The 288358-nt window shown below is 46.8% G+C and overlaps 5 protein-coding genes across 20 annotated transcripts; 4 read left to right on the forward strand and 1 right to left on the reverse strand.

Annotated features, from left to right (window-relative positions):
- Positions 1 to 23059: 23059 nt before the first annotated feature.
- On the reverse strand, positions 23060 to 116901 carry LOC144719479 (acetyl-CoA carboxylase-like). 7 transcript variants are annotated; one of them, XM_078595430.1, is made up of 55 exons: positions 116736 to 116901; positions 114552 to 114642; positions 111201 to 111913; positions 99431 to 99557; positions 98881 to 99019; positions 97589 to 97698; positions 95560 to 95641; positions 93697 to 93795; positions 92222 to 92334; positions 88511 to 88621; positions 87834 to 88043; positions 86915 to 87085; positions 86461 to 86622; positions 85734 to 85897; positions 83130 to 83280; positions 81717 to 81820; positions 80624 to 80705; positions 80268 to 80413; positions 78732 to 78882; positions 77966 to 78100; positions 76720 to 76866; positions 74627 to 74815; positions 73988 to 74088; positions 73336 to 73424; positions 72375 to 72499; positions 70668 to 70781; positions 70339 to 70452; positions 68240 to 68329; positions 67034 to 67152; positions 65345 to 65371; positions 64470 to 64619; positions 63648 to 63747; positions 61682 to 61789; positions 61377 to 61433; positions 60789 to 60830; positions 59213 to 59428; positions 56593 to 56748; positions 55810 to 56013; positions 54142 to 54297; positions 52228 to 52356; positions 51347 to 51616; positions 49736 to 49833; positions 48687 to 48807; positions 45447 to 45557; positions 44361 to 44504; positions 43366 to 43486; positions 42859 to 42955; positions 39194 to 39290; positions 37010 to 37145; positions 35610 to 35787; positions 34406 to 34518; positions 30027 to 30181; positions 28988 to 29194; positions 26932 to 27068; positions 23060 to 25718 (listed from the first exon to the last, which is right to left on the reverse strand). In XM_078595430.1, the coding sequence occupies exons 3-55, from the start codon at positions 111854 to 111856 to the stop codon at positions 25592 to 25594; spliced, it is 7458 nt and encodes a 2485-aa protein (XP_078451556.1). In that variant the 5' UTR covers positions 111857 to 111913; positions 114552 to 114642; positions 116736 to 116901; the 3' UTR covers positions 23060 to 25591. The 7 variants fall into 7 exon arrangements, with proteins under 7 accessions (XP_078451556.1, XP_078451558.1, XP_078451557.1 ...); XM_078595432.1 differs by lacking the exon at positions 65345 to 65371; XM_078595431.1 differs by lacking the exon at positions 114552 to 114642 and having other exon boundaries at positions 116736 to 116892.
- A 3095-nt stretch (positions 116902 to 119996) lies between these two features.
- Positions 119997 to 145477, forward strand: UBE3B (ubiquitin protein ligase E3B). Of its 3 annotated transcripts, none has more exons than XM_078595437.1 (28): positions 119997 to 120106; positions 121388 to 121477; positions 122198 to 122377; positions 123965 to 124085; positions 124873 to 124932; positions 125153 to 125257; positions 125407 to 125503; positions 125934 to 126019; positions 126499 to 126581; positions 126680 to 126785; positions 126899 to 127019; positions 127536 to 127713; positions 128439 to 128611; positions 129471 to 129638; positions 130275 to 130446; positions 132221 to 132339; positions 132870 to 132984; positions 133944 to 134043; positions 134673 to 134810; positions 135906 to 136082; positions 136519 to 136629; positions 137138 to 137275; positions 137700 to 137765; positions 137990 to 138048; positions 140711 to 140893; positions 141636 to 141747; positions 142316 to 142408; positions 143337 to 145477. In XM_078595437.1, the coding sequence occupies exons 3-28, from the start codon at positions 122208 to 122210 to the stop codon at positions 143526 to 143528; spliced, it is 3243 nt and encodes a 1080-aa protein (XP_078451563.1). In that variant the 5' UTR covers positions 119997 to 120106; positions 121388 to 121477; positions 122198 to 122207; the 3' UTR covers positions 143529 to 145477. The 3 variants fall into 3 exon arrangements, with proteins under 3 accessions (XP_078451563.1, XP_078451566.1, XP_078451564.1); XM_078595440.1 differs by having other exon boundaries at positions 143344 to 145477; XM_078595438.1 differs by having other exon boundaries at positions 121388 to 121473.
- Positions 145478 to 147064: 1587 nt separating this feature from the next.
- On the forward strand, positions 147065 to 165267 carry LOC144719482 (uncharacterized). The gene is made up of 7 exons (XM_078595441.1): positions 147065 to 147273; positions 149819 to 149908; positions 153094 to 153456; positions 157597 to 157683; positions 159980 to 160107; positions 160722 to 160769; positions 162114 to 165267. Exons 1-7 carry the CDS (start codon positions 147216 to 147218, stop codon positions 162237 to 162239), a joined length of 900 nt encoding a protein of 299 aa, XP_078451567.1. The 5' UTR covers positions 147065 to 147215; the 3' UTR covers positions 162240 to 165267.
- Positions 165268 to 166860: 1593 nt separating this feature from the next.
- Positions 166861 to 186152, forward strand: ACADS (acyl-CoA dehydrogenase short chain). The gene is made up of 10 exons (XM_078595442.1): positions 166861 to 167044; positions 171694 to 171860; positions 175891 to 176040; positions 177400 to 177511; positions 178350 to 178501; positions 179597 to 179767; positions 181199 to 181336; positions 182071 to 182166; positions 184824 to 184880; positions 185745 to 186152. Exons 1-10 carry the CDS (start codon positions 167020 to 167022, stop codon positions 185898 to 185900), a joined length of 1224 nt encoding a protein of 407 aa, XP_078451568.1. The 5' UTR covers positions 166861 to 167019; the 3' UTR covers positions 185901 to 186152.
- A 38292-nt stretch (positions 186153 to 224444) lies between these two features.
- On the forward strand, positions 224445 to 277027 carry LOC144719484 (hepatocyte nuclear factor 1-beta-like). 8 transcript variants are annotated; one of them, XM_078595447.1, is made up of 11 exons: positions 224445 to 225586; positions 247365 to 247567; positions 248198 to 248420; positions 249108 to 249316; positions 261424 to 261557; positions 263497 to 263638; positions 264210 to 264401; positions 267318 to 267424; positions 269390 to 269501; positions 270824 to 270934; positions 274284 to 277027. In XM_078595447.1, the coding sequence occupies exons 1-10, from the start codon at positions 225075 to 225077 to the stop codon at positions 270904 to 270906; spliced, it is 1917 nt and encodes a 638-aa protein (XP_078451573.1). In that variant the 5' UTR covers positions 224445 to 225074; the 3' UTR covers positions 270907 to 270934; positions 274284 to 277027. The 8 variants fall into 8 exon arrangements, with proteins under 8 accessions (XP_078451573.1, XP_078451574.1, XP_078451575.1 ...); XM_078595448.1 differs by having other exon boundaries at positions 269390 to 269483; positions 274284 to 274413; XM_078595449.1 differs by lacking the exon at positions 270824 to 270934 and having other exon boundaries at positions 269390 to 269524; positions 274284 to 274401.
- Positions 277028 to 288358: the final 11331 nt, after the last annotated feature.

The following is a 288358-nucleotide window of genomic DNA, read 5'->3' on the forward strand; positions in this document are numbered from 1 at the left end:
GAAAGTCCCCATTAAAAGGCTCGTTTTACGAAAACAAATCACCGTTACATCGGGGTTTCACCCTTTAAGCTGTAAACGCAGTGGTTTAACGCAAAATAACGGTGTAATCCAGCAATAGCAATCGAAATAAGCTGTGAAAATTGGCCAATTGTAGCCATTGCAGCCCAACGTGGGTGCTGTGTTTTGTGTTTTTTAAAGATGGCATTAAAACCGATATTTTTAGGCAAAATGTGGTCGATAAAGCAAAATGTCGACATTACAATCTACTTTAGAGTTAAAACGGAGGGACATTCAAGTGAACGACAGGGATATGAATGCCTATGGGCTAACGCATTTGCATCTACAGATGAAATGCGCCGTGCAAATGTAAATGATTCCCATAAACATGTGGAAAACGGAATGTCTAATGGATCTGGGACAGCTCATTGAAGGTGGACCGGGATCTAAATGATGAATCAAGAGACAGATTAGAGCAGGTTGGATCGAGTGCTTCGGCACAGTAATCATGGCTGGCTATCAAAGACCCCACGTTAACCTTCGATCAGTAGGTCAATCAATTTGCCTAAATTGAATTAAAAGCTCTCCAGTAGTGTGCAACTGCGTTCATCCAGCACAGACCATACAACATATAATGTCGCAATGCCCAATCCACAAATACGAAGGAGACATCACAGAGATACACTCTTCTGCTCTTTACACGGTTGTCTGGAAGTACTCACTGATAACGGCACCTGAATCTGAGATTGTAGTTGCTGCTCTGCATCTACATCTGGCATTCGAAAACAATTCAGCGAGTGCGTCCTGCAATGACACAAAATGACATCGTTCAAGCCGTTAAAACGAGGTCGCACTCATTAAACGCAAAGTGCTTGCCACAAATACACCACAACACATTGCTTGCTGATCTCGTCAAGGAGGATAAACCATCACGTGGACTCCGGTCATCCTCGCAGCGGCTACTGGCTGAGCCATCGAACAAAGACGGTCACCGCATCGCGCGCTTTCAGATGCGGTTCTGCGGCCGTCTGGAACGTTCTTCCTTCCGGTAGTAGGAGGCCACCGGAGCTTATGCACTTTTAAATTTAGATTGAAAACTCATTTCTTTAGAACTGCTTTCTGTATGGAGTTTGTTGGCCTATCCCCACACCTCCGATTAGCACGGTTGGCTCCGTATGGTGGAAAATACGTTCAATAGACATACATAGTGGAATTAATAAAAGTAAAATAAAATAAAAATAAAATAAAAATCACGACGTTTCGGAGGCAACACAAGCTTCCGTCTTCAGGTGGAACCGTCACAGCACGCTTGCTGTATCAAGTAAATGATAAATTCCAAGAGATACTACCCCGTATATATACTGGTTGAGGGGGCGGATGATTATTTTTATTTTATTTTACTTTTATTAATTTTAATTTTAACTTTTTACCTACGTGACTTTACCGAAAAAACCTAAGAATATGAATCCTTGCAGTCACGAAAGCTTCAAATCTAGAATACATAGTGGAGTTGGACAGCACACGCCATGGCCAGAGCGAGGCTCATGGTTGAAAAAATAATAAGAGATCGAAGGATGGAATCAGCGCATGCGTGTGCAGGTGCTAGGTGGGTTGCCGTGCGGGATCATGACAAATGGTGGCAGCCTGAGGCCTTCATCCAGCAGTGAACTGATTCTAGATTTGAATCTTTCGTGACTGCAAGGATTCATACTCTTAGGTTTTTTCGGTAAAGTCACGTAGGCTTTTACCATCTACATGGCAGAGGCTCGGTCCCATTAGCAGCAGTTGCACTTTAACAACTCTGGCACCCCTCTCTCTCAGCCAGTCTACATAACAAAGGCTCAGTCCTTTGTTATGTAGACTAGCCGTAGTCTCAAGCCGCACCAACCTTACCATAATAATACAAAGGGGGCCTGTCCTGGCTCACCCCCCCCTCAACCAGTATATATACGGGGTAGTATCTCTTGGAATTTCTCATTTACTTGATACAGCAAGCGTGCTGTGACGGTTCCACCTGAAGACGGAAGCTTGTGTTGCCTCCGAAACGTCGTGATTTTTATTTTATTTTACTTTGATTAATTTTAATTTTTTACCTACGTGACTTCAGTGATCATGGCTGATTGAAATATTCTAGCAATAATAACCCCGGCCACTGATGTGTGTCTGTGGCAGAAAAGTTTCCGTACCTGGGCAGCATGCTGATTGACCAGCTCCGGTTTAGCAGCAGTGGTTTCACTCTGAATCAGTCGAGCGGCAATATATTTTCATCAGCTGCGTAACGCTGTCTGAAAGCCACCTGACCTGTGGCTTCACATGAAGCTACGTGTCTCCTCGACCACAATTATGCCCTCCCTTTCTCTTTGCTTGCGAAACATTGAGCCCTTGAAATGAACATCTGCGTTGGTTTGACAAATTTAGGCTGGCCTGCCCACGATCCATTCTGGGTTTAACCAGACTGGAGCTCGCAGATCCCTGAAAATTCGCGACAGCGTCCCCCATCAGTGAGCTCCTCCGGCGGACGAGGCTGCGTTGGCTGCATCATGTATCCTGCATTCCCAGCCACCGCATGCCCAAGCAGCTTCTGTTTGGCTGGATAGAGGGGGCTTAACCTGGCACGGTGCAGGATAAAGAAAAAATGACTGATGTGGTACAGGGGGATGTGTGGCTGATTGGCTTGCAGATGACTCGTACCAGCTGCGTGAAGTTCGGCCTCTGTGGAGTAGGCTGGGCAGTTGGAGGCAGTCACCCTCCAGCAACAACGGAGGGCGGAGGAGCGACGCTCACAACAACGAGCTGAGCGCCGGGCGGATACAATTTAATTAGCACAGTGGGGAGCACAGGTGGTGCATCTGCCAGTCATCTCAGTCATCCCATAACACCTGGGTCTGTCCCCTGACCTGTCGGCGAGCGTTTGACACTCACCTGGACTCAAAGTGCACCTAGCCTGGCATAAGCGCTGTGGTGACGTCAACGCCACTTGGTGGCGAATGACCGCTGTTGTCGCTGTTGTCGTTGTTGCGTCCGTGTTGAAACGTTCGTCGTGTGACCCACGAGTGCTCTACATCCCTCCAGCACTGTCCGCTCCAGTGACCAAGGCTTCTATAAAAGGCCTAAAGGCAGCCATCGATCAGTAGAAGGTCGCTCATTCTCCTCTGCTGCTCCTGTATTTTGGAACTCCCATCTGCCAGCCGCCCGTGCCGTCGATCCCCGACTCCTGTGGATGCCTCTCTAGACAATAAATACCCCCGCTGCTTCTGTACAGGTGTGACATTTGGATGCGATCTAAATACAAGTTATTTTGTATAATCTATTCATATATATATACACACTGACAACTACGTGCGTTTCACCCAAAAGTTCTTAAGATGATGTACTGGCTGGGAAGGCAGCCTCTCTTACACCCATGGCGTAACTGAAGGTTATACTCTTGAGGGTGACGCAAAGGCTGATTAAAGGCCAACTGAGCAATCTGGGAAAGAGAAAAGACCGGCGAGAAGACAATGCCCAGTTTAATGAGATTAAACGTGTGAAGGAGAGGTTTCTTAATCAAGAATTAATAATTTATTTGGAAGGGACGAACGGGAGAGGTGAATTTGGATTGTATATTTTTTTTTTTGGTGGATGAGAAGTTTCTCCGTGGACAACACTTCTGTGTAGATCCTTCGAGAGCCCGGCAAGCTCGGTGCAGTGCGGAGACCCCGAGTTTGAGTGGGTGGCGGCGATGTAGCGGCTACGGGGAGCTGTGGTGAAGCGGTCAGCACGCTGCGCGACAAAACCCTGAGACACGAGTTCGTTCCCTGCTCACGGCCAACACCGTTGAGGTTATCTGAACCAGTTCTGGGCCTCCCATAGGTCAACTCGGCCTCAAATTAATATCTGGAACGATGTGCAATCATCGCCACTTGGGGGGGGGGGGGGAAGGCTGCCGGGCGTGGTGGTGGCCATCCACCCCGTCGTGTGCCATGCTGGCCTTCAGAGGTGCTCGCTAATAGCACTTGCTCCGAAAGTCTGTTAATGCTGTATGGGGGATCTTTGTCTTTGTTATGAGGCTGTGTGCTCCAGAGCGGTGTTAAAGTGCTGCTCTCCAAAGGGAATAAGGAACTCCTGGGCGTATAGCTGCTATATGTGAATAACTGACAAAACGCACAAATTTATAGACCGGACTTCTATGCTCCCACATTCATTCTAACGTCTCCACGTTCCCCAGCCCGCACTGACCAGCGCGGTGAAGTATGGTCAAACGACTTCCACGACCCGCACGGCTTGGGCAGGAACCCTCATGCAACAATGGGTTGACAACTAGCTTCATCATGTAACTACTGGCGAAACGTCGTACTCAGATTGTAAATGTTGTGGCTTGGCTCTCCAACACACCGGTGTGCTGTACTAGTGACGAATTGGCACGTTCTGTTTACGTGACAACCCTTACTAGTTGGCTGTGTCGGGTGGTGGCGGGTTTAACGACATATTTATATATTTACGCGATCTAACCCAAAAAAAAACCTCTTATGGATGATATTGGTCGCGAAAGCCTACGTGTTAAACGTTTAATCGTCAATACAATTAGGTTGAACGAAGCCTATGAAACAAGAAGTCTATTGTTCTGTGCACCGATGTTTGTGGGATAAGCCTGTCGGTCTCTCATTCAAACCTAATTTTATATTCTCCAACTTAATTTTGTGGAGAGGAACAAACATATAACTTGATAATCATGTCAATCTATCCTCCCACTCTCGCTATGCTCTGATGTTGGATCAATGCCCGTAACGTCAGACTCTTATATATTCCAATAGCATATAAGCGTTAGCATCTAACGAGTTGAGTGCAATTAGATCTGTCCCTGAGCATCGCTGATTCACGAAGTGCCATTGGGCACAACGAATGTCGTGATGGGTGCCGTCCACAAGGACATTCGCGCACAGACTTGACGTCAGGGTCAATTGAGGTCAAGGTGAACGTAGAAACACGATCACGGAAACTCGCACGCGCGTACAATTATATATAGCCCGTTGTCAATCCACTGCTGGATGAAGGCCTTTCCGTGGCATGTCGGTTGGTCAAACATTGAATCCCTAAAAGGGGCGCCATCATCGTGTGTAGTGTAACTGCATGGGGTAGGAACACGCTCACGTCACCCCTGCAGCCACAGGAGGCGCTACCATTCATCGATACTTTGTACAAATTGTTGAATTCATTAACAACCATCAATATAATCATTTGGAAGGTGGATTGTGAATAGTTCCGCTCTCACCAGCCAGCGACTGAATCTACACGCACTGTCCCGCGTACAAAAAAAATAACAATTTGGATATTTGTATAACGCATAAGTGGAGCCATGGCGCAGTGGTTTGCACAATGCATACCACGTGTGTCGTTTGAAAAGCGTTGCAGGCGATGTTACGCTTACAGCCAATAAGTGGTGCTAACTCTAGCCCAGCGGGGGGTCTCAAGGTTTTTTTGTATCGCGCCCCCCCACTAATCCATACCACTGTGGTCACCGTCGGCCCTATCCCAATTTCCCCAAAAGCCCCAACCCACCCCACCACCCCTCCCCCCAAAAAAACACACAACTAAGGTTACTTGGGCCACGATTCACACACACACAGATATCACATATCCCTAGCAGCGTGCTTCAGCCGCACCGAACCTCACAATAATAATAATATCCAGGTGCCTGCCTTGGCTCCTCCCACCCTCAACCAGTATATATACAAGGACTGTTTTCTTGGAATTTCTCTTACTTGATGCAGCTATCGTGCTGTGACGGTTCCACCTGAAGACGGAAGCTTGTGTTGCCTCCGAAACGTCGTGATTTTTATTTTATTTTTATTTTACTTTTATAAATTTTATTTTTTTACCTACGTGACTTTACCGAAAAAAACCTAAGAATAGATGTCACGTGGCCACGTTTCGAGTCAACGCGGTGTTAAGTACGGCACAACGTGGCGCCGACGATGCTCGCGGAACATTCGCGAAACTATTTTCCCCTGTACGTTCTCCGTGCCGAACGCAGCCTGCCGCCAGCTTGGAAGGCCTTCACGACCTCCTGGTTGGTGGCGGGCGGGGGGCGGTTAAGAACCGCTGGTTCATAGGCGATGTGGAGTGAAGCTGCGGTGGCGTAGTGTTGCCGTTACATGTGTAATGGGTTCCGGAGACACTTGTAGAAGTAACTTCTTTATTACAATACAACACTCCAACAGTCCTGATACTCTGTTACAGCCTAGGTGCACTACACATGCAAGAGAATCGGCGGTCCCTAACACGAACACTCTTCCCTTCGCCGCGCACGAATGTGGCTCGCCGATTAACAACATCCATTACCGCGCGCCCCGAAAACCAATTCTGATTGGTGGCAGCGGTATTTTTCAGAGCCGCAGCGGTTCGCATTATCGGGCAACGTTGTAGCAGCACGGGCTGTTTGACGTTTACCTCTGCAAGATCCGAATTGACAAGAGTGTAAAACAAATGTAAAGTCGCGGCCCTGAAATTGCTTTGCGCAGGTCACTGCTGGTGGAAGGGCCTCGATTAGACGCAACTCTGGAGAGCCCCTCCGCCCTATAGTGAGTGGATACCCTTAGGGGGCGTCCATAAATGACGTCACGCACCTAGGGGGAGAGGTCAGACATTTGTGACGATGTGTGACGAGGGGGGGGGTTGAGAAATGTGACTTCACATCAAAATGCGCAACTTTAAATGAATATAGACAACACGTTTTACTTAATTAAATACTTTTTAATAAATGTTTTCTCCTACAACATCAGAGTGCAGCGCCACATTAAATACGCACTACAATGACAATAGTTTAAGGCGATTTGAAGCATGTTTAATTGTTTTGGGTGGGGGGTCAGAGCTTTGTGACGTCATACTTGAGGGGGGGGGTCTGACTTTCGTGACGCCGTGTGACGAGGGGGGGGGGTCAAAAATCGTCCAAAATCGCGTGACGTATTTTGGTCTCCACCTTCCCGCTGACTTTACCCCACCGCACGCGGTGCCGTGCAGATGGAATTGGTATGCAGTCCGATGTTCATTCGATATTCGTAACCACATCACCTAGAGACTTCACAAACCAACTCTAATTATGGGAATCTGGCCAGTCTTTTTGCTTTATTCTAGCACAATATTGACTTTTTTTCCCTGTTAATCACACGACTATTAAACATAATAACCGATGCTTCGAGTCTCCTGGCTGCAAGCTGGGCTCCTCTCCACCTCAACAATAGCTCTGTCCTTTGGTTCTTTCGGTAAAGTCACGTATAAAGATAAAATAATAAATTAAATAATAGCATACGACGTTTCGATTGCAACACAAGCAATCATCATCAGGTATAAATGAAATAGCAACAAAAAATCGAACCAGAAAACTATAGACAGACATATAAGCAGACAGATATCACCAAGATACACAGAGAGAGTAACACAGGTACAGAGAGGGAGATCGTCTCTGTGGGGTGGCCTTAAATAGACAGAGGGGGCGGAGGCAGAGAGAGGGAGGGGTTAGAGAAAAACATGTACATGTCAATGAGTACGAAGAGACGCGTAGTAAAGTAAGTGAGAGGGAGAAAGAACACACTAAATTAAATAACCTAGCAAAATATCGAAATGTTATGTAATACAACACAGAGAGTCGGTCAACACACAATTAACGCATAGCCTGGTCGATTACGTATTTCAAAGATTGCTAAGTTAGAATTTAAGTGTGAAAATTCTAAAGAAAGACAAAACATAAAAACAAGAGGAACGGAGACACACAGACAGAGCAGAACATAAGAACGACAAAAAACGAGTGTAGACAGAAATATTTAGTGTACTTTTTTCTGTCTACACTCGTTTTTTGTCGTTCTTATGTTCTGCTCTGTCTGTGTGTCTCCGTTCCTCTTGTTTTTATGTTTTGTCTTTCTTTAGAATTTTCACACTTAAATTCTAACTTAGCAATCTTTGAAATACGTAATCGACCAGGCTATGCGTTAATTGTGTGTTGACCGACTCTCTGTGTTGTATTACATAACATTTCGATATTTTGCTAGGTTATTTAATTTAGTGTGTTCTTTCTCCCTCTCACTTACTTTACTACGCGTCTCTTCGTACTCATTGACATGTACATGTTTTTCTCTAACCCCTCCCTCTCTCTGCCTCCGCCCCCTCTGTCTATTTAAGGCCACCCCACAGAGACGATCCCCCTCTCTGTACCTGTGTTACTCTCTCTATGTATCTTGGTGATATCTGTCTGCTTATATGTCTGTCTATAGTTTTCTGGTTAGATTTTTTGTTGCTATTTCATTTATACCTGATGATGATTGCTTGTGTTGCAATCGAAACGTCGTATGCTGTTATTTAATTTATTATTTTATCTTTATACGTGACTTTACCGAAAGAACCAAAGAATAATTCCTGCAGTCACGAAAGCTCCAAAATTAAGAATAGCTCTGTTATTACTCTTTGGTTCTTTCGGTAAAGTCACGTCGAAAGAAAATAAATGTAATAATAGAATACGACGTTTCGATTGCAACACAAGCAATCGTCATCAGGTAGAACTAAATTTGAGAGAGAGACAAAACACAGACACGGAGACACACAGACACACAAGCAGAGAGAGTCAACACAGACACACAGAGAGAGGCACACAACATAGACACACAGAGAGAGACACAAGCAGAGAGAGACAACACAGAGACACACAGAGAGAGACACACAACATAGACACACAGAGAGAGACACACAACATCGACACAGAGAGAGAGACAACACAGACACAGAGAGAGACACACAACATAGACACACAGAGACCCAATGCCTCTGTGTCTGTGTTTTGTCTCTCTCTCTCAAATTTAGTTCTACCTGATGACGATTGCTTGTGTTGCAATCGAAACCCCGTATTCTATTATTTAATTTATTTTCTTTCTACGTGAATTTACGAAAGCTTCAAATCGAGCTCTGTTATTGTTCGTGTTTGCGAGCAGTCGCCACCGAAACTAGCTGAGTAACTGGCCAAACGGGATTTTCCGTGTAACAAATAATGAAATACATTGATTTCAAACGGCGTAAGAAAATGTTCGGAAGATTTGTAATAAATAATAGAGAGTGATACCAAAGAGATGGGATTAACGAATACAGCATACTGACCACACGGTTCATTTAAAAATAGTCTATAACTTGTTCAGCCTGTGCTCCTATTAATGTAACTCTTTCGTCAGCACAAATTCTAGAGACTATAAACAGCCTCACAATTGTTGCATGTTAACTTGACATTTCACGATTACATTTTTAAAAATCACGAGTCATTTTAGTGTTCCGAGTACAGGAGGGTTGTGAGACGAGTATTGGACATCTGCCTCGTATTTTACATTTCACAGAAACGGGTTCTCTGTCGCATGCTTTTTTTTTGTTAAACGTTCGTGAAAATACGAGCGCGTATGGGGATGATCAATATTGCTCTTCGCAACGGCGTTGACACACGCGTACAGGTGTAAAATTTCAGAATTTTTTTTTCACGAAAATGTATTGTCACGCACAACGAGTCTGTGTGGAAAATGTCAGCTCGATTGGATCACGGGAAGTGTGTTAAAAAATGACCGAAAGATTTGCGCGGTCGTAAGCAAGCAAGCACGCAAGCACGCAAGCAAGCAAGCGAACTTAATATAAAGGATTTAAAAACTGAGAGCTCCTCTGCACAGAGAGAGAATCAATCATCCGTTGGCGCGCGCCACCATCCCGCTTGACCACTGCCGTTGGCAACCCCCCCCCCCAAAGGCCCTCAACGCCTCTGCTATTCCGAGGCAGTCTCTCATCTGGGCGCCTAACCGGGCTCATGGACTTGCTTCGCTTTCCGAGATTGGTGCTTTGGTCCCAGTGAAATGAACTCGACAGCGCGGACAGACGACTTCGGTTCTCAACGCCGCTCCGTGCCCGGCTTGGTGGTTATTTGCTGGTCCTCAATGCCAGATCGCAACTCGCGTTTTCAAAATTCCTTTCCGCCCGCCGTCCCCCACCTCTTCCCCCCCCCCCCCCCCCCCGTGAGTGGTTGCTGCCCTGCCCCAGACGTGGGGGATATGCAGAGGTCTGTAGCGGTGACCTCACAGTGCTTCTCTGACGCCGTCTTGCGGGGGCCGTTCTCGAGCACAGGGTGGTGCACCGCTCGCTGCAGAAGTTCCCGCGTGGAAGTTGATGCGTCCCGTTGGCAACGCGCAAAGTGGAACGTAATCGGGGGGGTGGGGGGGAGAAACTTTAATTAAACACTTCCCCTTGGATATATTTGTGCGTACGGTATGTTGAACTTCTTTCGCATCGTACGTAGCCAGCCGCGTTAATCGGAGGTGCGGTGGAAGGACAAACTAAACACAAAAAAGCAGTTCTAAAGAAATTAGTTTTCTATTTAGATTATTTACAAGTTCATATCTCAAATGGTTCCCTTATATCGGAAGAAAGAGCAGGTCTCGTTTACCTCCTTCACCAGCCCACACTGACCAGCGTGGTGAAGTATGGCAGAACATCGTGTTGATGTTGGGTGAAGAATCCTTCATCCAGAAGTGGATTGACAAACGGCTGTAAATTGTAATTTGAATCATAATATAAAAGAAAGAGTTGCACCTCCGCTTAGCACGGTTGGATACGTACGGTGCGAAAGAAGTTCAACATACATACACACACATACAGAGACACGAGCTGAGTTCATCGCTCCATCTCCACGGTGGGAGCCGCTCCTCGGACGCGTTCTCTGCTGTAGCCGCTGCCCCATCGTTAGTCTCGACCATATTTCTTAACATTTATTTGTTCACCTTTCCTATAAACTGCACTCCAATCGGTGTTTTTGTATTGTTTGTTGTTGTAACGTTCTGACCCGCCCCTCCCGAACGTCTGTGAGAAGTAAAAAATTAACCCGTAAAAACAAAGTTTTTCACTATAAATCCTTTATATGCGTGGCATCGGTTTTATTTTATTATTCATTTCTGTTTTTCTTGAGTAAGAGTTTCATTTTTATCACATTGGTATTTTAAATTAAATATGACATTTTTTATTTCCTAAAAAGTGGAAAATTTTTGAAAACAATTTTCACGAAAATAACTTGTCACGCACAACGAGTCTGTGTGCAAAATGTCAGCTCGATTGGATCACGGGAAGTGGGTTAAAAAACGACCGAAAGACACGGTCGTAAGCGCGCAAGCAAGTGAACTTAATATAAAGGATTTAAAAAGAGCTTTGATAGCTTGTCGAATTCCTCCATGCAGGGAATAAATATTTAATTTCAGATTCTGATCCCTTCGAGCAACGTGCCTCGCTCAGGTCCACCGATATCCGTACCAAGTCAACGGGAGTTATCTTTGGTTCTCGACGCTCGGAATTACAGCAGCAACGTAAAGCGGTTCGCACATTTGTTCGATTAAATGCGTGTGTACAAATAGACGTGGGGGGGGGGTATCTCAATCCACTGCTGGATGAGGGCCAGCCCACGCCGTTGCTTGTTGAGTCTTCACCACGCTGCCCATTGCGGTTTGGCGAAAGACGCGGGAGCATACAAGTGCAGTACAACTGATTTTTTCTTTCTCTCGCAATGCCCTCTCTTCTGTCCACAGCATAGCACAGCGCCTATGACAGCGTGGCGCGCACGGTGAATACTCAACCTATAAAGGGCTATCCCTGGCTCCAACATGATGCGCTTTCAGAGGCCTGACCCCAGATCCGGCGCGGTTCCAATGATGTAGTCATAGGGACTGCGTGAATCCCGAGTGAAACCATCCGGCCGCAAGTGTTGTCGCTGCGCGCGGTGAGACTACGTTGTGCGGTAATGATGACCCAGCAGCAGCAGCGAGCAATGTCTGGCTCCAGTTTCATCGGCGGTGGAGATTTATGTTTGTTCCTTGCAGAGCATCCTTCACGGAGGCTCCCCCACCGTGTCCCCTTTAAGCGGCAGTGTCTGAGTGGCGCTGCATCCTAGTCCGCGCACGACGACGAAGACCCGCCGTGTATCCTTTCGCAGTCTTTGTGGGGCGAGTGTCGTGTTCGAGTTACACACGAAGGCCGGCACGGCACGGGTTTGTATGGTGGCCAGCACCACGCTCTCCGGCACTTTAACACATTCACACTTGTAGAAATACACTATTGTACATTTCCAAAACATACTTTCTATCTGACGTCAAATAATGACACCGTGTAATAGTTACCGTAATTCGAACTGCGCATGTGGCCTCTTTCCCCACCGTCCTACCTCCGCCCACAGCAGGCTGCTTCAGCAATTTTCCCGTGGCCAGCCCGAGCAGCAATTACAGCAGAAGCAGCAGCAGCACTTTGTATGTCAAATTGCGCTCAAAGCAGCCATCCCGGGGTACAAATTGGCCGGGGGTCTGCTGAAGCCGGGGCCGGCACGTGCCACCCCACGTGTTTTGTCCGGGAGTGTCGTCGACGTCGACCGATCCGTCACACGGGACACGCTACAAGACACTTCCTTACTCTTTGGTTCTTTCGGTAAAGTCACGTAGGTATAAAAATAAAATAAATCACGACGTTTCGGGCGCAACACTAGCGTCCGTCATCGGGTGGGAAAGCATGGCCTGATGCTGATGCAGACTGTTTTAAAGGTTTGCAATGGGTGTAGCCCAAGGGTTATAAAGGAGTGGCTGGGTCTAGTGATGTTAATGTGAGTAATTAGCATGTAACTGGGTACGGAAGTGGCTATGTTAATGTAAGAGATTAGCATGATGTTAAAGTGAGAAATTATCATAACACTTCCTGACGTTATGAGACATCTCCTTTACCAGTGGCCAAATATAGTGATAGGTTTTTACCCTTTCAACTGGTACAAAAACTGACACCTTAATACGAGGTATCATGTTTGCAATAACCACAACACAAGCAGTCAAAATGCAAACAAAAAGAAACAATTCTGATGATGATAATGATATGCTGGACAATGCATGAGATGATAGGACTATTGTCCTATGATCTCACATAGTCCCTGGCACGTAATAATATGCTACACAGTGGCAGTGGGGGTCGCAGAATGCCGATTTAGAATGCCGATTACTAATAAACCGCACCCAATGATCCGATCGAAATTAGGGATTTCGATCGGATCATTGGGGGGGCCACGTGCCACCCCACCGCCCCCCCCCCCCACTGGTTCCGCCAGTGGTTGCCTCCCGGTCCAGAGTGTGTGCCTCCGTGTTGGTGAACAACACAACACAAGTAAGAAATAACGAACGTCCCTCTGCCGAGCCACAGCTGGATGAAGGCACCCGCATGCCACGCCGGTCGTGGTGAAAGTGTCCCCCCGGGGGGGGGGGGGGGTCAGACATCACTCACCACGAATGTGAGACGTCACCTCGAGTGGAACTCTCGTGGTCGAATGATTCACAGCGCAGTGCTCAGCCACTGAGCGCCGCTGTTCCACTCCAGTGACTCCTTCTGGGTAAACGGATCAGATGAATTCGGCCGACGCTCCGTGACTCAACCGTGCAAATAGGTCCACGGACTATACAATATATATTTGGGTGTTATTGTCAGCGGTGGGACCACACGTGCTTTTTTCTTCTTCCTTTCTTAGGCTTCGTAATTTATAGAACTCGAACGATCATCTTTGGCATTTTTACCCAAATGGGGGTTTGTGCGAGGTAGCAACAACATTTTAAACACGACAGTCAAACTCCAACACACGTGGTGGATAGATCACGATCAGAAGAACGCCGTTATTTAATGTTATGAATTGGTATACAGTCACGCTCTGCAGTGGATTAGATTATTTACAGAATGTTACGGCGTTTAAGAATGCTCCACTTCAGTGATTAAACACGAGTTTTTTTTTTAATACACAATCACGAACTAATTCGCTCTCCATAACGAGAGGACAATCTGCGAACGCCGGAGCAACCTAATGACGACCCACTGCGGCGCGTAATACCGCACATTGAGCTGCCGACAACAATTGTAGCAACTGCACGGACACCGCCCTCGCCTGTTAATTGGCGGTAATCACCACGCGGTGTCAACAATTCCACTTGCACGGCTCCCTTTACCCCTCTCGAGGGCCACGGAAAACCTCTCCATGGAGTCTCTCGGGCGCTCTTGGAAGGACCCCGCTGCCGAACGCGACACGCGGATCAGGCCGTTGTGCATCGTGTTGTCCTCTCCCCCGCAATCTCCGATAATTATAATCAAGGTTGGCTACGTACGGCGCGAAAGAAGTTCAACATGCATACTATTACAACAAATCGCTTGTTATAATTAATAATTATTTGGTGATGTTGCTGCTGCCGCTGCGTTGGCTGTGGTGCACAAACACAAATAAAAGCAGCAAAAAACTCAACACATTCGTCGATAGCATTGCGGCTCTAAATGGAAAAATATATAATAGGCGACGTTTCGGGCAATGATTCTTCTTCATGTCAGTTATAGTGCAGTCCGTTGCGTGCTCTAGCCGCGATTGAGAAAAAAAAAGTAATCCTCAAACGTACCCCGTGACCGACACGGTTTGAGAGTGGCCTTCGCCCAGCAGTGGAGCGAGCATGGCTGATGGTGCCATTATGTGTGTCACGCTTGTGAAGGTAGACATCATGGGTGGTGTCCCCGATGGTCAAAGTGCTGCCAGGTAATAATTGACAACCTACATCCCCCCGTGCCCCTCCTCCACCCCCACAAAAAAATTTCTATAAAAACATGTTTATTCCCAACCAATACTCTTTTTTTAAAGGGAGCACAAACATCTTTACAATGAATCAAACCCCCGCTTGAAAATCTTCTATTTATCACCGCTGTTCTATTGAAATCTCTCTCCATTCACGTGTAATTTATTTTTTATTTCCCCTCTCTCTCTCTCTATGCCTCGCCATTTGCGGGGATGCAAAATCCCGCTGCATGTCGCACAGGTAAAGCCGCAATTATTTTCACCGTGGGGGGAAGACTTCGCATAAACGCTTGAACCATTTCCCCCCCCCCCCATTCCCTTTGCTCACCGCGGGAAGCTATGCAAGCCTTCCGAAGGGAAGCATGGCAAACTTGGGAACAAATCGGCCTGTAGACGTGTCTTGGGGGGGTCGAAAGTTCACGGCGGAAAGGAAGAGCAATCACGCCCATCATCACCTCCGGAGACTACAAAATGAGTATCGCTTTTGTGCGAGTCAACAGTGGGAACGGGGTTTTTTTTTCAGAAAATAAAGTCGGGTGTTTTGATTCGCTTCTGATTTGGCTCCATTCCACCATTGCGGTGTTGTCGTTTTTGCTGCCAGCCACTCCTTTTTTCTCGCCTTCTTCCCTTCCGATCCATGTCTACTCCTTCTCTTCAACCCCGGGCCACTCGTGTGAGTTGTGTACCTCGGATCTTCCCGTCTCTGCACCGCACGGTTGTTGAAAATATAAATTTAATATAAATTAATAAAAATAAAATTAATTCAACGCACGTGACATCTTTTCACCGGCTGGGTCAGCCCCAGAGCGAAGGAGCACTACCACAGCGCTCGTTGGGAACATTGTGACTTCAGAGCATTATTTTTCAAGCAATTTGAACCACGAATACAATTGCTTTTGTTACATACAAAATGCATTGCCTATCACAAAGCATGCACCGGATCACTATAATCAGAGTTTAATTTTCTCACTTGTTTTTTTACGGAACGCTGCTAGGCTAGCTTCGAGCCGGGATTATTGGCGTAAGGAACTGCCACTAGATGACTGGATTACAGTACAAGGTACGCCTATCCGTAATATTCCGAAATCACTGTGCCCGATATTCGTAAGTACTGAGGACACCCGGTAACCCCAAGTTCTATTCACGCATGTGGCTTTCTCACCACTACCACCACCACCACACGCATCATCACATGATAACGAGGACTGATTGAGGCTAGACGGATGTAGCGTGCCAACATAATTCCTGATTGTTCCGGCGGATATATGTAGCGGACAGGGCTGTGCTGAAGTTAGCAGTGTTTATTGATAATTATTCATATTTATATAAAAATAATCTAATTAAGCAAAAAATATGTTTAAATAAAAAAAATATTTGACCAGGTAAGGCCCACTGAGCTTTAAGCTCATTTTCAGAAGCGACCTGGCCACAAATGATAGCTTAATGGAGTGGCTTGTCACGTGAAAACGTATAGCAGCCAAATACTATAAACGCATGTCGATTCTAAATGTGGAGGAAAAAATCGGAGGACGCACAGATAAATCCACGCGACCACGGGAAGAGAGACGCGCAAACTCCCAATATACAGCAGTAATCAGGTTCAGAATCGAACCGACGACCTCCTGAATACCAGGCGAGGTAGTTAACATGTCGCCACCGCGAGACAGAGCAGTGGAACAGTGGGCGAATTATATTTGGAGAGGTCGTGACCCCCCCCTCGCATCCCTCTTCATCAAACCTGTACTTATCATGGTGGTGAAGTATGGTCAAACAACCTCCGAGACTGAAACGATGTGGGGATGCTTTCATCCCGCAGCGGTGTGTGAAAGGGATTGTAATTTGTGTTCTTATTATACGGAGCTCCTGGTAACAGCTTTGACTTCCGAGCTGTCGGAGATGTGGCCCATGTCGTATGGCTATAGCAGCCATCAGCAGCCACAAGAGTTACCCAGGCGCACAGACGAGCCTTGAAATCACGATGTGAATCACGATGTCAATCAGACAGGTTCAACACTCACACGCTGCATGCAGATTTATCCACTGGGAAAAACAAACAAATCTGGTTTGTTTGTAATGAATTATATAAATGACATTCCGTTCTACATTTCCACATACAATTTTTTTAAATTAAACTATCTTCCGGATGACCTAACAGACGTGTTAACCAGCGGTAGCATTTGTTTAAACGTGCAAACTCTGGACAGGTTTCGCCCTATCCTATATGCAGCTTATCAGCAGTTAGACGTCCAAATTATTTCTGCTGCTTAACCAGATTGCAATTGGTAAGCGCCCCGACACTGTGGACTATCCACTTTGATGATCTGGCTGATAATATTACTAATGACCAATGTTACAAAAAACAAATCAACCGAATAAATGATTGGCGCCAAATTCAATTGATAAATGTGTGTGCAAACACAATTCATGAAGCGTAACGTATTATTACAAAAATACATTGGGCAAAATATCTGAAATCTATGCAAAAGTCCCAAATAACAGTCATCATATTGACTGTCAAAAAAGAAAGTACGCGGGCATGGGAAGGACACGTCGCTGGATTGGACGATGACCGATGGTCAAGACTAACGACAGCGTCAGCTTAAGGTGGAAAAGAAGCGCACAAGGACGTCCACTCGGGAGACGGAGCGGTGAAATCATCTCGCGTGCAAAGTACTCGGCGGATTGTTCCACCACAGGATCGTGAGAAACGGTTGGAGGCCCGAGGATGCTTTCAACCGACAGTGGAAAGATCATGGCTGATGTCGATGGCAGGAGGCAACGGTGCACACGAAGACAAATATCGTCCGTAAAGGCTTAACAGACTGTTGGGGAAAGTGCTGTTAGCGAGCACCTATGAAGGTCAACACGGCACACAAAGGGGAGAGTGCAACACCACGCCCGACCGCCTTTGTCCCCCTCGTGACGATGTCGCACATCGCACCAGGTACTCAATTGAGGCCGAGTCGACCTAGGGGAGGTCCAGTACCGATTCAGATTTTCGTCATTGGTGTTAGGCCGTGAGCGGGAATCGATCTCGCAGTGCGCTCACCGCTCTCCACTACGACGCACACAGAGGCAAAATATAACGATGCACAGACACACACGCGCGCGCACACACACACGCGTATGCCTTCATTGCACAATGGATAGAGAATGAAGGATTGGTCAATGTGGCAAGTGTCGGGCACCGCAGATGTGTAATATGATGTGCACACACACGCACCTCATGCCACAAAGAAATGAATGATCCCGATACCGAGACTGGAATACTGCATTCTCACCAAATCCCAACGCTTCAATCTCTCTCCAATTCATCTCCGTACAACCAAGGACACTCGAAATGAAAGCAGACGCCTTCGTAAAGAAGCGTGACATCACGGGCCTGTTTAACATTTCTGTTCGACTCCGCAAGACACAGCGATACATAAACCCACGTGAAACACGAATGACCAGGAACTGTTGCCATTTTATGTGCACTGCCGCTGAACACAACAATTTATTTGATGTAAACAAAATTAAGATAATTTGCAGTCCACTTTAGTCAATCCACTGGTGGATTAAATCCTCCCTCAAGCAGTGTCGGCCGTAGTTTTGTGTTACCTTTCTTCACCACACTGGCCAGTGGTGAGTCGTGGGCTGGTGGAAAAGAGTCGGGCTGAACGATTAATCGATTTCAAATCGATTAATCGAAATTTGAAACAATGCGACGAGAAAATCGCAAAGGCCACGATTTTTTGCGCGTCTTTATTTATTTATTTAACTTAACAATTGTTCTACGTTTGATTTTTACATTTCAAATAAAACGTTTTAATAAATACATGTTGGAAGCAATTAATATATTTTACGTTCTCGTCCTTGCATTAGAATATAGAGAGCAGTTCATATTTTGATGGTATCATTTGGTAATGCTCTTTCACATGTTTTAAATCTATTACACAGTGAACATTGAACTGAAGCTTGACTTTTAAAAAAAATAATCTTAAATCAAATCGCAATGTCAGAAAAATCACAATGAGACATGTTCCCCAAATCGTTCAGCCCTAGTGCATAGGACTTGTTAAAATATCACTCTACACTGATGTTAGCCGTGGGTTCGGAATCAAACCCACTGGGTTAATAGCGCACCGCAAATGGCATTGCGATTCGTGCCCCATTGCCAACAGTTGAAAATAAGTTAGATATTGAATGGAATTGTTATTCATATTTTACCACAATAGGTCGTTTTTACAAGCACCACGTTCTCAAAATAAATGTCAGTGTACGTTACTGCTGTGGTTCACTTTAAATAGCACGGAACTGGCGTATTTAGACATACGGTAGGTATGTACGTTGAACTTCTTTCGCACCGTACGTAGCCAACCATGCTAATCGGAGGTGAGGCTGGGTAGGACGCCAAACTAAAAAAACACAAAACGCAGTTCTGACAATCGGTTCGTATGGACGGGGTTGATCCCTCCCTCTTCACCCAAACTCAGAGGTCGCAAACGGGTTTTGATTCCTTACCCGTACCCGGCCGCACCAGGGTCGCAAACGGGTACCCGTACCCGGCCGTACCCGTACCCTACCCGTACCCGGCCGGGTACGGGTATCGGGTACCTGATTGCGACCTCTGGGATGAAGCCATGTTGCAGGCGCGAGTGGGTTGATTCTAGGAACTTGAATTGTGAGAAGAGACAAGACGTTGGGAAATGAGTGACAAACGGTTACTCACCAGTGACTCACGGCCTACCCGTACCCGGCCGCACCAGGTTCGCAAACGGGTACCCGTACCCGGCCGGGTACGGATAGCCGGGTATCGGGTAGGGTACGGGTATCGGGTACCCGGTTGCGACCTCTGCCCAAACTACAGACGTGAATAAGAACCGCATTGCAAAGGGTATCCTGAAGCCTCGAGAAGAGGTTAGCCCTCCCTCCACACACACCTTGTTGCACGTTTCCGGTTTGCAATGCCACGCGTTGGCCGCCAGGCGTCGCCAACACTCGATGGGACGATCACGGTAACAAGACTTTTCTCTGTGTGCCTATGTTTTGTCTCTCTCTCTGTGTATCTCTGTGATATCTGTCTGCTTATATGTCTGTCTATATGTCTCTGGTTCTGTTTAATCTCTCTCTCAAAATTTTGCATTCTCAGAAAGAACGTAATCAACCAGGTAGGGTGTTGACTGTTATGTTATCCGACTCTCTGTTGTATTACATTACATTTCTAAGTATACTAGATTTGTGTTTCTATTTCACTTACACCTGATGATGATTGCTTGTGTTGCAATCGAAACGTCGTATGTTAGCATTTAATTTATTATTGTATCTTTTTACGTGACTTTACCGAAAGAACCAAAGAGTAACAAGACATTGTTTGAAATCGCGGAATATTGTCTGACCTCGGTCAAAGGTCACACGCATCCTCGCGACACCACAGCTCCTCCCTCGGGCCATGCCGATCATCGCGGGCTCGCCGTCAACTCTGTGCGACAACAAATCTTCAAGCGAGTGGCGTGACCGACAGACCGATGGACACATCGAGTCTCGTCCACGGTCAACTCTCGAATATCCGCATCGATGGCGGGGGGGGGGCAGATGGCCCGGATGAAATGAAACACAGTGGATCCAAAGCACATGTGAAATAGGCTCTAGAGCAGGCATGTCCAAAGTCCGGCCCGCGGGCCAATCACGGCCCGCGGGCAGATTTCATACGGCCCGCAGCTTCGGTCTTATAATGTGTTAGTTATGGCTCGCCAGCTCTGTCAGAATAAGTACATCATAAAACTCATGGAAATTTAAGGTATTCTATACAGTTTGTTCAATGTTATCTGACTGAATGAAAGGCAGAATTGTGTTTTTAGAGTTGTTCCCGTCTGCCTGAGTGGCTTATATTTGGTTACATTGTCATTTGAAAAATAAAGGTAATTGTGGTTAAAAAAATGTCAAAAGGAACTATTGGCCCCCGGGCATCTTCACTTTATCAAATGTGACCCTCTTTGCAAAAAGTTTGGACACCCCTGCTCTAGAATAATGTTTTTTTTACCTACCTAGAAAACAGGGGTGGAGACGAAGACTGCATAATGTTTGTATTGCTTCTGAAAGTAATCGTTTTATGACATCCTTGTGATCACGGGAGCACCGATCGATCTTCGACGAGTTGAGGAGCAGCTGATAATGACACCAGCGTGTGTGCGTGCGTGTGTGCGTGTGTGTGTGTGCGTGCGTGTGTGTGTGTGTGTGCGTGTGTGTGTGTGCATAAATAATTGAATTCATCACCAGCACGATTAATCCTCAACTCGGATAACCGATGTAATTGTATGCAGACGTCTTCTTCACACAGCGGTCTCTCCACGTGTGGTTTTTTTTCTCCTAGTGACTGTAAGAAGTGTGTCAAAGTGCCACGGGGCATGACGTCACAGGGCATGACGTAACAGGGCATGACGTCACGATGCATGACGTCACAGGGCATGACGCCACTTTCCTGGCCGTGCGATCGACGCGCCTCGGGCGAGTTGACTCAAAAATTTTGACTTTAAACTTTCGCGACTGCAATAATTCATATTCTTGGTTGTTTCGGGTAAAGCCACGCACAAAGAACCAAGAAGAATGAGTTGACCCGAGTTCGCTTTTTTACATGCGGGTTGGGAAATCCAACAACACCAAAAAACCCAACAAGTCATCGCTTACAAACTCAAATGACTCTATGTGTTGTTGTTGTTGTTGCAATGCAATGATTTATTGCACACGACAGGCTCCGGTCAGCCCCTTACAATTTGTCGTTCAGAAATCGCGGCACGCCGCCGAGTTCGCTCGCGCGCGTACACATTTCGTGGGGGAAAACGCGGCCGTAGCAGCTCTAAATATGTAAGCCTCCCGGACAACTCTTTGGTTCTTTCGGTAAAGTCACGTCGAGTAATTCCTGCAGTCACGAAAGCTTCGAAGCTTAGTTTCCTCCCAAACGAGTCTCTCAGACCGCTTGCGCGCGTCCTGGGCACCGACACGACATCATCTCCGAATTTAGTCCTCAATCATCTCAGCCACGGGGCGGTCTACATAAATTGCCGTGTAACAGCCTCACCGAGTGCTGCAGTGGGCTAATGTGGGTAAAAACAATATAACCATTAACAGGCTTCTGTTACGTATCTCCGCGTGAAAAGACACACTCGTCTATCAGTCGATTAGTCCTACAGATGTGTGCGCGAGCCGACAGCACTTATTCAAACATGCAAACATCTGCATCGGGTTCCACGCTCACGGTCAGCAATAATTCATCGCTATGGTACAAACGTCTCACTTGGCCACGCCAAGTGCTCACCTCACCACCACCGTCTCTATATCCCCGCCCGCCCCCACACCTTTAGCGTCATTCCCCCAGTGCACTTTGTGAACGCAATGTGCGATTCGACTACTGGACGCGCGCCTCAAACGCTACCGAATCTCCCGAACGAAGCCACACAAATAATGGCATTCCAGGCAATAACGCTCGGATTTTACGACCCACGGGGACCCTACATGTCACACGGGGAGGTCAAGAGAACACAAATCCCGTTTGCGTAACACGTTAACAAGCGACGCTCGTAATTGGGTCAGAAAGTGTCTCGCCAGCAAAACGCCACGTGCTGCGGTTTAGAGAGGCTTGCATCAGTATCGATGCGTTTGGCACAGAGAAAGCATCCGCAAGTCCCTTATGGCCGACACGCCACCCTGTCCATATTTCCACACGCGCCGTCTTATCCATCCCCGCAGCGTCACACTGAATATTGCACGCCGCACAAGCCGGCACAACTTGCCAAGAGGTCTAAAATCTGGGTCGGGGTGGGTGTTTGGCGAACTGTCGGATTTTAGTTGAAGGTTTGTGAAGGCAAAAACGTTCTTTACTCCCAGAGTAATATATGCGCTTCCCAACGCTGGCAGTAAGGAAGTCGACCATCAAGTGTGAAATTCACCATCTTAAACTATACATTGTTCGTAAATTAACCTCCACCCTCCACAGGGCCGGATTAAGATTGTGTAGGCCCCTGGACTCCAGGTACTGTGAGGCCCCCCCCCCCCCCCAGTAATATTTTCAAAAGGAAATCAAAGTTAAAGAAAAAGTATTTTTACAAGGCTAACAAATACAATTCAGCGTTCGCAAATTAAATAACTTTTCGCTTAATCTCTGGAGGCCCTCCAGCTGGTGGAGGCTCCTGGGTTGCAGCCCCTAAAGCCCCCGTGCCTTAATCCGGCCCTGCCTCTCCACCATCCAAAGTCTTTTGGCACATCACCCTAGACCTGACTCTGTTTGTTGTGGTGGTGGTGGAGGTGGGACCGGGTGAACAGATTCCATGGGCACACGGAGCAGAGAGAAAGGAATGAATTTGTCACGCCGCTGCGTTCGCCGTCGATCGCCATCCACAGCGAGCCAGGGCTGCTGCTTCCTGGCGGTGCCTCGCAGTGGAGTGCACAATCAGTCATCACTCACTCACTCTCTTCTTACAGAACGCAACAATGGGTTTTTTATTTATTTTGTGGACTCGAACAGTTGCTGATACCATAATTTCGTATCGGGATTTTTTTTGGAGGGGGGGGGATGACGTGCAGAACATCAGACATGACAACATTGTATTGCACCTATAGGAAGCCACGTTTTTCCCACTACGATCGTGATTTTTTTTTAAACTTAAAACAAGACAAAAAAACACACTTAACAAGCCACGAGTGAAACAAAAATACTGCAAAGGCTGCACTTGTAGTCTCGGCCAGACGTACACCAGATGGTCACTCCCAAATCAGCCGTCTTTAATCTTCAACCAGCAGTGCTGAAGTACACGTAGGGGAAGCCCCTTACCAGGTATAGAATCTAGAACCAGAATAAAATCCATGTCATTGAGGTACCCAGCTCAGTGCCCTGCACCACCCAAACGTGTCTTTGGGCTAAAGTTCCGCAGCTTAAAAAACTGGCAATTGCAATTGTATCACATTTAAATACATTCACATAATCATTTCAACACTTTCAGGTCATTTGGTTTTTCTCATTTCAAGTTTCCCAAACCGACAGATTCCCCTCCCCCGCCCCACAGCTTATCACGCGAAGAGGTACGCTGCTGCTGCTACACGTTCGTGAGTTGTACTCGTTACGAATAGAAATAAAAAACACTCTCAAGGGTACTCCCGAGTTTCTGTCGCACACGCGCAGAACACGCGCGATACTGGCCCTCTTGGAGTTCACAAAGGGAAATAAATAACATCGACAATGTAGTGATGCGAGAGGAACTAAACAAGGCAGGCACTAATGGCAATTGCTACAGCTTGGATTCTTAGTTAACTCTCCTCAGATCAGTTTGTGCATCTCAAAAGGGCAGCATGCCCCCACGGTAAAAAGCATCACTCAATACGAAGCCCTCACATGGCATGAATGCCAACTGCTGCAGATTCTCCGACAGCGCCTCGTGTCTCCAGAGCCAACGAGGCCTGGGCTCACAAAGGTCACCGTGCGGAGGATTTAGAGAGCATTGCAAGAGGTGAACAAGTTGAATAAGGAGGCAATGCCCAACGGTGAATTTTAACATCAATAGGCGATCGCGTTAAATTAAAAAATAAAGCATCACACTGCAAGGTTGACATCCGGGTCTTATTTCAAAGGACAACACGAGATGGTTGGGTCCGCAGTTTGCCGGTTAAACCGACCCTGCGACAGCACATGTTGAACTTCTTTCGCACCACACATAGCCAACCGTGCTGCATCCAGGGCCGAGCCCAAGACCAAGACGCTACGTTTGGCTGCACCGTGCAGTCACTCCTTGCTGGATGCACGTCGCATCAGATTCACATTTTTCAATTCCAATAACCACCAAAACGTCTTATGGCCCTTCATCCATGAACCACAGGATGGAAATACGAAGACCAGTACAGCTATAAAAGTTCAATCTTTACAAGTTACCCTGAGGTTCACTTCTGCGCGTGACTGTTCACGTGATGAAATGTACAAAGGTATTGTTACACACGCGCACACACGAGGGGGCAATCAAGAGTTTTGAAAACAAGTACCCACAGTTTTTATAGTATTTTAAATATAAGTTTCTGATAAATGCATCAATCACATGATATTACTTGCAGTTGGATATAGTTTTAAAATAAGCTCACAACTGAAGCTCAACGGTGCACTTTTCCTGAAAAAACATTCCACCCTCGTTCCAACATAACCCATCCTGAACACCGAAAAATTGTGGCTATGGCTATACAGCTGACGTGAAAAAATATTGAAGAATTAAAATCAATCAATACCCATCTCTTTGATCATCAATACAGTAGAGGCTTCAAAGGCCCGAGGCCTACACCACAGCCCTCCTCTGCTGCCTGGATTCCCAGTCCAGTCACCAGACAAGGCATCTAGGCAAGGAAATGTGGGTCTGCAGCCTACAAATTAAAAGCAATAGGCATTTTTTTATGGTGAACATGAGGGAAATGAGTCGATTATTTACCATCTTAAAGACATTATTGCAATTTTCTGAAACACCTCAAAGTTGAAATTAATACAAAAAAGAAATCTGCCACGTTGGAATGTTTACCTTTCTATGACGAAATCATGAGATCAAATTCAGCCAATCGCAGCACCATTACAGGTGCTACAACAACAAATATCAAAAGGGTCATAAACAAAGTTGCATCTTGCAAAGCCACGCGCAACTTGATTTCTCCAGCGTTGCTCATCCCTTTATAAGCAGAGTAACGTGGACAAAATATTTTTTTTCCCCGCAACGCTATTACAGAAAAGTGGCACCGTTCAACTTCAAATGAACATCACAGGACTGTAGTGCAATTGTTTTGTGGATCACGTTACCTCACTGTGAAAATCCTCTGACTGCCCCCCTTTTATACGGATTGGCAGGCAAACTCGCAAAACACACGCGGCATGGGCGAGCCGCAGAAACGTAGTGCATCGACCGCTGATCCCTCTCTTCAGGCACGTGCTTGCTCTCTCTCCATCGCTCTCTCCGCTTCTTCTTCTCACCGTTTCTCACGGGCTCAAGGTGGAGTGCCACTATTGACGCTCGCCAGAATCCGCGACACTTCAGCCCTCTGCGCCGGGGTCATGTGCTGCGTCATGTGCACGATGCAGTCCATGGCCACCTCTGGGTTCTCTTGCACGAGGCTGTGGGTGGGGGGGGAGAGGACGGATGGCGGGTGGGGGCAGGCGGACATGAACCAAACACGCAATTTTACAGGAGGGTAACAGTAACTATCGTGCATTTAAACATTACTTATTGTTTATCCTGTTTGCACAGAGTTCTGGCATGTAATTTTTGCCCTTGTTAGTTGACACATTCCACCCCAAAATGTCCTGTAACTGCTGCCACTGCCAACCTTCTTGGCCTGTGGTCGTCCTTGTAAACAGGAGCTGCTCAGCTCCATGGGGCCTTACCGGCTGAAATTTTGTCAGAGTTCTGGTCTCAATTATCCATACGGATCAACCGTGCTTGCAAAACAAATACATATATCTTTACTCTCAGCAGACTCGGGTTTTGCAGTCAACTCTCAATTACCCGTGGGCAGACTATCCAAGTTGCGCAGTAACTGTGCTCATTGGCACATATTTGCTAAATGTTTTTTGTTACGAGTGTTTCCTTTACGACCATTAAATACCTCGTTTGTAAGTTGTGCAATATTCAGGGACCCTGTACGCGTTCTCTGCAATACTGACGCTTTTGGCGATTGTTTTAGTTGTTTCTGTGCTCGCACACCAGGGATCTCCGTCGTCAAATAGCCAGACAACTGGCATGAACCATCACGTGAACTCCGGTCATCCTTGCAGCGGCTTTTGGCTGACCATCGAACAAAGACTTTCAGATGCGCCTCCGCAGCCGTTTGGAATGCTCTACCTTCCGTAATTAAGAAGCCGCTGGAGCTATGCACTTTTAAATCTGGATAGAAAACGGCTTTTGTGTTTAGTTTGTTGTCCTTTTCCCGCACCTACGATTGGCACGGTTGGCTAAGTACGGTGAGAAAGAAGTTCAACACACATACGTTAATATAAACGCAGTAAATTTCGATTTAAAGCTTTCGTGACTGCAGGGATTCATCTTCTTGGTTCTTTCGGTAAAGTCACGTACTGTCTTCTCGACAGACCTGTTCTTCACCTGAAGACGGCTGCTTGCGTTGTGGCCGAAACGTCGTGATAATTATTTTATTATGTTTCATTTTTATTATTTTATTATTTCCCATTCTACGTGACTTTACCGAAAGAACCAATAAGATATAAACGCAGTCTTTGGCAGCAGCCCTGGCAGTCCGTGGACAATTGGCTGAAGGCCAACGCAGGTCCACGCTGCGAACTCGCGCGAGACAACACTTCTGCGGGGTCTCACTTCCTGATCTGCTGCATGACGTGGTCCCGCTTGATGTACTTGATGTTCTCCTCGATCACCGAGCGGACGCCCTCCTCCGGCTTGAGATGCTTCTCCAGCCACTGCACCACTGCCTGGTTGTTGTCCCACAGGTAGGCCTACACGGAGGGGAGGGGGGGGGGTCAACAAAGGGCAAGGGGATGAGCATCGTCACCGAGAAGCCGTTGCCAAAGTGACGAGGCACGAGAGATGAAGTCACTCGTAATCACATTACGCTTTGCCATGGAGAATCATGGGTAAAAGGATAGATGATTACTAATCTAGTATATAATTACAAAGACCCCCCCCCCTCAAATCGTTGCACCTGATGAGTTAATGATGACGTCACCCTGCTGCTGCTCTATATAAGAACGGGAGACAGAGCAGAGCCTCACCATTCTGGCGAATTGCCCGATGATGCTGGATGCAATTACCAGCGAAACGTCGTACTCAAATTGTAAATGTTGTGGTTTCACGCTAAAACACACCGGTGGGCTAAAGCAGTTAACTATTTGTCTTTTGTCAACGTGACACTTTTTTTTTACTCATTGGCCGTGCCGGGTGGTGGAGGGTTATGACACATTTATAAATAACGCGACCAATATGATTCATAATAAAGGTTTTTGGGTTAGATCGCGTTATTTATAAATGTGTCGCAACCCTCCACCGCTCGACACGGCCAATCAGTAAAAAATGTGTCACGTTGACAAAAGACAAATAATACAATACTTTATCCCACCGGTGTGTTGAAGAGTAAATCCTTATAAAAAGGATATATGATTAACACTCCCTTCGATGTCTCAACATAAATAAATGTTTTATTTTATTTAACAAGCCTGACTCTGAAGGTTGGATGAGACCTACAAGGTCAACAGCGGTCCAGAATTTGCTCGCTTGAATATATGCTACTTGATATGTGTCTGGAAAGCAAAAAGGCCACGGACTAAACCATATTTCATTTTCTTGGTTTTTTCGGTAAAGTCACGTAGAAGGGAAGTAATAAAATAATAAAAATAAAACATAATAAAATTAAACAATTCTCACGACGTTTCGGCTGCTTGCGTTGTGGCCGAAACGTCGTGAGAATTGTTTAATTTTATTATGTTTTATTTTTATTATTTTATTACTTCCCTTCTACGTGACTTTACCGAAAAAACCAAGAAGATGAATCCCTGCAGTCACGAAAGCTTTAAATCGAAACATATTTCATTTATTAGTGGAGACACAGAATGGAGTTTCGCTCATATTGGCTTTAAACTGCTTGTGAGTATAATTTTCTGTCAATTGCTTTATAAGCTGTAAACCAGACCTGGGATTAATTGCTGCGGCAACTGTTAGCCGAGATGATGATAAAAATGATATTGTAATTGCAATTCATTATAAATAAACACAATTACACTGTCGAAGCGTTTTAGTGCAGTCACCACTAAACTATTCAAGCCGCTTGGCCAGATTACATTCGTCACCGTCCCCCAGCTCGATAGCAAACCAAAACGAGCGCGAAGGTGAACAACGCACCAGGAAGCAGAGGTCGCAAATGGGTTTTGATTCCTTACCCGTACCCGTACCCCGCCGCACCAGGGTCGCAAACGGGTACCCGTACCCTACCCGGCTACCCGTACCCGGCCGGGTATAGGGTAGGGTACGGGTACCCGATTGCGACCTCTGGGATGAAGCCATGTTGCAGGCACGGGTGGGTTGATTCTAGGATCTTGAATTGTGAGAAGAGTCAAGACGTTGGAAAATGAGTGACAAACAGTTACTCACCAGTGACTCACGGCCTACCCGTACCCGGCCGCACCAGGGTTGCAAACGGGTACCCGTACCCGTACCCAGCGGGTACGGGTAGCCGGGTATCGGGTAGAGTACGGGTATCGGGTACCCGATTGCGACCTCTGCCAGGAAGCCTCCCTCCTTTCCAAACTGCACGTCAGCTTTTGCAGAGGGCCTCAACCCGACCTGACCTTGGAGAGAGGACACAAAAGCACCGGCCTCCTCCACGATTCCCCCGAGGTAGTAGCACCGTAAACCCTCTCACCTTGACCGTGCCCTCGGTCTCGACGAACCAGCGGCGCAGCATGGACTGCACGTGCCCGGGGCCCGGCGCGTTCCCCGCGCTGGGGCTCACGGACGGCCCGAGCGCCGGATTGGCCGCCAGGACGCGCCGCTTGCCCACGTCCTCCAGGAGCAGCCGCCGTAGGCGCCAGTAGAAGAACGAGCGGGAAGTGCGCCACTCAATGATGTCCTGGTGGACGCACGCGGGGGACGCACGCGGGGTGGGGTCGAAGGGTCAAAACAACAAAACACAAGCCCCTGTTGGTCTCGCTGTGCTCGTCTTCGCTTGGCCACGGTCCATCCGCCGCGGGATGGGAAGCCTCCCCTCCCCAAAAAAGTTGTTACTGGTCCCGGACGGTCACGCGGATGATGGAGTAATCCGTCTCGCTCCAGCACGTGAGCCGATCTCCTGGCTCCATCGCCATAGTGGTCGCCCTCTCAGGGGGGGTTCTCTCCCTGTGGTTACCGTTCCGTCACCGAGCTCGCCCATCAGCATTGATACCTTCTAGCGATAGTGCGTTCTGCCCAAACCCACGTACTTTTATGAGCAGCGATGTCACGCGAGACACCGCTGGGGGCTCTCACCTAGCTTCAAGTAATGCTCATCTCTCTATTTGTCTAATCCATGCGGTTAACTCATAAACTACTAGAGTAATATGCAGCATTTTTTGCTCGTTTTAGTTTTCAACCCAAGACTGAGAGATGCTTAGGAAACTGCAGTACAGAAATGGATTTAATCTCGCCGCCCAAAACCCTGAGCCTAACCCCCTTGTAGCTGTGGTGGATTTCTCTGGGTTCACTAGTTTCCTCTCACGAGGCTTTTCCTGGGTAAATAAGTGGCAAAATAAAAAAAACACAACAAAATAAGCATCAACTTGTTTCAGTACAGTATTTTTTCAAAGCTCGCACAGTTTGTCTGAACGGGGAAACATCGATCTGAAGTTGAAGGGGGCGATACTTTTTGCTTAAATTGCCATTGGACTGGCCTGCTGAAGTCAGCTTCACTGCGCAACGAAACTCACCATGATGGCGCCCTTCTCCTGCATGCGCCCGGGCGTGTCGTGCAGATCGGCAAAGCGCACGGCCACCTGGTGGTATATGGGCAGCAGGAACTCCTCCCTATCCTTCAGTTTCATCACCAGAAGCTTTCGGCTCTCGGCACTCAGCTCGGGCATGGCTGTCGGGAGAAAGACAGACGGAGAGGCTCGGCCACGAACCTCAAGCGTCTCGCACCGATGTCAAGCACCCGCGCTGGCCAGCATGGCACTGTACGGTCAAAACAATGATCATGCCCGACACAGGGTGTGCAGGGCCATCATCCAGAAGTGGTTTGACTAAGGACTGTAAATCGTTATTATTATATATTAATAATGATGAGGGCAGTCAGGTATTTCAGTTTGTCTCTCTCCATCACTGCGAAGAGAGTCCCATAAGTCGCACTGACATTCTATTGCAAATATTTATTCTAAAAACGTCTGTAGACAGCGCAGGTACACCATGCAACAATAATAAAAAAGAACGCTATTTGATATGCCAATAACGATATTTTTTATTCAAAAATATCTAGCCGTTACAAACGTTTGGCTTCAGTGCACCAAGCTGCGCACATAACTACACAGCCTTTGCCTTTTGCCGAGCTGTTTTAATAAGAGCCGTCGTGCACCCTCCTACTCGTACAGACGCGAGCCCCACTCACTTAAATTTCTCATTCCGCCTATGCTTGAGAATAAAAAATTACATGCGTTTTAAGGCACAATACCCGGCACAGCATTTCCAATTGAAACCACCGCGTGACCCTTTATGCTTTCATAGTAATTTGGGACAGTTTGCTCCCCGATGAGGTAAACTTGGCACAAAGAAAGTGACATCAAGTTGGCCAATAACAGGGTTGGAGACACCTTTGTGTTCAGCCTGTGCTTTTATAAACGCACACCATGACTTCTAATGCTTTATTTGTCGGTTTACGAGGATAAAAGGAAAATATGTTCTTTTGAGGGTTTTTTTTTTTTCAAATGCACAAACACCGTAATAAGATTCATTTAGAAAAAATACGATTGCATTCATTGTTATTATTTCTGTTATCAGGGGAAGAGGAAAGGGTGTTTTTCTCTGCTCATATTCCATTTGTCATCCCCTAATTAGTTCCTGATAAAATTGGCAGATCATTTTTGATGACTTTTACATTAGTGCCTTTGGAATGAAGTTTGCCTCTTAAAAGACATTGCCAATGACAAAACAGCCGAATGGGAAAATGCTCAGAAATAACTGCCTGCATTTTTTTTTAAGAGGAAGGGGGTGGGGGGGGGGAAATGCATGACATTGTACAGGGGCACAATTTTCAAAAAGGGGAAATAAAAATGTAAATAAATAAATAACAAGGACACTTTTAAAATAACCAACATTATCTCAAACTATTCATGTGGAGCAGTGCTGGGTGCTGCTCTTGCAAAATAGCAGAAAATTACATCTTCAAGATGCCCTAAAAACATTTTTCTTTTTTTTTCTTCAATTTATTTCTGAGGACTTTAGCCATGACAGACCACCCATAGGCAGGCAGCGAGTCAAATTGCTCTTCCAGAAAACGGTAATAGCTGCAGTTAGTATTTAGGTGTTTCAAGTAATTGTGCAATATGCTACAATTATGCCATTTATGAAGGAAATAGAAGAACAAAAAATAAAACTGCATAATTTTCCTCAAAAATATCATGCCTCGCAGAAGTTTTAACTCGTAAGCGGATGAAACAAAATCTATCACACTTGTGGGAGATTGTTTTCGCTGCGATTGCCTTAACGCGTATAAATAAGAAGCGCTCAAAATATATTTTTGCATTTGAAAATACCACCTCGGCCTTAAGAAATGACAAACGCTGGCGAAAAAAAATGCCGGCAAATAGAGCTATTGGAGAATGTTAACTTGAACAAAACTGAAATTCCCGCAGATATGCGGCGAGGATGCCATTTGAAGAGTTAAAGATCACCACAAACCCTTGTAATGGCTGTGCCGCCATAAAAAAAAACTTTTACAACCAAGCATCAATATTAAAAAAATCTATGGCTTTACCTCGGTGGATTTCCTTGAACGGGGAACAAAACAACAATTCTGCCACTTTGTGTGCTGTGGTAACAGGCCGAGATCTCTTTATGGGAATCAAACGTTGTTTGGTCCGTACACGCACAACAACTGAGATATAAAAACACGTTACCACTGCGGACGAACTGGCAGCCTGCCTACATTTCCAAACGTCTTCACGAGGCTGTGAATGGTGAGAAAATATAAAGCTAAATACAGGTTATTTAACCACGAGATAACTTACGTTGCAATAATTACCCACAGCAGCGTTGCCGAACAATGATGTAGCCTCCTATAACTACAATTATGCAGATTCAATTATCTTACAATGGATATGTTAGGTCAAGAATAATAATTTTTATCCCCCTGTCAATCCACTCCTACACGAAAGCTCTCTTTCCATGCTGCATCGATCATGGGAGTTGTTTGATCATACTTCAGCATGGCTTGGTGAAGAAGGGGCAGTCCCGGACCGGTTAAGATGTTAGCCACGGTCAGGGATCAAAACTCAGGTTTGCTGGGTACACAACGGAGTGCACTGACCAAGCCGCCACCATCCACCGCCAAGTGGTGGTGACATCACCATGGCACTGGGTGCACGCCTAGCTCACCCCGAGTGGTGAACACCCACAGACGGGTCATTGGGCAAGATCGAGGAGAGCCAGAGGAGGGGAGTGGAGTTCCGAGTGCGGGGCGCTGGCGCGTGCACTGCCGACTGTACGAGGCTTTGCTGGACGATTACATTTTGTACAGAACGTACGCAAAGGAACTTTTCATCAAAAAGAATGACGATTCAATTACAAAAGAATTATTCTTTTGATCAGAGAGTAATTTGAACTGCATGGTGGATATATCGGCAACATATTCCCCTCCGTACGTAATTAGGTTATTTGCACTCAGGAATCTCGAGTGATCTTCGACGGCACATGCCTGTGGAGCACGCTGAACATGCTGGTGCACACACGGTCACCATGCTGGTGAACACATGCTGATGAAATCTTAATTTGGAGCTTTCGTGACTGCAGGAATTATTATTTGGTTCTTTCGGTTAAGTCACGTCTAAAAATAAAATAATAAATTAAAATAATAGCGACGTTTCGATTGCAACACAAGCAATCATCATCAGGCATAAAAGAAATAGCAATAAAAATCTAACTAGAAAACTATAGACAGACATAAGCAGACAGACATCACAAGGACACACAGAGAGAGGACACATATCGGCACAGAGAGAGGGGTCGTTTCTGTGACGGTCCCTTAAATATAGAGAGGGGGGGCGGGGACGGAGAGAGGGAGGGGGCAGAGAAAATTAGCATATCAATGAGTGTACGGCAACGTGTTGCTGCTGCGCAAGTAAGATGACGACGTGGCACGGCACACAAGCTTGAAAATTAGGAGAAAGGCACACTAAAATTAAATAACCTCGCAAAATATCGAAATGTGATGTAATACAACACAGAGAGTCGGTCAACACACAATTAACGCATAGCCCCCCCCTCTCTATATTTAAGGGACCGTCACAGAAACGACCCCTCTCTCTGTGCCGATATGTGTCCTCTCTCTGTGAGTCCTTGTGATGTCTGTCTGCTTATGTCTGTCTATAGTTTTCTAGTTAGATTTTTATTGCTATTTCTTTTATGCCTGATGATGATTGCTTGTGTTGCAATCGAATCGTCGCTATTATTTTAATTTATTATTTTATTTTTAGACGTGACTTAACCGAAAGAACCAAAGAATACATGCTGATGAACACATGCTGGTGAACACTTGGGACTCTCTCAAATCTCGACCTGATGCGCGTCACCAACACACGGGTGGACACGTGGGAGGGGTGAGACTAGTACGATAAGATCCTCACACTACCCAGCGCGCACGTGTTTATAGTTTATAGACCTAGCTCAAACTACCGTCTCGCTATTAGCATTTAACGATGGAAGGCACCCTTAAGGATACCCGGTACTCGTGTAACATTTTCCACGTGAGGAAAATGGTGCAGGTACAAGCACTGGGGCCTACGAACAACCCCCATTCCATGCGCCTGATCTCGTCAGATCTTGGAAGATAAGCATGGCTGAGGCTCGGTTGGCGCTTGGATGGATGACCGCCATGCATAGCAGGTGTTATAGTTCCACGGGGCTACGCAGTGCCGCAAAATCCACCGTTGTATGCCTATGCTCCCCTCCTTCACAGACCAGCTTCGCAAAGTATGGCCAAAATAAACCCCAACGACCGGGGGGGGGCGGGGGGTGGGGGGGGGCGGGCAGGGGGGGGGGGGGTGAGCCACGTGAACGGTTGCTCAGGCGCACGCGGCGGCCGCTCCCGCTCGCTCACCGAGCTGCTCGGCCAGCTTGGTGTAGATGGGGTCGATTCGGCGCATCGCCTTCACCAGGTCCTTCCGTCGGAACTTGATCTCCACGGTTCCTTCCGGCTCGAGCACGCCACCTCTGCACCATGCAGACGGAACGGGAGATGGATCCAATGGGTACAGGCGAAGTTGCAGCGCTGTAAGTTATTCCTACAGGCAAAAGGGCCTCCACTCGAGGCAGCTCCCAGAAGGTTTCTTGGCCTACTCTTCCAGGCTAGCCAGGCATCTTGGAAGGGTATGGGAGTAACCCACACTTTGCATTGTATTCGTATTGTTTATTGGACATGACATTTAGTTTCTTAAACATTGGGGCAGATGGAGCCAAGTGCTTTGAGGAGGTGGCCAGTCTTGCACATTTCTTTTGGATGATGTGTAATTCATATCGGTAGGAAGCATATGTACTTGCCCAGACAATATTGCAGTAGATGAGATATTGGTAAATTAAGCTGTAGTATAGAGTTAGAAAGCAAGCTTGATGAACCAGAACACCCACATTTCTGATGATACCAATGGACTTCATCAGTTTACCACAGACAAAGTGATCTTTCCAGCATATCGACTCACTGTGGCATAACCCATTTATGCTGCTGGGTGGATAGAGGCGGGGGGGGAGGTGAGGTGGTGGTGCGAGGATTTAACAAACTTGCCACTGGGAGATCAAACCGGCGACCTCTGCATTGCAAGACCAAGTTTGCTACCGACTGCACCACCGCATCAGCGACAGTACAACGCTGGGTATAGAGTTACGGAGCATGACTTAGCAAAAAGTCAATTTTAGGGTTCCCAGAATCACTTTGTGGAGAACATCGTTTCAAGATAGGGCTCTTGCAATACTCCACATTACAGCATAAGTACACAAAAACAAAGCAGCACAAGTGAAACAAGCACAAATCCTGCTTGAAGTAGGCAAGAATAGAGTTTTGCTCTGCGATGGCACAGCCGTCACACGGTAGTGTGCTGGCACAACAACCCGCCGCTACGGTGCGCTGTTACGGCGGCATGTTATTACTACGGCGTGCTGTTATGACAGCAGGCTGTTACGGTGTAATGTTACGGCGTGCTACAACAGCGTGCCGTTACCGCAAACGTGCTGCGAGAGTGTGCCGGTACACAGCGGCGTGCTGCTGGGGTGCGCGCGTGTGCCGGCATCACGGCGCGGCTCCTCCGTACCGGCTCTCGGGGTCGGCGTACATCTCCATGTGGCGCGAGTTGATGGTGGGGTCGATGACGACCCAGGAGCCGCCGCGCAGCTCTGCGTGCGGGGGGATGTAGACCAGCACGGGCTGCCGGTACTCGCGCAGGCCGTCCACGATGTACGCGCCAAACTTCAGCACCTGGTCGTGCATGTCTGCGCATGCGCGCGTGTCAAGTGCGTGTACGGTGTTTTTTTCTGCAATATTTTGCTGTCTTTTCTTGGATTTTCTGTTTGCACTTAGTCACGTATTCACTTTAAGATGTTTTTTTGTTCATGTTTTTGTTTTTTGTTTGTTGCGGTTGCACCCGATTCAAGAGCCGAATGGCTCACAGGGCTATACCTAATAAATGAACTTGAACTTGAACTTGCGTGGGGGTGGTCGTTATTGGAGCGAACCTGCAGATCACCCATCACCGGTACGAGATTCTTGTTTGAAGACCCAACTAGGGAATAGCCCGGTTTCTCTCTGCTGCCCCGACGACAGTGGGGACCGCTCTCAACAACAACACGTGCAAGGCGGTGTAGATATTCCCTCCGTAAACGGAATGATCGGGGGACTCGCCAACCTGTGAATGCGACGAGGTGGAAACCATTGGGCCTATATCGAAGATGGCTGTCCCATAACAATACGCGTATCCTGGTGGAACGAGCAGACTACTCCACTCAGCTGCCACCTCAGATGCCACGGAATGGCTCACAACATTAAAGTGGCAATTGTAGCCTGGTGGTGCTGCTGTTTTCAAACGCCATACGAAATAAGTGGTGGTGTCGGATTTTGTGCCCATCCCCACATTTCCCTTACGTTCGTCCACACTGAATTGTACCGCCCCGTGTTTGTCAATCCGGTGCTGGGCGAGGGTCCTCCCCCTTGCCGTACGGATCGTGGGGGTTGTGTAACCGTACTTCGCCATGCTGGTCAGTGTGGGTTGGTGAAAAGTAATTGTTTTTATGCACTGCCCTCTACAGCCCAACTCTTAGCCCCAAAAGCACCTGTGACAACCTGGTGAGCAAAGTGGTCACCCGTCAAAGCACTACCCGGGTTTAACCCCGATGAGCCTCCGAGAGCTTACAATGTCGGGCACATCCCTGGTGATACGGTCATGAGCTCCAAACGTTCAATCGGCCTAACTTGGGTGTGATCGATACGACTCAAAAAGCAGGCCCTTAAATTCAGCACTCCATCTCCCATTTGGTTAACCCCCGCGCCCACCCAGTGAATGTTCTCTCTCTTGGTCGACTTGCTTTTGCAGCGGCGGCAGGATAAGGAGAGGCACTGAAGCGGGACGGATGTAGCGGGAAAGCAAAATGTGAAGTTGCTTAGCGGCAAGCGTGAGACCGACGCTTTGCCCCACCCTTGCCCCCCCTCCCCCCTCACCTTTCATTCCCCCTGAGAATCCGCGCCAGTTTGCGAACACCATGAGGGGCAGCCCCTCACGACTGAAGTCACGAATCGCTTGGGCCGTCTTGAAGGCGGAGTCTGGGAACCACACCTGCCCGGCTTGTTGAATGATCTGCCGGAAAAAAAAAAAATGCGACGTTGGACAGGTAGGCGTGCGACGGGGCATTTCCAAGCTCAGGGTTAAACCACTTGAAGTTGCTCGCGGTCAGTGAAAAGCTGTGGAGTGGCGGGTAAAAGAGGCGACGCGCCAAAGAGGCCATTCGCTGTGGAGCGATGAGAACGGCCCGTGTGCATGAGGCTGGGTGGATAGTTCAGACGCTGTCTCTCTGACTCATTCAGACGCTGTCTCCCCGACAGACCTGGTCTTCACCTGAGGACGGCTGCTTGCGTTGTGGCCGAAACGTCGTGAGAATTATTTTATTATGTTTTATTTTTATTATTTTATTACTTCCCTTCTATGTGACTTTACCGAAAGAACCAAGGAGGTGGATAGTTGCGTAGTAGAGATGGCGCAAAATGGTAATAGGTTTGGGTAGACGCTGTCTTTTTAACAGACCTGTTCTTCACCTGAGGACTGCTGTTTGCGTTGTGGCCGAAACGTCGTGAGAATTATTTTATGACGTTTTTTTAATTATTATTTTATTATTTCCCTTCTACGTGACTTTACCGAAAGAACCAAAAGAATGAATCCCTGCAGTCACGAAAGCTTTACATAGAAAAGGTTTGGGTAGGCTTTCATCCAGCAGTGAACTGATTATGGCTCGTGATAAAACAGTCGAGTCAGCAAGGTACGACGGTGCTCCAAATCCGTAGGTTACACACAACTTAGCAGAGTTGTAATTTAGCCAGTATTCATTTAATCCACTGAACTAAATATATTGTAATGTAGTCACTACTGGTGACACGGCTGGCTGATACCATCAATTCACTATACTTGAGAATCTTGTTCAACCACAAGCGGACAACATCCGGATTGAATCCCAGCAATTCCGTGGTGATAGTTCAGCGCTCTGAAACCAAAGACACCCGGCCACCTCAACGATGCCAGATTTTTTAAATTATAATAATAAAAAATAAAATCTGACTCTTTCCCCCCCAAATATTTATACCGACTCGCTACTAGGCCTCACGTCACGGGACAAATTCATTCTGACCTCTCGCAGAACCAGGGAAGCAAATTTAACACAACTACTTCTGGGCTCCCTTCAAGCGACCACTGCTGCACGCACTAACGTGCAGCACCTTCCCCCACTGTTTCTGCCACCGGGAGTAATTGTTCGTCAAATGTCGGTCACCCCTAAAGTAAAACTAAACTTCGATTTAAAGCTTTCGTGACTGTAGGGATTCATCTTCTTGGTTCTTTTGGTAAAGTCACGTAGAAGGGAAGTAATAAAATAATAATACAAAAACATAATAAAATAATTATCACGACGTTTCGGCCACAACGCAAGCAGCCGTCCTCACCTGAGGATGGCTGCTTGCGTTGTGGCCGAAATTACTTCCCTTCTACGTAACTTTACCGAAAGAACCAAGAAGATAAAACTAAACTATTTTTTATTTTACCAGGAAAGGCCCACTGAGCTATACAGCCCTTTTTCAGAAGCGACTCGGCCATGAATGACAGCCCGACGAAGTGGCTTATGATCACGTGGACATTTATTGCAGCCAAATACTTTAAATGCACGTTTCTAAATGTGGAGGTAAAAACCGGAGGACCCGGTGGAAAATCCACACAACCAACGGGGAGAACAAGGAAACTCCAAATATACAGCAGGCGTCAGGATCAGGATCAAACCCACGACCTCCTGTATACCAGGTGAGGTAGTTAACATCACACCACTGATCTAAATTTATAATCCTCACAGCTAGAATTCCCCTCACAACTGGAATTTCTTCCAAACTGACTAAACAACCAAATTTAACATCGTATTTTTTTTGTGCAGTCATTGGTAACCAGACTGAGACCAACGACTCACTAAACTTGAGAAACCTTGTTCAAACGCAGGCGACCGAACCCACGATTTGATGGCAGCATCTCGGGCAGTGCCGGGCTCTGTGCCCCGCAACCAGAAGCCACCATCAGACCACTCACTGGATGCAGACGAGACGTTCCAACCGGAGACATAATCCAGGTAAAAGATTATAGATTGCGAAGCTCACCTGTGCCTCGGATTCTGGGTTTGCAGGGTCAGCTGGAATTCCGAGCTCAACACTCCTCGTTTCCACGGCAACCACTCCGAGCGGTATCCCACCCAGCCTGGTCGCGGTGGGGGGGGGGGGGCGGTGTGAGTGGAGTGAGAGTAGGAGACAAAACCCGAAACGGCAGGTGAGGTCATGCAGGTGAAGCAAGGCGAGGGGTAAGGAGGGAGGTTAACGGGCGGCAGAGCGAGGGCGTTTTCCAGGAGTACCGGACGTGTAAGTAAACCCACCACGCGCCGTGTCGGCGGTCATGGGGGTTGTGTGATCGTACTTCACCACGCCGGCCAGTGCGGGGTAGATAAAGGAGATATAAATAGCCACTGATGCTAGCCGTGGAACCTGAACTTAACACGTATGAGCTGAAAATAATCCGATTCTCGCACGCACGATTCGATGCACGTATCGTGAGTTTAAGGATACATGATTAATTGATGCATCTTTACACCACTTATATATACGTATAAAAATAAAGCTGAAGATCCCTGTATAGCCTTACAGACCGTTGGGGCAAGCACCGTTAGCGAACACCTGATAAGACCAGCACGGCGCACGAGTGTGGCTAGCACCACGCCCACCCGCCTTTGCCTCCCCAGTGCCGGTGTTTACACACCATACCAGGTAATCACACTCCACGTAACTAGCCGCTGATGTTAGCCGCGGGCCAAGAATCTAATTCGGGCTGCTAAGTTTGTAGCACGGCATGCTCACCCACTGCCGCACCACTAGCCATATATTTACACCTCTATCGACACTCCTCAACAAACATAAAACAAAGATCCGCTGCGTAGCCTTTAACAGACTGTTGGGGCAAGTGCTATTTGCGAGCACCAATGAAGGCCAGCACGGCACACAAGGGTGGCCAGCACCATGCCCGACGGCCTTTGTCTTCCGAGAGGCAACGTTTACACATCTCATTTGGTACTCATTTTAGACCGGTTCAGATAAGCGTCACTGGTGTTGATAGCCGTGAGCGGGAATGGAACTCAGGTCTCTGGGTTGGTATCGCAGCGCCATAACCACTGTGCCACCGCTCCAACAACCAAACACACACACGCGCGCGTGCACGCATCGCTGCAATGCCATTCCGTCCCACTCTGTCGGCTTGCGCCGTGGAGTGGCAATCTCGGGAGCTCTTATCGACTTTACGTCTTGGCGCTAAATAACGGAACGGGCTCGCCCCGCAAAGCGACCGGTAGCGCGTGTGGAGCGCGAAAGCAAAGACGGAGAAGCGAGCGCACGGTGCCTTGCCCCGAGGTGACCCCCAAATCAGAGGAGCGTCACGAGAGCAAGAGAGACTCTCGCTAGGAACTGGCGGTGGCGGATTCCGTCCTCTGCTTGAATTATTAATTTTTTGTAACCAGGTCAGGCCCACTGGAGCTACATAGCTCTTTTTAAGACGCAACATGGGCCGCAAATGATAGCTCAACAAAGTGGCTTAACATGTGGAAATCTATAGCAGATAAATACTCAAAACGAACGTTGATTCCAAATGTGGAGGGAAAAACCGGAGGACCGCGAAGAAAAATCCACGCAGCCACATGGAGAGAGAATATTTAAAAAAATTAAAGTATACAGGCGTCAAGAGTCGGGATCGAACCCCCGACCTCCCGTACGCCAGGCGAGGTAGTTAACATCTCGCCAAATGAAGGCGATGCCCTTGGAGGCGGGCGGTGGGCACCTTGTGTAGTTACATTTCATCCCGGAAAACAAAACGCGGTCGTTGTAAACCAAAGGGACTTCCAAGGAAATGCTCTGCAGGCGCGTTCGATGATGAACATCGATCGACAAACCATTTCACGTGAATTATTTTATCTCGCCGGGGCGATAAAATAGCAGCAAAAGAATGTACAAAAACATGCGTGTGTCCTAAAATAAATAATTGGTACAGGACTAACACAACGCTCAGGGACCGGTGGTGCAGTGGTTGGCAAACTGTTTGACAAATTTGGTGAACCAAGTTGGATTTCCGACCACGGCTATCACCAATGGCGAGTTACATCTGAACCAAGTCTGGGCTACCATTATAGATATTTGTACGCACACACACGAATGAAATTTATACAATTATTTTCTTTTGTAAAGCGCACAAATTCAAAGGGCATTTCAGAGGTGCGGGGTATATAAAGATCCTTGACAAATACACACATAATACAAAATACTGCCACAACATCAGTAGCCGCCATTCACCACTAAGTGGTGGTGTCACCACAGCTCTTATGCCTAGCTAGGAGCACTCTGAGGCCATGCCAAGTGTCCAATGCCCGCTGGCAGGAGGTCACAGGCGAGACCCAGGTGTTATGTGTTGACCAACTACATATACTCCAGACATGTACAGTAGTTGAAAAGGAAAACCAAGTATATGATACCTATATTCATCCTGCAGCCCATGTCAAATGTCCTTCTGCCTAAAAAAAACGAGCATTACTTGAGGTTAAAATGTTCTGAAAGGTGCTGGTCCACATGTTGGTCGTTCTGACAAGTGCCAGTGTGGCGTAGCTTCGTATACCGGCCCGTTTCCATCACTGCGAATACGTAAACACGCCCGACGCACATCCAAATACAGATCCCTTCTTAATGGCTGTTAATGATGGGCCTCCATAAAGCCCAATGTGTTCGCTGCTGTAGGTGCAATAAATATTAATTAATGCATTGATTAACCATGTTTCTTTTAATACTACGTGTTTATGATGTTGTTAGTATCTTTATGTATGAATATCCATTGTTTCAATATTATAATGTACTTTTTTGGTGAAAAATGGTAACTTTCAATGCTACTCGCTTAATGACCAAATCACTTAACGACCGTTTTCGTGGAACCAAGTTCCGTCGTTAAGAGGGGTTCTACTGTTCTCTATCTACACAAAACATTTACCCACACGCACGCACGGGCGTGGAGCGGCGGTGCAGTGGTTCGCACTCTGTACAATAAACCTGTCGACCTGAGGTCCATTTTAGCCATCAGTGGCGAGTGATACCTAAACCAGTTCTGGGGAGGCCATTGACCAGTGTGATGAATCTTCTTGGTTCTTTCGGTAAAGTAATAAAATAATAAAAATAAAACATAATAAAATAATTCTCACGACGTTTCGGCCACAACGCAAGCAGCCGTCCTCGGGTGGAAAGCAGGTCTGTCGAGAAGACAGAGTCTGAATGACACACTCCAGGCTTGGAGCGACTATTTAAGCTGGGATGGAGGGCGGGAAGGGCGCCTTGACAAAAACCGAAATCAGTGTGATGAAGTGCGGTCAAATAACCCCCACGACTTGCATGGCGTGGGTCGCCCATCATCTAGCAGTGGATCGACAAAGGGGCTGGACATGTATCATCATCTTCTTGGTTCTTTCGGTAAAGTGACGTAGAAGGGAAGTAATAAAATAATAAAAATAAAACATAATAAAATAATTCTCATGACGTTTCGGCCACAACGCAAGCAGCCGTCCTCAGGTGTAGACCAGGTCTGTCGAGGAGACAGCGTCTGAATCCCTGCAGTCACGAAAGTTTTAAATCGACATGTATCATCATGGCCATGATCAGCCACAGCGAATCCACTGCTGGATAACGACCTCCCCCCAAGTCTCCGCGACCTCTCGCGGACCCTGCGAACGTATATATTCGTCACGCCGTACCTTGCCCGCCCCACCACCACCGTCTGAGCCCACGGCTGCAAGATCTCCATGAAGGAGCCGTGATCAAAGAACCCGCTCTGCCATTCCTCCGAGTTGCCTGGGAAGAAACGAATCGAGATGGGATCGAGCGTTGGATACGCAGAGGCTCGGTTCATGCAGCGAGGGCAGCACCGGGGGGGTGGGGCAAAGAATCGTCGCCGTGACCTCGATCGCCACCATCAGATGTTCACGGATCGTTAAAGAGATAATTCGTCAACAACTGTCATCCCAAACGTGTGCCCGGCGTCAATAAAGTTAAACGAATCTGTTGTCAAGCACAAATACCGGATTATAAGATGCCCCCCCCCCAACCACCCCAACTTTTGTTTTTAATAAAACCAGACAAAACAAGCATTTTAGCAACAAAAATTAGCTTCTTACCCCCTCAAAATACACTTCACCCGCAAGGTGAAAACTGGAGCCGGGGTTTCTCGCGGTGGATTTCGTCGTGTGCGGCGTCGCACTCACTTGGGTGGGGCCTCCCGGTCAGCATCCAGCGGGGGTCGTAGGGCGCCTTGCTGGGGACGAACCCCACCTCCCGCTCCACGGGGTCCACCGGCGTCGTGATGGGGACCATGCTCTTGTTGTCCTGTGGAGTCCGGTACGGGGAAGCACGGTGGGGTGAGGTGTAGGGGATTCACTCCGCGCCATTCATTACGCAACCCCCCCCCACCCCCACCCACCCACCCTCACTTCACCCTTCACTGACTATTTGACAAAGGGCAGCGATGATTCGATTCAACAATTCATGATTTTTTTGTCTCACTACTGTTACGGCCTCGTTTGCATTGCCTCTCGCTTTCGCTATATATATATTCGCTGCATTACCCTAAATGTCAGGGTTAGCGTATTACGTTGCATATGCTGTGCGTATGTGAAAAAAAACGTCATCGATTCTCGTGCATGCACTTCTAGGCAGGTACCTCGAACCTTAAGAATCGAGATCAAGCACTGGAACCGATAAATTTAGTTCACCCCCTCGCAGACAGCGCAGGAACGGCCATAATTAGCAAGTCATTAGCACTGGATAACGCGCCGTGCCCCCGCATGCAAGCGTTTGGTGAAATATCAGCCGTTACGCTGGCAAGCCGCCCCTGAAGGTACCGGCAGTGGGTTTCGTTAGAGGACTCGGGCCGCATTCCCACGACCATTGGAGAGCAAACTCGATTCATGCCAGGCCATTCCAGGAATTCCAAGAAATTCAGGAATGGCCCGGGACATTTTGCTGTGCCGGCCCACTACAGCGTGGATCGGAGAGCCCTCGCGATACAGCAGTAGAGCGACAAAAGGGGCAGTGCCGTGCCCACGTGCACTGTAGGTATGTCGGACTTCTTTCGCACCGTACGTAGCCAACAGCGCTAATCGGAGGTGCGGGGGAAGGACAACGAACTAAACACAAAGTAGTTCTAAAGGAATGAGAAATTAGCTGTATGAGCCTTATGCCTCCCCAGGCACTGCTTTACCTTGGGGATGTAGGAGAGCCACTTCAGGATGGTGTAGACCCCTTCAAAGTCATCGGGCACAATGGCGTGAGTCACTCCATTGTTGTGCATGATCTGGATGCCACCGAGCTGGTTGTTTGAACTGTACACCTCTCTGCCCAGCACCTAGGGCGAGGACGAAAGCAAAAGCAACAACGGCAACAACAACAGAGGAGAAAGGGGGTAAAAAATAAAAATGGGACAACAAGGATAAAGACACGCGGGCACGCGCGCACGCGGGCACGCGCGCACGCGCGCACGCGCGCACGAACACATGGAGACTTGCGTACGAACCACATGGGCGGAAAACAAGAAAGCTGAAAATAATAGCGACCGGCCGCAAAAAAAAAAAAACCTTGTCGCGAAAGAGAAAAACATCACAAAAGCAGAAGGAATCATTAAATTTTTTGACCCGTAAAACAAAGGCAAGATTGAAAAGACTTTGGACAAGGTGGTTTTGCTGGCCACTCGCAGCCACGACGAGCATTAACGATGAACAGAGTCGATCACAATGAGAAGTACACACTGGCAGCTACACACGTGTGCACTCGCACACTCATCTACCTACGTGCAGTCTGAAGCGCAATTAATGTTTCCGCAATTTTTTTTTGCTGTGGTTTTCACACCTGATGATGATTGATTGTGTTGCAATCGAAACGTCGTGAGAATTACATTTTTTATTTTTTGTTATTTTATTATTTCCCTTCTACGTGACTTTACCGAAAGAACCAAGAATATGAATCCCTGCAGTCACGAAAGCTTTAAATCGAAAAATATGTACAAATTGTGCACTACGATAATAGAACGATGTGCAAAAAATATGTGGGGTACTCTCGAAAAAAAAAAGTATTGAGACTTAGCGAGGCCATTCTGAGTAAATAGTTGGCATTAATATTTTTATTAAAACAAATTTGGAAAAGAAAAAAAAAGAGGTGGTAAAAAATAGCTGGTATGAAGAATAATACGAGCGTTGCAGTACACTTCCCTCCAGCAAAATTATTCAAAGGTTAACCGTCAAAGGAAGCGTTCAACCAACACCCGGGGGCGTGTTTGGACGTAGGGCCGTACCTTGTTGAGGGCACTGGCTCCCGTGAGGATGATGTGCGAATTCTCCACCTGAATCACCCTTTGGCCCAACCGCACCAAGTAGGCGCCGATGCCTATGGACCTGCAAGTCACCTGAGGGGGGGGGGGGGGGGGGTGAGGGGGGAGGGGGGGGGCAGCACGATGCCAACGGGAAAATCGCGACCCGCCCGGCAGCGCGGAACGCTCTGCTCGCCAGCGTCGCCAGCACCGCCGCGAGCGACGTACGTGGCCGTCAGTCACCAACGCCGAGCAGGGAAATCCAAGTCCCGGTGCAATAAGAGTGACAAACACGCGATGGCGGTGGATCGGCGATCAATCGCAACGGTGATTAATTCACAAATTACAATAGGCGACGATCCATTTGGGTAGTGCAAGGGTTTAGCCAGAACCAGCATATAAAAAGTGAAAACGTGTTTAAAGGATTTCAAGTGTTCTTAATATTCTAATTAAAGTGTTTATACTGCATACGACAAAGGTCTTAATTTAAGTAGCAAATTACCGTAATCTCGATATGGCTTCCAGTTAGCATGATGATTTTTATAGTGTTCGTAAGGGAGTAACAGTGGCTCAGTGGTTAGCTCACTACCCAATGTGCCCATTAACCAGAGTTTGATTCCTGATCATGGCAAACAGCAGTGGTCAGTGATCTGAAGAACTGGGCTTGTGCCCCTTCACCAACCAGTACTGACCAGTGTGGTGAAGTATGGTCAACATATCCCCGTGACTGAAAAGCATGGGGAGGAGTTCACCAAGCAGTGGATTGACAAAGTGGTGTAAAACCATTTATTTATCATAGAAAATCGCAGCAAGGTTTAACACATCACACCGTACCCAACGTTAAGGTTATATTGCATTCAACATTAATATTAAACGTAAAACTACAGGAATGCAATCTCGCATAGATTTCATAGTCAGGCTAACTAACATAAGGCTGGCAGGAAAAAGGGCCAATAGATGAATATATATATAATATTTATGGGATTTAATCTTGATTTGATTTTTATGGGATTTATATAACATTTATCAGGTATTCACCATCCCCACGCCCTCATTCCTGGGCGATTCAACGAATTGTCACTATTCAGGGTAACTATTCGATTCGAGCATCAATGTTGTTCACTCGCGTTTATATTGCCCATGTCATGTTTTATCTTGCTTCTTATGCAACATTTCCTGCAATATCCTAAAGGGACATGAGCAAAATAATACCACTCATTCATTTTTTTGGGCAATAAATATTAATTAAATTACCACAACATTATGAACATAATTTGTTTTAAAAAATCAATTAAAATTATAATTAATTATAATCAATTGCTGGCCACAGAAATCGGTGCGTGCATCTTCATCGTAAGAATGGATTTTAATTGATCGAGTTCACTGTTAATCAACTGTTGTTTATTGCAGGATGATGACACTACTCAGTAAGGGCTTTACAGTGACCGTTGGAGTAGAGTCAAGCGATAAGCCACAGAGCATCCTATTTAGCAGCATTACCTTGGCACTGGAAATGCACAATGCGGTACGATGGTGAAAATGTGATAATTTACAAAAGCAAATTTTTCAACTAAATGTGCAATTCTCTGTGTGTATAATTTATCACCGCACATTTTGGTGACAAACATAAAAAACTAGTTATAAATGGGACATCCTTTGCCAGTACCAAAATAGATGGCGTCCTCTGGTATAACACCGTTTGAGACGAGGCTCAAAAGAAAGCTGTCTCTGGTGTGGACCAATCAGTTTCAAAGACAATGCATATATTATCAGAGTACGTTTTTTTGTTTGCATTGACCACAAGTATTATGGTTAATGCAGACATGATTCCTTGCAAAAGGTTTCAGTTTGGTGTTTTAACAACTTAACACCTGTTTTGTTGCCAGAAAAAAGGGGAAAAACGTATTCCCATAGTTATAAATGTGCGGTCCGATGTTTTTCTTACTTTAAGTGCTGGTCCTCCCGCCTCTACAAACAAGCCAACACTCAATACAGGTGAAGATAGATAAATAAATGCGAGTCACATTTAAAATTTATCTCGGGTAAACCGGTCAAAATTCAAACTGCTCTCAGAAAAGTAAAGCAGACTTGGGCAGGACACGTCGCTAGGAGGGATAATAGCAGGTGGTCAACATTAATGACGGAGTGGCAGCCAAGGAATGGAACGCATTCAAGTATACGTCCACCGAGGAAGATGGAGCGATGAAATCGATTCATGTGCAGGTGCCGGGCGGATTGTTACACTGCAGGATCGAAAGAGGTGGCAGCGGCTTGACCGAGGCTGATGATAACGATGAAGATGATGATGAAAGCAGTTAATAGTTTAATTAATAAAAGATCATGCTACTTGTTATTTGTGCACAAGTGTAGAGATAAGGTCTAATGCATTTTTAGTTCACTTGTAGCCTGAACAAGTTCCTAATTTATAGAATTCATGTGACATACAAAAAAGTCACGAAAATACAGAGTGCTTCAAAAAAATGTTAATTTGCAAGAATACCACAATAAATGTGCCTCCAGGCTCTGAAGACCACCTGGGGAAGATCCCAGGCACGTGTTGACAATGATGGCCAACAAGTAAAGACTCTGACTTTTTGAAGCTATTAACATTACATTTGTTATCATGTTACAGTGTATTATCCGTTCTTTTTCCATTAAAAAAGATAGTAACATAAAAATTATTTAAAAAAATTGAAGCACCCTGTATTTGGAGGTGGCGGAGGTTAATCAGGAGTCAGAGCTCTGAGCAAGCGCCACTGAGATCGTGAGTTTGGTGCAGGGCCAACAACACTCGTAATGAACCCAGGTTCTCAGCGGGTTCATTGTCTCAGCCCACTCAACTAAAACTGCACACGCGAAAAAAATCCATCACGATAAATTTCGTATTTCACTTATTTTGTCTTAATCCACATCTGAAAACTTCAGTTTGATATCAAATAAACATTATCGTCAGGGTCTATATTAAAAGAAGTGTGCGTCGAATGTGTTGATAAAGAGACCTGGTGAAGTGAGTTTCTGTGACATCACCTACTGGGGGCAATTCTCACTGCTCGCTGCGAAAGCTCTGAATGTGAATGTCTCCGCCTCGTGACATGATGGCGACAGCACAAGTGGCACGTCACTTTGCGTCAAAAAAAGTACGTGTTAAATACATATTTTAAGTAACATAATCTCAAATTGTTGAACTCATGATCGCCCAGCCCCGCGTTGCGCGGCTCCACCGACCAGGCTGATGGTGACGATCTGCTCGTAGGCGAGCGACGTCTCTCCGGCGATGGTCCCCGACCCGCGCAAGCTCTCCACCCCGAGCCCCTCCTCCTGGCCGATGATGTCCGTGATCCTGTACCTGCGGAGGGACAGCCTCAAGCGTCGGGACACGCGCGTGTCCGCGCATCCGCGCCAATGCCTCCTACCCCCCCCCCCACCACCGTGCCTTATTTCATTTAAGACGCCACGGTGGCAAGACGTTAACTACCTCGCTTGGTATACAGGAGGGCATGGGTTCGATACCAACCCCGACGTCTGTATATTTTGAGTTTGCATTTTCTCCCCGTGGTTGCGTTGATTTTTCTCCGGTTCTTCGGTTTTTCCCTCCACATTAAGAAACATGTGTTGAGAGTGTTTGGTTGCTCTACATTTCCACATGATAAGCCACTTGATAAGCCAAAGCTATCATATGTGGCCAGGTCGCCTCTGAAAAAGAGCCATAAAGCTCAATGGGCCTTACCTGGTCAAATAAAGAGTTTAGCTTAACGGGGCATCCGGGACTTAGTTTCAGATGGGGATGGAGACACGAAAGATACTTCCGTACCCATAACACCACATTAAGCATACCTCTCGCTAAGGTGGTTGCTACCAGTCACGTGCCACCTACTCCAGCCTCCCAGTGACCAGTGAGATGTTGAGTAATGGGTGAAGCTATCTGGTGTGCAGGCGGTGCAATTGCACTGCGGTCCAATAGCGGGTCAGGCCCCCTCCCACCCCAGGTTTGGGGCTATAAAGAGGGGGGGGGGAAATGGATGAGGGTAAAAACCCGTTGCACTCCGAGTACCAGGGCCAATGCCAAATGCAGCGAAGGAGATTGTGTGAACGAGACAGACGATGCAAGCGAGGGACTACAAACGAGACGAAAGATAATGTGAATCGGATCGCGAACCAGAGTCGTCGAAATTCATTTGCCATTTTTTGTCGATTGAGGCCGGAATGTTTACGTTGTTGTTGCGAACACGGCAGAGATGACTACGCAGACGAGTGTGCGGGTGCACAGGTCAAACCTCGACTGCCCTTCATCCTCAATGTGCTCGCAGTGCACAGAGTTGAGCGCGCTCACGCGCTTGTAATCCTGTGGCGTCAGATACAGGTACTTAAAGCCCTGCACGACAAAACAGAACACACGCAACAACCAAAGGTCAGTTGGGGCGCTTTGACAACAACTCCCAATGCACCGTTGCCAAAGTGTCAATGCAGAAGTGTTTTAAGACTAGCATGATCATCATGAGCCACGATCTATCCCCGACTGGATTGAAACCTTCCACAAGAAGCTGCCATGTCTACATTGTTGCAATGTGACTGCCTGCAATCGAGCCAATTTCATCGCTCCATCTCCACTGTGTTCTCTCCTTTGGTTGCCACTCCATTGTTACTCTCGTCCCCCCAACACGATCGTCCCTCCTAGCAACGTGTTCTGCTCGAGCCCATTTACTTTTACAGTCAATACGGTGTCTTTTTTTTCCTTTCAAGAAGCCAGAATACAAAGTAGACTACGAAGAGGGGGACAAACAGGAAGCAACGTGGAACAAACCCGGGGCGATACACCCTCAAAATTAAGGGTTGACCGGGAGGCATCCGAGCTCACTGCCTTACCACAGTTGGGGTAACGATTGGGAGCAGTGTATTTACGGGGGAGGGAGAAATGCGGTGTCCTTTCATCTGCGTATGTTCTCTAATCCACGTGGTTTCTCATTGCGTCACGGCGGCGTCTGAGGTACGCCACGCTTCTTTGCGCACTTTTCAGCTTTCGTTCCCCCTTCCCTTTGTCGATTTAAATTTTCTGATCCCCATTACACCCATACATCAAAGACGAACAACGCGACTAAGATCACACCTTTCCACAGTAGCACGCAAATGGAAGTGTGATATATGTTTCGGGGACGAAGATCGAATTCATGAACAAATTTAAACGTCAATCAAGCTGTATGTGGTGACGTAATTGTGATATCGTCCGTTCGGTAATAATTTTGTCTGAACAAATGCAGCTCTTTACCTTTCCTGGGCACTTGATCTTTCCAAGTGGAGGATGAACTAACTAACCCTAAGGGACACACCAGGTGTTTACAGGCTGCTGCGGGGCAGGGCAGCAGCCATTGGTGCTCTGTACTTTCTACGCTACGTCCCTTTCACCGAACCTACACCGGGGGGGGTGAAACGATTCATCAATCCGTGTGGATTCTTACACTAACGACATCGTTCATATTTTACAGTCATCCTCGCAGCAGCGGCTTTTGGCTACCCATCGAACAAAGACAGTGACCGCATCGTGCGCTTTCAGATGCCCTTCTGCGGCCATCTGGAACGCTCTCATTTCCGATATTAGGAAGCCATTGGAGCTATGTACTTTTAAATTTGGATTGAAAACTCATTTCTTTAGAACTGCTTTTTGTGTTAAGTTTGTTGTCCTTCTCCCGCACCTCTGATTAGCGCGGTTGACTACATTACAGTGGAAAAAAGTTCAACATACACATGCGCAAATGCAACCCGCACGGCACGGAGAGGCTCCCTAATGCAGCAGCTGTGATCGACAAAAGGGCCATACGTAAGACGCACGCGCGATTAGTCCATGAGAAAAAACAGTCGATAGCACCGGGGAGTGGGGGGGGGGGCTATGCCTTGTAGGGGTCGTTGGGGTCGACCCAGGCCACGTTGAACATGTGGCGGATTTCCTCGGCGAGGCCCAGGCGCGCCCCGCTGTTGGCGGCGATGTAGAGGCGCGGCACGCCGAGCGACCGCGCTAGCTCCGACGCGCACAGCAGCAGGCGGTCCTCCTGCGGGCCGAACGAGCCGATGAGGTGCGTCACGTCGTTGGCGATGAGCACGACGTCGCGGCCCGCCGGGTACTCCAGCGTCTTCAGCGTCATCTTCCACGCCACCATCCCGATCTGCGGCGCGCGTGCATGGGCGGAGGGGGACACGAATGTGAGAGGGGCGCGCGAGAGGGGCAGCTCTGGCGCTCGCTCACAAAAGCCGGAAAACGCAGTATTAACTAATAGGGTTTTTCCCCTTTTTTCTGGCAACAAAACTTACACCTTTTGCAAGGAATCATGCTTACATTAACCACAATACTTGCAGTCAAATGCAAACAATAAACAATACTCTGATAATTTATGCATTGTCCTTGAAACTGATTGGTCCACACCAGAGACAGCTTTCTTTAGAGCCTAGTCTCATATGGTGTTCGACCAGATGACGCCAAAAGGCGCACAGTTCAAACGCAGTATTGTCGAGCAAGAGAGTCGTCGCTCGATTCAACTCCTGAAGAAGCTTCCAACACGTGGAACGAATCCGTCAGAGACGTCGACCTGAACTACACACGGCGTAACGCGAGCATAACAACGGAGGGGCTATATAGCACAAACTGCAGACACCTCCACAGCAATTGAGCACGTAAGATGAAAACTCCCTGACCTCTCAGTCACCCCCCACCCACCATCCCAGCAAACTTGGCTCGTGGATTTATTTCATTGATAAATAAACACTCGCTGCAGCGGACCTGATTCCCGCCGGGAAGCCTGTTCATGTGCACCAGCTGTCCCTGGCTGTCGAGCACCAGCTCCGTGCACGTCATCAGGTCGTTGGGGCAGGTCTCCTTCCACTCAGTCTTCCACATCTTCAGCAAGGCCTGCGCGCCGGTGGGACGGGAGGCATCCTGCGCTGTAGTAAACACGCCGAACGTGCTGGAGCTTCTCAAACGCTAACGACTCGGTTCCTGTATAAACGCTCGGCATGTCCAAAAATCAATGCACTTCGTTGCGGGCACTGGTGCCCCACTGCAGCAGTCGTAGTAAATAAAAATGAAACGTTGACAAGCAACTGAAAAAGCGACTTTTTCATATTACTTGAATGTAATGTGGAAAAACCTGCACGGGTCTAAGTTGAACAAATGCAGAATTCAAAACAGGGATGCCAAACCAATGTATCATTTATATAATCTGTGACTTTCAAAAATGTCACACTCTGCTTGTGCCATGCTGGTCTAGAAACCGGGGAGATCACAGAATTGGGGGGTGGGGGGGGAGTGTGGCGTCAGGAGTGAAATTTCACACCTTTTATTTTGAAAGCCACAGGGCGAAGCTCAGAAGGGCAGCCTCATTATCGCTGCGTTTTGATTGGCGACCGTAACTGCTGGAGACCTCAAACTCCTGACATGTGTGTTCAGTCGCTGCCGTGCACCAAATCACAACCAAGTGGGCCTGCTCCCATCATCTCCGTCGTCAGCGACGCTCAATCCCACTGCTCGAAGGCATCCCAAAGCCATCTCCATGTCTCACGTCCATCTAGCACCTGCACAGGATCTGATGTCATCGCTCCACGTTGATTGGTAGACACTTTCTCGATAGACGTCCCTCTCAATCCATCTGTCTACTCTTCCACGTTAACCCAACATGCTGGAAGAGGGAGGGCAATACCCACACTTTATGCCACCACACACGAGCTGCCGATCGCCTAACCGTAGTGAACTTCAGACGCTGTCTCCTCGACAGACCTGGTCTACGCCCGAGGACGGCTGCTTGCGTTGTGGCCGAAACGTGGTGAGAATTATTTTATTATGTTTTATTTTTATTATTTTATTACTTCCCTTCTACGTGACTTTACCGAAAGAACCAAGAAGACGTAGTGAACTCATTTATGCTGCTGGGTGGCAGAGGGAGGGAGGGGGAGAGGATTTAAGAGACAAAGGATTGTTTCAATTGCCGTGCCGCCAGAAGGTGAAATCGAACCGGCCACCTCTGGATTGCAAGTCCAGTGCTGCCAAACATTACACCCCAGAAACTCTCTGGGGCAAGTGCAGACAGCATAAGAAATGCTAATGGCGAGCTGAGGCCATGAATCGCGAAGGCAATTTCATGGCAATAGTTGCATCTACCTAATTTGGGAAAATGTTACCTAATTTGGGAAATGTTAAAAACTGTTGCAACTCGTGGGCAACTGGGATGGCAACTTCCAGTCATATGATAGATCCAAGGTCCCACGGCTACCTGTAGTTCTTCTTGGTTCTTTCGGTAAAGTCACGTAGAAGGGAAGTAATAAAATAATAAAAATAAAACGTAATAAAATAATTCTCACGACGTTTCGGCCACAACGCAAGCAGCCGTCCTCAGGTGAAGACCAGGTCTGTCGGGGAGACAGCGTCTGAATGAAACACCACCACGCTTCTACGTGACTTTACCGAAAGAACCAAGAAGATGAATCCCTGCAGTCACGAAAGCTTTAAATCGAAATCTACCTGTAATTGTGTTCTCTGTCGGCCAATTACTGTTCATCAAACACAATTTGTGAGACAGGACCCTATCACCACCCTATTCTACTGTCATAGCCATTTGTTCGTAAACCCGCAGACGACGATTGCCGTAAAAATATCGCCCCGCTAACACGACGGCTTTTTGGACTTCCACCAATGGCGAACCTGCCGGAACATCTCGGGAAAGTCGTAGACGTATGTGGTGCCCAGGCTCTGGGCCTGGAAGCGCTTGGACTGGAGGAGGTCCTTGGTGACGTAGGGCGTGCTGACGAGCATGCCATGCAGGGGGCCGTGTTTGTCTCCATATGAATGGAACATGATCTGTGGGAGGGCATAGGGGGGTGCACAGGAAAGCAGGAGGCCTCAGCGATGCAATATGATATAGTGATGCAATGCTCTGCATGCATTCGGCTCTCTAGCACACTTTTGTCCACCAGCACGTCCAAAATTTTTTTTTTTAAATGTTGTGGTTTCACGCTTCAACACACCGGTGGGCTAAAGCAGTGAACTGTTTGTCTTTGTCAACATGACACTTTTTTACTGATTGGCCGTGTCGAGTGGTGGAGGGTTACGATACATTTATAAAGAACGCGATCTAAACCCAAAAACGTTGATTATGATTATGAACGTCCAAGTCGAGCCAGTGGTTTTCCCACTCACGGGGGAAGAGCGGCTTTCTACTGGCTGTTTGCTGTGCCGAGCTGGAACCAATCCGTGACAGCTGAAATTGGCTCAGGGCACCCAAGCAGGGGCAGGTTTAATCACACGCGTATGTGACGTCAGTCAGTACACCGTGAGGATGCAGCGTCCTCGTGTCACCTACATGTGTCTCGGCCAGTTCACTGCATGTTATACGAGCAGTACAGCTTTGGTTCTGCAGTGAGAAAAAAAAGTTTGCACCTCCTGAGCTGCACCAAGCTGTCTTGGCACTACCACGGAAATGTGAGTTTCAATGAAATGCATGGCCTTGCCGAAATTCCCTATTGTTGTCGTTAAACACACTGATACTTTCTTCCAAATAATTGGATGAAAGGTGTGCCCGGATGGGTCAGAGGTTGAGAGGTCAACACTGAGCAGTCACGACTGTGATCGTGGGTTACAATCCGTGTCTCAGCCACCTGCGATTAAACCAAGTTCTCAAGAATAATGCATTGATGTTCTCAGCCTGGTCATTCATGACTTCATGCAAAAAAAAATAGATATTTGTTTATTCCAGATTTGACCGCCAAATGATAACCACTTATTTCTAGGGATCTCAAACGGCGTTCCGTGACTTCTCCTTCTGCGGGCTGTTCTCCAACACATTGAGCTGACGCACTGCATTGCAACAGTTCTGAATGGACAATCGCGATGTGATGCCAAAAGCACAATTGGGAAATTGTGGAAAAAGTAAAAAAAACTAAGCTGGACAAGGAGATAAATTCGCCACCACTCAAAATCGGGCCCCATATGTTTTTTGCCTCCAAAGCCTCACGTAACCTACACCCCCCCCCCCCCTTCGGCATGCAATGCGTTCCATCCCACCTCCGCCTGCTCGCCACAAAATGCCTTCCCGCCCCCCGATTAACACTACTGATTAACACAACCGATTAACACGACCGATTAACACAACCGATTAACACAACCGATTAACACAACCATTTCTTTCACTTCCAGCTCCCAGCCTCCAAACTTCCCTCTGCCCTGCCCCCACCCCCCACCCCCACCCCCCTGCCCCGCCCCCCACCCCCCTGCCCCGCCCCCACCCCCCCCACCCCGCCCCCCACTCCCCTGCCCTGCACCCCACCCCCACACATTTCAGCAAGGTGGCAGCGGTGGCACCTCCTCTCTGACCTGGCTCGTGTGGGGCTCGGTGACCTCCTTGTACAGGCTGATGTCCAGGTAATAGCCGGACTCGTTGGTGAGGAAGAGGCGGATGGGGATGGCGTGGCCCGTGGGCGTCAGGCGGATGTTGATCTTCAGCTCGGCCTGCAGCACGCGCAGCTTCCACAGGCGGCTGCCGTAGCGCATCACCATGCTGCGCACAGACTCCTCGATCTGCGTACGCACGCGCATGGGCAATTTGAGCACATGCGCACAAAGACAAAGATCCCCCGTATAACCTGTAACGGACTGTTGGAGCAAGTGCCGTTAGCGAGTAGCACCTACGAAGGTCGGCACGGCACACGAGGGGGTGAGTGACCAGCAACCACGCCCGGCCGCCTTTGTCTCCCTAGTGGCGATGTTTCACTACACACCGCACCAGGTACTCATTTGAGGCCGAGGCGACCTAGGGAAGGCCAAGGACGAATTCAGATAACCGTCAATGGTGTCGGCCGTGAGCGGGAATCGAACTCAGGTCGCTGATTTCATAGCTCCAGGACCGTGACCCCCAAGGGAGGATCTGCCGCCTCAGTCGGCATGCAAATGGTGCGTCGATTGGTATGACATAGGTCATGCAAATCGTCAAAGGTGAAGGTACAGCCCTGAAATTGTTCGATCACAGCACATCCTCTATGCAAATTAGAATAAAATTTGGTTAAACTGGGGAACACGTTCCCATCTCATTCCTTGCACGAGGGCCTCACGCCAGCCACGCCCCCGTCTGCCTCCGATACCGGCAGGGCCCATTGTCACCTTGCACGGGTCCATGATGACGGTGGGCACGAAGTTGAGGAAGATGTGGTTTGCGTCGGTGCGCACGGCCGTGTTGTCGAAGGCCACCTCCAGCTCGTCCATGGCCTCCAGGAGAAGCCGCTCGCCCTCGTTCTGCAAGTACTCGAACGATGCCTCCTGCGAGGGGGGGGGGGACGTGACGATCGTTGAATAGAAACCCCGCTCGCTCGTTCGGCCACATTCACTCGTAGAGGAGGGCCTGCTTGAAACGAAAACTATTTTTTTTATTTTATCAGGTAAGGCCCAATGAGCTGTATAGCTCTTTTTCATAAGTGACCTGGCCGCAAAATGATAGTTGAACAAAGCAGCTTACCATGTGGAAATTTATCGCAGCCAAATACTCTAAACCTAAGTTGATTCTAAATGTGGAGGGAAAAACCGGAGGACCTGGACAAAAATCCACACGGCCACAGGGAGAGAAACATGCAAACTCCAAATATACAGGAGGCGGCAGGGTCGGGATCAAACCCAGGACCTCCTGTATACCAGGCAAGGTAGTTAACATCTCGACATCGTGGCACCCTCTTGTTATGAACACTTGTGCATCAAACCTTCTCTTAACATAACAATTTTACTGCAGTCTTTGTAAAGCAGACAAGGAGCAAGCTCTTCCTGTGTTATCATTACATACATTCGCATTGAAGAAGTGGTCACCCTCGTGTTATCAATTCCACCAATACTTCTTTATTTACAAACCAGCAGGAGGTCATTGTTATCACATTGCAGGATCATGAGAGATGGTGGTGGTCTGGGGAGGCCTTTGATCCAGCAGTAGATTGACCACGGTCATGCTTATGATGAAGTGGCCCATTAACTCGACAAATTTGCCCTTTATTGCCCCTTCACAGCTGAGCAATGTGAAAGACCGGGTCACGAAGGGCTTGCGAAAAAAATGAAAAGCCATTAAGACGGTCAAATTAAAACCGAAATGATAATCAAAAGCTTGACATGTTTTCATATTGAGAGGCCACGGTATTCCACAGACCAATTAAGTCACGTATTTACAATTAATTTTACGAACAAAAACGATGACATAGATTGAATTAGCTGTAGTTTCTGCTGCTATGCGACCACCCCAACTAATTGCTACGCAAATTAACATTCCATTTGCTGCAATAGCTAATTAAAGCCGCAAACCACTGTCCATAGATGTAGCAACATCATGAACATTAAAATAAATTTTCGAGCCCCATTTTGAAGATGCCATTCACGGTGATGTTGCACTGGTAACATGCACAAATAGATGAGGCATGCAAAGATGCATTGATTAAAACCGATCATTACACCCGCGATACACACGTAGAATTGTGTGCACGAGAAACGAAAATTGACGATTTATGCAAAACGACGTGAAAATAATATTCTCGTGTTACTTCTACGCTGATGGAGCGAGCACAACTGTACAAAATGTGGTAGAAAAACAAAAACAAAGATAAACGAGGCGACATAAATGGAGACGTTAAAAGAATGGATTCTCAAATCGAATTGCGAACCTCGAATCGTGACAATTAATTGAATTTCCGGATGGGGTGAACGAGTACAGGACGCACACAGCGCATGCGCTACTCAATCTGAAAACTAGACCACAATCTCAGAAACATAAAACAAGGGCAGACCAACAACCACGGCAAACAAGTTGTAGTACAAATACGCTCCGACATTTTTTTTTTTTTTCCGATGTTGTATCTGACCTTGCCCGTAACATTATTAGATAATACTTTATGGATAAGGGCACCGGCAGCAAATTTGAACAAAATAAGTGGGGGCAATTTTCCCGCTTGTTAAAAAAAAAAGAGTCCCACTCGGCTTCGGGGCCGGATTCTCCATCAACGTGCAGTGACATCGTGGATGTCACTGAATGGGGCCGGCCCGGGAGGGCCGTGGCGTGCAATGTCCCGACATCGCGAACAGCGCCGGGTGGGTCGCTGTGCGAGGCCGGCTCTAGCACAGCACGGCGTGCGATGCACCGTCATCGCGAACACCCCGTGGGCGGGTGTGGTACCTGCCCTGGCGTGGCTTGGCGAGTGCTGTGGTTGTCCCACCTGATGACACTTGCTTGTGTTGCGATCGAAACGTCGCGATCTATTATTTTTCTACCTTACGCGACTTTACCGAAAGAACCAAAGATTATGGATTCCTGCAGTCACGAAAGCTTCAAATCAAAAGTGAATATGATGTTGCGAACTTGCATATGTTCTATCGTCCACGTGTTCCTCTACCTCTCAGTTCAATTCGAAGCAAGCACTCCCTTTGCACACTTTACAGATGTGCATACCATTCTTCATCCATTTCTATGCTTGCGATCCGTACGTCATAGCAGGTAATAACACGCCCCTTAAAACCTTTCTTCTTTGGACATGATGGCATATTGCTTTTCATTATATTGAGGTACTTTACAAATCTAATTTGTAATCGGATAAAGTCAAGGGGGGGGGGGGGGGGGAAACAGGGGCCGATCCAACCCGCGCCGGTACGGCACTGCACACAGCACACTGCACACACTTGCACGGCATGCGCCGGGTACGGCACAGTACACACCGGCACGCGCCCGGCACGGCACTACCCGCGCCGGGCCGCTCACCTTGGTGACGAGGTCGGAGTGGCGCATGATGGCGCGCACGAAGAAGCGGTGGTCCGTGACCTCTGCCCCCTCCTCAACGCGGGCAGAGCCCAGGTAGAGCTGCATGCGGTGGTTGGCGCAGTGCATGGCTCGCAAGTCAAAGTTTCGCATGCGGTTCAACTCCAGCTGGAAGGCGAGCGCCGGCTCCAGGTGCCGGTAAATGCGGTCCTCCTCGAACTGAGGGTAGGGGGGGTGAGGGGGAGCGGTGGTGGGAGCAGGGAGAGGATGCGGTGAGGTGGCGCTCACGCGTTTATTGTCCTTTTTCATTAGCACTCTTATCGTCATCATCGCTGCTGGTTACCATTGTCTATTATAATTATAATAATGCAATTTATAACGCGCGCAAATTTACGGACGTAACGGCCGCAACTCAGAGGCGCGGAGCCAAGCTCACAGAGTCGCTCGAAAGCACGTGGTTGTAGAGGTGAGTTTTTAAGTGTCTCTTGAAGGAGGCGATTGAGGTGATGCTGCGAATGTGCAGAGGGATAGCGTTCCAGACTGTTATGATCGTCTATCTCATGGTCATCATAGCTCATTGTCTGTCTCACTCGTTGTCGTCATCGCTCATCTTGATCTCATTGCTCATCTTAGTCTCTAATAGGGGTTTTCCCCTTTTTTCTGGCAACAAAACTGACACCTTTTGCAAGGAATCATGTTAACATTAACCACAATACTTGCAGTCAAATGCAAACAAAAAACAACACTCTGGTAATTTATGCATTGTCTTTGAAACGGATTGGTTCACACCAGAGACAGCTTTCTTTGGAGCCTCGTCTCATATGGTGTTCGACCAGATGACGCCAAAAGGCGCACAGTTCAAGACAACGCACTACCAGAGTAATGAGGGCTCGGGGTGAGCAACTACATCATGGGACCTCTTTTGCCAGTACGAAAATATACTAATAGGGTTTTTCCCCTTTTTTCTGGCAACAAAACTGACACCTTTTGCAAGGAATCATGTTTACATTAACCATACATTAAGTATACATTTCCAGAGTATTGTTTTTTTGTTTGCATTTAACTGCAAGTATTGTGGTTAATGTAAAACATGATTCCTTGCAAAAGGTGTCAGTTTTGTTGCCAGAAAAAAAAGGGAAAAACCCTATTAGTATATTTTGGTACTGGCAAAAGAGGTCCCATGATGTAGCACCTTAGTCTCGTCATCGCTCACGATCGTCACCACTCGTTATTGATTGGCTCGTCATAATCATCGTTATCACGACCGCTCTCATCTCGTTATCATCATCGCTCACTGTCATTCATGGGTGGTCAACATTGCGCATTATCATCGTTGATCTCATCATTGCCGCTCATTGTCATCACTCCTTAGAATTCTCACTAGATGTCATACGTCTCATCATCAGCGTTATTGGGTGTAGACGGCTTATTGGCCATGGTGAACATGTAATGATCTGAAGCGACTCTGGACTGCACTTACATTACTCAGATATGTACACGGATTGGGCAGAACAAAAATAATGACAGTTATAACGACTGAATTCATGAATTACATTTCACAACTCGTCGGCAAATTCACCTTGTCTCTTGCTCTGAAGGTGAAGAACTTTGGAAATTCCCTCTGGAAAGACAAAAACAAGTTTCAAAATCCCCAATTAACATTTTACAAGTACATATACACCCCCATTGTCAATCCACTGCTGGATGAGGGCCTCCCAATGCCGTGCAGAACGTGGGTGTTATAGCCATTCTTCAACGCACTGCTCAACGCAAAGTTGGTCAAGGTGGGGGGGAGCACATCAATGGGCGCGTTGAAGTACAGTACAGCAATGGATTATGTTGCACTGCCCCCTTCTGTAGCCATGCAGCCGCCAAAGAAAACCTGTGTGTGCAGGGCGATCAATCGCCCAAGCAGGCGCTATCCGGGCTCAAGCCTGCTTGGCTTTCGAGACGCGACGAAATCGGGCGCATTCCCGCGCGATCTTGTCATGGGCAACATTTAAATTCCCTTCGCTTTCTTTCAAATTTGGACGGCGCCTGTTAAGACTGACGCCAACGCCCGAGCGCCAGCGTGCGCATTGCCATGAAGGAGCCAAATCGTTTTGAGTGGAGTCGCTGTCGGACCGCCCGACATCCTCCTCCGTGCGATAATTTCCCCTTATTTTACCTTTTGTGACACGAGGAAGGTAAGACGCCTGATCCCGTGGTCACGCAGCATGGGTCTCTGAAACAGGAAATACAAGAGGGGGATTAAGACCTTCATGTGGGATTTTAATGACCATTAGGGGGGCCTCGTTTTGAAACTACAGGTCCCCCGCGTTTAAATAAATTACACCCACTTTAAGCGGACTTAGCGCGGGGCACTTACCGGGAAACCCAACGACGCGTATAATGTGCCCGCGGAAAAATACTCCCGCACAATGTGTTGAAGCGGGAGGGGTGGGGGGGGGTGGGAAAGAAAGGTGCCTCAACCTTGGATTGGATGAGTCTGTGAAAGCGATCAGCCAGGCTCTCATCCACTCCGTTGTCCTCCATCCACAGGGCCACGTTGATGATGTTGATGGGGTCCTCCGGAACGCCCTGACACGCGGTGACACACAAAGGGGCAATTACCGCCTCACTTTAAATAACCCCACTGTGCTCCCACTGATTTCCATCGCAAATTAGATGCCTTGCGCGTACGCCCTCCCCCAACCACCCACACGCCCTCAATAAATGCTTTTTAAACTGAGTATCAAATAAAGTAGCCTGCCGTAACAAAATAAAAAAAACTTTTATGCTCTGCAATTCTTTACTTAGTTCGGGAGCGGAGGATTTTGTTGCAAAAAGTGTCCTTATTCCCGTGTATAATTTACACGGAACGCCACAGTTAGTCGACCGGCGGGGTCAATTGCAGGTACTCCCACCTCTTCCAAGATGTCTGACCAGTGTGGAAGAGTAGGCCAAATACCCCTGAGCGGGCTCTCTAGAACTCCCTCGATTGGCAACTCTTCTACCGGCAGTGGCATAAGGAAGACATTGCAGGGCAGAATCTTTACCCTTTTACCCAAATGCAAGCCAGCCTTAAAAAGATATATCGGTAATTTGGAATACATGCAGGCCAGAGGTCGCAACCGGGTACCCAATACCCGTACCCTACCCGATACCCGGCTACCCGTACCCGGCCGGGTACGGGTACCCGTTTGCGACCCTGGTGCGGCTGGGTACGGGTAGACCGTGAGTCACTGGTGAGTAACCGTTTGTCACTCATTTCCCAACGTCTTGTCTCTTCTCACAATTTAAGTTCCTAGAATCAACCCACCCGCGCCTGCAACATGGCTTCATCCCAGAGGTCGCAATCAGGTACCCGATACCCGCACCCTACCCGTACCCGGCCGGGTACGGGTAGGGTGCGGGTACGGCCGGGTACGGGTACCCGTTTGCGACCCTGGTGCGGCCGGGTACGGGTACGGGTAAGGAATCAAAGCCCGTTTGCGACCTCTGATGCAGGCCTACTCGACCTGAATTGAGCAACAAACAACATTGCACCAAGCACACTGCCAGTCCCTGCACTAGCAGCTCATTGGAATCACCGAGTACATACACCGGAGCTCTTTTCATACTGATCCAACGTAATCACTCTGAATGCGCCCGACCTCGTATGGCAAAAGCTTAGCTGGGCCTGGTTAGTGTTTGAATGGCTGACCACCAGTGACCACGAGGTGTTTGGGGCATGAGGGTGCAAAAGTGTCCAGTAGATGGCAGCAACAGAAATGGGCTCAGTCTACAAATAAATTCCACGAATTTGCTCCATCTGTGGATTGACTCTCTATCTGTGCGGTGCTGTGGGCGATGACCGCTTGTGTTCCGATTTTCTCTGGGTATCCGGCATTCCTTCCACGTGAATCCCAAGCACAGCTCAATGGAACTGGACAAACATCCAAAGCAGGGCCCTCCTGAAAAAGTGCAGTGAGACTCATCGAGGCTTTCCTGGGCAAACCAGGCACCGGTGGCGCACAGCCTGTAGGCCAGGACTGTGGAGGCGGGGATTGGCGGCTCACACAAATTCGTGAAAATCCCAAACGATGGGTGTGGAGGTCACCATCTCCTGGCTTGTCAAGATACAGCAGTGCAGCAAGTGCATCCGAGGGACGAGTGTCACGCCCCCTCGTGTCCATGGTTTTTCTTTAGATCCCGTAGTTTTACCTACGTATATATTAACGTTCGCAAATGGAGTTGGTGAAACATCCAAATAGAGGGCAACAAAGTTTGGGCAATTATTGGCAATGGTCCTGGTTACCTTCCGGCCCAGCTGTGGCTTCCCACACCTCTGATTCAATCTCTCTCCGAGAGCGATCGAAAAACTGTACATGTTACAAATTCTGGATTATAAAAAATAATGAACGTTCCTATTAAATGAAGGGCATCGTGATCATTATTATTACAATCAAAGCCTCACTTTGCTGTCGTCGTGGTAGAGTGTGCTGCAGCCAGAATCCGTCAACGAAGATCCTTCGGACGGCCAGTTGGAAAAGCACTGCAGCACTTCGTCGAAGTTCCTGGAATGCAAGATGAACACCCAATGTGTGAAAACGCAGCTCATCATCAAGTTAAGGATCGTGATAAGGCGCTGAATGTATCTATGGAATATTTTGTTTAAAATCCACGCGAAAGGGAATTTACAGCCGACATACAAAACGTGCATTTGTGTCCTCTGCATAAAACAAGACATTGATTTGTTCGAACCAATTATATTTAAAATATATATTTTTTATCAACATTTTAAATATGCCATCTCAAGACAATAATTATTTTCATGCTGCACCGTATTTGCAATGGATGTGCCCCTCCAATTCCGCGTGCACACTGCACCAGACGACCATTGTAAAAAAAAAGGATCCTTAGAATCCAGTTAACATGCAAGTGGATAACACATCTTGATAATTGGATGTAAAAAAAAAATTATAACTCGCTCCAAAACGATAAAATCTCTTGGCTCTTTCTAATCGAAGGCAGTTAGTCCTGCTGTACACACCAGACCCTTATTATCTCAAAGGGCTCATCAAAGATCAGCGGTGTAACCATCAAGCATGCAGGCGGTTGAACGACATGACAGCCCACGGTTCAGAGGGGCCCAAGTGCTGAGCTACTTAGGGGGTAGTGGGGGAGGGGGGTGGACAGGTGGCCCCATTCCATGGCTTGCCCCAGGGCCCCATGCCTCTCCCGCTGTCAAAGTTGGTCACGACAAAAGGTCGCCCCGTCGACTGCGCCCGGCGCTCACTGCACGAGTTGCTCCAAGTTGTCAAAGGCCAGCATGGCGCCCATGCGTTGGCAGGGCGGCGTGTAGGACGCGTCGGTGATGATCTCCTGAGAGCCCACGGTGCGGATCACGTTCGTGTAGTGCGATTGGTTGGCGGCGATGGCCGACATCCTGCGGAGGGGCGAGAGGGTCACTCGCGCGCCCACGATGCACGGCGCACTGCGGCTCGGGGAAAATGCAAAGCGCGTGCGCGCGCGGACCCGAGGCGTGTGCGTCAACGCAATCGACCAACTTGCGGTGATGTCCGGCACAACGGAGACAGCGCTTTGCAGCTCATAAAGCGATTATTATTTGCAAAAACAGGGGAATTATCTCCGTCTATACAACCGACTGCCAAATGCCTTAGTCCTTTATTTCAATGGAGCAATGAAAGCAGTGTAGTCGTTCTATATAGGCAACAGCTTTAGGCTTATTTTTCAACGAACGACGCCTTGATCTGAACTCAAAGGCACACCAACCAATCACTGGCACAACACGTGTGCAACACCACCAAGTCAAATGAGCTTCCAAAGAAGAAGTAGCTGGCCAGCAGTCATTGACAAGAGGCTTGGCCAAGTGTGGAGTTTTTTCACGGTTATGCTGGATCACTCAACAAAGTGTTTTTGGGAAGTATCGTGTACTGTTCAGCAAAATGTCCGACGTATCTCTCCACGTGCTGCGAGCTTCTTCACGAGCACATGGGAGTGAAACATTGGACATCGTGCCAAACAATACGTGGGACAACCGAGAAACGCACGCGAGGGGCTTGGGTGTTTTTGGGCATTAGGTCGAGGTGCGTTTGAGTTCAGTCGGTCTGCGTTGCTCCAGACGTGCACATTGAGGGATGAAACCAATACCTGCCATGCTTGCAGGCACTGCTCCCTCTGGAAGCAAGAGACAGGCAGACGGGAAGATGGGACGAGCAGAAATGGGTAAAACACAGAGACAGGATATTTCCAGCAGCAAGCGTCACGGGCGCGGGGAAAGTGTTCGTGTCAGAGCTTCAGAGAGCAGAGACAACCCCTGAAAGGGCACAATGCCTTCTACAGTAAAATAAACCTTTGCGTATGCGCAGCAGGTTCACGATCTGTTACGCCGATGAGTCCAATTACCTTAACAGTTAATTGCTACGAGCGCTAGCTTACGGCTACGCAAGTATGTCTTTAAATTTAAAAACGTTTAATGAGAGTACGACCGGCGTGCTCCTATTTGTTCCCGACGTCAAAGGGCTTACACGCTCGCGCATTTCCCCTGTGCCTGGCGCAGGGTACCAATTGTGCAGAACGACCGTGTTTACGTTCAATTTTACCCGGGGATTTTTTTCCACCCCCATCAAGCTGAAAGCTTTTGTCCCTATCCAGCTGCTCCGCTATTGCCGCACCTGTATCAACCCCCCCCCACTCCCAGTACTCGCTGCAAGAAATAGTTGCCCTTAGATTTGTGAAGATGAACATGCACAACCCTGACAACAAAACCCACAGGGTGTCATTAGAGAGAGGGAGAGATGGAAGGAAGGAATTACAGTACATTTAAAAGAATGCATTTAGTAACAACTCACCAGTGACGGTCTGCACAGCACTTTATACTCAATGGGATGAAAATTCATGGTGACGCATGTTTCGCGGGTAAATTGAGGATAAAAACCGTTTTGAAGCTGTATCGCCAAGCACATCAAACGCATCCTCAGATTACTAGAATACAATGTGCTACTTTACCAGGCATGAATAAGAATTGACACATCTACTACCCCCACCAATTAGTCGTTCTTGTGGAGGGGTAAAATGCGGGTACCCCCACTTCTTCCAAGACATCTGACCAGTGTGAAAGAGTAGGCCAAATACCTTATAGAGGGGCCCTTTAGTGGTATCTCTGGTAGATGCCCTACCGCCAGCAGCAGTGTGAGCAAGCAACTGCAGGGCTGGGCCTCTTGCAGTTAAAGAGGAAACTATAAACAGTTTTTATTTTATCAACTAAACATTTAAACGAAACTATATTTATTTGATAAACAAAATATTTGTAATATTTTTATTTTACCAGGTAAGTATTATTATTTCTATTATTTTTTATTTTTTACCTACGTGACTTTACCGAAAAACCTAAGAGTATGAATCCTTGCAGTCACGAAAGCTTCAAATCTAGAATTACCAGGTAAGGTCCACTGAGCTATCTCTTTTTCAGAAGCGACCTAGCCACAAATGATAGCTCAACAAAGTGGCTTATCATCACGTGGAAATGTATCGCAATCAAACACTCTAAACACATTTCTAAATGTGGAGGGAAAAAATCAGAGGACCCGTAGAAAATCCACGCGATCACCGGGAGAACATGAAAACTCCAAATATACAGCAGGCGTCGGGGTCGGGATCGAACCCACGACCTCCTGTACACCAGGCGAGGTCGTAGTTAACATCTCGCCAGCGTGGCGCCTCTGAGTAAACGCGGGACAAGAAGCGAATTCTCCCAAAGCGGGGGGGGGGGGGTTAAAGACTACAAACTTTTTTTCTAAAGTGTTCGTTGCGGTTCTGAAAGCGTTCAGTGCTGGGGACCTGTTGGGGTGAGAGGAGGGCAGCATGAACTGAAACTCCACAATGCAGGAGCTGTCCTTCAGCTGGTGGTGCTGAAGGCTGTTGAGCTCGTAGGCGATGTACGCCCGCCGCACGTACACCTATGCCAAACAGCAAACACCAATCGCTCGCTCACACACCGCTATACTTACAATGCAAGTGAATGTGGATTTATATTGTAACGTGGTCATTATTAGTAGGTCCATTACGCTGACGTGGCCCAGCGGCAGCATGTTTCGCCGCTTGTCGCAGGCGTCTGACGGGTCAAAATCCAGTGGCCGCCCAGGTTACTACCGTCTGTGCATTAACCGTAGAACACTACGTGACATCTGCATCAGAGTGAACGTTAAAAAAAATTGCGTTGTCCTTCACAAGATTACGCTACTGCGTTCTGATGTAATTGTCCAAATTTGTTATAACGATACATTACAATCACTCAATTGGGATTAAAACATTGAAATCATCGCCCCACCCCCAAAATGCGTACATTTGGCAGGAACCTCATGGAAAAAGGCAATGAGACTCAGTGATGTTTCCCAACATAAACAAACGCAATAACAACAGTCGTAAAAATACACTAAAAGATAGAAAGAGGAACGTAGATCAGAGAACAAACACATTGTACACATCACATTCATGGGTGGGGACAGGACACAATCCCTCAAAGAGATGATGGCTGATGGACTATATTGGCGATGGGAACGACAGTTAAATGACGGAACGCATCCGAGAGGATGATGACCACAGAGATGGAGTAATGAGATCAGCTCATGTGCCAGAGATGGATTGTGGGAGCACATAGCAACGGTGAGGGACGCGGAGGGATGCGGAGGCCTTCATCCAGCAGTGGTTAGACCATGGCTGAAAATGATTACGTTGATGACTACGAATATAACAGATATATAAACTCAGCTCGTTCACCAGAGATGGATTGTAGGGGCACGCGGAAACGGTGAGGGATGTGAAGGCATGGGTAAGCCTTCATCCAGTAGTGGATAGACCATGGCTGATGATGCTTATGTTGATTATGAAATAACAGATATATAAACTCGGCTTGTGCACCAGAGATGGATTGTGGTGGCAAATGGGATTTGTGAGAGATAGAATCATGGGGAGACCATCCAGTAGTGGATAGCCCGTGATTGAAGATGATTACGATGATGATGATATATACACTTTAAAGCTCACCTCCAAGGCAGCCATGCGAACGACCTGGTTGCTGTGATAAAAGAAGTTTGGGAGCACGTCAAAGATAGACGTCTCAGACATGATGAGTTTCTGCAAGGGAGATGCAAGGCAAAATAAATTAGCTTCTTCCGGGTTCCATTTTTCTCCTTTGTCTCTTTCTCAAGCGTATTCCCATTGTGCCAGAGGCATCATGTCGTGAGAGAATAAATACATTTGGAGATTTAATTGGACAGTGCCCTAAGAAAATCCTCACTCACAAAAAAATCCCCCCCCCCGCCCCCAAAAAAGCCCACAGGCTGTTGGGGCAAGTGCCGTTAGCAAACACCGATTAAGGCAGGCACGGCGCACATGGGGGTGGTGTGGCCAACGCCACGCCTCGACGCCTTTGTCTTCCCAGTGACGATGTTTACATACCACAACAGCTACTCATTTCAGGCTTAGATAAACCTAGGGAAGGGCCTCTTCTCGATCAGATCATCACCACTCATGTTAGTCAAGGCCGGGAATCGAACTTGGGGTGGTACCCAGTTCCAGTGTGCCAAGCACGACAATATTGCTCCCCACAAGACAAAAATCACCCATATAGCCTAAACATTGTAGATTTGAAGCTTTCGTGACTGCAAGGATTCATACTCTTAGTTCTTTCGGTAAAGTCACGTAGGTAAAAAATTAAATTAAAATTAATAAAAATAAAATCACGACGTTTCGGAGGCAACACAAGTGTCCGTCATCAGGTGGGACCGTCACAGCCAGATTTGCTGCATCAAGTGAGGCAGGGATTCAAGATGCAAGCTCTTAAATACAAATTAAGGGGGAGGAGAGGGGGGGGGGGGAGCTTATCAGAATGTGGTAGCCAATGAATGGAATGTATCGGGAGGGGGGAGGACGGAGCTAATCCAAACAAATTGAACAAATTTTACTGCTCCTCACAATGACAAAGGATTCCCCCCCCCCCCGTATAGCATTAACAGACTGTTGGGACAAGTGCTGTTAGCGAGTATCACCTATGAAGGCTGGAACAACCTTCATAGGTGCTCGCACCACACCAGGTACTCATTTGAGGCTGAGTCGACCTATGGGAGGCCCAGGACTGGTTAAAATAATCGTCACTGGTGTTGGTCGTGAGCGGGAATTGAACTCGGGTCGTCGGGCTCGTAGTGCAGCGCGATAACCGCTGCACTGCCACGACACACAGGCACCACTACCAACACAACCGCCATTCGTCACTAAGGGACAGTAACGTCTCCACGGCGCCTGTGCCAGGCCAGGTGCACTTTTGAGGCCACGTGAAGTGTCGAAGACTCGCTGACAGGAGGTAATGGGACAGACCCAGGTGCCATGGGTTGGCTGACTAATGCATCAGCTGTACCCTCTACTGTGCCAAATTGCTGCATCTTAGCCGCCCAGTGCTCCGCTCATTGTTGTGAGCGTCGCTCCTCTAGCCCTCAGTTGTTGTTAGAGGGCGACTGCCTCCAACTGCCCAGTAGCAGCAGCGTCCTTCACGAGCCTCCTCCACAGAGGCCGATCTTGACACCGCTGGTACCAGTCTTCGACACGTCTACTCAGCTCCACATCCTCCCGTACCGCATCAGTCCATCTCCTGTCCAGTCCATGTCCTGCCTGTTTATCCCCCTCTATGCGGCCAAATAGAAGTTGATTGGGCATGCGGTGGCTGGGCATGCGGGCTACATGACCCAGCCAACACAGCCTTTCCTGCCGGAGGGGATCACCGATGGGGATGTGTCCAGATCTTTCAAGGATTTGTGAGCTCCTCACACAAACCAGCCTGGTTAAACCCAGGATGGATCGTAGGCAAGCCAGCCTGGATTTTTCTAACTGGCGCAGATGTTCCACCAGAGGGGTCCACGTTTCACAAGCATAGAGAAGGGAGGGCATGACTTCGTGTGGAGTGACAGACCAGGTAGCTTCCACACAGCATTATGCAGCCGATGAAAATATAATGCCGCCCGACTGATTCGGAGTGAGACCTCTGCTGTCAAACAGGAACTAGTCATAAGCACACTGCCCAGGTATGGGAAACTCTCCACTCTCTCCAGAACTGCTCCAACACACAGGTACACAAACACTCACACACGCACCTTCAGGTTTTCAGGACAGAACTGGTGGCCGTACATGTCGATGGCCGACAGGAAGATGGACTCCACTTGGTTGTGCCGAAGCTCATAGGATGGCAGGTGGCAGGCAATGAGCACCTAGGGGCGGTGGTCCAGGGGAAGCGCCGATACAAAACGCATCAAAGTCGCCCCACCCCACCATCTGACGCCACCGCACCTGGGCAATGGCTCGCGGTGAAAGCAATTAATAAAAAGTTGCGAATGTGAGCGCATCAGCTCATCAAGCCGCTGCGGAGAGAAGCAGCGGGCATGTGCATTTTGGAGAGAGAACGAGGCAGTCGGCCGAGCGGCACCTGTCGGGCGCGTAGCGCGACGCGGGCATTGGTGGTCTTGTTGAGCTGCGTGAGCTCGTTGAGGATGTTGGTGAGCTCCTCCGTGAGTGTCGGGTCTCGGCCGCACAGCTGGTCCTAAACAAAGGCGGGCGCGACGAGGCGGAGAGGACAAACGACAAAAAAAAAGCGACACGGCTCATTCCGCCGGCTCGTCAACCTCGCAACGGTGGCCACGAGACCCAGAGGTCAAACTCATTTGACCCTTCATCTCGTGCCTCCTGATACCACGCTGTGGCGCGAACAGGGGGCAAGCGTGAACACATTTCTTCAAGCGAGACGTTTCGCCGGTTCACTTTACATTTTAAGACGCACGAAGACGACACAGTTCTCGAGCTGCGAATGCGCACGTCCGTCCACACTGGTGGACGAGGGCCACCCCACGGCCACGCAGGTCGCGGGGGTCACAAGACCAGACTTCACCACACTGGTCAGTGCATGTCGATGCACGCGAGCATCGTGAACGAATGCAAGTACAGCGCAACGATGGATTTCGCTGCACTGCACCTCTTCTGACTGCCGTGTAGCACAGAAGCACGTGACTGGTGGTCACCCATCCAGGCACTGTCCAGGCTCAACTCTGCTTAGCTCCGGGGAGCGGACGAGATCGGGCACATTTCAGGCGATTTGTAAAACTGCAAATAATAATAATAATCACAATCCTGACTTTAAATGCTTTCGTGCAGGAATTCATAATCTTGGGTCTTTCGGTAAACCCACGTAGATAGATCAAATAATAAAAAATTGTGATATTGTTATAATTTTTTTTTTATTCCATCTATCTACGTGGCTTTCCCGAAAGACCCAATAATATAATTAACCATCCTATTAAAATACACGAGTGAATAAAGGCCTCCCTACTCCTCGTCACTAATGTAGGTCGTTTGACCATACTTCACCATGCTGCTTAGCGCAGGGTGGTAAAGGCTACATCCCATTACACTACGTTGTATGTACAGTAAGCGTGACAAAACTATGAAATAAAAATTCTCCACTTGTGGTTTCTCATTCCCGCTCGGGAAATTTGGGCATGGAAAATCCAAAAGGTAAGCACTAATCGGGATTTTATCAATTCGTTCTATTAACTTAAGCATTGTTTTCTGAAACACAGAACAAACAACATTTTATCCTTCAAAAATATATTCTTTGTCATTCTTACGATAAAGTCTGCAAAAACAATAGCTTGCACACTGTGAGCAAGTCGCCTTGGCAACAATATCAATTCGCGTTGGCACCGAGGCCATATTTTTACGAATTTCCCTTGTCATCCACGCAAAAGGTCACCGCTTACGTATGTTGAACTTCTTTTGCGCCGTACGTAGCCAACCGTGCTAAATCGGAGTTGCGGGAAAAGGACAACTTAACACAAAAAGCAGTGCTAAAAGTATTGGCTTTTCGATTTCGATTGAAAAGTGCATAGCTCCAGTGGCTTCCAAATATCGGAAGGAAGAGCTTTCCAGACAGCCGAAGAAGCGCATTTGAAAGCGCGCAATGCCGTGGCCGTCTTTGCTCAACGGCCAGCCAAAAGTCGCTGCTGTGATGATGACCGGAGTTCGCGTGACGGTTTGTGCTCAGCGTTGTTCACGTCTACAGCCACGGGCCGCGCCGTAACGCCATTGGGCACTGAACTTGGCGCCACCACAAACAGGCGCCGTCGCAAAGGCAACTTACAATGAGCATTGTGACCAGGATGTTCTTCTTGGCCACTTGAGCGTGCGAAAAGATGAGATCGACCACCGACGTCATGTCTCCCTTGTGCGTCTCTCGCAGCGCAATCACGCACTTGTCGTAGTGCCCTGTGACGGACAAGTTAATGGTCAGTAAACGTACTCCGCCATTTGCTCGCCACTCGACGACAAACGACGAGCTATTTAAACCACACGCGCAACAGTAACAAGGCCGCGCAGAGGAAATTGTAGCAAAATGGAAATTGGTTACATTGTGTTTGCCGTGAAGTTGTGTTGAGATTTCTGGGACCTTTCCTAAACATGTGCGGTGTCATAAAAATGGTGGGGGGGGGGGAGGCAGAAGCAGGGCAGGGAGGAAAGGGGGGCGCTATTAGCCCTCCGATTAACCACAGGAGTTTGTTTGACCACATTTCACCATGCCGGCCAGCGTGGGTTGGAGAAGCTGGGGGGCCCAGGACTGGTTCAGACATCACTCTCAACCGATATCGGACGCGGCTCAAAATCAAACTCGGGTTTCCAGTTCCATAGCACAGTAGGCTAACCACTGTGCCACCAACAACAACAAGCGCCATTCGCCACTAACTGGCGGTGACATCACCACGGCGCTTGTGCCAGGCTATGTGCACTTTAAGGCCACGTGAAGTGTCGAACGCCCACTGCCAGCATGTCACGGGACAGACCCAGGTTCCATGGGTTGATTGACCGAGATGACGGGCTGATGCACCACCTGTGTCTCCGTCTGTGCCACCACCACCACCACCACCAAGTTGACGCAGTCATAGGCAGTGGGGAAAAAGAAACACACCCTGGGACTTGAAAAGGAGCAAGGGAATCGACGGCACGGACTGCTGGGACAAGAGAGTCCCAGACTACGGGGGGCAGCAGAGGAGAGAGTCCTCGCCGACTTGTGATTGTGCGAGTTGCACGCAAGCGAGAGGGGGCACCTTGCTGAAACAGGGTCTCCACCTTGAGATACTCGCGCAGCAGGTCGAGCAGCACTGTCTTCATGTGGCCCCGGGTGCCACTGCGATACCTGTGGAAGAGATTCCCCCGACCCCCCATTCAGCTGTACAAAAATTAACCCGTAAAAACAAAGTTTTTAACTATAAATCTTTTATATGCATGGCATCGGTTTTATTTTATTATTCATTTCTGTTTTTCTTGAGTAAGAGTTTCATTTTTATCACATTGGTATTTTAAATTAAATATGAACAAAAAATGTTCCTAAAAAGTGGAAAATTTAGGAATTTTTTTGTTCACGAAAATAAATTGTCACGCACAACGAGTCTGTGTGCGAAATGTCAGCTCGATTGGATCACGGGAAGTGGGTTAAAAAACGACCAAAAGATTTGCACGGTCGTAAGCGCGCAAGCAAGCAAGCAAGTGAACTTAATATAAAGGATTTAAAAAGTGTTGCCAGCGAGCGCCGATGAAGGCGGGCGCGGTGCACGGAGGGGTGGGCGTGTCTATTGCCACGCCTGGCTACCTTCGTACGCGTGTTTTTCTTGAACTTCTGTCGCACCGTACGTAGCCGACCGCAACTAAATGGGAGCTGCGGGGGAAGTAAGAGTGGCGCTTGTGCCCAGGTATGCCTACCGCTGCACCAGGACCAGGATGCCCTGCACGTTCATGAAGAAGACCTCCCGGTCGGCTTTGCGCTGCAGCGTTGCCGCGTGGCTGTCCAGGGTGTTGGCGATCTGTCGACGTCGGCGGAATAGAGGCGCACGCAACAAGAAAAAGGCGTCAAGTTTGTTTTATTTAAACCGGGCAAGGACCCATAAGACAAGGATGTAGTCTCGTTTGCAAAGGGCGACCTGCGTCATCAGATTTGCAACGTAAAAACTAAGTGGAGTACAACAATTAAGCAAATAAAAATCAGAGCAAAAGCAACCACGTTCGAGAAGAAATCGAACAGCAGCACTGACAATTGCTCCAACCCAACCCCATCCACCCCCTACCCCCCCAAACCCCCTCCATCCACCCCCGCCCCACCCCACCTCACCACGTCCCCCCCCCCACCCCGTTCACCCCCACTCTCCGCCCACCCCTCCCATCCACGCCCCGCTCCCCCCCCGCCCCGCTACCCCCCTGCCCCCCCCGCCCCCCACCTCACCACATCCACCCCCATCCACCGCCTGCCCCCTACCCCGTTCACCCCCCAATGACCACCCCCCATCCACCCCCCCCCCCCGTTCCGCCCCGGCAAACTGAACAAAGTGAGCGTCGATGCGGCACCTGCTGGCTGGGGAACTGGCAGAGCACCGAGGTGATGTTGCTGGCGTACTGCGCCATCTCCCGGCGGATGGCGTTCTCCACCGGCGACGGGATGCGCCCCGAGATGCTCGTCATGAGCTCCTGGAGCTCCAGCAGTGGCAGGGAAGGGTCCCTCAGGGTCATCATCAGCACCTCCACCCAGCCCTTCACCTGTTCGCGCGCGAGCACACGCGCGCGTCAACACCAGGACGGCACACCGGTGTGGTGGAGAGCAAACCCACAACATTGACAATTGCAGTGGTGTCGTCACTTGTGAGTAAATCGGGTGCGAAGGCCGGGGAGGGGGTGAAAGTATGCATATAAATAACAATGGATTTACTGGCGAAACTTCGTACTCGAATTGTAAATTATGGGAACCTCATTTGCCAGTAAAAATATGATAATTGGTTCTTTACCCTTCTATCTGGCAACAAAACTGACACCTTTTTACAAGGAGTCATGTTTGCATAGACCGCAATACCTGCAGTCATAATACAAACAAAAGAACATAACTCTGATAATGTGCACTGTCCTTAAAGTCAGTTTTGTTGCCAGATAGAAGGGTAAAGAACCAATTATCATATTTTTACTGGCAAATGAGGTTCCCATAGTGTAGATGCTTGCCCCGAGCTCTCATACTCTGATGGTGCATTGTCTTTGAGTTGTGCGCCTTTTGGCGTCATCTGGTCCAACCCATATGAGACTAGGCTCTAAGGAAAGCTGTCTCGGGTGTGGATCAATCAACTTTAAGGACAGTGCACATTATCAGAGTTATGTTCTTTTGTTTGTATTATGACTGCAGGTATTGCGGTCTATGCAAACATGACTCCTTGTAAAAAGGTGTCAGTTTTGTTGCCAGATAGAAGGGTAAAGAACCAATTATCGAATTGTAAATGTTGTGGTTTTACTCTCCAACACACCGGTGTACTGTACTAGTAACAAATTGGACGTGTTGTTTACGTGACAAACCTTACTAACTGGCCGTGTCGGGTGGTGGCGGGTTTAACGACACATTTATATTTACGCGATCGAACTCAAAAAACCTCTTTTGTGAATACCCACATTGTGGAAATGTGTATATTGTATCGTACGGTCTAAAAATGGCTGCCAACCCGTCAGTATCTTCTTGGTTCTTTCGGTAAAGTCACGTAGAAGGGAAGTAATAAAATAATAAAAATAAAACATAATAAAATAATTATTTTATTATGTTATTTTATTATAATAAAATAATTATTTTATTATGTTTTATTTTTATTATTTTACTACTTCCCTTCTACGTGACTTTACCGAAAGAACCAAGAAGATGAATCCCTGCAGTCACGAAAGCTTTAAATCGAAATTTAACCCGTCAATAGTTTCGTCCACCGGCCATCACCCCCTGCCGCCCTGAGCGACGTGTCCTGCCCGAGCCTACGAACCGTTCCAAACAGTCAAAACGATTTCTCGAGCTGGCAATTTTGCTCTCCGATCCAACCGCGGATTGGCAAAGAGAAAACAGCCAATCCCACGACAACATTGAATCATGGTATAAGTTGATGAACAAACAAAACTATTTTTCTTCTTGGTTCTTTCGGTAAAGTCACGTAGAAGGGAAATAATAAAATAATAAAACGTAATAAAATAATTCTCACGACGTTTCGGCCACAACACCTGAGGACGGCTGCTTGCGTTGTGGCCGAAACGTCGTAAGAATTATTTTATTATGTTTTATTTTTATTATTTTATTATTTCCCTTCTACGTGACTTTACCGAAAGAACCAAGAAGATGAATCCCTATAGTCACGAAAGCTTTAAATCGAAAAACTATTTTTTTTTGTTACCAGGTCCACCGAGCTATTAGCTCTTTTTCAGAAGCGATGGGGCCACAAATCTAAGCTCAACAAAGTGGCTTATCACGTGGAAATTTACAGCAGCCATTGTGGAGAGAAAAACCAGAGGACCCGGAAAAAAATCCACGCGACCACAGGGAGAAAATGCAAACTCCAAGCACGCAGGTGTCAGGGTCGGAATGTAACCCACGACCTCCCGCATGCCAGGCGAGGTAGAACTGATGCCACCCCGACAAGCGAACAAACCTTGGAGCTGAAGAATGGCTCGGGGAGGCAGTAGCCGTGCATGACGTTGAGGAGGTTCTCCAGGACGGTGTGGTAAACCTGGTGCTGCTTGCCTCCTCTCAGGGGCAGCGACTGCTGTTGCGGGAGAAGGCTCATGCACAGCTCGGCCTGAGAGGGGCACACGCACAGAAACAAAACATTTCACCAAAGAGCCACACGCACCCCAGATCCACGGTCAGATATAATTATAATTGCGTCATTTAAAATGGCAAAATTGTACAATTGTAATTTCAGCTAACAACGCTTCTGCAATTGTAATTATAACTGACCCCGTGTCTGATACAGACTGTCCGGGGCAAGGGCTGCGAGCAAGCGCCCATTATGGCTGTGTGGCCAGCACCATATCCAACCCACTTTAGTCTCCCCACTGCTAATATTCATACACCACATCGCTTATGTAAGGTTCGAGCTGACCTTGGCAGGGTTGTCCAGGACTGGTTCAAATATCACTCGCCGCTCAAGTTAACCGTCACCGGGAATGAAACGGAGGTAACCAGTTTCAGCACAATGCCTAGCTGCTCATGTCGTCTGTCCAGGCCTTGTCGGTCCTTGCTGCCTCGGCAGCCTTGGCTCCCATGGCAGAGGTCACACGAGGACCTCCCAGCAAACGCAATGAATTCTCACAATTTGGGGACATGCTTTTTCTTGTTCTCTTCCCGATTCATTTGGCCTTGATCAGTGTACAGATTTGTTTGCTTCACGAGCCAAAATGTAACCGTAGCATATGATAAGAACATTACATGACAATAAAAAACTATTACACACACCATGAAAATCAACAAATCAATCCATCGTTCCATAACTATGACGGACCCCTGAATGTGGCCTCGGGTTGGTGAACCCCAGATCCACACCCAGGAGCTCAGCAGCTCGGTGCTCTGACGCGTAAACCACCCAGGTCACCTCCAAACTGACACCGATTACGAATATTGTACTGGCATTGACAGGTCGCTTAAATGCCTCAACAACTCAAAACGCTTTACATCGCATGTCATCTCAACTATTCTATTTACCCACGGCCGTCTATGGCCAAGGTCGAGACCACCCCCACCCCCCCCCAGTAGCAGCTGTCCCCGTCTGGCACAAGGTGTTCTCGCTGCACCGGCCTGCACACGGGCATCGTCGCTGTTGTCGGTGTTGTTGGTGTTGTTGGTGTTGTTGGTGTTGTTGGTGTCGCTGTTGTTGTTGTTGTGCGATGTCGGGACACCTGGGGGACGCTGGAGGGATTGTCGAGCTGCAGCCGGGCCACCACACAGCCGACCTCGAGCACAGTGCCCGGGCGCTTCACATGGTGCACGCAGCCGCCCTGGGGCACCGTCAGCGTCATCACCATCTTCATCACCTGCCCACGGCACACACAGAGACAAAGATTCCCCCACAGCACCACCCTCCCCCACCCCGTAGAGCCGTTAGCAGACTGTTGGGGCAAGTGCTGTTAGCGAGCCCCGTGGAAAGCCGGCAAGGCTCACGAGGGAGTGGGTGGCCAACACCACGCCTGGTCGCTTTTGTCCCCCCAAAGCCAATGTTTACACAGCGCACCAGGTACTTATTTAAGGTTGAGTCGACCTAGGCGAGGCCCAGGACCGGTTCAAATATTCGCCACTGTTATTAGTCGTGAGTGGGAATCCAACTCTGGTCGCAGGGTTGGCAGCATAGCGTGCTTTAACAAACATTTTGGGCAAGTGCTGTAAGCAAGCACCTATGAAGGCCGGCATGGCACACTCAAGGCGGTGGGTGTCCAGCACCATGCCCGACCGCCTTAGTATCCTCAGTGGCGATAAATACACACCGCACCAAGCACTAATTCGAGACCGAATAGACCTAGGTGACGCTCAGGACCAGAACAGATAATTATCGTCACTGGTGTTAAGTGGCCATGAGTGGGAATCGAACTCGGGTGAGCCAGGTTCGTACGTACGCGCAAGTGTGCTAACCACTATACCGCTGCTCCCCGCCAACACACACACACACACCTCCATCTCGGCGTAGCACTGCCCAGCGACGGCATGGCCCCCGTCCTCCAGCAAGTAGTGCATGAGCTTTCCAGCGGAGGGCGCCCTTAGCACGGACGGGTCGTTCTCCTTCTCAAACACGCACGTCTTGTTCCCGATGGTCACGCGGTATCTGTCGTCGCGTCCCCGTGTTCCAGATCAGGAAAAGTTTCACACGCACACAAAGACAAAGATCCCCCCCCCCATAAAGCCGTAACAGACCGCCGGGGCAAGTGCTGTTCGCGAGCATTTATGAAGGACGGCACGGCACAAGAAGCGGTGGTGTGGCCGCCTTTGTCTCCCTCGCAGCGCTGTTTACGCACGACACCAGTTCATTATTTGAGGCCGAGTCAGACACGGGGAGGCCCAGGACCAGTTCAGATTATCCTCACTGGTGCTTGCTGTGAGCAAGAATCACCGGTATATAGCACAGAGCGCTAACCGTTGCGCCACCGCTCCTTGCTGCACAAACACAAACAAAGACATAGAACCCGCGTACAGCCTTAACAGACTGCTTGGGCAAGTGCTGTTAGTGAGCACCGACGCAAACACATGCGTGCACACACGCGCAAACACGAGCACATGCCGGCGACGTCTATTCTTAGCTGCCGTGTCACCTCTGTTATGTTGCGTCATCACTTTACAATGGCTGGAGCATCACAAGGCAAATTTTTGCTGCTCGTCAACAGAAGTTCCGATGGACTCATCGACTCACTACATCTTGCCAACGGCACAATGGGAAGGAATTTTTTTTTTTGTAGACATTTATTTACGTGTATTTTTATTTCAAATTAAATTAAAACGTATTCATAATTAACTCTAGATTTCAAGCTTTCGTGACTGCAAGGATTCATACTCTTAGTTCTTTCGGTAAAGTCACGTAGGTAAAAAATGAAATAAAAATTAATAAAAATAAAATTAAAATTAAATCACGACGTTTCGGAGGCAACACAAGTCTCCGTCAGATGCAAGCTCTTGAATCCCTGCCTCACTTGATGCAGCAAATCTGACTGTGACGGTCCCACCTGATGATTGAGACTTGTGTTGCCTCCGAAACGTCGTGATTTTATTTTTATACATTTTTATTTCATTTTTTACCTACGTGACTTTACCGAAAGAACTAAGAGTATGTATTCATAATTAAACAAATTCATCGGTGGCACTGAACTTGAATGGGAAAAAATATAACAAAGTGTTACTTCGATTGGTCCGTAAAGCTTTCAAAGTAGGGGTCACAATGAGGACATAAATAAAATCTACAGTGGCAGCTTAAGTAGCGGCTGCCCACTTAGCGAAGTGCTGATTTATCAAAACGCTTCGACCAAACAAATTATTCGCAATGGTAGCCTCAAACTGCCTGCACCCCTGACACGCTCTGCTCTGTTACTGCCTGCTCTTCCGCACGAATCACTTTGATGCTGTGGCTTCGTGGCAAATGGCACCGCGGATCTCCCTTGCAACCGAGCAAGGGTAAGCGGCGACACGGGACTTTCCCGCGCATAGTCACTTGAGACGGACCTGCCGATCTCCTCCTTCATGTAGGTGGTGTGGCTGCTGCCCGCGTAGGACAGGAGGAGGCCGCCGTCGCTCAGCCGGTGGGCGTCCACCTCGACAGACGAGCCGTTCATGATGATCACGTACGTCGTAGGGGACTGCCGGGAGACCTGCAGACGCAATTTCAGACCCGCAATCGTTGAATCGGCGAATCCGCCAACCGTCCCGGTTTATATTTTTGTAAACGCCGCCATTTAAAAACAACCGGGATCTGTGTAACACTTGTTTCAGAATAAAACAGCGAATCAAAGGGTGGGAGGAGTGTGGGTGGGTGGGTGGGTGGGGGGGGTAGAGGGGGAGGGTGTGGCCTTGCTCCTCACCTGCAGGGCGTACTTGACCCCGTCGTAAATGAGCTCCACGGGGATCGTGTTGGAGAAGGTATGCGCCGGCAGCACCTGTCCCCTGCATAGCACGCGGCGCTCATCACTCGTCAGGCGCACAGTACCTGGGACACTACGTCTCACGATAAGCCACCCCCATCGCTCGTTATCATCAAGCATGCTCAATCCACTGCTACGCGGAGGCCTCCCCAAGCCGCGGCCATCACCACCACCACCGCTGTCGCTCCTGCGATGTAATAAACCCATCGCTCGTCAGCAGGAATTAGCATACGCTCACAGTATACTAAGGCCGTAATTATAATATATATTGGGGGGGAGACACATCCCCCCCAATATTTAAATATGCTCAAAATGTCCCCCCCAATATACTGCTATAAAAATATTTTAAAAATAATAATTGCTTTGCTATGTAAATAAAACCAACAATTTGCTCAACCTTGGCCACAATATCTGGACTTATCTTCATATAAATCAATGTATAGATTTCTGTTTATATGATTGTGGTCATGGTTGTACTTTATTAATCCCTAATATCATACATTACATGCAATGAGGCAATAAATGATAAAAAGTTAATACAGAGCAATGTAATACAATCACTACTAGACTTTATTGTAAAAAATAAAATAAAAAGTCCATCCCATGTGTTGGTGAATTTTTTAATCTTTTAGGCAGGAAATGGCAGGAAATGAGTTTTCAAATTTAGATTTTTTTTTCTGGGCTGGGACCCCCTGGAAGATCTGCTCCCTCCCAATGTTGACTCAGTGGGTGGAGCTACTTGCGCAGTGGGTGGGGCAACCTGAGCAGTGGGTGGAGCTACCTGAGCAGTGGGTGGGGCTACTTGAGCAGTGGGTGGGGCAACCGGAGCAGTGGGTGGGGTTCACAGTTCAATGAGTGGGGCCAATGATCAGCAGAATCAATCCTCAGGAAAGAGAGGGCCTCTCACTATGTGTGCGGGGCTAGTGTTTGACTGGGCGTGACTATGCAAAAGCAGGCGGGGCTATATGAGACAGAGGCTGTCGGCTCGCCATGTGCCCTGGTTGAGCCTTCCAGAAATGCGGTATAGCCTCACCTCTCGAGCGCGTGCAGGAAGTCGGACGTGGACGTCATGAAGGCCGCCTCAGCTACGTGCAGAGCTCCGCACGCAACGCCGAGCATGGTGTCAGGGCGCTCGGCCTTCACGCCAAAGACAAAAATCCCCCATAACGCCTGAGCAGACTTTTGGGGCAAGTGCTGTGAGCACCTATGAAGGCAAGCCTTGCACAAGAGGGGGTAGGTGGCCAGCACCATGCCCACCTGCCTTTGTCTCCCTAGTGGCGATGTTTACACACCGCACCAGGTGCTCATATTTCAGGCTTCGTCGACCAAGGGGAGGCACAGGACCAGTTCAGATATAATCATCACTTGTGAGCAGCAATCGAACTCGGGTCACCGGGTTCGTTGTGCAGCGCTCTAACCGCTACACTACAGCTCTCCACGCCGCACGCATCATCACACACGTCACGCGTGGCACACGCATCACACGCGAGATCCACGGCATGCGAGGCACACACGGCGAGACGCGCAGGCCGCACACACTGCTGAGTGGATGGCTTGAAATATGGGACATCGCGGGGCATGTTGTGGGGCGAGATCGAGTGTGCAGGAGGTGCAACTTAACTTGGGCCCACAGGTCACAGGGCACAGGGGCCCAGCCACTCAGCTATCAATAGAGTGGCAGGCGGGCCAGGGGGCTCCATGTCATCCCTTGCACCAGAGCCCATGCCAATAACACTGCGTCATTGGCTCAAACCCACAGCTGAATAATTCCCACCATATATGATAGCTGTCATTTGTTACGATTGGAATAACATTTGCATATGTTCCGTCGAAACATTTGCAGATAACGATCTGTGTTGTCTTTGCTGTCACAGGAAGGAAATCAATTGGGGAATTGTGAACAAGAGTTGACCATTCAAAAAGTACATGCAATGTTACTGATACAGAAATGTATTTGAGGACCTGCGGAACCAAATCATGAGAGCCACGTCACCGTCACAATTTTATCATTACGCTCGTTTACCCACGTAAGCTTCACTGAACCACTATTTTCAGGAGGGTTTTGCCAAGTTCCGCAGGAGGGAGCGATGATTTCTATGTGCAATTCCAATTGAGCAATTTGTGGGTAATCTTTCAAATTTGGTCAATTTGGACCCTGAAACCAGCAGACGATGCCCTCCTCTTGCAAATTGCAATTAGCTAACTCGCCATATAATGACCTCACCAGTTTCACCTTGTTGTGTCCTATCATGGCTGCATAACCGGTGGAAGGCATCCCCTTCAACCGAGCCACGCTGACCAGCGTGGTGAAGAAGGATGGTCAAACAAACCCCCGTGACTGACGAGGCGTGGGGTTGAGGCCTTCATTGGGCAGTGCCTTGATGAAGCCCTGTAGTTGGCCACGAATGGAGAGGGAGAGATGTGCGTGCCACGAGAGAGGCCTTACCTGCACTTTCTCCGATATCAGCTTGTCGAGCCATCCCGTGTCGATGGAGTTCTGCTGGAAGCTCTCCGTCTCCAGCACACGGATGAGGTACTCCACCGTCGTGCGGAAGTCTCCACGGATCGAGAGCTCCTTAAGAGCCATCACCATGTTCCTACGCGGGGGGCGACCGGGCAGAGAGGGAGACGCCAACGTCGTAAAGATGCACAACGGGGTGGGGCTCGGTGCCTCACTCTGCTGAGATGCTACGTTTGAATCCAGGTTTTCAGCCGAAAGTCAAGGTTGTAAAAAGAAAATCCGTCAATTAATAGAATGTACACAGTGACAGCTTAAACAGTGGTGGCCAACTTCATCAAGGGCTGATTTATCAAAAACATTTAAATGAACAGCATTAGTGGAATCAGCAGCCTTATCGAGACAACTGTCACAAGAGAGATTCCTTCCCCATTTCCCCCACCCTTCCCCTGCCCCTCTTTACCCCCCATAATGTTAGCCATCTTTCCCCTCATCCTTCCCTCCACCATATTAACTTTTGTCCCCACTTGGGTGGGGTAGAGAGCCCCAATTTCTTCTAGATTTGAAGCTTTCGTGACTGCAAGGCATCATATTCTTAGGTTTTTTCGGTAAAGTCACGTAGGTAAAACATCAAAATTAATGAAAATAAAAACAAAAATCACGACGTTTCGGAGGCAACACAAGTCTCCGTCATCAGGTGGGACCGTCACAGCCGAATTGATGCAGCTAATTCGGCTGTGACGGTCCCACCTGATGACGGAGACTTGTGTTGCATCCGAAACGTCGTGATTTTTGTTTTTATTTTATTTTATTTTCATTAATTTTGATGTTTTACCTACGTGACTTTACCGAAAAAACCTAAGAATATGAAGCCCCAATTTCCCCTCCTGCCCCTTCGTTAAGTCCCTCGCGCACCGGTCTCGGATTTTTTCTCGCGGAGTTTCTGTTCCCCCACTCCCCACCGTCCCCTGACCCACCCCCCGCACTGTGACCGGTGCTTTGCATTTGGCTCTCGTTGAGTTACAATAAAAAAAAAGAGATTCTAATCGAGGTCTGCACACCCCACCAACACTGCAGCCTTCCCCTCTGCACAACCGCTGCCAACCCAAACGTGACTTTGCATCAACAATAATTAACAAAGCTCGTTCTCCGTGAAGCGAGAGAGACGACCTCCCTCCCTACTTGCTTAGTGACGCTTTTGGTCAGCATAATTCGACAGGCAAACGACTCAGAAAGTGGGCTGGATGACCTCGTGTTCCGCAGGCTTTAACCCTTCCCTCCACGGTTCACGGTTGAACTCTTTTACTTATACAGGAATGCCCTCTGGTCGTCCAAGAAAGCCTCACCCAGGTTTTAAGGCTCTGTTTTTTTTCAGGAGGAAAATGTTGTAATGTGTTAGAGGCCTTCATCCAGCAGTGGATAAATAATGGTGGATGATGATGGTATGTGGAAGGAAACTGGAACACCAGGAGATTATCTATAAATGTAAAAGGAAAATTTGTTAATGTGTGTCTGTTCGAAATGTTTAGCATACTTCCCGACATGCAACAAACTTGAAATTTGGCATGTGGGTAGCTTCTAGACTGTACACAATGCAAAAAGTATAAAAACAGACTTTCGTATTTGAGGGGGGGCGCAATAATAGATATCATATATTGCACGGCAAGTGAGCAGTGACGTCACATCTGTGATGTCACCCGCATGCGTCAGCGTCACGCAGTGTGCCTGCTGACGTCACGCATCCCCCCCCCCCACCCTCCGCGTAGGCCGTGTATTAATCAAAGACAAGAATCCAAGTCTCGGGCGAAGCTAGTAACCACATATTAAGGGCTAACACTTATAGCTTTGCATAGAAGGATTTAAACGTATGTTTGTTGAAACGTGAGCGAGTGAATGGGTGGGTGGGTGAGGAGTGGTGGTGACGTATCAGCTCCAGCTCAGCTTGAGCAGGACTGTAGATGCAACACGTGACTAAGGTCATTCTTTCAAATTCGACTATGCTGGTCCCTTTTGAGTTCTCATCTGGTTAAACAAAATAAACTTGACACTTGAATTTGCCATAAGCTGGCCAACCTAGTGGATATTGAGGTTTCACAAATCTCTACGTTATCCATCAACCCATGGGCATGCATCCCCACTTGTAGCCAGCTTAAATCTACAATCCCTCCATAAGTTGTTACTGAAACGTTTTCAATAAAAACAGCGCATGGATCAGCGCCCACTACCCAATAAATAGTTTCTCACGACCACCTGCGGGGCTACGTTCTGTCCAGTGCAGCGGCATTGCAGCCAAATCCAAAACCGTACTACGCGCCATGCTCCAACCAACGTCAACGCTCCCCCACAATCGCCGACTCGCACTGACCCAACGAACCCCGGCACCCGCACGGGCAGCAGGCAGGCTCCCGTCCAGCTACCAATTTGCTAATTGACTCCAACTGACGTGCGCCCGAGCGCTAACGATGCGCGTCTGCTCGTTCTCGCGATCGGCCCCCCCCCCCCCCCCCCCCCGAGGCGGACGCAATAAAATTTCCGGCGACACCACAAAGAGCCCCCGTCCGTGGGCACTCGCGCGCGCGGCAACAGACTCACGAGACGGCCTCCTCGCGGTTCTCGCCCCACGAGAAGCAGTGGCCGAACTGTGAGTCGGCGAACTCGTGCAGGCCGCCCGACGCCGCCACGCTGAAGTAGCCCCACACGTTCTTGCTGCTGCGGAAGTTCAGCTCCTGCACCGTCCCGGCGCTTGGCTTGAAGCCCTAAAAACCAGCAGCAGCAGCAGCGGCATGAACAGAAGACGAACAATAATAACTCCCGCACCCGTGCAACATTTCCACTGGCAGGACAGCGGGAATCACGCTGGGTCAAGTTTGTGCACAGAGCTCGGTGCCGCAGGCCTTGTATCATTAGCAAAGTAATCCATTTAAATGGATGGGTCGGTGCATTCACGTGCCTACGTGTCGCACGCCATCCGCAGCAGAGGATTTGTGCCGAATAGCAACAACGAAACTTCACAGTGTAAGGTTTAGATCATCTTGACGAGAGTTCTCGTGACCCCGGCAACCTCCCCTACACCCCCCTCCCCCTCGCCAGCGACAGACAGTGGGGGGGGGGAGTGGCAAGGGGGGCGGGGGGGAGCGGCGGGGGGAGGGGGGGAGTGGTGGGGGGGCGGGGGGGAGCGGCGGGGGGGAGTGGCGGGGGGAGGGTGGAAGTGGAGGGGGGGAGTAGCGGGGGGAGGGGGGGAAGTGGCGGGGGGGAGTGGCGGGGGGAGGGGGAGAGTGGCGGGGGGGGGCGGGAGGGAGTGGCGGGGGGCGGGGCCAACCTCTTCCGGGTTCTCGCAGGTGATGCGGGCGGCGATGACGTGCCCGCGGGGGCTGGGCCCGCTGTTGGGGTTGTTGAAGTCGAGGGGGCAGTCCCCCCACGGGGCCTCCCCATACAACAGGCGGATGTCCTTGATGCGGTGAAGCGGAATGCCCATGGCGATCTGCGAGCAGTGGGACAAACGCAGCAGGCTTTGCAGTACAACCTGCGCCTTGCCGAAACAACCGCTAGGACTTGCTAAAACGCGATGTATGTTGAACTTCTTTCACACCGTAGGTAGCCAAGCGTGCAAATCGGAGTTGCTAGGGAAGGACAACAGACTAAAAACAATGCAGTCCTAAAGAAATAAGACTACTGCGTCGCGTGGTCTGCAGCGACACCAGCGTGTAGACTACTGAGTCACGTGGTAGCAACCGTTCGGCCGCCTCCGGTCAAAGGTCAGAGGGCAGGCTCACCTGCAGCTGAGCGGCCGGCAAGTTGACGTCGGCCACCATCTCGGTGCACGGGTGCTCCACCTGGAGGCGAGGGTTTAGCTCCAGGAAGTGGAAGCTGCCGTCCTGGCCGTAGAGGTACTCCACCGTGCCGGCACTCACGTAGCCCACCATCTTGGCCAGCTTCACAGCGCACTGCTCACCGACACGGGCACCACACGCAACCCCCACTCAGCGCCGGGGACGACACCAGCGGCCACGACCTATCCGCGGCTGCGTGAAGGCCTCCACCCGAAGCCGTCGCTCAACGGTCTGGATCATCCACCGAGCTCCTGCGCAACGGCTGTGCCACCGCTCCAAACCCGTTCGACATTGACGAGTGTTAATTAAACGCCGCTTTGCCGCGAAGGCATCGAAAATGGGGGATTTGGAGCCTCTACCCAGAGGCAAGTGCCTCTACGCAGACGATGTTCATTAGTCGTAACGTCACAGGGAAATGCACGAGTTATCTAATCCCTGCCCCTTGGCCCTCACTCCTCATCCCACAATGCACCTCAACCATGAAAGAATTCAACGAAATCATGTATATGCTTGAATTATGCAACACTCAGCACGATGCGTTTATCTTCGAAAGTATTAAATCAGCACTATGAAAGCAGTCTGGGTGAAATAAATCTGAGGAATTTTTTAATAGTCGTTTTTGTTCTGGTTTGTGTCTCCAATTTTACAGCAAGCATGCAATCAATTTGACCAGTGTCCCATCGGGGTAAGGCCCTAAGAGAAACGTCACGTCAATCTTAAGTTTCGGTCATATTGGTACTACGTTCACAAGAGTCATCATTGGGTGTCACGTGCAGAGAGACAGGCACCCAGGCGAGCAGAAGAGCTGATGCACGAACACTTTCAAGCTCATTTGTAAAGCGCGAGCAAGAGCCGAGCTGACCTGCTCCATGACCTCCAGGATGCACGGCGGAGCCACGGTGACGGGCGCCTCCTCCACGATCTTCTGGTGGCGCCGCTGAATCGAGCAGTCGCGGCCGAACAGCGAAATGGCGTTGCCGTAGGCGTCGGCGAGGATCTGCACCTCGAGGTGGCGCGTGTGGTCTGCCAGCGCCATCACGAAGATCGGCGAGCCCGGCACCTCCGCTTGCACCTGAGCGCGGAAAACGGCTTGCTTACAACATGTGCCCATCGCATCGGCGAGCCGTGCGTGCGTGTTGTTCGTGGTGTCAGCGGTTGCCGAGACGGAGCGACGAGTTCTGCTCGCGCGCGGGAGCTCGGTGGACCGTCGCAGTGTGGAAACGTGCGAGGATGACGGTGAAGAAAAACCGGAGGGCCCTGGGCAGAACAACGTCGCTGGAAGGGTTGACGGCCGGTGGCCGCGACAAACGAGAGATCGGCAGCCAATGGAGAGAACAAACCCGAGAGGACAAGTACCGGGGAGACGGAGCAATGAAATCAGCTTGTGCACAGGTTAGGTGAATTAGGTGAATAAGGTGAATTGTTACATCGGAAATCCGTTGGCCACAGCTTGGGGAGGCCTTCGTCCAACAGGAAGTAGGTCATGGCTGAAGATGATGATCGATGAATGAGCGCAGGTTGCAGGAGGTGGAAACGCACCTGGCGGTAGAAGAGAGGGAAGTCATCCTGGCTGCCGGCCTTGCGAATGCCCTTTCCTCCGCCGCCCTCGGATGCCTTGATCATGACCGGGTAGCCAATCTTCTCAGCTGACTGTCCCAGAAGAGCAGCATCCAACAGCACAACACAGGGCTCAATCGGCATCCTATGCCAAGACATTTTCTGTCTTTTTTTCCATCCAGACTGGGCTATGGGCATCATGCTGTTCACAACTCTCACAGGGCAGTGCGCGAGCCCGTGTTAGGGGACGGTCCACGCAAGTTGATGTCAGAGAACCGCTTCTGAGATCGCTTGAACAGACCCCTTATCTTCTTAGGTTTTTTCGGTAAAGTCACGTAGGTACAAAATTAAAATTAATAAAAGTAAAATAAAAATAAAATAAAAATCACGACGTTTCGGAGGCAGCACAAGCTTCCGTCTTCAGGTGGAACCGTCACAGCACGATAGCTGCATCAAGTAAGAGTGCTGTGACGGTTCCACCTGAAGACGGAAGCTTGTGTTGCCTCCGAAACGTCGTGATTTTAATTTTATTTTTATTTTACTTTTTTAAAAAACCTAAGAATATGAATCCTTGCAGTCACGAAAGATTCAAATCTAGAATTAAGACCCCTTACGTCACTAGGGGGCGACACTCTACCACCCACCACCCTGCTACTTGAGTACCGTTCGCGCATGGCATTCAAATAGAAATTGTTCAGACCTGAAATGCAGCCATTATTGCCTCTTCATCCACAATCGTGGCACACCTTATATATGTGTTCTGCCCAAGAGTGATTGTTGAGTGCCAATCAATCTGATATTTTTTAATCTCAGAAGTTCTAAGCTAGCCAAATTAAATGCAAACCAAAATGTAATATGGGACTTTTGTGGTACAGTCATTGGTGGCTGGGGCTGAGGCCATTAACTCACTGAACTTGAGAGCCCAAAATAATTCGTCACGGTCGGCTGAAATTATCTTTTGAAACCCAGTATTGTCAGTAGTACCGGCTCAGTATTTGGTAATACCAACAATAGCTTCGAGAACTACTGATTTCTTACCAAGAGACCATAAAAAAAAATTGTTACGAATATTTCTGGTGGCGGTAAAATAGACCCTTGTCTGTTCATCTGTTCATTATTTTATTACCCACAACTCACAACGACAGCGCACGATAATGCCATAAACAACACTATTTATAGAGACGGTGTCCTTTTGGTGTCACTGGAAAAGGGAAAGCACAAGTGGAAACTAAAGCTGGGTCACAACAAGCGCGGCGAAGCTAACACTCATTCACAAACCAGTGATCAACACGGCGGAACATTTTAACTCGCAAACAATGACTTTTCATGGAAATGCAGATTTAGACGCATATTTTGTGAGTATTACATAATAACGCTGTATTGGTGTGTACATAATTTTACATCTGAGAACCAGTTTTTTTACATTTAATTATCAAAGCCTGTTATCTACCTCTGCTGTATAATCATGTGATACTATTGTGTAGGTTTTTGACATTGTACCTTGTTAGAGCCCCAAAATACATCAGAGAGCTGTATAGAATACAATTAACTACATGTAAAACTGTCCACTTTTTTAATCAGCTTTGGTGTCAGGCTCGAAAAATACTAACTGAAAATGTTAGTTTACAAAATGTAATTTCATATTCAGAATTGGTACCCTTCAAAACTTACAGATGACATTTTTTTCAGGCCTAAAAATTGAGGGTCCAACATTTGAATCGGATCATGTATTTTGTCCAAAATGTGATTTAACATTCGGTTTCAGCAAACTTGGAAACCTCCAGATGCCAACTTCTATAGGTCTACGTTCAAATACTTTAAAAAGTTAACAATTTTTGCCCATTAATTTTGGCAGACCAAATTTCAAACTGTGTCACATTTACACTTTCTGGAAATTCATTTGAATTTACCTTAGTCGGTAAGATGTGCTTGTATGCATATATGTATAGGGACTCTTCTACTTAGATGGTGGTCGTGGCAACTCATCTGCAGAACGTGTTGAACCAGTGGCATCTACAGAAGATTATTTATCTTTTAAAGCATATCCCCTTGTTTAGTGTACACGCCATACAACATGTTTGGAATCAACAGGAGTAAAGTTGAACTTAAGAACAAATCGACTAACGATCAGACCACTGGATTCTAACTCGTTCGCAAGTAGCGGAGTCCGTGTACTACTTAACCACCATGCATGTTAACTTGTGCAGATGTGAGCAGACAAGAACACGCTATTGCTCAGGCCCATCACTTCACGGGTGGCAGCTGCGGGACAAAACACGGCACAGCTAGTGCCACCGTAGTGGTACACAATGCCACCACAACACAAAAGGTAACTCGCGTTCAAGGAAAACGTATGGTGTGTTCCCAAAGCCACTGGGAAGCAAGCCAGCCTGGGTCACGAACTACACAAGTTGGCTTGGTCCGGCTTCCCATAGTGTCCTAACCGGGCCAAAGTGAACACCGACCTGGGCCGCAGGGCTTACATTAACTGGGCCACGTGGCTGATTTTCCTAAGGGAGCTGCCGTGGCTATTACCCGAGCCAACCTTGCGATGTTTAGTGATGTCACGAGGTCAATACCGAAGCGGAATAAATGACATCTTTTTCTAAGGCTAATTTCAATGCCAAGTATCACGAGTTAATGTTCTCAGTCCCATATATTCTAAATGTGATTATGTCACAAGTAATGAGATGAGGCCACGTGAGATGACATCATCTTATTTATAAATAATTCATGAAATGTAAACACAGTTCAGGACTAGTACACCCTGGGGCCAGACCTTCCACACCTGGTTTCCCTACCTATCACAGTGGTCTAAGAGCCCATATAATTAATGACATGGATTTTTGTGCTGGGTTTTGGCAAACCATTTGCCCAGTCGTCTATACAGCAAGTCTCTAGTAACAACACAACAATATAATTACCCATTACTTACATAGCACATAATTAGGAGAGCAACATTGACTCCTTGCCTCAAGCAGAGAGACAGCTTTACAGCAATCCTGAATCATAAATAAGTATTAGAACATTTCTAGCATGGAAATCATGTATGCTACCATCCAGCCACCAGACTTTTTTTATTTCAGGGGTCTGTTAGGATTGTCAGGTGCTAGGTTGGCGATGGGGAGGTTCTGATGTGGCTACGGCATCCATGCTCATAGAGGGGTGGTAGTGTGGCTTATTATGCAACTGTCAATTCATAATCTTGTGTTGTGTAACGCGAGACATTTTAAATCCCAATTATTTGGAAAACCACACGTGTTAGAGATTAGAATGTTCTCACATCACAACTAGGGCTCAGGGACATCTGTTTGCTATCAACCTCAAAGCTTTCGTGACTGCAGTGATTCATCTTCTTGGTTCTTTCGGTAAAGTCACGTACAATGGAAATAATAAAATAATAAAAATAAAACATAATAAAATAATTCTCACGACGTTTCGGCCACAACGCAAGCAGCCGTCCTCAGGTGGAGAGCAGGTCTGTCGAGACGACAGCGTCTGAACTGAGTCTGAACTTCAGACTGTCGTTTCGACAGACCTGTTCTCCACCTGAGGACGGCTGCTTGCGTTGTGGCCGAAACGTCGTGAGAATTATTTGATTATGTTTTCTTTTTATTAGTTTATTATTTCCATTCTACGTGACTTTACCGAAAGAACCAAGAAGATAGTTTGAACTAGTTTAGTTGAACTCACCTGCAGGGCTTCCTCGAGGTCCCGCACGCAGCCCTTGTCAAACACGTCCCGCGGGACGCTGAGCACCCGGGGCCCCTGCCCCTCCTCCACCACGGGCGAGTCCACGGTGAGTCCTGCGTGACCACCCCAGTGGAGCAGAGACAAGCAAATCAATGGTCGGAACGCGGACGAGAGTCGAGATAAACACGATGTTCTTTATTCTTAGGGTTTTTTTCGGTAAAGTCATGTAGGTAAAAAAATTAAAATTAATAAAAGTAAAATAAAAATAAAATAAAATATTTTTATTTCACATAGGTAAAAAATTTTAATTAATAAAAGTAAAATAAAAAATTTTACTTTTATTAATTTTATTTTTTTACCTACGTGACTTTACCGAAAAAACCTAAGAATATGAATACTTGCAGTCACGAAAGCTTCAAATCTAGAACGATGTTCTTTCTACAAGCGTTTAGCACATCACCACGCCGCCCGCCCTGAATTCTTGCGGGTGTTTATTTGATTGACTTCACAAGATTCAAGTTTCATTGATTAGGTAAAGCCCTGTGAGCCATGCGGCTCTTGAGTCGGGTGCAACCGCAACAAACAACATATGAACAAAGAACATCTTAAAGCGACGACGCGCAACAGAAACATCCTGGATAAACCAGCAAATCTTCCAGAAAAAAATGTAACACCGTATTACAACGCTGTGTGCAAAAATCGCCAATTAGAGACAACCGCTCTCCTTCGCAAGGGTCACCGGAACCAACAAGTGATGGCGATATTGTGCAAAACGAATAATGTGCAGCTCTGTGTCAATCCATGGCCAGATATTTCCTGAATAAAGCCAGACAGCTAAAACATCAAGATCGAATTTTCTTCCCTATGACAGTATAATAAACCTTGTTATGTTTAATTAACTGGCTAGATTTAGACTTAAAACTTTCGTGACTGCAGGAATTCATATTCTTGGTTTTTTGGTTATTTCGGTAAAGTCATGTGAATAGAAAACACAAAATAAAAATATGAAAATAAAAAATAAGCTAAAATTTGAATTCAAATAATCAAATCAAATAAAAATAATAAATTCAAAATAACAAAAGCAAAAAAACCCACGACATTCGCAAAAAAGTGACCCCACTTTTCTCCCCGCCTGATGAAGACCGCTTGTGTTGCGATCGAAACGTCGTGGGTTTTTTGCCTTTATTATTTTCAATTTATCATTATTTTTATTTGATTTCATTTTTTGAATTTTAACTGGCTCTGTTATCCTATGTATAAGCCAAACGGCAGTCTACACCACCTGTTATATACAAGGCCATCCATGCACCATCCAAACACCATCAAGACTGTCCACTCGGCACATTCCGGCTGATTTGGTCTCGTGCTCTGATATGTAAAAAAGGCCTCAAATTAACTGCACTTTTATATGTACATATTACTGCATACAGTGCAGACAATGAGAGTATGGTGGGGTGTTTTCTCTGGTCACTAACCACTGCCAGTCCAAGGCAGGGTCGGAATGCCGGCAGTCTGGGCCACGATTGACGACGCCACCTTGTCTCCCAGAGCCCACATGGCTGAGCTGGGAGGCCCTGCACACACACAGATACACAAATGAGCACACACATACAGCTATATACAGACATAGGGTTTACACACACAAAGATCCCCCATATAGCCTTAACAGACTGTAGGGGCAAGTGCTGTTAGCGAGCACCTATGAAGGCCGCAACGGTACACGAAGGGGTGGGTGGCCAGCACCACCCCCAACCGCCTTTATCTCCCTAGTGGCGATGTTTACACACCGCACCAGGTACTCATTTGAGGCCGAGTCGACCTAGGGGAGGCCCCGGACCAGTTCGGATAATCGTCACTGGTGTTGGCCGTGAGCAGGAATCGAACTCGGGTCGCCAGGTTCGTAGCGCAGCACGCTAACCGCTCCCCCCCCCATCACACAAGCATATGTCCACGATGACAAAGTCAAAACCCATATACCCTTGAACAGACCTGTTGGGGGAATTGCTGTTTACGAGCACCAATTAAGGCTGGCACGGCACACGAGGTCACACGTGCACATTTACACAGACAGATATGCACAGGACATTTTGACATTCCCTCTAAGTGTGTAATGTTTCACGCTGACCACAGTCTGATTCAATTTCACAATTCGGTGTCAAAATGTAATTCTAGAATCGACTACTTTTGTCTTCTCGGATACGGTCTATTATACGCAGTCATGTTTGTTCCATCTCATTGCTTCAATCAGCCTTTATACAACATTTGCATAGAATACCAATGAAATGGAAAAACGATCAAGGCTTACACCAACAGTTCGATATTAATGCTTTTGCTCACAAACCCCCAAATTTTAATCAATCAACCGAGCCGTCTGTACATACCAGGCATGACATGCAAACGCCAAATTCCATGCGAAGCTATTATATATTTAGTGACACACACTCTCTAGAGAGAATAAACACACACACACAGCCCCCTTAAAACCAGGATACATTGTTGGGACGAGCGCACACTAAGCAAGCACCCATTACACAGCCTGCACACAATAGATAATGACTGGCTCACTGAGCCAGGCATACACACAAAGGTGACCTTTGTCCCCCCACTCCCCCACCTAATGCTGTTGACATGCCATTTTATGCTTAGGTTACTCTTGAAAATGAGAATATGTTGGTCTTGAGGTCTCACCTGGTAAACCAATAATTTACCTAAAACGGGGGGTGGTGGGGGGGCACGATCGGCCACAGATTCACTTCACGTAAACCTATTTCTACTGTCACTCAACTCAAGAGCGCTGTTTCTAACGGGCATAATTTATTATCACCACGACCATTAGTTACGAGCTAAAGTAGGGGACTCAAATAACAAGCCACTGATAAATCATATCCCTTGTTAAATGACTACAAACTTTACGCGTATTCTAAAATGAAAGTACAACTCTTTTTTATTCCCTTTGTCAACACGTTTTTATTGTTTCTCTATTTTATATGGCAGCACTTCTTACAGGGTTGTTTGTAACAATCAACCCCATAAATCTAATGAATTGTCATGGTTCATGATTAAATATCAATTCAAGAATCTATATTTTAACATTGTGGTGGATATAGCAGCCTCTCGTCATAGCAGGGATCACGTGAATGCAATGCAGATAACTTGAAAATAATCAGTCCTTTCCAGCATGATTTGATTAATTATCATGAGCATAAGAATATTGTATTAATGTTTCAATTCGTTACATTCTTAGTTTCTTGTTTGAAGCACGAAAAATAAATATATATAAAAACTTGCCACAACTAAGGTTTCAATGCAGGTATGTTGAAGGAGGGTCTCCCACTTACCCAAAAATGCAATGCCATGTTTGTTCAAGAGCTCTGGAAGTTTACAGTTCTCTGAGGCGTGGCCCCATCCAGCCCACACCGCCTGTGAAAAAACGTCATCGCTTAAGTAAACAACAACAACAACTACAGTTTCACCTTATTCTCTGTATTGTAAGACGCTCCGGGAAAGTAAGACACACTCCAAATCTAAAGTTGTATGAATCTGGTTAGAAACACACACCTACCAGATTATAAGACGCACCTCTAGCCTCTCTGCTTTAATTACCAGGAGAGAGGAGTGTATCTTATAATCCGTGCTGTATGCCTTGAGGAACAATTCTACTGGAACGTGTCCGGGGTGGCTCAGAGGTCAGGATACATTGAGCCGGCTTATAACCATGCTTTTAAGCGCCCGTGATTAGACCGAGTTCTCAGAAGCAAGACTCGATCGTCTCAGCCTAGCCACCGAAGACAAATCAACTACATATAACCCCCCCCCCACCGTGCTACGTTCAGTTTTTCACTTGACTTGGCTAAACGTCAATTCTTGAGAATTAAAACATATCGGTTCACTTGACATGTGACCCAAAACTCATTTCACAGCAAACAAATCATGTGCCCCACGGTGTGGATGAAGAGGCCTGTTTAAGAGATTTCATAAGGAGTTCTAAGATTTCGATTTAAAGCTTTCGTGACTGCAGGGATTCATCTTCTTGGTTCTTTCGGTAAAGTCACGTGACTTTACCGAAAGAACCAAGAAGAGTTCTAAGATGCCGTCCCAGTGCCGTTTCTCTACAGCTCAGCGATGCAATGCTCTCGCCGAAAGTGTTTCAAACGGGAATTTCCTCCTCATCTCGTGACATGATGCGAATAGCAGGATATATATAAAGCCTCGTAACAGAGGAAACAAATAAATACTGTACTTTCACATGTTTACATATGGAAATGTTTTTTTTACATAAATACACAAAAAACATTGCTGGTGCGTTTGTTTCTGCCAAATGAACTTCCATAACCTTGCCTACATTTCACGACTATATTTAGCTGGGCGGTGGTGGCGCACGCCTGTAATGCAGCGCTGTGGAGGCGAGGATTGGTGGGATCACACAAGAGAATGTTGCGAAACTCCCAGTGGGCGTCCAGGTACGATTCCTTGCAAAAGGTTTCTGTTTGGTATTTTAACATCTTAACACCTGTTTTAGTGCCAGAAAAGGAAAAAACAATTCTTATTTCAACACACTAATCAACCAAGCAAGACAGATGGCCTAAACATTCAGCGGGGGGGGGCATATTTAACCATGGTGGCATATAAGTAACCCTTTGGTTGCTCGTCAAGTTGTACGTAAAACAAAATAAGCTCCGTATGTGGTCAGGCAAGTGATGGACGTGACCTGAAAGTGGCTGGGTAGAGACACGTGGCCAGGTTGCTCATGGGCTAATACTGTGGCAAATTTGGTCAGCAGAGTGGAGGCCAGTAAAAACAAATATTGTACTGTACTCCTATACTGCTACATCTATGTTCCCTGCCTTCACCACATCGCGCTACCCAGCGTAATGAGGTATGGGCAAATAACCCCCACGACTCAAAAGGTTTGGGAAGTCATCTTCTTGGTTCTTTCGGTAAAGTCACGTAGAAGGGAAATAATAAAATAATAAAAATAAAACATAAAACACAATTCTCACGACGTTTCGGCCACAACGCAAGCAGCCGTCCTCAGGTGAAGAACAGGTCTGTCGGAAAGACAGCGTTGTGGCTGAAACGTCGTGAGAATTGTATTTTATTATGTTTTATTTTTATTATTGTATTATTTCCCTTCTACGTGACTGTACCGAAAGAACCAAGAAGATGAATCCCTGCAGTCACGAAAGCTTTAAATCGAAAGGTTTGGGAAGGCTGGTGCAAGGGATTAAACGGCACCTCTGTCCGCCTACCCTACCCCTCTGGCCTAGGCGGTTCCGGCCAGTAGGCCCCGGGTGCAACTACACGGCTTGTACACACTACTTGACAGCGACGCCCCTGGCACGGACGATCGTCACAAGACGGCGGCACCTGCACAGGGATGCGGCGCGCGATGTCCAGGATAAGCTCCACGTTGGCGTAGTTGTTGTTGTTTGAACCGCCCGGCACAGGCACGTACTGGTCGGCCATCTTAATGTATTCTGCGAAGTGACAAAAAAACCTAAATGGCCGCCGCAGCTCATGAGGTGATGCAGACTCCCAAGCAATCGTGTACACACACAAACACTGATATGCGCTTACAAATCCGCACGTTGTGCCCAACGTGAAAATGTTGAGGATTTTAACAAGAGACAAGGTTGCTCCAGGATGACAACACTGAGCCGGCGCTATGCAGATCCTAGGGGTGGAATCCAGGTTACAGTCACCCGTCTCTCATGTCGTGAGGTGATGGTTTCAGCTCAGTCACCAAAGACTGCACACCTAATTCGGCTCAATTACTGCTCTGTGAATTTGAATATATCGTTTGTGTATGGGAAAGTGGCACCCACTAACGTGGCAAAAAAAAGTAAATTAGAAGACATTTCATGCGAATTTCACTTCCATGGCGTTCTTAGACACACGGTGTGATGCACTGCTTTGCAAGATATCCTAGATGGATTATTCATCTTTTAACATAATGCTGATGTGCCTGGAAAAAACAGTGAATTGAAACCGGGTCTGATAAAAACAGTAATCAAACAGCAATAAAATTCAATTTTATTTTACATTCGACCGGCATTGTATATTGAACATCGTGTTAGAAGCAGAACTGAAGTGCTGTGGAATACACTGCCCTATTCAAGTGACAGTGATGCCTAAAAATAAATCGGAGGTTACTCCAGCTCAAAGTCCTGAGGTCTGTTGCGAGTGCCAAGGCCAAGATATCTGATACCAGGTCAAACAACGGAGGACTTGCCATCGCGTTTTATTCTTTTACAGATACTGTAAACTTTAGATTTCCCGACTCTAATCTTGCAACAATAAACGTCCATAAAAAGCGTACAAAAAATACATTCATAGCATTCAGTAAACTAGTGGTTTCATTCCTGGCCATGGCTAACATCAGTGGTGGATAACATCTGAACCGATCTCGGTCCCCTTATACAGCAACCTAGACTAACCACCGTGAAGTATGGTCAAGTAATCGACACAACCCACATGGCATGAGGAAGCCCACAAAAGGATTGTACACGTACGTAGATTTTACAATTAACCTTCGTTCAATTAAGCAACAACTTATTCGAAAAAGAAAGTGATTTGGAAACCCATTACAAACGGCTCAAAACACACACAAACGGCCAACATCTGTGGTCGGTTTATCTGCCCCATCAAATTCCACCCACCTGCATTGGCCTTGAGGTCCTCGGGCGTAACCATGACGACGAAGCGGATGGCGCGCTCATTGCGGAACATCTCGTAGGCCCAGCGGCGAATCGAGCGCATGCATTTCACCGCTGCGATGCCGTTGTTGGCGATGAGAACCTGCACAGAGATGTATTCGGCGAGACGTGGACAGACAGACAGTGAGCGAAGAGTCAAGGAATGAGCGCTTGACGGAGCTCACCTAAGCTTGGGGAATCTGCAACAGTGGTGGACATTCCAGGTGCCTATGGCACAAATTAGTTTTTTTTACAATAACGTTGCTACTGGCTCCCCAATAAGCGGTGCTCTTCTTGGTTATAAAAAAGGGATGATTGGCCAAGTACGCCTTGGCAAGGAATCGATTTCACGACCTCGTAAACCGGCAGCCTCGCGCTCTGTTGGGCTGTACAGCAGTCGGCTCAGTTTGTGGGAACGTGACGATCTTGACGATGACAGAATAGAATGACGTAGTTGACAGGGGATGAACAGAGTCTACCAGAAATTCTGCGTAGGCTCCGCCGAGTCACGTGCCTTCTCGACGACGCGGTTTCCCCCGAACCGAGTGACGAACTCGGCGGGTGAGGCCACCGTGAAGTCGCGTTGCTGATCCATGGCTCTGCGTCCGATCCTCACCAGATTGGAACCCGACATGCTTGGCCTGAAACAATGCGAGGAAATCTGTCAAGCCTTTAGTTACGATCTCATTTCTGCATGCAAGCATCATCGGCCATGATCAATCCACTGCTGGATGAAAGGCTTTCAACGCCAATGCCCTCCGACACGGTAATGCGATGCCAGAGTCCAACTCGCTGCTGTGGACGAGCAGATCTTATCTCTCCATCTGCATGGCAGTCATCCTCTCGGACGTATTTTCTTCCAAAGGAGATGTAGTAGTGAACATTAACTTATACCACTATTAACGTAATGTAACTATCTTCTTGGTTCTTTCGGTAAAGTCACGTAGAAGGGAAATAATAAAATAATAAAAATAAAACATAATAAAATAATTATCACGACGTTTCGGCCACAACGCAAGCAGCCGTCCTCAGGTGAAGAACAGGTCTGTCCTACGCCAAGTGGATGTTTTTTCGACAGATTGGTTCCGAATTCCAGCTACGAGAGTTAAAAATAGCGGTTTGGCTGCCGTGCAGCAAACATAACTCTGTGTAGGGAAAGTGTTGTCCGGACAGTGTGACAGTGTGAACACATTAATCAATCTAAGATATCTAGCGCATGCCTTATTCAGCACAAGGCTGAGACGGAAGAGCGGATGGCACGACTGAGTGGACTTCACTTGGCAGAGAATGTTCCAGACCACCTGGGGCTGCAGATGAAGATCTCCGTTATGCTGTCCTACGCCAAGTGGATTTTACACCCCGCAGTTCCGCAATGGATAAGTTTAGGCTTCGTGATGGCACATATGGGTGGAATGGCATTGCTCAGGTAGGTTTGTTGACCAGTTGGCTTTGCTATAAAAGTGAGTGCTGCAACCTTGAACCCGAATGTTTTATTTATTTTATTATTTCCCTTCTACGTGACTTTACCGAAAGAACCAAGAAAAAGCGACAGTCCATTGTCAACATACTGCTGAATTAATAACCACAATGTGACCATCAAGGGGGTGGGCATATGTTTTGTACCATACTTCACCACACTGGTCAGCGTCGGTTCGTAGAGGGGAGTGGGGCCCAGACTTCATTCGCCACTGGCATCAGTTGTGGTTGAGAATCGAACTCAGGTTGTCCGCTTCAAATCGAAGCGCGCTAACCACTACTCCACCCCAACATACACCAAAAGTGAGTTGTGCATTTCCGACCGTTCATTAAAACTCTGCAACCTTGCAACAACAACAACAAAAAGACTGTCCGCAGAACCCGAATTGCCCCGGCAATGTTAGCGAAACTACAGTCGTCCACATACGCAGCACACGATCTGCAACGTTTTGTAACTGAACTCTCGAGAGCAAGATACATTGTGTAAATAGCGATGTGGGAAGGCGGAAAGTTTTCGCATAACCTGTCAATGTATTGCATTAATACAAAAAAAATCACATTTGCCAAACGTCTGCCTTTGCGTTAAAACGAATTAGCAGAGGATGTTTTTTTTAAACATGTTGTTTTCCTCTCTCGCTCTCTCTCTCTCTTTCTCTGATCCGGTCACTGCAGCCTTCAGCGACCGCTGCTCTTTCCACAACAACGAGAAGGGCACGCGCGGGCACGTGTCCATCACGTACGCAGTCCACAACCTCCGGGCAAAACTCACCACCACCGGCCACCACCATCGTCACCACCACCACCACCCACAGCAGACATCATCAGCGCCTTGCTGCCAGCAGCAGACAGCAAGCAAGCAAGCAGAGTGCGCGATTTGCCAAAAAGCCTAAGAAACTCGAGCCAGCGACTTCCTCAAGTAACGCCCAGCCAAGGAGCCCAGCCAACCCGGCTCCGCGTGGTCGATGCCCTCCCCTCCCACACCAGCACCTACAACTACAACTCCACCCGTTCCCCCCCCCCCCTTTGTTTTGCTGCCTGCTGCTGTTTTTTTGCTTGCTTTAGGGGCCGTCCATAAATGGCGTCACGCGGTTTTGGACGATTTTTGACCCCCCCCACACCCTCGTCACACGGCGTCACAAAGAGTCAGACCCCCCCCCCTCTCAAATATGACGTCACAAAGCTCTGCCCCCCCCCCACTCCAAAAACCATATTTCCATTTTGAAAATAAAGCATGCTTCAAATCGCTTTAAACTATTGTCATTGTAGTGCGTGTTTAATGTGGCGCTGCACTCTAATGTTGTACGCGTGTTGTTATAACAATTAGTGTTGTTATAACAATTCCATATTTATTTAAAGTTGCGCATTTTGATGTGACGTCACATTTCTCACACCCCCCCCCCCCTCTCGTCACACATCGTCACAAATGTCTGACCCTCCCCCCCCTACTAGGTGCGTGACGTCATTCATGGACGGGCCCCTAACAACAAATCAAATTCATATTCTTAGGTTTTTTCGGTAAAGTCACGCAGGTAAAAAAATTAAATTAATAAAAGTAAAATAAAACAAATAAAAAAATTCACGACGTTTCGGAGGCAACACAAGCCTCCGTCTTCAGGTGGAACCGTCACAGCCACGTCGTGAATTTTGTAATTAGTTTTATTTTACTTTTATTAATTTAAATTTTTTACCTACGTGATTTTACCAAAAAAACCTAAGAGTATGAATCATTGCAGTCACGAAAGCTTCAAATCTAAAATCAAATTCAGCTATTCATAAATGAATTTAACTTTTCACTTTATCTCCGGAGGTGCGTCAGTACGTGCGGCTGTGATTGTATTCTCGGTATGTCCCAAGATGTAACGACAGCGCTGTGGAGTTAGTGTTTTTAAATGTATTACAAGGGGACGGCGACACACGTGATTAGGTGATTTTCTGTGCATCGCTCGTGGTGTCACGGCGGCATTCTCGACAATGTAATCTGGACAGCTTCGGTCACGGCATGATAGATGTATTTCACAGTACAAAAGTTTTATGTTGAACTTCTTTCGCACCGTACGTAGCCAACCGTGCCAATCGAAGAAAATCAGCAACCGATGTGAACTCCCGTTAACAGCTCACTGTGAATATACTGAATTTTAGCACATATACAGCGAGGTGTATATATATACCGTACATACAATAATATCGTTTCAAATTGACCCACGTTACCGAGGACACGACATGAAAATAAGTTTTAGTTTGTTGGACCAACCTGCAGACACCTCCATCCGTGGTGCCTTCATTGCAGCCATGTGGACGAGCTTACACGGGTCACAAGGTTACTGTTTTCACAAGTTGACAGGAACCCGAAGATGATCGGCCAGTCACGCCACAACCACTGCGGTTAAGTGTATCCAAACTAAACGTCTTAACGGCCACAGCAGTAGCGGCAGACAACCCTACACTTTTACAACAACGACAACTCGTTCAATTTCCTAAGCCGGGGAGAAAAACTCTCTCTCTCTCGAACATAAACACCAAAATCGCAAGCCGTCAAGACGGACGTGGCACAGCTACGATAAGACTTGGGGAGTCCCCAGTGTAAAGCCAATTGTACAATCGGCAACAGCAGCAGCAGCGACGGCTTAAATGGCAAATGCAGCAGCGGTGAAGGAGGCAGCGTCGTGCCCGGCCGCTGTTGCTGTCAGGCACAACCCACACGGGGGAAATTCACCAATGGAAAAGGGACCTCTGGGTCAGCCCTCGGGTTGAGTGAGAAGAGTTTCAGGGGTCTCACGTTTCGCATGAAAGCCTGGCTCCACAATACCTCTACTTGGCTTTCCAATCCCACTCCTGGGCGAACAACAAACAAAACAACATTGAGTGACCGGCCCTTTTTGCTTGCAAATACTGAACAAATGCAGTTACTGAACTTAACAACTTTAACACTGGCGACCGTTAATAGTATCATAACAGTATAATGGTATAATAACAGTCGTGTAAATTAATAATTCGGTGCCATGTCAGTCCACTGCTGAATGCACCCCCTCCCCGCCACCATAGGGGTGGTTTGACCATACTTCACCATGCCGGTCAAGTGCTGGTTGATGAAGGGGGGCAGCCCAGGACCGGTTCAAATATCGCTCCAACACTGATGCTAGCCGTGGCCAGGAACTGAAGTCAGGTCGCCAAGTTCACAGCAACTGTGGTTCGCAGGCCACTATGCTCAGGTAGCACACTCACTGTTATCTTACGAAACTCGTGCCAAAATGAAGATTCTTCACAACTTATAACAACGCAGCACACTATATTACCTTACTATGCACGTTTCTGTGAAGCATTCCGGGCAACAGAATTAATCAATAAGACATCCACCCCTCTCTCCGTGTGTAAATCGATGGATGTTGAGCCACCAGGCCACATGGGCTATTCAGCATGTTTCAACAAAACGGTTTTTATGTTTAATAACACGTTGTATTGACGTGGAGAGACAGATTAACAGGTTTGTTTGTTTGTTTGTGCGTGTATTATTAAAGTTAGACGCCTTACTTTTTTCGCTGTAGTCAACCAGTTTCGTGAGCTTCCAAGCTCGCTTAGACCGGCTCTACACAACACAGCATAGGAAGATGGCCCATCCACACTGCTTGCATCACGCGGGTTGTGCAAGTCGCACGAAACACCCCCCCACACTTTGGTAGAATCGGCAGCCTTGCCGGTGGGATGCACTGGAGTGTAATTAGTTTGGGTCGTACCATTTTCCGCAGGGGTGCCAAAAGTAATGAGGCATTAAACAAGGACGCTAACAAAACGTCTACACTTTGTGTTGATGCTTCTCACACTAATAATACACTTTTTATTATGAGGCACAAGCTTTAACATTGAGAATTCTGGATACAATGCATGCAACCTTGTGCAGTCATAGAAAGGGCCTGCAATGAACTCTGTTGTCGCCTTAAGCCTGGGAAGCAAACGCATTGTCTTCATTGCTGAGACAACTGGAAAAAAAACTGGTTCTTAATCAGCAGAATGGACAAGGCTACATTTGCTAATGAAATCAATGCAGGCTGCTCGTCTTATATTGCATGGTGGTCATACAATTCTCAATACAAGAAGAAAAACATGTCATTTGGGTTCGGAAATGGCAGAGAAGACTTTTTTTTATCTTAAAGTCCTTCGCACCAGTTGTGAAGTACAGTATTCTACAAACCGAATGTTCTTCCCAACATTAGCCACAAGCATATCAGCCCTATCACCACGAAAAGCCAATGATGGCATGTATTATACTGGTAGGAACCCCCTGGTTACACCAGCCCACAGGGGATTATTGTGTCCGTCCGTCGTGCAGGGAGGGGCTGGGTGGGGAGGGAGGGGCTGGGTGGGGAGGGGAGGGTGGGGAGGGGCTGGGTGGGGAGGGAGGGTGGGGAGGGGCTGGGTGGGGAGGTTGGGGCTGGGTGGGGAGGGTGGGGAGGAAGGGGCTGGGTGGGGAGGGTGGGGAGGGGCTGGGTGGGGAGGGTGGGGCTGGGTGGGGGGTGGAAGGGGTGGGGCTGGGTGGGGAGGGGCTGGTCACCCCGTGGTGCCCTTATAAAACTCAACGTTTATCCTACTCACGCCGGCTTGTGCTCGCCCTCACAGTCGGGCATATTTGCGGAATACACCACGCCGCCGTTGACCCTGGCCATTGACCGAACAACCCAACGTTCCTACCAGCTCCCTCCGCAGGAATGTGTTAGAATGATATCTTGCGCCAAGTGAGTTTACTCTTTTTCTTGATCGAGATTCATTTGATAAGATGAAGATTCCCACAAAAACAAAATCACTACATCCACCTTCTATATAAAGCCCCATCGTCACCAACACTTGCATGGAGTGAGTTTATGGCCTCAGCCCAGTCACCAACGACTGTACAAAAAAGCAAACAAGTAACATTTGGTTCTGAACTTAATTAGCGTAAATTCCAGCTCTGAAAAGAAAAAAAATACTACATTGCTTTGACTGCAATACGATTAACATGACTCTGAAGCAGAGTGTTGTGGGGGGGGGTTCTTCCTCCTTGTGTGAATCAGAGGAAATTCGAACACATTTCAAAAGTAGATCTGTGATATCCGCTTCTGTGGGCCGTTCTCTACAATGAGCTATTGTTCTGCCCCTTCCTAGAGTCCCAAATGTTTTTTTTTCAGTCTTGTGACATGATGCCGAAAGCACTCATCATAAAATTGGGGTAAAGTAATAATATAAAACACTTACAGTCAGAGGCAAAGCCAGGATTTTCAGGTAAGGGGGGGGGGGCAACCCCTCCAGCAATGAAAACTGATAATTATTAATAAGTAAGCACTTGTCCCTTGCTTTTTATTCGACGCGTGTGTGGCGATGGCGCATGGCCTGGAAGTATGCTACACAGTGGCAGTTTGGGTCGCAAAATGCCGATTTATTACTAATAAACCCCAGTGATCCAATCGAAATGAGAGATTTCGATCGGATCATTGGGGGGAGGGGGGGGCACGTGCCACCCCACCCCACCGGCTCCGCCACTGCTTCCAGTGACTCTGTCTCGGTGCTAAACAATGAAATGAAGCGCATTCAAAGTTGCTGCTGGAGTTGCGCGAGCACAACATTTTTCATGCAATCCGTTTTGGCACAACTGTGAACAGCTGAGTCAATTCTCGAGTTTGTTTCGTTTAACCACGTGAGAGCTCATGAGAGGTCGAGAGACCTGAATGAGTCGTATTTGCGGGAGTCACCTATGTCACCAAAATGACAAAAACACATTCCTCCTGCGGAGGGAGCTGGTAGGAACGTTGGGTTGCTCGGGCAATGGCCAAGGTCAACGGTGGCGTGGTGTATTCCGCAAATATGGCTGACTGTGAGGGCGGGCACAAGCCGGCGTGAGTAGGTTAAACGTTGAGTTTTATAAGGGCACCACGGGGTGGCCAGCACCTCCCCACCCAGACCCACCCCTCCCTCCAACCACCCAGCCCCACCCTCCCCACCCAGCCCCTCCCCACCCTCCCCTCTCCACCCAGCCCCACCCCTCCCATTTTTGGATGCACGACAGACGGACGGACAGACACACTAATCCCCTGTGGGCTGGTGTAACCAGGAGGTTCCTACCAGTACAAGCTAAACAAAGTACTGCAATAACCAATCAAAACAAAGTACAGCAATAACGAATGCAAATAAAAAAAACGCTGCATCATTGTTTTGTATCATAGGGTCGTCTTCTCTTTTTGAGATTGAGCGTACACTATCACAGTATTCCCAAGTTATTTACGAACTTACTATCTGCGATTTTGGCTATCCGTGAATTGCATCTCGAACTCTACACGACTGCATCGAGATAAAAAAAACAATAAAGTGATGAGAGAGAATGTAATGCGAGAAAGGAGATCAAGTGATGAGATCAAGTGATGAGAGAGAACGTGATGAGATAAAGAAATGAAAGATACATATTTTTTACGTATTTAATAGCTCATTTGTGTATTTAAGGTAATCAATTAAAAAGGTTTCCGTCGGCCAATATCATTATGCGCGAAATTTGCTATTCATGAGCATCTCCGGAATGCATATCTCGCAAATAACGAGGGAATACCGGACACATTACATGTTGAACAATGCCCGAACAACGTGTTTTTCCCATATGAGTCTCTCCCTCACACACACACATACACAGCTCATTCAACAAGCCCTTGACTTCAGTGTCCCTGCCCCTCCCCCACTCTCCAAGTGGGAGAGGCCAGAGGGTGTCAAGTGATGAAGGGTTGTGACATCACTTGCATTTTTACTTGCACGGAGAATGCCAATCGCTTTGATTATTTCACATGGGCCCTGCGACAGGGACGGCGCTTCTAGTTCTGTACATTCCATTTCGCAGGGTTCCGCGAGCTTATTTCCCCATGGATCAAATGATAAAATTAGCATGCGGATGGCTGGCCACGTGATGTCATGCATCATGCGTGCAGGCGTTATGACATCACGACATCGTGACACCGTTGCGTCTGTACTTGTGCCCACTAATCTGTACCTCGTCTCCAGCTCTCTCTCTCTCATGTACAGGTTTTACTGGTAGGACCCTCCTGGTGACACCAGCTCACAGGGGATTATTGTGTCCGTCGTGCAGGGAGGGGCTGGGTGGGGAGGGGCTGGGTGGGGAGGGGCTGGGTGGGGAGGGGAGGGTGGGGCTGGGTGGGGAGGGTGGAGAGGGGCTGGGTGGGGAGGGTGGGGAGGGGCTGGGTGGGGGGTGGGAGGGGTGGGGCTGGGTGGGGAGGGGCGGGTCACCCCGTGGTGCCCTTATAAAACTCAACGTTTCACCTACTTACGCCGGCTTGTGCCCGCCCTCACAGTCGGGCATATTTGCGGAATACACCACGCCGCCGTTGACCCTGGCCATTGACCGAGCAACCCAACGTTCCTACCAGCTCCCTCCGCAGGAATGTGTTTAAGCAGCAGCAAACTCCACTGCTGGGTGGTTAGATCAATTCAACTCAAGATTTGGGGCATTCATAATCTACTGTAGATATATTTTCGTGTCTCACTAGGTTTACACGCAAATGTTTATTAGAGTAAGAAAAATAAGGATAGGTTTCATCTTTTCTGGAAATAAAACAGGTGTTAAGATGTTCAAACACCGAATAGATAGCTTGTGCAAGGAATCAAGTCTGCATTAACCACACATACTTGTGGTGAACATGCAAATAAACACGATATAAAGCTCCTCACGCCGAGTCGTAAATGCCCTGATACGTGTGGCATTGTCTTTGTGCTGTCCGCCTTGTGGCGTTCTCCGGTCTGACACTGGTGAGACTAGGCCATCAAGAAGGATGTCTCTGGTGGAGGCCAATCACTTTCAGAGACAATGCCATATATTATTAGAGCATAATAGGGAACGTTTTGGGCTCCAAACATGACCTGTTTTATATATATGTTCATTGTATTATTGGTGCTTGTGTACAATGGCGGAGCCAGGATTTTCAGGTAGCGGGGGGCAACCCCTCCAGCAATGAAACATGATAGAGGAGTTGTTAGTAAGTAAGGACTTGTGCCTTGCTTTTCATTCGACGCGTGTGCGGCGATGGCGCAGCCATCGATCGAGGGTCGAATTCGAACCGCGTTGTGTGATCGGCATCGCGCTCGCTGAAGGTGAATGCCTTCAGCAGGGAAGTCGTGTACTGTATATGCAACTGTGCACAATTCTGTGAGTCACTTATAACTGCTTTATTATTGCCAATTATGGACTCAGACTATTGATCTATCATCTCATAGAGTCCCTGGCACATAATAATATGCTACATAGTGGCAGTGGGGGTCGCAAAATGCCGATTTATTAACTAATAAACCCCAATTATCTGATTGAAATTAGGGATTTCGATCGGATCATTGGCACGTGCCCCCCCCTCCCCCAACGAAGCATTACCAAATAATGTGTTTTTAGGAATGGTGGTTTGCCGATACAAACACTATGCAGGCTCAACGTTGTTGGCGCAGTGGTTAACACTCTGTGCCTCAGATGGAAGGAGGACCTGGGTTCGATTCTCGACTCGGGTGCCTCTCTGTGTGCAATTTGTCTGTTCTCCTCCTGTGCTGCATGTGTTTTCTCCGAGTTCTACAAATGTCCAACCAGAGCTAACTACATAAAAAAAAACCATGTCACTGGTTCTCGATTTGAAGTTTTCGTGACTGCAATGATCCATATACTCTTTGGTTCTTTCGGTAAAGTCACGTATGTGAAAATAAAAAATAACATAAAATAAAAATGAGAATAACTAATGCAATTTTTTTATTAAATGTAGTTATTATCATTTTTATTTTATAATTATTTTATTCTTATTTTTATTTTCACCTATGTGACTTTACCGAAAGAACCAAAGACCATGTCACTGGTATTGGCCAGACATCCCAATGCTGCAAATGACTCAATTGCTATTATTTCCGGTTACCGAACGAATACATTTTAAGGTCGCACTCATGACACACAAAGTGCTTGCCACAAATGAACCGCAACACCTTGCTGATCTCGTCAAGGGGCATAAACCATCGAGCAAACTCCGGTCATCCTCGCAGAAGCCACTTTTGGCTAACCATCGAACAAAGATGGTCACCGCATCGCGCAGCTTCTGGAACGCTCTTCCTTCCGATGCTAGGAAGCCACTGGAGCTATGCACTCTTCAATTATAGATGTGTTTTCTTGTCCTTCCACCGCACCTCCGGTTGGTACGGTGTGCTACGTACGGAGTTGAAAGACGTTCAACATACATACACGTATTAATTCTAGATTTGAAGCTTTCGTGACTGCAAGGATTCATATTCTTAGGTTTTTTCGGTAAAGTCACGTAGGTAAAAAAAAATTAAAATTAATAAATGTAAAATAAAAATCAAATCACGACGTTTCGGAGGCAACCCAAGCCTCCGTCTTCAGGTGGAACCGTCACAGCACGATTGCTGTATCAAGTAAGATAAATCCCAAGAAAACGGTCCTTGTATATATACTGGTTGAGGGTGGGATGAGCCAATTGTGAGGTTCGGTGCGGTCTTTGTTGTGTAGACTGGTTGAAAAGAGTTGTTAAGGTGAGACTTTTTTTTAATGTTAATGTTTTACCTACGTGACTTTACGGAAAAAAAAACCTAAGAATATACACACACGTAACAACACCGCCCCCTGCTGGCAAAACGTAGCAGGACCCTCCTGGCCGAAACGACCGCTAGACGGCGTCGGCAAGCATCTCATGAACCAAATGCAGCTCTGACGTTAACATCTTATCGACGTCTTCTTGGTTCTTTCGGTAAAGTCACGTAGAAGAGAAATGATAAAACAATAATAATAAAACATAATAAAATAATTCTCACGACCGTTTCGGCCACAACGCAAGCAGCCGTCCTCAGGTGAAGAACAGCGTCAGACGCTGTCTTCCCGACAGACCTGTTCTTCACCTGAGGACGGCTGCTTGCGTTCTGGCCGAAACGTCTTGAGAATTATTTTATTATGTTTTATATTATTTTATTTTTTCCCTTCTACGTGACTTTACCGAAAGAACCAAGAAGATGAATCCCTGCAGTCACGAAAGCTTTACATCGAAATCTTATCGAAGTGTTGGAGGACTAGCACAGTGACAAACCACTACAGAGAGAGAGGCGACATGAAGGATCACCGTCCTGCACCGAATCACAGCACAGTTATCAATCGACGGAGGCAACTAAATGTAACTGAATTTCAGGATGCTGTACATCATGTAGCATCGACAATGCGTGTAGTTTTACGTCCATTGCCTCTGACTGATTTTTCAAACAATCTCTGTCATTGCACGCGTATGCCATGCTCATGGTTGCATCCTCTCATATATATAGTCTGCTATGGTTAATGTTTCCAATTTTCATACTTTAAAGAACATTTCAAGACTACTAAACCCGTGCCTTCAGAGCGGTGGATCACGAGCGTGCACAACCACACCCTCGCCAATAGTGTTCGTGACAATGACAATGATGCAAAGGTAAAGGTGCAACCTTCAATTGCTTGCTTATGACGCTGCTGGTGGAAGGGTCTCTGCTGGAGCAAGACCTAGAGAGCCCCTCTAGTAGGTATTTGGCTGACTCTTCTAAACTGGCCACATATCTTCGAGGTGGGAATACCCACCACATGACCTGTCGATTGGCTGTGGTGTATCCATATCCATGTATACCGATGAATGGACAGAGCTGGTGGCTTTCAAAACGTTCCCATTGTTTCAACTGCCGCGCCAGGAGATCGAATCGATCCAGCGACCTAACAATGGCAACATTTCCGCAAATCGGTGGAAATTTCAAAACGGCTGGAAACGTCCATCACTTGCAACCTCACTCACCTGATGTTCGTCTGGAAGTTGGCACGTGGACAGCACTGCGGATCGACGTCGGCCCTGTCTCTCCTGCCACCCTCCGCCTCCAAGCTGCTGCGCCTGCTCTGCAGCGCAGCCGCCAGGCCAGCACCAATACCGGAGCCACCTCCTCCTCCGTCTTCAGCATCAGACGCATCGTCAAAGGAGCCCAGCACAAACTTGGCCAGGTTGGCCCTTCGCAGCTGCGCCTCGCCGCCACCTGCCCTGGAGCTGTCGCCTCCGCGGGGTGGGAGGCTGCTGACCGTTCCATCGATCTGGCCACCGACAGCGCTTCCGCGCCGACTACCGGCAGCCGGAACACAATCGTGTTCAAGCTTAGTGCTGTCTGGGACAGCGGTTGCAGGAGCTGCGTCGCTTGCGCCCTGCTTTAAATATCCACTGGGTATGGCCAAGCAGTTAGGCGTGTCTTGCGAATGACCTACTGCAGAATTGCCGCACAGATTTTTAGGTTGGCTTTGAGTGTCGGCTTGATGCGATGATGCTGCCGCATTGTTGGGTTCTCTACCGGATTCGAAACTGCCTCTCCGAACGCCAGCCTTGGGAGTGGCTGCATTGTGGGCTTCTTTCCAGAGCTGGTTGCTCGAAATTCTTGACCGTTGTATCTTCTTGTGTTTTTCTGCCATTTTCACGAGAGCCAAAGACGCTGCAGTTCCAGTTCACAGTCAAGAAGCGGGAAAATCCTGAAACGAGAGCAAGCAAAAATAATTTCACAAGTGAGAATGTAGTCACACTTGAATTAAAGCGTCTTAATATGGAGTTCACTTATCACACTGATTACGCTGCGGAACATTTAATATGTGGCCAAGCAGCTGCCGTGATTTCAAATGATAGCACATTTATCGATTGAATGACTGTAGTTTTTTCAATTGCTACAACACGTGGGATGATATTAAGACACTCTTTACAAATGTAACATTATCAGCCATGATTTATCCACTGCTGGATGAAGGCCTACTTAAGCAGTCAGCATCTCTCATGGTCTCACAACGTAAAAATCCATCTACCACCTGCAGACCAGCTGCTTATTTCATCGTTCCATCTCTGTGCTGGACGTCCCTGGAGGAGTTTTCTCTCCTTTGCCTGCTACTCAGTTGTTAGTCTCGACCACCGGCCATCATCCCTTCTGGAGACATGTCCTGCACAAATCCACGTACACCACCTTTCATGGCAGTCACAATGATGTCTCGAACTTGTGGATGTCTTCTGAATCCGTGTGTCCCTCTGTCTTTCTCATTGTTTACTTCTAAGAATGCACCTCTCTCTGCGTCTCTGTGCATCGATGTGTCAATGTATGAATATCACGTGACGTTGGTCATTAAATAAAGCAATATTTTAGAAATCCACACTTTGAGTGTAACTTAGAAATACATAATAATAATAATAAAACGCCCATGCTTGAAAGTCAATGTACGTGTGTATGTTTTTAGGTTGGATCACGTAAATATAAATTTGTCATTAAGGCTACCACCACCCGACACAGCCAATTAGTAAGGTTTGTCACGTAAACAAAATGCCAATTATTTACGAGTTTAGCACACTGATGTGTTGAAGAGTAAACCCACAACATTTACAATTCAAGTGAGTTTATTCTCCCACACACCGGTGTGCTGAACTAGTAACTCATTTGCACGTTTTGTTTACGTGACAACCCTTACTAAATACCTGTGTCGGATGGTGGCGGGTTTAACGACACATTTATATTCACGTGACCTAACCCAAAAAAACTATGATGGCTAATATTGGTCATGAAAGCCTACGTGTTAAATTGTATTTTTTGGTATGGGTTCATGTGACCTCTACAGTCATGTTTGGTCACCTTAGTCACCATGATGTAAAAGAAGCGTAAACTATTATTCAATCGAATAGCGATTGTTGAATCGTGACAATCGATCAAATCATCCCGGGGAGCAGTAAACCACTAAACCCAATCTCCATACCGCCCCGTCGTGGCAGTGAAACATTACTGCCTCCTGCTGGTTAGATTGAGGTATTTTACCTATACGAAAAAGATACTTACATTATGACTTTAAACTTTCGTGACCGCAGGAATTCATATTCTTTGGTTCTTTCGGTAAAGTCACGTAGATGAAGACCGCTTGTGTTGCGATCGAAACGTCGTGGGTTTTTTGCTTTTATTTTTAAGTTTATTTAAATTTAAATTTTCTATCTACGTGACTTTACCGAAAGAACCAAAGCATATAAAAAAGACTTGTTCATGCAGATTTTTACATCAGTATGTCCCTGTATGTTGAACTTCTTTCGTACGGTACGTAGCCAACCCTCTTAATCGGAGGTGCGGAATAAGAATATGTGTTAATGGGTAATTATGGAGTTAATTGATTCTTGATTAAATATGCTGTTGGTCATGATGAATACAGTTTTGCAATGTGCGTTTAATAGTCGCATACATTCCAACATAAATGTACTTAGTGAGAAACTCCACTACGGTACTTGAATTTAACATGATTAAATATTAATGTTTACAAAAGTAATCACGTAAAAATTTTGGAACGAAAAAGAATATCCGGAGTTCATAAACGAACATTTGCTTACTCCTGTACTTCGTATTCAAATAGAAGATACGAGTTCCAATATTTTAATAGAGGCAGTCGTGTCATGTACAGTCATTTGTCAATCCACTGCTAGATGAATGCCTCCCCGCGCCATATTCGTCATGGGGGGGGGGTTGTTTGACCATACCTCACCACGCTGGTCAGTGGGAGTTGGTGAAGGGATAGCCCACGCCCCGTTTCAGATAGCACTCGCCCACACGTGATGGCCTTAGCCGGGAATCTAACTCAAGTCTTCAGATTCACAGTCCAGTACGCTGACCACTGCGCCACCACTCCCCGTTCCCAAGTCGAGGGTCAGAGCTGCACACCAATTAAGAACTGGTGCAAAGGTGCGTTTGTTCCATGGTTACTCCACAGCGAGTGGGTGAAAGGTGATCCCTCCAAAACGTAAGTTAATAATTTCCAAAATAGATCCAGGCAATCTTGGCAGGCCCAACGCTTGCCTGTGGACTCGAGCAATGTGATCCACTGAATTCAATAAACTCCTGGCGTGACGCTCTCATCGCACTTGCCCAACATTGTGAATGTTTACCCACAATCAACACACGACGGCGAGTGAAGTTTGACACTTTTAGTTAAAGCCTCCAACAACCATCAATCAATGCTTCCTGCGTGTGTGTGTGTATGCACGTCGAACTCTTTAGCGCAGCACAGTACGTAGCCAGCCGTGCAAAATCGAAGGTGCGGGGGAAGGACAGCAAACTAAACACAAAAATCAGTTCAAAGAAATGAGATTTCGACTTACAGAGAGGCAGTGTGCTCCACTGGGCTTAACTACCGGCGTCAAACTGCCCACGTTCCCACGTGTACCGTTGACTCCGAGTCAGCAGCTGCCTCTGAAAATTTACAAAGATTGTGAGTCCCACGGATGACAGCCTCTTCCCGTGCCCCGGTCACATGCCCCGCTGCTGCTTTACACAAACAGCACGCGCTCAAACGCTATGCCTTGCTTATCTTTTAACAGTTCCCGAACAGTTTCAATGATGCAAACTGTTAGGGAATTGAAGCGTATTCCTCTGCATGGGTTGTAGTGGGATGACGAGTGTATTAAAGAAAAGTATGAACAGTCACATTGAGCGCAAGGACAAACGCTCATTCATGGCAGAGGTCAAACAAGTTCAGATCTCCTTCGCCATTGATGTTAGCCATGGACGGGTATCCAACTCACGTGGCCAGGTTCATAGCGCAGTGCGCGAATCGCTGTGCCAGCATTCCAGTAATACCGACATTCTCTCACAGACCTTGGGACGTAAGCTCATAAATCAGAGGCCAGTAGTGGGCCATGCAGTTCGGATAAGTGTACAAAGGACTTGGGTATTTTTAACTACTAGCCCATACGCCGTACAAATCGTTGCTTTGTGCAGTGTATATCTGCTTGTGGTGTATTTCTGTGTAGAAAAAAAAAACATGTGAACCAGTCAATAGATGGCATATGTACGGACTTTTTTGTCAATCCCACTGCTGTATGAGGCCCTCCCCAAAACGTGCGTGTTAGCGGGGTGAGGTTACTTGACTAAACATAATAATATTATGAACTAGAATATACCATTTAAAATTAAAGCTAAGAGGCTACAGCATAGGCCATAAGTCTTTGCTTATCACCTTCAGCTGAATCCTTCGGCAGCCAATCTCTAACACTCAAGGGCTGGTTGGTTCTCTAAACTGCCAAGCTAAACTTCATGAGAATGTCAGTCTGTTAATCGTGTACGTGATAAGCAGCGCTTGTTAAACAGCGATGGGGAAGTGTGCTGGCCAATGAATCCCATTTACATACCGTATAAAACATTGTGTCCAACAGTGAACACCCTTCGATGCAAACAACCACGCATACGAATCATACATTAAGCCATACGCACGCACACAAATACGTACATTAACAAATAGGATGTATAGATTCCGCTGTCCGGTAGACAGTAATATATGTGCATACGTGCAAGGTAGGTGGGCGATTAAGGAATGAGTTGTGCAGGCGTGGGTGTTTTGACTGTATCGTACAAATTTATCAGTATTCAAACACACACACACAGCAATGTATGTGAAAATGCTATCAAGCTTGAACCGTTACGAGAGCGCACAATGCATGCCGTGACACGTCGGCAGTGGGCATGAAGCAACTGCGCACGCATCCACACACACACACGCATCTACACACACGCACGCACATCCACACACACGCACATCCACACACACGCACGCACATCCACACAGGCGCACGCACATACATACACACACGCACATACATACACACACACGCACATCCACACACACGCACGCACATCCACACACACGCACATCCACACACACGCACGCACATCCACACACGCGCACGCACATCCACACACACACATCCACACACACACACGCACATCCACACACGCACATCCACACACACACACGCACATCCACACACACACACGCACATCCACACACGCACATCCACACACACACACGCACATCCACACACACACACGGACATCCACACACACACGCATCCACACACACGCACATCCACACACGCACATCCACACACACACACGCACATCCACACACGCGCACGCACATCCACACACACACATCCACACACACACACGCACATCCACACACGCACATCCACACACACACACGCACATCCACACACACACACGCACATCCACACACACACACGCACATCCACACACGCACATCCACACACACACACGCACATCCACACACACGCGCACGCACACCCACACACGCACACCCACACACGCGCACGCACATCCACACACGCATCACACACACATCCACACGCACGCACATCCGCGCACATCCACACACACGCGCACGCACGCGCGGCGCACGCCACCACGTATAGCAGCAGCAATAGCGCCTGCGGCACATCACTACGCCACCGCATTCGAGAGAGCAACGCCGAACGGGAGGCGCTTACCCCGAGTGCGACGATTGAGAGCCGTCGAAGACAGCGGCCGTCACACGCCGGGCTCCTCGGCACACCGTTGTCGCACCGTTATATGCGGATGACAGCGGCAATTACGCAGGCGAGCTTTCGATTCACCACCGCTCAATGCAGGCATCAGCTGTGCGGTGGGTGGGGTGGGGGTGGTGGGGGGGGGGTGTCTCGAGATCCCCATTGGACAACGCGGAGCAAAGTGGGCGTTGCCAAGGGCGTGTTGGGTGCGCGTGCGATGAAAGCACGTGGGGAGGAATGTCGTCGCCACGTGGGTTGAAGATTTTTTTACGCAGACGTCATTGGTGGTCAGTTTAACACGCAGGCTTTCGAGAGAAATATCATCTTCCATAATAGAAGGTTTTTGGGTTTGATCGCGAAAAAATATATAAATGTGTCGTGTAAACCCGCCACCACCCGACACGGCCAATTAGTAAGGGTTGTCACGTAAACAGAACAAATGTGGCTGTCGCCTGATGAAGCTGGTTGTAATTACTGGCGAAACGTCGTACTCAGATTGTAAATGTTGTGGCTTGGCTCTCCAACACACCGGTGTGCTGTACTAGTATACTACACTATACAGTACTATACACTACACTATACACTACACTATAAACTACACACTATACACTATTATACACTACACTATACACTACACTATACACTACTATACACTACACTATACACTGCACTTTACACTACACTATACACTACACTATACACTACACTACACACTAGTGCTGTACTAGTGACGAATTGGCCACGTTCTGTTTACGTGACAACCCTTACTAGTTGGCTGTGTTGGGTGGTGGCGGGTTTTAACGACACATTTATATATTTACGCGATCTAACGCAAAAGTCTATTCTGGTCACTGGTGATGTCGGTGGTTGGTGTTGTGCGGTGTTGCGTTGCCTTCAAGGTACACTTAGCCTGGCACGCACGCCGCGGTGACGTCACCGCTACTTGGGGACTAATCCTGGCTGTTGTTGTTGTGGCTATGGTGCCGGAAAACAATATGGGGCTTGTAAGATTATTACGTCAATACAGTCCTCGATTCTAGCGGTAGCTTAGATTTAAAAAGTTACGTAACGTCTCATGTAATGTTTTGTGCAACTCGTCACACTCATAGAACACGTATACAGATTCTAGATGATGGTTCTCAGAAAATACTTTTGGGCTGAATATTCATTTCAATTGATACGCTCCTGTCAATCACCGACTATTTTAGTGGCACTTTAAACGGTTTTATATCCAAATAAGCAAACATGACAACGTTTTAAAGTTTGCGATCTGTGATAACTAACTAACCGGGTTTATAATTAACTTTCTTGTGGCAGTAAAACAAATCGTTTTGGAAAATCTATTACACATATAATATATATATATATAATCTCCCGTCGTAGCTTGTATCAACTCCATGCCAAAAATATTTTCACAGCTTTGCACGGTATTTCATTTATATTGGCACAAACTACATTTAAGGCGTGTTAAATGAGAGGAGAACGATTGTATACTGTACTTGTAGCATTCATTTTTCTCGCTACTTAGAAATCCAGGTTATGTTTAGCTGCAGATGACAAGGTTAGGGCTCGGGTGACTGTTTGCGTGTCGAGGCAGAACGTAAATCATTTCCTGGAACAGTTGTCTCGCACAACTCGCCTATGCAGAGTAAACAGGTCACATAGCACGCGTCAAGGCGGCAGTAGACGGTGTCCCTTTTAAAGAGCGGCACATGTCAAAGCAGGACCCGTGCTAGTGATGTAACCAGAGTCAAGAGGCATTGGTGCCTCCACGTGATACCGTTATCCATCTGCAGATTTAAAAAAAGAACACATACCAACCAAAGTCAGTTCAGGCAATGATGTTTAATGGAATAACTCTAGTGTGCTGGATATAATAACGGGGGTTTGTTTCAGCGCGTAAAATGATATCCTTTGTTAAGGCAAGTTGTGAAAATTTAATTAAGTTTAAAATAGTTTTATTTTATTTTACCAGGTTAGGCCCACTGAGCTATATCAATGAAAGTGCGGTAGTATTAGTATTTGACTTTATAATCCACTTAAATGCCACGCGTGTGGAAATACACATGGAAAATGAAATCAGGTGACGGACAAATAGTGGAAAAGGAGGGAAAGAAGAGTTGAGCAAAATAAATGTTAAAAAGCATGCATGAAAATACCGGTATAAAATTGAGAATTACATATTGTGAACCAAATAACTTTTCAAGTCCATCCACCTTTGGCCCTTAAAGACTGATGATTTCCAACAGCCTTTTCTCAAGCAGATTTGTTATTTGAAACAGCAAATTCACAACGACGCGATGAATTGTTACTGTTTCTTTTACGGAGCGTCTTAGGATGCGGTGAGTACGTTTATAGATTTTAACCGATGAACACCTCAGCAATGACCTTACCCAAAATAAACTGACTAATCATAGCAGTGCCTTAAAATAAAAATAAACATAATATATGCGACGTTTAGGACAATGGCATTTATTTTTGTCACATAGAGGCCAGACAGATAGAGTTAATCCGGGTTGGAGACTGCAAATTAAAGTTAAAACATGTTTTCTGATTACCAGTTTTTTTTTAATAGGCATATGAAGTTATCTTGTAGTAGCTACTTAATTAAATCAAAAAGTATATCTCCCATACTCAATGGTTGCATTCTTTCGGCCCAATCTCAGCACTGGAGCATCTGAGCTATAAGACGAGGACGAAGAATACACACTTACATGGGCTACATTCCTAAACCTTAGAATAGTCTTAAATTACCTGAGCCCAGAATGGCAATGACCAATCCAACCCCCCTCCCCCCTGCTCTGATGAGTCCAGTGTTGCCTGAGACCGTCGATGCAGCTGGTAATTCCGTCCGTAATGTCAGGGTGTTGCAATGTCTAAAGTGAGGGAGAATGTGGAATAAAACCATTTTAATCAGGACGTATAACTCAACTAGCAGTGATCAATCCACATGTGTCACAACACAGGCTGCGAGTGTGCGCGTCCCCTTTGAAAGTGGGAGGGGGGGGTGAGTTGAGGGGGCGGAGACTCGCCACGCGCATGCGCACTGACCTCTCAGCGACCACAATAATAAAGCACGCGCGGCGGAAACGTTTTATATTCCGTAACGCGCATAAGCGGCGCGAGGCGGCGGCCCCCGCGCGCTGATTGGTCCTGGGCGCGCACGTGGAAGGTAGCCCCCCCCCACCCCCCGCCGCGAGCCTCCGCTACCGTGGCTTATCCGCGCTGGGAAATGTAATAGGTGGTGTTGGGACGAAGGCCTCCGTCCGCGTCTCTTTGCCGCCGCCCGCGGGAGTTTGGAGCGGCGGCCTCGGCTCGCTGTGGTGACGGGGGTGTGTGTTGCCCTTCCATCTCCTCCTCTATCGCCTCATCGTTCTCTCGGCTACCTCTTCTATCCCCCCCCTCCTCCTCGGGGAATCATCCGTGCGCTGCTTTGAACGCGACGCGTTTTGTTTACAAATTGGCAGCGCGGCCTCTTCGTGCAAGTTTTGTGTGTGTATGATGAAGAGCACGAGCACCTCGGAATGCCGATGATCAGTCATGAGGGTGAAACTGGTGTGTTTTATGTAGGCGGCGTGTGTACGAGAGCTGTCACTCGGGGTGAGACCGGCTGACGTGGTCACTGATGATGGTGACACCCGGGTCACAGGTTTGCTGATGGTTACTAATTGATCTGCAGTACCAAAGAGCAACAATGAGGGTGGAAGTGAAATGATAAACGTGGTATTTGATGTCATCGTGTGTGTGTGTAAGGGCTGTCATACCGATGATCACGAATATGGGTGAAATCTAAATGAGGGTTGTGGCTTACGGTCAAACCCGTGTAAGTTCTGTGGATTGCTGATCATTACTAACTAGAATGAAACCGAAGGAAGGACAGTGGATTATTAATGATCACTAATGAGAGTGAGACCCGTGTAAGTGCTGCGGATTACTGATGATCACTTTTTCGGAGTTAAACCAGAAGTAAACCTCTCGTTTAATATAATTACCATGTACAATAAGGGTGGTTATACAGTAATATACTGATGTTCACAAATGAATATTACATTGTTGACATTGGGATGTGTGTAACTGGGGTGCCGCGGTGGCGAGATGTGATCTCCCTCGACTCGTATTAACAAAGTTGTGGGTTCGATCCATGACCCTGACGCCTGTATATTTGCAGATTGCATGTCTCTCCCCCGTGGCCAACTGGATTTTTTTTTCTCCGGATCCTCCGGTTTTCCTCTCCACGTTTAAGATCAACATGCGTTAATAGAATTTGGCTGCTATGCATTTGCACATGATAAGCCACTTCGTTCAGCTATCATTTGTGGCCAGGTTTTTTCTGAAAAAGAGCTATACAATAAAGCTCAGTGGGCCTTACAATGGTAAAATAAAAATAGTCACTGGGTTATTGCTCAATAATTAGGGGGAAATTGTTAATAATGTACATGATCCATGAGTGTTGTGTGAATACTTAAAATATATCTAGCTCATTGCTGCTGTTCTGGTATTGTGTCATATCCAAGGTGACCTGTACTGTACTGTTTACTCATGCTTTAACCATGATATGCAGTGCTGGTGGCTTTACAACTAATTTTAAACATTCACATTTTACACTGTGCTAGGTATGGCAACCTCTCTCCCTACAAGAAATGTCCACGGAATGTGACAGCAGCTTGGATTAAAGCTCTTTCTCCACTGAATTCTGTCAGTAGGTACTGTCAAATATGCAATTCAGCTTCAGAGTAGATTGGTAATATTTCAACAGCAGACGGTGACCCAGTTAAGCCTTTGTCTTGCTCTCATTTTTTTTCTCCAAGAGACTCATTCAATATTTTCGCTTTTATTGCCCACAAAGAGATTTAACTGTGGACTGATGGAAGTGAGGCAAGGTACAAATAATCATTTCAGAATATATTCTTGTTCCTGGTTCTTTCGGTAAAGTCACGTAGAAGGGAAATAATAAAATAATATTATAAATCAATATTTATTGATTTATATTATTATTTTAATATTATTTTATTATTTCCCTTCTACGTGACTTTACCGAAAGAACCAAGAATATGAATCCCTGCAGTCACGAAAGTTTTAAATCAAAATATATTCTTGATTCAAGAATGTATTCATTTAGATCTCTATACATCTTTAAAATGTCCCCTTCATGAGCTTAAATGCTACATTTACAAAATTCGCATATATTCTCCATATTTTAAAAGCAATAGATTTTTACACTCACGGTTTCATGACTGTTATCGTGAGCATGATAATCAATTTTAATTGAAGAATCTGCATTATGCCTATGTACTATGTAATATAAGAGCTTGGCGGATGCTGGCTCGTGCCTTCCTGGCCACTGAACTGGTGCGACAGTGGCCAGTTGAGAGTTGCATCGAGGAACTGCCACTGTTTGTGCACTCGTGCAGTTACATCTGCAGAGCCGCGGAGATGTTTGGCGCGGGCGCCCAGAGCCAAAGCACTCGTGCCGAGTTCCTGGACCGAGCGCGTGTGGCGCGGGAGGAGCGGCGAGGCCAGCGGGATCGAGAGCGTGCCGCCATCAAGATCCAAGCACTGGTGCGCGGCTTCCTGTGTCGTCGATGCATCGCCCGCCGCACTCGGTAAGGGAGTAGTTTTTTTCTGTTACAATTATTTTTTCGTATTGTGCGGAGTTGGTTATGCAGCATTCATGTCAAGGTTGTTGAGCCAATGGACGGCTTAAGGAGTAGCCTGCTAAATACGTGAAAGCCGCCACAAAATTGTTGATGTGGGCAGTAGTCTACTTTGCAGTCCATGGTTTGAGATTGGTGAGCGCAAATGCATTGTGGGCTATTAATTTCCCATCATTTGTTAGAAACGGCCAAATCTGCCGTGCAAAGGTTCTGGTGTGATTAGTTACAGGTAAATAAAAATGGGGAGGTTCATAAAAAAATTCTTGTGGTTTTTTATATATTCATGCAAACTGCATCTCACAATGCTACACATACGCAACATATAAAGGTGCATGTATATTAAGATGTTTGAAGCCAATAAATGAGTGTTAATACTCCTGGGATTTGCAATTAACAAAATCGAAGAGACACTGGGAGTGTCCCACATTACTCCACACTGAATCTCAGGATTGAATGAGGCTACTACTTGAGAGCTTTCCCTCAAACCGAAAGCAGATTCTAGGACTAATAGGCTTTAAGAGGTTTTGAAAATTCTGTAAAAATTATAACATGTTATTTTGTTACCCCGAACTTATCCATCTTATTTCAGGTGGTCTATCCAGAGTATTGATTTTTTTCTCAGAAATGCAAAGTTTGCTTAAAGTTAAACATTAATTCATCCTCAATCTGAAAGTATCAAACACTCAGAATTGTTTACTTACGGACATCAAAAGAACTCTCCATTTCACAAGGTGTCCTTTTATGCCAGTAGTGTGGCCACTCAAATTACCCGGACTGTTACATCAAATATACATTCAAGGTATTTGTTTATAGAGGCAGAAACATTTGACAGGTGGTAAGGACTTTTGTATAAAATAGGCACTTTTGTATTTTATAATGAAATAAAGCATCTGAGAGAGCACCTCACACCAGCACACGTGTACACCCCATATGAGACATTTATGTGAGCGAACATAATAGATTTGCTTTGCACAAGATTTATATCGTAACAGATAACAATGTGCAATTGTTAATCTTTCATGAAGTGATCGTGAAAACTGGCTTTCAATCTTCATCAAAAGCAGCACAAAAAACACTGAACCTCCTTGTGTAGGCTCTTGAAGGTAATCACAAGCTCATGAATCACTATGAGACCTCATTTGCCAGTGGCAAAATATAAGGAGGTCTCATAGTGTAAATGCTTACCCCGAGCTCTCAATACTCTGATATTGTGCTGTCTTTGAGTTGTACGCCTTTTGGCGTCATCTGGTCCAACACCAATGGAGACTAGGCTCTAAGAAAAGCTGTCTCGGGTGTGGACCAATCAACTTCAAGGACAGTGCATATCATTATCAGAGTTGTTTCTTTTTGTTTGCATTTTGACTGCTTGTGTTGTGGTTATTGCAAACATGCCTTGTATAAAGGTGTCAGTTTTTGTACCAGTTTAAAGGGTAAAAAGCTCATGAATCACTAGCAATAAAGAGGTGTTTAGTAATTTCCAGTTGTTTGGCATGGATGCTTGAAATTCATGCAATAAGTACTGTGTTTTCCTTGTAGGCACGAGGTGGATGAGTTTTTCTCTGCACAAGAAGCCAGTCCTGCAAAAAAGAATGCTCTCTGTCTGTTTAAAATTGGGCAGAAGCTGCTCTTCATCTTTAACACAGCAGAAGATGTCAAGGCAAGTATATGTTTTGGATTTAGTGTTTCAACTATTCTCATTCATAATAAACGTTTTTGGGGTTAGATCGCGTTATTTATAAATGTGTCGTAACCCTCCACCACCCGACATGGCCAATCAGCAAAAAAAGTGTCACGTTGACAAAAGACAAAATAGTTCACTGCTTTAGCCCACCGGTGTGTTGAAGAGTGAATCCACAACATTTACAATTTTTGAGTACGACGTTTCGCTGGTAATTACATCCAGCATCATCGGGCGAATTGCCCGATGACGTTTCTGCTGATTGGCCATGTCGGGTGGTGAATAATGTTGGTCGCGAAAGCCTATGTGTTAAACTATTCTTATTCATGAATGTTACTGCATATAAAAATAAATCTCTTTGTATCCCTTTTTTTCATCTTAAGTAGGTATTATTTCTAACATGGCATTTACTGGGATTTTTAAATGTTTTGTTGTGCCCCTTGTTTGAATATAAATTTTAGTTCAATGTATTTAATCTTGGCATAAAGCAGTGGCAGTTTATCAGCACTGCTCTATGAACCCAGTGACCTGCGTTTGTTTCCAGGCCACAGCTAACGTCAGTGATATCTGAACCAGTCCTGGCTCCCTCCCATCCCCTTCATCGGTTCACATGAACCAGTGTAGTAAAGTGTGGTCAAACAACTCCCAGTCCAACAGTGGATTGGCACAGGGCTGATAGTTGTTATTACTTTTAGTTTAAAATATATTCGTGAAATTAATGTCTTGCTGATATAGGGCAATGTACTCATGTGCTTTTTTTCGGCAGAGGTTTGAAAAGTTCTGCCGGCACTTGCTGAGCAGTATGGAGGAGGATAACGACTCGAAGGTATGCGAGACATTACAGTGCACCTATATTAAGACTGATGCTTGTAAGCTCCATGATAAATGTAAATGGGCATCGTCTTCAATCTCCAAGTGTCAATTAAGCTTCGAGTGTGATAAATCGTGCGCAGTCATCAACCTGTGCCCGCTCGAGGTGGATACTGAAATGGATCTGTCTGCATTTCACATCGCTGCCTGGTGTGCAAGTAACAGTTTGTTCCTAGGTGTGGTATGTATCCCTGGCACTCTCTAAAGACTACATGCTACGATGGATCAAACAGCTCAAGGACGTCCTTTCGATCTGCTGCAGTTACTTAAAGAAACTAAAGGTACTGCAACGTTACAAAGAGTGACACTTTTGATAAATAAGCTGGAATTACACAAACTGTTTAAGGTGCACCTTTGTCGTGGGAGAAAACCTGGTGTTTAAGGGGCAATGATTTTAATTAATGTGGGAAACTGTTTTCTTTCCCTTCAGCCGGAAAGTATCTTGGACACAAAACAGATCACGCTGTTTCTCACGGTCCTGGTGACCTTCACTGATGCTGGGGGCTGGAGAATGGTGCGGGTCAAAGGTGAGAGGTCAGGAAATCTCAGTGGGAATTACACGCTTGGAAGCAGCTCCTTAAATTAGGTTGGGAGAAGATTTTTGTGTAGGAAGCAACTAGTAAAATTAAACACGTAAAATACTTACAATACACCGGAGTTTATTATCATGGTTGTTAATCAGATTTGTTTGATATTCAGGAACATGGTTAGGTCACCTTTGGAAGATAACAATTCATCACGTAACAATTCATCAATGAAATGGTTTGGAATCTTCAAAGTGTCTTATCATGCCTGCTCGAAAAAAGAGATGTGTTTTTTTACTTATGTAAATGTTATGCATTTTGTTTCATTTAGATTATTATGAGAACAAACAAAAGAAACATAAACAATACAATGTGTTACCTACTTGATTCTGTGTACTCGAGTGAGACTGAGACACCGAGCCATGTGTTGCAGGTGACACTTTTAAGATCAGCATGAATCTCATCTGTGCAAATGTTATGGGACATTTGAACCAGAAAGGACTCTACCCCGACTTACAGGTGCCCATGTCCACTGACTTTTTAGCCGACGTTACTTCGTACATTTGTATAGACGCAAACACATATAGCTATTGACTATCTTAGCTTAGTTCTTTGAATAGGTTGCTTAATGTGTCACTAAATCATCAGGCAACCCATGTCTGCTTCTCATCGAATTGTGTCATCAGTCAAAACTCTTTCCACAACACCTACATATTATATATCCTTCTGCACTGTTTGGTTCCAACTGGTCAGCATTCATCCTATATCGGTATTATTGGTGTAACAATATTCACCCTATCGCTGTGATTCAGTGATTTGTCTCAATGCAGGGTTGTGATTCGATTCAGGATTATTGTTTTTTTACATTGTGGTGCACCACCCAGCAATCCAGTTTCCATCCATGCAAGCGATCAATTAATTACAAACAGCTGTTTTCAAGTTGCTAATAATGTTGTAGTTGAAGCTTCAGGGGGTAACGGTCTCCCACTTGTTCTCAGATACTAATGACCAACGGACTGGCAAGGGTTGTACCAACTTTGAACAAAGCTACACTGACAGCTGTATTCACAGTTGCACTACGGTAAGTCTTACTGATTTCTATTGCATTTTTGACGATAAACATGTAATAAAACCTTGACTTTTGAATGATACTAATGCACACATGTAATTTCTTTACAGGCCTGTGGTCGCAGCCAAGTTTTCGGAAAACTTGCTAAGATCATTCACATTACACGTGCTCTCCGTTCCGGCGTTAGTGCTGCACCTGTCCAATATTGCCCCCGAGGTGAGCCAAGTGAAACACTTTCTCTGCAGTTCACCTCACAAATAGCCCCAGCTAACAGTACAACTACGGTAGCTCAATAGCAGTGCTTTAGTTTGAACTTTGTTTTTCCACAGTGCTTAAACATGATGTCAGGACACGACTTGTTTAGGAAAGTCTTGACATTCCTGGGGCAGAAGGATTATCAAGAGGATATCTGCATTTGCCTTGAAGGCACCATGTCCCTCTGCCTGCTCGGTAAGTTGTTGAAAATGTGTTGCTATGTAATTTTTTTTAGAAATAATGTCATCCAATGATTTAGAATCAGTGCACACTCTAGAGTGTATTGTCTAAAGCAGTGGTTCGTAACCTTTACCGCAGCCTTGCACCCCTTTGGTTCTCAGAAAGGGCATTTCGCGCCCCCAGGGTGTGCGTACACCCCAAGTTAAGAACTACTGGTCTCGAGTAAGGCTGTGTGCATTATACACAGTATGGTGATGTCATGTGCAGGGCATGATGGGGGAACTGAGCCTTTGGTCACGTTCGCACCTCTTGCTGAATAGAGAGCACAGTTTGCCTGTAGTTCGCCTATTTGTTTCCACCCTGCAAACACTTCCGCCCAATTAATTTCTCATCGTTTACAGAAGGTGTTAGAATTGATTTAAGTTGCACTTATTTATATTATTACCGACAATGAACGTAAACTGAATCTGACTTTACCTGCACTGGCAGTAGTTATGACACTGGTGCTAACCTTTATTTGTGTTTATGCAGGAAATTTAATCATGCTGGCATTGTTAAATGAGAGCTTACTTGAAGAGGAGACAGAGGCATTTAGTAGCCTGGTGACTTCAGTGCTGACCTACTGCCAGAAATATGTTCTGCAGAAGAAGTCCAATCTCACTCACTGGCACCCTGTACTTGGCTGGTTCGCACAGAGCATGGACTATGGGTCAGTCAACACCTACCACCAACTTTGTTTCATTCCAAACCGCAAGCAGACTGCCTTGGGACACATTACCTTTAAAGAGCATCCTGCAATGTTATAAAATATCTTGCTGGCTCGTATAATAATACAGCTCTCTGGGCACTACTGTATGAAGACCCCATGCCTCCTTTAAATTCATGCAAGATTACCAAGTTAGTACTCATAATAATTCATGGACACTGTCAGTACACGCATGGAGGAAATTGGGCCTCTCCGCATGTCTATCATAAGGGTTGATTGATTATACTTCATGCTGGTTAGTGTGGGTTGATGAAAAGGAGCGACCTAGGTCTGGTTCAGATTTCCCTTGCCACTGATATTATTCTTAGCTGGGAATCAAACTCGGGTTACCTTGTTTACAGTGTAGTGCGCTAACCACTGTACCACTGCTCCTCCAATATATGGATATCAGAAATTCTGTAATATGCTATAGATTGTACATTGTTGACATAATTTTTGTTTAACTTATGCAATTTAGGAAATCATTATTGCCAGATATTTTTTTTTTTTACTTAGACTTAACTTTCACAGTACTAGACGCTTCACCGCAGAAGAAAGCATAATACTTTCAGCGAGGTTTGAAAGAGCCAGTTATAAAATAAATCAATTATTCTCTTATTAAATTGCACAAACAATTGATGAGTACGCAGCAACCCATCGCCTGGTGATGCTGCTGTTGTGCCGAGCAGGCTGAACGAGGCCATGCCCGCTGTGACGAAGCAGCTGCAGTCACTGTGGGGCATTCGCATGATCCGGGTGCTCTTCCGGGACGTGCTCACGCGCAAGCTGGCAGAGGGACAGGAGCCGGCCCTGGCAGCCGCCCCACCTACTGCCGCCGTCTCAAATGACAAGCCCGTGAAAAGTAGAGAATGCCACCGTCCACACGTACAAAACTTGAAACATTGCTGACTGCAGCCATTGTAATTTGAAAACATAAATGTGCAGCCCGTTTTTATCAGTCTACTGCTGGATGAGGATCTCCCCATGCCTTGTGCGCCATGAGAGATATTTGACCATGCTTCACTGGTCAGTGCGGGTAAACGAAGGTGGTGGGGAGGGTATAACAACAATGGATTTTTCGGCGCTGTCCTCTGCTGCTGTGTTTTTACACATGATCAACCCATCCAAGCAATATTCAGATTCAACTCTGATTAGCTTCTGAGATCTGACGAGATGGGACACATTTTACCTGATTTGGTCATCACAAAATTGGTACAAATTTTAACCATATGGATTCTGATTATTTTCAGCAGTTGCCAAAAATTAGTGTTTTATAGTATTGGCAGAAGTTTTACGAATTTGGCAATTGACAGGAAACAATTTTCTGTGTATAAATTATCTTGGCAAGCAATGGATACTGGTTTTGGTAAGCATATATTAGGATTTAGGTAATTTCACAAAAAATAATAATGCTTGTGTATTAGTGTGAAACAATGTTTTGCCCATTTTCATGGAAAAAACCCTTAACTTAAACATTTAAGTTGTGTTATATAATTTTCCTGAGATTAATTTTCTTTTGCTCATTGTGAAAGTTAGCTATATGAGCACAATATACATACAATTTCTCATGGCATAGGATCTATAGTGTGATAAAGTTCTCATGGCAAATTGAGGCCACGTCACCTTATCGGCGAAGACACTCGTGCACAGCGGCGATTCTCGAATGCAACCCACGCGCCCCGCGTTCTAACCATGACCGTTTCCCTGGGCCGTCTCTGCAGACATGTTCCGAAAGGCGTTCCGGCGCTCTGCAGCCGTCCGCAGCATCCTGCGACCGGTGGGCGGCAAACGCGTGGATTCTCCCGAGGTGCAGAGGGTGTGCGGCGTGTGTGTGCTGTACCAGACGGCGCTCACCACGCTCACGCAGATCCGCCTCCAGATCCTCACCGGTACGACGGTGAAGCTCTCCTGCCATCACGTGCGGTGGCATATTTGACGTTTATCGGTAGAGTGTGAGAGGCAGTGCAAACAATTGAGAGTAAAGGCACTAGCATGTAAATAAATGCGCATGCGTGCTTTTAATGTGTTCAACAGATGGGTAAGAAAACAAGTTAACTTGTACAGGTTTAACATTTAATTCTTAGGATTATTTTCATTTGCTCGTTTTATTACGCTTTCCAACAACCGTAGAAACCATTAATGCATTTGCGTTGTCCTTGCCCCGGCGTCCCTAGCCCCCTTGCCGTGTCTCGACCCGCGGACGTACCACTTCCTTTACACCGAGTGCAAAAGTGCCCTTTATTGCGAATTAAATACTTTCGAGGACAAACATATGGTCAGCATGATGAAGTATGGTCAAATGCATGGTGTTTTTCCTATTTGTGTTATATATGTAGAGATGTTACTTGCTTAATACAAAATCCTGTAAATACATGATTTGTGCATTCTTGGACAAAATAACGATTGCAACCACACTGCTACCAAATGCCTTATTTTTGACTAGGTGAAGTTGATGTGTATTGTAAATTGATATGTTAGGTAAGCTGAATTAAGCCACGTTTATTTGCTGAAATTGTATTGTGCAGGTCTGACGTATCTTGACGATCTCCTGCCCAAGCTGTGGGCCTTCATCTGTGAGCTGGGACCTCAAGGTGGCCTCGCTCTCTTTCTGGAGTGCCTGAGCAGCGACACAGAGGACTCACGCTGCTTGCTCGCTATGCTCACGCTCTTCTGCGACTGCTCTCGGCACCTGATCACGTGCGTGTCTGCCCGTGTTGCCTGTAACACTGCAATGCAGAGGAGATTTAATACAATAGCCCTTATTCTTAGGTTTTTTCGGTAAAGTCACGTAGGTAGCTTGTGTTGCCTCCGAAACGTCGTGATTTTTATTTTATTTTTATTTTACTTTTATTAATTTTATTTTTTTACCTACGTGACTTTACCGAAAAAACCTAAGAATATGAATCCTTGCAGTCACGAAAGCTTCAAATATAGAAACAATAGCCCTTGTTCACAATGCTGGCCTGTAATGCAGCACGTTGGGCTAGAGAGTGACATGGGAACAACATGTTAAATCTGTCCCCATCTCGTCCCATCAGAATTCTTCCCATCGTATTCACTCCAATGAGCTTCACAACAAATGTATTCCCATCCGTTCCTGTCAGAAACTTTCTAATCTCATCCCACTTCTTGACCTTGACAAAAAATGTATTCTCTCAACCCGTCTCACCCTTTGGTCTTGTCAGTGTGAACGCTTAGATAATTTTTATACAGGCACCAGCAGAGCGCAGTTGACTTAAATCTGAAATGTAACATTGTGATGAAGATGTAACCAAACGTTAAGGGACTGTGATGTAAAAGTATAAATCAGGACCCCACAATATTCATCTTTAACAAAGCATTGCATGAAAATGATAGGCCGATGATTCAGGCAGTAGCCCTCATTCAGAGCACAGAGAGTGGGGGCAGCCAGATATGATTTAGTTGGGTATCACACTTTAACGGAGAGCGCTGAGAAAACTGGAAGATGAAAAGTCAATTAATGAATCATCGTATTGTATTCGTATTCAAGTTTATTGTTGAGTACACCTCATGAGTATATGTTCATTTGTCAACTTTAATGAACATGTCTCGGCTCCACAGTGTTGTATGTAATTTTCTTGAACTTAGGTCTTTCATCCCCCCTACCCATGGTCTCTCCTCTCTGATGACGCGTCCTTGCACAAAACATCAGCCTATCATGATTATGTTATAAGGCAGTGTTGTTCATCAATAATCATTATTTATCACTATTATTAAATCATTATTATAATTTCCTTTACCAAGCACTTTCTGCGGGATCAATTACTATCCTATCTCCTCCCCTGGGTTCAATTTCCATCACATCTCATGAGTCTTGTTAATTACGAATTCCACAGAGCCAATGGGAGTCCCTTTATAGTGTCGCTCTGCTTTTGGAACAGGGGTTGGTTGGGAGAGCAAATTAATTGTTTTGAAATGCAAAAACGGGTGCGTTATAAGTTAGCCAGGAGATGGCAGTATTGTAAATTAATTGTGAGCTCATATAAGCTGAACTGAGTTTCAGTTTTCAGTTTCATTTATTAGGTATAGCCCTGTGAGCCATGCGGCTCTTGACTCGGGTGCAACCGCAACAAACAAAATCATGAACAAAGAACATCTTAAAGTGACTACGCTCAACAGAAAAATCCAGGAAAAAACAGTAAAATCTTCCAGAAAAAAGCACCGTATATCAACGCTGCGTGCAACCAGCTTTGTGTGTAAAGGCTTTCTATGGGTGCAGGGCTACGTAAGGGGCTGCAGAGAACAATGCAGCTAAATACATTTTTGTATTGTACTTGTATTCTCCCACATCTATGCTCTCCATCTTCAGGAATGAAAACTCATCAGCATGATGAAGTATGGTCAAATAACCCCCATGACCCACATGATGTGGGGATGCCCTCTTCCAGTAGTGGATTGACAATAGATGTACATGTACACATGCATGTTTTTGTTGTTATTTTTTCAATAGAATATTGGATGACATTGAGCTGTACGAAGAGCAGGTCTCCTTCAAGCTGGAGGAGCTGGTTACCATTTCTTCCTTCCTCAATACCTTTGTTTTCAAGATGATCTGGGATGGCATTCTAGGTGAGGTACCCCCTGGCTTAAACATTTATTACTCGGAAATATGAGTTGATGACCTGCGTTACTCAGTGGAGACTCATGTGTAGACATTTGTTTCAAAGTCCAGCACTGCACAAATTAAACTGCTGCCCCTTGCAATACGGTGTTAAAAATATTGCTCTGCCATAATCTTTGAAACTGCTTGTATTATTGTGATTTGGGTTGCCAGGTCAGCAAAATATATCTTGCGCTTAGCTCTATGGCAGGGCTCTTCCACAGGTGGTCCATGAGTCAATTGTGGCCCACAAAAGTTCTTGGAGTGGCCTTACACTCGCCAAGACAAAGAGAACGATTTTGAGTTGAGTGATAAAAAAACAGATGGAGATGCGAGTGCTGTAGATAGAGATTAGTGGGATGAAAGTAAAAAAAAAATTAGAGAAACTGGTGACGATCGATGTGTCCGGAATCTATGTGTTGGATCTCCGGTTGTGCGGTGAATGCTGTGGATGTGCGGTGAATGCTGTGGTTGTGTGGTGGCTGTGTGCGCACCACAGAGAGCGAGAAGACCGACCGCTCGCAGCTGTTCGCCTCGGTGCACAGCTGGCTCATGACGCTGTACGAGCGAGACTGTAGAAGGAGGTTTGCGCCCGAGGACCACTGGCTTAAAAAGTACGATCACACGTGCAACACGATGCAGAGCACTGCTCAATGCTCTAGCATCATTGGTCTGGGCTTCGGTGCAAAGAATTGAAGGGGGGCCTATGTCCAATTGCTGCCCCACTCTTCATAGCCCAACACTGGGCCCCTCTGGCCCGTAGGCTCCTGTGCAGTTGCACTGCATGCACACACACTTGATAACTACATCATTGACACTGCCAAACTCTCAGCACCAGCTTATTCACATGACTATGGAAAAAAAAAAAATTTAAATCACAATTTTTTTACATTCATGTGCAACCAACTTTAATTAAAAAAGCAATGAACTCTTATTGAGACATTCTTCAGAATAGGTTTTCTCCTTTTTTCTGGCAACAAAACAGGTGTTAAGATATTAAAACACCAAACTGAAACCTTTTACAATGAATCATGTCTGCATTAACCACAATACTTGTGGTCAGAATACAAGCAAAAAACGTACTCTGATAATATATGCATTGTCTTTGAAACTGATTGGTCCACACCAGAGACAGCTTTCTTTTGAGCTTAGTCTCAAAACGGTGTTAGACCAGAGGACGCCAAAAGGCGTACAGCACAAACACAATGCACTATCAGAGTAATGAGGGCTCGGGGTGAGCAACTACATCATGAGACAATCTTGTTTTATTTTCGCTTTCATCCAAACATGCCTAGCAACACATTTTGATGCCAAGCGTGTTGCTTTAACATGTACCTACTGTATTGAGTGGCCAATGCAGAAGCCGCTGGTTATGCTAGATGCTGCTTTATAAAGATATGAGTTCAGATCAGCACAAGAGTCAAAGGTGGAGTTCAAGAGTGGGTTCCTTTTGCTCTCTTACCACCCACCCCACTGCCCCTATTTTCAGTTTCACCTATAATATAGCCCTGCATTGTGTGAGCATGCTTAACCGCTGACAGATGGCTGTGTAATCTTCCTCTTGAAACGGCAGGGACCTGAAGGCAAATGTTCTCTTCTCTGAGCTCGAGAAAGGAAAGAAGAGAGCCAAACTGCTTCTCCAGCACATCCCACATGTTCTTCCACACAAGGATGTGAGGATACATTGATCAATCTTTTCCATTTGTATTACTTTTTACAGAAATAATAATTTACAATGCTCATTGTATGTATGTATTTTGAACTTATTTTGTACCGTATATAGCCAACCGTGCTAATCGGAGATGCGGGGGAAGGACAACAAACTAAACACAAAATGCAGTTCTAAAGAAATTAGTTTTCAATCTATATTTTAATTTGCATAGCTCCAGTGGCTTCCTAATATCAGAGGGAAGAGTGTTCCAGACAGCTGCAGAAGTGTGCATCTGAAAGCGCTAGTCAAAAGCCACTCCGAGAGTGACCAGGGTTTGCATGATGGTTTATGCTCCTTGACAAGATCAGCAAGGTATTGTGGTTCATTTGTGGCAAGCATTTTGTGTGTAATGAGTGCAACCTTATAATGTACTTGGCAATCGGAAGCCAATGCAGCTCAGCGAACACTGCACGGACACTTCTGTTAACTGTAGGCAGGACTCGGAACAGGTTGGCAGGTGCTAAGCGTAGTGTGCTAATCACTATACCACCGCTCCCCTCACGATATGTATAGAGGCATTAAAATAAGCTCAAGTAGTGCTCCATGTGTACCGAATGCAAGAGGAAATTACACGCACGTATGTGTCCACAGCGAGTTGTGCTCTTCCGGAGCATGGTGGCCAAGGAGAAGTCCAGCCTGGTGACGGGCAATCAGATCGTGTCCCTAATGGATTTGAACCACGGTGCGCCAATCACGCACATCACCGTTCGCCGCTCACGAATGCTGGAGGTATGAGGTGCCGGGATTGGCCAAGAGTCTGCTCTCCTTTTTGATTGGTTACCACACGAGCTGGTGGTGCCAGCTGGAAAAGCCCTTTTGTCAACCAATGCTCTATGGGAAATAGCTCCTTGACGACTATTGCCACCGTAATCTGGAACTCCCTCCACCTGGTAATACATGCTACCGACTCCCTGCCCCTATTCAAATCCAGGTTTCAGTTAGACACGATAAATCCAAATCATTTTTTTCTTTTCACTGTCAGAATAATATATATTTTGGCGTCCATGCTACTTGCATTTCAGAATCACTAATGAAACACAGACAAGCGGGAACATAGCCAGGTGGTGAGCTGGCACCACCAATTGCCCAAGATCTGTGGTCCCCTATAGATACAAAATTTCAGCCATTTAATGAGTCTTCATGCACGTGGGAAGAAACCAGAGCACCCAGAGAAGCCCATTGGGTATGACTCTCTTTTGCATATGATTCTTCTATAAAAAAAAAAGATAATTTAAAAAACAGTGTATGACTATACTCTTAGGTTTTTTCGGTAAAGTCGCGTAAGTAAAAAAAAATTATAATAAAAGTAAAATAAAAATCACGATGTTTCGGAGGCAACACAAGCTTCCGTCTTCAGGTGGAACCGTCACAGCACGCTTGCTGTATCAAGTAAATGAGTATGACTGTACATATACTATATTAATGTTAGGCCTCCTTTTTCACTAATGATGCATGTCCCACTATTTTATACAGGATGTTGTTAGGTATTGTATGAACCCAAACCGTATTGTGGTTGTGTGAAAAAATGTATCAAGCGCCTTGAGACATTAGTGGAAGGCGCCTTACAAATAAAAGTAAAATTTCGATTTAAAGCTTTCGTGACTGCAGGGATTCATCTTCTTGGTTCTTTCGGTAAAGTCACGTAGAATGGAAATATTAAAATATTAAAAATAAATTCTACATTATAAAATTATTTTATTATGTTTTTGTATTATGTTTTATTTTTTTTATTTTATTATTTCCATTCTACGTGACTTTACCGAAATAACCAAGAAAATAAAAGTAAATTATGATTATTAACTGTCACTTTGCATGTACCTGCAGGATGGCTACGAACAGCTCAGCCGGTTGCCCCCAAACTCTCTGAAAGGGACTATCCGGGTGAAGTTCATTAACGACCTTGGCATGGATGAGGCCGGCATTGATCAGGACGGTGTCTTTAAAGAATTCCTGGAGGAGATAATCAAGAAGGTGTTTGACCCTGAACTCAACCTCTTCAAGGTGAGACCAGAATCAGACAGACAAAATGAGGAGCTTGTAATGCTGTTTATATAGTTTTTTGTTTGTTATACAAATATATAAAGTAATATGAAAGAAAGATTAAAAAACACCAGTTAAACCATCAAAAATCACAAAATGCAGTAGTTAGCATACTAAAGTTGGACTGTGGCCGCAGTGAACAGTAAGTCAGCATTGCTTTGTGTGCTGTTCACGTTTTAAGCCTGTGGGAGTGCGAACTTCATTTTCTTACAGAAATAGCTATTGTATGCAGTCAGGGTATATTCGTCTATGTTATATTAAGAACACACTGCACATTGTCTGGGGTCATCCCGGTGATTTGGGTCCAATTACAAATAATGAAACTTGACCTAATCTCTTCGCATTGCACGTGGAATACTATGATGTCTAAAAACTCCCACGTGCTCCGTGTCTCCAGATCACTATTGGGGATGAGCGTCTCTACCCCTCGCCCACATCCTATGTCCATGAGAACCACCTCCAACTCATGGAGTTTGTCGGCAAAATGCTGGGAAAGGCCGTCTATGAGGTTTGCCTGCAGGACACAAAAGTCACGTGTGACACATTGTCCATATAGTGCGAGATTGAAATTATTGTTAAAAAATATTGTCATTGCAAAAATACCCACTTCACAGACTCCTTGCAGAGTGGTGTGAACGATGGTTTTGGCTTAAGAATTTGACCTCCAATTTCATATCAATTTGTGACTAAGGTTTTCCTCGCAATATCTTTAGTCTGAATGGGCTCTCATCTGGTTTAAGACTATTTACTACTACTACTTATAAGGTTAGATTTTATTTGAGGTCCAAGTTGTATCCATTATTAATAAACACTCATGTGTGCAAACTGGACTGTGATTAAAAAATAATCAAATTAATTACCAATCACCGTGAAACTCACAAATTTCCGAGCTACGAATTTCAACATCAACTCGGTGGTAGCATTCGGTTCGAACATAGCGTAATAAAGAATTACATTTTGTTACAATGGTCGTGCATATCTGATTGACTCACCATTAATGTGTACCTGTTGTTCAGGGCATTGTAGTGGACGTACCGTTTGCGCCGTTCTTCCTGAGTCAGGTGCGCGGAGTGCACACATCCATGCCCTACAGCTCCATCGACGAGCTGCCCTCCCTTGATGCCGAGTTCTACAAGAATCTCACCTCCATCAAGGTAGCCTTTGACAGGCCCTAATTTACTGCCACGTCTTGCCACCACTGACAATTTTACTTCCTGAAAGCAGGATTCCAAGATTGGTCATGGTTGGGTTGAAACGGGAGTGATTCATGATATTTTTTTACCAGCATGGGATTATAACTGCGGTTTGTAATATCACAGTGATTCGTGGTTAGTGTGATCCACGTGGAAAAACTTTAAAAGATTGAAATCTTGATTTTGCTTTTCTCACTATTTTACAAGAAACACAAAACCAGACATCTGAAAGAGGACCTGTACAACATGTGGAGGCGAATTAAATTTCGTTTTTTTTAAGGACAGAATTGTACTTGTATCATGTAAATGAAGTGCAGTAAATTACTGTTGTGTTATGCATGGTATCAGTAGAAGTAATCGATGGTTAAAATTTTCTCCGTTGCAGAGGTATGATGGAGATGTGAGCGAGATGGGGCTGACGTTTTCGTACGAAGAGGATATCATGGGAAAAGTAATAATTGATTTTCACATTTCATTCATTAAATCACCCAGTGGAGCCGTTTATGTATTTGAAACACCTTTGTGATTTTAGTTAAATTATTTATTACAAATTGATTCTTTGGTTAATTTTTAAATGGGTTAATTTTTTATTGTATTGGTGTCCCATGTGGTTATGCAGATAACATATTCAGGAGTCTACGTATACTCACCAGTGTATCTTTTCTTTCTGCCCAGCTTGTGTGCTATGAACTTTGCCCTGGTGGGAAGACAACCCTTGTAACAAACGAAAACAAGTATGTTTGAACTTTCATTACACCCCTTTCCATACAAATATCCTTTCCCATTAGTCTTGCAAGCTTTATTATCTTTGCTGATTGAAACCCCCTTTGTGTTTAGAGAATATACTTTTGTGTAATCACCATGTCCTTGTGACGACTTAGCAATGTATTATTGTCTGGGTGGTCAGTAGCAATGTTCCGATAGAAATTCGAGGAATTTGGTTTTCTGGGAGGATTATTTGTTTCCCTGGTGTGAACCGGGTACTGACAGGTGGCAAGACGTGATCGCTGATCCATCGCCAAAATCGGCATCACACCGGTTCCTTATCGCGGATCCTAGAGTCTGTCCATCTAGCCCCAACCTGACATGCTGTCAGTGGCCCTTGCTGAGCAGGTTACGGACAGGGCAAGGTCTCTGTGCGGCCAGCCTCCGCCGTTGGGGTCTTAATGATAATTAATGCACACTGCAGCTGTAGCACTATATACAGAACTAGCCTTTTGCCCGTCCAAGGACGGGTGTATTTCAGTCAATCTGAAACTTGCAAGAGAAAAGCAGATGGCGACGTGATATTTATTGCATCAATTCATGTGCCATTTGTAAGGCCGCAGTGACACAGACTTATTTCATTTAAAGGTTATAATCCCTTGTTCATCATGACGTACTTTTTACTTCTATGTCTCAATAGCGTTACAGAGGTCGCGTGACGTGAGGGTTCTGCCTTTGTAGTGAGGGTTGTAAGTTGACGCTGAGGAGGGGAGGGGGAGCAGCCTCCTCGCCCCCCATGTGGAGTGATGTCACCCGCTAATTAATATTAATGGCGGGGGGGGTGTCCATTTGGAAGACGTCACCTCTTCATGATTATTAATGTGGGGGGCTGGCTGTTCGATGTGAAGTGACGTCACCCGCTCATGTTATTAATGAGGGGGGAAGGTCCATTAGGAGGACGTCGCCTGTTCATGAGTATTAATGAGGGGGGTTGGCTAACCTAGAGTGACGTCACGAACAGGACACACAGACATTCTTGGCTCATTATAGTAGTAAATGTTGCGTTTTATTGATGACTTCACTAAGTTCAGCGGAGGTTTATGAGAACTGCACATTGGCACCGAGGGTGCTATCGCATGGCTCGGCGATTACGCACACGCTGAATGAATGCATTATTACAAATTATTTAGTGATGTTGAATTGGCAGTGGTGCAAAAGCATAATGAACAAAAAAACTCAACATATTCATCAATAATACTGTAGCCTTAACATAAAAAATATATTAGGTGACATTTCTCACAATGGCCCTTCATAGTACATAAATGTTATTAACCCTTTCCCGTTCGATGACAGAATCGATTCTGATCGATTCTGTCATAGGAACAGAATCGGAAGTTAAAGGCCGTGCGGAAGGGCATGTGGGGCACAGTTTAGTGCCATATATCATAGAGTGTGGTCGTGTCGCTACATTTCTCTGTGGTGAGTACAGCACAATGTTTTTTTAGAAACAGCAGTATTATGTCTCTGTAAATAAAATTAACGTTAACCGCTTTTCGCGTTCGGCGATTCAGTGGTGAACAGGACCCACCCTGCAACTTGCTATATATGTGCTATTCGAAAGGCCATTGCCCAAAACGTCGCCGAAAATATATTTTTCTTTCACGGCAATGGCATTGACGAATGTTAGGTTTTCTTTATACACACTTAACTGCATTCTCAATAAAATGTAAAAATGGTTTCCTATCACAATTACTAAATGTATAAACACTTTTTTTTACTAAACAGTGTGTCTTCTATATGTCATCACACAATTTTCAGTAGCATCCAGAACACATGCTTCTATAACTGCAGCATTTTTAACAGCATCTCCAGTACTTCAAATGAGACTATCTACAGTACCTCCGAGCTGGGCTTGGAGGGAGCCTAGTGCAGTCGGTTAATCCTATTAATCAAATGCTTTGGAGATAAGGGTTGGTTAAATTGCACATTTCTGAAACTCCAAAACTCAATAAGTTGTAATGGGGCCAGATGGAAGTTCAGCAAGTTAGTTCATGAACAACAGCTGTGTACAGACCTTTTAAGTGCTATCCCCTTGCGTGTGTGTTTCTTTTCTCCAGGTATTCCAGCTCCCTCCCACATGCAAAACGCTGCCTTAAAATGGAATTGGCCAATTCTCCCAAACATAGGACCTTCATTGAGGCTTTCCTGAATAAACAAATGACAATATAAATAACGTAAATTCTTCGTAATATAGTGTCATGATAAATTGCAGAAAGGACCGCACCATGAAGCACAAACTTGTTTTTACACCCATTCTAGATTTTAAGTTTTCGTGACTGCAAGGATCCATACTCTTGGTTCTTTCGGTAAAGTCACGTAGGTAAAGAAAATAATAAATGAAAATAAAATAAAAGATAAAAATAAATAAAATTAAATCACGACGTTTCGATTGCAACACAAGCAATCATCATCAGGTGTGAACACCACAGCAAGAAAATGTATACTAAAGTTTACGTCGTGATTTAATTTTATTTATTTTAATCTTTTATTTTAGTTCTTATTTTCTTTACCTACGTGACTTTACCGAAAGAACCAAGAGTTTGTTTTTACACCGTCACAGTGTGCTACAATATTTGAGTAAAGTAAACGTTTTGAAAATTCTTGAGTGTTGTATTATCGCCTTGCCTTTAGGATCAGCTACATCCACATGCTGGCTCATCACCGCATGTACGTGAAGATCAAGAAGCAGACAGGGGCGTTCATCCACGGATTCAAGTCCCTCATCAGCCCAGAGTGGATGGGCATGTTTTCCACACCCGAGATGCAGCGTCTCATCGCCGGTGACACGGGCGAGATCGACTTTGAGGACCTACGGTGCCTAAACACACAGACACCATCGCATGTGGCGCATTCTCGCTCGTCAGATTCCAATTCTGCACAAGTCAAGTTTTTTTTTTTGTGAATGTATCAATACTGAGCATGTCACAAGTCACATCTACTCTGCCATGGTTTTATCACTTTTCATGATTTGAGGTCATGGTTTGATTAGGTTATCAATTATTTTTAATCTTGTTTGTGCCATCTCGTTTATATTCGTTCCATCAATCTATAGGTATAATTTCCATGTAATTTGTATAAAATGTACATAAATTGCAAATCATCAGTTCACAATTAAATGCATGTATCATTCGTTTATCAATATTCATCTAGGCATGTCAATATTTTTTTTAAATACTCATTTACTGGACTGAACGGAGGCAGCATTTTCAGCCTTGCTCAGGAGTACAGTTTACATATATCCACCAGTACAGGTCTGACGGTTGTATGGCTACCCTGCAACTAATCTTATACACGAGCTATAGTAAGTAAGTCTCAACATTTGTTATCGCACACTTTTATCAGTCCAGTCCATCAAGAATGCGTGATGATCTTTTAGATCACTAGGCCAAGTACATTGTCAGTATAATGTAAATTGAGACAGATTTGACAGCAGAGTGAAAAGTACCACAGAACCAACATTTACTTCACACAAACACACTTTATATTTGTGCAGCAACTCTCTATGCACACGTGTTTATGCTAATTGCGGTAATTGTTGCTGTTTTGTTTGGTCCAGGAAACACACAGTCTATTATGGGGGCTTCCATAACAACCACCGTGTGATCATATGGCTGTGGGACATTCTCACTAAAGAGTTCACAGCCCAGGAGAGAGCAATGTTTCTCAAGGTCAGTATCGTCGCCTTACAAGTATCCTGCATAGCTGTATCCACTCTCTCATTAGCAGTTGGCATTCTCCTCTGCCCTTCAATTCCCTTCTCGTATCCCTCGGTGCTTTGCCAGATCAACCAAATATAGCCAGCACTTATTTAGGCTTGTCATAACTATAATTTTGCCTCTCATGTTTTATATTCTCTTGATGAGCTAACAGTGAAAAGTAGTTGGACTAATAAAAAGAATGAATAAATCCTTGCTTTTTGTATTTGTATATATCTATTAAATTAAAGTTAAGTGTTGATTTAAAGCTTCCGTGACTGCATGCATTCATATTCTTGGTTCTTTCGGTAAAGTCACGTAGAAGGGAAACAATAAAATAATAAAATTCTCACGACGTTTCTTGCTGTGTTTTTTCACACCTGATGATGATTGCTTGTGTTGCAGTCGAAACGTCGTGAGAATTTTATTGTTTTATATTTTTATTACTTCATTGTTTCCCTTCTACGTGACTTTACCGAAAGAACCGAGAATATGAAGTTAAGCGATTAAAATACATTGTAATCTGTATTATCCTCTACAGTTTGTGACCAGCTGTTCCAGGCCTCCCTTATTGGGGTTTGCACATCTGAAGCCATCTTTCTCCATCAGATGTGTGGAGGTCGCTGATGACCAGGTGAGAGAAGGGTGCATTTCGATTTAAAGCTTTCGTGACTGCAGGGATTCATCTTCTTGGTTCTTTCAATAAAGTCACGTAGAAGGGAAATAATAAAATAATAAAAATAAAACAATAAAATAAAAATTTCCACGACGTTTTGGCCACAACACAAGCAGCCGTCCTCAGGTGAAGAAACAGCTCTCGGAAAGACAGCTCTGGTTCTTAATTATTTCCCTTCTACGTGACTTTACCGAAAGAACCAAGAAGAAGGGTGCATTTCACAAAGCTTTTACACCTGCAGAGGGAGCGTTCTGCACTCCCTCCATATGCTCACAGAGCCAACCCTATATTTAGTTGTTGTCTCTGAATAAATGTCCCTTATGCTAACAGGCATTACGTGAAATGTTATGATGGAAAATGCCGCTATTCTGGGGTTATCATTGAGTCTGCATTTATAATCTGCTAGGCCTCCTCAAGTTACCGCTTGCGTTGCAATGATATTTGCTAGCATTTAAGGTGGTAGCTAGTTTAGCAATGTCTATCTGTAAAATGTATTTTGATTACTGTGCTACATTGTGGATAGGGGCCAATGTAGCAAATCCATTGTTGTACTGTACCATTATTCTCACTCGTCTATGGTCGCCATCTTCACCAACCCACACTGACCAGTGTAGTGAAATCTGGTTAAATAACCCCCATGATCCATATGGTGTGGGAAGACCCTCACTTATCCAGCAGTGTAGTGACAAACTGGCTGTTAATGTACTACACATGTACGTTTAAATTACTGCACGTTAATTTTGCTAATTGTTAAGCCCACAACATTATCCGGAATAAATTAATGGATTGTATGATTGATTGGCGGAAGCTGCATTGTAATTAGTAACACTACCCATCGGTTTACTATATAAAAAAGTGACCACACTTGTCGCAAATCTTCCGGCAGGACACAGGCGACACCCTGGGCAGCGTGCTGCGGGGGTTTTTCACGATCCGGAAGAAGGAGCCGGCCGGCCGTCTCCCCACTTCCTCCACTTGCTTTAACCTGCTCAAGCTGCCCAACTACAGCAAGAAGAGCGTCCTGCGAGACAAGCTACGCTACGCTGTCAGCATGAACACGGGATTCGAGCTCTCGTGATGCGTCCGTGCCACGCGGCGCCTGCGCGATGGCCGGCAAAAGAATAAGCTCGTCATCGTTGGGAGGGAGGGCGAGGGAGGGAGGGAGGTAAGGGAGGAAGGTGATACTGCGCACCTCCCTTTACAGCGTAACCTGAGCCCAACGGCCGTTATCCCGGCTGTACGCAACACCGTGAAGGTAGGTGTCACTCGCAAGGATGAGTGGCGAGGTGGTCATGAATTTTGGGCAAGTAATGTTTGTATTAAAGATACGCTTCTTGCACTTGACAGCGGTCACCTACCTGTGGACCTACCTGCGGTACACTTTAAACACCTCAGAATCGACGAACATACACATCGTCTACAAGCGTAGAGAACATACACTTTCATCTTCTTGGTTCTTTCGGTAAAGTCACGTAAGAACCAAGAAGATGAATCCCTGCAGTCACGAAAGCTTTAAATCGAAATTTAACATACACTTTGTCTACAAGCATAGAGAACAAACCAATTTTGTTCGAGTCTTCTTGTTTTTACAGGCGATGACGTTTTGTCATCATGTCGAGATCATCCGTGGGTGGTGCACAATCCCCCAAAGTGTGCATAACGTGTTTTGAAACTTGCCACTCATGGCAGGTTCATGCCGCTGTTGGGACGTGAATGGGGTTTTTGCTGCCTTTTGTCGAGTTGCCCAACCTTGGTCTCAAGACAAAATGTGCCCCTTGAACGCCGCAAAAAATGAGGCCCTGCTCTGACGCCTCGCATGCTCCACGATGTTCTCCGTTTGGAAGGAGCTGGTCTCGGAACCTCGTTTTAAAGTTGTACACTTGGGTACACTCCACAATAAACTGCCCTCATGCCACCACAGTTGTTGGTGCAGGCTGACTTTGTTGATCACAGTCAACTAATGAGAATGTATCATTTTTATGTTGCGTGCACTCGGCAATGTCAATTGCAAACCTTAAGTTCTTCTTGTGCAACAACACAGTTGTCACATTTAATAAACTAATGGGCTATGATATAGTATAAACGTAACTCGTGTAAATAGAAGCGATGCTGACGTTTTTATTTCTTAGGTTCTGCTGTTTTATGTACATGAATCTGCATTTCTATGTTAACTCCCTATTACGGTGTGGTCTTCCATGTGTTTACAGAACTACTATAACTGGCATGCAGTCTTAATCGGCAAGTTTTACATTCTAAAACTATATACAAAATTAATTTAGCCTGTGAATGAAAAAGATGGGACGATTTTATTTGGTTTAATTTTAAAATTAAAGCACTACACTGACACCATACATTTATACTGCTGACACAATCTTCTTTGTGTGTGAGATATATTTTCTCCTTTGTATCGCTTGTATACAAAACACATTTTCTTTAGTCAAGTCGGGAAATTACTTGGTATAAGCAATCATCCTCAATTTTGTCCCAAATGCCATGCAATTGCACTTCTTTAAAATACCGTGTGCCTTCCAAAAGGTACCTGGCAGGACTCGCCTGTAACAGTCCACTTGGCCTGCCCTGTACACAATACAAAAACACCTGAAGGTATTCTCAATGATGTATGTATTTTGAACTTCTTTCGCACCGTACGTAGCCAACCGTGCTAATCGAAGGCAGTCACTAGAGTGAACCTTGCCCTACTGTAAAGAACACGTTTTTCTGGCTTTCACTTGCATTTCGTATTCCTGCCCTGGTCGTAAAAGTATTGCGTTCTGTCAGATGAACTCCACGCGGTTACCCTACGTACGTACTTTGTTATAAAAACAAAATCGTAAACTGTTCATGTCGTTTGTCCAGTTTTAAATTTCTGATCGTGTGCAGATCTCGCATGCGGTTATTGTACAGCTGCGGAATATAACTGTATGAGCGCGGGTCAGTTAAGCTGTTGAGCCACACAATGTTCCCACAGCAAACGAACTAGTGGTCTTGTCTTTTCAGAATAAATGTGAATAAAGTATTGTAATTTAATCCGATTTGTTCGTGGACACTTACAACTTGCATGTTCTGCCTACTGTGTATAGATTGCATTTGGTTGCACGTTACTAATGGGTGACGTAGAACTTGAGAGGTGATGTAGCCATGGGAAACCCGACACCATAGCACGTACACCCAACATCAAACTGGAAAAAACCGCATATCCTGTGTACCTAGCCACGCTCGTCTTGTTGTGATTTCCAGTTACATTTGCTCCTGCTTTGGCTTAAAAAACAACGCAAATGTGTTATCCTCAAATTCCAAACAACGGTGTAGAATTTTTTTTAGAGATTAACCATATTGCACACCTGTTGTGTGTGAATTCATGTATTTGTTTGGGGCAAGTGAAAATGTTTTCGTACAACAAAACGTTTGCAAAGATGGTACTGTGCATGAGCACACGTGACGTGAAAATACTGGTCCCGTTAGTAATTAAAATGCTTTCATTCACACGAGTGCTGAATGATTAGAAAGGTGAGCATAGGTAACTTTGAGATGTTCTGTTGCCATATTTCCAAATGTATTATTTTTGCAATAAAAAAATATAATCTAAATTAATTGTATAAACACTTTGCATATTTAGATAGTGGAAATCCATAACTACTGGATGTTATGTCTCCTACCACTTGAAAAATAAGAAAATAAAATTGTTAAAACTTTCCGGTTTGCTGAAAAACTCAAGTGGCATGTTTGCCCACGTGACAACTTGATTAGATTAGCCCTAAATCACCTATCTCTTCATCTTTATACAAAGTTCGATTTTTCTGTGTTTTTTCCTTGCGGCCACTGGAGATATGTTACCTTCTGGGAATCTCAACTGTTTAAAGAACACTGACAGAACCAGTATATGGTTTGATAACCCAACAGCTCAAGTTTCTCCACGACAATAAACACATTCCTGCGGAGGGAGCTGGTAGGAACGTTGGGTTGCTCGGTCAATGGCCAGGGTCAACGGCGGCGTGGTGTTTTCCGCAAATATGCCCGACTGTGAGGGTGGGCACAAGCCGGCGTGAGTAGGTTAAACGTTGAGTTTTATAAGGGCACCACGGGGTGACCAGCCCTTTCCCACCCAGCCCCACCCCACCCTCCCCACCCAGCCCTCTCCACCCAGCCCCACCCCTCCCATTTTTGGATGCACGACGGACGGACACAATAATCCCCTGTGGGCTGGTGGAACCAGGAGGTTCCTACCAGTATAATATACACTACAGCCTGCATCAATCCACCGCGAAATGAAGACGTCTATACGCCTCGTCAAGTCAAAGTTACTCAGCGAGAAACAAATAAACCCTGGCTGGGCTCAAGTCACCAAAACACGCCTCGCCACAGCCCAGCCGTCGCTGGCAGCACGCGTTTACTACCGCATTTTGCAACGTGTGAATTACTTGGTTCGCCAGCGTTCGCGATGGGAAGCCCCGATTAGCGCGCTCCCCCCCCCCCGCGGCATGCGCTATCACGATGTGCGGAGGCGGCGACGGTGGCGCCTGCCCTGTGGCGTTTTTTTTTCTGCTCCCTCTGCGTACGCATTAATTCATGAATAATTATTATTGCACCGCTGCCGGAGGCGGGCGCGCGTTGGTGCGTCTCCGCCCTGTGGACGCGCGTCTCTGAGCGCAAGCTGAGTGAGCCGAGCACGCGGCGGACAGGTCCCAAGTTTTTGGGTTTGGTCGCTCGGCTCGGCTCGCTCGGGTCAGTCGCTGATGTTGCGCAACCTACCGGTGGTGGCCCAAGGATGACCGTGCTGCTGCATCTGTGCGTGAGCTTCGCCTTATCTCTGCGCACCTACGAAGGTAAAAGGTGACGGCAACGGGCAGGTGAACGGTTAAATGGTACACAGACCCCCCCCCCCGTCGTTACGTGTTACCGTGGAAGATCGTCGGTTAAAACAACGGACTGTGTAGTAGAGTGATCTTGCAACAACAAACAAACAAAATCTGATAATATAATCAAGCAGATTTTTTTTCAAACAAGCCTGGCTCTGCTGGTGAAACCCAGGGGGTCGAAACCGGTCCCGGAAAATTGTTTGCTGCAAGAAATGCTGCTTTGGTAATATTGGTTCGGGAAGCCAATAGGATGATGGACATGTATGTTGAACTTCTTTCGCACCGTACTAATCGCGTATGTGGAGACTACTCCGCTGTGGACTTCACAACATTCTACGTACATATGCAGATTAACAGTAATGGTCAAATCATACAGCAGCTTTACATGTACGGTATTTGTTTTTGTGCTTGGACAGAAATACAGACTGATACATTTAGGGATACCTCACTGATTTCTCATGACCCTCTTATTTCTCAACAGCCGGTTAAATATTGTGAGAGTGCTGGCTCAAACGAAAGCTGTCTCTGGTGTGGACCAATCAGTTTCAAAGACAATGCATATATTATCAGTGTTTTTTTTCATTCTGACCACAAGTATTGTGGTTAATGCAAACATGATTCCTTGTAAGAGGTTTCAGTTTGGTGTTTTAACATCTCAACGCCTGTTTTGTTGCCAGAAAAAAGGGGAAACCCTATTCTCATTGTGCTACTGGCCAGAGGTGGGACAAAGTCATTGTTATGCAAGTCCAAGTCGAGTCGCAAGTCATCAAATTCATGACTCGAGTCTGACTCGAGTCCAAGTCACATGACTCGAGTCCACATCTCATAGGTGGGACAAAGTCATTGTTATGCAAGTCCAAGTCGAGTCGCAAGTCATCAAATTCATGACTCGAGTCTGACTCGAGTCCAAGTCACATGACTCGAGTCCACATCTCATAGGTGGGACAAAGTCATTGTTATGCAAGTCCAAGTCGAGTCGCAAGTCATCAAATTCATGACTCGAGTCTGACTCGAGTCCAAGTCACATGACTCGAGTCCACATCTCATAGGTGGGACAAAGTCATTGTTATGCAAGTCCAAGTCGAGTCGCAAGTCATCAAATTCATGACTCGAGTCTGACTCGAGTCCAAGTCACATGACTCGAGTCCACACCTCTGCTACTGGCAAAGGAGTCAAAAAGAGTTTGCTGAAGAGAATTATGCGATGCAACATTAATTCGCAACGTAATTCGATGAACTAGAACGTCGTTATCACGTGGAAAGACTTGCATGTAAATGATAACTCTATCCTGTAAATGTTATGTTTTCCCAAATTAATTATATTGTACATGCGGTGGAGTAGTGGCGCAGTGGTTAGCGCTCAGCGCCACGAACCCGGCCATCTCAGTTCGATTCTCGGCGATGGCTAACGGGTAACATCAGTCCCGTGTTACACTCCCGTTGATCAACACTGTCACGCGGGTGGAAAATCGCAGTCACAAACCCCCCTGAAGACTGACACGGCGTGGGAAGGCCTCCATCCAGCAGTTGATCAATATATGCCCTGTATATTTGTTTGTTAGATAGTTCAAAGGATACCTCAGGCACGTATCGTCGCAGGCAGTATCCGTGTACAATGTGAAGGCACGTATGCAGTGGAGTACAACATACGAAGGCGTTGACGCTATGAGCGACTGTGAATGTGTCATGTTTGTTGTTAGGTATTAAGTGCACCCGACACACCACAATAACAATGTGTCTCTCTCTTCAGTGTGGCTACTCAACACGTACGGCGTACTTTTCTTGTGTTTATATTTATCGCTGTATAGACTCACAAAAATACGACGACAATTTTGACTTTAAACAAAAAGGGTCACCGTAGTAACCCTGAGTACTTATGCAGAAGACTGTCACGATACCCTTAACACCGTAGGGCTTTTCTCAAATTGCAGGTTTTCGTTAATATAGCGTTGTAATTTAATATTTCGATCAAATACTGTCCTGCAATGCTGCTGTATTACCAGACACTTTCATAATAAATGACAGCCGTTTGGCAATCTACTGCTGAATGAGGGCCTCTCTACGCCGTGTCGGTCAAAGGGGATGTTTAACCATACTTTACCACGCTGGTCAGTGCGGGTTGGTGAAGACGGGGAGCATTGAAGTACTGTACGACACAACATTATATTTTGCCGTATCTTCTCTCTTCTACTGCCTACCAAGTAGCCCTGAAAGCCCTATGATAAACCTGTTATTTTTGCATGCGATTACCCATCCAAACGCATTCACCAGGCTCAACGCTGCTTAGCTTCCGATATTTGACGAGTTCGGGTGCATTCCGGGTCATTTGGTCATCAGGCGTGGGTCGACAAGGAACACTGCAAATTATTATTTGACAGTGGTGGTTATTATTCAGGGGATTGGCCACTCACAGAAGGTGCACACGCTATTAATACACAAGCGGCGAAGTCGTCGTTACCGCGGGTAACCCATAGGAATAACCTGGGCACATAACACGCGATCTGCTCCCCCAGGGAACGGGCAGCACCGGGTTTGCTCTGCCGAGGTGCAAGCACCACGGGGAGGAGACGGAGCTGGCAACGAGACCGATGTCCTCATCCACAGTAAGAGGACGCCTATACCCCCCCCCACCACCAAACTCACCACTGCATACACACTCCCCGCTGTTGCAACAACATCTGGGATGGAGCGCTCATGAGTTCACTGTTCTTTGATATCAGAATCATTTGAACCCGAAATCGCGCACGGTATTCACTCACACTCCAAGCGAGATAGAGAGAGAGAGAGCGTCTCAGGAGGGGCGAGAGGCTATACCTAATAAATGAACTTGAACTTGAGGAACCACGGACGAGCAGGATCGCAGCCACGCGGTGAACTGGCGCAAAAAAATTGCCCCAAGCTCTGTGATCCTCGATATTACTGGGTGCTTCAAAAAAATGTTAACAATTCTGAGAATTTGCAACAATACGGGGCTCTGGAGACCACCTGAAGAAGATTCCAGGCACGTGTTGACAATGATGGCGAACAAGTAGAGACTGACTTGTTTAAGCTTTTAACATACATTTGTCATCATGTTACAGTGTATTATCCGTTATCTTTCCATTAAAAACGATAGTCTCATATAATTTTGTTAAAAATTTTGAAGCACCCTGTATATACGAAGGTGTTCTTGGCCAATTAATAAGTGTTTAGATGCGGGAGGAGACCGGCAAAACACTCTTCCGTAAATACGGAACGGGTGGATTTGACATTTTTTTGCTGTACTAAAATCTCCAGGCGAACTAGGATACAGCACATTGACGCCTACGGGAAGTGAGTTTTACAGCATGTGTGTGCGGTGATCCTCCACAGTGCTGCACAACAGGCGTGCACAGCCACTACTGGTCGGACACAATTCAATCTAAAGCAGTCGGGTTTATTGATGACCCAACGCCCGTATAGGACATGGGCCTTTGTATTCTTCGCCCAGAAGTGGATCGACATAGGGCTATGAATTGAATTTATTTAATTGCAATGAATTAATTATTACTGCACACGCAGATATAAATGATAACAAAATTAACCCGTAAAAACAAAGTTTTTCACTATAAATCCTTTATATGCGTGGCAGCGGTTTTATTTTATTATTCATTTCTGTTTTTCTTGAGTAAGAGTTTCATTTTTATCACATTGGTATTTTAAATTAAATATGAATTTTTTTTTCCTAAAAAGTGGAAAATTTTGGAAAAAAAATTTCACGAAAATAAATTGTCACGCACAACGAGTCTGTGTGCAAAATATCAGCTCGATTGGATCACGGGAAGTGGGTTAAAAAACGACCGAAAGATTTGCACGGCCGTAAGCGCGCAAGCAAGCAAGCAAGTGAGCTTAATATAAAGGATTTAAAAAGGGGCCCAACTTGCAGTGATTATTCAGACAGCATTAATTGGAAAACCACGGCACTTGTAACCTCTATCCGAATCAAAGAATGCGATCGCACGAACCGAGATAATTTCCCACCGCGTTTTCCACCACGCGTGCGAAAACTCAAAAAAGCCCTTCCAGTAAGCACGTCTGCAGCCGTCACACGGCGTTTTACACGCTGACCGCTCGGGTCGGTTGCCAGAAGCAAACGAAAAAAATTCAATGGACACTGACTTCAACAATATCCACAACGAACGGGAGCCGTATCCATTTCAGGGCGACTCAGCAAAAAACAAAAACACCGCCCACTCTGAGCTCATGGCGTGACCAGGTGACAGCCACTGTTGGAGACATTCAGTGGCAGAGCCAGCAGCTAAACTTAGCCTTTCTGGCTGCAATGGGCACTTGAGTAACTAATGAAGAGTTATCTAAGTTTTGTTTTACTTTTGTGTGGCCGTTAAAGCAACAGCGGGTTCAAGCCGCGCGTTATATATACGGGTGGAGCGGTGGTGCGGTGGTTGGCACACTTGCACCGCGAACCCGGTCATCTGGGTGCGATGTTCGGCCACAGCGCTAAATATCAGAGGACGAGTGATATCTGAACTGGTTTTGCATGTTCTTGGTTCTTTCGTTAAAGTCACGTAGAAGGAAAATAATAAAATTAAAACATAATAAAATAATTCTCACGACGTTTCGGCCACAACACAAGCAGCCGTCTTCAGGTGGAGAACAGGTCTGTCGAGGAGACAGTCTTGCATGCCCCCCCACCACCCCACCCCACGAACTTGACCTGATCAGCGTTGTCAAGTATGGTCAAACAATCCCCCCTTGACTGAAATGGCATGGGGAGTGTTTAATCCAGCAGTGGATTAACAAAGGCATGTAAATTCGCATAATTATTGTACATGTATATAATCTGTAGGCATGTAGCGATGTATCGATTTATGATAAATACATTGAGTAGTGCGCATAACAATGGGAATTGTGATTTATGCAAGAATTATGTCAACGATAAAATAGTTTAGTACCCTTAGACGAATTCAGCTAATGTTGCGTGTGTCAAACAATGCAGAGATACAAACCAGGCAACATAAATGAAAACGATTTAAAACCTCGAGTCCTGACATTTCACAAAATCACTGGACGTAGGGGATTCATTTGTGAACCGTTACATGCCCAGTTAAGCGGCAATGCAGATGTTAAAAAACTAGCTCAAAAAACAACTAAAACTACAGCATCAATGACAAATGCATACAGTTGTTTCGCTCCAACTGCGCGCATACAGCACAGGCAGTGCTGTATGCACACCACACGGCACAGTACAATATTGACACCAATTCACTCGGAATGCAGCCAGCTTCAAATTCTCGTGAAAAATGTTTTTTTAGAAGTGGCCAGGTTGGCACAGTGCTCGCAGCACTGTGCTGACACTGCTGGGTTCGAATCTGGGCAGCTGCTTGTGATTAATTTGGATTCTACGATGCAGCAAGTTCATGGTCTCGGCCTTGTTACCATTGATTGCATTGAACAAACAAAAACCCCATCATTATATTTTCGATGATTTTAGTAAATTTCACCTTTGACGATTTTAAGAGATCAGTTTGACTACCATACGTCTAATATTTCTCTGCGGCGGCACCTACGAGAAAGTTGGACCCGTTGTGTGTCAATAAAAACATCAAGATAATTAATCTCAATAGTAGTTCTGCGATATCTGCATCCACAGTCTGTTCTCGAACACAAAGGGTTGCATGACTGTACAAGAGTTCCAAATGGACAACTCATCTCAGTACATGACCGTAAGAGCGCAATCGGAATAATATTAGGAAGAGTATAAGATAAATGTATTTCAAAAGACATTTGTGTGTGTTTTCTTTGCATTCAGTATTGGACCCCACTTTGCCCAAGTCAAACAAGTCGCTGTTGAGCCTGCAGTGCACATGGGCCAGTCAGTCACCAGTCACCGTGCTCATTTGGGTCAATCCTCAACATCAGGTGGAGGAAGCGGTGCCCACCGCCTCACCATCCCAGCCACGTGCTCCCTCCTCGCAACCGACCTCTTCCAGGTTTGGGACCGGCAGTTATGGACCTCAAGAGACAGCGAAAGAAATACCTCAAGCTACACTGGCCCTACTCACGGCCTCCCTACACTCATCATCAGAAGACCTCGGGTCACATTCACGTGCGGTTGGGTGCGAGGTTTCACTGGACAGCAGTGAGCCCGGCATTGCCGTGCTCAACACAACAGGTAAGCTGCAGTGGAATCTTATGCAATCACATTACTTGGACAGGACATTGGGAAATATGCTAACAAATTCCTGCGGAGGGAGCTGGTAGGAACGTTGGGTTGCTCGGGCAATGGCCAGGGTCAACGGCGGCGTGGTGTATTCCGCAAATATGGCCGACTGTGAGGACGGGCACAAGCCGGCGTGAGTAGGTTAAACATTGAGTTTTATAAGGGCACCACGGGGTGACCAGCCCCTCCCCACCCAGCCCCACCCCTCCCACCCCCCACCCAGCCCCACCCTCCCCACCCAGCCCCTCCCCACCCTACCCTCCCCATCCAGCCCCTCCCCACCCTCCCCTCTCCACCCAGCCCCACCCCTCCCATTTTTGGATGCAGGACGGACGGACACAATAATCCCCTGTGGGCTGGTGTAACCAGGAGGTTCCTACCATTATTACAAATTCTGATGCAGCAAATCTGGCTGTGACGGTCCCACCTGATGACGGAGACTTGTGTTGCCTCCGAAACGTCGTGATTTTTATTGTTTAATTTTTATTAATTTTTATTTCATTTTTTACCTACGTGACTTTACCGAAAGAACTAAGAGTATGACTCCTTGCAGTCACGAAAGCTTCAAATCTAGAAATATAAAATTTAAATTTAGATTTAAAGGTTTCGTGACTGCAGGGATTCATATTCTTAGTTCTTTCGGTCAAGTCACGTGAGAATTTTATTGTTTTATTTTATTATTATTTTATTATTTCCCTTCTACGTGACTTTACCGAAAGGACCAAGAATATAACATTTTACTTAAACTTTTTTTTATTTTACCGGGTAAGGCCCACTGAACTATTCAGCTCTTTTTCAGAACTCGACTTGGCCACAAATGATAGCTCAACGAAGTGACTTATCATTTTGAATTTATTGCAGCCAAATACTCTTAAACAGAAGATTTTAAATGTGAAGGGGAAAACCGAGGGACTTGAAATAACCCACGTGACTACGGGGAGGACATGCAAACTACAAATATACAGCAGACGTCAGGGTCAGGATAGAACCCGCAACCTCCAGTCTACCAGGCGCGGTAGTTATTAATGTCTCACCACCGTGGCTCCCAGTCTCAGAAGCTAAGCAAAGTTGAGCCTAGATCAGGGGTCGGCAACCTACGGCTCCGGAGCCGCATGCGGCTCTTTACGGGCTGCTTCTTGACGATATGTACGTATGTACAGTATGTACTCAGATGCATTGCGGCTCTTGAAATACTGAATTTTGTACCGAATTGGAAAGAAATGGCTCTTCTTGTTATTTTGGTTGCCGACCCCTGGCCTAGATAGTCTGTATAGTACGGTACTCGAATTGATGGCCGCATGGCTAAAACAAGTGTGCAAGCTGCTGTGGAGCTTCGTTGTCAGCAGAGTAGGGTTCAGCAAAATCCATTGCTTACTGTGCAATGCTCCAGTATCTATGCTTCCCATCTTCATCAACCTGCATTGCCCTGCGTGGTAAGGTATATCAGGGTCGTGCGGTCAGGGAAGGCAGGGGAGGCAGAGCCTCACTTGTCATACTCCAATGAAGATAGCTGTTACGAAATGTAAATATTAAAATAAATATTAAGCTTTTCCCACTGATCTGTGTTATAAATGTAATTTCTATATGCTTCCAATAATTTTTATAGTCAAAATCGCCAAATTTGCGGAGCTCCGTTGCAAATACAGGAAGAGACGAGAGGTGAGGCAGCGACGAGCTCAGCCTCCCCTCTGATTGCGCAACCCCTCAGTAACTGGATGGAGCGTGGGCAACAAGCGCGTGCCTGTTACTATCTCAGTATGTCACCAATGTAATGTTTGTAGACCCTTCATTTCATGTCCTCGCCTTCCATACTCCAGGTAACTTATTTCACGTGTGTGTATAAAGATATTTAGGCTCGCTGGTCTCGTCATGAAGCTGCAATGAAAAAGCACCAGGGGAGGCAGCTATCACATCTGCCTGAGGGGGTCGTGTCTAACACGCCTCCTCCGTGAGGACACGCCTCCTCAGTGAGGACACGCCCCCTCCGTGAGGCCACGCCCCCTCAGTGAGGACACGCCCCCCTCAGTGTGTGAATCTGGCTCTGACACTGGCCAGTGCCTCCCCAGCCATTGACCTCACCGCCCGTCACTGAGGTATAGTCAAATAACCTCCATGATTTAGATTTGAAGTTTTCGTGACTGCAGGGACCCATACTCTTTGGATCTTTCGGTAAAGTCACGTAGGTAGAAAATAAATTAAATCACGACGTTTCGGACGCAACACAAGCGTCCGTCATCAGGTGGGACAACCACAGCAAGAAACAATTGCTGAAGTTGTTTACCGAAAGAAAAAAGAGTAGCTTCCATGATGCACGTTGTATATGGAAACCCTCGTCCAGCAGTGGTTTGACAAAATGGCTGTACGTATACGTCACCAGTCACAATGTATTGTAATGATTGTATAACCCTCTTAGATGGGCCGTTCAACTTTTTTTTATTAAAACAGGAGAAATGTGTGGCTGATCGGTAAACACTTGCCTGCAATTGCTACTCGACAAACTTCAGCAACCAGAAATCTTAATTTTAGAACTTTCGTGACTGCAGGAATTATTATTTGGTTCTTTCGGTTAAGTCACGTCTAAAGATAAAATAATAAATTAAATTAAATAATAGAATACGACGTTTCGATTGCAACACAAGCAATCATCATCAGGTATAATGAAATAGCGACATAAAATCTAACCAGAAAACTATAGACAGACATATTAGCAGACAGATATCACCAAGATACATAGCGGGAGCAACACAGGTAACAGAGAGGGGTGATCGTCTCTGTGGGGTGGCCTTAAATAGACAGAGGGGGGGGCGGAGGCAGAGAGAAGGAAGGGGGGTTAGAGAAAAAATTAGCATATCAATGAGTGGTCAACAGACGTGGTGCTGCACGGCAAGTAAGCCTGAAAATCAGGAGGACACACTAAAATTAAATAACCTAGTAAAATATCGAAATGTATTGTAATACAACACAGAGGGTCGGTCAACACACAATTAACGCATAGCCTGGTTGATTACGTATTTCAAAGATTGCTAAGTTAGAATTTAAGTGTGAACATTCTAAAGAGGACACAGGTAGAGAAAACAAGTCTCATCCACACTGTTCAACTACCACACTGGAGCTCAAAACACTTCTCTTTCTGCTTCTTTCCTCGTCGTCGATCCTGTAATTTACGAGAGAAGACCCCATCAATACAGAAAAACAAGTAATATTTAAGAATACTTTTTTTAAAACACGCTTTAATTAAATGCACCGTACTCGTAATGGCAAAACTCCACGACTCCAGGAAGTGGCCCCGAAGCTTGCCATAACGTAAGGGACCGTGGTGATGTACAGCCAACGTTATTTGAGCGTGGACAATTAGACCCAAGCCGAAACATAACATATAAAAAATAATGTTTAAATTTGTTTTATGATAGAATATAGTATTGTCATCAGTAAGACATAAGTATACGAAGTTTGCAGTCAATACCACATTGGGAAGTGGGTTCAAATTGAGTTACAAGATTTGAGGATACGACAACAACAACAGACTGAGTGAGTTAAAGAAAAGCGTGTAAAAAAATAGTGCGGGCCAGAAAACCCATACGTTTCAAACTACGCGCAGAAATGTGTAAAAAGCACTCACAAGCAGTTCCTGAACCAGGGTATTGTGCCCTCTTTTCCTGGGTCACCATGAAAATATATTTGAGCAAATGTGACAAACTGAAGGCCCCATGCTGAAGCAAATACAACACCTGAAAAATCACCCAATTGCAATTACACATAGCAACATCGCCCCCTACTGCGAAAACGATGCTTTCCTGGGTAAACAAGGCTAATAATAAACATACTGTATATGTAATTTGGTGCATCCTGTTATCCTGAAATTGCCACAACTTCTGGTTACTCCTCTTATCTACAGATTCCCGCAGATAATAGGATCCTCACACGGATAACAGGGTTAATTTGGAGGTGTGAATAAGAAGTGCAGATAACAAAAGGGTGGGATATGGTCTAATATCACTGCATTATCAGAATGTTTCGTCACACCCTGCCAATGCGCCACGTGCGGTTGATATTTAATTGGTGGCGGAATAGTGACGTGTTTGTTTCACGCAGTCTCTTTACAGGAATTTACAACGTGCTCCTTCATGGGCAGACTGACGCCAAGAGCCAATGTCGCTCCAACGGAAGAGCCAAATGAAGGTGATCTACCATGAATTATTATCATCATCATCAATATCATCACAGATGAATATCATCGCAGATGATATTGATGCTAATTTAACACGTAGACTAAAAGAACACCAAAGAAACATTAAATTATCTCAAACACAACTGTCGGCAGTGGCAGAGCATGCTTGTCAACAAGGACACTCAATTGATTCTTGCCCGATGAAGCTGATTGTAATTATCAGCGAAACGTCGTACTCAAATTTTAAAATGCTGTTGATTCTCTCTTCAGCACACCAGTGGGCTAAAGAAGTCAATTAATTTGTCCTTTGAAAACGTGACACATTTTTTACTGTTTGGCCGTGTCGGGTGGTGGAGGGTTACGACACATTTATAAATAACGCGATCTGACCCAAAAACCTATATTATGAATGATATTGATGCTGATGACCACCGCTCATTTACAGACTGTGAGGTATGGGATGTTGGGTGCTACATTACCAAATGTGCTTTAAATTGACACCTAATTACGACAAAATAACAAGTTAATTGAAAATAAAAACAGGTGTCTTTTTCTACTGTCATAGAGGGAAGGAAAATCGACATTTTAGCTAACTGGCTTTCAAAAAATATTGAGGTTGACAGAGAAAGAGTGTTACATAGTCTTGGTGAGTGATGTGGAGTGGTAGTTAATGTCAGATAATGGCCTCGCTGGGATGCAATGGAGCATTAGATTTACCATTCTAGATTTGAAGTTTTCGTGACTGCAAGGATCCATACTCTTTGGTTCTTTCGGTAAAGTCACGTAGGTGAAAATAATAAAATAATAAAAATCACGACGTTTCGATTGCAAGACAAGCAATCATCATCGGGTGTGACAACCACAGTAAGAAAATTGTTTTTTTTACTGAAGTGGGAGAGATGCCGAAGTTAAGGCGTTTATATAAGTCAGAGAGGGGGGGGGGTAAGGGGGAGCGTTGCGTGTCCGCTAGGGGCTGGGACGTGAGACTGGGCATGATGGGGGGGGGGGGGGCTAGAAGTAAGTGGGTGATGATGATGATTGCTTGTGTTGCAATCGAAACGTCGTGATTTATTTCATTTAATTTTTTCACCTACGTGACTTTACCGAAAGAACCAAAGAGTATAGATTTACCACTGTTAGTATCCATTCTGGAAGTTAATAGGTGGTCTGACTGGAGTGTAATGGGCGAGTTAGTGGAAGTCAATTCTTGAATAGCATTAAGGTCAGGAAACTTATTTTGGCTCTGAGCCTCAAGACGAGTGTAGCCTCCGCTTCTCCCGTCATCCTCAACGCAACCTCAAGAAGACCAGCCATCAGAAACGCAGACACCTCAAGTGATGGAATAATGAAATATATTATTTTTTAAGAACCTGTTATTTTCCGTATAAGTTCGCTGAAGCAGCAATTTGACCACGTAATTGCCATTCCGTTATTGGCATTAATGGTTCAGCGATAATGTATAATTGTTGACCTAACATTTCAAAAACTCCAAAGTCACCCACTATTATTATTACTATCACTTAGCAACACAGCAAATATATCAATTTGTTTTTCACGATGAAAGTGGCTCCCTTGAGAGGTCAGGAGATTACTGTGAAACTGAGGAGCGATGGAGAACTTCTAAATGTAGATCGATGTGTTTCAGTCAGTACCCAGCTCAAGGCCTTGATCCCATCGTTGGGAGCTCTTCTTTATTTTTCAAAAGTTTATATATAAAAAAAACCAGGCAGCACTTGCCTTTCAGACGACACGAGCTGGGAACGATTCCAATCCTAAATATAAAGCGCTGCAGCATCCAACATCGCCATCTCGTGAAATGGAATGCCACGCCACTGCGATGCTTGTTGATGATGTGTTCACGTGAACCGAGAAACGTTTGCGATGACTGAGTTTACGTTTGCAATGACCGAGTTCACGTTTTCAGTTATCGAGGAACGTTTGCGATGACCGAGTTGAACTACTAGACTAAAACTAAACTATTTTGTATTTATTTTACCACTGAGCTGTAAAGCCATTTTTGAGAAGCGACCTTGCCACAAATGATCGCTCAATGAAGAGGCATATCATGTGGAAATTTATCGCAGTCAAACACTCTAAACGCATGTTTATAAATATGGAAGGAAAATCTGTAGGACCTGTAAAGAAATCCAACGCGACCACGGGGAGAACATGCAATCTTCAAATATACAGGCATCATCAGGGTCGGGATGGAACCCACTACCTCCTGCATATCAGGCGAGGTAGTTAACATCTCACCAACACTAACGGTGTGACCGGTGTGTGTGTGTGTTTGTCGATGGCTCACAGGCCAGAAGGACGAGGAGCTGGCGTTCCGACAGGAGCAGGCCGCGATCGTGAAGGTCATTCTCTTCGTGGTGTGCACGATAGCAGCCATTGTTCTCATGGTGTTCGGAGTGTTTGAGGTCAAAATGGAGGTGCGCTCAGCTAAGATTTCCACACACACCGCCAAATGATGACACGTGGGACAGAAGATGATTTGGGGGTGGTGGTGGGGGGAATTTGGGGCAGAGACTTTGGATAAATAATAATTTTGGGAGGGGAAGGCCAACGCAAGTGGTCAGGGCAAGGCTCGAAAGTGGTTTGGGTAGGCAGCCAGACCACAGTGGAAGAGGTTCTCCATGAAACAAAGAGACATATGGAGAGGGACGAAGAGAAAGATACACAGACATGGAGAGAGATAAAGAGGATACCTTGAAACATAGTGACGGATAGAGAGATGTGGTGAGACACGAAGAGCAGTGCTTACTCCCACTGTTATTTCGTCTGTTTTAGGGGGCATTAGAATAGTGTAGAGAATGGGGAGGCAGACAGCAGGACCCATTTCAATCCTTGCATCAGGGTCCATACCAACCACACGATACCACTGCTCCTCAATGATCTGTTGCCAAATTTTGCAAAGCAAACCATTCAACAAAAAATGGACATCGTAATGTAATGCCTGCACTTGTATTCTTTTTTACAAATATCATGTGTACATAAATGTGATTCTTATCTAATGGTATTGCTTTCACACTCTCATGTTTTACAGCAAATAAGTGCTGTCGTCTGCAAATTGATCAGGGCACGGGATGGAAGAGTAAGTACTACAATCTTATTATCACTATCATCAGCGTGTTGGACGAAGGTCTCTCCAAGTCTTTTAATAATAACGCTTTCATATTATATAGCGTCATTCATGCCAACAGCATCCCACAACGCTGTACATGAATTTTATACAAGGACCAAATCTCACGGACGCGGTCGGCTGCGTACGGCGCGAAAGAAGCCCAACACACACAGATCCACAATGCATCTCGCTGTGCCGCACGAACTCATCTCATTGCTCTGATCTCATCACTGATGTCATCACTGATCTCATCTGATCATCACTGATTTCATGTGATCTCATCACGAGCTGATCTCATCGCTCCATCATCTGCGGTGGTCATTCTCTTGTGCGTGTTTCTTGCTCGGTCTTCGTCACTATCAAAAGTCTCTTCCATCGACCATTATCCTTGATAGCGATGTCTACTACTCAAGCCCATTTACTTTTCTTAACAGTCAACGTGATGTTCCTAATATGTGTTTTTTTTAAGTCACGTGTTCCTCTTTCTTTCAGTGTAATTCCCAGCATGCGCTGCTGCATGTGTCTTTGTGCACTTTTCAGCTTTTGTTCCACTCTTTGTCAATGTCCATGCATCCCATACATGCGTCTTAGAAGGTAATATACACTCATTTTTTTTCATCGGCATATTGGATAGATATTTGCTCTTCATTTTTATCAAGTAAAATTTTCTAAAAACATTCCAGCCCACTTGCACTTGTTTCATTGTCATAATTTTTTTTTATCGCAGTACACCTTTAATAATTGATACTATTATGAATTTAGTGGTAGACTCAGTGCAAATTGATGCAGTCATCTGAGCTTTCACAAACCAAGGCTCGAGTAAAAATATTTAGAAATTATTAAATACATTTACACCAATGGAAACGGCTAAAACGAGACCGCGTGAAGAAAGTCACAAAGGGGGTTGGGCAAGTAATTCACAGTGTCAGATGCTTTCCAAATAAAATGATTGCAGAATTTTAGATTTACACTTAAAAGGGAAAATTACTAACCATCTCAGATGTGCTGAATAATTGAAGATCTTAATCAAGAAAGGCTGCAACGTTTTGTTCAAGATAAATGAGACAATTAAAAAGTCACTTACATCATATGCGCTAGTCAAATGAAGATATTAGTTGGAGAGACACGACTGCAAAATATATTCTACGTCAGTTATTGAAAGTGGCCCGGTATCAACATAAATAGACTGCAAGTATACGACTTGAATAGAATCGAATCTCATACCCATGGGTCAATGTGTGTATTGCGAGCTTGAGAAGCGACTGATAATTGACGCTCCGTTACTTGCTGAATGACTTCTGTTTTACTTCACAGAGCAAGGCGGAACCTGCACGTGGTGTTCGTGAAGCCAGGAATGGGAGCACGCAGGAGCATCGGCACTCGTTTCAGAAGATCCCTGCTCATAAATCCGACTTGATCCTCGTAGAGACAAAGTTTTAGATCCGTGTGGGCGTTAGGATCTCAGGATACAATACTAGGCCTTGATTTTTTTCAGCATAAAGCAACATTGATTAATCCTTATTCCTGAATATCAAGTTGCGTGGAATTCATCATTATTTATGGACATCACTAGCAAGTATTCAATTAGACATGGGTGTTCACTTTAGCTCTAAACATTTCAAAGTGGAAGTGTATGCAACATTTCTGGGTTATATCAGAGCCATGAATGTTGCAACCTGCAAAGTTTAAAAATAACATTATCAGGTTGGATGTGGTTAAGTATAACTTTACGCACTTATATATATAAATGCACTAACTTTTTAAAATATAGTACACAAATAGTTGATTTAAATAGGAAATCAGGAACATCGGCATGTTTGGCATATCAACATGACGTCACCGTTCCTGTGCACATTCTTGTGAAAGTCACCAACTCAAAAGGGATGAGATTATGGATGTTTTTATATTTATATACAGCAGTGTAACGAGGCAACTGTATACCGGTTCCATCCTGCAAGGACTCATCAGTACAGTGCAGGCATCATTGCATAGTGTTTCCACGAGGGTTGCTACTTGTCTTGGTCTTCCTGGGATCACACTCTTGTCGAGGTAGCCGACCTGGAAAATCGGTTAGTCTTCACGCAACGTTTGGCAGTTGTATAATAATACGGTGCTCAAAAAAAATATGTTCCCATGTTCTTAGGTTTTTTCGGTAAAGTCACGTAGGTAAAAATTTTAAATTAATAAAAGTAAAATAAAATAAAAATCACGACGTTTCGGAGGCAACACAAGCTTCCGTCTTCAGGTGGAACCGTCACAGCACGATAGCTGTATCCCATGTGGTTGTCCTCTCTTCTGGTATTGTGTGATATTCTTTTTTTCCAGTGATATGTCCAGTTTTTTTGTATCTCAGAGGTATCTCAGAGGTGGCAACCCTAGACAATTAAAAAGTCACATCAAGTTCGCGAAACAAAATAGCTGCAATCGGCCCATAAGCCCCCGGCTCTTGCATTAACCGCGTTGCGACCTCATTTTATGTCTGTTGAAGACGAACGACACGGCAATCTATTCCTCTCGACGAGCTCTACACGATGCACTAATCAAAGTTTAAAAGTTTTGTTTCTTCTGCGCATTCGTCCTCGTTGCTGCGCTTGGGCGACATGACAACATAATGATCCGTGTCAGGTGGGTCGCGGCGTTTATGTGCGCGGGGGACGGAGTCCCCAAAAATAAATGTATTACGATTTTGACTTGCCCCGGGGTCCCGCCATAAGGTTCATTATGGGAAAACTCGGGTTTGGTTCAGGGTTCATAATATTCACCCCTTATTTATGTTACCCTACTTCAGCCCAAAACATTAAACAGGACGTTTTTTGAATGTAAAATTCTATTAATGTTTTCTAGTGTTCAATAAAACTTCGTATGATAAATGTATAGAATTAAAACAAAGAACGCAGTGTACAATACTGTACATGTATCCGTGTGCAGCATGGGTGGAAACAACCCGATTTTTCCAGCGGCAGGCATCGGGTTTTTTCTTTAATACAATTAAACACGATTTCGGGGAATTAAAACCTGGTTTAATGAATACGAAACTCTGATCCAAGGCTTAGGCTGCTTCCTCGTCGGTGCTGCTATCGTACTCGGGGCCGTCGGGCACGGGGTAGTCGTAGAATGCGGCGGGCAGGTTGGTCGTGATGAACACGAGCTTCTCCACAATCGTGGGCACCGCCAGTGAGTTCCTTGGCTTGGAATGGATGAAGCCCATCGTTGAGAAGTTCCGCTCGAATGCCGCAATTAGAACCAATTAAACCGGATTTCTCCCAATCTCAGATGATCGGGTTTAATATAAAAAAAACAATTAAACCCGATTGTAAAAAAACCCGACTGTGCCACCCTTGGTGTGCAGTAATGTAAACTGCAGGAAGAAAAATCTGAACCCCACTGCCTCACTGGAGGCTAGGGACACTTGACCTGGGACCCGGTGTAACAGGCCGGAGTATACCCGGGGTTAAAACGGCCTAGGCTAGATTATACCCAGGTATATTATGGCCGAGGCCAAATCATACCCCCATGATAGTAATAGTGTTGAGCGATATACACATGAATTAGTAAATTTTTCCAACATTTTATTGAAAACTGTAAACACATACACTGTGATTGCTTCAACCAGAAAAACTTTAATAATAACCCTAACCCTAAAAATTTTTAATTGATCAAATTGAGATTCTTACTTCCATTTATACGCTTTTTAGATATCGATTAAAGTTCGTTGTTGGCTGTTCTCTGTATGGATAATTGCCTTTGAACTTTCACATGGGGCATATTCTGGCCTGGAGTGGTATGGTCTGGCCCAGTCTAGTTTAAACCCCCGGGGGGTATAGTTTAGCCTAGGACACTTTATCCCCCCGGGTATACTCTGGCCTGTGCCAAACTATACCTGGGTTTTAATCGGGGCAGGGGTTATTTTAGCCTGTTACACCGGGATGTTGACGCTTTCGGGGCCAGGGTGGCGAGTTTGTCCTGCCGTGGCAGCATCATCGCTGGCAGTGCAGTTACGATGCATCCAGGAATCTCGCGGTCAACCGCGAATGGCCGAGCCACAGATGCGCGATTGGCGAACCGTATCTCAATACATTTATCTTAAAACCGCCACAGCTAAACCCGGCGAGAGGGAAGGAATTGTCGTACTTGCAGAAGCCGGATCTAAGGAATATTTTAATTGATTGCGGGACCATAGCATGGGAGTGAAATGAAATAACAAAACTTTAAAAGAACTCGTTCAAAGAAAGACACGGAGCAATAAAAAAACAAACCCACACATGAGCAAACGGTGCAGAAGAAATAATTACATTTAAGAACACGCTGGGAAATATAACATGATATGCGTTTCGATGTATTGTCTTGCAAGTAAAAAAAAAGTGTATGTTCCCTACTGATTGTGTGATACGTAGTGAATGTATTTAGAGTGGAATTTGTAATGAGAAGCTGTCAAACACAGTGTTTCTATTAAAATATTAACAATGTAGCAACTTTGTCCTTGTTGGTAGATAATGGTGAGGATTTGAATAGGATGGATGCCTGTAATCGGGCCATGTACCGGAGCTGAAATATTTATTAAAATATGCACACGCTGAGGTACACAATAGGGATGAGTTTTCGAATTCAACATTTGCAACCTAGCGTTGTGACATCGTCTCATTGCAGCCATTGGGCGTCTTTTTCACCGCCCTGGATGAGTCTCAAACGGCGTGGCTAACATGTGAAGCTCATCGCAAATGAACAAATCAGACTGTGGTGCTGCAGCGGTTTCTAATGGTGAACAAATTAAAATGTCATCTTCGTTAGGCAATTCGCGCTGAAAAGAATCGTTCCGCTTGCATTTTTTTGAAACGCAACAAAGCAATTTTTTTCGAAAAGTTTTATTTAAATTACAAAAATAATTTCTCATCACCAGCCGCTTGGTGGGACGGCTTCTCCCCCTCCCAATGCCCCCTAGTGGACGAACCGCGCCTGGAGAGCCCAACCACCACCACCACCTGAGTAGAAGAGCCCCTTCTGCCAGCAAGTGGCGTTGAGCAAAGTCAACAATTTGTGTGGCCCACTGGGACAGAGGTGGCCGGGGCGAGGGGGGGGGGCGAGGGGGGGTGCGAGGGGGGGGGGGCGAGGGGGGGGGGACGAGGGGGGGCGAGGGAGACTTGGCTGGGCTGTCGTCTGCGCTGTTGGGGGCCCATCCATCTAGTAGGTGACGCAAACATTTGTCAAAATTAGACCTCTCCCCCCCTCCCTGTACGCACGCGGACTTTTACACCCTCCCCCCACCTGGATACGTACAGCTTGACGCGCACACCCCCCCCCCCCCGAATCTTATAGAACGGCCGATATTTAATCCACGCAGAAACGATCAAGGATAATTAATATTAACGTGTTTAAGCAAACATAGTCCACCGCCGGTTGCATTAAAGAATTAAGTTGCGAACCTTGGCCACTTATTTTTGCTGAGCTGCGTGATAGCTGCAGTCAGGGGCACGGTGACATTTAAGTGACACCTCTCCCACAGTCCCACTCATACTTGTTGTCTGACAGCTGAATAAACTGAACTGTGGGTCACTTGAAGGTCAATGTAGGCAAATTCTACACTATGTAACACGAATTTTGTTCCTGGGTAGTAAGTGTTATTTCCTAATTGCTTATGCCTCAAAAGTAGAGAAAGTGGCTATTATTTCCCACAAACTTGCTTTTGTGACCAGGACTTTGTGTGAAGGAATAACACAAATGCACACCACGTTTTCTCATTGAAAATAGGTAAGTTTCAAAATATCACTGTCCTGGTCACAAAAGCAAAGTTTGTGCGGAATAATAGCCATTTTGTGTACTTTTGAAACATAAGCAATTAGGAAATAACACTTACTACCCAGGAACAGCATTTTTTTTGTTACACAGTTTCCTATGCTTACGTACATTGCCAGTAGACCCCCCCCCCCATACCCAAACGTACGCATTTGGGTTACCCCCCCCCCTACATGCGCACTAAATGGATGGGCCCTTGCCTCTGCGAATTGAACCTTTCCAAAATCTGGAGGGAAATCGCCCCCTCTGACCTGGCAAGCCGTGCTGACGCCGCGCGGGTGACGAATCCGCGCTGCACGAAATCGGAAGCCAACTTGGGGCTGCAACAACCACCACGACCACCACAACCATCGTCAAGCACCACCAAGACCGTCAACAACCACCACCAAGACCGTCAACCACCACCACCGTCAACCCCCGTCACAGCTGGATGATGCTTGCGTGTAGGAAGACAGGTATCGTGTGTGTGGATGTCGAGGACGGCTGTCCGCCTCTCTCTCTGGGGTAATGGTTAGGGGATGCTGGCAGCGGTGGTGGTGGCAGGAAGGTCTCACGGTCACTGTTGTGTTGTTTTGTCGTTCGTAACTATGCGCGCGTGTGTGTGTGTCACGGTGTGTGTGTGTCACGGTGTGTGTGTGTCACGGTGTGTGTGTGTCACGGTAAAAAAACTAAGCACCTGCCTGGGTATTTTGTACCATCGGACACTCCACCCCCACAACTCCCAATTGGTGATGGGGCAGTTGTGGAGAGAGTAGAGAGTTTCCCATACCTGGGCAGTGTGCTTATGACCGGCTCCAGTTTATCAGCAGAGGTCTCACTCCGAATCAGTCGAGCGGCAATATCTTTTCATCGGTTGCGTAACGCTGTGTGGAAGCTACCTGGTCTGTCGCTCCGCACGAAGCTTCAGGTCTTCTCGGCCACGGTCATTCCCTCCCTTCTCTACGCTTGCGAAACGTGGACCCCCCTAGTGGAGCATCTTCGCCGGTTGGAAACATTTAGGCTGGCCTGCCTACGATCCATCCTGGGTTTAACCAGGCTGGATTGTGTGAGGAGCTCACAAGTCCTTGAAAGATCTGGGCAAAGTCCCATCAGTGAGCTCCTCCGGCAGGCAAGGCTGCGTTGGCTGGGTCATGTAGCCCGCATGCCCAGCAACCGCATGCCTAAACAGCTTTTGTTCGGCCGGATCGAGGGGGCTAAACGGGCGCGGCACGGGCTAGAGAAGAGATGGAGTGATGTGGTACAGGAGGACGTGGAGCTGAGTGGACTTGCCGATGACTGGTACCAGCGGTGTCAAGATCGGCCTCAGTGGAGGAGGCTCGTGAAGGACGCTACTGGGCAGTTGGAGGCAGTCGCCCTCCAACAACAACGGAGGGCGGAGGAGCGACGCTCACAACAACGAGCGGAGCGCCGGGTGGCTAAAGCACAGCAAGTTGGTACAGTAGGGGGCACAGGTGGTGCATCAGCCAGTCATCTCGGTCATCTCGGTCAGTCGACCCTTGGCACCTGGGTCTGCCCCGTGACCTCCTGCCAGCGGGCGTTCGACACTTCACGTGGCCTCAAGGTGCACATGGCCTGGCACAAGCGTCGTGGTGACGTCACCGCCACTTAGTGGCGAATGGCGGTTGTTGTTGTTGTTGTTGTGTGTCACGGTGTGTGTGTGTATTTCGGTGTGTGTGTGTATTTCGGTGTGTGTGTGTCACGGTGTGTGTGTGTGTCACGGTGTGTGTGTGTGTCACGGTGTGTGTGTGTATCACGGTGTGTGTGTGTATCACGGTGTGTGTGTGTCACGGTGTGTGTGTGTCACGGTGTGTGTGTGTGTCACGGTGTGTGTGTGTGTCACGGTGTGTGTGTGTGTCACGGTGTGTGTGTGTCACGGTGTGTGTGTGTCACGGTGTGTGTGTGTCACGGTGTGTGTGTGTGTCACGGTGTGTGTGTGTGTCACGGTGTGTGTGTGTGTCACGGTGTGTGTGTGTCACGGTGTGTGTGTGTGTCATGGTGTGTGTGTGTGTCACGGTGTGTGTGTGTGTCACGGTGTGTGTGTGTCACGGTGTGTGTGTGTCACGGTGTGTGTGTGTATCACGGTGTGTGTGTGTCACGGTGTGTGTGTGTGTGTGTGTATCACGGTGTGTGTGTCACGGTGTGTGTGTGTATCACGGTGTGTGTGTGTGTCACGGTGTGTGTGTGTGTCACGGTGTGTGTGTGTGTCACGGTGTGTGTGTGTATCACGGTGTGTGTGTCACGGTGTGTGTGTGTCACGGTGTGTGTGTGTATCACGGTGTGTGTGTCACGGTGTGTGTGTGTGTGTGTCACGGTGTGTGTGTATCACGGTGTGTGTGTGTCACGGTGTGTGTCACGGTGTATGTGTGTGTGTCACGGTGTCTGTGTGTCACGGTGTGTGTGTGTCACGGTGTGTGTGTGTCACGGTGTGTTTGTGTGTGTCACGGTGTGTGTGTGTATCACGGTGTGTGTGTGTCACGGTGTGTGTCACGGTGTGTGTGTGTGTGTGTGTCACGGTGTGTGTGTGTATCACGGTGTGTGTGTGTCACGGTGTGTGTGTGTATCACGGTGTGTGTGTGTGTCACGGTGTGTGTGTCACGGTGTGTGTGTGTATCACGGTGTGTGTGTGTGTGTGTATCACTGTGTGTGTGTATCACGGTGTGTGTGTCACGGTGTGTGTGTGTCACGGTGTGTGTGTCACGGTGTGTGTGTGTGTGTCACGGTGTGTGTGTGTCACGGTGTGTGTGTGTGTCACGGTGTGTGTGTCACGGTGTGTGTGTCACGCTGTGTGTGTGTCACGCTGTGTGTGTCACGCTGTGTGTGTCACGGTGTATGTCACGGTGTGTGTCACGGTGTGTGTGTGTGTCACGGTGTGTGTGTGTATCACGGTGTGTGTGTCACGGTGTGTGTGTCACGGTGTGTGTGTGTATCACGGTGTGTGTGTGTATCACGGTGTGTGTGTCATGGTGTGTGTGTCACGGTGTGTGTGTCACGGTGTGTGTGTGTGTCACGGTGTGTGTGTGTATCACGGTGTGTGTGTCACGGTGTGTGTATCACGGTGTGTGTGTGTGTATCACTGGGTGGCTAAAGCACAGCAAGTTGGTACAGTAGGGGGCACAGGTGGTGCATCAGCCAGTCATCTCGGTCATCTCGGTCAGTCGACCCGTGGCACCTGCTGGGTCTGCCCCGTGACCTCCTGCCTGCGGGCGTTCGACACTTCACGTGGCCTCAAGGTGCACTTGGCCTGGCACAAGCGTCGTGGTGACGTCACCGCCACTTAGTGGCGAATGGCGGTTGTTGTTGTATCACTGTGTGTGTATCACGGTGTGTATGTGTGTCACGGTGTGTGTGTGTATCACGGTGTGTGTGTGTGTCACGGTGTGTGTGTGTATTTCGGTGTGTGTGTGTGTCACGGTGTGTGTGTGTGTCACGGTGTGTGTGTGTATCACGGTGTGTGTGTGTGTCACGGTGTGTGTGTGTGTCACGGTGTGTGTGTGTATCACGGTGTGTGTGTGTATCACGGTGTGTGTGCGTGTGTCACGGTGTGTGTGTGTCACGGTGTGTGTGTGTGTCACGGTGTGTGTGTGTGTGTGTCACGGTGTGTGTGTGTGTGTCACGATGTGTGTGTGTATGTCACGGTGTGTGTCACGGTGTGTGTCACGGTGTGTAGTGGGGAGCGGTGGTGAGCGGTTGGCGCGCTTCGCTATGAACCCGGTGAAGCGGGTTATCTGAACCGGTCATGGGCCTCCCCTAGATCGACTCAGCCTCAAATTAGTACCTGCTGTGGTGTGTAAACATCGCCACCGGGGAGACAAAGGCGGTCGGGCGTGGTGCTGGCCACCCACCCACTCGTGTGTCGAGGCGCTCGCTAAACAGCACTTTAATTAAAATCAATAAAAAAAATATTTATTGATTTTGATACTCAGTACGTGTTTCAGAAAAAAAGGAAAATAAATGAGCAGCGTAGAGCAAAATATTGAGAGAAAAAAACTTGCAAAAAACTCGATAAATACGATTATCGTAGACAATTATATCGTGCGACATATCGCGGGTTTGCCATATCGCAGCGAAACGATGTACAGTACTATACGGGGTGGTGCAGATGGCTTGTGACCCCTAATAAATTGACCCCTGACATATTTTTCTTTTGTTTTAAATAAACCCTTCAACATTTTTCTTTTAGAGACGTAAATAGGGGTCACAAGACATCTCGGCTACTCTGTACGGTACATGGTTGTGTATTCTTAGGTTTTTTCGGTAAAGTCACGTAGGTAAAAAATTCAAATTAATAAAAGTAAAATAAAATAAAAATGACGACGTTTCGGAGGCAACACAAGCTTCCGTCTTCAGGTGGAACCGTCACAGCTTGTGTTGCCTCCGAAACGTCGTGATTTTTATTTTATTTTAATTTTACTTTTATTAATTTAAATGTTTTACCTACGTGACTTTACCGAAAAAACCTAAGAATATGAATCCTTGCAGTCACGAAAGCTTCAAATCTAGACATGGTTGTGTGTTGCTACAGGTAGGTCGGATTGATGTTAATTCGGGTATCGCTGTCGCAGTTCATGACTAAGCCAGCGGCCTCCTTCATCTGTGAACAATGTCGAGTACGATGCAGGGTCACGTTAGGTCGGTTTTCGGGTTACACGGGGGTAAAGTCGGGAGTTATCTGATGCATTGGTTACATGGGGTAATGGTTAGGGATGCCTATGTTATGCGTTAGTGGCCCGAGTCTGAGACAGCTGTGGCTTTCTGGATTAGGGGTTGCACGCTTGCAGACCTTGTTTAATTCCACATGCCGGTCGTGGAGGATTGGAGGTTACCCTAACCAAGCTGCCAACTTTTCTGCTTGTTAATGAGACACCCATCCATCCAGATGATGTATCCATTGTATTTCAGCAATTCGCAATCCAACAACGGATAAGGGCCTCCCCACACTACGTCATTCAGAATAGTATTTTGATCATACTTCAGTGCAGATTGGTGATATTACAATTTAGAATGTGTGTGTGTTAGACTAAATAAGCCAATTTAAAGCCCCTTCATAAAAACAGAAAGTATCGCTGTGTGTATCACCTGACTTCCTCTGCCTGTACCCGTGTAGTGTTGAGGCTGGGTCCATGGGCCCGTCAGCTCCACTCCGCCTTCCAGATAGCCGAGCTGCCGGAGACACACCAGATGTTGCGGCAGACGTGCCGGGACTTTGCCGACAGGGAGCTGACCCCGGTTGCGAGCAGGCTGGACCGCGAGCACAGCTTCCCCGGCGAGCAGGTCTGGCGTCCCAGGATCCCTAACACACAGCAGCACACCACCTCGATGCTGCCACCCTAATTGACACGGTCACCCCACCGACACGGACATGCACACTCACACGTACACAGCCATACCACCGACACGGCCACACCACCGACACGTACACACCACAAACATGGCCACACCACCGACGCGGCTACACCGCCGACAAGCTCACACTGCTGACACGGCCACACCACAAACATGGCCACACCGCCGACACACCCACACCACCGACACGTCCACACCACCGACACGGCCACACCACAAACACGGCTACACCACCGAAACGGCCACACCACCAACACGGCCACACCACCGACATGGCCACACCACCGACACGGCCACACCACTGACACGGCCACACCACAAACACGGCTACACCACCGAAACGGCCACACCACCGACACGGCCACACCACCGACACGGCCACACCACAAACACGGCCACACCACCGACACGGCCACACCACCGACACGGCCACACCACAAACACGGCCACACCGCCGACACACCCACACCACCAACACACCCACACCACCGACACGGCCACACCACCGACACGGCCACACCACAAACACGGCCACACCACCGACACGTGCACACCACAAACACGGCCACACCGCCGACACACCCACACCACCGACACGGCCACACCACCAACACGGCCACACCACCAACACGGCCACACCACCGACACGGCCACACCACAAACACGGCCACACCACCGACACACCCACACCACCGACACGGCCACACCACCAACACGGCCACACCACCGACACGTGCACACCACAAACACGGCTACACCACCGAAACGGCCACACCACCAACACGGCCACACCACCAACACGGCCACACCACCGACACGGCCACACCACCGACACGTGCACACCACAAACATGGCCACACCACCGACGCGGCTACACCGCCGACAAGCTCACACTGCTGACACGGCCACACCACAAACACGGCCACACCACCGACACACCCACACCACCGACACGGCCACACCACCGACACGGCCACACCACCGACACGGCCACACCACAAACACGGCCACACCACCGACACGGCCACACCACCGACACGGCCACACCACAAACACGGCCACACCGCCGACACACCCACACCACCAACACACCCACACCACCGACACGGCCACACCACCGACACGGCCACACCACAAACACGGCCACACCACCGACACGTGCACACCACAAACACGGCCACACCGCCGACACACCCACACCACCGACACGGCCACACCACCAACACGGCCACACCACCAACACGGCCACACCACCGACACGGCCACACCACAAACACGGCCACACCACCGACACGGCCACACCACCAACACACCCACACCACCGACACGGCCACACCACCGACACGTGCACACCACAAACACGGCTACACCACCGAAACGGCCACACCACCAACACGGCCACACCACCAACACGGCCACACCACCGACACGGCCACACCACCGACACGTGCACACCACAAACACGGCCACACCGCCGACACACCCACACCACCGACACGGCCACACCACCAACACACCCACACCACCGACACGGCCACACCACCGACACGGCCACACCACCGACACGGCCACACCACAAACACGGCCACACCACCGACACGGCCACACCACCGACACGGCCACACCACCGACACGGCCACACCACAAACACGGCCACACCGCCGACACACCCACACCACCAACACACCCACACCACCGACACGGCCACACCACAAACACGGCCACACCACCGACACGTGCACACCACAAACACGGCCACACCGCCGACACACCCACACCACCTACACGGCCACACCACCAACACGGCCACACCACCAACACGGCCACACCACCAACACGGCCACACCACCGACACGGCCACACCACAAACACGGCTACACCACCGACACGGCCACACCACCAACACGGCCACACCACCGACACGGCCACACCACCGACACATGCACACCACAAACACGGCTACACCACCGAAACGGCCACACCACCAACACGGCCACACCACCGACACGGCCACACCACCGACACGTGCACACCACAAACACGGCTACACCACCGAAACGGCTACACCGCCGACAAGGTCACACTGCCGACACGTGCACACCACAAACATGGCCACACCACAAACATGGCCACACCACAAACATGGCCACACCACCGACGCGGCTACACCACCAACCAAGCCATGCCACCGACACGGCCACACCTACGGCCACGACACTGACGTGGCGACACCTACATTACAACCACATCACCATCACAAGCAACACACAAATTAACACGTGCCACAGGGTGGCTTCATCGCACCTATGTCAAACCACTGCTGGATGAAGGTCGTGGGGGTTGTTTGAGCACCCGTCTTCTTTCTCCCTGCTGAGTGCAGGTTGGTTAAAGTGAGTGCATAAATGTGGGGGTACGTAAGGCCCAGCATCGTAATCTATTTTTCCACACTGCCCTCTGCTGCCCATCACGTAGCCTGGCGGCAGCCTATAACAACCTTCTGCGCGTGAAGGTCACCCATCAAAACACTATCCAGGCTCACGAAATCTGATGCAATCTGGTGCATTTCAGGTGGTTTGTTCTTAGACTACTACCAACAACACGCCTTTGCCAAAATCACGCACACACCACAGGGTGGACCCAGCTGTGAACTAGCTTCCACGGCTTCTGTACAGACAGTTTAACTTCCCAATAGAGGCCCTTGCTCTGTTGCATCACTGGACATTCCTGTGCAACTGTGGATAAGGTTAACACACTGTGCCTGTTATATACAGCTGTGTGAAGTCATTTGCCCTTGAACTCACTTTGAAATGACTTTAGAGGCAACTATTGTGGGTTTTACTTGTGCCTCACATTTGCATGCACCTTGGATTCACCTTGGCCATCTCCTCACCTTCATGTGGGCACTGTACTACAAAAATGGATTATGAACTGAAATAAACCGGTGTAGCTTTTTTTCACAACTCACAGCGGTGGCTCAAGAAATGACTCGAGAACATCTATATGCATGCTCATTCAAGTTTAAGTTCATAATGTTTTTTTCTGCCACATCAAATAGGCTCTTTTTTATCAAGTGCATCTTTATTAATAACATTGTTCTTCTTGGTTCTTTCGGTAAAGTCACGTAGAAGGGAAATAATAAAATAATAAAAATAAAACGTAATAACATACAATTCTCACGACGTTTCGGCCACTACGCAAGCAGCCGTCCTCAGGTGAAGAACAGGGCTATCGGAAAGACAGCGTCTGAATGATTTAGTCTGAATTCAGTCTGAATGATTCAGACGCTGTCTTTCAGTCTGAATGATTCAGACGCTGTCTTTCCGACAGCCCTGTTCTTCACCTGAAGACGGCTGCTTGCGTTCTGGCCGAAACGTCGTGAGAATTGTATTTTATAATGTTTTATTTTTATTATTTTATTATTTCCCTTCTACGTGACTTTACCGAAAGAACGAAGAAGATGAATCCCTGCAGTCACGAAAGCTTTAAATCGAAAAAAGACATTGTTATTACCATATTTTCCATATGATCAAATAACTCTGAATCTAAGCAGTTCTGAGCTTGAATAGCTGTTGGATGGGAACCATGTACGCCTCCTTGTCCGGTGACTCCAGGGCTGTGCCATGTGGTGGTCAGCAGAGGGCAATGCAGCAAAAGCCGTTGTTCTGTGCTACGCTGCTACATCCATGCTCCCCACCTTCATCACCCCACACACTGACCAAGCGAAGTGAAGTATGGTCAAATAACTCCTCACACCCCGCACAATATGGGGAGGCCCTCATTGCGGTAGTGGATTGACATAAGGGCTGCATTTACAGAGCCATGCTTTTCATTGCAGGCGTTTGATGCTAACAGACAATGTCAACAGGACACTCAACTGTTTCCATTGGCTGATTTGAGCAGGGAGGTTTATTGTTTTGGAAAATGTACCGCAAACGTCTCTGTCCATACCCTCGCGCAGATCAAGAAGATGGGGCAGCTGGGGCTGCTGGCCATGGCGGTGCCCGAGCAGTACGGGGGTGCGGGGCTGGACACGCTGGCCTATGTCATCGCGCTGGAGGAGATCAGCAGAGGCTGCGCGTCCACTGGTGTCATCATGAGTGTCAACAATGTGAGCCTCTTTCCTGGAGCCCATGTTCCCGTAGAGCAAGACCCATCGTGTAACACTGGTTAACAAAAAAAAAACGTTTTTTTTTTCTCTCCTGGACTTTTGCAGCTGTTTTAGACTAATTTCAGGGTGCTGATTCCAAATCTGATCTCAGATTTTGCTCTATCACATCTCATTTTACGCTATCGGCATACCCCATTTTCATTGATTTTACCCGAAATTAACTCTTGTCACTTATGATTGCAAGTTGTTGCGAGTCAGTGACTGCTTTAGTGTTAAAATATGGTGCTGTATTTTTAGGATAGTGTGTTTATAATATCATTTTATGTAGATATCCACATTTGTTTAATATTTTTCTTCTGCAGTTTTTATTGAAAATGCAATATTTGATATCTCAAAAACCTGATGTGATAGATCAGCACCCCAAAATTACCTTAAAACCGTTGGAATACCTTATGCCAGAAAAAGTGTGTTGACCAGTGTAATCATCCCGTGTGCACCCTTGACCTTGCTCACAACCGTTGCCTTTTTGGAGACACGGGACGAAATTCCATCTGTGGCCGCCCGCTTTGAGGCCACCACGACTATTTATGATGCCCTCTCCAGCCTTTCTGAGGCCTGGATCAAACTGCCCTACCTGCTATCCCACTTTGTGGTCCTGGTCATAGCCTTGTATTGATTGTAAAAGTTTATAACCCGAGGTCAGGTGCCAGGCCCATATGGCTGAGTCTGTGCCTGGCTCTTGGCTCCTGCCCTGGACTTGTTGGCCTTGGACAATCCCAAGAATTTGCTCTCTCTCTCTCTCATTTTCCCAGTTTAGCAATGATTTGTTATTCATGCGGGTGAGAGTGGTGGCGCAGCAGTTAGCTCACTGTGAACCTGCCAACCCAAGTTGAATTCCTGGCGACAATATCGCGGCGAGTAATATCTGAACCAGTCCTGGGCCCCTTCTTTTCCCAAACCCACACTGACCATCGTGGTGAATTTTAATCAAATAACTCCACAACGACTAACATGGTGTGAGGAGCCTTCATTCACACCTTTAATCAGCATGGTTCGCTTTGTCTGGTGCTAAAGAAGTTCAACGTACATCCATTAAATTTCGATTTAAAGCTTTCGTGACTGCAGGGATTCATCTTCTTGGTTCTTTCGGTAAAGTCACGTAGAAGGGAAATAATAAAATAATAAAAATAAAGCATAATAAAATCATTCTCACGACGTTTCGGCCACAACACAAGCAGCCGTCCTCAGGTGAAGAACATTATTGAATAATTGCCAACGGGCTGTTTTTTTGATACGCAACATACAGCCTTACAGGTTACACAAATACTCATTGCCTGTGTTTAACGTGTTTGCTTCCAGTCATTGTTCCTCGGGCCGGTGCTGAAGTACGGCAGTGATGCCATCAAGGAGAAGTGGATCCCTTCGTTCACGGACGGACAGAAAATCGGCTGCTTCGGTTTGAGCGAGCCAGGTGCGCGACAAGTTCGATTGGCTTCCTTCGCATCTACAGCACCCACTGCCGCTGTTTCATTACATAACCAACCTCTTTTGGCCACTTTCTGGTAACATGAATCGGCATGTACATGCACAGCCCATTGTCAATTCACCGCTGGATGAGGGTCACCGCACGCCGTGCGGTCGCAGTGGTTATCTGGCCAACACTTCTCCACGCCGGACGACGTGGGTTTGTGAAGGAGGAGAGCATGGATGTGGGAGCGTAGAAGTAAAGTACAAGTGTGGAGTTTTTAGCACTGCCCTCTGATGTTTACCACATAGCCACGCAGCCTATAACAACCGATTGTGCAAATCACTTAATGCCAGTGGGCACGATGAACACGGTTGGCTACGTACGGTGCGAAAGAAGCTGGTAATATGGTGTTACGGTGGCAGTGCATACTTAAAATGTGAACATGTAGTAAATTTGTATTGCATGTAAATTAAATATGTTATGTGTTAATTGCATGTAAATGTAATTAAAATTAACATTTTAAATCTTGATTTAAAGCTCTTTTTCACCTGATGAGGGTTGCTTGTGTTGCGAGCGAAATGTCGTGATCTATTATTTTTTTCTCCCTACGTGACTTTACCGAAAGAACCAAAGAGTAACATTTTAAATATTCAACAATTTGCAGTTATTGCTGATGGGGGGTACGGAGCCAGCTGATCGGTCTACTAGGGGTTACACGTCGACCAATAGATTGTGAAACAGCGACCCGACCCGTGGCGTACAAGTGATGTGTGAGTGGCGTGTGAGTGACGTGCGAGTCTAACCCTCGTAAGCCACACCGCGTGGGCTCTGCGCCACGCAGGGAACGGCAGCGACGCGGGTGCGGCCTCCACCACGGCGCGGGTGGACGGGGACTCGTGGGTCATCAACGGCACCAAGGCATGGATTACCAACGCCTGGGACGCCTCCGCGACGGTCGTGTTCGCCACCACCGACAAGAGCCTCAAGCACAAGGTGGTGCCCCTCTTCTCCTTGCTGGGACACGTCCACGCGTGGAGCACGCCCTTTCGCAGATCTAGCGGGAGACACTGACTCGCCACACCAGGATTGTTAACAAGCGTCTCGCCGGTAGAAAACTCCTTTGAGCCTTAACAACAAGGCTCGGGTTTTTTTGTTGCCAATTCTGTTCTTATTCGTGGTTCTTTCGGTAAAGTCACGTAGAAGGGAAATAATAAAAATAATAAAAATATTAAACAATAAAAATTCTCACGACGTTTCGACTGCAACACAAGCAATCATCATCAGGTGTGAAATCCACAAATTTTCTTGCTGTGGATTTCACACTTGATGATGATTGCTTGTGTTGCAGTCGAAACGTCGTGATAATTTTTTTTGTTTTATATTTGTGATGTTTTTATTTTTATTTTATTATTTTCCTTTTACGTGACTTTACCGAAAGAACCAAGAGTATGAATCCCTGCAGTCACGAAAGCTTTAAATCGAAATTCTGTTCTTGTGTAAGAGCTCCGAAGCAGCAATCATCTTGTTTTCATGACATCGTGATATCTCTAAGGTCACGGTCACATGAGGCCTACCACCTCGAAACAATATATTCTTTTATTGCAACATTATCGCTGCACTAATCAGGTACTAGTGGGGAAGATTTTCAGTTTGGCAACAGTTTGTTTTTTCGCGCACTCAGTGACAGAAGTGATTGAGGTGTACGTTACCGCGTAGCCCACGTAAGGTATCTGAAAGTTTGGCCGTCGGCAATATATATATGTTTTTGTGCATTTTGGCCCTTCCACAAAATGGAATGCTTTGAAGCAGTCGAAATAAATGATCAGCATGTGATGGTGAATGAGTACAGGCAAAATAAATTTGGAAAGATCCCTGCTTAAATATGAAAAATGCTGCTAAATAAATGCACACCCATACCATCAAAATAGTGCTTGGTAGAAATTATTTGCTCTGCAGAAAGTCAAATAATCATTTTTGGCACCAGCATTTGAGTACATCCAACAAATATTGTTGAACCGTGATTGTATCCAACTTCTCATGAATGGTCACCGCACACACACACACACACACACGCGCGCACACGAGCAGGGCATCAGCGCGTTTGTGCTGCCTATGCCGTGCCCTGGTCTGTCGCTGGGGAAAAAAGAGGACAAGCTGGGCATCCGTGCATCATCCACCGCCAACCTCATCTTTGAGGACTGCCGCATCCCCCGGGACAGCATGGTGGGGGAGCCTGGAATGGGCTTCAAGATTGCAATGGTAATTGTCGGTTCTTGCATTTACAAATTGCTGTGGGATTACTTGAAAACAGTTTGTGAGCTGTTCAAGAAAATGTCATATCAAGGGCATGATAAACTCGGAAAGTGATAATTGTTTTTTTACCCTTTTATCTGGCAACAAAACTGACACCTTTTTTACAAGGAGTCATGTTTGCATTGACCACAATACCTGCGGTCTGGTCCAACACCATGTGAGACTAGGCTCTAAGGAAAGCTGTCTCGGGTGTGGACCAATCAATTTCAAGGACAGTGCATACATTAATTATTAGAGTTGTGTTTTTTTTTTTGCATTCCGACCGCAGGTATTGTGGTCAATGCAAACATGATTCCTTGTAAAAAAAAGGTGTCAGTTTTGTTGCCAGATAAAAGGGTAAAAAAACAATTATCATATTTTGCTACTGGCAAAGGAGGTTCCAATGGTGTAAACTCGGAAAGTGTTTCTCAACTGCAGACCTTGAGGCCCACCAAGGTCAACCTTTCTTTTAAATTACCAGTCTTTTTTAGTCACATGCAAATTAAGCCACTGCACAATTGATTTCACATGATGTTTGGTAATCACAGAAAGCTGTACCTTGGGGAGGAGGTGTCGCAGGGATTGGATTTGTGAAACACGGCACCAGGACAACTTTGTGACAATAGTTACCGGCAGCACATTTACTGTCAGCAACCATGGCAACTTATTACAGCAGTGGTACAGAGTAATGGAGTTGTGGCTTACCGATAAAAAGTTTTGATATCAAGAATTGGTCTACAAAGCTGTGACCTCTTGGATATACAGCAATTTGACGTTGCCATTCCAGCCACCCACTAGAGGGAGCACTGGCCAGATTTGTCAATATTTTGTCAACTAATGTTCTTATAATGGTGAAGCAACTATTTCCCGGGACGTCCTAACATTTCCCTCTTGCAGGGGTGAGGAATCATACAGCCACATGTGACCTTCCAGTTTGAAACAGCCGCAAACGATATTTTATCCATCACTGCAAGAATCTTGGCTGCACTGAATTGGTGCTAGAGGGTAATATTTTTGACCTGGCAATAATGTGTTTAAATTTGTTTTACCGGCAAGAGCCTCTTGCAGTGACATTAGAGCCTGAGGGATGTGTGTGTGCGCTAATGTGTGACTCGCCAAACGTCTTCGAAAATCCTATAATGCGCCTCGGGAACGAAAAGGTTCCCCACCTCTGTTTCACAGCAAGGGAATGGGGGAAGTTCAGCGAGCGGACGATTGGGGGCGACAGACGCTGCATTCTGGCAGCGCCCACGCGGTGTTTGATATCGGTGGGGGCGATTGTTAAATACGAACAGGTGGCGTACCAATGGCGTGTCATGACGACTGGCGTTTGGCGAGACCCAGGCATGCAGGAATCGATGAATTTGTTCCCGTAACCGCTCAACCGTTGTCCTGCAGCAAACCCTCGACTCGGGGCGCATCGGCATCGCAGGCCAGGCGCTGGGCATCGGACAGGCGGCGCTCGACTGCGCGGTGGAGTACGCCAGCAAGCGGCAGGCTTTTGGCAAATCCATCACCAAGCTTCAGGCCATTCAGGTACGGATAACCGTGCAGGTTTCATACGTTGCACGTTCCGCAAAAGTCAACACAGGGAGACCTGGATAACCTGAAATCCTTACTGCCAAGTTGATTTTATTGTTCGTGTGCGTCCCTGTTTATTCAGTGTGGGTTAAACATGTGCAGCTATCAGTGCGTCAAATGAACGCACGTACAATTGCGCAACAAAATTCGTTAACGTAACGGTGCATCGATGCGTCTCTTGAAATTGATTCTATCGCTCGGGATACAGGCATCAAATCACGTGTGCGAGAATCGACGTTCAATGCGTGTTGTGTTCTGGGTTCACGTGACCCCTGCAGCCTCTGGAGGCACTACAGCCAAGAAAAATACATTGGTTTAAAATTGCGACAGTTCATTACCTCTCGTTGGCAGCAAATGTCAATGAATGTAAGAACTTTGTCTTATAAATTCGCCACTTTCCTTTTAGAAATAGATCACAACCATGGTCGTCGAGGTATTCTAATAAATTCAACAAAACAAATAGTAATCGCCAATGTTGATAGAATATTGAGATAGTCACACTTGTCACTGGTGTCTTTTTAATACACATCGACCTTTTTCTTGTCACGAGCAGACTCATCTTGTTGTTCATTTCCCAAACCAGCAATATATTTAAACGAGCAGTTTTTGTGATGACCCCAGTAATCGTTTTATAGCTTGGAGCACGTTTGTTTGCAAGTCTAAAACACGGGTGGGCGTTTGTGATGCAGTTTAAGCTCTCGGATATGGCTCTGGCTCTGGAGAGCGCGCGACTGCTCACGTGGAGAGCCGCGATGCTCAAGGACAACGGCAAGAACTACACCAAGGTATCGCCACCCACTTCACCGCATGTCGCGTCTGACTGCGCGCCGCTTGCTTGTGAATACATGCGCGCGTGTGTGTGTGTGTGTGTCGGGAGTTGTGGCGCAGTGGTTAGCGCTGCGCTGCGCTACAAACACTGGCGACTCGAGTTCGATTCCCGCTCACGGCCAACATTAGTGACGATTATCTGAACTGGTCCTGGGCCTCCCCTAGGTCGACTTGGCCTCAAATGAGTACCTGGTGCGATGTGTAAATATTGCCGCTGGGGAGACAAAGGCGGCCGGGCGTGGTGTTGGCCACCCACCCCCTCGTGTGCCGTGCTGGCCTTTATAGGTGCTCGCTAACAGCACTTGCCCCTACAGTCTGTTAAGGCTATACGGGGGATCTTTGTAGGTGTGTGTACGCGTCTGCGTGTGTGTATGGGGAGCGGTAATGTAGCGGTTAGCGCGCTGCACTATGAACCCGGCGACCAGAGTTCGATTCACGCTCACGGCCAACATCAGTGACGATTATCTGAACCGGTCCTGTGCCTCCCCTAGGTCGACTCGGCCTCAAATGAGTAACTCGTGCGATGTGTAAACATTGTAATTGGGGAGACAAAGGCGGCCGGGCGTGGAGCTGGCCATCCCCTCGTATGCCATTCCAGCCTTCACAGGTGCTCACGAATAGCACTTGCCCCAACAGTCTGTTAAGACTATAAGGGGGATCTGTGTCTTTGTATGGGGAGCGGTGCGACAGTGGTCAGGGCCCTACGCTACGAACCTGGTGACCCGAGTTCGATTACCGCTCACGGCCAACATCGGTGACAGATATCTGAACCCATCCTGGGACTCCCCTAGGTCGACTCAGCCTCAAATGAGAACCTGGTGCGGTGTGTAAATATTGTCACTGGGGTGACAAAGGCGGCTGAGCGTGGTGCTGACCACCCACCACCTCGTGTGCTGTGTCGGTCTTCATCGATGCTCGCTAACAACACTTGTCCCAAAAGTCTGTTAAGGCAATGAGGGAAATCTTTGTCAATATTACCTGTTAACATGGCAAGCCATTGCGTCGTGTGTATATGTATATTTGTATGTATGTGTATATTTGTGTGTGTCTTTATTGTGTATATTTGTATCTATGTGTATATTTGTGTGTGTCTGCATTGTGTATGTGTATGTTTTATTATGTGTATTTGTACATACAGGTGTCTATATGTGTATCCACATATCTGTAGTGTATATATATCCTATATGTGTTTGTATGTGTGCGCCCCAACAGTCTGCTCCGGCTATATGGGAGATCTTTGTTTTTGTATGTGTCTGTCTATATTATAAGTGTGTTCTTTTAGTATATCTGCGATCAGATGTATATTTCCGTGTATGCATGTGTTCAATCATGTGTATGTATTTATGAATGTGTTGTGCACTTTCTTGATCTTCAGTAATTTTTTCAGACGCTGTATAAATCCGCACTGTTGTTACTGCAGGAGGTATAGAACAATCCACCCTCACTGCCCACCCTGCGAGTTCATTCGTTTTCATGATGCGAAGTCACAGTTTCATTTGTCTCGTTATTTTTCATCTCATTTGGATTTCATACCGTGTCAACCCATATGGTTTACCCGTTTTCTTGTGCAGGGAAATCGAGTTTTTATGTCCATACTGCGTACGGCCGTTTCAGTACGGGCAATAAAAATGTTGTCTTTGTGTTTTTCCCTGGTGATGGGACTTTATAGGATGAACGTTGAGATTTATAAGGGCACGGGGTGACAAATAAAGTCTAAATTGGTCATCATGGGACCTCCTTTGCCAGTACCAAAATATACTAATAGGGTTTTTTTCCTTTTTTCTGGCAACAAAACTGACACCTTTTGCAAGGAATCATGCTTACATTAACATTAACCACAATACTTGCAGAGTATTGTTTTTTGTTTGCATTTGACTGCAAGTATTGTGGTTAATGTAAGCATGATTCCTTGCAAAAGGTGTCAGTTTTGTTGCCAGAAAAAAGGGGAAAACCCCTATTAGTTCTAAATTGGTCTTTAACAAGGTAGGGGTTGACAGGTATGTGATTGTTCCTATTTTATTCCCATTCTCGTTTATAGTCTCCTTTGCTCCATGTAGGCTAAATGCAACACGAGCAAAAAATACTTTTTAAAATCCATAAATAAATGATTGTCAGCAACATGAGTCGATGCGCGTTATCGTGAGCCTACTTATTTATATCGCAGAGTAATACCCCGATTTACGTCGGGGAGGCGTTCCTGAAAGGTGCGACGAATATTGAAAACGTCAATCAAAGCAATTTTTACAAATTTCCAAAAAACCCTAGGTAAATAATGTATTGTACTCTGCAGTACAGTACAACTATTTATGCGCGACGCAAAGTAGTTCGTTTACAGGGCAGGTGGAGGCTGAGGCGACGGATATCAGAAAGGACGGATGATGCTGTCAGCGACGTAATTGTGGGTTGAGGCGACGCAAATCGGGTTGCGGTGTTAAGAAAGCGACAGCGTGTTTGCGGAGCGATGTGACGGGGGGTGACGTAAATCGGGTTATTACCGTATGCATGCATGCAACGGTGAATTAATCGTGTGGAAAATTATGCAGTTGTAAATCGTTTAGGTAGGAGATGCCCGTTTGAATGTGTCCGTGACTGCGTGTTTGTGTGCCCGTGTTAGGAAGCTGCCATGGCCAAGTTGGCAGCATCAGAGGCTGCTACCTTTATTTCACACCAGGTACGTTCTTGCAGACATTGCCTTTCTTACCAACTTCACTGTGCTCAGTGGTCCCGAAGCAGACTTGCTGATGAGTGCACATTTATAATTTGAAAGTATAAAATTTCATATTTATTCAGACAATAAGAATTGAATATTGAAATACATTTACATGCATTTTGTGAAGTGGCATCGTCTTGCCCATATCTAATGCAGTCGATCGTTAGCGATTTAAGTTCAGGTGATGTTCTAGAAAGGCCAGATTGGATAAAATTTGGTACAATTATAGTCCAATCTATGCTTTAGCTATACAAATACAAGTATCTAAATTAAAGCATTTTTTCCCACAAACTTTTGGAACAACAGTTTAAACTTTTTTAAACATATGCCTACAAATGTATGTCGCTGGAGATGTGTTAAGGGTGCTAAACCTAAGTATGAAATCAGTTTATTGATAACTAACTTTTTTTGGGGCATTTTTTAAGAGTGTTACACCAAACTCACTATGAAGCACGGAACACCCACTACCAGTTCTCGTAATATAGCAACATATTTAATGTATCAATTGGTTATGTAAGCAAACTTAGCTGTAGATCTGTCAAGAGACACGTTCATCATTATCTGTTATCATTTACACCGTACCTCCCATGCAGTACATTTCGAGGCGCCTGAGCAAAAAAAAATTAGATAATTAGCAAGGACGGAATTGCAGACCAAATACGATATTCAAATACCAGACACTGTAGAATGAAAATAGAATGAAAAGCTTTAACCTTTTTTGAGACATCCCTCTGTTACATTCACATCGAACACAACACTTGTTTATGATAAATGAACCCCACATAACCCCACGTTTAACCCCACCCACGGCGGTGTCGATTGCAGTCCATACAGATCCTGGGCGGCATGGGCTACGTGACAGACATGCCGGCCGAGCGGCACTACCGTGACGCACGCATCACCGAGATCTACGAGGGCACGAGCGAGATCCAGCGGCTGGTCATCGCCAACCGACTGCTCAAGGAGTACGACACGGAGTAGTAGGGGTCGGGCGGCCGACCTTGGCGCCAGCAGCCGTCCGCGTTGACTTCGTCACGTGGCCTCCGCTAAACTAGCGTCCGCCCTGGCGTCGCTAGGCCTTGTGGCGGTCCTCACTGCCCCCACATTAACCGATCAGAAGTCTTCTTGGTTCTTTCGGTAAAGTCACGTAGAAGGAAAATAATAAAATAATAAAATAATTCTCACGACGTTTCGGCCACAACGCAAGCAGCCGTCTTCAGGTGGAGAACAGGTCTGTCCAGAAGGCAGAGTCTGACTCAGAGTCTGACTCTGCCTTCTGCGTTGTGGTCGAAACGTCGTGAGAATTATTTTATTATGTTTTTTTTTTTCCTTCTACGTGACTTTACCGAAAGAACCAAGAAGATGAATCCCTGCAGTCACGAAAGCTTTAAATCGAAATCCGATCAGAAGTGTTTGTATTTTTTTATATTTAGTTTTACCAGGTAAGCACCAATAAGCAATATAGCTCTTTTTCAGAAGTGACCTGGCCACAATTGATATAGCTTTACAAAGTGATTTATAATGTGGAAATGTATAGAGGCCAATACTCTAAACACATGTTGATTCTACATGGCAAGTGATAAACCGGAGGAGCCGGATAAAAATCCACACGACCGCAGGGAGAACATGCATCAGGGTTTGGATCGAACCCACGACCTTCTATATGCCAGACGGGGTAGTTAACATCTCGCCACCGTGTTTGTGTGAGATTTACGTCTGACTGTGCCACAGAGATGCTGACAAGGAAGATCAAGTACAACGTAATGAATGACAGCAGAATGTATTGGTAGCGGTGCGTTTTAAGATGTAACGGCCAAAATTGCTTTATGTAATATAAAACATCGTAAAAACATTTTTAACACAAGATCATGATGGAGGATACAACGGCACGTACATTTACAGCTCTTTTGTCAGTCCACTGCTGGATTAGAGCCTCCTGTCGTCTGTACGGGTCGTGAGATTATTTGACCATACTTCACGCTGTTCAGTTGGGGTTTGTGGAAGGTTGGGGGCATAGATTTACAATAATGGAGTTGCACTGTCCTGTACTGTCCACCACGTAGCCCCCGCAAGCCATACGACAACCTGCTTGCACTGCCCAGCCTCAGACCTGCTTATATTCCGAGGTATGATAAGATCGGGCACGTGCCGGGCGAATTAGTCATGGGGATAAAACACGTCTGTGAGAAAATCAGTGAATAGCGCAGTTTGGTTTAAGCAAGGGGTGTTTCATCTTCTTGGTTCTTTCGGTAAAGTCACGTAGAATGGAAATAATAAAATATTATATTATATAATTTTATTTTATTATGTTTTATTTTATTATTTCCATTCTACGTGACTTTACCGAAAGAACCAAGAAGATGAATCCCTGCAGTCACGAAAGCTTTAAATCAGGGGGTGTTTGATGCAGCGGAGAGTTCAACCGCCACGCTGGACTTGCCGACATCTCCGGCAACTGCAGCGTGACGCAACCCTCCGTGCGTGCGCCGCAGCGACGTTTATGAATCTGCGCGCGTGTCGCCAGTAAAGTGCGGCGGCGCGCTTCATTTTTACGCAACATTTCGAGTTATGACCCTTAGAACTTCGCCGTGCATCTTTTAGCCGCGACCGACGGTCTGGATTTTTTCTAGCGAGTAGGACCCAAAATGTGAAATGAATAAAATGTAGAAAACATTGGGTGAAAAAACGGCTTCACGCGATAAAAGCAAAACCGATTTGACGATTTTATGCTCAAGCACAAATATCGTCGAACGCACAAATATCGTTCACGCTTGACTTGTCCGATGCTGTTTGTCAAGTCTTCCAGCTGTACTATTCTGAACTCAATACCAGTGCTGGTGTATTGTATTTTTGTTTATTATTAATAAACTTAGAAGTGAAACAGTTACTTCTTGAAAACAGTGCCTCGTGCGCCACTCACTAACCGAGCGCCTTTAATTTGTTATCCACATCTGTTGGTCTCGTTTTTCCCCTCCCTGCTTAACCTGAGCCTCGAGCGGTTGCAACGTCTTGTACTGCACACGACTTATTCCTCACCGAGTTGTCAGATATTTGATTGTATCCGAGAGTATAGAACTTTAGTTAAGTAGGCTCTTAACTGGGCGTAACATTGTTGCTTGTGTGTGTGCGCGCGTACCTGTCTGCATGCACAGCAGCCGAATATCTAAATGGGGGTCCCGGAACTGCTTGACCCCCCCCTAAATGCAACAAGATATGGATTGCACCATAGTTAATGCTTAGCCCCACGGTGCGTGTTGTGTAAGAACCTTTATGAAGCCACGCGCCTCTGCGCAATAATGCACCAGTAAACGCACTCTTCAAATGTAATAGGTGTCATCGGGGGTTTGTGCCACTCCATAATTGCTACCCTGGCGTGCCGTCCACGAAATTACGATTTACGTGCTCCATGCTCATGTGTTCCATGAACCTTTGTGCCTTATGAATTACAGAAAACACCCGTTGACGGTGCCCGTATCTTTTAGTTGTTCTTGCGATCCAGACGCAAGCGAAGCTAGAGAAAACACCAGAAACCAATTTTCGCTTGAAAACAATGTGGGTGTAAATGTCGAAACCACCCTTTTGAATTGATCACGTGATGTCTGCCAGCAACCACTTGCAAAAATATATATATAACGCCGTGACCGAGTGTGTTTTACTTTTCAAGTCAGTCAAAGAAGTATACAAATGTAATTTACAATTTGGGAGATGAAGGCTTGAAATGTTGGGTTAACCTTGGAAAAATTTAACTTGTGAGCCAAAAGTACAAAACTAACGTCCTCAAACAATGAACTATAAATCATTGTCGTTTTATTGCTGTGTTGTATATGATTTTACTGATAAAAAATATATACATATTGTGCATTATAACGATGCATTGCGAATTGTGTATTTGGTTTGGGTGGTTGTACTGAAGGCGTTTGAACGTCTTTGAAAGAGATTGCCAGACACACCGCATTGCGGAGTTTCCAGCAGTGAACGACTTACAGGGAAACGTATTATATTTGTCCTGAAAGTAAAATGTGAAGTCATTAAACACGATTCTAAAGCGTCAGTGGTAATGTCCAATGGGTAACATCATTTGTGCCTGTGTCCTGATATAATACGCATTTTATGGCAATAATGACTTAAAATTGTGCCTATTTTATTTCATATTATTCAGTGCACTTAAGAATCATTGTTAAATGAATTTGACATCTGTATGTATTATATCATCATACTCCGCAAGTGTGACCTCGTGCTTAGGTGAAAACCCCACGTGCTCATACAGGTGTGTTGAAAAGATATCTGCAATATAAAATACTCTTAACCATTGTACATTGTTTCGTATCATGTTGCGTCTTCATAGATTACCAATTCATGATTACAGTGGCGGCGCTCGGCCTAATCAAACAAAGTAAATGCTTCGGGCCAAATCAGCTCTAGGAGCCCCAGGTTCATGAAACAAATAGGAGTGTGGAGGGTTATCTCAAATTCAGTCCAAACAAACTAACATCCAATTAATCTCTCTAATCTCTACCTTGTCTGCGTAGCTCGTCTCTCGTCTCACATCTGTCTACATTTGTCTTATTTCACTACACCAGTATCTCTTGTCTATATCTCTTCTGTCAACTCATTGTAAGTGTACAGATTGAAAGGGAGGCCCCAGTAAAATAATGTCTGCTTCGAGCTCCCAGTAGTCTAGCACCGGCGTTGTCGCATTTACAAAATGCCCCGGCGTTGGTAAACGATTTGGCACTGAAGTAGCCATTCGCTAGGCATCCTTTGTCACGGGATTTACCGGGTCTATCTGAGTGTACCAGCACAGCCTAGTGCGCATATCCTTTCTAGAAAGCACTACCAACGCACTTTCTATACAACTACTCGCACACGAGAGTGAGCACGAGACCGGACGGACTACTTTAAAGGAGCGACGCGCCGCGTTGAGCCACAAGACGCCAGCATTTCTTGGCCTTGGGAGTAGTTTACAGGCTAATATACATTTTAAAAAGAGTGAACTTTATCCCCGTAGAAATCTGCTCTTTTGTGATCTGCCGCATTAAAATTGAAATTACTTAACTGCCTGTCCACACGGCCCACACTTCACACACGTGTGGGCCATTAACGCGTCGTCTTTACGATTCGAATTGCCCTCTTGTCGTGCGCTCGCTAAACATCGCAATGCTTCTGTGACGTGACCTGTTCTTTTTGTGCCGGCAAGATATATCAAAGATCCACGTTGCCACTGGGGGGGGGGGGGGGCTCTGAAGTTTTACAATGTATCCCATTTTAAAATGACAGATCACACAAGTTCACTTAAAGCACAAAGCGCTCATAAACGCTGCCGTTTGATTTGATGTCACACACCTTTCTTCCAGTAATACATAATCATGTAGACCTAGATTTGAAGCTTTCGTGACTGCAAGGAATCATATTCTCAGGTTTTTTCGGTAAAGTCACGTAGGTAAAACATCAAAATTAATGAAAATAAAATAAAACAAAAAATCATGACGTTGTGTTGCCTCCGAAACGTCGTGATTTTTTGTTTTATTTTATTTTCATTAATTTTGATGTTTTACCTACGTGACTTTACCGAAAAAACCTACGAATATCATGTAGACCTCTTTGCTTCATCACACTTGTCAGCGCAGGTTGGTGAACCGGCTCAGATACCACTTGCCACTGATATTAGCCATAGCCAGGAATGAAACTCAATGCTCGGTCCATCGCCCGGTGTGCTAACCACCGAGCCACCACTCCAAGCCACTTTTCAGGTTTCATTTTATATTTTGATCAATAAAATAGTCACCAGATGTGATCTTCGCCTGCTTTTTATCGGCATCAGTGTCACACTACAGGATCATATGGATCATATATTTGTAAGTGTTTAGCATGAGGCTTGAAGCAATTTAGAATTTTAGGGTGAGCCTGCCCTATGAGTGAAACCAATGAAACACCGGGCATTAATTTTTGACATCCCAAATGCAGAAATGTTGGTTTTGGATGTTTCCAGTTATAACCCTTATTCAGCTACAGTTGAGCCAAGTTTACAATTACTAGGCGTTTAGAAACAACATCATATACATTGGTCACACTCGTCTACATTTATAAGATTTTTAATAAATCCGTGAAATACAGGGTGCTTCAATAAATGGTAACACTTATATCGGACTATTGTTTTTAATGGAAAAAGAACGGATAATACACTGTAACATGATAACGAATGTATGTTAATAGCTTCAAAAAGTCACAGAGTCTCCACGTGTTCGCCATCATTGTCAACGCGTGCCTGGAATCTTCTCCAGGTGGTCCCCAGAGCCCGAAGGCACATTTCTTGTGGCATTGTTGCAAGAAGCACCTTGTATATTTGAAAATATACCTTCTTTATAAGTTCTTTTTCACAGATGTCCAGTAGGGGCACGCACGGTAAGAACGTTACAACAACAATCAATACAAATACATGACAGGAGTGAAAAGCCTGTCATATAAACCTGCTTATCATTCCCGCAATTAGTTAGCAAAACTATCTAGTGATGTATTTATGCTTTTTTTGTCTGAAGCATAACACATTAGCCAATATTGCCCGGTGGCTCATAGGATCAGAGCACTCAGCCGTAACTGTTGAGATCATATAGCTCCAATCTGGGCACACAGCCGTGGTTAAACCACCTGCTCAATCTAGTGATAATATGATGATGGCCTCAGTCCAGTCATTAATTACTCCACCAAAAAAAAAACTCATCACGTAACTTTTTTTCGTTTTGTACTTAATTTGGCTGAAGCTCTTGAGAAAAAAATGAAAAAAATATTTATATTGCATTGACTGTCATGCGGTAATCTCACGGCAGATCGTATGGGGGGGGGGTGTGATCCCTACTGTGGCAAGGGAAAACACAAAGGTGACTTGGAACATGATGGGAAAAGTATCGTGAAAGATGTTCGACAGCTATGCTCTAACATACGGGTTGCAATGCTTCTGAGAGATTGCCGAATGGATTCCTCGTCTCATCAAATGATGCTCTAGGAAATACATTTAACAACACCAGATTTTTTTACAATATGCCGTAGCAGCATGGTCTTCACCATACGACAACTATCACTGGTCAACAAGAAAAAAATAAAAAAATTTCTGGCCTGGACTTTTGCAGCTGTTTTAGACTAATTTCAGGGTGCTGATTTCAAATCTGATCTCAGATTTGCTCTATCACATCTCATTTTTATGCTATCGGCATACCCCATTTTCATTGATTTTACCCGAAATTAACTCTGTCACTTATGATTGCAAGTTGTTGCGAGTCAGTGACTGCTTTAGTGTCAAAATGTGGTGCTGTATTTTTAGGATAGTGTGTTTATAATATAATTTTATGTAGATATCCACATTTATTTCATATTTTTCTTCTGCAGTTGTTATTGAAAATGCAATATTTGATATCTCAAAAACCTGATGTGATAGACAAAAACTGATGCCAGATTTGGAATCAGCACCCCAAAATTACCTTAAAACCGTTGGAATACCTTATGCCAGAAAAAGTGTGTTGACCAGTGCTATCAGTGGCAGATACACGATAAGGTGACTGATATTCAAGTAATTCGTTTTATAATTGCTATCTAAATGCAATGCGCTTTTGCTGCCGTCTGGAACGCTGTTTCTTCCGCTATTCGGAAGCCACTGTAGCGATGCACTTTTAAATCTAAATAGAAAACTCATTTTGTTAGAACTGCTTTTTGTGTTTAGTTTGTTGTCCTTCCCCCTTGGCTACGTACGGTGCAAAAGAAGTTCAACAGACATACATACATACAAAAAAAATCAACAATCACTGGTACAATATGTGCAAACGTACTTTTTTTTTGGAGTAGCCGTGTGCCAGTGGTGTTGGGCAATAGGGCTCAGTGACCCCAGAAATCACAAAGGCATAGCGGCTAACTTGTGATTCCCTGGAACTGGCAGTGATGCAAAGTACGAGCGAGTGAGTGGACTTTGGATTAAAACTCATCCAGAATGGTGCCCCTGTCTGTTGGAGCGATGGGGTGGTATGCATGCGGATCGGTGGTCAAAGGGTAATTGTTTTCGCGCAATTCCATTTACTGATTTTATGACCCAAAACAAATCTTTGGCCATCTTCTTAGGTTTTTTCGGTAAAGTCACGTAGAAAGTAAAATAAAATAAAAAACAAAATTCACGACGTTTCGGAGGCAACACAAGTCTCCGTCATCAGGTGGGACCGTCACAGCCAGATTAGCTCTTGATACAGCTAATCTGGCTGTGACGGTCCCACCTGATGACGGAGACTTGTGTTGCCTCCGAAACGTCGTGAATTTTGTTTTTTATTTTATTTTACTTTCTACGTGACTTTACCGAAAAAACCTAAGAAGATGATTCCTTGCAGTCACGAAAGCTTCAAATCTAAAATCTGTGACCGTCTTGATCCGCGATGCTGTTATTGTTTCCTCTGGTGTCGCTGTGGGACACTTTGGAAACTTTTGCTCACAAACAACCCTCGGGGTCGTCTCTCTCGTGCGGCATTAAGGTGGACGGCTTAGAATTTGGCAAAATGACCGCTTGGATTTGTACGCTTCTTAAAAAACGCAGCACCAAAATGCAGAGGTGTGGACTCGAGTCATGTGACTTGGACTCGAGTCAGACTCGAGTCATGAATTTGATGACTTGCGACTCGACTTGGACTTGCATAACAATGACTTTGTCCCACCTATGAGATGTGGACTCGAGTCATGTGACTTGGACTCGAGTCAGACTCGAGTCATGAATTTGATGACTTGCGACTCGACTTGGACTTGCATAACAATGACTTTGTCCCACCTATGAGATGTGGACTCGAGTCATGTGACTTGGACTCGAGTCAGACTCGAGTCATGAATTTGATGACTTGCGACTCGACTTGGACTTGCATAACAATGACTTTGTCCCACCTATGAGATGTGGACTCGAGTCATGTGACTTGGACTCGAGTCAGACTCGAGTCATGAATTTGATGACTTGCGACTCGACTTGGACTTGCATAACAATGACTTTGTCCCATCTATGAGATGTGGACTCGAGTCATGTGACTTGGACTCGAGTCAGACTCGAGTCATGAATTTGATGACTTGCGACTCGACTTGGACTTGCATAACAATGACTTTGTCCCACCTCTGCCAAAATGTTACTCAGATGTCGAGATGGAAAGAGGAGCAAAGCGACAAAGCAAGCGTGGTGCACAGCGACGGTGTTTGTCATAGGTGGGACAAAGTCATTGTTATGCAAGTCCAAGTCGAGTCGCAAGTCATCAAATTCATGACTCGAGTCTGACTCGAGTCCAAGTCACATGACTCGAGTCCACACCTCTGGTGTTTGTGTGCAGCCAACGACGAACGCTCGGCTTCAATGCATTGCTTTAGGTCAGGGGTCGGCAACCAAAATAACAAGAAGAGCCATTTCTTTCAAATTCGGTACAAAATTCAGCATTTCAAGAGCCGCAATGCATCTGAGTACATACTGTACATACGTACATATCGTCAAGAAGCAGCCTGTAAAGAGCCGCATGCGGCTCCGGAGCCGTAGGTTGCCGACCCCTGCTTTAGGTCTTGCCCTTGGGACATTTCTCACACTCCTGTCTCCTATGGCCTGCTGTTTTACCCCATGCTGACCTCCCCAAATCCGAAGTGTCACACTGTTTTAGGGCCACAGTCTACGAAATGACACCGCCTTTGTGTTGAAAGTATCTCGTCTCTTGCTATTGGCCCTTTCTTGCGAGGCTTTAGCCAAAGTGCCATTAGAGAACTCTAGGGCCGAGTAAGCCTTGAGTCAAAAAATAAAAATCCAACCATTACCACAGAAGTTAGGGAATCAGCAAGTTCGCGTAATATTATCATTATTAGGCCAGCAAATGTCATATTTGATGATCACTTCAAGGCAGCTTCATTCGGACATTCTATGTGTGTCATGTGTAATGTACAGGGTGGTCCAGATGTTTTGTGACGACCCAATGAATTGCCCCCTCATATTTTTTCCTTTTGCATATTCATTTTTGTTCTAAATAAACCTTACGTAAAAAAACATGAAGTTTTAGATAATAAAATGGGAGGGGGGGGGTCACAAAACATCTGCACCACCCTGTACAACGTGGCACGTTTGTAAAATCGCACACAGGTGGGCACAGAAAGGGGGCGCCATCCACAGGTCTCTGCTCGATCTGCGGAATTGTTTATTTGAAAAGTGTTGGGCCCCCGATGGCTTTAGAGCAGGGGTCAAACTTGGGTTATCGGTAGCTCCAGGGCGCAGTTCGAGTGAGGCTGGAGACGTGAGGACCTGTGCCGTGCGTGAAAGCCCTCGGGGTATTTTACTCTCACACCCCACCCCTCTCAGTCACACTGCACAAACATTCACATGCGCACGTCAACGTGTTTGCCTCGTCATAACTACATGGACGTGATATTTTTTTTTTTTGGGGGGGGGGACATTTTGTATCCCATCAACCTGGAAAAACCCTGAGTGTGGCGTGGAAAGTCCCATCGATGCGCAATGGACTCAACGAAAATTGACTTAACCGAATATATACGTTGCGAGCAAATTCATAGGCAAAACATTTACGCGAGCCTCAAGTCTCGTCGTGAATCATGGCGGTGGTCGGAACGAATGATGGGAGTGGCATTCAGAGGAGGGATGGTGCGCGCGATAAAAGAAAGTGAGTGAGTGAGAGATCGAGCGATGACACCAGCTCCTGTGCAGAGACGTGATGCGGCATTGTTGTATCGCGGCACCGTGGAAAGAAGGCGACCGCTTGGGGTGTCTCGTCATACACTCTTAGTTCTTTCGGTAAAGTCACGTAGGTAAAAAAAGTGAAATTAAAATTAATAAAAAAATAATAAAATCACGACGTTTCGGAGGCAACACACGTCTCCGTCATCAGATGGGACCGTCACAGCCAGATTTGATGCAGCAAATCTGGCTGTGACGGTCCCACCTGATGACGGAGATTTCAAACGTCGTGATTTTATTAGTTATTTTTTATTAATTTTAATTTCATTTTTTTCCCACGTGACTTTACCGAAAAAACTAAGACTGTGAATCCTTGCAGTCACGAAAGCTTCAAATCTAGAAGTGTCTCGTCATCATCATGATGATGATGATGAAGGTGCGGAGCCGTGAGCCCGCGTGGGGACCCCCCACTCCACTGCATCCCAGCCCTCCCCCCCTCCCTCCCCCGTCCTTGTGCTGTCATGTGTCGGTGCGTAACGAGTCACCCCGCCGCCCCCACGCACCCCCCACTACGGCCCCCCATCTGATGCCTCCGTGATTTGCACACGCCTCCGACGGCGAGGAATGCGGGCTGCAAACTTCCAATGCATAAATTACATCGGCCGTCACACTTGACTGCGGCAGGCTCCACTTGAGCCCGGCAAACAACGCAAGTTGCATGGAGTTTGTGTGCCTGTCTCTGTGTGCGTGCGTGCGTGTGTCTGGGGAGCGGTGGCGTAGCGGTTAGCGCTCCTCTACAGCCACGAACCGGAGTTCAATTCCCGCTCATGGCCAACACCGGTTACGATTGTCTGAACGGGTCCTGGGCCTCCCCTAGGTCGACTCAGCCTCAAAATGAGTACCTGGGTGCGGTGCGTAAACATCGCCACTGGGGAGGCAAAGGTGGCCGGGCGTTGTGCTGGCCATCTGGCTTTCATGGGTGGTACTCGCTAACGACACTTTGCCAAACAGTATGTTAAGGCTTTCCTGGGGATCGTTGTCTTGTTTTTTTGTATGGGGAGCGACGCTCACAACAACGAGCGGAGCGCCGTCCGGATAAAACACAGCAAGTTGGCACAGTCGGGGACACAGGTGATGCATCTGCCAGTCATCTCAGACAGTCGACCCTTGGCACCTGGGTCTGTTCCGTAACCTCCTGCCAGCGGGCGTTTGACACTTCACGTTGCCTTAAAGTGCACCTAGCCTGGCACAAGCCCCCTGGTAACGTCACCGCCACTTAGTTGCGAATGGCGGTTGTTGTTGTATGGGGAGCGGTGGCGCAAAGGTTAGCGCACTGGGCTACGAAACCAACGACCCGATTCCGCTTCCCGCTCACGGATACCAACACCTGTGCCGATTGTCTGAACCGCACATGGGCTTCCCCTAGGTCGACTGAGCCTCACATGAGTGCCTGGTGCGATGTGTAAAAAATTGCCACGATGGAAGGAAAGGGGGCCGGACGGAGTTCTGGCCACCCACCCCCTCGTGTGGCATCACGGCTATCATAGGTACACGTACTCGCTAGCAGCACTTGCCTCTGAAAGTGTGTTACGGCTATACGGGGTTCTGTGTCTTTATCTTTGTGCGTGGGCGAGTGATTTGTTTTTATCCCACCAGTCAGCTTCCATTAATGACACCGAGTGCTGCTCAACGTGTTTTATTTTTTTTATTTTTTATTTATTATTCACTCATCCGAACCTTTGTCCAGGTTGGTTTGAACAAAAGTGGTGCAACTCAAGGCAAAGCGAGGCAAGGGGTTTAGAAGCCACGGATTATTTTTGTTGCTTTCAATTAGTCGGGTTTTCAGTTTAACTTTGCGTTCAAGGAAGTGTCCTGATTCTTTGAATAAAAGGTATTGTTGAACAATTGTTGGGATGGATAGAAAATGTACACGTCATTCAAAAAGCAAATAGTCACTCGCAAAGAGAATACAAATTTACGCGCCTTTCATATTTTATGGAGTACTTTTATTATTATCAAATGGATTTAGGATGCAGACTGAAACTGCACACGATTAATTCCAACCAATTACTGACGGTTATAAAAACCACCGCACATGACGCCAGTAGTGGCCATTACGCTAACACAGTTTTGTTTTGGAAAACGATAAGTGACCCAGCCAATTCTAATAAAAGCTGAGCAATGTTGAATCGGATAAGCCGAGTTATTTCTCCGACTTTTTTGTGCCCTTGGGATATACCGTGGAATTAAGTTCACAACACGGTTGTGTTGCCCGCAATCAGCTGAAGCCCTGAAGATGTTTTGCACAGAGGCAACGGCACTGGGTACCTCGCAAACCATCATCGCCACCACAAATCTGAACTCAAGGTCAGAAGTGACCTCAGGTTCGTGTTTGGCTCTGCCAATGAGCACCACCAATCGGGTCCCCCACTCACCACGCACACACCAAGTCGATGGCATTATCAGCCCTGATCTATCCACTCCTCGATTGAAGACCTTCGCAAGCGCGTCACCATCGCTCATGATCACGTGATGCGTGTAGCTATAGAAGTTAGAGAGATAGAATTAAACATCCACAATAGAGGGCTTTTTTGGGGGTTATATCGCGTAAATATATAAATGTGTCGTTAAAACCCGCCTCCACCCGACACAGCCAACTAATAAGGGTTGTCACGTAAACAGAACGTGCCAATTCGTCACTAGTACAGCACACCGGTGTGTTGGAGAGCCAAGTTTTTTTATTTTAAAGCCAGCGTTATTGACGAAAGTGTTGAGGTTTTTTCGTGTTAATTGTGCTTGTGCACTGCTGCCACATGCATCACTAAATGATGTGCTACATTTAAATAGACGTAGTTATCTTTGGAGATTTGTAAATAAAAAAGTGTCCGTTAAATTAAAATACCGTAACACACTCTCATTTAACTATCTGACTATTACTCTAGACAAATTGCAGACTTTTCTAGCAAATGAAAAAAATATTGCTGGCAAATATATCCATAGAAATGTACCATGCCCCCTACCATTCGCCTCCGGGTTATCAAAATCCAATTACCTATGCTGCAAAATTTCAAATTAAAGCTTTCGTGACTGCAGGGATTCATATTCTTGGTTCTTTCGGTAAAGTCACGTAGAAGGGAAATAATAAAATAAAAAAAATTAAACATAATACAATTCTCACGACGTTTCGGCCACAACGCATGCAGCCGTCCTCAGGTGAAGAACAGAGCTGATGTAAAGTCACGTAGAAGGGAAATAATAAAATAATAAAAATAAAACATAATAAAATTCTCACGACGTTTCGGCCACAACGCAAGCCGCCGTCCTCAGGTGAAGAACAGAGCTGTTTTATTTGTATTATTTTATGATTTCCCTTCTACGTGACTTTACCGAAAGAACCAAAAATACCTGTGCTGTATTAAAAAATCTACGTTATTCTATTGAATGCTCCGCTAATAGCTGCCCTAGAGCATAAGCCCGGGACATCCCCCGCGTGTCTCTGGGCCCCACTCTGTGCACTGCTCAGATTGTCGAGGAGGCGAAGAGAGAACGGGTCGGGCAGGGACACGACCCCACAAGTCACGGGGGCTTTCGGAGTAATTAGTTACTCACAAACGACATGTGTGAGAAGAAGAAGGGAGGGTTGCTCTTTGTGTGTCTCCAAATCTGTCTCTCTCAGTCTCTCTTTGTGGCCGTACCACTGTTTCCCCGTCGCTGTGTCGTTCCCTGACGCTCTCTGCGTCTGTCTCTCTGTTTCCGTCTTTGTGTGTTCCTGTCTGCTGTGCGTGTTCTTCACCATGTCTCTCTATCGCTGTCTTTGTCTCGCCGTTTGTGTCTCCGTCTCTCTCTCTCTCTCTGGCTTCCTCGCGGTGTCTCCGTCTGTCCTGAATTTGTTTACATTCTGCAGATCCCGAGAGTACACAATGAGCACCACCTAGACCAGTGGTTCTTCACCTGGGGTGCACGCACCCTCTGGGGCTGCGAGTTGGCCTTCCTGGGGGTGCGAGACATAGCATATATTTTTGAAAAGGTAAATAATCGAAACACACATTAAGCACGGGCGCGCAAGCTACAACTACTTTGTTTCATCAAACCAATGTATTTGTTAACATTATATATATATGTTTTACGATTGAGAACCAAAGGGATGCAAGGCCGCAGTAAAGCTTAAGAACCACTGCCCTACAGATGGATGTTTCTGTCCCAGGTGGGTGGGTGGTAAGGGGGTTATTACAATGGCCGTGTCAAAAACACAGACGCAGCACCGAATCGGGAAATCTTTTGGCCGCGTGTCTCACAAATGGCTGTGCAGCAGACACCGCAATCCTCACCGTACTCTCTCTCTCTCACTGCAGGACTGCAGGAGCGAGTATGGCTCACCAACTCCAAGAGAAGCTCGACATCATCGCTCAACAAAAAAACATCTCGCCTGCCCGACGCGAATTCAGGTTGCACCGCGCGCCGTTCGGCATTATTGACGTTTTGCTCCGCCTGTGCTGGGGGCTTCTTCCGTCGCTTAATTCCCAGCACGGGCAGCGAAACGTCGGACATCGTACAACCCGAAAATGCCATCGGAGAGCTTTACAGCACACTCGCGAAAGAAGAAGAAGCAGCAGAGCTAACGAGTTCCAATAACACGGCCTGATAGTGGGGAGGCCCGGCTACCTCCATGGCTGACCGCAACCCCAATACCCCCCCCCCACCTCCTGGCAGACCTTCTACCACACACACACGCACACACACGCGCACACACACACGCGCACACACACACACGCGCACACACACACACACACGCGCACACACACACGCGCACACACACACACGCGCACACACACGCGCACACACACACACTCGCACACACGCGCACACACACACGCGCACACACACACACGCACACACGCGCACACGCACAGACACACACACGCACACACACACACGAACACACACACACGCACACACACACGCGCACACGCACACACACGCGCACACACACGCGCACACACACACACACACGCAGACAGACAGACACACGCAGGTCATAAACCTATCGGCCTGGACACTTGGAAGGGCATCCACACTCAGGGGGGTTGTGGGGGGGCCTTTACACAGCGTGGCCCTTGTTGTCACCCAAGAATGATGGCTTCGCTCACTGCCTGCTTTCACTGCCAAGCAATCGGTTGCTATTAATTAGCATAGAGAGACCCCCCCCCCCCCTCTTCAATTCTGTTGGGTGTGGGGTTTTGTGTTTTACAACTATCGAGACAGAGAGAGGGCAGACACAGATCTGCAGATCCAAACGCCATGTTTCCGGACACGGGCCATTATTATTTTTGTTGTTGTCATTGCTATTGTAGTTTTTTTTTCTGAATGAATGAGTCGTTGCAAATGTTTGTGTTTTAGTGTTTTTTGTTGTTGTTGCTCGTAGTTTATTGTCCGAGGTTTTTCATAAATAGAGGCAAGTTACGATCAGCGTGTAGTTAGTGTATCTAACGGTTAGTATTTCTTACAATTAACGTTGTCAAACTATAAGCTCATATTCGAAGTTCACCTGATCAAATGTAAAACATATGTATTCAAAACCGCATGAGCCAAGTTTATGTGGGCTTAAAACATACTTTTCCCCTCCCATCCATAACACGTTTCTTATAAATGTAAACATATGTGGCTTACATTTGGGAGTAATAACGCTCCATATTTAGCGTGAATAAAATATCACGAGTAGAATGAGCGATGCATTTTTGTATTTGCTAAATGAGAAACTCATCAACCAATTAAATACTATGAATATATACTGCACCTTCAAGGGACACGTAGGGCTAACGATTAAAGACGTATGGAAGTGCGGACCTATTCAATGAATTTTACGAAATACAATTTGGTTTTACATAGCGTATAAATGCAACCGCATGTTCAGACACTGTGCAGAACCACTGCGGCATGTTTATTCCGTAGAGAGAGAAAGAGACAACTGAGTAAGCCACAGAGAAGAACGTTCAAAACGTACAAAACACGTCCAAATAATACCGGGAAATACCATTGAAGTTGTCTTGCATTTATCGTCAGCCATTAACGTTTCGTCCACTCTGACGAGTTGCAAAACGATGCAGTTCATCCATAACAAAGGTGTGTGGGTTAGATCGCGTAATGATAGACACGTCGTTAAAACCCGCCACCATCCGACACAGCCAACTAATAAGGGTTGTCACGTAAACAGAACGTGGCCAATTCGTTACCAATTCATCACACCGGTGTGTTGGAGGGCAAACCCGCAACATTCACAATTCGAGTACGACGTTTCGCCCGTAATTACGACCAGCCTCATCAATGAGTGCAAGCCAGCTGCTGCCGAAACCGAAGCCGTTCCATGCATACGGCGGCGGCATATACACCGTGGCACATGCCCACGTACATTTTTTTTTTATGTTTTTTTTTCGCACAAGGTGGCACACCCGGCACCGACAGCACGCCGCTGAACAGCCACTCGCCGCACAATGGTTCGTTTGCGAGTGTTGTTGGCCCGTTATAAATGTGTATTTCGGCCACCGCTTAAAGAGAGTTACAGCCTCGCGAACGGCCCCCTTAAAAGTGTCACCGCCGCCCTGATTTAGAGCGCGCTTCACGTGAAACGGCGTGACCAAGTCACCCTGATTACGCGTCGCTCATAACTTCCTTGTGGCCGGTGACTAACCGTGCATGCATCTACTGAGCCGCTCTACCCAAGAGGTTGATTTGCTTTACATTTTCTTGAAATCGACTACTCGCAGAACCTATGGGGCAGGGGGTGGCGGGCGGGGGTAGTGTCCCCCTGGTCTCAAGTCGCCCCCCCCCACCCCGATGCCATTCTTCTTAAACAGATAAAACAAAGGGGGTCTATTGATCTGATCAGTGGAGTATCCGAATCGCACTTTACCAAAACACGGATCATATTTAAACTCGCCCATCCCTTTGTGAGTTACGGTGGTTGTTTAACCATACTTCACCGCGCTGGACAGTGCAGTTGGCAAATGGCGAGAGGGTGTCCAGGACTGGTTCACATTTCACTCGCCACTGGCATCGGCTGTGGCCTGCAATTGAACTCAAGTCGCCAGGTCCATAGCGAGAAAAGCTAACCGCTACGTCAACACTCCATCCCCTCCACATCGTTCATACAACATGTTTTATGAAATGCTGTTGTGGAGCATGCTGGGTAATAAAATAAGGATACTCCTTTCCTCTCCACGTAGAGAGAAATCGTCCACCTACCTATTGGTCTTGCAGATAACCAATGTTATCTAACAGCGTTAGTTTAAGCAGGCACACTTTAAGCAAGTTTCTAACCGAATAACGGTAGCCCGGAATGCCAAAACGCAGATAGACTGAAATAAAACGTTAAATTAATTCTTACAAAATTGTGAATCTAAATAACGTAGAGACTAGATACGAACAATTTCTTTCAAATTACTTCTAACCTAATAGTGAGTGAATGTTTAAACCTAATGTTGACATACTAACCACATTGTTGAATTCGTACATTAGTCAGTAGGAAAATGGGTGTTCCGGTAGTGAACCTGAGTGTGTGTGATTTAAATATCTAGCCATCACAATATTATGATGATTTCACATGCAAATTCAACTTTCCCTCGTTACATGAGGTCGATGCGTTCCAACAGCACGGTTGGCTACGTACAATTAGCACCGTTGGCTACGTACGGTGCGAAAGACGTTCAACATACATACAGCTTGCCTGCCGAGTCGCGTGTACGGTAGACGCAATGTTGTTGTTGTTTTTTGACTTGCATCCCACTGGGATATTTGCACAGGGTTGGTGTACGGTGATTTTTTTCTGCAATATTTTGCTGTCTTTTCTTGGATTTTCTGTTTGCACATAGTCACTTTAAGATGTTTTCTTGTTCATGTTTTTGGTTTTTGTTTGTTGCGGTTGCACCCGATTCAAGAGCCGAATGGCTCACAGGGCTATACCTAATAAATGAACTTTGAACTTTGTCCCAGTCTGACCGCATAGCCGCATATGAGTGAATTCAGACATGCATGGAGCGATTTTAGGTAGAAATCGGTTAGCTACATATTGCCGCAATCGCACAAACGGAACCTCGACATATCACCTGTCGCCACCCCTTTAAACCCGAGTGCATTGTGGGTAATATGTGTACATACATTGGCATGGCATGGAAGGTGGGTGAATAGATGGATATATTAATAGGTCGACTCAGCCTCAAATGAGTACCTGGTGCAGTGTGTAATCATCGCCACTAGGGAGACAAAGGCGGTCGGGCGTAGCGCTGGCCACCCACCCCCTCGTGTACCGTTCCGGCCTTCATAGGTGCCTCCTAACAGCACTTGCCCCTACAGTCTGTTAAGGCTATATGGGGGATCTTTGATATTAATAGACGGAGAGATAGAATTAGGGCTTAGCAGAGGGTTGTATGGATTAATAGAAGGATGCATTGAGGGATGGATGTATTGGATAGAGGAATAGTTGGTGGAATGGATGGAAATGTGAATGAATACATGAACGGGTGTGTGGACTCCTCGGTCAATGGAGGTTAGCTTTGTAGATAGTTGCAGGTTGTTTACGAACGAATGGAGGATTCGATGGACAGTGGAATGGATGGCTGAGCGGCTGGTGGAATTGACGGTTATTCGGATGAATACAGGGTAAAAGATTGTGAATAAGATGTAGGATCAGACGCACAAGGATTGATCGGACGGATGGAGGAATGGAAGATTGTACGGCTGGATGAACTGGTAGAGGGAGGGAGGGAGGGGAGGGAGGGAGGCAGGGAGGAGAGGGATGGAGGAAGGGAGGGAGCGGGGGGCCGTGGCGACGGAGAAGTGTGAGCCAAATGATTGCTCGCGGTGCTCGTGTCACGGCTGGCTGCCCCGTGGCTGGGCCGAGGGGTCCGGGCGTGCCTCCGCATAAACCCCACGCTCATCAGAGGCGGCCGCGTGGCGCGCTCCCTCCCTCCCTCTCTCAAGCCCATTGCAACACTCGCCCCCAAACCGCTGAGCGAGGGGAATGGACTAAGATGTCCTGTGCGTACGAACAGCAGCTCATCAGCGGTACCTGGCAGCCAGCCCCCTGCGCGAGCGACACGGGTGACAAGATGTTGACTATCTCGCGGGGAATGCAGGAGGTCGTGGGTTCGATCCACGACCCTGACGCCTGTTGTATATTGTACGTTTGCGTGCCTCTCTCCCCGTGGTCCGGTTTCTCCCTCCGCATTTAGAAGCGCGCGTTTAGAGTATGTGGCCGCTGTACTCTTCCACACGATAAGCACCCTTTGTTGAGCTGTCATTTGTGGCCAGGTCGCTTCTATATAGTTCAGCGGGCCTTACCTGGCAAAATAAATAAATAAAATACTTCGTTAAGTAGTTAGTTAGAACTCACGACAATCATCGGGCAAGGACAATGGACGTGAACTTCTGTTACACGTAAAGTGCTTTCCACAAATGAACCACAACATCTTGCTGATCTCGTTAAGGAGCAAACACCATCACGCAAACTCCGGTCATCCTCGCAGCAGCCATTGAGCAAGGAGGGTCACTGTACCGCGAGCTTTCAGATGCGCTTCTGCGGCCGTCTGGAACGCTCTTCCTTCCTATATTAGGAAGCCACTGGAGCTATAAATTTTTTAATCATCTAGGTTGAAAACGAATTTCTTTAGAACTGCTTTTTGTGCTTAGTCTGTTGTCCTCACCCTGCACCTCCGATTAGCACCGCTGGCTACGTACGGTGCGAAAGAAGTCATACGAGTGGAGCACGACCACGTCCCCATCACGTTGGGCCGCTGCGTGTCCCTCCGACTTTACCGTAACACTTGGAGGACACTGGCAGCAAACGAAACGGTTGGGTTCATCTCATCCACACACTCGCTTAGGGACATCCGAGTCAGCGGCACCATGACGCTCTGAGCTGCTGTGCTCGCTCTGAGTATTCTTAGGTTTTTTCGGTAAAGTCACGTAGGTAAAACATTAAATTAATAAAAGTAAAATAAAAATAAAATCACGACGTTTCGGAGGCAACACAAGCTTCCGTCTTCAGGTGGAACCGTCACAACACGATAGCTGTATCAAGTGATACAGCTGTCGTGAAGACGGAAGCTTGTGTTGCCTCCAAAACGTCGTGATTTTAATTTTATTTTTTATTTTACTTTTACTAATTTTAATTTTTTACCTACGTGACTTTACCGAAAAAACCTAAGAAAATGAATCCTTGCAGTCACGAAAGCTTCAAATCTAGAATCGCTCTGAGTGTCACCCCGCGGGCTGAGTTACCGCTCCTCGATTTGGCCGAGGAGCAGCACTCAATGAGGTCACTCGCGAAGGACGCGGACGTTCAACTGGCTTCGGCGACGAGAGTCGAGACTCTCGACTCGAGAGTCGTAACCGGTGCACTCAATTCGACCGGACAAGCCTCGGTTGTCCGCACTCTCTCGCATCACACCGGCTCACGCCTCCGCCACAGAGCAGCGACATTCGCCCCGGAATACATCCGCTAGGAAGACAATGGGCCGGCAATAGAAGCAGACGCCAACAACTTCCCAGTAATGGACATTAAATCGAGAAAGCCGGCGCGGCACACGTGGGGGGTGGGGGTGGGTGGTGTGGGTGGCCAGCACCACGCCAGACCGCATTTGTCTCCCAAGTGGCGCTGTTCACGCACCGCACCCGGTACCCATTGGAGCACCAAGCCCGGTGCAGATAAATTATACACTGGTCAACACACTTTTTCTGGCATAAGGTATTCCAACGGGTTTAAGGTAATTTTGGGATGCTGATTCCAAATCTGGCGTCAGTTTTTGTCTATCACATCAGGTTTTTGAGATATCAAATATTGCATTTTCAATAAAAACTGCAGAAGAAAAATATTAAATAAATGTGGATATCTACATAAAATGATATTATAAACACACTTTCCTAAAAATACAGCACCATATTTTAACACTAAAGCAGTCACAACTTGCAATCATATGTGACAGAGTTAATTTCGGGTAAAAATCAATGAAAATGGGGTATGCCGATAGCATAAAAATGAGATGTGATAGAGCAAATCTGAGATCAGATTTGGAATCAGCACCCTGAAATTAGTCTAAAACAGCTGCAAAAGTCCAGGCCAGAAAAACATGTTTTTTTGTTTTGTTGACCAGTGTTATTGATGCCGGGGTGTCGGTGGCCATGAGTGGCGGGGTAAATCGAACTCGGGCCGCCCGAGTCCGTAAAGCAGCGCGCTAGAAGCTCTGCACGACCGCGCAGAGCCGACCCCAGGGTGCGGCGAATCGGGGCCTCCACCCCTGAGGCCTCCACCCCTGAGGCCTCCACCCGTGAAGCCTCCACCCCTAGGGCCGCACTTTGGGGAGGAGGAGGGGGGGGTGCCCTCGCTCTTTGGCGTCACGGTGTCAGATGTAATACTTACGATGAACAAACGTTTAAGAAGAGCTACTCTTTGGGTCTTTCGGTAAAGTCACGGAGCTAGAAAATTTATTTATTTTAAAAAATCACGACGTTTCGATCGCAACACAAGCAATCGTCTTCAGGTGGAAAAAATACAGCAGGCGAACTGCTGAGGCAGGAGGGTAAACGCCTCTTCAAGATTTAAGAAGAGGCTTTACCCTTTCTGGCGATAAAACAGGTGTTAAGATGTTTAAACAACAACATAGATGCCTATCTTCTTGGTTCTTTCGGTAAGGTCACGTAGAAGGGAAATAAAAAAAATAAAACATTATATTTTAAGAGAAATAAAAAAATAAAACATAATATTTTATTATTTCCCTTCTACGTGACTTTACCGAAAGAACCAAGAAGATTAATCACGAAAGCTTTAAATCGAAATATAGATGCCTATTTCAAGGAATCAAGTCTGCATTGACCATACATTATTGTGGCAAAACATGCTCTGATAATATTTGCATTGTCTTTGAAGACAGACTGGCCTCCAGTCCTTCTTCGTGTCCTTGTCTCACCAGCGTGAGACCAGAGAACGGCAAAAGCCGAACAGTGATGCAGACTCGATACCTTGCACAAGGCGTCTATTCGGTGTTTGATTGCCAGAAAAAGCAAAAATACCTATTCTCGATTTTTTTTTTTATTCTCTTGACACTGGCCAAAATGTCCCATGGTTGCTGTTTAGTTTGGAGGCGTCGTGGGATTTGCCTCAGGCCCGGCACCCCGCTATGGACGGACCCTGTACGTCCGCGAACACTCAAAAAAACAGATGTGTGGACCGCTTTATCGTCGTCAATCCGTACCAAAAATCTGATTTCTCGTTTGAACTCCGCGCTAGTCCGCGCGAGTGTTGCCATTTGAAACTTAACACGGATCGCTGCTGAGCCAGCTGAAATATCGCATCATCCTCCTCCTCTTGCCCGCTTCACGTTTTTTTTTTTAATGCGAATTCATTCTCTCGCTATTATACCGTTGCGCTAGACGCGTCCAACCAGCACAATTTCTAATTAACAGACCTTCTGGACCCGCGAACGCAATTCCGCTCCGGACTGCGGTAAAAGCCAAGTCATTTTAATTCCATCCTCTCGTTTTTTTTTATTCTCGCGAGCGACACGGAACCCGTTAATTGACTTTTATGAATGTTCAACCAGATCTGTCCACACGCGCGTGCATCATTTACTGATTTACGTGGGAAACGCGGGCAATGCGTGTGAATCATAAGCGCATCAATCGCCCCCCCCACACACACAGAGCCCTCCCCCCACCCTCCCCCCACCTTCCTCCCACCTTCCCCCCATCTCCCCCACCATCCCCCACATCGATCAGAGGCGTCCGGAATGTCACGGACTTGAGAGATGGCCACGACGCTTTGGCGAAGCCCGCACCCACATCACACTTGTAGAATGAATACTTGTGATGTACAGCCAGCCCCTTTAAGTCACCCATCACACTGCATGCATATTTATATCGGTCCGTCCATTGTTAATCCACTGCTGGATGAAGGCCTCCCCCACGATGTGCTGCGGTCATGTGGGTGTTTTGTTGTTGTTGACCATCCACGCTTCAAATCTTGACTTAAAGCTTTCGTGACTGCAGGAATTCATGTTGTTGGGTCTTTCGGGAAAGTCACGTAGATAGGTTCAAATTAATAAAAATTTAATAAAAGTAAATGCTTCATCGCGCTGGTCGATGCCACTTTGTTACCAAAAGGGGCGATTCCGCTGACATTAGGCCGGGTATCGAACTCAGGTGGCTGAGTTCTTATCGCAGCGCGCGAACCATAGGTAATGATAACGATAAGTCATAATTATGCCAAATATTTACCCAGAAAAGCCTCACTGAGTCTCAACTCGAATATTTGTGTTGTAACGAGGGTGTTGCCAATCATTGGATTGTTTTTTTCCCCCTCCAGCTCCATTCGCGAGCGTTTGACTTCATGACTGTGGCAGGGAACACTGTGCAACACAGGTGGTGCATCAGCCAGTCATCTCAGTCATCTCGGTCATCTCGGTCAGTCGACCCGTGGCACCTGCTGGGTCTGCCCCGTGACCTCCTGCCAGCGGGCGTTCGACACTTCACGTGGCCTCAATGTGCACATGGCCTGGCACAAGCGTCGTGGTGACGTCACCGCCACTTAGTGGCGAATGGCGGTTGTTGTGTAACAAAAAAATAATCATTTTGTTCCTGGGTAGTAAGTGTTATTTTCTAATTGCTTATGCCTCAAAAGTACAGAAAATGGCTAGTATTCCCCACAAACTTTGCTTTTGTGACCAGGACAGTGATATTTTGAAATCTACCTATTTTCAATGAGAAAACGCGGTGTGCATTTGTGTCATTCCTTCACGTAAAGTCCTGGTCACAAAGGCAAAGTTTGTGGGGAATCATAGCCATTTTCTATACTTTTAAAACGTAAGCAATTAGAAAATAACACTTCCTACCCAGGAACAAAAATCGTCTTACATAGTGAAATCAGAGGAACATCTGCCATGCGCACGCGGGCCATGCCACCAGCTTAGCTTCCAATATCCTCCGAGATGCGCCGCCGCCTCCAGCACCACCACCCCAACAATGACTTCACCCTCAGCACGAGGAATGGCGCTTTGGAGAGCGGGTGCAGCGCACACGGGCAGACGTGTTGCGTATTTAACGTTACTAAACACTACTTGCTACTACTACCCACTCCTTCGTCCGGCAGTGTTGTACAAACCAGCATTGGGGCTTCGATTTAAAGCTTTCGTTACTGCAGGGATTGATCTTCTTGGTTCTTTCGGTAAAGTCACGTAGAATGGAAATAATATTTCGATTTAAAGCTTTCGCGACTGCAGGGATTCATCTTCTTGGTTTTTTCGGTAAAAAAGATAATAAAATAATGAGAATTATTTTATTATGTTTTATTTTTATTTTATTATTTCCATTCTACGTGACTTTACCGAAAGAACCAAGAAGGGGAAATCATATTATTATATTATTATAGTATTTTATTTTATTATTATATTATTTTATTATGTTTTCTTTTTTTTACTTTTTTTCTTTCCAAGAACCAAGAAGAAGGAGCATTGGGGGCTGTCAACAAAACTCGCTCGCGCACGAAGTTGCTCACGGACTGGGCGCCAGGGGGCATCGAAGGGACCGGCTGAAACTGCGTCTCGCCTCCGGCATCACGCGACAACACTGGCAAGCTCGTGGGGGTCTATTGGGTGAGCGTAGTGAGTCTTGGGTGAGTGGTGAGAGGCAGGTTAGCGGAGAGTGCCTGATGTTGCAGGCGAGTGTTGGGTTTCGATTGCGGTGAATGTTAGGGGAGTGGTAAGGTGAGTGAGTGTCTATCGAGTCTCGGGTATTTGATGGCGAATGTCTCGTGAGTGTGGGAACGGCGCCGAATAATAAAGAAGAAGCGCCTTGTCCGTGAGACGGGCTGGCCTTCTGTGTTCTCTGCAGGATAAACATGCACCATACAGAGTCATGGTATAGACTGCCAATGCACGCGTGTTTGGCTAGACATACAGCACTTGAATGGGCACGTACGTGTGTGTGTGTATTGGAGGAAACAATGCTGATGCTTTCTACAAAAAATTATCAGAAGCTCCCTTGAGGATAAAATACATCACAAAATAAGCCTCCTTCACATATCAATACTTCAACGTAAAAACAAAAATCGTATCCCATCAGCCACACAGCCTTCTGGGAGCGCTTAATTTTAAAAGCCCCTGTTTTTAACACAAAGCAAAGCCCTGAGCGTTTTAGATAACCTCGGCCTTAGGCAGTACCCATCGCGAAATGAATCGAATTGTTCCTTGCTGTAAACTACTGATCCGCCCCTACTGGACATCTGTGGACAAGAGCTTCATAGCTCATCGGATTCTTCCAGTGTAAATAACGATTCCGATTTTTGTATCAGATGTGGTTGTCAGCAGGGGCAGTTCATAAAAATCCATTGTTGTGCGGTACTACCGTCCAACGTCTACGCACGCCGTTTGCACCGACTCGCGCTGGCCAGCGTGGTGAAGTATGGTTAGATAACCCCGAAGACCCACTGCGTGGAGGGAGGACCTCACTCAAGCCGTGGATTGACACAGGGGCTGTACGAGTATGTGTTGCGCCCCATGATACAATTGCATTGCCGTGGAACTGTCCATAAATAGTATAAACTAGCAACTTATTAGCCCATGGTACACCATCACGCGAAGACGAGTCGAGTCAAGGATGTATATAGTGGTTTGGAAAATATGTAGAGGAATGGGAAAGGGAATAGAGAAGAGAAAGAATGGAAAGTTCGAGGAAAAGGAACGGACATTTTTAGAGTCAAGAAGGGTCAGGGAAATTGAGGAGAGGGAGAAGTGTCGGATTAAGCTAGTGCGTGGCCTGTAGCATATGTTATACAGGGATCCTAAATAAATTAAAAACACGTAAATATATTAAAAAAAAAACATAGAAAAAATTACTTGCATAGTAAAGTCATTGTATTTTTTTATTTGATATACAGCCAGATAATACGACAAAGCGCTAACCTTTAGTAATAGAGAAAGTGCAGAATCACTGGACCGGAATTGATAGCTTGAAAGCATTTTGCGCGGGGCCCTTGAAAGTGCGGGGCCCGTAGCTATTACTTATGTAGCTACTACATGTGTAGCTACTTTTGCTACGAGGATAATCGGGCACTGAGAGGGAGGGAGAGGCCACGTGAGGGCCTCAACGCTACTGCACGGAGCGGCGTCTGTTTTCAGAGCGGGTGGGGAGGGTTTCAGAGTAGGGGTGGTCACGCAGAAGCCACGTGTTGCACGGGAGGCTGGGGCTGATTTAGATACAGAGTGGAGATGGTGATTGGGCGACTGTGTTTAAGTTTAGTGTGGTCATTATAGAAGGGAATTAATTATGTTGGGCATTGTATGTCATGGGGTTGTATTATGTGTGTGTAACCAATTACAAACACGTATGTAATGTATCAATGCACGAGAGTTGCCTACTTTTAGCTTGCACTATATTGAATGAAGTTTAACACGTAGGCTTTCGCGACCAATGTCATCCATAATAGAGGTTTATGGGGGGTTAGATATTGAATGAACTTGACATGGTTTCAACGTGTTCATTATAAACGCGTGCGTTTACTAACTATTTTGTTTAAGACCAATTTCATTGCTGTGTGGTATGTATACTATGCGATATCACTAGAACACGTGCAGACCTTGTTTTGTTAATCCACTGCTGGATGAGCCTTCTGACACGTGCGCTGTAGCTCAGCAGCAACCCACAACAACCTGTTTGATGTAGAACAAAGTCGTTGCTGCTGATGCTGCTGCTGCTGCTGCATTCGCGACACAAAGGACAACGCGAGTCACCGCATTCATCACAGCGGGTTTGGTCGACAGAACAGTCACACACGTGCCGTGAAGAAGGGCCATTGGCCGATACGTCGCCTATTATATATATGTTTTCGTTTTAAGCCCACACACTTTGTTATTGACCAATGTTCGTTTGTTTGTTTGTATTGTGTGTATTATATAATCATCATCATCCGCGTCCAGAGTTTATCCACGAGCGCTTGCGAGAGAGAGAGAGAGGACGGGACACGCGATCCGGATGATCGGGTCGAATGCGCGCATCTCGTGGTTGGACGGTGTTGGTGGTGATGGTGGTAACGTCGTCATTCTCATCCGTTGCTTCGGTCTTCGCAGCAGGCCGATAAAACGCAATCTGCACGCGGGGCTGAGCGTGCAGATTGTCTCGGCTCCGCTGAGCCCGCGGAATGCCGCGTGGCGCGCCCGTGAAGATTGTAGGCGCGCGCGCGCGCGCACACCCACCACGACGAACACCATCATCATTACCGACCCACATTGCCTGGGACATTGCTTGATGCGTTATATTGAACAAATTCTTCGGAGTATAAGACCATCCCCCCCCGCCGCCATCCAGCCCCCCACCGCTCCCCTCGACCCTCTATTTTCAAACAAAAGTTGGCGGGTGCGTCTTATAATCCAGTGTGTGTGTGTGTGAGTGTCGCGCGGTGCGCTACGGAGCCGACAACCCGAGTTCGATTCCCGCTCACTGCCACCAACACCGGTGACGATTATCTGGGCCGGTTCTGGGCCTCCCCTAGGTCTACTCAGCCTCAAATGGGTACCTGGTGCGATGTACAAACATCGCCATTGGGGAGACAAAGGCGGCCCGGCGTGGTGCTGCATGGCCGCTCACCCCGTCGTGTGCCGTGACGGCCTTCATAGGTGCTCGCTTACAGCACTTGCCCCAACGGTCTGTTACAGGCTACGCGGGTGATCTTTGTCTTGTCCGTGTGTGACAGTGACGATACTGACACTGTGCGCAAGTCGGGTGCGCGCCTTCCTCTCCGCAGTTTGAGAAGCGGCATCCGAGGTGACCCCCATCAGCAAGACATCGTCGATGCACGTGACTCGTAACCGATTTGTTTCCACGCACACAGAATGAGTGCGTGCACGTTACTCCGATGACGTAGAGCGGTGGCGCAGTGGTTAGCGCACTGCTCTCGACCAGTGATAGTGGGACAGATTCTTAAAACCCCACTCTTTTATCAACCCGCACTGACCGCTATGGTGAAGTATGGTTGAACGACCCCGACTTTGCACGGGGAGGCATTCATCCAGCAGTAATTTACTGTCATTGTCATTGATATGCTACGGATAAAAAGGTAGACTTTGCAGGGGGTTTTCTTTCAGAAAGGTGAATATTCTTCTCGGGTTAAGTTTGAAAAGATATTAGTCCATGTTAAGTTCTAGATTAGAAGCTTTCATGACTGCAAGGATTCATTTTCTTAGGCTTTTTCGGTAAAGTCACGTAGGTAAAAAAAATTAAAATTAATAAAAGTAAAATAAAATAAAAATCACGACGTTTCGGAGGCAACACAAGCTTCCGTCTTCAGGTGGAACCGCCACAGCCCGACAGCTGTATCAAGTAAATGAGAGATTACAGGAGATACCACTCCGTATATATAATGGTTGAGGGGGGGGGGAAGGGCCAGAAATGGCCCACTTTTTATTATTATTATTATGGTAAGTCTTGACTTCTAGTTACAGTACATGCATGCATATATATATATCTACATAGGATACGGAACATGTGGAGGATATACGTTTCTATAGGTGGCACCTCGGTGGCGATATGTAACTACCTCGCCTGGTATACAGGAGGTCGTGGGTTCAAACCCGACCGGACGTCTGTGTCTGTATATTTGGAGTTTGTATGTCTCTCTCTCCCCCGTGATCGCATGCATTTTTTCTCCGGGTCCTCCGATTTTTCTCTCCACAGTTAGACTCAAAAATGTGTTTCGGGTATTTGGCTGCTATAAATTCCCACTCGATAAGCAATCTTCGTTGAGCTATTGTTTGTGGCCAGGCCGCTTCTGAAAAATAGCTAAATATCGCTCAGTGGGCCTTATCTGGTAAAATAAAAAAGAGTTTGTATTTTTTAATTATATTTTAAAAAATACTAATATTAATTCAGAGCGCTTTGTCTATACACTGCTGGGATGGAAGCTTCCCCAGGCCGTGTGGGTCAATGAGAGTGCTGCTTGACCATACTTCCCACGCTGTCCAGTGCGGGTTGCTTTATGTAAATGTTGCTTCGAGACCGGTTCGCATATCACTCGTCACTGAGCGGGCAATCGAACCGGGATCGCCGAGCTTTTAGGCCAGTGGTGCGCTAATCGCTCCGCCACCGCTCCACCCGAAATAATATACGTACACGTGCAAATGACGCCGTCAACTTAGATATGCGCACACGGATTCTACAAACGGTAGACAAGTGGCGATGAGTCACCTGCGTGGCGTAAGCCCAAGCACGTGTGATGTCTTCACCACTAAGTAGCGTCGACCAAGCGCACCGCATAGAAAACACATCAAGGCGCATTGGGTTCAAGCACTGGACACGGCGAACATCAATGGCGAGTTACATCTGTAGTGACATTGAATGAGTCACTGTAGCGCGTGCCGCTGGGAGATTGGTAGACAATGGAGTTAGGGGTAGCAGCCCGTTCTACCAGTTGGGCCTGTGGGCAAGGCGCGGAGCCTTCTGGGAGGTGCGGAGGGCAGAGTCTGGCCACGCTGGGGAGGATAAAAGGCGAGCTCCGACTTATAGTCGGGGCTGCTGAGATCTGGAATGGAACTCGTCGTGATCGTCACCCTCTTAAAGCTGTGGGTCTGGCAGCATGTTGGCTGTCCCGACCCGGTATGTGGTTATCCCCTGAGGTTGTGAAGGCCGGAATAAATGAGAGAACCTCCTACTAGTGTCTGTGAATTAGTACACTACACATCTAAAACGGCCCTGGGCCGCCTTCCTCTTCAAAATCGCCGCACTGAGCGGCGTGGTGAAGTATGGTGAAGTTACTCGCCCCATAGCTGCCTGGGAGTCTTCATCCAGAAGTGGATTGACAAAGGGGGTTTTATAATCGTTGTAAACAATCCACTCCTCGTAATGTTGTACTTTTATTCACAATTGATATGTTGGGTTCGGGCCATGTAAATGATCTGTCCAAATGCGTGTCGTCAAGGCCCTCCACCACCCGGACATAACGGGATAACTAAAATTGTCAGGTGTGGACTGGTTTAACGCACGAAGCATTATTTTTATTATTGATAATAATATTTCAGCTCACCAGTAAGTTGAATAACAATTCTCATGGTCAAATGTAACAATTATATATGTTTTTAAAATGTATTTACGTATATTAAAAAAAAAACTTCCTATTTGGTGTGCATTTGTCCAATGTTTGAGCTGGAACAATGGAAATCGGATCTCATTGACAAATAAAACATTTAATGAAAGAACACAAATATAATAACCACGAGCCTCACGAGAGGTTTAAATAGATGCTTGCTTCTACCTTCTTTCATGAATGTTAAACGATTATTTTATGTTAATCGAGTGAAGAAGGAATTTCGATATGGATGGATATGTGAATCGAAGTGGAACACTACATGCAGAGCCCCCTGTCAATACATTGCGTGTTACACGACCCGCACGGCATGGCGGGAGTGGTGGGGGAGGAGGTTACATTGGCCGGCAACCTTCATTTATAATCCACATAATCAGACGCGTCGTGGATTTTTTTAAATTTTCAATCGAACAAGGACCCATGTTTTTTTTTTAAAGAGAGAGTCCTTGCCGAAAAACATCGGGCAGTTCACTATATAGCAGTGAATGCATTGAAAATCCGATGGAGAGTTTTGCTTGTATTGAACCAATGCTGACGAAATCATGCACTCCCAGAAGGCCTTGCGTGTGATTGACGGGAAGTGTAAAACTAGCATAGATTTTTTGTTTGTTAATTTTAGTTTTTGTGTTGAGACAGATATGTGGAGGAGATGAGTTACAGTCTGCTTATTGTACTTTATTTAGAACTAGGTAATAGCCCATGGCTGAAAAACAAACTCTGCTGGTGAGTTCTTCTTGGTTCTTTCGGTAAAGTCACGTAGAAGGGAAGTAATAAAATAATAAAAATAAAACATAATAAAACAATTCTCACGACGTTTCGGCCACAACGCAAGCAGCCATCCTCAGGCGAAGAATGAAACACCCCAAGCTTGGAGCGTATATTTAAGCTGGGTTAGAGGGGGGGGAGGTGGGAAGAAGAGCGCCTAAACAAAATAATTTGCATATCAAGAGGAATTCAGCATATGGAAAATGCGTAGGAGGTGGGCGGGGGGGGTTCCAAATCAATACTATGCCCGTGCATTATGCAGGATTAGCAGCATCAAAGGGGGGGGGGGAAGGGGGGGAGCATTAACAAAGGAAAGGAATGTTAATAGTATGTAGCTGTAGTTACTAAACAACCACGTAAAAAACTACAGTATAAACTGCATGACAAACTAAAGTATAAACTACATAGCATCATCAGTAAACTTACTATACTCTACAATAAGCTGAGTTACTAACAGTAAGTAATACATGAAAAATTCTACGTTGTAAAAAATTATATAATATGCTTCCATCTAAACTTTATTCTCTTACATCACACGCGTCTATACCGTACTATATACTTCCATAGGCAAAACCAACATTAAATTACATACTGTATTGCTATAAACCACCCTATACCTTATACATTTTTAATATAACACTATGTATTATTCTACCCACCCTAATGTGTATCAAAATGGTTTATTACGTCCTTCCAGTGATTGCTAAGCCAGAATCCATCTTCTCGGTTAAAATTGTCTCTGTGTTTGTAAATGTGGATCGCCTCATGTACGAATCTCTCATGATAGCCAGATGGCTTGCAGAGAACCTCTGTCTTGGAGAAATCAATGTCATGTGAGCCCACTGAGTTGTAACAGTGATCTGCCACGGCTGAGGTGTTTGTCCTACAGTGTTTCAGGTCAGCTTTATGTTCACGGATGCGGTCCGAGACATGTCGTTTGGTTTCCCCAATGTAACTGCTACCACAGAGGCAACTTAGTTTGTAGACACCAGGGTACTGTATGTCTGGAACCACATCTTTTACAGACGGTACCAGATCACGGATTTTATGTACTGTGTTGAATCGGACCTGGATCTTGTGTTTAATCAGGATTTTGGAGATCTTTTTTGTGACCCCAGCAATGTAGGGTAAGGTGATGGTCTTGAAAGGCTCCTCAACAGGATCCTTCTTGGTGGTTGGAGTGATGGCTTTGCGGATTGTGTAGTCGGAGTAACCATTAGCCTTAAGAGCTTGGCGTACGTGTTTGAGTTCACTGGAAATGTGTTCATGGTCGGAGATGCATTGGGCTCTATGATATAGAGTCTTGATGAGGGAATTCTTCTGGGATGGATGGTGGTGGGAATCCGGTTTTAGATAAGCATCCGTGTGGGTGGCTTTCCTGTAGACAGAGTGGCTCATTGAACCATCAGGTCTCCTTTTGATTAGGACATCCAAAAAGGGTAGCTTGCCATCATTTTCGACTTCCATGGTGAATCTGATGGCTGGGTGTATGGAATTGATATGGTCGAGAAATTGGTCTAGAGCAGGCCGGCCATGTGGCCAGATGACAAAAGTGTCGTCTACGTACCTCTTCCATAAGGTCGGGCGTAGAGTGGCAGTCTGGATGGCGTCCGTCTCAAATTTCTCCATGAAGATGTTGGCTACAACCGGAGATAAGGGGGAGCCCATTGGGGTGCCCTCAATTTGCTTGTAGAAGGTTCCATTCCAGGTGAAGTATGTATTGGTTAAGCAGTGTCTCACCAGGGGGGGTACCCCAGCATTCAGTCCTTGATGAACCAAGTCTTCAATGATTGCGATGGTGTCAGGCACAGGCACCTTGGTGAACAAGGAAACCACATCAAAACTGACAAGCAGGTAGTCTGGGGACAGGGCAATCCCCTTCTCCTTTGTTAATGCTCCCCCCCTCCCCCCCCCCCCTTTGATGCTGCTAATCCTGCATAATGCACGGGCATAGTATTGATTTGGAACCCCCCCCGCCCACCTCCTACGCATTTTCCATATGCTGAATTCCTCTTGATATGCAAATTATTTTGTTTAGGCGCTCTTCTTCCCACCTCCCCCCCCTCTAACCCAGCTTAAATATACGCTCCAAGCTTGGGGTGTTTCATTCTTCGCCTGAGGATGGCTGCTTGCGTTGTGGCCGAAACGTCGTGAGAATTGTTTTATTATGTTTTATTTTTATTATTTTATTACTTCCCTTCTACGTGACTTTACCGAAAGAACCAAGAAGATGAATCCCTGCAGTCACGAAAGCTTTAAATCGAAATTTAAATCTGCTGGTGAGATGCAGAAGATCGAAACCGGCCCTGATGTTGCTTGATTAAATAAATGCTGCTTGACAAGATGGGTCTGGAGACTCAATAGACCGATGGACTAACAAAGACAAAGATCCCCCGTATAGCTTTAACAGACTATTGGGGCATGTGCTGTTAGCGAGCACCTATGAAGGCCGGCACGGCACACGAGGGGGTGGATGGCCAATACCACGCCCGGACGCCGTTGTCTCTCCCCAGTCGATGTTTACTTGAGTCGGCCTCGGGGATGCCCAGGACCGGTTCAGATAATCGTCACCGGTGTTGGCCGTGAGCGGGAATCGAACTCGGGTCGCCGGGTTTGTAGCGCAGCGTAGCGCTAACCACTACACCACCGCTCCCACGCAAGCACACACACACAGACACACGCGCGTGTGTTATTCATGTACAGAGACGGAGTCCTGTTTGTATTTGCCATTACCCAATAAGACAAAAGGTTTCTGTTTGTCAAGGTAGACCCGGGATTAAAGAGGGACGGCAAGACAAGATAATGTGCACACAGGGCAAGGCGAGATCACCAGCTGTAGACCACGTGACAATGGTAAATGAACATTAGTGAACAGTCGCACCGCGTCTCCGATGCGCCACGGTGGCTAGGAGATGTTAACTACCTCGCCTGGTGTACAGGAGGTCGTGGGTTTTCATCCCGACCCTGACGCCTGCTGTATATTTGGAGTTTGCGTGTCTCTCTCATCATCATCACGGTGGCTAGGAGATGTTAACTACCTCGCCTGGTATACAGCAGGTCGTGAGTTCGATCCCGACCCTGACGCCTGCTGCTGTATATTTGAAGTCTGCGTGTCTCTCGCTCTCATCATCACGGTGGCTAGGAGATGTTAACTACCTCGCCTGGTGTACAGGAGGTCGTGAGTTCGATCCCGACCCTGACGCCTGCTGCTGTATATTTGGAGTCTGCGTGTCTCTCTATCATCATCATCACGGTGGCTAGGAGATGTTAACTACCTCGCCTGGTATACAGCAGGTGTCGTGAGTTCGATCCCGACCCTGACGCCTGCTGCTGTATATTTGGAGTTTGCGTGTCTCTCTCTCTCTCATCGTGGTGGCGTTGATTTTTCTCCGGGTCATCCGGTTTTCCCCTCCACGTTTCGAATCAACATTCGTTTCGAGAGCATTTGGCGGCCATGCATTTATACGCGATAAGCCACTTCGTTAAACTATCATTTTTGGCCAAGTCGCTTCTGAAAAGGAGCTATATGAATTTTGACTTAAAGCTTTCGTGACTGCAGGAATTCATATTCTTCGGGTCTTTCGGTAAAGTCACGTAGATAGTAGGTTCAAAGAAAATAACAAAAAACGGCGACGTTTCGATCACAACACAGGCGGTGGTCCTGATGATGGAAAGCATGACGACTGCTTGTGTTGCCATCAAAACGTCGTAGTTTTTTGTTATTTTATTTGAACCTATCTACGTGACTTTACCGAAAGACCCAAATAATAGCAGCTACATAGCTCAATGCTCCTTACCTGGTTAAAGAAATCGTTTATAGTCTCCTCGAAGAAACAAAATAGTTGTGGGTTTTTTTTGTCGTCCATATCATCCCATGTATTAACAATCGTGATTTCTGTGTGTACAGTACAGTACTGTACATTAATTACTCAGAGGGATGCAACCGCGCAATGAACCCGACCCGCCTGAGTTAAATTCCCAGTACACGCGTAACAAAGAGTACTGATTTAAATGACACCCGTATCTATGTATGTTGAACTTCTCTCGCACCGTACGTAGTCAACCGTGATAAAAGGAGGCCGGCGATAGGGAACATACCTCTCGACTATATTCTTGTTTTTTTCGGTAAAGTCACGTAGAAGGGAAATAATAAAATAATATTAATATAAACCAATTAAAAAATATATGAATCCCTGCAGTCACGAAAGCTTTAAATCAAAATGTATACCTCTCGACTCTTCACGTCTTCACGGCGCATTTGTGGGTTTTTTGTTCGTTATCTTTCGGGCGGAAATTTATTGTTGTTCTTTTGGGAATCCATAAGAGGCCGTCGGTGTAGTTAACATGCTAACGACACGTGTGAGTAACATGCTAACGACACGAGGGGATTGCACGACGCCTTGGAGAGACGAGAGATCGCGTGAGCCCAGCAACCGCGAACTTGAAACCGTTCAATGGCAACACCTGAACGGATAACGGGCCCAGTTAAGTTATTCATTGCCGTGAAGAAGACGAAGAAGACGACGAAAGGCCGTTGCCTAAAACGTCGCCTATTATCGAGATCAAGGCTCCGTTCCTGGGAGTGATCTGGCTTTTGTCAGTGCACCTCAAAGACTATGGAACGCGTTTCCGCTGATGGCAAGACAATCAGAATCCCTTTAGAGCTGTTGAAATCTTCCCTGAAAACTCACCGCCATAGTTTTGGTTGTTCACGCTGCTGGCTCTGTTTTATTTTCCTGCTTTCCCATACGCGGTGGCGCTTTGGGATCCTCACAAATTGAAATAATGATTTAGCTTTCCCCATTTTATGGCAGTGTTTTTTTGGGCGAATGTACCGTTGAGTGTTTTGTTATTTGTGCACCGCTGCCAGTCCAGTTGCAGTGTGTGATCTTCACACGATACAGATACCGAACAAAGAATCCCGACTCTTTGTCTGACTTTGCGCGCAGGCAGGCAAGTGCCAATACGGTGCATCAAAGTACATCGGGTGACTTTACCGAAAGAACCAAGAACCAAGAAGATGAATCCCTGCAGTCACGAAAGCTTTAAATCGAAATTTACATCGGATTGTTGGTGCGATGACGCGATGTGTTAACATCGCCTTTGGGGAGACAAAGGCGGCCGCGCAATTTGTTCTGCCCCCCCTCCCACCGTGTGCCGTGCCGGCCTTAGTAAGTGTCGCTACTCGCTAATAGCACTTGCCCCAAAAGTCTGTTCAGGCTATACGGGAGATCTTTGTCTCCGACTTGTTGATGATGTTGCCCAAGTGAAAGGAACGCGTTGAAACGGGTCGAGCGACGCAGGTAATTCACCTGCCGGTTTCATCGGGCGGGGCGACTTTAATCAACATGAACGTTATGCAGTCTCTATGAACGGTGTGTGGTAGGGATCGCGTCTTGTAGCCGAGACATGCAGTGTTCATGTGCGCGCCATCCGCACACAGCATGCATTGGTGTTTATTGCGTAAAAATCGAAATGGAATTCTCTACCCCGTGTCCGTCGTGGGAGTAGCGTTTGACCATACTTGACCACAGCGGGCAGTACCGGCTGGTGATGTGCGTGGCGGGCAGGCTCTGGTTTACAGCAGTCACTCGCCACAGGTGTTAGCCGTGGCTGGATGTGGAACTCAGGTTGCCGGGTTCCATAGAGCGTGGTGCTGCCCACCGTTTTTATTTCGTGAGTGCGCGTCTTCAAAAAAACGAATTCGTGTTCATTATGATTACGTCTGCACGTGTACCCCCGCACCTCAACATAGCACTGTTGGCTACGTACGGTGCGAAAGAAGTTCAACGTACATACTTTAAACTATTCATTACTTGCAGTTTAAGAAGAACGCTAAAGTTGTGCTTAAACAAATTACGATCATTCGCAGTAATTGCTGTAGATCATACAGGCCATGCGTTTACAGATACCACGCTGATATGAGTGAGAAAATAACATCATAAATTCAGAGCTTCCCACACGCGGGCCAATATCTAATTCCATATATCACAAATCACATTGTCTTTCTTACGCTGTTTTTGTATGACGTGTTGCAGAATTCAGATGATATTCAACCACGTGTTGAGAAGACATTAGAAATCGGCGCGCATGGTTAAATATTAATTATCAGCACACGTCTATATATGGTACAAAGACGAAGATCCCCCGTATAACCTAATTATACATTTGGGGCAAGTTCTGTTAGGCAGTAGCAGCACCTATGAAGGTCGGCACGACATACGAGGGGGTAGATAGCCAGCACCGCGCTCGGCCGCCTTTATCTGCCTCGTGACGATGTTTACACGTCCAACCAGGTACTCATTTGAGGCTGTGTCGACCTAGGGGAGGCCCAGGACCGGTTCAGATCATTGGTATTGGCCGTGAGTAGGAATCGAACTCAGGTCGCCGGGCTCGTAGCGCAGCGCCATAACCGTTGCACTACCGCTCCCCGCACATGCACACGTGGTCATCAGGTAACCGAGTTTATCATAATTATAATAATAACTGAGGTTAAAAAGTAAGCCCACAATTAGGCGCATTATTTTAGTTATTACCTACTTTTTTGCACCCATATATACGCGTCCCGCATTAACCAGCGTGGTGAAGTATAACTTTTAAAAAAACACCAACGATCAGCACGCGACGCTTGGGAAGGCACTCATCCAGCAGTGGATTGACACTCAAATTGCTGCACTGCACGTGGACATAATTGGTGCATTGTGAGCCTTTACATGCAGGACCCCCTAATCCTGGGTACATCCAACAACCAAAGGTGAGAGTCACTTGGTCCCTAACGCACAACAGGGGCATATCCTCAAGCATCGCCCCAGGTAACCCTTGAAATCAGATCACTCATATCATGCAGGCTCATTTTGTTGTTACTAGCAGAAAAGTGTTCGCGTGCAAGCGCGAAAACACAAGACGGCCAATTTGTAATCAATATTTGGATCGAAACTGAAGCAGATGAATCCATGTTCTTTGGTAAAGTCACGTAGCGACCGGTTGTGTTGCGATCGAAACGTAGTGATATTTTAATTCACTTTATTGTTTTTTTATCTGCGCGACTTTACCGAAAGAACCAAAGAATATGAATTCCTGCAGTCACGAAAGTTTTAAGTCAGACGAATCCATCATTGGTGTGGCCGAAAAAAGTGCGCCCGCTCGCCTACGCTTCCCCCGTGGTGATGTTGACTACGCACAGCGCAAGAGGTAAAGCTGCGCTGATATCGGGGAGGTCCACAGACATTTCGCTGATGTCGCGACACGCCACCGATGTTAACCCTGGCCGAGAATCGAACTCGTGTATCAACCTTGCCGCCGCCGCTCTCCACTTCGCACACACACACTCACCAGTCCGCTTACATGGGACGCAATACACACACACACATATATATACACACACACGCGTCTAATACCAGCAGCCAATACACACAACCCACACATTGTTCTTCCCTCCGCAACCTCCGATTAGCACGCTTGCCTACGTACGATGTGAAATAAGTTCAACATACGCACACACGCGCACGCACATACCCTGCCATCCATCCCAGACTTTACTCGGGGGGCCAGCTCCCACAACACTCAAGAGACGGGTCTTCTTCGTACCCGGCTCAACGCACGCACGCCCCCCTGTCTGTACATCAAACACAGACAGACAAATACACACACGCGCACGCGCGCGTGCGCACAAAGATCCGAGACGCCACAGCTATTGGCCACCCCCAGATCAAGGTGTCTGCCGGGTTAATATAAAGGCCCCGAGTTGTCGCGCCGAGCCACGAGAGCCCCTCTCGCCCCATCTCATCTCGCATCCTTCTCTCTCTCTCTGCGTCTGCCTCTCCGCGCGTCAATTGCCAATGCGGGCGGGGCGGTTGTGGCGTTCAAAGTCCGCAGGTTTCCGAGGGGGGTCGGGTGTGTAGCGAATAAATAAAAGGGAAGAGGGAGAGAGGGGGGGGGGGCGCTGCACTATCAGTGAGCCTGAGTTGGGGGTTGTGTGAAGGGGGGAGGAGAAGAGAGCGAACGAGAGAGCGAGAGAGAGAGGGAGGGCAAATTTACTCGTTTCAAATGTAAACAGGCGCTGGCAGGGGGCAGCGAGGTAGAACTCGCGCACACACACGCGGCGTGCAGTCGTCGGTGAAGCTGCCGTGCCGGGCTCGCAAGCACGGGAGGGGGGCAGCGACATGGCAGGGCTGAGCGGCGAGATTTGAGTGAACTCTTCGTTTCCCCGTCTATCTTCTTCTCGAGTCGGAGGGGGAGGAGGAGGGGGGAGTGTGTGTCAACCTGCGGCCGAGGTGGACATCGCGTCTCATCCACAACCATCATCGTTGCCGTCGTCTCGTTCGCTCGCTCTGCTGTTGCCCGCTGCCAGTGGGAGATCTCGACCCTTATGGACGAGGCGAAGTGAATTTTTACAGCGGCGGCGAGGTGCGTGGCCGTGCGACAAGCGCTTTGCTTAGAGGGATCGAGGAACCTGTGCTTAGACCGTAGCACGTACGAGAGACAGCAGCGCTACATCGAGGAGGAGGGGGCGGTGGTGGTGGTGGTCGTGGTGGTGAACGCGTACAGGTGGTCGCGCGCGCACCGCGCGCAAAGGGGAGGTCGGACGCACGAGAACGCGACAATGGTTTCCAAGTTGACGGACATCCAGAGGGGATTGCTCAACGATCTGCTGTGCTCCGGGGTGAGCAAGACGGCTCTGATGGAGGCGCTCACCGAACTCGAGCCAGCGCTGGGCGCCTACGACGACCTTCACGTCGGTGGCGGTGGGCACGGCCAGCAAGACCTCCCCCCGGCTCCAAACAACGCCACGAGGGTTCTGCAGCACGGCGACGGCGGTGGCGGTGGTGGTAGCAACCACGACCATCAAAGCCATCACCACCTCGCAATGGGCGGCGGCGACGGCCCGGCGGAGTACATTAACCTCAGCAACGGGCAGCACCACCAACAGCATCATCAGCAGCAGCATCAGCATCATCATCAGCAGCAGCAGGTCGCGCGGCGGAATCACCTGTCGGGCGACGAAACATCGGAGGATGGAGACGACATGGAGCCGCCTCCAATCTTGAAGGAGCTGGAGAGCTTGAGTCCCGAAGAAGCGGCTGAGCAGCGAGGGGAAGTGGATCGACTCTTACGGTAAGACGCGGTGTGGACTCTGTGTGTAAGACGCTGTGTTGTGCTCTGTGTGTAAGACGCGGTGTGAGTTCTGTGTGTAATACGCGGCGTGGCTCTGTGTGTAAGACACGGTGTGGGTTCTGTGTGTAAGACGCGGTGTGTGCTCTGTGTGTAAGACGCGGTGTGGGTTCTGTGTGTAAGACGCGGTGTGGACTCTGTGTGTAAGACGCTGTGTTGTGCTCTGTGTGTAAGACGCGGTGTGAGTTCTGTGTGTAAGACGCGGCGTGGCTCTGTGTGTAAGACGCGGTGTGGCTCTGTGTGTAAGACGCGGCGTGAGTTCTGTGTGTAAGACGCGGTGTGTGCTCTGTGTGTAAGACGCGGTGTGGCTCTGTGTGTAAGACGCGGCATGAGTTCTGTGTGTAAGACGCGGTGTGTGCTCTGTGTGTAAGACGCGGCGTGGGTTCTGTGTGTAAATAATGTTGCATCTCAAGATTAATGTGTAGCCTATCGATGTAGGCAAAGCGGTAGTCTGTCTCCGTCCGCCCAAAACAGCGTTACATATGTATAGCTGCCCCCGTATGCAGAGGTTTGATTACGGTAGATTGTTCATAATATTACACTTTTGTTATTCGTTATGGACTGCATAATTGTGGATTCGTGAATAGACGGTATGTGTTGAATCTAGTGTCATTTCATTACGATTTTATAATTCCCTTTTGCGTGAATGTAGTGATATTTATAAATATTTAGACGTGTTGGGCATATGATATACGTTCTATATTTATAACCATATTTAAAACGTACGGGTAGGCGTGCGAGTAATTATTGTTCCAACAGTCTGTTAACGCGACACGGGTGATAGTTGTTTTTTTATTTGGAAATTAGTGCATTTAGGTTTCCCTCGCTCTACGCGGTAGTAGATGCGTTCCTAAAAAAAGCGTGCAAAGCGAAACCGTACGAGATACAGCTTTTTGTTTAAATATCGCGCACACCACGCACACTATTGCTGTTCCACGCCCGACAACACGGCTCCGTCTGAGTGAATTTAAACCGCATGTCGCAAAGTATGTGCAGAAATAGGGTACCCGCGGTGTATACGCGAAATCGCGAAAACACCGAACACGCATAAAGCTCGGCAAACCTATGTATCGCTGCAATGCGCTTGCGATGTTACGCAGCACACGCACAACGTGTTGCACAAATAATTTACGAGAAGAGTGTGTTGCTTAGAGCTGTATATATGCGCGTTGGGATTGAGTAGTCTGTATATGTGCGTATTCCGAATTTGGAACTATGTTTCTGATCGCGTGTTTTTTTTTACTTGAATACAAAACAAAAACACTTTAATTGTAATTTAAAAAACTGGGCTATATTTTGAATTTTAAATAAGGCTGTTAATAACGGTTATCACAATGCTAAAGACCATCTGAGTTCGATTCGGCTAACATCTGTGGCGGGTGATATCTGAATCGGTTCTGAGTGCGTGTATAAATCAGCCTAATAATAATTCACTTTATAAAAACAAATATATAATTTGCAAAGGTCGAACATCTTCGGAAGTTGGTTAAACTTTACAATTGCCGCTTTGCCTATTTACCGGAATAGTGTAAAATTATTAAGAATGCTCAGTGACAGATATACAAAGTCTGGCATGGACTGCTGGAACATTTGCTCGAGATATTCCTCGAACAAAAAACGTGTTAGCGCGACGCCTGAGCATTCAAACAGCTGCCTTTCTGCTTGTCCAGCATCAAGTCCGCATGAATATTTTATTTGTCCCTAAACTGCCCAAATCGTGTCTATATATTCGAACAATCTGCGTGTGTGTATATATTTAACACGTAGGGTTTCGAGACCAATATTATCCATAATAGAGATGTTTGGGTGAAATCGCGTAAACATGAAAGTGTCGTGAAACCCGCCACCACCTGACACAGCCAATTAGTAAGGTTCGTCAGGTCAACGTGCCCGTTTCGTGTCTAGTTCAGCACACCGGTGTGTTGGAGAGCAAACTCACAACATCTACAATTCCAGTACGACGTTTCGCCGGTAATTAGAACTAGCCTCATCAGGCATTACTAATTGGCTGTGGCGGGTTTAACGACACATTTATGTTTACGCGATCTTACCCAAAAGTTTCTATTATGGACATGTGTGTGTATATATTCTTGGTTCATTCGGTAAAGTCACGTAGAAGGGAAATAATAAAATAAAAAAATAAAAATTTCCTTCTACGTGACTTTACCGAAAGAACCAAGAATATGAATCCCTGCAGTCACGAAAGCTGTAAATCATGTGTGTGTATACGTTTCATATTGTGTACACACACATATATATACATAGCCACTCGTGCAACTTAATTTGCGAACAACTTTCCCCGGCAATGATTTGTACGACACGGTACTAGCCCCGTCTCTGGACGGCAGGGATGCACGTGCGCACTCCGTACACGTACAGAGCCCATAGCTCTCGTGCTTATTATATTTAGTCGGCGTCGGGGGGGTATAAGAGCGGCCAAACTCTTGGCTCTACACCTCGACACGCACGCGTGGTGTTTGACCAGAGGCGGCGGACGACGTGGGACCGCTCAAAGGGCCCGCGGCACGTACGTGGCTGAGCGAGAAGGGCACACAGTGGCAGTACCGGATTCCCATTATTGAAAGTGTCGCACGCTGCGCACACAAAACAAGTCGTCGCGCTTCGCTCGATGCCGAGTAAATTGATTGGTGGCGAGACGCCGATGTCGGCGCGCCGGGAGCCGCGAGAATGACCGAAATTTGGCGTCTTTATTCACAATAATATCACTACTACGCCGCAGATTACCATCTCGACAATGTCATATCACTCCGGCTTTACGTTTGTTTAAATATGTATTTAAACAAAAATAGGCGACGTTTTAGGAAATGTCCTTCTTCACAGCGTGATATCTGGACTATCTATGTGCTGTGAATAAGGGTTATTGCCCGAAACGTCGCGTAATTAGCTTTTTTTTACGGCCACGGATTTGTTAACGAATGTGTGTTGTTTTTTTACCGAGTACAATTCCCAACATCCCCCCGCGCCCCTTCCTCTTAAATTAGACATGATGCCTGTTTAAACTTTTAACAATAGAACATATTTACACGCGAGTGAGCGAATATAAACAGCGCTTAAACTTGTAACAATATGTACACAAGCGAGTTAATTATAAATAGCGTAACAATAAGGTAGAGCTTAAGACGCGTTGAAATAAAAGGTGATACTACACGTGACGTAATGATGTGGAGCGGTGGCGCAGTGGTTAGCGATTCGGTGATCTCGCGAGTTCGATCGATCGCCGGTATGAACCGGTTCTACGCTGAACCAGAGTGGTGAAGTATGGTCAAACAACTGCCGTTGAACGACGCGCAGTACGTAGGCTTCCATCCAGCGGTGAATTCACACAGGGTTTGTCAGTCGTTACGTTGTTGTTGTTATTATTATTATCATTGTAACGTAGTATTAAAAAAACCTTAGAATGCAACGCTTCAGTCCAATAATGAAGACACAATACCAAGCAAATTCCCAGCAGCAGCAGCAGTGACTCTGGTTGATTCTCTCTCTCTCTCTCGCGGCGGCAATAGACTGCATTGCGTATTGGTTACTAATTATCCAAATAAAGGTTATTATTGCTCTCATCTGGGCAAAACATAAACCCGAGGCGAGCGATGGCAAGGGTTCTAGATCTCTGATGATTAACTTCTAAATGTTTATGCTTGAGCGGGGTGGGTGGGTGTCGTAGCGCTGAATACGGAGCAGGCAGAGAGGGCCGCGCGCCACGCACAGCGGGACCCGTTCGGAGCTTCTGCGCGTCAAGTTGGGGGAACACGCCGCGCGCTCGAGAGCCTGATTGTTGTGTACGCTCTGCCGATGAAGGTTTGAAAACGTGAATTGTATTGTGCGTGTGTCTCTCTCTCTCTCTGTCTCTGTCTCTCTCGGTGCTGTGCAGCGGCTCTTTGTGCGTTAACGTGCGGGTCACGATAACGCCGCCGCCTGGATAGGTCCAACACGGATGAAACGTGCGCGTGCGTGTGTGTGTGTGATCTCTATCGTGGGGAGCGGTAGTGTAGTGGTTAGCGCGCTGCGCTACGAACCTGGCAACCCGAGTTCGATTCCCGCTCACGGACAACACCAGTGACGATTATTTGAACCGGTACCGGTCCTCCCCTAGGTCAACTCAGCCTCAAATGAGTATCTGGTGCGATGTGTAAACATCGCCAATAGGGACACAAAGGCGGCCGGGCGTGGTGTTGGCCACCCACCCCCTCGTGTTGTTGTGCCGGCCTTCATGGGTGCTCGCTAACAGCACTTACCCCTACAGTCTGTTGAGGCTATACGGGGGGATCTTTGTCTTATGGGGTGACAGATTCTGAGCTACGATGGGGGGAAAGCGTTGGACTTGTTAACGCTTTCCCAGCGTGAACGGGTGAATGTCCCGTCTGTCTCGTAAGGATGATCCGGCACGACCGACACTTCTGTATACGCGCAGTTGTGTGAATGTTATTTTTAAGAGGAGAGGATGAATGATACACTTTGCAGAAACAAAACAAAAAAAACACGACTGCGTTATTTGCGGATATCCAGACGCGTTTTGCCCTCGGCATCTGTACGAGTTACAGACGTGCTAGTTGGGAGAGCGGCACGTAACCCATGCGTGTGTTTTTCTTCCTTGAAAAGTTCAGTCGTTGATTTGTTTTCGTTCTTAAGAAAGCCACCGCACAGTTCCATCCGTAGCGCAATTGGTTGGTTAGTGCTCACCGCTTTGAACCTGGCAACCCGAGTTCGATTCCCCCGGCGACGGTTAACGTCAGTGGCGAGTGATATATGAACCGGCCTTGCGGTTCCATCTATCATTCCTCCACCAACCCGCAATATCCAGCTTGGTGAAGTATGGTCAAACAACCCCTAAGACCGCCGCAGCATGTGTCGAGAGGCCTTCATCCAGCAGCAGATGAACAGAGAGCTGTAAACGATCATGTAAAGTAATAGACATGTACGATAGGTCGTGAAATCTCACCCACGCCCGTTGCAAATTTAATGCCGCCGTGCTGCGTACGGTCAGGTACGAAGTATGGTCGAACCGCACTGCGTGGGGAGGCCATCATCCGGCAGAGCTGTACGTGCTCACGTGCACACAGCCAGTAACAGCGCCCGCAGACTTCAACAAAATCGTCAACAACACGGTGACGTGAAAAGGAAACATGTGCGACGTTTCGGGCAATGACCCTTCCGCAGTGCTGAGGAAGTTTGCATGTGCTATGAGGGAGGGCTATTGGCCGAAACGTCGCCTATTGTATATGTTTCTTTTTAAGGCCGCAGTGTGTATTGACCAGAGTGTTTAGTTTGTGTCGATTGTGCTTGTGCACCATTTGCCAACGCGGCAGCAGCATCACTAATGTCAACTAGCAGTCTGCACGTCCTCTAGATGTGATCGACTGTCCGTTCCTTCCTCCCTTCTGGCGTGACGTCCTGCCTGCCTGCTTGTCGCGCCAGCCAGCAAAACTTATCTCTATAATGTAGTCCGTGCGAGTGTGATGAGGCTCTGGTGCTGATTGCGCACGATGTCGCAGGAGGAGATAGCGAGTTGCGACGGGTTTGAGTAGGGCGACACCCCCAATTACAATAATCAAAGTATTCGAAATTATTGTAGATTTGAAGCTTTCGTGACTGCAAGGATTCATATTCTTAGGTTTTTTCGGTAAAGTCACGTAGGTAAAAAATTAAAATTAATAAAAGTAAAATAAAATAAAAATCACGACGTTTCGGTGGCAACATAAGCTTCCGTCTTCAGGTGGAACCGTCACTTGATACAGCTATATACTTGATACAGCTATCGTGCTGTGACGGTTCCACCTGAAGACGGAGGCTTGTGTTGCCTCCGAAACGTCGTGATTTTTATTTTATTTTACTTTTATTAATTTTCATTTTGTACCTACGTGACTTTACCGAAAAAACCTAAGAATATATTCGAAATAACTCGGTTTATTCAAATAAACATTACGTGCTGAGAAGTTGACTCACTTACCCGCCGTGTTCTAGCACGCGACGAGGAGATTCGGCCAATGTTCTAATTCACCGCTGGATGAATCGGATAGCACATGGCGAAGTCGTCTGCCTCTCATGGTCCGTCTCACTCCTCCTCTGGCTGCCATTCCGTGACAGGTCTCGTTCGCCGGCCATCACACAGCTTCGGGCGAGTTGTCCGTCACAAGCCTGCTTACCTTTTCGTGATATGGTGATATCTGTTTTACTGCTTTAAAGTTATGAATATATAATACCCAATATTTACAATTCGGGCAATGGCCGTTCTTGGTGCTATGAAGAAGAGCTGTTGTCCGAAACGTCGCCTATTATATACATTTCCTTTTAAGGCCAGCGTTATTGACGAATGTGTTGAGTTATATATATACATTGTTTGTACTTGGGAACCACTTCCAACGCAGCAGCATCACCAAATAGTATTCATGATATCTGTTTTGGGCATCACCGCCTTCTGAAAAGGCTGCATTCGTTGTAAAACACACGAGGATGTATAATTTTGCGTCCTGTTCGCGAGTATGATTGTTTGTGTATATCACGTTGTCGTTATTCGACACAATGTCCGACGTTTAGGGGGTGGGGGCATAATTCCGAACAACACATGTCTGGGGTTTTTAGCGCTTCGGCACAACCACGAAAGCTAAGCAGTCGTACCATTACCATGGGATCATCCTGATCACATTACGTGCTTGGCCGTAGTGCATGCCGGGCAACGTTTTACGGTGTGATACTGCACTGGCGTTAGCCGACAGTATTATTGCTGCGCTGTGAACCCGGCGACCTGAGCACGATTCCAAGTCACGGCGAGTGAACTGTTGAAGCGACGTTGAGCGCTCATTGGTAAAAAAAAAAACATAAATAAAACAACCAAAACCTGTACTGTTTGGTTCTTTCGGTAAAGTCACGTAGGTAGAAAAATAATAGATCACGACGTTTCGATCGCAACACAAGCACTCGTCATCAGGTGGGACAACCACAGCCTGGTGAAGATGTTACCGTCGATCGGGGAAAGCGGCCAAGACCGACTCGGCATGGGCCAGCGCCTTCATTTAGCAATAGATTGACAGAGCGGCTGTTTAAAGTACCCTTCGCTCAACTCGGCACGCCGCTATGTTTTTCGTCCGCGGTGTACGTTGTGTAATGTGCTGTACGCGAAGCCTTAAACCCGCGTGGCTCGTTTACGAGTCGAATCATTGATTTTACGGCAATTTATGGGGTTTTTGTTTTACTGCGACCAAGCGATTTCGTGCGTTCGGAAAATGTGGAGGCCACGTGGCGCAAATGTACAGTTGGCATGGCACGAAAATTGTGAATTACCGTTCAGAATTCGCTCGCTCTTAGTCCGTTTCTGTCAATGTTTGTTTGTAAATGCACGTGTACAAGTGTGGGGGGGGGGGGGGGTCCCCACGCCTTGCAGGTGGTGGGGGATTAATTGACCATACTTCACCACGCTGGTCAGTGCGCGTTTGTAGAAGGCGTAGTATGTGTGTACGTATGTTGAACTTTTTTCGCACCGCACGTGGTCAACCGTGCTGACCGGAGGTTCAGGGTGCAGCGTAGGCGAGGCGAGTGACACCTGAACAGGTTCTAAGCGCGTCAACGAATCAGTGCTGAGCAGCCTGGCGGCGAAGTACGGACAAATCACCCCACGACCGTGTAAAGGGAGGTTGCGAAGTTGGTCTATAAGCCATCCATGGGGTAGAGAACACACGTGGGTAGAGTTAACTAACGCGACTGGGGCTTGCTTGCTTACTCGGGCGCGTCTCTCTCTCTCTCTGCATCTTCTGCACGCGACAAAGGCGACGTGTGAGTAGACCCGTTTCGTAGACTTCATTTCACGCAAGCTCGAACCCATTGAGACCCCCGAGTCTCAATGTCAATATCGTAAAGCGAGGGTCCCTTGCCTGCAAGATGTCCAGTTCACCGCCGGCATTTCGTTTGATTCACGCGAGCCTGATTCTGTTGATGACGCACCCTCAGTACGTCAAACCGATCCAGAGTTGACTCGTCTTGAAACAACGCTGCCGACTGTCTACAATCCCCGAAGTTCGTGCGGCTGATGGGTTGTGGAGAGACGGACGAATGGATGAAGGAAATCAAACGGCAAGCCGACGTTCCTGACGTACAAGGGAAGGGGAGGGTGGGGGGGTTATTTTCTCTCTCCGACTTTCGTCAAAAAGCAAGCTAACGTGAACACAGAAACGAAAGCGACGGTACTTGTAGGCAATCGACCACGGCTCTCGTTCAATAATCATCGTAAGCAGCAGCAGAAGCAGCAGCGTCGTCGTCGTCGTCATTAGCGGCGGCGCCATCATCCACAGCAGCAGCACGTGCTCGCGCACGCGGCTGGCAAATGTTTATAAATACGCCGCCGTCGCCGCCACGAGGGTGAATTCTAAAACATTAATTCGGGTGGATGAATGATCAACCAGACGAGACACGCAAACTGCAATTGTCGATAGCGCAGCGCAAATGGCGGGCAACTGTAACGGCAGCGGTGGCCGGGGGGCTGCCGTGTTGGGTTTATTCATTAGCGAGGCGAGTCATAAACGTGCGCACTTGGACTAACTTATCAAAGCCGGGGAGGGGGGGCATTTGTTTAGGTCAAGAAACGCATAGACGATGGATGAGGTGGGGGGGACAATGATAATTACAAAAAATATTTAAATTAGTTGTTTGGTAAAGTCAAATATATAGAAAAAATATATATATAATAAAATAACATTTATTTTATTTTTCTACCTACGTGACTTTACCGAAAGAACCAAAGAGTATGGATTCCTGCAGTCACGAAAGCTTCAAATCAAGCTGAGTTATTTGGTCCACCATTATACATCATTGTCATCGGAGATGTGTGGGGGCTGAACTCCGGAAAAAGTCTGCAGATTTGTTCACGATGCAAGTCAATGCGTGGACATATTTTGAAATATTTTCCCGAGATCAGCTGAAATTAAGACATGATCATCATTATCATCATAATCTTTCAGCAACTCTCGCGTTCCAGACGTTCAACCCACGTATAGTAGCGTCAGTCTATCCACCGTGCGCAGTTGGTAGGGCAAAGAAAGGGTTATTTTGTTCGCTTGTTCCACTCAGTTTATGCTCTGAACTTTGCTCGACATCTTCCCCGCTTTACTGCTGCTGCGCGGATCGTGTTTGCTCTGCCGCAGTCAATAAACGCAGACCTTGAACATTCGTTCGGGCAGAGAGTTTTATTTTAGCGAAGAGGGGAGGGGAAAAAAAAACCAAAGGGTGGGTGGTGGTGGAGAGAGAAAGAGAGAGAAAGAGAGGAGAGGTGGTGCCCATAAAAAAAAAACAGAACAACAAGTCGCGGATTCTGTCCGCAAGGCCCCGCAGTGCGGACCGTGGTTTGTGACAAAGCCACGCAAGGAGCCACACGCCGTGCGTGGGACCCACGTGGAGTTGACGCCACATTGCAGACGCGACGCGACATCACAACGCATTGTGCGCTGTTATGAATTCGGCATTACTCTGACTCACGCTAATAGTTCAGCGTTACGATTAATACCATTAATAATTTACAGCGCTTTTGTCCATCCGCTGTTGAATTCATTACTTACTCCCCCGCGCCGTTGTAGGTCCATGATGCCGGTTGTTTGACGACACTTCGCTACGTTGGTCAGTGCGGGTTGGTAACGTTGGGGAAAACCCCAGAACCTTTTGAGGTATCACTGAGGCCAGCGGGCTCGTGGTGTAGTGTGCCAAACGTTGCACCACCGCTCCACGCCTACGTACGTACCGATGAATTTTTACGATTTAAACTAAACTATTTTTATTTTACCAAGTAAGGCCCATTGAGCTATATAGCCCTTTTTCGGCAACGACCTGGCCACAAATGATAGCTCAACGAAGTGGCTTGTGTCGCAATTCATAGCTGCCAAATACTCTAAACACCGGAGGAAATCCACGCGACCACGGGGAGAGAGACGCAAACTCTAAAATATCCAGGCGTCAGGAGGGTCAGGATCGAACGCCAAACTCCTGTATACCAGGCGAGGTAGCTAACATCTAGCCACGGTGGCGCTCAATGTCACAATACAAGTTTCAACGCGAAGCCAAACGCTCGTGGGACTGGCCAAATATTACACATTTAGCAGGAACCTCCTAAAAAACAAGAATAAATAACCAATGTAGAGCGTGACGCAGTGGAGTTCGTGTACTGCGCTATGAATCAGCCCCCCCCCCCCCCCACCTGAGTTCGACACCGGACCGTGGCTAACATCAGCAGCGAGTGATATCTGAACTTGTCTAAACACCTAGGGGGTTATTCAGGGTAGAGGAGTGGGGGACCCTCGCTGTTAAAAACAACAACTCGTATGACCGACACGACGTGTCGCGCGCCCCCTCCCCCACTCATCCAGCAGCGAATTCGCAAACGGATGTAAATTGTGTTTTTTTTTATTTGCACATCCTGTTGCCTTAGGCCTCGTCTGTGTGTAACCCGTTTCGTTACGTGACTAAATAAAAGCTCTCGAGAGCGGCGACGACGCCGGTGTACATTGGTTTGCGAGTCTGAGGCCTCCAGACTTTGCAGACTCCCAAGACAATGACGCGTAATCGCGTGTGTACTCAGACGCGCGCGTAATGCCCGGCGTGCCTTTGTGAGCGGCGGGCAACTCGTTCATTGTCTGCTAATGGGAAACGTTGGACGTGGTAATGCCAAAGCCGCTAATTGGACAACTTTTGTTGTTTAGTCTGGGCCCCCCCAATTAATTTTGTTTCCCAGCGCGCCGCGATGTAAAGTTAAAGCGCGGCGCGGGGGGGGGGGGGTCATCCGTCGTTCTCCGCCCTCTTCCGCGGCGGTGAAAACGTCGGACAATTCGAGGAATCAAATTTCTGTCCCCCCCCCCCCCCCCATTGCACTGCAGCGTTAATGACGAACGTAGCTGTGCGCACGCAAGTCGCTTAGTGGCGCACAGGCACAATTGAGAAACTAAATCAGAACCGCGACACGTTCGTCGACATAAGACACGGCCCAATAATAAATATATAATAGGCGACGTTTCGGGCAACGGTCCTTTCTTCAGAACAGATACGGGCTTTGAAGAAGGGCAATTGCCCGAAACGTCACCTGTTGTGTATATTTTTTCTTTCACAGTGCAATTGCCGAATGTGTTGAGTTTTAGTTTTTTATTAATGTAGGTCTATATACCAACAGGATTACATATCACCACAGGACACACAACGGAGGTGAGATGAGGAAGCCCTCTCACCTCGCAGTAGGTTCACGAAAGGGTTGCACATGAACGAGACAACAACAACAACAACAACAAAAATCTCAGTCATCTTAGTCATGAACGAGACGCACACTCTCTCACACACACACATCTACACATATATATGCTCCTCGTATTGATTGAACTGCCTTTATTTATGACCAGGCAAGAGCCCATTGAGACCAGATGTCTCTATTCAAAGGAGACCTGAATCAAAATAAACACGGATCAACGCGCGGGCCACATTGGTGCCCTGAGCCAGGACCGTGGAATATTAACTGCTCATGGAAGCTATCCTGAGACACACCAAGCCTCGTATTTCATCAAGTTGTGACCTTTGGACCACGGGCAGCGAGATCACGGAATATTCTCCTGCGATTTGTCAATGCCGTACACCAGAGGTCGCAACCGGGTACCCGATACCCGTACCCTACCCGATACCCGGCTACCCGTACCCGGCCGGGTACGGGTACCCGGTTGCGACCCTGGTGCGGCCGGATACGGGTACGGGTAGGCCGTGAGTCACTGGTGAGTCACCGTTTGTCACTCATTTCGGGTAGGGTACGGGTTGGGAACGAGTACCCGTACCCAGCCGGGTACGGGTACGGGTACCCATTTGCGACCCTGGTGCGGCCAGGTACGGGTAAGGAATCAAAACCCGTTTGCGACCTATGCCGTACACTGCTGGACGAATGCCTCCGTAAACGAGGTGGCTTGACCATACTTCACCACACCGGCCAGTGATGGTTGGTGAAGGTAGAGGGAGTCACCACGTGCCGCTCACCATGGATCGGCAATACCTTGCGCTCTAGTGCTAGTGCCTTACGTGGATAATGCCGACTACAAGCAAGCCTAGCAGCGTTCCAGAAAATATCGAGTGAGATGTAAAGGCGTGCCTGCAAACGAGTGTTTATGCTATAGAAGCGTCACTGTGCGCACAGCGTGCACATACGCATTCACATCATCATCATCGTCGTCAGTATACTGGACACATCATCATCACTACATGCGTAATGGAACATCGTTCAACACAGCGCATGTTAAATGCGCTGTGCCATCGGTTATGCAAGCGAGATTGGCACCCTTCATCACAAACACGGTCCTATCACGAACGCTGGCGTATTGTAGGCCAGAGATTGACTGCTGCCTTGCGAACAGAGTGGGAAAGTTGACGATGATGCACGACCAGTAACTCCACATGAACAGATTGCGTAGCAAAGCGGCACTTATTAAGTGATGTATATTTTATATATATATGTGTGTGTGTACAACTTCATATGGCCAATCAGCGTGCAACATTTTAGTGTGTGTGCACCATTATGTCAAATGTGAGCTCCGACTGTCAGTCACTGCCCACTTTGTTTATGCTCTGAAGAAGAGCCATCGTTTGAATCGTCAGCCTATTCTATATGTTCTTGGTAATGTCCTCGTTCGATGCAGTACTTCAATACTGTACATAATATATTCGTGACATCGTTTAGATTGAACTCTATGCATCATGTACATTCTCGGCAAAACGTGTACACGCTGAACTTAACTATTGTCATTCACCTCGTTGCGTTCCGCAACATATCGTGCACTCTTAATTATGTACGACTTTGTAATTCGCTACACCGTTTGTATACTGCATCAACTCCGCACCCTTACTTATTTCAGCGCGGTAATGAATTAGGATGATTATTCGTATGGCCAATTTTAAAACTTTGTCATCATAAATCCGTTCAAAATCTAATTCTCATCAGCCTCAGTAGATACCGTGTCCAGTCTTCTCGAGTTTATTATTATCCACTCGATCTCTCTGCCCTCTCTCTTTATGTCCCGTACTATGAAGAAGGACCATTGTCTGAAACGTCGCCGATTTTCTTTCTTTTACGGACGCGGTGTTTTTTTTCTCACGAATGTGTTGAGCCTTTTGTTCTCTGTATATATTTTATACTACACTATACGCGCTTAAAACTCCACCATAAACTCATTCGTAGAAGCGTAGTAAGTACATATGCGTGCGATCCATGGTAGAGAATCCTTTTCTAGATCCCGCTCGCTAAAGCAGTCGGCATATCAACGCGTTGACTGGGGTATGGCGAACGGATTTATTTAATTTGATTTTTTTTCTGTGATGATCATTTTCTTGTTATGTGCATTCTTTCGTTATTCACGTATTCATCTTTTAGTTATTGATTTGCTAAGTAGTTGGGTTTGTTGTTTTGGTAACATCTGTGTTAAGGGACTGGCTAATTGATGTGCAGCGTGGTGGGATGCAATTACATGAATGACAACTCTATAAAGTGAAGCTATTATTATTTATGACGATGTAACTACACATTCCTTAATTCTTTGATGCATCGCGTATAATAATCCAAGACACAATTGACATACTGCATACACTGTGCACCCATACGTATTTAATGAAACGCAATCAATGACACCACATAAAAATGTATATGTATACACACACACACGCATAATTCGCAATACCTTTACACACTCGTCGATAACACCGCGGCCTTGAAAGGCAATGCATGTACTAGGCGACGTTTCGGGCAATGACCCTTCCTCATAGCACGTGGGCATGGCCAACGCCTATTATATATTCTCCCTTAAAAGACCACGGTGTTTCGATTTAAAGCTTTCGTGACTGCAGGGATTCATCTTCTTGGTTCTTTCGGTAAAGTCACGTAGAAGGGAAATAATAAAATAATATATATAAAACATAATAAAATAACTTAAAATAATAAAATAATACATCTTCAACATAATTAAATAATTTTAAAATAATTTTATTATGTTTAATTTTTATTATTTTATTATTTCCCTTCTACATGACTTTTCCGAAAGAACCAAGAAGATGACCACGGTGTTATTGACGAACGCGTCATGCCTATTATTGTTATTAATACCCCTATTATTTGTGATTGTACAACACGTTGCGCTTGTGCTGGGCTGCCAACGCAGTAGCCGCAGTAGCCGCAGTAGCCACATGAGCTACCCCATCCTCGCTGTTCGACTTTCGTAAAGCTGCACGGCACCACGCACCGGCATCGCAGCGCAACACACCAACAACCAGCCGGTCGGATTTCATCGTCTCGAACACACGCAACCCCCCACCGCTACCCCAACTTCTCTGCGTGGCCTCCCCCCTCCCCCCCAAGTGTTTATGTTGATTGATTGAGCATCGCGGCCGCTGTAGTTTTTTTTTTGGGGGGGTGGGTGGTTGGGTGGGGTGTGCGGTTGATCGTTCCTATTCAAGGGCTCGTTTATTGAGCGGCGATGAAGCGTGCGGGCAACATGCAAGCGGGCCGAGCGGCGTAGTCCTCATCAATTACACGGGGCAGCAGCAGCAGCCGCAGCAGCCGCCACCAAAGCGACGTGTTAGATTTGCATCTCAACGCCGCTTTGGAAATGTTAACAAACACAACCGCTGCGTGTCGCGTGTGCGTTGTTGGCACTAGGCACACGAGCGTCGATGATGATGATAACAATAACAGCGACAATGACGAACTCAGACGTCATTCGTTAAGAATAATAATAATCATATAATAACAATGCCCTGATTTAAAAAAAAAGATGTTTAATCTTGCTGCGTATGAAGAAGGAGGAGGGTCATTACCCGAAACGTCGCGAACTGCGTATCTTTTTTTGCTTTTACATTTAAGAGCGGCGTAGTCGACGAGCGCGTTAAGTTGTCGCGCAGAGATACAAATCGAAAAGTTTATCCGTTTTTAGTCTCCCGCAATGTACTCCACTCGAGTGCGTCGAGAAGAGCATCATGCCCAGGACATTCCCCGGGTGTCCATCGTTTCGAAGAGGGGTGCCGCTTGCCAACGGCGTCTTGTGAACAAGGCAGTCAGTCATTGATTCTAGATTTGAAGCTTTCGTGACTGCAAGGATTCATATTCTTAGGTTTTTTTCGGTAAAGTCACGTAGGTAAAAAAACTTAATTAAAATTAATAAAAGTAAAATAAAAATAAAATAAAAATCACAACGTTTCGGAGGCAACACAAGCGTCCACCTGAAGACGGAAGCTTGTGTTGCCTCCGAAACGTCGTGATTTTTATTTTATTTTTATTTTACTTTTATTAATTTTAATTTTTTACCTACGTGACTTTACCGAAAAAAACCCTAAGAATAAAGTCAGTCATTTGTTGAACAAGACCAGACGTGCCGATGAGACCCAGAAGGTTTCAGACGCGGTCCTCGGGTTTTGCTCGCTTGCCTTTGCTCTGCTTTGAAACAAATGCAGGCGCAAGGATGAAAGGCCGCCACCACCGCCACCACCGCCACACATCGACGCATCGACGCACATTGCATTCATCTAGCGGAGATCCACAAAGAAGCTGCGTCCGTCTCGTTCGCACGAGAACGGAAAGCGCGTTTCAGACAGCCGCGCGCTCATCACGAGTATATTGGCCTCAAGCTTAGTTCTGTTGGTCGTGTTACACCAGCTGTAACGGGAATTATTGTAAGTTAGCTCAGCGGTAAGTTACTGATGTTTATTGTCGAATTACGTGTTTCAGGAGTGACTCCCATACCGTACAATACTGCACCCCCCCCCCCCCCACCGTGCGATTAGATCGATTGTCGAGATTGGGGACCGTGATTCCATTCAATAATTGTTGTCTACATTTGTGTTTAAACATTGCGCTGAATTGTAGGCCCTGTATCGCGGCTCCTGGAGTCACCTTGGTCTCATGACATGGGGGACTTGCAACAACACTCGCTTAAAATAAACAAACATAATAGTCGACGTTTCGGGAAACGGCCCTTCTCCATAGCAACGGGCCCTTCATTTATGTACTCTATTAAAAATGTTCATTGTCCATTATATCTTCTTTCTTTTAAGAATATTGACGAATGTGTTGCATTGTTGTTGTTGTTGTTAATTGTGCTTTTGTACCACTGCCAACGTAGCAGCAGCACCACCACCAAATAATTTAATTCTAAGGAACGCACGCGAATCTAAAACAATCGATTATCGCAAGCACGTGTCGTGAGCGTGACATGGATTGCGCTCATGATTAAGAGTGGATTATTTTAGTTTTTTGGAGTTTTTTAATAACGCGGACTCGACAAAAGCCGCGCCAGACTTCGGCTGCCTCGCTCTTGACGAATATCATCACGACATCCTTTAAGCAGGGAGCGGTGGCGTAGTGGTTAGCGCATTTGTGCTTTGAACTTGGCCACCTTAATTCGATTCCCTGCTGAACTGCGTACAAAGGGGGTAGTGTGGTCAGAACCACCCACGCCCGCCTTTATCTCCCCAATTGCCGATGGTTACACACTACACCACGAAGGCACTATTTTAAGGCTGAGTCTACCTACGGGAGGCATCACTTTCCTCTAATGTTAGTCAATTCGGGAAATCAGAATTTGAATTTATACCGGCGGAATCCGATGAGCTACAAAGCTCTTTTTCACAGATGTCCAATCGGGGCGGGTCAGAACAACAAACAGTACGAACACACGGATATGTAAACAAATCACTAAAAAATATACAAATAGAACTAAGCAATGTTTTATTTTACCATTTAATCCCACTCAGCTTTTAGCTTACGTTTTGGGAGCAGAGTGGGCTCAACAAAGTGGCTTATCATGTGGAAATGTATAGCAGCAAAGTAATCTAAATCATCTCAATCAAACTCGGGTGACCAACTTTACACTGGATTGTGTTTATCACTCAGCCACCACTCCGCCCCCCCGGATATTAGAAACCCCCGAATATCACTGTCCTGTATTCACCCACGTGTCCGTGTCATCATTTCCAAATTAGCTAAACTACAACATTTCCAGATGTTATCCAATCAAAACAAAAACAGCACCGCCAGCTTTCTTGAATAGACGATGCCTTGATTTGGAAAGCGTTGTAGGTGGGTTTTTTTTATTTTAGCAGAGAGCTGCTTGTATAAATGGTTATCAACAGGGGGCTTGCAATCCAGACATTGCCGTTTCGACCTCTGCCTCTGCCTCTGACCACCCAGGCTGTGTATGGTGGGGTGAAGTGTGGGGTACTCCCACCGTACAAAACCTCCAGCCTGCGTGGAAGAGTAGGCCAAATATTTCTAGATTTGAAGCTTTCGTGACTGCAAGGATTCATACCCTTAGTTTTTTCGGTAAAGTCACGTAGGTAAAAAAATGAAATTAAAATTAATAAAAATAAAATTATAGCATCAAGTGAGGCCTCACTTGATGGAGCAAATCTGGCTGTGACGGTCCCACCTGATGACAGAGACTTGTGTTGCCTCCGAAACGTCGTGATTTTTTTTTTATTAATTTTAATTTCATTTTTTTTACCTATGTGACTTTACCGTAAAAACTAAGAGTATAGACCAAATATGCCAAAAGCGGCATGAGAAAGCATTCGGAGGGCTGCTCCTTCACGGCGCCTGTGTGTTTGCTCTCGAGCTCCATTCGCCAGTCATTTCCGTTCGAATACGCATGGAGCCTGCACACGTTTCACGAACCTGATGGTTGCTAAACACGCCGCGCATAACGTAGAGAGCTCCGAATTGAGTTTTAATTGGCGAGTTCGGCTTATCAGAAGCCGCTGTAATTGGCCGCCGCCTGGAACATTGCACTGGTGACGCCGGGTTCACAGCGCAGTTGCGCTAACCGTTGCGCCACCGCTCCGTCCTCTGAAGACGTTGGCTGCACAGATACATCCTCGCCCCGTGTCGCGAGTATAAAAGCGACTTTTATGATGTAACGGCTCACGCGTTTTAACGCTCCAGTCAATGCGACCATCACTCGCGCCGCGTTAACTGCCTAATTCTATTCGTGCCTTATGCATACCTACACTCACTCAGTCAACAGATCCATTTTTTTCAACAACCGAAAAACGAAATAGCTCGCATATTGTAAGAAGCCCTTGGGGAAGTAGAACTTTCCAACAGAGTACTAGGTACCACGCCGAAGAGCGGTGGTGCAGTGATTTGCGCAGTGCGCTTTTTGTTTTTGACATCGGCCTCTCGAGTTGGGCTCTCGGAGTTCGATTCCCGGTCACGGCTGACATCAGTGGTGAGTGATGTCTGACGCGGTCCTGGTCGGCCTCTATCATTCTCTTTCACCAACCCACACGTGGTTCGAGTATGATCAATCCCACCCATTGAAACAACACGGAATGTCAACCAGTAGTGGATTATTTTATTATTTCCCTTCTACGTGACTTTACCGAAAGAACCAAGAAGATGAATCCCTGCGGTCACGAAAGCTTTAAATCGAAACAGTAGTGGATTGATAAAGGATGATTATTAAGTACGAAATCATATTAATTCGTTTTGCAGTATTCAATTTGGGGGAGGGGAGGTATCTTTCGCAAATGCCCTGGTGGGTGTGTAGTTCTATCACATAATGACAAGTTGTTGTCTTCTATCCCCGGGCCGTAATCGCATGAGTGCGCGATCGCTCTGACCCATGCCGCCGGCCAGGTGAAATACGCCTCGACCCGGCCGAACAGTCTTGCAAACCAATCTGCACGTCCTTCAGTGTAGCCGTGTGCCCCCCTTGTGTTTGTGCCTCACCGTGTCGACCCATTTATCGACAATTGAACGCGCCCGCTTGCGCGGATTACTTCGATGTTAATTGGCACGAGCGTCGAACGTACACCAACGTGTCCATCCACCGCCCCATTAACGCCTCGTCACGCCTTGTCAATCACAGGGGGTGGGGGAGGGGGGGCAAGACCATGGTCATGCCAATATCATTCGCCACTAATGTTTTCCATCGGTTGCGATGGATCTGGGGTGCCGCTGTGGTGAGATGTTATCCCCTTGCCTGGTATGCAGGAGGTCGTGGGTTCGATCCCAATCCTCGACCCTGCCGCCTGCTGTGTATTTGGAGTTTGCGTGTCTCTCTTTCTCTCTCTCCCCGTGGTCGCGTGGATTTTTTTTTCTCCGGATCCTCGTGGTGTTTCCCTACGCATTTACAAACTTGCGTTTCGAGTATTTGTCTGCTATACATTACCACGCGATCAGCCACCGCGTTGGGCTGTCGTTTGTAGCCAGGGTCGCGTCTCAAAAAGAGCTGCCGTGTCACTCAGTGGGCCTTACCACGCGGTTCGCCGTTGTGTGTCCGCTCCGTGCAGGTGATGTGTGTACTGTGTAGCGTGAAGTGTCCGGTCTTTCACAGATCAGCTGGTGTTGCTATAGTGATGATTTCTGTGCTTCTGATCTAATTTGTGGTTTATTGATAGTCTATTGGTAATCGTAATGCGATGATAGCTTGGTTAATATATAATGGTTATAATTATGAGCATACGTGAAGGCATGGTGATGGATGTTGACGATGGTGATTTGTAAAGTAATTATATTTATGATGGAATGTAAAGATACGTGTGATGATGATGCTGATAATATGTAAATGAATGTTGATGATGATGTGTAAATGTATGCGTTTAATGATGATGTAGGTAGTTGTATGTGAGGGTATAGTGGTGATGATGATGTTGATAACTGACATTTAAACGTATGGTGGTGATGATGATGATGTTGTTGGAACATCAATGAATAGTGCGCTAAAGTGAGTGGACAGAAACCCCGCATGGGGGAGGGGAAGTGGGTGATGGTCAAGGTGGTAGAGCGGTCAGCCAGCTGCACTACCAACCCGGCCACCCGAGTTCGATTCCCGCTCAGGGCCAACACAAGTGACGATTATCTGAACCGGTGCTAGGCCTCGCCTAGGTTGACTCAGCCTCAAATGAGTACCTTGGTGCGTTGTGTAAAAAACATCGCCACTGGGGAGACAAAGGCGGTTGGGCGTGGTGTTGGCCACCCACCCCCTCGTGTACCGTTCTGGCCTCCATAGGGGGCTCGCTGACAGTACTTGCCCCTACAGTCTGTTAAGGCTACACGGGAGATCTTTGTCTTTGATGGTCAAGATAACGATTGGAGGGCGGCGAGCAGGGAAATTGGAGAGAGTGTCATTTGGGAAGCGAGTCATCAGCAGCGGAATCGAGAAGGAAAGACTTAAGTCGAGTGATGGTGATCGATGATGATGACAACTGTCAAGAACTACTATTTGTGTTTAGTTTCGCACGGTTGGCTACGTATGGCGCGAAAGAAGTTAAACGCATATACTACATACGTACTCCTTCGTAAGGGTTTAAAAAAAAAAAAACGTGGCAGCTGCTACATTTGAACGAAAAATCTGATGAAGATGAGGAATCACCAAGATGGAGATGATAATTATTAGGCCAGTAATGACTCGCCCCGCTCAGTCGTCAGATGAATTGCGATTCGATTAAACAATGAATTATATATTTGTGTTAATTAACACTCTGGTCATTGTGTCACAATCTTTAGTGGCGACAGGGGTCATACATAACTACCGTTCATAGAACAGTATACGTGCAGAATTATAATACATATTCTGATAGTCAAACAGGAACTCGGGCATGGTTCGCAAGACAACACGCAAGGCATGCTGGGATTCCTGTTATGTATTGCGGTGAAGACTTACTTGTTTCTTTCTGACCTCCGATTAGCACGGTTTGGGTACGTACGGTGCGGAAGAAGTTCAACATACATATAATGATCTTCTAGCGCCTAAGTTGCCTCTTGATCTCGAGAGAGTGCTGGAATTTGGAACATTAAATATTCTATTCTCAAGCACACAATTCAATAGATGCATTGCAAGCACAAGAACATATTTTATTCGACTAAGCGACGCATCGATACAACCCTATTACCCAGGCCCATTGGGAAATGTTGGGCCCCCGGTATATGTTGGCTGGAGCTCCCATCTCGGTCTCATCCCCCATAGCCATTGCCAAAGGGAGCAGCTTTGCCTGGGCTTAGAGGTTGTAGCCAATGTTGGTAATGTTTGCTAAGTGCATGCTTTTAGATATTTTTTGTTTTCTATTCGGGACAGGGATTAGATCAACACATTTTTCGCAAATGACATGTGGCTGACATTTTAACCACAAAACTACATCGCCAGATAGCCTACATTCATTATTATCATAGGTCTGATGTCTATGCCATGTATTGCTTATATTGTCAACTATTATTCCTAATTATACAATTACTACTAATTGTATAACGTGTACTTTATTCATCATTATTATCAGCTATGAACAATTCCCCGCCGGCTGAAGGCCTCCCAAAGCGGTCGCCGCCTCTCACGACGCTGCGATGAAAGCGTGGGGGAAAATAACTGAATTCGAATGAAACTTCATATCTGCTTGTTATTTTCGGGGGAGCCACTGCACTTGGTAACCTTGTGCCACCTTCCACCCCCCTCTCATCAGGCCTGCTAACACCCGTGTTTGGCTCTTCCCTTGTGTGCGTGCGCCTGTGTGTGCGTGCGTGCACATGGATGTGTGTCCGTGGTGCGTCCGTGTGTGCACGCGCATGTCTGTGCGTGCGTCCGTGTGTGCACGTGGTGCGTCCGTGTGTGCACGTGGTGCGTCCGTGTGTGCACGTGCATGCCTGTGCGTGCGTCCGTGTGTGCACGTGGTGCGTCCGTGTGTGCACGCGCATGTCTGTGCGTGCGTTTGTGTGTGCGTGGCCCAGCAGGGAAGACCCATGGCGTGTCTCCAAGCTCGTCAAGAGCTACATGCAGCAGCACAACATCCCGCAGCGCGAGGTGGTGGATGCCACGGGCCTCAACCAGTCACACCTGTCGCAGCACCTCAACAAGGGCACGCCAATGAAGAACCAGAAGCGCGCCGCGCTGTACGCCTGGTACATCCGCAAGCAGCGTGAGATCCAGAGACGTGAGTCCTGTCTCTTCTTCTCGTGCCGTATTCCTCGGATAATGAGGTGCACTTATTCCGCCCTGTGCGGCGTGTGTGCACGTGTGTGTTTGTGTGTGTTTGTGCTTCGAAACCGGCGACTCGAGCTCGATTCCCGCTCACGTTCAACACCGGTGGCGGTTATCTGAACCGGTCATGAGCCGGTCCCGACTCAGCCTCAAATGAGTACCTAGTGTGGTGTGTAAACATCGCCGCTGGGGGAGACAAAGGCGGCCGGGCGTGGTGTTGGCCACCCACCCCCTGGTGTGCCGTGCCGGCCTTCATAGGTGCTCGCAAGCAGCACTTGCCCCAACAGGCTGTTAAGGCTACACGGGGGATCTTTGTCTATGTGCGTGTGACCAGATTTGTAGAATCTTGTTGGCACTGGGCACAAGTTTGTTGGTGTCACTTCTGGAGCGTATTGATAATCTGGAGAATGCCGCCACACTCGTAAAAGTGGGCTGGATCGCGAGTGATGGTGATGTCTTTTCGGGGGGGGGGGGGGGGAATCGGGGGTGGGGGGCCTTCATCCAGCAGCAGACCGATGGTGGCTGATGCTAAATGACGACGATCGCGGCCGTTGTTAAACAACAGCGTGCGCTCGCCCCGCAGAGTTCAGCCACGGCGTGGTGAGCGGCGCTCCCCAGGGCATGGTGGACGACGGCCTCGCCGGCACCACCGGCGCCGGGCCCGGCGAAGAGCCCCCCAACAAACGCTCGCGCCGCAACCGCTTCAAGTGGGGGCCCGCGTCGCAGCAGATCCTGCGGCAGGCGTACGAGCGGCAGAAGAACCCCAGCAAGGAGGAGCGGGAGGCCCTGGTGGAGGAGTGCAACAGGTGAGATTCCTGGCAGCGATTTCAGCCGCACCACCTCTACATAATAATAGGCTCAGTCAACCATTCTACACAACAAAGACTAATTTCCTGGCAGCGATTTCAGCCGCATCACCTCTACATAACAAAAAGGCTCAGTCCCTTTTACACGCACCTTTACATAATCCGCACCTAGTTTACACAACAAAGGCTCATTCCTAACAGCGTGCTTCAGCCGCACCGAACCTAACAAAAATAATATTCAGGGCCTACCTTGGCTCCTCCCATCCTCAACCAGTATATATATTTCTCTCACTTGATACAGCTATCGTGCTGTGACGGTTCTACCTGAGGACGGAAGCTTGTGTTGCCTCCGAAACGTCGTGATTTTTATTTTATTTTACTTTTATTAATTTTAATTTTTTACCTACGTAACTTTACCGAAAAAACCTAAGAATATGAATCCTTGCAGTCACGAAAGCTTCAAATCTAGAATGAGATTTTTGTGTTCGATTATTTTAGCATGCCAGGGCCTGAGCCGTCCCCAGGTACAGCCGGGATGGTCTGGAACCGCCGTTGCGCGAGACGGACGTGGCATCCGTCACGCGTACGCAGGCGCGCGTCGGATGCGCGCGGGAACATCCGCCTCGTGCGCACGGCGCGCAAATGCCACTGACCGTGGCGCGTCGTCGGCGTGGTTTGCGCGCGCAGGGCGGAGTGCATCCAGCGCGGCGTCTCGCCGTCCCAAGCCCACGGGCTGGGCTCGAACCTGGTGACCGAGGTGCGGGTCTACAACTGGTTCGCCAACCGGCGGAAGGAGGAGGCGTTCCGGCACAAGGTGGCCCAGGACGCGTACGAGACGGGCGGCGAGGCTCAGCACGGCGGCATGCACGGCTCGCCGTCCCCGGGCCGCTCCATGGGTACGTGCGGTGCGCATACGTGGAATATTTTGAGTCGATATCTTTGTGTGCTCGGCGAGTAATCTCTGCCCGGCATCTGCACAACTGCTGACCGTACCACTGCGGATGTGACGGTGCGTGTGTGCGTGTGTGTGTGCGCTCTTGGCGCGGGGGTGATGGGGGGCGAGGGCTTCATGATGCCGCGCGGTTCCCGGCTCGCGTGTGAGATCACTGCGGCTCGTTGTGACAGAGGCTGAAGGGGTTTTCTTTTTTTACTTTTTGCATGTTCACTTTTCCTTATTCGCCATCAGCCGCGATCAATCCACTGCACGATGAAGGCCGTCCCCTCAGCTGTCACCATCTCTCACGAGTTTGTTTTCGCGACTCCGTCTCCGTGGCGGATGTTCTTGCCGGTGGGGACCCTGCCATCAGCGGCTGCTCCGACGCTACAGTTTTGTCAAATTCTATCTTCGAGTACGAGACATCTGCGCTCGACTTCCATACAGTGGACACTGTTTACTGGGCACAGAGATACGTTCGCTATCTAGTCGATAAGATGCCTGCCTGTGTAAGGCAATCGAGAAGAGGTTCTGTGACGTCTTCCCTAGGGAGGTTCCTCTTCGCTGATGCGAGGCGGTGCGCCGTTCACCCCGAGCGTGTCAACAGGAAGCGTTCGCCACCCCGTGACGACGTAATGCTAATTGGCACAGTTCTTCGTAAAATTAGTGCAACAAGTATTGTGGGTATGTTTTTTTAAGGTACGCACCTATACCGGCGGCATCGTCTGTCTGGAGGATATTGTGTCTGGCTGTTTTTGCCGTGAAAAAAAAAAGCATCGTTCAGTTGGGGGCAGACAGAAGCCATCTGCGACGTGCTCCAATGGCTTCACGAATGGACGGGCTTGTAGGCTTGTAACGATTCACCCCCCAGAGAGAGTCGATGAACTGTCACGATTGAGGCTCGAGTCCATCTCGTAGGTCCCGTCACGTTCGTGACTATTTCTCGTTCGGCGCCGACTTGCTTGCGCAGGTTTTCGTCTGCTCCGCGAGTCTTATTTTCGCAACGCGCGCAAGTCGCGATGAAAATTCATCCTTCGGTACACGCATCGCGGGCCCAAGATTTCCTTGCGTCGTTCCGTACCCTCGGTTGCTCGCGTCCGAACGCCCCGTCCCCCTCTGCGTCTGAAACCAAACAACCAACGCTCTCTGCGGTGATGATGAAACGCTCAGCGCAAAAACGGCACCCCATCTCTGCAGCTGAGAGTCTCTTTAAAATGAGGCGTTTGCTCGAGTTAGGGTTCGACGGCGTTTACAAAGCCGCCGACGTGCCTGGCGTACGCGCCGCAGGAAAACATCATCCCTCCGCAAAGCGCACCGCTTGGCAGGGCCCGTCACTCTGCAGCTATGCCACAACATAAACTCGGCGGCCGGCACCACGCCCAGCCACCTTTGGCCTCACAGTGACGTCGTGCACACACAAAGACAAAGATTCCCCCCCCCTCCCCCCGTATAGCCTTAACAGACTTTTGGGGCAAGTGCTGTTAGCGAGCACCTATGAAGTAGACGAGGGGGTGGGTGGCCAGCACCACGCCCGGCCGCCTTTGTCTCCCCAGCGGTGACGGTTACACACTGCACCAGGTGCTTATTTGAGACTGAGTCGAACCAGGGGAAGCTCAGGACCGGTTCAGATAATCGTCACCGGTGTTGGCCATGAGCGGGAATTGATCTTTGTTCGCTGGGTTCGTAGCGCACATATTCTTAGGTTTTTTTCTGTAAAGTCACGTAGGTAAAAAATAAAAATTAATAAAAGTTTTTAAAAAAAATTACCTACGTGACTTACCGAAAAAACCTAAGAATATGAATCCTTGCAGTCACGAAAGCTTCAAATCTATAATCGTAGCACACACACACACAGGCCTGGCAAAACCGTTCATTTGTTTTGATCTCTTTTCGTTTAACTTGTCAATGACACACTGCATCTCGAATGGCGGCGGTAGCAAATGAATCATGTGACAGTGAGCCTCATGTGTGCGAAGTTGTAGGAAGCTCAGTTGTAGGAGTTCTGAAGTTATAGGAGTTCCAAGTGCTGCACTGAGTACAGGACACTGTGGTGGCAGATGAACTCGTGACAGGGGGTCGGTCCTTAATGCACTTTACACCAATGATTGTGACCTTACATGGTTCTATAAACCCACATAGCCCGATATCACAGATCCTGGAAGCTAAGCGGAGTGGAGATTGGTTCGGACTTGGATGGGAGACTACCCTGGGATATCGAGCATTGCAGATTTTTGGCCTGTGAAGTGGCCAGGAGATAGGGGTGCAACAGTGGATTCTTGAATATACAAGTGAGGAGTTCTGAGTGGTTGGGTTTCAATGTGTCCTCCAGTATGCACAAGTCAAACACATTCCTTCATGGAATTTCCCAACGTAGGAGCCTCCTGAAAAAAGTATTGAGACTCAAACGAAGCTTTCCTGGATAAATGTATAAAACTCAAGTCTCGATTGCCGTCCAATATAAGGGCATATACCAACATACTACGTACACAATACATAATGTAACGACTAATAACTTCTAGGCCTTCATCAATCCTATGCTCGCATCCCGACTGCATTTCTGGTGCCATGTGCAACCTTTCAGCAACGGGGAGATGGACGTAGCCGGGAATGGTGCCGTCTAACCATCGAACAAAGACGGTCACTGCATCGCGCCCTTTCAGATGCACTTCTGCGGCCGTCTGGTACGCTCTTCCTTTCGATATTAGGAAGCCACTCGAGCTATGTACTTTTAAATCTAGATTGCAAACCCATTTCTTTCTCACTTATTTTTGTGTTTAGTTTGTAGTCCTTCCCCCACACATCTCCCATTGGCACGGTTGGTTGTGTACGGTGTGAAAGAGGTTCAACATACATACATACATAGGCACTCCGCAATCATTATTTTTCCCAACAACATTAGTATACACATTATATATCCATACAACACAGGCCCGTACGCAGCCGACTGAGACGAGCCCTTCTGCCTCCATCGTGCAATTAAACGTAGCAATAGGCGCAAAGGGAGAGAGCGCGCAAAAACAATCCGAACAGGGCAAAGCGATCATGGCACGCGGTTTCCACAAGCGCAGAAAAATAACGCCATCAAACGAGCGAGCGAGCTCGGGTGGGTGTCACCAGAATAAGGGCGGGGGGGGAGGGTGAAAGTTCATCACCTTGTTCGCTTGTGTCGTACCGGGCACGCCTTTTGTGCTTGCTCGGAGTGATGGGGGTGATGAGAGCCTCCCGCGCTTGTTACCAGGACCCCCGGCTTTGTGCGCGCCAGCCGGGGGGTCATTTACGGCGATCGCCCCCCCCCCCGCCCCCCCCCCGCCCCCCCGCCCGCCTGCCCGCCTGCCCCCCACTTGCAATCTATCTCGGCCCGAGCTGTTGAATGTGTCACCGCCTCCTTGTTCGGCATGGCAGGGCCCGGGCGGTTTATGATAGGGAGGTTTTTGTTTTTGTCTCTCTAGCCTCGTTCTCCGTGTCTGGCTGGAGGTCTTTTTGCGCATGGTCGAGCGGTCAAAAAAAACGTGGTGGTGGTGGTGATGTTCACAGCGACGGCGACGAGAGGCGCGGACAGGCCTCTCCTCTGCGGCTCAAACGGGCTCTCTCATCTGCCTCGCGCGGTGGTGATGAGATAAAGTATCAGGGTTCGAGGCGGTGATTCAACCGTAGGTTTGTGTTGTTCTTGTGGTCTTTCGCATTTCTTTTCTGTCGCATTTGTACAGTTTCATTTGACACCGAAAATGACGCCGTTAGTGTCGCGCGCTGTTACAGTTTGCATCAGGCGCAACAGATTCCAAGGTGCATTAGTTTCAACGAGTGTTGGTTGTTGTGAGGGTAAGAATATATTTGTAAGCGATCTATCAGCTACGATGTGAATAGAGGGAAATTGTAAGATACGGTACTTCCAAATAGGTCAGTTTTATCACAACATTTATCATTAAAATCATTAGTCTCCACCATCAGCAGCAGCAGCATTCAATCAATTATGCAGTCATTTATGGCAGCAAAAAAATTAACAACGTGACAACCGCAGTCTCAAAACATCGGCGCGCAATTTCCGTTGAAGGCATCGCGCAAGGCAGTCCTCTGAATCGCCGGCTCGGCCAAACTGCCCACCGTCGCCGCTCACCGCCAACCGCACACGCCGATTACACCTCAACCTCGTGTCCCTTCAGCCTCAAAAGGCACGGGGCAGCAGGACGGATGAGACGTCGGTGACCCCAAGGTCAGCCGGCCATCGGCTCCCCCTCCTCCTGACCCCACGCGTTCAAAGGGGTGCACACTTTCTCTCCTGGGGTCACGCAGAAGGCGTGGTTCTTGCTGGGCATCAGAAGAGAGGGCTGCCCCGACCGTCCGATCCCCGCTCGTGCAGACGCGTGCGTCCGTGTTGTCTCGAGCCGACCGCCCCCCCCCCACCACCGCCAAACTCCTTCATGTGCTAATAACGGGTACACAAGAGGGCATGTCAGTGTCGCATTAACCGGGGAGGTGGATGGGGAGGGTGGGGTAGCTGAGGGATAGCGCGTGTCATTTGAACGGATTTATAGGAAACGTTCAAAAAATTAGCCGCGCAGTCGGTGACATTTTAAAACCGTGTCGTCGGCGAAAATGTTTTTAAAAGTTGCGAGGTTAAATTACTGTAGGGGGGTTATCGCATCTCGGGAGAAACTCGCCGTCAATGTTATTGTAAAATGTTTTTTTTTAATCAATATCGTTATTGCAAGTTATCTCGCGCATGTGTGTAAATCTCAAAAGCAAATCTGAAAAGCCCCGTGATAGTGCTGAACAGTGAAAACAACACACAGAAGCGCAAACAATCCTTCCACTTGCGGCAATTAATAATTATGGCTGTCTCCAGAAACCCAAACGGGGCCCTCCCGTGTCTGTGTTTGAGGCCGTGTTTGAGGCGAGGCTTTAAGAGAGCCAAAAGCCGTCTCAAAGTGCTTGCCAGCCCAACAATTCAATCTTGATAGCCGAGGAGGGATGATATCGGTGCCAGAGAATGGAGAGAAAGGCAGTCGCATGCATCAGAGGCGTCCCACCACCCCTCCTCAACCTATTGTCCCGCCGTGGTGAAGTGATAACAATGACAAAGGGGTTCTCTCCACACTTTGAAGAGGGTGGCCGCTTTTGTTTTCTTGAAGGGGGGGGGGGGCCCGGCGAGATAAAGCAGCACTGTGCCCGCGCGCGTTCCATCCCCATCGCCCCCCCTCTCTCTCCCCATTGCCCCCCCCTCCCCCCCCATCTGTCTGCCCAGCGGTGCTTCGTCTTGGCTTGGTTGGGGCCTTTTGGATGCATAAAAGCGTCATTGTGCCACTCGAAGGGATTACACCGAGGTTAAATAGGGATTACCCCAGCGTGGACACGAGCCGTTTGCTTTGGTGTCTTGTGCCCCCCGTGCACAGAGGTTAAAAGGGCAACACCGTCCACACACACGCACACGTATCGACGAATGGCAACTACTGCTGGAGCAACAACCCCATTGACACACCCCCCCCACCCCCCCACCCCGTTCAACAACCTCGGCTCCACTCTTAATTGATGCGGCATCACCACATGCAGGCATCGGTTTCGAGGTTGCTTCTAATTGATCTTAACGTATTCCGTAACTAATACAAAAAAATCACAGCCCTTTGTCAATCTACTGCTGGATGAGAGGTGTTCCATGTGCCGTGTCAGTCGTGCGGATTCGTTTGACCATACTTCACCATGCTGGTCAGTGCAGGTTGGTGAAGGGGGGGGGATGGGCCCGGGACTTGTTTCGACATCGCTGATTTTAGCCACGGCCGATATAATCAGACTTAGGATGGGCGGGATCATAGCGCAGTGCGCTAGCCATTGCGCCAACACTCATGCTGACTGCGTAATGTTTACACAAGGCATTAGGCACGTAATGATTCAGCCTTCAGAGATTCAATACAGTTTCACTATCCAAGGGGTTTTTGTGTCTGATTTGTTTTCATCTCTTATGTATTGTTTGTAAAAAAAAAATACTCACGATACCCAGCAGCATTCCTTCCTTACGTCAACCTGTCTTTGTACTTGTCCTAGATAATCCTGACTTCTGGAACATTCCTCGTCCTCAGCGCCCACCGCGACAGTTCTATTGACACCCCCATCGTATGCCTTCTCTAAAATCAATATAGATCATGGACAACTCTCGCCATGTTCCCCCGTATTTCTCTTCCAACATTTTAACTGCAAATCTGCTGTTCGTTTCCCAGGCACGACGCCAAACCGATTTCCGTTGATGTCCAGCTCCTCCCGTCTGAGACTCCTTGATAAACAAGCAGTGTCTAGATCAGGGGTCGGCAACCTACGGCTCCGGAGCCGCATGCGGCTCTTTACGGGCTGCTTCTTGACGATATGTACGTATGTACATAGATGCATTGCGGCTCTTGAAATACTGAATTTTGTACCGAATTGGAAAGAAATGGCTCTTCTTGTTGTTTTGGTTGCCGACCCCTGGTCTAGATGAATCGCACCGCTTCCATACTCCTCTATATCTTCCCAATAAACTGCATCTCTTGAAGTTTACCTGCTTTATTTTCGCTACATCCTGAACCTCCTTGGACCACCAACAGGTTTCTTTTGTCATCGTGTCTCACCACTGTTTGTGTTTCCACACTCACCTTCGCCAGCTTCCTTCATCGATGTAAGAATAATTTCCCGGCTATTATCAGTGTTACAATTTCTTGCGCGTGAAAGTATTCTTTGGAAAACACCTTCTTTAAACTTGCGTCATTCGTTGTGTTCTGCGAGCTTCCACAGTTGCATTATGGGGGACCCCCACTAAATGCCTTTGAGTACGTAGGTAGGAATGGCCCTTGCAACGAAATCCACCACAAAATCGTTGTTGTTCTTCCGCATCTTCACCTGCTATTACTTCAGTATTTCACCGTGTGGTCTACCTGTGATGCGTAGCCTCCACTGTTATGTGATAAAATGCTCTTCCTTTCTTTAATAGAACAGTTTGTACGTTTCCTGCTCATTCCATTTACAATGTATCCTCTCTTACTTTGTCCATGTATAACGATCAATTTCAATGGACGAATCGATACCACGTTGCATGCCTACGAGGGATGACGGTATACCACTGACATGTATACAAGCTCTGCTTGTATTTCGATTTAAAGCTTTCGTGACTGCAGGGATTCATCTTCTTGGTTCTTTCGGTAAAGTCACGTAGAAGGGAAATAATAAAATAATAAAAATAAAACATAATAAAATAATTCTCACGACGTTTCGGCCACAACGCAAGCAGCCGTCCTCGGGTGAAGAACAGGTCTGTCAAGAAGACAGCTCTGCTTGTGTTTTCACCTTCGTGTTCTCTCCCTTAGCAGAGACCGTCTGATGGGAATGTGATGAGGTAGTCAGAGGCGACTGCTGCACCTCTGATCAAACATTCGGCCCCGTTGAGTTTGTCTTGGCATCAAGATTGTGGCAACGTCACGCTTTTCACTGCTGTGTGGAAAGGCTTTGGCCTAGTGCAGTAAAAACACATCACACCCAACCCTCCCAGTACTGTGTGGAGGAAAGTACCCGTCAAGAGAGAAATGTTCAGTTAAATTATCTAGGAAATAAAAACGAGCTTTACAAGAGCAGTATAGTTTTTAAAGAAGAGGAAAAGAGAAACAACTCAAAATTGAAATTATCTGTGACTGTTACGTGGCTAAATTGCTTACTTAGCCATGGTAATGGCTTACACGGTTTCGGTAAACTTTCTGAATTTTTCAGACGAGGCATTTGGAAAGTCAGCCCTGGTGCACGACTGTGCTCATGTATGTGCCTCATTTGCAGTCAGCGTGATCCTGCGACGGCAGAATTAACTTGAGACCCACGTGACTCAATCAAACCGCTCCCCGGGCAGCGTTCATTAATTTAATGGCTCTGCGGGAGGATGAAAAATTGTCGGCGCTAAACACGGTCGACGTGCCCTGACATGTAGTGTTGTCTTAACACTTTGTCTTTGAACGTAACCATTATCGACCATTTGACAACTGATGGAAATCAGTGCAGAGAAGCCCAACAAAACGTTTTAGAGTAATTAAACAAACATTACGTTCTTTGTTTTCCAGTAGGCATGTTGATTCTTATGCTCTTGGTACATGCATTGAATCGTGCATATCATCATCACGATCCATGGGCAAATAACCTGGTAGGTGTCCACTGCACATTTCGTCATTTGTTTCCAATGTCCTCTGTCTTGTGCCAATATGCTCAAGTAGTGGCACATCTTTCTGGCACCAATCTCTTCTTATGTCGTCAAGGGATTCTCTGTTGGGTCTTCCTCTCTTTTCTGCTTTCTTCCATTTTTCCAAACAACACACATTTAATTTTCCTTTTGTTGTCCATCCTACATATGTGCGTAAGTAGTGGCAGTTTCCTTCTCGTGCGTGTACAAATGTTTTACGTACGATTTATACAAATTGTCCACAAATGTTATGCTATTGGTACATTTAGGCTCTCGTGCATACGGCTGGATAAACAGCAACTTGTAAGACTGCCCAGATGAGTAATGCATGATATTTCTTTGGTTGAGTTGCGGTGGACTGCTTCAATGCCCCTGTTGAATTTTTCACAATTTAGTGTGGGGTCGATGGTTTGCTTGGGATTTTCGCAATCGCATGCCGGGCTTGACTAGAAAACTTCCACTGCTGAAGGGAGTGAGGAAGGATCTGCCATGACACGTGAGGATTTCACTTTAATATGGACGATCTTTTTTTTAATCCAGAGATTTAGGCGAATGGAGTGAACAAAAAACTGTACAGACGAGACAAAAAAAAACCCAGAAAGCAATGCAAACCCTGCAAAAGAACAATACATACCTCGTAACCCCGAAAAGTGACAAACTCATCGGATCACTGTCATGGCCAATGAATGGTTATATACCCACTTTCTGGCAACAAAAACCCCAGGCGTATCACGGTGTGCGCACGAGGTGCGCGGTCAACGCACGGCACACGCAAGGACACTCGGCAAGGAGCAGAGTCCAGCGTTTGATTCTTCAGACGGAGCTCTTGGCCGCGTCTGCGCCGCATGACCTTCCCAGCCATTAGCGTCCACCACCCTGGGACCTTCGCCAACTGCCGGGAGAGCGTTAGGTGTGCCGCGACACTGGAAGGTGGCAGAGAGACGTTTACTACTGGGTTTGCAAACAAGCCCTTAAGTGGCGTCCTACAGTCCACGTGGGGGGTTGCGAGACAGGAGGGAGCGAGGGGAGAGTGGGGCTTTCATTTGGTGAGGAGCGGCTGAGCCGAGCTCTGCGATTGTGCAGGGCGAGGGGGCTGTTGGTTGGGGTGGGTGGGTGGTTGCAAAGGTGCTCAGAAATATAAAGCCGGGGTTTTATAGCCAGGAGTCCACAGCCACCTTTACGGCAGAGCTGTAAAACAGATACGGTATGGACACGGCTCCTCTTTCAAGTTTCAAGTGAGGGCTGTCAGCATGGGGTCAGAGGTCAATACCTGAAGCAAGAAATTGCATTGACAATTCTCGTCTTGAGTTGTTCTCGTTGCGTTTTGCATGAAAAATAATAGTGAATGCTAAAAACACACATTCAGCTTTGTTAAGGGGGTTCTCTTCATAACGGTAATTATTAATAACTTGCTTTAGATATCTGGCTGTATCAATAAATATCCGTGTCATGAGTGGTGTGGTGGCAGGCACTGTTGAGGGGAGCATTCTCAGGTTTTCTGGCCTTCGAATTTAAAACTTCCGATCCCAAAGTGCCCGATATCGACGAGATTCAGGGTTCTCGAACTCCAGTCGTTGCAAACCACCAGGGTCCACCTTTCCATGCTTATCAAACTTTTCCATTAAAATACAAATGAAGCTGCTACACGCTGATGCCTGATGATTGGCAATGACCGGGAAAAAAAAAACATTAGTGGCTTTATTTTGAATCCGTGTTCTCTGCGCGATGTAGAATATGTTATTAATCACCAGGCACGTAAAGCTTGTGAATTAAGTTAGTTTATATATGAACGTGGAAAGTTGCACCTTGGTAGGTCGTGAGGCCAGGCAGTTTGGAAAACCCTGGTCGAGATAACAGTGTGAGCCAAGTGGTAAACAACCCGTCTCTTTACCAACCTCCTACACCATGGACAATTAAAACTTCTGTGTCTGATTCAGACTGTCTAAAGCGTAATCAGGTAGAGACATCACCAGACTACGTAAGTAAGTTTGGCAGACTCGTTGAGGCTTTTCTTGGTCTAGACGTAAAACTATATGGCATATGCATAACATACATATACACGCAACAATTAGAATGTATGCCAAACCTGTAATAGAAATGAACGCTCATTCATTGCAGCATAGTAAAGAATGATTTTTTAAAATAGATTTTTGTAAATTGTTATCTTTTCTTGCTGGGTCACAACAGTTCAAGTTGGAATGACGCAAGTCACCTGCTCTGAAAAAAAACCCCAATCAAGCCTCTTTCTGTGAAAACTGCTACGGCTTCCACGCGCTAATCCACCGCTCTCCCACCATCAAAGACAAAGATCCCCCATTCAGCCTTTACAAGAATGTTGGGGCAAGTGCTGTTAGCGAGCACCTATGGAGACCGGTATGGTACACGAGGTTGTGGTGTGGCCAACACCACGCCCGGTGGCCTTCGTCTCCAGAGTGGCAATGTTTGCCCATCGCGCCAGGTACTCATTTTAGGCCGAGTCGACCTAGAAGAGGCCCAGGCCTGGTGCAAATATTTGCCAGTGTTATTTGGTCGCGTGCGGCAATTGAACTCGGGTAGTCGAGTTTCGTAGCACAGGGCGCTGACCGCCGTGCCACCGCTCACCACACTTTCTCCCATCAAAACAAAACAAAGATCCCCCTTATAGCCTTAACAGACTGTAGGGGCAAGTGCTGTTAGCGAGCACCACCACCACCACCTCATCTCCCACCTGCACCCCCAGCCCCGTTCCCCCCCCCCCTCGCCACCCGCCCCAGCCGCCCACTGAGCCGGCTGAGACAAGCTCGCACCGACACGAAAAACATTAAAAGCAAAAAAATTTCCCCCACCCCCCACCCCACCCACCACCGTAATTCCTTCCTAGTTTATTTGCGTGTGGTTTTAAAAAAAAATCTACCTGTTGAGGTGTAACCGTTGTTTTTTTTTATATACAGATTGCCTAACAGTTATTACAACCGTATCGGAAAGAATCCATTGAGCTCGGTGGCTAGAAAGTGTTGAGGTCACAAACGTGTGCCAGCATAAGGAGCTGGTGGTGCCCCGGGGGAGTGTGGGGGTTGGTGGGAGGGCGAGGGAGGGAGATGGGGAGCAGGGCAAGGTGCTTAAATTGCGAAGCAAATGATGCAATCGACCTCCTGCTGTTCAACATTTTTTGTTTCTATATTCACGTCTCTATGCATAAGTTGTCCGTCGAATGATCTAACCACCAAGCGAGCATAGTGTGTGCTACAAACTGCACAGATGTAACAACACGCTTTACAACATAGTGTGCGCATGCTTATTGGGCATTGTTGTTTGAGCATTACGGGTTTGGAAGCCACTGGAGCTATGCACTTTTACGTTTAGATTGAAAACTCATTTCTTTCGAACTGCTTTTTTGTGTTTTTTGTGTGTTGTCCTTCCCACACACCTCCGATTAGCATGGTTGGCTATGTACGATGCAAAAGAAGTTCAACATATGTCACCATCTCTCCACTTTAAACGTTTTTATTTATTCACGATACGTGAGTTCTATGTGTTCGTTTAGCATACTCTCCTACTAAATAACATAAAGTGTTGTTTAGTAGTCTTTTTGTGCATCTAAGATTGCGTGAGTGCTGTGTTCAACCATGCTTCCTCATTCCGTTGGCGCTTCGGGCCTTGTTTCATACTTGTACGGGGCGCTGTATCAAGTCATCAATAATGACGATGATGCATTACTTCAGCCATGTGCGCAGATAAAGTTCAACAAACGATGAAATGTACACCAAAAAGGTGGTTATCAAGCACAGAATTTTTAACCGTTAAAAAGAAAAACACTCTCCAAAGTTGTTACACGTTTGTCGTTCTTGGTGTTCCGCTACCCTGATTGTCAAAACACGTTTTTTTTTTGTGTTGTTCCTCTCGCCAATCAGGATGCTCGTTGCTGGCAAGTGGCCGGTATGGCCAGCCAGGCTCAGGTGATGTGGTGTCGCCCTCGGGTCACCATGGCAACATCTCCATGGCGACGGGACAGGTGGTACTGCAGCAAGTGTCTCCCACAATGGAGGTGAGGCCTTAGTCACAGGCTCGCACACAGCTCCTTTTGATGGCCATCTCTAGTCTTCATTTATAAAAGGCCGATTATAAAGGCATTCTCCTACATTCGTTGGAACAACGTTTCATCATCGTCGTCATCGCGATCCATGTGCTGATAGCCCGTAGGTGTCGACTGCACATATCGTCATTTGTTTCCACTTTACTCTGTGTTGTGTCAACATGCTCAAGTAGTGCCACATCTTTCTGGCACCGATCTCTTCTTGTGTCGTCGTCAAGCCATTCTCTGTTAGGTCTTCCTCTCTTTCCTGTTCCTTCCGACGTTCACGCGCAATGATTATTCTCAGGAACATACGGTTTCCTTAAAGATAATATGCTATAATTTTTCAACCTTGAGAAATATGAAAAAAATGCAACACTTTTACTGATTTATTTACGAAGAAAAGACATGTATTCTTACAGGTGACTTTTTTTCCACATTACTGTAGAACATCCATTAAATGTTAGTGGGAATGAACAGCAGGCGTTCTTACAAGTGCCGGACCGGGCATTAAAAGATGACTTTTCCGCTTGTAGCACATGTTTATCTCAGATTAGATGGATAGAGTGCCCTTAAAACAAGGTATGGTTTAATGAGTTGAATCATGAGACTGTGGGGTATGGCGACAGCTAGGGGAGGCCTTCATCCAGCAGTAGATTGATCATGGCTGATGAGAATAACGATGGGTTAATTGATGCCAGCAGTCTATTGTATTGTTCAATTACAGGAAGGCTGGTATTGAAATAAATACACCACACAGGAAAAATAAACTTAATCTAAAAACTTACATTTTCCCTTGACAACCCAGGCACCATAACCTTCACACCCATTGGCCCTCCTCGTCTCAGAAAGTAACCCTTCGTCGTACTCACTGCGGACCGTTCACATGGCTCACAATTGGCCTTAATCTACCCTGCGCGCGTGCGTCCTCCCCCGGGTCCACTCAGACTGAACTAAGCGCCTATGCCGGTCCCGCTCTGGGAAGCGGAGGCGGTTGGCTTGCGGTGTCAGCCGCTCACTTAATTTTGTGCCGTGGAGCATGCAAGTGGCATCGTAGCTAAGGCCGACAGCCCTAGGGACAGCAGACGCCTGGACCCCCCTTCCCTTCCCATGGTCCCCGCTTGCCCTCTCCCACCTGCGTCTGGGAGGGGAGACGTTTTGGGCCCCCGGCTCGGCGATTAATTCTCGCAGCAATCTACAGTTGTAGGGAGCAGACTAAGTGTCACATCGCGCAGGATATATATTTACGGGGTTTCTTTTTTACACCTTGAAGTCCGTATTGGTTACGATCAGAACCCCCCCCCCCACTCTCCACCGCCCCCCCCCCCCCCCCAATATTATGATCATTTGGCAATTAAACTTTGATACAAACCATGTGGGTAGAGTGCTGACGTAGTGGTTAGCACACGACACAATGAATCCAGTGATGTAAATCCAGCCATGGTTCACACACGTGGCGAGATATATCACGTGGTCCTGCCCCCCCTACCTTCACCAACCCACACTGACACATGGTAAAGTATAGTCCAGGGGTCGGCAACCAAAATAACAAGAAGAGCCATTTCTTTCCAATTCGGTACAAAATTCAGTATTTCAAGAGCCGCAATGCATCTGAGTACATATTGTACATACGTACATATTGTCAAGAAGCAGCCTGTAAAGAGCCGCATGCGGCTCCGGAGCCGTAGGTTGCCGACCCCTGGTATAGTCAAACAACTGCCGCGATGACTGAGACGGCACAGAAAACCTTCACCCAGCAGTGGATTGACAAAGGGCTGGGAATGTTTTTGGAAATATTTTTTTTCACATTAATCAGGAACATCTTGCGTACCTGTCTGTGTTCCACACATTTTATGTGCTCACAACACTCTCTCTCTCGTTGTCGTCCTTTGCGTGACCGCTGTGGTGCCAGATCCAGACTTCTGGGGGAACCCTGCCGCCTGTGAGCACCCTGACGCACATCCACAACCTGCACTCTCCGCACCACATGTCCCAGCAGCCTCACCAGAACCTCATCATGACCCAGCTACCCGGAGTCATGGCCATCGCGCAGAGTGAGTATTTCTAAGCTTCGCCACATCAACGCCCAGGACATTTCACATTTGGTACATTTCTTAGACATGGCTCATGAAAGTATACTTTAATATGCCTATATACGTTCGTTGTTGAAATTTGGTTCGAATGGCTCCATGTTAGGTGTTCGACGATGCGTCGATTTATAGAATTGAAATCGACTGTCGCACTCACAATCCACGCATGAAATCGTGCAAGTGAGAATTCATTATTTAGGTTGAAGGAGCCAACGTGAGTATATACACAGAGAAAACAATAACAGTACAAACGAGGTGGTAAAAGGTAAAATTTCACCCCTGCAATTACTTGCTCATGCCAATGCTGGCGAAAAGACCCCCACTAGACGGAGCTCTAGAGAACCCCTCGAGAGGCTAAAAATAATCCCATAAAGAACAAATTCTTGAATGAAGTCATTATGAGAACTCATTAACTCGCTAGGAGGGTGATTCACGGTGTGGCCCCACTCGACGCGATTATCCGTCTTTTTTCCATTACTCGTGGACACCAACTCACTCTGACCCCCCCCCCCCGCCCCCCCCCCCCAAACTGCAGGTCTGAGCGGCGGCCAGGCGCAGTCCATCCCCGTCATCAACAGCGTGGGCGGCAGCCTCACAACCCTCCAGCCCATGCAGCTCCAGTCGCAGCAGCTGCACGGGCTGCAGCAGCCGTTGATGCAGCACGCGCAGAGCCACATGGGGCAGTCGCAATTCATGGCCACCGTAGCGCAGCTGCAGAGCCCTCACCGTGAGTTTCTTCCTCTGCTTGCACAAACACAATGAGCCACCAGTATAACCTTAACAAACTATTGAGGTGAGGTCTCGTCTTCTTGCTTCTTTCGGTAAGGTCACGTAGAAGGGAAATAATAAAATAATAACAATGAAACATAATAAAATTATTCTCACGACGTTTCGGCCACAGCGCAAGCAGCCGTCCTCAGGTGAAGAACAGGTCTGTCGGGAAGACAGCGTCTGAATGAAACACCACCAGGCTTGGAGCGTATATTTAAGCTGGGTTGGAAGGGGGGAAGAGCGCCCATACAAAATAATTTGCATATCAAGAAGAATTTAGCATATTTATGGGAAATGAAGATATGGGATTAGTACTACTTGTGAAATGCGTAGGAGGTGGGCGGGAGGTTTTGAAAGTCATATTATGCCCGTGCATTATGCAGTATGCAGGATTAGACTGTTCGCGAGCGCAGTTATGAAGGCCGGAACAGCACACGAAGGGGGGTGGGTGGCCAGCATCACGCCCAGGCCGCCTATTTCTCCCGAGCGGCAATGTTTTTTACACATCGCACTAGGTACTCAATTGAGGCTGAGTCGACCTAGGGAAGGCCCAGCACCGGTTGAGATAAACCGTCACTGGTGTTGGCCGCGAGTGGGAATCATCGAACTCGGTTCGCTGGATTCGTAGCGCAGCGCGCGAACCGCGAGGCTGCCGCTACCTTCTGCTCGCACTCACACGCGCGCGCTCACACGCTCACGCACTCACACGCACGCTCCGCTGCTCGGCGCTCTGGGAAAGAAGTGGGGCGACGCTTCAGCAGCTGAGCGGCGCTTTAGAGTCGAGCCGCCCCCGCGGTCGCCTCCCACGCACTTTACACCTGCCTGCCTCGTAGCACCGACTCTGGCCCGAGCTACCCGTCGCCGCTTTAGCTGCTCCTGGGCGCTGGCTCTGGGCGGCCGGCAGGGACGTTTGTTGCGATCGCTTTCATTTCACGCGGTCGCTGGGGCACGTTACCGAGGTGTGTGGAGGTTGTGGAAAAAAACTGTCGCCAGGGAGACTGAGCGCGGCGAAGAAATGTTGCAATGTGGAATTACAAGTATAGAAAATGTAAGTGGTGTTCAGCTCGGTTGAGTGTGGAACGATGCTCATCAACTGTCCACAGCCCTCCGCCAGCGCTGGCTGGATATTCCTCATTCCTACGGCGGGGGGAGTCTTTCCATAGGACAGCCTCGATGAAATGGTATCTATTTTAACGACCCTAGAGCGTTTGATGGGTTGAGTCCCCCCCACCACCACACCTGGCCGGGATTTGAACTCGCAACATTTAATTTGTGAGCCACACACACTACCACTGTACCGCTTGGCCAGTTTCTTAATTAGTTTAGAATATTACACCGTGTAAAATGAACAGTGATTAACTTTCTACTTATTACTGACATTACAGGTGGAATGATGACAAGCAGTTTTTTTTTTTTAAATGCTTGCTTCTCTTTAGTCAGCAAGCATACAGGCCATGGAATTACGAAATGCATATGTCACGTCTAAAAATCACCTCTCCTGCAAATGTTAATTACCTTGTGTTTCCGCTTGTGACAAGAGTAAACAAAGTGTTTATCTAACATCCTAACAACTTCGAATCTCTCATGGGAAACAACATGGTCACATGGTCACAGCTGAAGTGGTCAATTTCCTTGCGTGCCCCTCTTTCCTGTGTCTTTGTACCATCACTGACCCCTCATTACCATAGGTCACCAGGTCATGACCCCAATTAGATGATCAGGCTGATTATGCAGAGAGTGCACCGGCATCAAAGTAACTTCAAAACAAGCAGCAGCTGTAATCAGCCACGCTGACATTGGTGGACAAATTGTTAGTGACTTAAAGAATTATCCAAATTGACCAAATATAGTACAAAACTAATTTTGGTGAATATTCTTTTTCAAGGGTATCTCAAATCACTTTGGCCAAACGTTCGTGGTAGATTGTGAAGCCGGTCTACGATCCTCACAGGAAGCACTTCAGTTGTAAAACAAATCATTTTCGTTCCATTCATTTGTAGACGATGCCAAAACCCAAACGACACTGTATGTAATACAGGTTTTTTTGGGTGATATCGCGTAAATATATCAATGTGTCGTTAAACCCGCCACCACCCGACACAGCCAATTAGTAAGGTAAAACACCGTCGTGTACAAATCCCTTAGTGATGGTCACATGTAAATAATATCAGAACAAATTTTGATTGAAAGCTTTCGTGACTGCAGGGATTCATATTCTTGGTTCTTTCGGTAAAGTCACGTAGAAGGGAAACAATAAAATAATTGTATTGTTTTATATTTTTATTATTTTATTGTCTCCCTTCTTCGTGACTTTACCGAAAGAACCAAGAATATAATATCAGAACATTTATTTCATTTGCAACCTTTACTGTTGTTTTCCCTTATTTAACGCCGCTTGTGTTATCAACGTAACGAGTGGCGCTTGACCCTGCGCCAGGGAACGAGCGCCCGCAAGATGAAGCCAAGCACTACTTCTCCAGTGCCTTGAATCGGCTTCCTTATTCACACAACGGGCATGCCTTTTATACGTCCCATGAAAGGCGTTCGTCGCAAGTCAATGAAACATTTAGAGCGAGAATTTATCCAAATGAAGTCAGAAGCCAAATTTAGCGTGATGCGTTTTTTTCTTTCTTCTTCCTGTCTAATCATTGGTGACCGGGGTGAGACCTTCAAATCACTCCACTTGCGAATTTGGTTTTAATCACAAGCAGCCGAAACCCGAAATTGAACTCAAAATCAGTTCTCTGACCTCCCTGAGCCACCTACAAAATAAACCTCGAAGGCTTCAGGCTTCTGTTGAAAATGACCTTGTGTTAAACAAAACAACAACACGTGACAACATTGTTTTTTGTGTGTTTGTCTTCGTTTGCAGCGTTTTACAGCCACAAAGCAGAGCCACCGCAGTACCCTCACAACGGACGCTTTTCTCAAACCATGGTCATCACAGAAACCGGAAACCTCCACAGCTCCAACAAGCAGGTACCGCTGCCGCTTACCCCGTGAGGGCACTGCAAAGCCGCACCTCCGATTAGCACGGTTGGTTACGTACGGTGCGAAAGAAGTTCAACGTACAGTAAAACCTTGGATTGCGAGCATAATTCGTTCCGGAAACGTCTTTGTAATCCAAAGCACTCGTATATCAGTTGTGATCACGTGACGCTCGGCAGACAAAGCGTATACACGTACTACTCGTATTGCAAGACCTCGCTCGTTTATCAAATTTATATTTATTTAAAAATTTAGCTCGTCTTGCAAAACACTCGCAGACCAAGTTACTTACAATCCAAGGTTTTACTGTACGTACATACAAGCCCAGTGGCATCCACCAGTGTTTCTCAACTCCAATCCTCAGATCCCAGCCACCACCCAGCCCACTACTAGGGTTGCAACCTGTCCTGGTTTTCCCAGGACGTCTTCTTCTCGAGGTAGCTGTCATGGAACAATCTGTAGGTCTTCCCGAGACGATAAAAGTCCTGGTTATTGTGAGTTGCGTAATAATACACCACTAAAGATGTGCAGCGTGCATGTCTCAGTTCGTGAGGATTGGAGTTGAGAAACACCGATCTAAACCAACCAAACATTGCCCATAAATGTATCGTTGGAATGATGTGATTAACAGATACTCTTTTAGGGAAATTAAGTTGGTATGTGCTTTTGCACTGTGTTCGTTTTTGCAACCGTTGAGGAAATATCTTAACTTCGTTTGAACCTACGCATGACTTTCTAAGACATGTATGTTCTTTGATTAACATGACTGCAATGCCACTGACACACATTAAGTCAACTTCTGATCGTTTTATTATCATCTTCATCGCACCTTTACCAGATGCCTTGCCGATTACTCATTGTGCACCTCCCTTGTGCAACTCATTCCTTCACTAATCTCGAGTGCTAAAACCACAAACGCTTACCAAATGTTAATCAAATATTAACATTTTATACTCCGTGCTGTGTGTATCTTGTCTTGTGTTAATTTCCCCATTGAAATAATGCTCTCCAAAATGGAATTAAAGTAAAAAAAAATACTAAAACTAGTAACCAATAAAAGCGATTTAGATTCATACAACGTCTAAATATAACTACAACTGAACATACTTGACAGAGCAGTGGGATATGTCGTCACAGGGAAAGAATTAAGCATTCATATAATTTAGTTTTATAACTTTCTCCCCTTTTAATTACCACTCAGCTCAACTTAGTGTGATTTTGGACACAAGGCAAAAACATCATTACGTTAAAGAGGCGATGGAGGGATATTTGTGTTACATTCACTAATGCATCTGTGGGCAACATACGGCCAAATTTCCATACGTGGCCCTCAGCTTCATTCCATATGACCCACAGCCACTTGAGTCCTACCACTTTTAAATTACCTACAAAAACAATCTTTATTTATCACTGCAAGCATCTCATCGGGTACTAGAGAGGAACGTTTATCGACCTGGCAAAAACTGCGTTTATAATTTCAGCACGCGTAGTCCCTTCCGTCACTGTGAGAGGCAGAATGGAGTGAGACGCGTGTGTGTGTGTGTGCTAATATTACTTGAAAGTATAATTTTATACCCCGGTAAGAAGAAGTTTCCCCACCCCTGTGCACCAACGTAACAAACAACGCTACCGGTGTTACTTGAACACGGCTACGCGCATCCACGTGGATGCTACTAACTCCGCACCCCCACCCTACACCCCCCACCCTGCACCCCCCCCACCCCTGCACCCCCCCACCCTGCACCCCCCCACCCTGCACCCCCCCCACCCCCCCACCCTGCACCCCCCCACCCTGCACCCCCCCCCCCCACCCTGCACCCCCCCACCCTGCACCCCCCTTTTACACCTCCTCTCCCTCCACCAATTCTGCCCCTACCTTCCCCGCTGCACAGGTACTTTTTTTCGCCTGACACTGACAGCCAATCAGAGCACTCAATTCTAACGTCTGTCCCGCAGAGCCCCGCCTCGATGCACCTGCACGCTCAGGAGAGCTCCATTCAGCACATCCAGGGAGCCCACAGTGTGCCCTCCAGCCCAGGCCTGCCTTCAGGTCCGCAGGATTATTTTGGCAAGAAACATTTTATTCTCTAGGTGCAGACCATTTTATTTACACATATATATATTTACGCGGTCGTGCCATTGTACCTGTAATATTTTGTTTTAAATGCTTTGTATGTGTTTACGTATATGTGGTAAGCGGTGCAAAGATGGACCTGACGATGTGAATTTGGATCGGGTAGATGTACACAATGTTGGTTAGGCCAACTGCGCTATTAACCGGGCTGCCCGGCTTGGAATCCTCGCCACGGCTGGCATCAGTGGCGAGTGATATCCGAGCCGGTCCCGAGACGCTGCCCCCCCCTCCCCCCTTCCTGCATCGTCACCAAACCCGCGCTGACCAGTGTGGTGAAGTATGACCGACATTGCGCGGGAGAGCATCAATCCAGCAGTGCATTGACAAAGGGGCTGTCAACGACTGTGACGTTGTACGAAACTAGGCAGTCGGACAACGTATCCTGCATTGTCTATTTTGTTAGTTATACTCTGCACAACGACGCTATTGATTATTTTGTGTTGTGCATGATATAATTTTGCGTCGAAATGGGACCAAATCTAACAGAGGATCCATCTTCTTGGTTCTTTCGGTAAAGTCACGTAGAATGGAAATAATAAAATAATAAAAATAAAACATAATAAAATAATTCTCACGACTTTTCGGCCACAACACAAGCAGCCGTCCTCAAGTGTAGAACAGGTCTGTCGAGAAGACAGACACACACAGACACACAGACCTGTTCTACACCTGAGGACGGCTGCTTGCGTTGTGGCCGGAACGTCGTGAGAATTATTTTATTATGTTTTATTTTTATAATTGTATTATTTCCCTTCTACGTGACTTTACCGAAAGAGCCAAGAAGATGAATCCCTGCAGTCACGAAAGCTTTAAATCGAAATCTAACAGAGGATCGTTGCCTTGAAACATCTGGCAGTTCACCAGCATTTATTCAGGCGAGCCTGACTTCGCTCATGAGACAATCTATGCCAAAACCGTTTCAGCGTTTTCTTGTATTGAATCGGTGCCGCTGAAATTTTGCACTCCCAAGACGGCCGTTGGGCCGGTGTTGTCTACCTTGTCTAATTTGTTATTTTCCTTCTCGACAACGACGCTAATTATTATTTTGCATTACATATGCTGTGCTGTAAAGCATCATGTTGCTTATCAAAGCCTGCTGAGATTGACCATGCAAACTGTGTGGTCGGGTAAGAGTGGTGATGATGATAATGATGAAGATACATGTACATGATGTATGTGCGCAAACACAGTACATGTATACACGGAACACATATGCAGGATGTTTACAATTATTTTGAATGTAATGTCTTACACAGCACAAGTTCCACAGTACTGTACTGTTGAGTCCTTGTCGTACTTCCCAAAGCCACATTTACTACATCATCATCATCAGCTATGATCGATCCACTGCTGGGTGAAGGCCTAAGGTTAGAAAGCAAACATTTACTCCGTGGTGTAACCTCCCCCTGTCCCCACCCCAACTCACCCGGCAATTAAATGAATTGTCACAATTCGGGGTCGCGAATTGATTAAATAATCCATTCTTCTTTTATATATAAAATTGCGGTGAATGCATCGGTCACTAGTGGCTGCGAGGGTTACACGATCCCATTACATGCAACATAATACAAATATTCTTACATGTGCACGCACACACGATGTATCGTGAGGTTAATAATTCAATGTTAATCCGTGTGTCAGCGCGTCACCTCTAAGAGACCGTTATTTTAGTCACGTTTGAGGAGCTGAAGAACATATTCTTAGGTTTTTTCGGTAAAGTCACGTAAGTAAAAAATTTAAATTAATAAAAGTAAAATAAAAATAAAATAAAAATCGCGACGTTTCCGAGGCAACACAAGCTGCCGTCTTCAGGTGGAACCGTCACAGCACGATTGCTGTATTACTTGATACAACGTCGTGATTTTTACTTAATTTTTATTTTACTTTTATTAATTTGAATTTTTTACCTACGTGACTTTACCGAAAAAAACATACGAATATGAATCCTTGCAGTCACGAAAGCTTCAAATCTAGAGCTGAAGAACGTCTGTGAGAGCAAATCTCAGCAATCTCTCGAATGGAGTGGGGGTCCCGCTGTGGTTAGTGAAGGAAGTTTTACGTCACCAGTGACAAGTGGGTGTGCTCCTCAACACACTATGATGCTCACTTTTGACTTTACTCTGAACATTTTTCCCAACACCAACTTCTCTCTCTCTCTCTCTCCATCATGTAAATCCGCTGTTCTTTTATGTCGATCAACTGCTGAATGAATGCCTCCCCATGCCGAGCGGGCCGTGCGCGTTATTTGAACACACTTCACCGCGCTGGCCAGTGCGGGTTAGTGAGATTGGGGTGCGTATATCGTGGGATCGTAGAAGAACGCTACAACAATTCACTTTCCTGCCCTGCCTTCTCTTGCCACACCACATTGCCCCAGCCCTCTGTACACGGTGGTTACTCATCCATGCATTAGCCGGGCTCAAACCTGCTTAGCTTCTTTGATGATCTGGTGCATTCCGAGAAAATTGGTCATACGCTCTCTAGACGTTGCCGCCTATATTCTGTCACCATGACACAATTTTTGTTACAGCCCCACAATTCACAGCCAGCCCATTTTGGCACTCCTCTCTTTCTCCTTGTTTCCTCCCACTGTTCGACTTTGAATGAACTAAAACTAAACTATAAACTAATTTCATTTCACCAGGAAAGGCCCACTGACCAACACAGCTATTTTCTTGGTTCTTTCGGTAAAGTCACGTAGAAGGGAAGTAATAAAAAAATTAAAAAATTAAACATAATAAAATAATTCTCACGACGTTTCGGCCACAACGCAAGCAGCCGTCCTCAGGTGAGGACGGCTGCTTGCGTTGTGGCCGAAACGTTTTATTATGTTTTATTTTTTATTATTTTATTACTTCCCTTCTACGTGACTTTACCGAAAGAACTAAGAAGATGAATCCCTGCAGTCACGACAGCTTTAAATCGAAAACTACACAGCTATTGTTCAGAAGCGAGCAACCTGGCCACAAACAATAGCTCAACAAAGTGGCTTATTGTGTGGACATTTATAGCAGCCAAATATTCCAAATGCATGTTTCAAAATGTGGAGGGAAAACCGGACCACGGAGAGAACATGCAAACTCCAAAAAATATTTATAAAACACCCCCCGTCGCTTTTCTTAAGTTTGTATTACCTTGCTCATTTCAGTAAATATATTGACTCTTATCAATGGCATCTTCTAGTGCACTGTTTGTTGCTGGCTCATTGGCGTTTTGAGCAAAAGGCACGATTGTGACCACAGGCTTATTCCTGCCTTGAATGTCACACGTGAACGTACAATCACCATACCGCACGAAGCAGACAGTACACCCTCTCCTCGAAATGTACTCGCATCCCTTCGATTGATCTCCCTGCTCCTTCCCACCACCCCTTGATACCCAATCACACAACCCTCCCAACTACTACACGCCACCCCCACCTTCTCTCCACTCGGCTCCCATCCCCAACTGCCCACAACTCCTCGCTCCTCCTCCCCTCCCACTGACATTCTCCCCCACAACGCAACACCCCAAATCTCTCTCTCCCCTCCCGATGCCAAGAGCGTGACCAATCCATCACACGTTCATCTCGGCGGGCGCACTTTGTGGGAAAATCCAGTGAGGCCGATAATTGGGTGGAAATGGAGGTTTTCTCAGACAGGAAACGCAGCGCTGCCCAACCGCGACACGACACGGGGGCACCGCTCGTGCTGCCCCCGTGTCCTTCCGCGGTGGTGGCATATGGCTCTTCTCGAATGCACGTCAGAGCCGCGCGTTGTCCTCGCATCCTTTGATTTTTAATTTAAACCTCGCTCTGCTTAAATTTTTTTTTAGGTATCTACACGCCAAATTAAATTCGCTGGGGGTATTTTTTTTTTGCAGCTCCCAACTTATTTTCCATGACTCTTGGCCGCCATCGCCTATGCGCGCGCAGGTGTGCAAGTACGGCCAGGGGTTCTTTTTTGTGTCAATCCGCTGCTGGATGTCCGTCTGTGGGTTTTTGATCGTGCTTCATCGCGCGTGGTCAGTGTGGGTTGGTGAAGTCGGGGGAGCAAACACGTAGGCGCAGCATAGTGTGGGACAACGATGGATTTTGCTGCGCTGACTTCTGCTACTCACCGCGTAGCCCCGCAGTGGCTTGTGACACCTGTTTGATGCATGGTGGTGGTGGTGGTGGCTAAACGAAGCGCTATCAAGGCTAAACCCCCGTTTAGCTTCTGAGATTGTGCACATTCTGGGGGATTAGCTCATCGGCCTCGATGCACTGTATATACACATGTGCCAATTTTTCATGTACATGTTCCTACATACAAACTCAATGCATGCAGATACAAACAACAACATTCTTAAGCACTAATATACCCGCATGTATGAGCACTGTTTAATCACACTCACACGGGCAAAGTATGGAGGCAGCAAAAGCGAATCGAATTAAACACACGAGATATTATCACATCCTATAGTCGATTCTGCCCCCAAGCATTGACTTGTGATGTATTAACTGCTGATAACACGGTTACACACTAAAATCCGCAACAACGGACCACACAACCCACAGCACTGCATTGCGGCGTGACCCGATTACCGTTGAGTGAATACGCACTTGACGACACGTCCTTGTTGCCCAAATTGCGTGCGATGAGATGCTGCTGCGTCGTTCACGTTGTTTTGTTTCTGTTCCTTGTAGGTAGTAACTAACCCTTTCATCCCCACCCTCTCGTTCCCCTCTCACCACAGCATCCTCGGCAAGCCTGGTGATGTTTCAGACAAACCATGGCCCAGACGGGCATGGACATTTGCTCTCTCAGAATCATGCCAATATGGACAACTTCCTGAGCCAACAGATGGTCTCCACGGCCCAGTAGCTGGCACGTGTGAGATCCCAGCCTCCGCGGTGCCTTGAGGGCTTTCGTTCCCTACCAACCTGACCGCACATGACTTCCACTGATGGATGGGTCTTATATTTATCTTCAAGAGGTCTCAGCACTGGAACGCTGCGATGGAATGGAAAGGAATTCAAGATTTGTTCGAGTCGCTGCAGATACCTATGAACATGTGCCCACTAGGCATGTATGAGAAACCGGATGGTTTGAGCGGTGCCTTTGTGTACGAGGAAAACAAAACTTCCTTGAAAATTGTGCCTTCCGTGACGTGCAGCAGAAAATAAAAACGTATCGAGTGGGTGGAAGTGCTTTTCTGCCACATTTCAAAGAGCAATGAATTAGAAGTTCGTCACATTTCCAAAATAACATCAACTATGCCACAGAGCTTGGGAGACTGATGAGTTGCCAATGTGATAAAAGAGTGTGACATTAACTGCATTTGTAAGTCCTTTACAGAGTTCGTAATCAACATTGGCAATAACTATAAACCTGTCTGAGATTTCATTGCAACAGCAAAAAACCTTGCTAAAACGGTCACTTAAACATTACGTGTATTGCATTGCCACTCAGGTAACTGTTCTGGGAGATTTCTCCTACGCAGGGATTCTGCTACATCACGTGATCTTTCAGCTAGGCCAGACTGGTGATCTGGACTCGAATCCCCTTGCCTGATCTCAGCAAAGATGGAAATGATGACAACTTGTAACATGACTTGATAAAGATCTTTTTTTTTTTACAAAAATTACATGTATACCAAAAATTCCAATTTATCAAATCAGGCCTGATAAACATTGTACAGGTATGCTGTGAAGAGAGCAATACGAAATAACACCTTTTTATATATTGGACATTGTAAATTTGAAGCTAGGATTGCCTTTACTTGATTGCTACCAAAAAAAATTGTTGGTTACCCTGTTTGTATTTTATGTACATTGCTTTTATTTTTTTTATGAACACAATATAGCGTACACTTTGTAAATGTTTTCAAATGTGTCTCAAATGTAAACATTTGGAGTTTTACGCATGTAAAATCATCCTTGAGAAATGTCTCCCAATCAATAATGTGCCTTTGTACGGTCTGCACTAAAACGTACTTCACGGTGAGTTTGAAAACTAATAACGCTTGCTGTTGGTGGATTAAAACTGTGAAATTTGAAAATCGGACGTCAAATCAGGACATGATAGTTGGTTTCGTTTCATTAATATTTGTGCACGATGGGAGCGAGGAACTTTATAAACACCTTTTACAAGTTGCGTATATCGATTGTTTCCACAGGTACAAACGTTTGGTTGTAATATAGCATAGCGTTTCATATTAATAAAAATATGTTTTGGAAAAACAAAAAATAGATATACAATACTGTAATTGTATATGGATGGGTGTAGGCCGCTATTTTGTATATTTATGAAGGAGGTAAGAAAATGTTTGAAAAAAATACCCTTATAATTACTTGATTATCGTTGTCCCTATCAATTCAGGATTGTACAATCGTGTAACATTTATGTGTAAATTGCAATCGTAATTACCTTAAGCACAAGCAGTGTTATTTTTGTAAACGAAATGTGTTCGTTTAATTTTTGTTTTTTGCTAATTTAAGATTAACAATCACGAGTAGGTTTGTAATTATCGAAGGCCTTTCTGTAAATGGACCTGTTCATTGTGAGCAGTATTACTGTAAACACTTCACGCACACACTCACACAATCACAGCACGCTATCAAGTACACGCATTTTTTAAGTATTCACTTGCCCAATTTCTGTTCGTATTTTGTACAAATATCTACACCGTAAATTGTGGAATTAAATGCACACTCGTGCCAAGCAGAATTTTAAAAAAAAATTGCAAACGCCAAAGGAACTATTCCATCTCGCGGTTAAGATCACAGACTGATGTGTGAGCAACTGCTGCATGAAGCTGTTCTGAAATAAAGCCACTGGATTTAGAAGCCGCAGTGATATACTGTATATTCGATAAACTTGCTTCCAAAGCAGCACAAGGGCAGATCCTGGCAACGCATTTCATTTCAAGTCCTTAAATTCTGCCTCATTCCAGCCTTGTGCAGCTGCCAATCCTTCTCCCCCCATTCTAAGGACGAACCTTTCTTGAATGGCTACGTGAGTCAGTTCGTGGTGTAGCATCGAGCGTGCAGACGGAGCAACTGCACCGACCCACGTGTGTCAGAGGAGCCGAGGTCCCGGGCTATGAAGAGAGGACATTGAACTGGGGGGCCGGGGGGGGGGACATTTCATTCTCTGCACCAGGTCCCATACAAACCACGCTACTACACCATTGGAGCCAGATATTATATTTGTATATATATTGTCTGTGAGCTGGTAAACATGAGAACATCTGAACTGCCAGAGAGGGGTTTGTGACTTGTTGAGGTCTAGAGTTGAATTGTTTTATTGCCATGTCTTGAGAATTCCACAAAACACACATCCCATTCGTAACAGCCCCAAATCCAGCTTTTAACAATTGCATTAATATAAAAAAAAACATTACAAAGTAAGTTATTGCCGCTACTGTACCGCCATACTGCCAAAGGGCTTTTGCTTCATGATGATTCGTTTAATCATTAAATGAATATACCAAAACGAGATTGTGTACATGCCTTCATTGTGTGTGGGGCAACATTGTGATTGTTTTTTTTTAATCAGCTTCGCAAATTAACCAAAGTTGCAAAGCCTACACAAATTGCAAAATGCGCAACAATCTACAACGTACTTTTGAGACGCTTAACTTTCTCCCGGCTTTCGTGTGACACTAAGCTTGGCTCTCCGCCTCATAGTTACGGGCCATTCATGCCCGTGAAACACTGCGCGCGTTACAAATTGCATTATTATTATAATTAATGTGAGTGGGGAATTTGCATCTGTGCCGTGAACATTTTTGTTACAGAGTGATTTATTAACAGCTACACCCCCACTAAATAATATGGACACATTATAAATAAAGCGACGTGTTTAATTGAGTCATTTATATCCGTCCCGAGATGCTGGCGTGGTGTAATGGTCAGCACCACTTGGCTTGCGATCCAGACGTGACCGGTTCGATCTCAGTTGAAACAATGGGGCAACTTTCTTTATTTAAAAAAATAAATCCCTCGTCTCACCGAAGCAGTATAAATGGGGGCTACGGAACGGTCCATCTGCAGGTTGAAAGTGGTGAGTTACCACGACCTCTTCCACGGCGTCTGGACAGCCTGGAAGAGTTGGGCAAAAATAGCCTCGAGACGGGATTCTAGATTTGAAGCTTTCGTGACTGCAAGGATTCATATTCTTAGGTTTTTTTCGGTAAAGTCACGTAGGTAAAAAATTAAAATTAATAAAAGTAAAATAAAATAAAAATCACGACGTTTCGGAGGCAACACAAGCTTCCGTCTTCAGGTGGAACAGTCACAGCACGATAGCTGTATCAAGTGAGAGAAATTCCAAGAAACCTGTATTTTTATATATATACTGGTTGAGGGTGGGAGGAGCTTGCTGTTGAGTTTGCTCTAGACGGGATTCCAGAGAAGCATCGAGAGCGACTCTCTAGCGGAGGCTCGCCAGCAGTGACGCGAACAAGAAATTGCAGGACCGCGCCTGCCTTATCTTTTATCAAGTTTCCCCAGTGCCCGATTATCCGAGCAGCAAAAGTAGCTACATATGTAGTAGCTACATATGTAGTAGCTACGGGCCCCGCACTTTCAAGGGCCCCGCGCTAAATGCCTTCAAGCTATATCAATTCCGGTTCAGTGACTCTGCACTTGCTCTATTACTATAGTACTATACTGCATTCTACTTATATGAACGACTGGGTGTTTAAGGTTAGCGGTTTGTCGTATTATCTGGCTCTATTGGAAATGAAAAAATACAACATTTGTGTTTTAATATTTAAGTGTGTTTTTTACATTTAGGGCCCCTTTATAACATATGCTACAGGCCCCGCACCAGTTTAATCCGGAACTGAGTCTCCCACCCTATCCGCATACACTTATTACATTCTTTAACATTCTGCTTCATAGACTTTGTCCAACTCTGGTCACTCTTTGCGCCGTTCAATCACCCTGTTGAAAATAAAGCCGGGGTCATTATAATTCGATTGGGATATCCGTAAATGGATCGCACTGTAAGGCAGAGAACAACAGACCTTAACGGGACACTGATACCAGCTGGGCTGCGCGTGGCTATGCATCTCAAGTGCACTGATGTTGTCTTTAGCAGGGCCGCCGGCGTGCTGCTGAGTTTACTCGCGTAGAAGTTTGTTCATTCTCTGCGTTTGCTACTTGCGCACGAACGTTGTTTACAAGGTATTATAATGTCTTCACCCACCACCAAGGCAAGCTGAACCTTCCCCACAAAAACGCTGTTACGTCAAATCTACAAAATCCAGAAGAGCCTACGTAAGGGAACTTCCAATGTTCAGGTACATCTAGAAAGAATGTCTAATCACGTCAAAAAAACATACGTGTTGAACATTGAAGACAATTCGCTTGAGATTATGAACACATGATGCTATGGATTCTGTGTCATGAGGAATGGAATCATTATTTCTGAAACTTCATGTTTTTCCAATGCCGAATGTGCAGACGGTGAAGGAAAGTGAAGTTAATTGTTCGCACTGCTAAGGTTACACAAAGCAGTAACAACATATCAAATGTTGTCACGCAGCATAAATCCAATGTCACGTTTTGTTTTTCAGTGTGTATACAATTCACGTGCATACTGTATTAATGAACATTTTTTTGTTTAAAAAATTCCGTAAGTATAAATGAACAATAGTTCAATGATTCCAAAACACACTGAGAAGCATAAGTAAGGAACCGTGGTGATTAGTTTCTGTATAATGAGAATAATGTTTGGCGAAAAAACTACGAAACAAACCAAAAAGCCAACAACATTTTGCCTTTTTGTACTTAAACTGCCAGAACACATTACTTTGAATATCCAAATGTGAGTCTTGTGAATACACAGAGGGATTGTAAATGCAACTTGTCGTCTTTGGGTTATGTTTTTTTTTTTATACAGATGGAGTTAACTTTCTCTGCCTTATGATCCACACAAAACATCAAGACTCCTCAAACTTTGCACCACTCATCAAAACAGATAATTTCTACAAAAAAATTCAATAAAGATTACAGAGAATCATGATATTCTCAGAACATTAGCATCGTTATTAAAGTCGACTTCTGTTAGACTTCTGTTAATTTTTCTAAATAAAAAAGTGCATATTTTATCCATCAGCCCAAAGGCTTTCGCGACTAATTATTTTATCTTTTACGTGAAGAATACATACATCTATTTAACTGACGACTCATAATTGTCCACAGCAGTGTGCTACGGGTCTGGATACAATTTTATCAGTGTTTACCAACTTGAAGTGCTCCACACACAACGTTAATGTTCAAGCTACAGTATTGCCTATGCTAAACATGTTTACGAATCAAATTAGCACGGCTGCTATAAATAAATTGCCGCTACCTTGCGGGAGATAACGACCAGAGGAAGCAAAATAATAAAAACAAAAGTCTTGCCATGTGCCATTACTGTAATGGGTTTACTCTTACTTGATGCCAATCTGTGTTTGTCTTCAATGGGCCTCCAAAGTCAGAGATTAGCTGTGGTTGGCCTCTGACTGGAGCCAGTGAGTCACCGCCAGTGAGAGGAGCAATGCAACATGCTGGCTGGATTCAGTGAATGCCTGGCGGGCAAAATGTACACACGCAGCCTTACGGACTTACCTGTGGCCCACTGTGTGTGTGTGTGTGTGCATACGTCACTCTGCCGTGATACTATGAATAACAAACACGGAGGAGGGGGGGGGCACTCAGAAATCTCGGTGACTCTGAGCGGTTTGAATCGGCTGCTTTGTGTTACAGGAAATGTTTCCCCCGGCCATCCGTGCTGTCATCTCACTGCCCCCATTTGTTCAAGTCCAGAATCAAGACCTTCCCCGTCTTCTCCGCCTATAGCTGACCACTTCGTTCCTTCTATAATGAGTAAAGTACTAGCAGACGCTTGTATGAAAATTGTATGAATGAAACAACAAATATGACATGATGCCGATAGGTGAGTGATCACAACGAGTGAATGTTTTGCCTTTTGTTGAAGAACTTTCAGCGAAAATGACAACTGACTACAACACCTTGAAATGCGGTCGCATTTTTTGACCCAGTAGATTTTCAAATTTTGTATCGAATTTTACAGAGTGATACACTTATGGATAACCCCACCAAAATAATCGTGAGACTTTGTAGAGAAAACAACATTTTATTTCAGAGCTCTCTACACACCAGTCTCAATATACGTATTAAATCAATCGTCACTTTGACAAAATGTAATCACCTGTTGAGGAGAAAATAAGAGGATAATGATTATTAAACAAATCAGCTGCGTATCTATTACGGAATCGCCCTGTGTCCCCAACATGTGCGCGAGCATCTGCACGTTAATAGCGTGTGCTTATTAAATCCTTTATATTAAGTTCACTTGCTTGCTTGCTTGCGCGCTTACGACCGTGCAAATCTTTCGGTCGTTTTTTTAACCCACTTCCCGTGATCCAATCGAGCTGACATTTTGCACACAGACTCGTTGTGCGTGACAATTTATTTTCGTGAAAATTTTTTTCCATAACTTTACACTTTTTAGGAATTTTTTTTTTTTATTACCAATTGCTTAATGGTGGCAGGCAATCATCTGACCCATAGGTGGCAGCCATCTCAAGCCAGAGGACGAGAGGACTCTAGCCGCCACGCATATAAATAATTTATAGTGAAAAACTTTGTTTTTACGGGTTAATCTATTTTCTTGCTCACGCAATGCACACTTGTACATTTGCGCACACAGACAAAGATCCATCCCCTGTGTAGCCTTAACCGACTTTTGAGGCAAGTGCTGTTAGCGAGCACCTATAAAGGGCCGGCACGGCACACGAGGGGGTGGGTGGCCAGCACCACGCCCGGCCGCCTTTGTCTCCCGAGTGGCGATGTTTACACACCGCACCAGGTACTCATTTGAGGCTGAGTAGACCTAGGGGAGGGCCCAGGACCGGTTCAAATAGCCGTCACTGGTGTTGTCCGTGAGCGAGAATCGAACTCGGGTGGTCAGGTTCGTAGCGCAGCGCCCTAGCCGCTACACCACCGCTCCCCACATTTGTGCACACAAAGATCCCCCGTGTAGCCTTAACAGACTGTAGGGGCAAGTGCTGTTAGCGAGCACCTATGAAGGCCGGAACGGTACACGAGGGGGTGGGTGGCCAGCACCACGCCCGACCGCCTTTGTCTCCCCAGTGGGCGATGTTTACACACCGCACCAGGTACTCATTTAAGGCTGAGTCGACCTAGGGGAGGCCCAGGACCGGTTCAGATAATCGTCACTGGTGTTAGCCGTAGAGCGGGAATCGAACCCGGGTCGCCAGGTTCATAGCGCAGCGCACTAACCGCTACACTACCGCTCCCCACATTTGTGCACACGCACACATGCGCACATGTGTGTGTCCGTGAGAGTGTTTGGCGGTCGAGCGTGGTGCTGGCCACCCACCTCCTCGTGTACGGTTCCGGCCTTCAAAGCTGCTCGCTAACAGCACTTGCCCCTACAGCCTGTTAATGCTATACGGGGGATCTTTGTCTTTGTGTGGGGAGCGAGAGTTTGGTGGTTAGTACACTGCGCTACAAACTCGGTGAGCCGAGTTCGATTCCCGCTCGCTGCCAACATTGGTGACAAATATCTCAACGGGTCTTGGACCTCCCTAAGGTCAGTACAGCCTTAAATGAGTACCTGGTGTGATGTGCGCACATCAGCACTGGGGAGACAAAGGCAGCAGGGCATATTGCTGGCCACCCATCCCCTAGTTTGCTGTGCCTGCCTGAATAAGTGCTTGCTAACAGGAATTGCCCCAACAGTATGGCCATGTCTACATGGGGGATCTTTATCTTTGTTTATGCCAAAAAGGGTCACCTTTAGCAACCCAGAGCCAAACCCACGCTCATTGGGCCCAACGCAGATTCCACGCTCTGTCACTTTGTGACAAATACAAAGGCAAACATTTTAAGGTCACTTTGCTGTGGAATGGATCACGGCCACTAACAAAGTGCAGTGGCCATACCCTAGGTGTTACTTTGCAAAACCCATTAAGTGGCCAGTTTTTAATGTCCACGGGTGAATTTGCATAAGCGACTTGCATTCATTTTAGAAGGGGGGGGGGTGGGGAAAATTCTAAAGTCTTAATTTTCTCATTTACAACCTGCGATGGCGACTGACATTATTTCGTGGCAGAAACAAAAGTGCATAAAATGGTCGACCAAAACATTCAACCACTTTGGCACGGACTGAAGGAATGCAGTCAAATCCGTCAGGCATTGATTATGGCATTCCAGACGGGCCCCTGGCGTTCTTACACTGTTAAATATTAAGCACGAGGTGAAAGGGCAATACACTGTACACGTTACCTGTCATGCCAGTCCTGTGAATGCTCCTCTAAGTTCCCACACTCCCGCCACAGGCTTGCGCCACGGCTCTATGGCCGGTGTTGCTACCCACAAGAGACAAAAGGCTGGGACGTGTCACGGAAATTCAAACGAAATATCTCACAGTAATTGGAAGAGGGGGCAACTTCATATGATTGCATTGTCTCGAGCGGCGTGCCATTAAATACCGGGACTTTCAATGTCCCAGGAAGACTGACGGCTTTCCGCGGACATCCTCTTCAACAAGAGGATGATCCTGGGACAACCGGAACAGGTGACAACCATTGTCGATGGTGACCTGCATGACCATAGCTCTACACCGTGGATGGGGAATTCTTCCCTTGCTGAGGGCCGAATAGGACTTTCAAATACCTTTGATGGACCGAACATTATCACACACCTTTCCATTAGCCAATAATACAAAGACAAAGGTGCAGCCCTGCAATTGCTTGCCCATGCCACTGCCGGCAAAAAGGGGCATTTTTGCCCACTTTTCTCTGCTGGCCAGCTCTCTTAAAAGGGCTGTGCGGAGCCACACTTCACCACATTTACACACGACCTGCCGATCGGCTGCGGTGCACAAAGTTATATTGCTGCGTAGACAGAGGCAGGGGGTGGGGGGTTTAAGAAACGTGTCCATTGTTTTAACTGCTGGGGCACCGGGAGGTCGAACCGGCGGCCTCAGGTTTGGCAAATCCAGCGCGCTACCCATTGCCAGAGGTCGCAAACGGGGTTTGATTCCTTACCCGTACCCGTACCCGGCCGCACCAGGGTCGCAAACGGGTACCCGTACCCGGCCGTACCCGTACCCTACCCGTATCCGGCCGGGTACGGGTAGGGTACGGGTATCGGGTACCTGATTGCGACCTCTGAGATGAAGCCATGTTGCAGGCGCGGGTGGGTTGATTCTAGGAACTTGAATTGTGAGAAGAGACAAGACGTTGGGAAATGAGTGACAAACGGTTACTCCCACCAGTGACTCATGGTCTACCCGTACCCGTACCCGGCCGCACCAGGATCGCAAACGGCTACCCGTAGCCGGGTATCGGATAGGGTACTGGTATCGGGTACCCGGTTGCGACCTCTGCCCATTGCACCACAGGAGCGTCCCATCCAACAACAGAGCGACAAATAACGATGGCTCACCTTTACCGAGCACGCTAAAATGAGAAATGCAGCGTCGCCGGTCGAAAGCCACTTCCATTTAGTACCCGAGCAGTGCCGCCAAGATGCTGGCAGCGAAGGACAAACGTCGTGCTTTAGGCCTCACGTGGCAATGGGGCCGATGGAATCCCCACGGGGTGTCCTACACGGACATTCGTGGCAACCGCTCGCATCGCCTGCAGGCCGACTTGAGGCGTGCGCAACACTCACACGCCGCGGCCTCCATCTCTCTCCATGGTCGGTGCCAAAGGGGCGTCGTGGCTGGCAGTGGGATTTGTCTGCGAGATGTACGCGCGATGTTACGCAGTGGCAACTGAGCGGCCAAATAGACTTGCTCGCCGAAGAGCGTCTCGTCCACCGAGTTTGGGGCACAGATTTCCCGTCAACTCCAGTTTCTCGTAGCTCCGTGGGCCGAGGTTAACTTTAGTCACACACACTTCTGAAATGTTTGCAGAGGCGGCTGTCATTCGTAACAGATATCACGGTCGTACTTACGTGCGCAAAGTGCTCGGCGGAATCAAACAATCTCACGAGAGCCACTGGAAATTCCTTCACAATCGTTGTTAACACAGCAATATAAGAGCAAAAATATAGCGCCCTGTGCGATGAACCCAGCGAACTGAGTTTGATTCCCATCCATGGCTAACATCAGTAATACTAGACAGAATGTCAGCCCCGTGTGGTGAAGTATGGTCAAAAGAGCCACACAACCACCACCATTGACAGCAGTGACCAAATCACCTGGAATGCGACGCAATCTAATCACACATATCGAAAGCCATGCAGGACTTAGTCTGGATGAGTGCGTGCTTGGGTGACCGCCATGAACAGCAGTTTGTTATAGGTGGCGTAACGGGCAGCAGAGGGCAATGCAGCAAAACCCATCTACGTTACTCGACTTAAATTTCGATTTAAAGCTTTCGTGACTGCAGGGATTCATCTTCTTGTTATTTCGGTAAAGTCACGTAGAAGGGAAATATTAAAATAATAAAAATTAAACATAATAAAATACAAAATAAAATACAATTCTCACGACGTTTTGGCCACAACGCAAACAGACCTGTTCTTCACCTGAGGACGGCTGCTTGCGTTGTGGCCGAAACGTCGTGAGAATTGTTTTATTATGTTTTATTATTTTATTATTTCCCTTCTACGTGACTTTACCGAAAGAACCAAGAAGGTTACTCGACTTGTATGCTCCCATGCATCCGAATATTGCCCGAAGCGTGAGCTTGTTATTCGCATAATAATGATGCAAATGATGATACAGAACGTACAGCCCTTCTTCACTCCACTGCTGGATTGAGGCATCAAGATGTCATGCCATTGAAGTGGTGGTTCATACCTCTTTCTATTCGAGGATGGGTTTGTTTTGCCGGTTTGCACGGTTGGTACTGTGAGACGTTATGGTGTGGCGTGCCATCTCGACCACTTCTCCCATGTCAAACCTCTCTCCCCTCTTCCCCAACCTGCATTGACTAATGTGGTGAATTCGTAATACAAGTTTTTGGTTTATATCGAAATAAATATAAATGTGTCGTTAACCGACCTCCACCCAACCCAGCCAAGTATGTTAGGGTTGCCACGCGAACTAACGTGTCAATTAGCTATTACATCAGCACGTCAGTGCGACGGCGAGTAAAAACCCACAACATTGACAACTGAGTACGACCTTTCCCTGGCGAAATTGAGCACGTATTTAATTAACGTATGCCCGAGCAACCTCCACTCGCCTGACACGCCACGGTGAGGCTTTCATACAAATGGCTACTGTTCATTCTGTACCACAATTCCCCATTATAACACTGAAACATCTTCTTGGTTCTTTCGGTAAAGTCACGTAAAATGGAAATGATAAAATGATAAAAATAAAACATGATAAAATAATTATCACGACGTTTCGGCCACAACGCAAGCAGCCGTCTTCAGGTGAAGAACAGGTCTGTCAGAAAGACAGCGTCTGAATGTCTTTCTGACAGACCTGTTCTTCACCTGAAGACGGCTGCTTGCGTTGTGGCCGAAACGTCGTGAGAATTATTTTATTATGTTTTATTTTTATTATTTCATCATTTCCATTCTACGTGACTTTACCGAAAGAACCAAGAAGATGAATCCCTGCAGTCACGAAAGCTTTAAATCGAAACACTGAAACAGGCTAACGCTTTCGGGGGGAAATGGACCCCGTCTCTCAGAGCTGAAATACAAGCTGCAGTAAAAAAAGTGGGGGGGGGGGTGGGGGGGGGGTGAAAAGAGGTCACCGAAGGGTCACGCAGGTGACTTCGCAAAGGTCAGCCTTCGGTCAGTTTATATGCGGCTCAACACAGAGGCCCGGGCCTTGCATGCCACAATTTACAGTGCAAAGGGCCACTTGAGGCCACAATAGCGCGCCATGTTTGGGCAACGATTGGTATCTTCTGAGGGAGAGGAGCCCTGCAAGGTTGAGTGAATGATGGCCACACCTGATCATGTCCCTCAAGTGTCCAAACAGAGTCTGTAAACACAGATGAAACTCGAACAAATACACAAAAACACACACGAAAACAAAAAAAAAGGGAGCGTGGGCAGGAGAAGAGAAAGGACTAGTATGCGGTGAGACCAGCAAAGAGAAGATAAGATTTTTTTTTTCTTTAAGGTCTTTACACAGAATAACCAGACTTAATTGGACACCGTTGGGCCGACTCGTTTATTTAAAGCCACTGTTGCCAGCCTGACGACTACAGACAGAATAAGCAAATGCAAGACCAGCGGACCTGTGAATAATAATCTCGCTTCACCTGAGGAATGGACTCACACATAAGCTTAGGAGCCTAACACAGTGAGCGGATCATGCGTCATATGGTAATTGTCTTTGTTTTGTTGATCGCTTGCACAATTACCCAAGTTATTGTGCCAACAAAGGGGCTCTATTTCAATACCAGCCACAACCGACTACAGCATTTGAGTAATTTGCTTCCGAGGCAACGCTGTGCTTACGCGAGCCCACTCTCACCTATCTCAGAGTGAAGCTAGACCGTAACTAACTCCTGACCTTCCATGACTACCTGAAAAAGGTAAGTCGCCAAGACAAAAACAAGGGCCAACTTGTTCCAGAACCTGGCAAGCACAAGCTGGGGAGCATCAGCACCAATGCTACAGACATCAACCATGGCCTTTGTGTACTCTATAGCCGAGTTCTGTGCACCAGTATGAACTAGATGTGGTCACACTCGACTTTAATTCTAGATTTGAAGCTTTCGTGACTGCAAGGAATCATCTTCTTAGGTTTTTTTCGGTAAAGTCACGTAGAAAGTAAAATAAAATAAATGACTTTACCGAAAAAACCTAAGAAGAACACACTCGACTTGTTTGCATTATGGCCGCAGGTATTGTGGTCTATGTAAAGATGACTCCTTGTAAAAAGGTGTCAGTTTTGTTGCCAGATTGAAGGGTAAAAAAACTATTATCACACTCGACTTGTTGATGTCCAACTGAACACTGCAAGTGCGGTGTATCACTGGAACACTCAAGTCGAGCCCAACACCCTGGCTACCCATGCTGTAACAAATCTCTCCCCCACCCACCCGCCGTGATGCTGTAGCCCTCCGGGAAGTTTTGCGAATAGAGGAGAACAGACGCATTTCAAATCATTAGGACCTCAACGACGCCCCTCGTCATCGCTTGAAGTCACTCGAGCCCTTTTGGACCCATACATTTAGCCTGAAACAATGAAAATTCAACCCCCCCCTCCCCGCCGATGAAGCTTGGAAAGCTGAATGGAGTTAAAAAAAACTCACAAACAAACATCTTGTGAAAGACCCAACGCAGATGAATCCCTGGTTTTGATCTTACACGAAGCTCATGGTAGACCCTAAACCGCATCCGCACAAACCATGGCAAATGCGGATACCTGATGCACAAATGGAAAATTAAAAACTCTCCAGTAGTGATGCGACTGTGGCCATACAGGACAAACCATGCAGCATATAACGATGCAATGCCCGACCCACAGATACGAAGGTGACATCGCAGCGATGTGCTATTCCTGACGCGGTTATCTGGCTTGACCACCTGAATGTGAAATTGTAGTTGTTGATCTGCGTCTATATCAGCGACACGAAATGAGAAGAAGTATTTGCTCACGTGAGCTCATACATTCATCAGAGGATCCATAGATTCTTACTATCAGGTAAGATATCAGTGCTTTGTACAAAGTTATAATCATCATCATCAGCCATAGACTGCTGCACGAAAGCCTCCATCTCCAAGCCACTGCCATCCGTGGCGGTCTCGTGATGCAACAATCCGGAGAGATCCTGCACACGAGTTGATTTCATTGCTC

This window comes from Lampetra planeri, chromosome 6, assembly GCF_965212315.1.
Source record: "Lampetra planeri chromosome 6, kcLamPlan1.2.h2, whole genome shotgun sequence".
In the NCBI taxonomy this organism is placed as follows: domain Eukaryota; kingdom Metazoa; phylum Chordata; class Hyperoartia; order Petromyzontiformes; family Petromyzontidae; genus Lampetra; species Lampetra planeri.

Bases quoted from the DNA above. Each gene is read 5' to 3' on its own strand.
- ACADS (XM_078595442.1), top strand. From the start codon at position 167,020: ATGATGCTTGCGTGTAGGAAGACAG. The intron at 181,337-182,070 runs GTACGGATAACC...TTTGTGATGCAG, and splicing joins CCAAGCTTCAGGCCATTCAG to TTTAAGCTCTCGGATATGGC. The intron at 182,167-184,823 runs GTATCGCCACCC...TGCCCGTGTTAG, and splicing joins ACGGCAAGAACTACACCAAG to GAAGCTGCCATGGCCAAGTT.
- LOC144719484 (XM_078595443.1), top strand. From the start codon at position 225,075: ATGGTTTCCAAGTTGACGGACATCCAGAGGGGATTGCTCAACGATCTG. The intron at 249,317-261,423 runs GTACGTGCGGTG...CTCGCCAATCAG, and splicing joins GTCCCCGGGCCGCTCCATGG to GATGCTCGTTGCTGGCAAGT. The intron at 269,502-274,283 runs GCAAGAAACATT...CTCTCACCACAG, and splicing joins AGGTCCGCAGGATTATTTTG to CATCCTCGGCAAGCCTGGTG.
- UBE3B (XM_078595437.1), top strand. From the start codon at position 122,208: ATGTTTGGCGCGGGCGCCCAGAGCCAAAGCACTCGTGCCGAGTTCCTG. The intron at 134,811-135,905 runs GTATGAGGTGCC...ATGTACCTGCAG, and splicing joins GCCGCTCACGAATGCTGGAG to GATGGCTACGAACAGCTCAG. The intron at 137,276-137,699 runs GTAGCCTTTGAC...TCTCCGTTGCAG, and splicing joins AGAATCTCACCTCCATCAAG to AGGTATGATGGAGATGTGAG.
- LOC144719482 (XM_078595441.1), top strand. From the start codon at position 147,216: ATGACCGTGCTGCTGCATCTGTGCGTGAGCTTCGCCTTATCTCTGCGC. The intron at 157,684-159,979 runs GTGATCTACCAT...GATGGCTCACAG, and splicing joins AACGGAAGAGCCAAATGAAG to GCCAGAAGGACGAGGAGCTG. The intron at 160,770-162,113 runs GTAAGTACTACA...TTTACTTCACAG, and splicing joins TCAGGGCACGGGATGGAAGA to AGCAAGGCGGAACCTGCACG.
- LOC144719479 (XM_078595430.1), bottom strand. From the start codon at position 111,856: ATGGCAGAAAAACACAAGAAGATACAACGGTCAAGAATTTCGAGCAAC. The intron at 99,558-111,200 runs GTGAGTGAGGTT...GCATTGTTTCAG, and splicing joins AACTTCCAGACGAACATCAG to GCCAAGCATGTCGGGTTCCA. The intron at 61,790-63,647 runs GTGAGGCTTTGA...ACCGCGTGTCAG, and splicing joins TCTACCACGACGACAGCAAA to GGCGTTCCGGAGGACCCCAT.